At 35.0% G+C, this 288,358-nt stretch overlaps 1 protein-coding gene and 1 long non-coding RNA gene across 6 annotated transcripts; both read right to left on the bottom strand.

The window, feature by feature from the left end:
- Window positions 1-122,385: 122,385 nt before the first annotated feature.
- On the bottom strand, window positions 122,386-243,333 carry LOC143646172 (uncharacterized). Of its 5 annotated transcripts, none has more exons than XM_077115135.1 (4): window positions 243,192-243,333; window positions 226,125-226,189; window positions 183,016-183,130; window positions 122,386-122,596 (listed from the first exon to the last, which is right to left on the bottom strand). In XM_077115135.1, the coding sequence occupies exons 1-4, from the start codon at window positions 243,277-243,279 to the stop codon at window positions 122,583-122,585; spliced, it is 282 nt and encodes a 93-aa protein (XP_076971250.1). In that variant the 5' UTR covers window positions 243,280-243,333; the 3' UTR covers window positions 122,386-122,582. The 5 variants fall into 5 exon arrangements, 4 of the variants coding, with proteins under 4 accessions (XP_076971250.1, XP_076971251.1, XP_076971249.1 ...); XM_077115136.1 differs by having other exon boundaries at window positions 122,386-122,528; XM_077115134.1 differs by lacking the exon at window positions 122,386-122,596 and adding an exon at window positions 158,636-158,712.
- Window positions 243,334-255,742: 12,409 nt separating this feature from the next.
- Window positions 255,743-270,440, bottom strand: LOC143646173 (uncharacterized). Its single transcript, XR_013157361.1, has 3 exons — window positions 270,381-270,440; window positions 258,913-259,288; window positions 255,743-255,891 (listed from the first exon to the last, which is right to left on the bottom strand). It is a non-coding gene; the product is annotated as an uncharacterized LOC143646173 (long non-coding RNA).
- Between the last annotated feature and the right edge of the window lie 17,918 nt (window positions 270,441-288,358).

The following is a 288,358-nucleotide window of genomic DNA, read 5'->3' as shown; positions in this document are numbered from 1 at the left end:
TCTGTCTCTTCTGAATACCCCTTAAAAGTCTTCATGTGATTAGATTAATCATCACTCATTGCAGGAGACACTCCCCTTTAGCTGATTACAAATGGAATCAGCTGTGGATGCCGCTGACGTGATCATGATCTAATTCTATGAAATGTCCTCATTGAAACAGACAGGCCAGCACTTGCCCAACTAGACTAACAGGTACCACAACTTGGCCAAGTTGACACATGAACCTGACCATGACATGCCCTAATCATGACATTCAACTCTGGGAACTCAGTTTACAGCAGTCTTGCAACTGCGCATGTGCCTGGCCCTCAGTCACACCTCCCAGCTCTGAAAAAGTGCTGACCTGCAGAGCCAGGTCACATCTACCCCCCAAAATTGAAGGCATAACACCAACCTGCTGCTACAGCTCTATGCATGAACACAAATGGCCCTGCACCCTAGACCAATGTACACCAGGGTTACAGCCCCCAGACTGGTGCACCCATAGACCTACATCCTCCCTGGGCACTGGGCACCCAAGTTCACAGCATCAGTGTAACATCTCCAATCTGTGCCTATACCTGCCCTAAAACAAATTACCTTACTGTTGTGCCCCACCCTGTACCTTGCTCCCTGCTGCACATCCATCCTGCAAACACAAGGCCTTGGACTACTGAAAGAAGTTGACTCCCATGAAAACAACAGAAAAACACTAAGCATATCACAATGCAGACAGATATAGCCTGGCCTAATGACCAAATTGAAACACCAAAGGAGACACAGACATTGGAACAACTAATCAGAGATGTTCATATAACTCTATTTAATAAAATAAGTGGCATGAGAAATGACATAAAAGAGATCAAGAAGATAGTAGAAGAGCATAAAGAGGAATTTGGAAGAATAAATAGAAAAATAGGGGACATCACAGAGATTAAAGACTCTGTTGACCAGATTTGAAAAGACAGAAGAAAGAATAAGTGATATAGAGGACAGGATAACTGACTTTGAAGACTCAATACAACAAACGGAAAAAAAGAGAAAAATTTTAATTGGATCTCAGGGAAATGATAGACAAAACAAAGCACAGAAATACAAGAATCACTGGTGTTCCAGAAGGAGAGGAGAGGAGCAAAGGGTTGGGAAGAGTAGTTGAGGATATAGTGGGGGAAAACTTCCCAACCCTTATAAAGCACATAAATATAAAAGTCAGAGAAGCCCAGTGAACTCCAAATAGAATAAAGCTAAACAGGTCCTCCCCAAGATACATACTAATCAGTCTGTCAAATGTTGATGAGAAGCAGAAAATTCTGAAAGCAGCAAGAGAAAAACAATCTACTACATGCAAAGGAAACTACACGAGACTGAGTTCAGACCACCCAATTAGCATCATGGAGGTGAGAAGGCAGTGGTATGATATATTTAAGATCCTGAAGGACAAAGTCTTCCAGCCAAGAATTTGTCCCCAGCCAAATTGTCCTTCAAAATTGAGGGAGAGATTAAAGTTTTCACAGACAAGTTCAGAAAGAATTTGTCAACAAGAGACAGGCCCTACAAGAAATACTAAAAGGAGTTCTGCTAGCTGACAAAAGAGACAAAGGAGGGAGGTTTGGAGGAGAGCAAAGAATTGAGGAGTACCAGTAAGGGTAATTTAAAGAATAAAAAGAGAAAGAGGGAAAAGAATATATAGATGTAACAAATAAAATTTTAAAATCAGATGGTGGATTCAAGAAACATCTTTTCAGTAATAATTTTGAATGTTAATGGACTAAACTTACCAATTAAAAGATATAGATAAGCAGAATGGATTAAGAAATGTAATCCAGCTGTATGATGTTTACAAGAGAATCACCTTAGACACAATGATACAAATAGATTGAAAGTGAAAGGATGGAAAAAGATTTTCCACCAAAGTGGCAACTAAAAGAAAGCAGAGTAGCTATACTAATATCAAGCAAAATAGACTTTAAATGTAAAGATATCATAAGAGACAAAGAAGGATACTATCTGCTAAAAGGGTCAATTCACCAAGAAGATACAACAATCATAAATGTTTATGCTCCCAATCAAGGAGCTCTGAAGTACATGAGACAGACATTAGCAAAACTGAAAGGAGTGATAGATGTTTCAACAATAATAGTAGAAGACTTCAATACACTACTCTCCTCTATAGATAGAATAACCAAACAGAAGATCAACAAGGAAATAGAGAAATTAAATAACTTGATAAATGAATTAGACCTAACAGACATATATAGGTCATGGCACCTCAAAACACAAGGATGTACATTGTTCTCTAGTGCTCATGGAACATTCTCCAGGATAGATCATATGCTGAGGCACAAAATAGGCCTTCATAAATTTAAAAACACTGAAATTATTCACAGCACTTTCTCTGATTACAATAGGATGAAGCCGGATCTCAATAACTACCAAAGAATGAGAACATTCACACACACACACACACACACACACACACACACACACACACAGAGATGATTAACAGTAACAATTTATTGGGTGATTGTTGCATATAAATAAGTTAAATGAATGAGAGCAATTTTATAAGAGACAAGACTTAATATTGTAATTATTCTCATAAGATACCTCAACTCTATGTGAAGCAGTATAGTAGTATATGAAGGTAGTTTTAGAATAGTTATAAATGAATATCAGAAACTCTAAGGCATGCACTAAATTGTTTAATAAGTATAATTGACATGCTAAGATAGGAGATTAATAATAAATGTTCAATTAAAATCAGATAAGGTGGGGTGATGTTATCAACATGGCAATGTAAACAGTTACTGAAAAATCTCTCTCCAAAGATTCAATGAAAAAAAAAGGACATTTCTGAATGGTTCAGAACTCTGGAAGAAGATAGAGACTGGAGAAGGACCCTACAAATGCTGAATTGAAGAAAGAGAAAAATATTAGGTAAGAAACTATTATCCCAGATGAGCCAGTCCTCTCCCTTCTCCTTCACTGGGTCACAGTATGGGACAGACAGAGAAATAGGAGCCAGGATCCTTCCCATTGGGCATAGAATATAAATTCTCTCATAGCACTGAGGAATACCCCATCCATTTGGAAACCTGGAGGATAAGGAAAGACATTTCAAGACCCAGGTCAGTGAGGGACAAGAGTCTAAGAAAACATGGACAGAGACTCTGTTTCCAGCCCTGGGCCAGAAAGCCTTCCCACACCCCAGAAGGAAACAGTAGCAGGTAGACTGATCCTTGCTGGGAGATGACTGAAAACTGGGGCAGCTGAAGGAGTGCTCTGTTACAAATAAAGTGGAGGACACAGTCCCAGTTGAGCAAGTGTTTGGCCAGCAAAGGGAAGGCACAGGAACCCTGAAGTTCCAATCCTGCCTGGGCAGGTGCAATCTGGGCTCTAAGGCAAACAACTTCTAAGGATAATTAAGTTACTGAACAGTGCCTTCTGCTGGGAAGACTGGAAAGTGCAAGGGCATGGAAGGGTGTTTCAGAGGCTTTCCACAGTCCATTTCAGAATCACTGGTGGTCTAGACAGGCCACATGGGAACTCACCCCTGTTTTGGCTGAGAAATGCAGACAACCCAACTGTTAAAGCAGTTCCCTAAAACAAACCCAGGTTTTATGGGAAGGTGAAAACAGCACCACTGTGATCCAGAAGACCTTGTACTTCATAAACAGAAGATAAAAGTGTTATGGTACCCAGTGCCTACCCTATCCCTGAGGCAGGTTGCCATGGGCATCTGTTTTTTTTTAAAGACTCAGGGCAGAGCCTATTTGGCAATGGGTTGGCAAGAGAGATGAACAGATACAGAATAAAGTCAAGCAAAAAGAAAACCCTAGGCAAAAGAGAGAAAATGACCTCAAAGATAAACTAATCAAAACAATTAGATACCTAGATGCCAGTAACAAAAATCATCATTCAAACCAGGAAGCACAAAGATAATGGCCCAACCAAAGGAACAGACTACAGTCTAAACTGAGGCACAGGTGTTGAAACAGCTAATTAAAGATTTTCACAAAAATGTTCTAAATCAAATCAACCAGTTTAAAGAAAATGTGACAAAAAAAGATGAAGGATATAAGAAAGACACTGTGTGTCCGTACAAAAGAACATGGAAGCTTGAAAAAAACAAATGGAAGATCTTATGGAAATGAAAAGCACAATATAAGAGAGGACAAACAAAACGGGGTCATACAACAGCGGCATTGAAGAGGCAAAAGAAAGGATTAGCAAACTAAAAGAAAAGCTATCTGTAATTCTACCCCAAAAGAATAGATAGGGAAAAGAATGGAAAAATTGGAGTAGGGTCTCAGAGAACTAAATGACAACATGAAGCACACAAATATACATGTTGTGAGTGTCCCAGAAAGAGAAGAGATGGGAAAAGGGGCAGAATGAATAACGGGGGAAACAATCACTTAAAATTTCCCAACTCTTATGAAAGACATAAAATTACAGGTCCAAAAAGCACAGTGTTCCCCAAACAGAATAGATCCAAATAGATACACTCCAAGATACTTAATAATCAGATTGTCAAATGTCAGCAAAACAAAGAGAGAATTCTGAAGGAAATAAGAGAAAAGTTATTTATCACATACAAAGGAAGCTCAATAAGACTAAGTGCAGTTTCACAGTAAAAACCATAAGGGTCCAAAGGTAGTGGTATGGTATATTTAAAATACTGAAAGAGAAAAACTGCCAACCAAGATTTCTATATCCAGCAAAACTGTCTTACAAAAATTGGGGAGAGCTCAAAATATTTACAGGTAAACAACACTGAGAGAGTCCCTGAACAGGAGAATTCAATTTTATTTTAATTGTTTTGAAAGCCAAACTTTAAATCAAGAATATGTATATTTTTAATTTATCCCTACAAAAGCAAGATAGGAAAAAAAGTAACTCAAATAATCAAAACCAATTGTGCAGAATATTTGTACATTGTATTTTAAAAGGCTAAATTTATAGGTCATATCAGAATGGATTGAAATTGAGAATATCTACAATTTTGCCATATTTAATATTGATGAAATATTCAAAATAATCATAAGTAGATGCAATGTGTTTCATGGGTTTTGTCTTACAAAGTATTTGTTGAGAAATTATTGTAAATTAAGGCAAAAACAGTATCTGTGAAAAATTTTAATTGCATGTTTTAAATTACTTTTAAAAGCTTGAATTCATGATAAATTATATTGTCACCTAATTTATGAGGGGCATAAGCATTGATTTTAGATAAATAAAATGGTCTGAGAAGTGTTTAGACCTACTTTATAGGAAGGTAGGGAAGGTATAGTTAATATCACTTTAAAACAGTCCCATTTCCATCAGAAAGAAACAAATTTCCTTCGAAGTCTTTATGGAAATAATATTACAGTTAATGAATAAATGCCTTTAAGATCCCTAAGTATAAGTGTGAATGTACACAATTTTATGAAAACAATGCTTATCAATAATTAATTGTTATTCTAAATGATATATACATTTGGCATAAGGAGGTAAAAACTACTATGCTCCCCTTATGATTTAGGTTTCCTTTTTGTGACTGTCACTAGGTATTAAAGAGCCTAAAATTCTCAGTTCTAATATTGTTGGTATCAAGAGAGCTGGCTAGGTTTATACTTACACATGATCACAAAACGTACAGCATACATAAATCCCTGTAAACAAGATTCTGTTATAAATGGAGTAAGAGAATAAAAACTATGATGAACAATGGGGAACATTTATCAGGTATATTTATATAAAGCTTTATTGTTGGATATTAAATTAACTATTTTGGCAGAAACAACGCTTGACATTTATTTGCTTCCTTTGAAAATAAATTGCACATCTGTTTGTCTGAATGAGTTAAATGACAGAATAGTTTTTTTCAGGCAAACTCTATTTTTTCCAGATTTCTTAATATGCAGGCCTTTTTTAATCATCCTGTGAAGATTCTCTCCTTTTAAAACTACCTACAGCTTTCTTAGTCACTTTTGGTGACACAAATATGAGCCTGACTAGAATAGAAAAAAAGGAAAAGATTAATTGAAGATTTTTCTTCTCTCTGTTACTGTTAGTTTACTGCCTCCATAAGTAGAAAAAAGAGATATAAATCATACTTCAGAAGGAAAAAAAAATGAGAAATAGAAAGGAAGAATACAAAGGGTAGGCTGATTAATTTCAAAGTAGAGAGTCTGTTATGTAAATGAAGAATAACAAAACATATGTTATAAAATAAGTATGAGCTAACAGAATATTGAACATTTTAGAATTTAATATTAAAGTATTTTAGAATTTAATTAAAAATAACTGAATAGATTTTTTTTCCTAAAAAACTGAGATAATGAATGATAGAAAACAGATGAGAAGAGTGAATGAGGGAAAAAGTTAGGTCTGATATAAAAATAGAGGAACTGTCATTTAATATATAGAAATTTTCTAATAATTCCATATCAACAGAAAACAAAGCAAAATGAGAAATGTCTTCTTTGTGGAATAGGTCTGGGGAGTAAGAATGACAGAGAAAAAAAAGTAGCAGGGTCACTCATATAATTGCTGAATAATGAGGACCATACTCTAATAAAATTTTAACTATATATATATAAAACTATACATATATATAGTTATTTATATATATAATTATATATATAACTCTTTATATATATATATATTTCTATTTTGCTAGCTGCTGGAATGCAATATACCAGAAATGGAATGGCTTTTAAAAAGGGTAATTTAAGAAGTTGCTAGTTTACAGTGCTAAGGCCGAGAAAATGTCCCAGTTAAAACAAGTCTATAGAAATGTCCGACCTAAGGCATCCAGGGAAAGATACCTTGGTTCAAGAAGGCCGATGAAGTTCAGCATCTCTCTCTCAAGTGGGAAGGTACAAGGTGAACGCATTCAGGATTTCTCTCTCATCTGGAAAGGCATGTGGTGAACACAGCGTCATCTTCTAGCTTTCTCTCCTGGCTTCCTGTTCCATGAAGCTCCCCAGGAGACATTTTTCTTCTTCATCTCCAAAGGTTGCTGTCTCGTGGGCTCCCTGCTTCTTGTGGCTATGTCATTCTTCTCTGCTCTCTCTGAATCTCCCATTCTCCAAAATGTTTCCTCTTTTATAGGACTCCAGAAACTAATCAAGACCCACCCAAATAGGTGGGGACATGCCTCTACCTAATCTACCTAAGCGGTTTAACAACCGCTCTTGATCAAATCACATCTCCAGAGAGATGATCTAAATACAGTTTCAAACATACAATACTGAATAGGGATTAGAAGAAAGGTTGCCTTTACAAAATGGGATTAAGATCAAAACATGGCTTTTCTAAGGTACACACATCATTTCAAACCAGCACAATACATGCATATATATATGTGTGTGTGTGTGTGTTTTTCTGTATTTTTTTTTTCACATGGGCAGGCACCAGGGGGGTATCAAACCTGGGTCTTTGGCATGGCAGGTGAGAACTCTGCCACTGAGCCACCATGGTACACCCCCAAATATATATTTTTTCTCTGGGAATTTTGTAAGACTTTATTAAGTAATATGAACTATTTAAGTAATGTCAGATCTTTTCAAAACTTAAATAGCCTTTATGGTAATGCAAAAAAGTGAGAATTTCAAATAAAGGAAAGAAATTTACACGTGTGTCTTTCAAATTATGCTTTGAAAATAAATATATTTAAATAAATTTTATTTAAAATAAATCAGATGTGCACTTCCTACCAGGTAACTGGTGTACAAGTGAGAGTAATTGGAGATGCATAGGTGTATATAAAATAGGAATAAATAAGGAATGAACATGTCTAATATATCTAATAAATGCTACATCTATTAGAGTATATCTAATACATCTAAAAATGCTAGACTCATTTTAAAAAATATCTTTTAATTACAAATATTTAAGAAAGATACATTAATTTTCTTTCAATTTATGAAATTGAATATTTTGATATTTATTTATTTAATGACTAAATCTTGTCATAATGCAAATGAGGAATAGATCTTTCATTTAGGTACTGATTTAATTTCCTTTTTTTTTTTTTGCATGGGCAGGCACCAGGAATCAAACCCTGTTCTCTAGCATGGTAGGCGAGAACTCTGCCCACTGAGCCTCTGTGGCCCACCGTTATTTAGGTGCTGATCTAAACTATCATGAAATACAGTTTTAAAATCCACAAGTTCTAATGCACAGGATCTTATCCTGTGAATTAAATACTATAATATGAACAGTACAACTTATGGCATATAAGAGGAAAGCAAGATATATGCTTATGACAAATGCAAACATATTCATAACAAAACAAGGAGGAAATATCATACCCTCACAGTCCTCATTTCTGTAACTGGTCATGTGATCATAGTTCATATTTATCACTACCTTCTTCTACTACTCATTCCATGTTCCCTTTACCTTCGGCAAGCACTTCAGCTGGTAGTGGTGTTTTGCAAGGCGGGGTGTCCCAGACATTCATTCCTGAAGTTTGCAGGCCATTGGTAGTCCTGCCTGGATAGGGTTGTTCAGTTTTCCATTGACTTCAATCATAGGGCATGGTAGTAATGACAGATGCCCTAGGGGATCTCCTGTATTCCAGGAAAACTCTTCTTTATCTTCACTGTGCAGTTGCAATCCTAGTTCCCCTTGATAATCAGGATCATTCACCCCAGGCAGAACAGCAATCCCCATTTGTACCTTCTGATTCAGTGGCATGAGAGGTCCAAAGTGGCCCGGTGGCAACCTTAATGCCAGTTCAGTGGAATCAAGAGGAACTAAGTCCTGTAGACCAGCAGAGCTTATGGTTTCAGGGACAGGACACACAATTTTTTATCTAAGTGGATCACTAAGGGAGGTAGTGAGTGGGCCACTCCCATCTCCATCCCTTGGTCCCAGGACTACCAGGTTAAGTTTTTGATAATCCACTATCATCTTTCAAGTCCCACCTGCTTTATGCAAAAGCAGAATTGAATGGGGGTGTGATGGGAATCACCACCCCTGCATCCTTCAATCCTTAAGAGTGGCACTAATCACTGAAATCCTTCCAGGAATACAGCATTTCTTCTAATTCAGTATTTTGTTAGGAAAGGGCCATTTTAGTGACTTTTACTTGGCCTTTCCTACAATAATAGCCCTCACTCCATGAGTCAGAGAACCAATGTGGGGGTTCTGCCAATTGCTGAGCATGTTGATTCCAATTACACATTTTGGAACTGGAGAAATGACCACAGAATTTCTGTGAGACATGAGCTAAAAGTCCATCGATCACCTTGCCTCCATAAGCCCTGACTCTGACTGGTGGGCCAGAGTGATATTTTTGGGTCTCCTGGAATTAGTGTCATTTCTGAGCCAGGGTCTAATAATTCCCAAAATAGGTAATCGTTTTCTTTTCCCCAGTACACAGTCACCATGGTAAAAGGCCTTAGGTCTCCTTGGGGAAGGGAGGAAGGTCAACAGTGTCAATTTTGTGTAGTGTAAAAGGGCTCTTTCCCAAGGATACCCAGTCCTCCCATCATTCTATGGGCTGTGGGTCTATAAACTGTCAAGTGTGGGAATTGATTAAGGGACTTTTATTCTGTTTTTGTGATTCAAGTTAGATTTCTGTTCACTTGACTCAGAATTCTGCTTGTACAGCTCAAAATAAAATTTAGTAAACTGCCCATCTATTTTACTTCTAGTATGCCACAAATCTCTATGAGTCAGATTATTCTGATGGCTGTTTTGAGTCTGCTGTCCATTATGGTGGCCACACCCACCTTGTCTATGGTGATTAACTGTTGCAACATGGCTTCTGCCAACTCGGGATCCAATCATCCCCATTGTGTTGAAGAATTACAGCTCAGTAACAACAGTTTTCATGGTAATATCTGACCAACAGAGAAGGGCAACTTCAGAGCTCCTCAGAGATAATGGAGCTAGCTTCATGAATTAATTTCTCAAGGTTATCTAACCACAAGAAGCCAACATCACTGTACCTCTTAATTCCAAAAAACTCTGTAAAGGTGTCAGAAACACTCCCACCCAGAGACTTGCTTCATAAAAGCATAAAATTAGCAGAATCTGATGGTGATATTTTGAGTATCTCTTTTACAAACTCACTCCATGGACTGTCAGTGCCATCTTGATTATTGGAAAGAGTCATTAGTGCCTCTGAGTCTAGTCAGAATAGAAAACCAATTGTAAAAACCTATTTTTAAGATTCTGTTTCTCAAAAACCACTCCTGGTACCAAGCTGAGTTAGTCAGGGTGCTCTAGAGAAACTGAGCCCTCTCTCTAATATACAGTTTTCATTTCATGATGGAGTGCTGTTGTGCATGCCCAACAGTATGGCTTCGTGGGTCAGGCAACACCCAGCTCATGATAGAAACTTTGGTCTCATGGTAACTTGGTGGTCCATGGTCAAGATTTCAGTCTTTACTAAGGCCCAATAGCAGGCAAAATGCTATTTCTCAAAAGGAGAGATCTGTAAATAGGAGATTTATAAAGGTCTCTAAATATGAGATTTATAAAGACAACCACGGAAATGGATGAGTCCAAAATCCATAGGGTAGGCTGGAAAGCTGGCCTCCAATGAAGGGTCTGGATGAACTCCACAGGGGAGACTTCCTAGTTGAAGAAGCAGTGAAAAATTATCTCTTCTTCTTTAAAGGGTGTGATGGTAGCCCAAGTGAAAACACCTTCAATTGATTGGATTATCTGGTTGTGGGAAGCACACCTTAGTTGTTCTAAGATATAATCAGTCATGGATGCAATAAACTGACTAATAATTTAAGCAACAAGCCACTAAATATCCTTGCAGCAATGGTCAGGCCAGTGCTTGCCTGATCAGACAATTGAATATAATCATTTGGCCAAGTTGACATCAGAACCTAATCATCACACATGGAAAGGCACATGGCGATGTCCGCTAGTCCCTTGTTCCTAGGCTCCATTGCCCTAAGCCTCCATATTCTGTGGCTTCTCTTTGAGCTTGTTTGCTTCTCCAGGGATGCCTCACTGAGTTCTCTGCGTCCTTCATGTCTCCTTTCAGTGTTTCCAGGGCATCTCTCCCTCTCTGTCCTTCACTTGATTTCACCTTTGTGCTCTGTATATCAGGTCTCTCCAACATGCTTCTTGGCATGTCTTTTCTCTCTCTAGATGCCTCTGGAATCTCTTGGATTTTACTGTCTTTATAACCTCTTACACAGGACACCAGTAAAGAGGGTTAAGACCTACCTTGAATTTGGTGGTGTGCTGGTTTGAAGCTGTTATATACCCCAGAAAAGTCATGTTCTTCTAATCCAGTCTTGTGGGGAAGACTCATCCTTGCACAGGACCTTTTGATTAGGTTGTTTCCATGGGGAAACACCTATCCCAAGGTGTTTCTTAATCCTTTTACTGGAGCTTTGTGTGAAGAGAATAAAAGGCATAAAACACAGAGAAAGCTCAGAGCCAACACAGAAAGCAGATAGATGAAACCCATAAACAAATGTTTGGAGACTCAGAAGGGAAGCATCCCAGAAGATTCCAGAAGCTGAGAGGCCTTTAGAAACCAGAAGCCAGGAGAGAAAGACCATCAAACATCACCATGTGGCTTCCTATGTGACAGAGAAACCTAGATGTGATAGGCTTTTTTGAGTGAAGTTATTTCTTGTTGATGCCTTAATTTGGACATTTTCATGGCCTTAGAACTATAAATGTTACCTAATAAATCCCCTTTGTAAAAGTCAATCTATTTCTGGTATATTGCATTCTGGCAACTTTAGCAAACTGAAATATATTTTGGAACAGAAAAGTGGGATGCTATGATTTGCAAATACCAAAACTGCTGGAATGGTTTTATAAATGTATAAGAGTAAGGTTCTAGAAGAATTATGAGATGCTATAGAGATGGCCTAGTTTACTTTGAAGAGAGTTTTGGTAGACATATGGACTCTAAAGATACTTCTCATGAGGCTTTGACAGAAATGATGAGTTTGTCATTGCAAACTGGAAGAAAGGTGACCCTTGTTTTTGTTTGTTTGTTTGTTTGTTTGTTTGGCACGGACAGGCTCTGGGAATAAAACCTGGGTCTCTGGCATGGCAGGCAAGAATTCTGACACTGTGCCACCATTGCACCACCCATGACCCTTGTTTTCAAATGGCAGAGAATTTGGAAATATTGAGTACTGTGTTTGGACAGAAGGGAGAATTTGAGAGGAACTCATTGAGATATCTAGCTGAGGAAATTTCCAAGCTATGTGTGGAAGATGGAGTCTGGCTTCTTGCAGCTTATGGTAAGATGTGAGAGGAAAGACATAGCTAAGAATTGAACTCTTGGATTTCATCTCTTAGCTTAGCATCTTTCATTGTTCTGTTCTCTGTGTTGGCTCTGATGTCTTTATGTTTTCTTATTTTTATTCTCTTCATTGAGGGCTCCAGTAAGTAGATTAAGATCCATGTTGAATGGGCAGGGTTACATCTCCATGGCAAGAATCTAAGTAAAATGTCCAAACAATAAGACTGCCCCCACAAGATTGAATTAAAAGAGCACAGCTTTTCTGAGGTACATAGCAGTTTCAAACCAGCACAGGTGTGTCACATCTCCATGGAAACAACCCAAGTGAAACACCCCACGCAACTAGAGGTCTGCCTCCCAGTGATGGATTAAGAGAACATAGGCTTTTCTGGGGTACGCAACTGATTCAAACCAGTACACTTTGCTCTATGGACCCAAAAAAGGCATGTTCTTTCTGTACGCAAAAAAAAAAAGTAAAAAAAATGTAAAAGAACATTTATTCTATAACAATATCACAAATGTCTTTAAAAATTTCAGTAACAATAAATAAGAACAAATTTTCATCAAAGTTGGTTACAAGCATGGTCTACCCTAGGGTTAAATTATCCTCTGACTGTGTCCATATGAAACTTAGAACAAATTATCTGCTTCCAATATACAAAGAAGGGACAGTCATAGTATAAATGTACCCATTGCTATAGGGAGAAATTGGAAAGAAAACTGGAGTCAATGATCCAAAACAGTTCCAAAAACCTGCAAGACATAATTCATTAGATGTTAAGTTCTGAGACTCAATTCTAGAATGATATTTTATCCTCAGGGCTTGAGAGAGAGGTAGTCCTACCCTCTCTAAGCTCTTACACAGTGACCTGCTTGGCCTCACCTTTCTCAAACATCTGAGTGGCACCTGGATGCTCTGTCATCTCCAGGGCATATGCTCAACCCCTTCGGAACAACAGGCTGGTGGCCAGGCTCTCTTCAGTCACTGGAGAATGTCCTTTCTCCAATCTGAAGCCTAGAGAAACACAACTCTTCCTGAACAATGGGGCAGCCAGGTTACTACCTGTAAATTCTGTGCCAAACCCTTTCCATGTGTATGGGTAAGTCTGTTCTCCTGGCCTGAGCTGTCTTATTGCAATTTCTTGGCTTCCATGGCTATGCTTTTAAAGTCATTTTTCCTTTAAACTGTCCCTTTTCTGCCCAGACAGGCAGTGGTTCCTTTTATACAGATCCTCAAACAAACTTGTTGGTTTTCTACGCAGCATACAGAGATCCCAACTATCAGACAATAGGGCTTTCCACAAATCATTCCTGGATAACTTCATTTCCACTCCTGGCTTGTCCTGACATAGCTGATTCATTACATGTTTGGTCAAATTTTATGTGGGGTGCTATTCTCTGGGGTCTTACTTTCTATACAGTCAAAATTTTCCAAACTATCAATTTCTTGGTACTCATGTACTTATCCCCTTCCTCTAGAATTTTACTATAAGCTGCAAGGAGAAGCCAGGCTCCATTTTTTTTTTTTTTCATTTAGTTTGGAAATTTCTTCAGCTAGATATCCCAGCTCATCACTTTCAAATTCTCCCTTCTGTCCAACATCAGAAATCAATTATACTAAATTCTCTGCCACTTTAAAACAAGGGTCACCTTCCTTCCAGTTTGAAATGACACAGTCATCATTTCTGTGGAAAGCCTAATTGGAAATATCTATGGAGTCCATAGTTCTACCAAGAGTCTCTTCAAAGCAATCAAGCACCTCATAATCCTTCCAGAATCTTCTCCTTATCCATTTTTTTTTTTGTATGCTGTATGTTGGGGGTCACATTTCATTCTTTTTCCATATGAGTATCCCATCATTGCAGCACCATTTGTTGAATTATTTTTTGTTTGTTCATTTGTTTTTAGGGGGAAGTGCATGGGCCAGGAATCAAAGCCAGGTCTTCTGCATGGCAGGCAAGAATTCTACCACTGACTTACCCTTGCATCCCTTCCCCTTATCCATTTTTGATATTTGCAAATCAGAGCACCCCACTTCTGGTACCATAATCTGTTTCAGTTTTTGACAGCTGCTGGTATGCAATGTGCTTGTAATGCACTGATTTTTAAAAAGGCGATTAATTGGGTTGCAAATTCACAGGGTTAAGACCACAAGAATGTCAAAAAAAAGTAACCAAAAGGAAGATATCTGACTCTGAAGAAAGGCCACTGGATAGGCAGTTCTTCTGTTACATGGGAAGACACATGGTGATGTCTGCTGGTCCCTTGTCATTCATTTCACTTATCCATATTTTATAATCACCCAACTATTGCATCAGTTCATGCAGTTACTTTTATATCATTTAATGATAAGCAAAATAAAATATTTCATTTACATGTATTTATTCCTTCTTAACACTTTTCCTGTCTTTATGTAGATTAAAGTTTTCTAATGTGTATCATTTTCCTTCTGACTGAGAGAAAAATCCTTTAACTTTTTTTCTGGGCAGAGCTATGCGCTATGAATTCACTCACATTTTCTTATCACAAATGTCCTTCATTTTTGAATAATAAGTTTAGCTGGACATAGAATTTTAGGTTGCTGAGTTTATTTCCCAACACCTTAAAGAGTTCATTTCACACTGTGGAGCAAGTTGCCAAATGGTCCATCATGGGTATACAGGCTCAGGCACGACGAAAATTTCAGCAAAAGACCACTTTGTTACTTACATAGCACAAAGGGTCAAAAACAGTAGGGGAAGTAGTCCCATTGTGGCCAGTTTCCCAGGGAGGCCATTGCTCAGGTCAGTTATTGGATGGCAGTTCTGCATGTTCCAGTTTGTGCCAGTAAGGAGAGACAAATCTCTGCTATTGGAGTACTGAGCATTTACACAAGTGACTGGGAGAGGGCCCTCACGTTGAAAGTTCCTCCACAGATAAGCTTCTCAGCTGCTTGTTCCCAGTGTCTAGGTTCAAGGTAAAGTTGGCACTCCCATTACACCTAATATTTCCCCCGGGCTGTGGAATGTAAACAGACTAAAATATTTGTGCATAGATAGAAAAGGAGGGGAAGAGGCTAGAGCAGGGAGATGGCTATTGAGCTTGTGTGTGTAACTACCCTAGCACACTCTTCTCTTGTTTGCGTAGTTTCTTACAAGAGGTTGTCCATAATTTTTCTTCCTGTTCCTCTACAAGGTGCAGGGTTTTTCTATGACTTCTTCCAAGATTTTCTCTTTGTTTTTGGTTTTCAAAAGTTTAAATATAATACACCAAGGCAAATATTTTTGGTATTCTGTTTTGTATTCTCTGAGCTTCCTGGATCTGTGGTTTTATTTCTACCATTAGTTTTGAAAATCCTCTGCTATTATGATTTTAAATTTTTCTTCTTTCCATTTCTTTTTTCTTCTAATTCTAATTAACATTTATTACACCATTGGAAACTGTTGCACAGTCTTGGTCTCTTCTATTTTTTCATGCTTTTCCCTCTTTGTAGTTCTGTTTTGGCGTTTCTATTGACATATCTTCAAGCTCACTCTCCTTTTCCTCAACCATGCATAATCTGCTGATAAGCCCATTCTTAATTTTTGGTAGTGTTTCTGATTTTTAACGTTTTCTTTTTGGTGTGTCTTAGTGTTTCCATCTCATTGCTTACGTAACCCATGAGTTTTTGCATGTTGCCTACCCTTTCCATTAGATCCCTTCTCATATTGTTAATCACAGTTATTTTCAATTCCCTGCCTGATAACTCCAGAATCTGTTATACTTGATCTTTTTCTGATTCTTGCTTTGTATTGTCAGACTTTGAGTTTGTCTTGTCTTTTAGAGTATCATGTGTTTTTTTGTTGAAATCTAGAAATGTTTTATTGGGCATTAGGAATTGAAGTATATATGCCTTTAGTTAAAGATTTATGTTAATGTCTCTAGGAATTGGGCTTGGGCTTTGTTTATTATTTGCAGTAGCTATAGATGTTATAGGCTTCAAATTCTTCTGGTATTCTTTCTTTTGTCCATCTTCTTATTTTCGCTAAGTACTAATCTCCAGAAAAAGTATACACCTTGAAGCCCTTTCAGCCATAATCCTCTTTTTTTTTTTTTTTTTGCATGGGCAGGCACCGGGAATCAAACCCAGGTTTCCAGCATAGCAGAAGAGAACTCTGCCTGAAGAGCCACCATGTCCTCCCCCCCACCTCATAATCCATTCTTCTATCAGAGTCCTACGGGTGCCACAGTAAAGTGTGGAGGAGGTCCAATGCTTTTTTTCTTTTAATTTTCCAATTAAATTTCTTTTCATGGGCCTGTATCTCTTGTCTTTTACTTTGACAAGTGCAAGTGTCTTTTTGTATAGTTTAATTCCCCACCCTCATCCCCATTTAAATGAGAAAGAAGGCTAGAAGAGACTAAAGTGAAAGGAATGCATTTCCATGATGGCACTTTGAAAAGTTTATGGAAAAGTATTACCCCCTGAAGTGACACCTACTTAATAGGAATGGTTCTGTGTGTAATTTAATAAAGATTGATTTTCTCTCTACTACAACTAAGAAGGACTCTTTCTTGGATCTTTACCATGAGAATCTTGTGTTTTTCCTAGAGATAAAGCCTATGAAAATATGGGAGTTCCTCTAAAGCTCCAGTCTCACGTGCTCAAATCTTTCTCAGTTTTACACTAATTCACACTCAGCCTCAAGCTATTACCATTTAAAAACTCCTATTCATTGGTGTCTCCAATGAGTCCTACTCCATGTAAGCAGATCTCAGCTGCTTATCTAGAGAGACAGATTTAGGGTTTGTAATTTGCTCAGAACTCAATCTAACGGGACCACAAAAAGTCATTCATTTTCAGTCTATGTAGGTTTTTCGTGTTGTGACAGTGAGAGTGATGCCCAAACTCTTTACATATCACAGTTGAGACTAGAAGTTCAAATTCACTTCAAAAACCTTTTCATTTTCTAGACCTGCTATCAATTGCTCATTTAATAATGGCCTCTGGTGTAAATTACTATTTCCCCTTTTCACCACTTCTACGCTACCTTGATCTTCCTTCTCAAAGTTCTTATATGATTCTTCATTTCTTTTGTCAATTGATTTTTTTTACTTTTTACTTAACCTTTTATTTTTGACATTTACACATTCCACTTTCAATTTCAGGCTTCCTGTTTTGCAATTATGAATACCACAAATGGATCATGATAACTTCCCAATTCTCTCATTCCTTTTTTCTAGCCTACAATGTTAACTGGGCACTTACTGAAAATGAAGAATGAGAGACAGAGGAACCCTTCTTACAGGGTTCCAGCCTGTCATTTGCAAAATGTGAAGAACATACTTTACAGTGATACAGTGAGTGATACTGCCTCAGCTCTGTGAGTAAAACTGTTCCTGTGTTTGTCTGGGCTCTCTTTGGCTAAATTTAATGAGAAATGCTCATTCTGTGTTTGGTGGATTTGTTTATTTAATGGCTATCATCTTTTCATTTATCATTATGTTTCCGTATGTACTTTATCATAGAAATGAAAAAAATGGCTGACACAAACCATTTTTCGAAACATGTTCAGTAAGTCACTGGCACACTCAGTGGTCATCTTCCAGCTCTCACCTACCCTCTTCCTTTCCTCTCTTTCTCGTTTTCATGAAGGTGTTCAGTATGCATTCATTTCACAAGAGACCATAAGCAGCCCAGGAGAGATGCTATATCTCACCCAGCCCCAGTTGCTTGTCAGGGCACAGGAGTTGCTTGATTAATCCTTTTTGCTTATTGGCAGGGGCCCTTCCCACTGGGGTATACAAAAACCCAATACTTGGACAACAAATTCTCCCTCTCTGACACACAGTGGGGCACACAGAACTGCCATCCAATACCAACCTGAGCAGTTCACCTCCTCAGGGTACCAGCCATGATGGGAGCTCTTTCTCTGCTCTCATGGATCCCTTGTATAAGTAATAAAGTAATCATTGGCTGAAGTCTTGTTGTGCATGAACCTTTGTTCCCACAATGTGCTGTGTAGCAGCTCAATCCACAAAATTTCTTTTGATACTTTAGCTTAACATTTTCAAAATTATGTTTATAAAAAGCACAAAGTAATTTTTTATTTTCTTTTTAGTTTTTTATAAAGTAATTTTAAAAAGGAAAAGGCATTTGATCTTCGAGTTCTCATGGGGCAAATTCAGGTGTTAATGCCACTGTATCCATAAAAAGGAGGCAAACATTCCTAGAAAATGTATGATCTCTCATAAGATTTATATAAATATTTTATTAAATTGGCCTCATTGTTCTAAAAGCAAATTATTGCATACCTTTGAATTAATATTACATTCAATGGGTCTGAAATCTTCATATACTGAATGAAAGGCTTCAGTTCTGTCATTTACTGAGCCATATTTGGTGTGGTGTTTGCAATATCTGTTCATCATTTGGTGAGTGAATGACACATTTGCATGTTCAGTCCTCTGCGTAAAACTTTTACAACATTGTAGTCATGTTTACAATTAATTTTTGTGGTTGAAAAGGGACAATGTATCATGTATGCCTGCCTTCGAAAATGTCACATAAGCACTGTGATAAATTAGTCTTATTTAGTTTGGCATCAGTCCTAGGTATATATCAAAAGCACATTAGCATAATATCTCTGTACAATTTTGTTCAGGTATTTTGAATTAGTTAAAAAATATATAAATACAGGCCTATTATATCTTGCCACCAGAGTTTTAAAGTTAAACTAAAATGTTACAATATAGTGATATTTCAATAAGAATGTAATCCATTTGCAAACTAAAACAGTAGAAAATATACTGTGGACATTTCTATTTTGCTGTGTATATTGTGTATAAGTCTGTTAGTCACAAAGTACAGGCGATTCATCAGAGCCAAATCACCTGAAATATTGTTTTCAATAATTACTCTTATAATCTTTACAGAGAAGCCCTCATAATCCAAAGAATTTATATTCATTTGTGGTTTTGTAAAAGAAGCATATGTAAGATTTGGTGTTTTTACACTCCAGTATTTGACATATAATTATCTTATTTTTTCAAAAATTTCAATAAATTAAGGATATATGAAAATATTTTTATTTGGAGTAAAAATTAAATTCTTACAAAATTGTGTTTTTTCATGATAAGAGGAAATCAGATAAGGCAAAACAAATTCTTTTTCTAAGTCTAGATTTTATATGTTGCATGTCTGGTAAAGCAAAGATAATGTTAGTGTTTAAGATCTGGGATGAGATTTTTTTAAAGATATAATCATATTTTTATAACATTTAACTATTGACATAAAAAAGACACATCTTAGTAAAGAAACATTTCAATGTTTAGGAGTGAGAATATTTTAAAATATGTAATGTTTGTGTATAAGTTTACTATAATTCACGGTGAAATACATCAATTCTAGAATAGAAGTTGTCTGTTTTAGCTACAGTAATAAATAGAAACACATTTGTGAAATGATGAAAGCATAATTTATTTAAAAAAGAAAACAAAGATGATTGATAACCAGACTAGATTTAGAGCTTTTGTGCTAGGGTTAAAATATTTTATAAGTATAACTTTCAATGGAAAATTGTCATTCAATTATTTTCATATGTGTTTATTGAATTATAAAAGTAATAAAATTATCTATTCAAAATATAACTGGGCCAGAAGCAATCATAGCAGTAGGGGAGAACATGATGATAAACAGGAATCAACTCACACTAAGACTTAATTGAGCTGACTCCAGGGGTTAGATATACATCTCTACATGAACACATTAATATTAGATTGTAATAGCATTGGCATGGATAAAAGCCTTGGACCCAGTGTGGATTTTTGAAAGACAAAACCTTTGTTACCCTAATTTTAGAAATAATTAGCCATAAAGCATTTTGAGCCAATTGGGAAAAATTTATAGTAATATAAAGCTTTTTGGTGTTTCAATTTTTTCTTCCTTAGGGATCTTAGATTATATTTGGCTGCTTTCAATTTGGTCATTCTAAGACTTATAAAGAAGGACAATATACAAAATTAACCCTGTAAATATTTCCTAGAATTAATTGTCCAAATATCAGTAATCAAGAATATGATTACATAAGCATGGGTGAAATATACGTTTACATACACACACACACACACATATATACTTGTACAAACACATATACTTACACATATACACATATGCATATACCAATAAATATCTACATAGAGGGGTGGTATCATCCTAGCCTTGCAAAAAGTATTACAATATATTAAAAATTCTAAATATCACTCAAATTCCCTGATTGTATTTCCATTTAATTGCCCAAACAATCAACAAAATTGAGTGATATATACAATTTTAAATTCATCATCTTGCTTTTTGCAAAGCAAGGATGACACTATATTTTCAATGATTAATTCTGTCATCACTACTGAAATCAAAGTTTGTATAAAATAGGGAAATGTTTATATGTTCCCTAGGAAAGTATGCCACACATGCTTTGTATCCACAGTCTTTCTGATAGGAAATGCATGATGGCCTTTCTACCATTTAGCATTTTTCTGATTTTATGTTTGTTGCTTCTATCAGGTCTGAAGATCAAAGGCTGCAAAAGAGTCACAGTTCCATCTTATTGGATAAATTGCAAAGATTTGGTGGGGTAACAAAGTGCACAGGAAGAAAAACTGTAGAAATGGGCATCAACACCCTGAACCCAATGCTCATTTGAAAATACTTGTGCAAAATCTGGAAATTATAACCCACTGAGTCTAATGTTACACTTGAGGGAAATGAGTTTTGGTTAGAAAAAAATCTATGCCTGAATAAAGGATGTCTTTCTGGTTTTGCTTTCTGGAAGACTGATTGGACCATAATATTTATGGGAGATAATGTAAAAATATTTTGAAACAATTCTTGCCTAAATTGATTAAATATCTAAAAAACTGTGTCATCATACTTCAATTTGCCAAAGATAATGTGACCAGTCCAAGGTAATATGAATAAGGGATTTTCTCCATTTGTTTCAGGATGCAGGAAGCCAATTTAATGCCAGATACAGATCTCAAGGAAAGGTAAAGAAATTGTTTATCTACTGAATGATGTATTTAGATATATTTTGTCAGTTTTCTGAGAGAATCTAACATCATAATACTGATTATTTGGAATGGAAATTAGAAATTATCTAGTATATCCGCCCACTTAGTAAGAAATTTCCACATTAATGTTATAGATTATAGTTTCTATGGCTTATGTTTACTTTATACATGACAAATAATTGCAAGTAGAAGATTCAAGAATGTATGATTAAAATAAAATTATATTAATAATCAACTGTGCATGTTCCTGAGGTAGTAGCATATTATATTTACCATCTATGTGACGCTGCCATTTTCTTCTTAAGGCATAAATTAATCCAGCATTGCAAATGCTAGCCGTGTTCCACATTTTCTAGGAAGGCATTCCATATGTAATTCATACTGTTGCCCTCATCTCTGTATGATTTCTACCTCCTTCCCCATAACCTCAAACAATTCCTAGGCCTACTCTTATCTTACCAATGCTTTTGTGATTCAAATGAAGACCTCTTTTTTTCCTCTCTAAATTTGTGAAATAATCGATCAGCTTTGCTTCCTCAACAACTTTCTTCACAACTCACATTTTATAACCATTTGTAAATATGAACTTTTATTTTACATATCGCACTTAAATTTACCGTAACAAAACTGTTACCTTAAATATTAAAAGGTGACTCTCCAATCCAAACTTTGCATCGTTTCAAAGTGTTTTTGTTAGTGTGCTCAACAATCCATTTCCTATTCTTTGCACTAGTAAATCTGATATCTTTTCCTCTGAGTCATACCTGTGATCCTACGATTCCTGGACAGGGCTGGTATCTTCTGTCTGGCAGGTAATCTTTGGGGTTCCTTAGCTTTTCTGTCATAAGAAAATACGCATGATAGTGTCTTCTTCTTTTGCCTCTGGGTTCCATCAACTTCTGCCTTCTGACAGACCACGTGGTTTCTCTCTCTGTGGCCTTCCCTATAAGGCATCCAGTAAGAGGATTAAGACCCATCTTGATGCAATAGGGCCATATCTTAATGAAGTAACCTCAACAAAAGGTTCTATTTACAATGAGTTCATACTTACAGGAATGATTAAGATTAAAAGTATGTTTGTCTGGGGTATATAACTCTAAGCCACCACAGAGCCTGGTTATATTATAGCCTGGTAGGTAAAACAGAGATGAAAGGAAGGCAAATGTCAAATCATAAAGGTCATGCTAAACCAAATTTGGGTTTATTGGTAAATAAAAAATAATAGTGGTGGGCTTTACACAGGGAATAACAATCCTCTTTGTGCTTTTCACATAAATTGGAGCAAAGTCTGAAGGTACATAAAGGGATTATGGTAATACATCCAAGAGATAGTTGTCATGGATGTACTAGTTAGTGATAACTGAGATAGAGATCAGTGAGCAAACTTGAAAAATATTCAAAGTTTGATAATCAGCTGACCTGTGATTGAAGGAAAGGAAGACAAATATTACTCTTTGTATAAAGCGTAAATTTCTGGTGTGAACATCTCCTGGGATGCTATTTCCCAAGCAAGGAACTTAGTAATGAAATAATATGTATGAAAACAGTACAGGTGACCAAGTGCAAATCACATTTCCTAGTTATTGCAGACATCAAACAACTTTACCTGTCACCAGCCTTAAATTTCAGATCATCATACTGTCATACATTTCCTTTAACTGGGGCGTTCTACCCTTCCTGGGTTACTTCTCTCATTTCTTGATTATTTGAGGCTTCTGAACTGCCATTGTACTCTCCAGCCTATCTGAATAATTTTTAAAGAAATTTTAATATACACTTATCATTTCTCCAACCTGAACTCCCAGCTCCTTAACCTGATCTTCTTCAGTGATATTGTCCCCCACTTCAATTCAACCACTGCCTACCATCCTCATGCCCCAGAGTTTGTCATCAACAGTAACTGTAATCCCATCATCGTTCCAATTTCATGCCTGTGATGCTTAGTTTTATGTGTCAATTTGGCTAAGCTACAGTATTCAGCTATTCAATCAAATACTAATCTAGGTGTTATCAAGGGTCATCTTTCTCAAAAGTGCTTAGGAGGTTACACCAGCCCCCTCACACTGCTGGTTAAAGGCCCTTAGCCCATGACTCACTGATACAGGTTTATGACAGCTCAGACCCTCTGTTCACCATGAGAAAAATCTTGATGCCATCCATGTTTCAGAAAGCCCCACGGGAGCAGGCTGAGATTAGACTCAAACTGAGCCTACATCTTTTCTTGGCATCTTCCTCTGCTCCATCTTTCTTTTCTCACTTCGTTATAGATTTCATTTCCCCTCAGAGCAATCAGTGGATGAGTCACTCTCATAAGAATCTCCATTTTAGCCTCAACTTCCATGTAGTCTGTTCTAGAACACAGAGCATTTGCATTCATGTGTTTCATACTTATACTACAGAAAACATCTCCATCCTCCAATCTGAATATATTCCCAATATTTTTGCACTAGATTGTATCCTTGCTCACCTATCAGGGTTTTATTTCCAACAATTCTCTTGCATAATTAATGCTTATTCCTGTATTTGAACATTTTCATTAACCTCCAAACATTCTGCAGTTTCTGCTTTATTAAAAGCTTCTTTTTCATATCTCACTCTTTCCACCTGCTGTTGCTCTGTATTTTTGATTCCCTTGGTAGTGCATACCCCTCGAAATTACTATCTTTAGCAGATGTTTCTAAGTCTTCTTTTCCCATTCTCTCTTAAGCCCTGCCCAAGCATGCTTCTGTTTTCACCACTACATCTCAACTGGTTTGGTTAACTCACCAATGATCTCCAAATTACTAAACTCTAATTGTCAATTGTCAGTTTCACTTGAACTATCAGTGGTATTTGCAACAGCTGATACTTTATTTCTCTTTGAAAGTCCTTTATATTAAACTTCCAAGTTAACCTCACTTCCTTGTTTTTTCCTCCTACATCTTTGGATGCTACATTTTGCCCTCTCCTGAAGCAAATTGAGAGAGAAGTGCAGCAAGGATTTTCCCAGATATGCAAGTGACAGGAATCAAAGTAAAAAATATCCCAACAGCAAAAATACCTGGGTTGAAAGGTGAGCAGAGAAAGACAATGATCAGGTGATAAAATCTCTCTGATTCTAGAGAAGACTGATGAAGGAGCTGGGACTGAAAGTTAGCAGCAATCTAAAATGGACAAAGAAGTTAAGCTGAGAGGAACAATACAAAGCATTTTAAAGGCAAATGCAGGGTCTTAGAAGAGAATCATGAAAAAGACTGTAGTAACTCAGGATAAACCTTTTTAACATGAACTATTGATCACATGGGATAAGCTAAGTAAGGGTTTGTTGTGGATTTTTCAGTTACCTGTCCTCACCTTCTAGCTTTAAAAACAGCTTCCAAAGCTGCCCAAGGAACATTACGCTGTAATAACTTTTGGAAGCTATAGGGCATCAATAGATAATTTTTATTTTGTTCTGCTTTGTTTTAAATTTTTTCTCTCCTCATCTTCTCTTTCCTTCCCTCCCTTTCGTACCTCTACTCTCTTTTCCCCATTCCTTTTCTTCCATTCCCTTCCTTGTCTTCCTTTTCTTTTCCCATCCTTCCTCGCTTTTTCCTTTCTTTCCCTCCCCTCTTTCAATTAATATTTTAATGTCTAATAAGTTTATACTGTCCAGGTACTAGTTTCTCTACTGATACAATATCCCTGTCCACTCGGTTTCACCAATAAATCTTGCATAATCCCATTGGGTTATGTTCACTAAAACAAAAATTCTAGCCCCATAAACTTACTTCTCAAACTGCACTATAAAATAGCTTTTTATTACCTATTGAAAATATTTCCAATTTTTTGGACTTCTGGGGGTCTCAATAATTTATCCTACACTTGTTTTTCAGGCTTACAATCCTGAATATATTATATTATAGCCGAACAAATATTTTATTCTTGTCAAGCCTTTCCTTATTTAATGTTTCTAAGACTTATCCACAATGTCCCATTAGTGCAGAAGTAAACAATCACATAATCTAATTAGCCTGATGAGCACGAGAAATTTATTAAGACCTATTGTTTTACATTATAGTATGTACACTTTTAAAAATAAGAAATTAGTTTTATATTTCTTACTATCAGGATGAAAGTTAAAAATATCACTACTTCTCATTGGCTAATGAAAGAGATGTTTTGTTAAATCTGTCAACTTGAAAGATTGGACTATTAAAAAGAGTTGACTTTCTATGATTGACTCAATACACAGCTTGTTTCTGTTCATCTCATTGTCCCAGTATTTTGAGAGCCATAATTCATATAAATCTCTGTTTCTGTGTTTCAGTGTTAATTTCAGTGTTTCACAAGCTGATGCAGGGTTATAGTGCACACAACTATCAAAGATGTGGTATGATGAAAGTTAATTAGGCAATTGAAGGTAAGAATCTCAGTAAGTGAAACATTTGGGGGAAAGTAAAGTATCTCATATGACAGACTGATGGCATTTCTGATTCATTTCTCTCTCTTACTTCTTTTCCAGAATATGGATAATGGTGGTCTTTATTTAACCAACAATCCTTTCACTTTCATCACATGTAATTAAAACAAATGTCTTGAATGATTTATTTTTTTCTACTAACTTTTAATTTTCTTTTCACTGACTTCGATGATGAGGTATATAGCTAAAACATTTAATGTTTTGTTGACTCAATATTTTATCCTGAAATGAGCTTCTGATTAAGGTGAGTTTTTTTAGCTACACAATAAAATGCAAAGAGTCTATGAGTTCATTCACTTAACATTCTGATTATGAACTTCTGTACAATAAGCCAGCCCAAGACACTGTGATTTTAAACAAAACTTTTGTGCTTTCTCTCATACTTCTGTGGAGTGCCTGGACTTGACCAGGAAGTTCTCATTAAAGACCTTTCATGGATGGACAGTCAGTTAGTGGCAAGAAACATCTGCTCTCTTCATTTGGTTTAAATGTGTAAGACAACAAATTCACAGGGCTGGTAGTTGGTGACTTTTGACTTTGATCTGAGTTAGACCTGGCAAAATGAAGCAGCTTTCCAATTGGATTGAGTTTCTCCATATGTGGTGGCTGAGTTCTGAGTGGGAGTATCCCCAAAGCAAGTATTCTAAAAGGCCCAGGTGGAAGCATAGCTTTGGAAGTAAAACAGTTTCGTATCTAATGTGTTCTATTGGCAATAGCAATTTCAGCACTTAACAAGTCTCCATGGATGGAGAAATAGTATCACAGGGGAACGTGTGATAGGAAAATTTTGAGTTCCCTTTGGCAAAATGTTAACTGTAGCAATCTTCGCTTTGACCACAACAATGGACATCCTTCCAGCATACAAAATACACTTGCTTTCTACTCCAAAATCTTATTATATCATCAGCTCAAGTCTAGGCATCAGCTAAACTCAATGTCCAGAATCTCATCATCTAAATCAGATTAAGGTACAGATGGCACTCCTTTGGAATAAATCCCAGGGTACACAATTCCTCTCAATCTGAAGATCTTTGAACTAAAGAAATACACTATCTATATCTCATTCATTCAACATCTAATGTTTAGGCAAGAATATATGGACACTCCTATTCAGAAACAGGAAGAATGGGAGGTACATAGCAGTTACTAGTCCATAACAAGTCTGAAATTCTGCCAGTTACATGTAATAGTTCCTTGACTAGGGCCCAGCACCTTCCCCTTCCCACTTTGAGGTGGTTTATCTATGGTCCTGGTTCTATTCACAACACTTGGTTCCAATCTGAGTCATTCTTTGTTTTTCATAAAAATGTCTTTGCCATCAGCTGAGTAGAATACTTTGTTTCCTCTGCAAAATTTTGCATGAATGTGCAGCTTGTTTTCCAACCTGATGAGGCTTCCCCAAATACAAATCTTCTAAAAATGATGTAGGTATTTTTTTTTTTTTTTGGTGAATATTATTGGGGCCTACACATTGGACAGGAGACACACCTCCATGTATCTTTGAGACAGGGCCTTTTCTGACTTGGGCTGAAAGTCAAGGTGAAATGAGGCAATAACCTTCGTATTCTCAAAAACCTTTTGGATTGTCAGAAGAAAACTAAGAGAAATGCCCTTATGAAACAGATATCTTTTTTTTTGTCCAGCACAGAAATTAGCAAATGATAGCCTATGGGCCAAATCCAGTCCATTATGTGCTTTTGCAAATAAAGATTTATTGGAATAAAGCTACACCTATTCGTTTATGTGTTATCTATTGTTGTCTTCACTCTACAATGGCAGAATTGAGTGTTGTTGCAGTGATCTTATGGTCAACAAAGCTTTAAAATATTTACTATCTGGTAGTCTATAAAAAGGCTACTCACTTCTAGTTACACACAGGTGGCCTACAAGGGATTACCTTAAATCTTTCTGTTTTGACAAAGGAATTACAGTCACTTCCATGATATGAATTTCACCATGAGTCCATGTTTTGCTGGATTTTGCCTTTGCCTTATGTCATTTCCGACTCTGAAAACAATTTGCTGAATGGAAAGGCTTATAATTGAGGCTCTGGGATCCAGGGCAAAATTCTATATATGCATTTTTAAGCCCAATATTAGGAAATTACTGCAAAGACTTTACCTGTCAGGTCTCTTGGGAGAAAACTGTCCTCTCCCCACCAGACTTGGTGCATGTTCACTCTCTGAAAGGAGTGGCAGTGGAGGATTTAGTCTTTTCCTGGGCAGCCATGCTCTTATACCTATCTTCATTTCTAGCACAGATGTCTTCATGTGTACACTTCCTTATGGATGGGGGGTGGTACTTCCCTAGGTTGAGATACAGTTAAAAGCATCTTTACAATGACCTTATCAGAAGCCCTGAAAATATTTCAGTACTTACCCACTCTAACCTTCACCCTTCACTCTTCCCCCACCTTCCCTGGGTCCATTAAAGGGCAGCAGCTTTTGTTTGGGACTCCCTCTCCAGTAAGACAACACCTCCTGCAAAGTGTTGTACTGATAACCCTAGTGCCATTCCATAGGAAGCACAGAATTTTGAGGGAGTGGAATCATTTCATTTGTGGCCTCTCGTTTATACTGTAAGTATTTACTTATGGTAAATATAGTAAATGAATAAAAGCGTAATTGTTGTTTTTGATCTGGCTCATTGTCCTAACTGACCACCTGGCCACCTGACATGGCTTGAGAGTGATGAGAAGCATTTTTGTTTTCTACCCTATCAAATCCTGATTCCTTTATGTTTTGCTAAATGTTTCTTAAAATAAAAACACCTAGAACTTTACCTCACTATTTTATATTCCTACCATATCATTAAAAATTAACTAGTTGGCACTTTTGCTATTCTGCTTGGCAATCTCCTTAGGCAGATCCATGAAATCTAAAGTAAATTTTCTATTTTCTATGTAACTGCAAGACACAGTTTACCTAAACATTCTGCCACACATCTTCTTTATTCCAGTTCCCTATAACAACCTGCTCAGTGTGCTTCTTTCATTAACATCCTTTTTGAGAAATTTCTGATGTCTATCCACAGCTCAGTGAAAATCAATGTCAGTAATGACATTCCTCTATTTCTATTACCAAGTTCAATTCTGGTTATAGTTATTGTCACACAACACAACATCCCACAATTAAATTAGGTAGTAAGTCCAAAATGGCTACAGGTGAAGTTAGCTATTGGTTCAGAGCTCAGCTAAAGCTCATCAGCCTGTCTATATTTTACTCGTATTTGTCTTAAAATTCAAAAAGCTGATACTCCTAGAGCTCCAGAATAAAGGTGCAAAGCTTCCTGTGACCTCGTCTTGGACAATATACAACATCACTTTGTCCTATTCAGATGACCTGTCAAGACTCATTGAGGTGAATGAACCACATTCCACCTTTTGATGGGGCCATGGCAAATTAGCATCAAAGAGAAATAGAGAGCTTCTAAGACATTATAGCAGAGAGCCTTGGAAAAATGAATGTTTCATCTTACCTACATTTTAAAATTTTGGTATAAATAGTGAGTTATTATGTCAGAAAAAAGACATCAAGTAAATCATAACATTGAAATCTTTGATAATCGTTTCATTCAGGTAAGCTGCCATATATCCAAACAAATTTTAAAATATTTACTATTTATGGATACATTTACCTAAAAATACAGAAAAACATCTTATCTGTTTGATTACTATATGCAACACTTTGTTCACTTCATAGAAAATAGAGAAATAATTTGAGACCAATTATTTGTAGTAAAATATTTCCCCCGATTTCTGTCATACTTACTTGTGAATTCAGAGTTCCCAATAACCTCAACTTGAGCTTTCACTCTAGCATGTTTGCCTATCATTGATTTGGCCAATTTATGTACACTAATCTATTTTTTAAAGAATGCCATGCAATGTTTTAATTTATTAACTCAAAAAATATTCTTTTATTCAATGGAGAAAAAGCAAATCATTATTTCAATCTATTTTGATATAATTTAATACAATTCTATATCTTTTCATGATTAAAAAATGCATGATTAGAATTTCATGATTAGAAAAAAGGATTAATACAAAAAAAGTTATAGATACTGCACTACACTTTAAATGGTGTTCTTATTAAAACAAGACAGAAAAAACACACACGCAAAATCCAAGGATATCTAATAACTTCACTACTATCCAACAGTCTAACTTAAAGACACTGATTTATACTTTTCTCCCTGTTGCTTAAAACAGTGCATTTTTTGTTTGTTTGTTTGTTTGTTTGTTTTCTGGCTAAAAATACATGTCCATCAAGGATCGCACAGAAGACTCTGTTCATTATAGTCAGTCATGATCCTTTCTATTGAAGATTGCTCATAGAAGAGTCAGAGTGAAAACAAACTCCAGAAGGTTTTGCTTTATTTAGCCCTACTGCTATGCCCTAGAAGTGACTCAGGAGAATTCTGATTACAAATTGTTAGGCTTTAACTAATCATATGGTCCCACCCAAAAGTAATGGCCGAGAAATGCAATGTTGCCTTGTGCTGGAAAGAAGAGACAATTTCTGGAGAACAGCATTATTGATTACCACGGCCTATTTTGTGGTCAACAAATAATTGGTTCACTTTCTCTCCCACTGCCACAATATGGTTCTCTCTTCTATAAGACAGATAACTTAAAAGATGTATCCAGTTGCAGAAGAAAGATATATATCTAAAATTTCTGGAAGATGCAATATAGTCTCTACATCAGATCTTTATATGGTACATCTTGATCTGGAAGCTAATGAAGTAAAAAAGACAAGCTATATGCCCTAAGCACTAGGCACTGGTATATAAAAGCAGAATAACTGCGCAGAAACGGAAAGGGTAAAATGTAAGAGTAGGTGGAAGTCTCTAAAAACTATAAAATCCCTCCAGCAAGCAATAATCGTTAACAGTATAACAGTAATCTAAGGAAATAAGAATTAAGAAGACAAGACCTGAAATATATAATAAAAGTGGGATTGAAATTAGTTGTACAAGTGGCATTTATATAAAACTGGAGGGAAAAAATCCACAAATACAGTGAGTCTTAAATCAACAATGCTCTGTACATTCTAAGCACGCATATTTAGCAAGAAAAAGGAAATGACATACATAGATGACAATAATAAAATTTCATTTTCAGATATTAAACGTTTGTCCATGCAAAAATCTAAGAATCAATTGAAGACTAATCAGACGTAACAAGCGATGAGGATCAAGACGTTTTAATTAGCTAAAAGGATGAGTTGAAAATAACATTCATCATAAATTTACAAATACTTTCAAATGCTTTATTCTGAATTACAAAAGTGAGATTTATAAATTGCTGAATGATGTTTTAATTGAATTATTGTTCAGTTTTTTTTAGAGTAGTAGTGAGGTTTATACTAATGTATCTCTCCATGATTATAAAATACATGAGGCATTTTGAAATATTTTGAAATCTTTATTTTATTTTTTGATGGCTGCTGTTTAAGACAAATTCACTGGGAATGGTTTGTATAATGCTTTGATCTTGCTTACTATCAGTTCTTCACTGAAAACCTTAGAGATAAAACTTTTTCTGCCAAAGATAACATTATTTCATGCTATCATTTTTATTCATTTAAAATATTTATAAAAAACCAAACATGACGTGTAGATATCAATGTTAAAAATAAATATTTTGATTTTTCATGAAAGACCACATAGCTAAATTTAATCCTATACTTATAAACAAATTAAGCATACTTTTAAAAGGGATCTTAATTAATTATATTTGAACTTAAAAGTTTAAAAACTACAAAGTAGTGCAATCTAAAATGATATACTCATTTAGAAATATTATTATTATCAGTTTACAAGACTGACCATAATAACTCATGTTTCTGCCTCTATATTTTGAGATATGAATGATCTGTAATGAATCAGAGGTGTTACTATGATCTTTTTGGGGTGTGTGTGTGTGCATGGTCCAGGAAACTAACCCACCATGATCTTTTTTTATGTGTACACCATATTATTGTACATTAATATCACAATATTCTGTTAACATGCAAATACTTTTAATTTAGTTCTGCTTCAACAAATATAAACATAGTGATGATCTACTTGAGCAAGAAAGGTTCTACTCAATTGGTATATGTGTGATAAAGTCTCCTAAGAGCATGAAATTTCATTAATGTTTTCCAGAAACTATCATCTACTCCAACCTCTTGTCTGAATTCTACTCCCATGAATGTGTATTGCATTACTAGTATTTGACTGTTCATATTCTCAAACTTGTGGATATTTCACTGAAGTGGGGAAAACATTAAAAAAAGGATAAATTCCTGTGATTTATAGTAAAAAGAACCAGAGAGGCAATACATAAATCCCTAATAAACTGCTGGGGTAGGGGTGGGGGAATTGTAAAGAAAAATGAACTGGAAAAAGGTTCTGCCTCCAGCAATGGTAACAACAACGACAGAATATTTCTAACTAACGTCCTGCTAAGTTAAACTAGGAAAAAAATTACATCCATATTTTTTAAATCTGCAAAAATACCAAGAGAGTTATGAATTTATGACAAGAAGACTTAAAGGAGAATGAATATCCACCAAGTAGTCCCAAAATTCAGTAGGGCTTTTCCATAAGGGTATTTGATGATCCAAAATCAGAGAGTGGATTTTAAAAAGTGAATAGAACTTTCGGCAAGCTCATGGGAATGGAAATTAAAAATTGGAGTTGCTGACCCACAAAGGATGATGGCCTTGATACTCACAACAGGCTTTGAGTTGGGACCAGAAAGGGCTGCACAACTGGATAAAGATGATTGGCCAATCCTTAGGTTGATATTTAAGTTATCTCCATCTGTTTATGGAATAAGATTGCATGTCCTTGGTCTGATGCTTTACTGGAGAAAAAAAATCCCCTTTGGAGAGCATAATATCTAAAAAAAAATTCATCTCTGTTGTCTAAGTGAAAACAAAAAAACAAAAAAACTAACACATGTACAAAAAAAAAGAAAAAAACTTGACCTAAGAACAGGGGAAATAACTGACAATAGAGGCATCCCATAATAAAATCAAGATAGGACAGATCTTTAAAATAACTAAAATTAAATATGCAGAGAATCAAATGATATGGTTGTGAATTTCAGGAAATAGTTAGGAAGTATTGAAAATCTAATGCCAAATCCAGAACTGAAAACAACAATGACTGAAATTAAGAATTAATAGATGATAAAGAATTAGTCAATTGGAAGATAAGTTAGTAGAAAATATATACACTGAAGTGCAAAGTGACAAAATGAGGGAAAACTCAGTAAAGGGTAGAAGAGACTTATGGATCAAGGGAGAAACTTTTAATATGTATGTAGTCAGAGTTCAGAAATGGAGAAGAGTGAGAATGGGTTAAAAGTAACATATGAAGAAATAATAGCTCCGAGTTTCTCTGAATTCTAGTGGTTATGAACTACAAGGAACCCCAAACAAACAAATAAACAAAATGTAAGGAACTTGGGCACACTATAACAAATCTTGTAGCAACTAAAGACATAAAAAGTAGCCAATCAAAAAAGGCATATTACCTTCAAAGAATCAAAACTAAAGTAAAAGCTAATTTATTCAAAAAAACAATGCAAATCTGAAAACAAAGTGTATCTTAAAGAATTTGAGAGATAATAGCTACCAAATTAGAAATCTGGACCCAAAGGAAATATTCACCACATATGGTAGACGAATTAACCTTTTAAGTAAAAACTGAGAAAATTCTTTCATCTCTAGCAAAACCATCCCAAAAAATAAAAACTCTAAAAGTTGTTCTTCAAGCAGATAGAAATAATTAGAGATTTTGGCTCAATGATGCAAAAAGAAGTGAATAATGATGAAATAATAAACATATGTAAAATGTATACTGCTTGCATAAAACAAAGCAATAATCTTTTATGATACATTCAATTGAAACATATGAGATCAATCACACAGTGCTGAAATAATCGAGAGGTCAGTGAAGAAACCTCCAGAAACTTCAACTTTCAGCCCAGGGAGTTACTCTCAAGTATTCTGATTTTTCCAATTGAGGCTTCAGATATCATGGAACAGAGACAAGTCATGTCTGTGCCCTGTCTGAATTCTATGAGCTTAATCTACGAGTTCAATAAAATAGTTCTTATTTTACCCCTCTTTTTTTGGAACATCTGAAATTTAGAGTGGCCACTTCAATGTCTTCCTGTTCCACTCATACTCTCCTTTGATCATTTTTCCACATGGATCCCAGAGTAAAATTTTTAAATGACAAATTTGAGCACATGTCCCTCTATTATTCATATAGTTAATACTGCTCTTCAGAGTTCAACTTGAAGTTCCTTCTCCAGGGAAGCATTCTCTGAACACTCAGGTCAGCTAAAGTCACCTTGTTATTTGCTCATATAGCATATTACATCATCACAATTATGATGAATATTATTTACATGTATTTGTAAAATGATCTGATTAACAATTTTCCCTCCTTATATCCTAAAGTCTTTGTAGAAAGGGAGTGTGTTTGATTCTGCTCATCATTTTATAACAGAAAACTAGCACATTGTCTAACCTAAAACAAGAGGCCAATAAAAATGGCTGGTTGCTGACGATTTTGGAAAATGATCCTGCAAAAATCTGAATTGATTTAAAATGACTTGATTCAGTTAATAAAGTGAGTATCTGGTTGCTAGAGAGATATGATATAGGAAAAACACAAAGCTGTGTAGAAAAAAAAATGAAGGAATGAATATAGAACTACCTCCTACTTTGAGATAAGTGGCTACATAAAGATATCCTGAGAGGATTTATACAGGATTGGGATAGGGCTTGATAAATTGAACAATGAAGTAATATTAAGCCAGGGCTATAAATGCAAAGTAGAGACAATGTACAAAAGTAGAAGAGGTTTAAGGATGGAATTCATAATTTTCAGAGATGGAAGATTTTTACAGCTGCTTTAGACTAAAAAGGACCCCAAAAAGAGTAATTTTAATAGTCATCATTGTGTCTCTCATAATTACAATCACATAAAAACAAGCATATGCAGCATAATAAAACACTTCAAACCAACAACAGAATGAGGCAAACATGTCAACTGAAATACTAACTGGTTCCTGTGATTTTTTTTTGTATTATTGACTATATTGTTTTTCTAAGGGAAACATTGAATCTAGCAGGCTGAAATAATATTTTAAGTTACGCATAGTTCACTTTCTGTGAATATAGTATTAATCGCTATAAGACATGGGGTGGTACGATATTTTGTAATATGGGGAAGTATTGCGGTTAGGGGTATCTCTTAATATTATTTAGAACTAAGCCCCAATATAAGATTTTTTTTTAAATAGTGGAAATTAAAATGGAGTTAAGACATTTAATATCACTAGCTCAAAAGAGATGGGTAAAAAATATTTTGTTTATATTTTAAATTAGATGTTTCTTTAAAGGAATGTATAGTGAAGCAATTATGAACTTCAAAAGGAAACTGACAGCAATATCAATATTACTGAAGAATTCAATATGTTTTTTAATAAAGAGAATGTTTGTGGTATGATAAAATGTCAGCTAAAATTTCCAGTGTCTCAAGAGATCAAAATTCCTATAATATTAATCCAGCTAGTGATATTTACCAGTATTAGCTGTTTACAAGTTTCCTTCTTAGCAAGTATGCATAGGCACGGTCTGAGAATGTGATCATCTGCCCAGATGCAGGGTCTTCTCTATGACTATCTATTATATAAGTGGTTACTAGTCCAGTTCACAATTGTTCTTTTTTTTCACAAAATAAATATATATTTGTGAAACCACAGTAAATTCATCAGAAGAATTTAACAAGTTTGTTGTCAGGTAGAATCTCATTGTCATTGAGCGTGCCTGGTGTTTTTACTATTTCCTATCAATGATTATAATTCTATCATTTTACTTAAGATGCACATTAGATAAACAAGATCAGAAAAATAATGCAATAGCTGATTATCTGATTTCTTTATCCACATTTGACCAAAAAATAAAGGCTCTTCAGAGGAAGCAGCGGTGATAATGAGAAAAGAAGGTAAATCCAGGCGAAGTAGTTACTGAAGGAGAGATATTATAGAATAGTTATCATCATCCTTGGGCAGTTCAGGAAAGGAAACCGAGAGTGGTGGTATGGATTTTCAAGGTATGGTGTTGGAATTCTTTCAATTGTAGAAGGAAATAAATATAATAGTGCATTTCATTTTTTGGCATCCTCTTTCTATAATATTAATCTTCATTAATAATATAAATGACACTAATATTATTCTACTTTGAGTTGTGTGAGAGAAGCCACAGTATTAATAATAGTTGTTATAACAGTGATAGCAGTAAGAACAGCAGAAATGACGATGATCATTTTCTAGTTCTTACTAGCAGTTTTTTAGTAGCAATGATAGTCATTGTCATCATCATTGTAATAGCGGTGGTAGAGGTGATAGTAATTAGCATTTCCATCTCTACTGTAGGATCCAGACTACTAGAAGGAACAGGTGATATTGGGAGGAATAAATACCTCAAGAAACTCTCTTCTCCTGCTTTCTGATCCCTTGCAGGGCATTTCATCGACAGCAGCCAACAGAAGCCAGAAAAACGGACCCTCCAGTGAGACCACAGAGAGCTTCCCCCCAGTTATGAAACAGGCAGAGAAGGGTAGAAAACGGCTTTGGCAAGGCAAACCAAAAATGACCAGCAAAATCATAATAACAATAGGTAGCATTTACTTTGCACTTACCATGCGGCAAACACTCTTCAAGCTCCTTTATGCTCATTAGCTGATTCTTAATAAAAAATTGTAATCTCCATTTTAAAGAGACTAACAATCTAGTAAAATGAATTGGCAGCACCATCTTGCACAAGGTGAATATGGATTGTTTTGTATAAAATTTGCAACAATCAAGGAGGAACTTCAGGGAAGACGGCAGAGTAGAGTGTTCCAGGACTCACTCCTCCTCCAAAAACAGCTAGTAAACAGGCAGCAATTGTCTGAAACAACTGTTCTGGGGTTCTGGAGGCTAAGGCAGCTCTGCACAGCATCGGGGGAAGAATTGGAGAAAGAAGGTGAGAAACTGCAGTAAATAACTGTGAGTAATTTGCTCTACTGAGGTTGCTGGGACCAATCCCCCACACTGGCTTGGTGCTTTGGCTGAAGAGAGTTGTGGAAGTCTTTTCAAAAACAAAAGGGAGGGGTATGGCCAAGTATTGATCATGGTTCTTGTTCAGTGAATGTAGATTGCTGGGTCCCAGCTCTGAGGTGATGTTTCAGTCCACCCAGGATATGAATTGCTGCAGCCATTGTTATAACCCTGTCCCTGACAGGGGCAGAGCCAGTGGAGGTTTAAAGACACAGTAACTCCTTAAGGCTGCAGAGAATAGTTTGTTAAAGGGGTCATCTTCTCGGCCGGCCGGGAAAATACAGCTTTGGGGAGCCAACAAACAGGCTTTTAGGCATCTATCCTGACCCTCTCCCAAGCGTTCTTTGGGGATGGTCTGTGCTCCATTCATGGTTTCCTGGCCCTGCTTTGGCTGGAAAAACAGACATAGGAAAGGCTTCTCCAGGGTGACTGTCCTCCCAGAAATTGAGAAAGAAAGCTTTCTTCTGGGGGTGAAACAATCACACAAATAGTACCTTCTTAAAAATTATACCACATATCCAAGGTAATAATCAGATGAAGAAGAGAATCTGATCAGCTAAATATAGGCAATTCTAAAGGACTAGGATAAGTTAAACCAAATCTCAAAAAGCCTTAACACAAAGTCATTCAACAATAAAACCTTAGGCAAGAAAGAGAAACTGATATTCAAAATAAACCCAGCAAGACAATCAAGTGCCTCAACATCACCAAAAAAAATTGCAAGTCATATAAGAAACAGGAAGACAGGGCTCAGTTAAGGGAAGAAATGAAAACTTCACATGAAACACAGAATCAGGAACAACTAAAAAATGATGTTCAAACAAATCTCCTAAATCAATTCAAGGAGGTAAAGAAAAATATGGCTAAAGAGACAAAGGATTGTAAGAAAACACTGGGTGAGCAGAAATAAGAATTTGAAAGTATGAGAAGAGTCATAACAGAATAAAACAGAGAATGCAGAAAACTGCAAGTGTTGGAGAGGAAGTGGAGAAATAGGGACACTCATTCACTGCTGATGGGAATGTAAATTGGAGCAGCTGCTGTGGAAGAGTTTGGCAGATCCTCAGGACGGGACGAAAATAAGTCCAATATGATCCAGCAATCTCGCTTCCACATATATATCCAGAAAAACTGAAAACAGGGACTCAAACAGACATTTGCACACTAATGCTCATTGTGGCATTAGCCACAGTTGCCAAAAGATAGAAGCAACCCAAGTGTCCATCAACTGATGAATGGATAAACAAAATGTGATATATATGTATGGTGAAATATGTTTCGTCTGTAAGAAAGAATGAAGTCCTGATACATGTGATAACATATATGAACCTTGTTGAGTGAAATAAGCCAGACACAAAAGGACAAATAGTGTATGATCGCTCTGATATGAACATGTTATAATAAGCAAATTCATAGAATTAGACTCTAGAATATAGTTTACCAAAGTAGAGAATGGGATGGTGATACTTAGTTTTAGCAGTATTTCTATTTAGGTTGATTGCAAATGATTAGAAATGCATAGTGGTGATAGTGGCACATTATTGTAATTATAATTAACTGTGCTGAACTATGTTTATAAATGTGGTTGAGAGAGGAAGTTTTGGGTCATGTATGCTACTAGAAGGAAAGTTAGCAGTTAAAACATGGAGTCTTTATAACAGTGAATCCTATTGTGGGTGATGACATGATGAAAAGTGCAAATATAAGAGTGTTCTCTCATGAATTAAAAAAAAGAATGCAACCACTTCACTTTCTATAACAGCCCCAACCTAAAATTATTTGAAGTTCTTCATTTTAAAATAATTATTTCTCTGTGTACGTGTTAAGGATGATGAAAAAAGGAGACAGAATTGACAATTCTTTTAATTGGGTAAAAGAGACTTATTCCATAGAACTCAGAACAGGTATGGGGGTAGGGTGGGAGGCAATGACAAAGCTCTCTGAAGTACAATGAAAACCAAAGTAAGCTTGTTATAGATAAGCTCACATGCAGCAAGTCTTCTCACTGCCTCAAAGTTCTTTACTTTTCTTTATAGGAGAAAAGAGCATGTGCTCCAAGTTGTCCCTCCATGCGCTGACAAGGTGCTCTAAAACTGCTAATCTAAAAAATATATATTCATAACATAAGAAGACAAAGGTTTAACTAGCTCTTATAGATCAAGGCACAGAATTGTAGTGGAAAACTGGTAGCATTAGTAGCACAAACTGCTTATTCTGGCCAGGGCTGTATGCATTCATGTATTTAAAGCCCCAGGAAAGGAATGGCCTTTGGCATTGTCTCTGGAAACCAAAGATTTATATTTTTTCTCCAGTTTCTTTATTCTACTTTTCCTTTGATTTAAGGTGCTGGGGAAAAGAGCTCTAGTGATCTACAATAGTAACCTTAAGTAATATTTTCCACATATGATTTGATAGGCGAAGAATCAAGCACAAAATCAGCAAAATTTAGTAAAATGATCAGGGCATGAGAGGGTAGGTGATCTAGATTGCTTATATCACCAGTAAGTATCTGTGGAATTTAAGAATAATTTTTTGCTCTCATCATGCCGTAAGAATTGTACCTCCAGGCGGTCCCCATTATAGGAATGACTATTACTCAAAAAGCATATTTTGTCAGTGTGCTTTCAAGAGAACAAACACATTTTTCCTGTAGCAGCACTGCTCTGGCGAGTCCATCGTACCTTATTTATATATGTTATGTATATATGTTTCTTCTTGTAAGCCACTTCACTGTATTGCGTGTATATGGAAGTACCTTTAATTGTGTGTTATGTGCTTGGTGATGGCAAGCAAGTATGGAGCTCCTGGAGTGTTATGAATTTCAGCAGTATACCCCCATTGACATGCAGATACACTCGTGTATACACACACACACACACAATGACTTATCTTTCACCCAGAGTTGTGTAAAGGCAGACTCGGAAATTGTCATTAATAAATTAAGGATGCATTCTCAGATAAGAAAAGGAACATTCCTACCCAACGTACATTTTTGACAACAGAAACGGTATCAAGTGCCTCTAATCAGGATAACATTTAATCAGCATAAGCTTTGACAATTTCATATAAAGATTACATTTATTGGGGATTAAAGGGAGAAGCTTATGGAAACACAAAGTTTATGCTATTTTTTCCTAAGACAAAAATGCACAGAGAAATATCTAAAGTATTTTTTTTTGCAGCGATGTCGATGAACAGGTGATTTAGCAGATTTTTATAGACACCGAGAAAGTCAGAAAATATAGACCCAGCTTAGTGCAAATCAGAGATCTTTTCCACTTCCTTTCCCATGAGATTCTCCATCTGTGTACTAGCTTTGATCTGGAGTCACAAACAAAGACTATCTGTTTATTCAAGAGATCAAATGTTACTTTTGGTGTAGACCCTGGGGAACTCAGGATAGGGACATAAGCTTTGGGAGTACATTGATTTTCAAAGTGTTGATCTGAATAATCCATGACATACTCAGTTTCTTTGATTGTTAGAAGACGCATACAGAGGTGATGAATGCGGAAGACTTTGTCCTTTCAGCATAAATTCCTTTTTTCTTCTTGCAGAAAAAGAAATATATTCACACCGAAAATGGATTTTGTCAACTACATACAGACTCCTCAAATGATTGCCTGTGCTTATAGATCATGTTTTGAATGAATTTTCCTCCAATAATTCTTCATAGAATATACATGTTTTCTTGACCTGAAAGAATGTTTTGCTTGTTTGCTTATTTATTTACATAGTGTAAATGATTTAAAGACTGACATTTTCTTCATGCCTTGACCCCACATTTTTACCCATCTCCATCTTTTCAAATCTTTGTTTACCGATAATTCCTACATAAAAAGCCAAATCTTTCTCAAGTGTAACCAGAAGATTTACTTAGCTTTTTTCCTGGGGATAGTGTAGGATCAAAAAATTATCCAATAAATAAATTTTTAAATGATAAATTATAATGTTTTAATGAAGTCTTAAACATTAAATACTTTTGATGGTTATGTACTATATCCTTAGGGCAGTCTTTTGAGGCCAAAAAACAGGATGTTTATGAAAATACCTACATTTATATAAATTCACATGTATAAAAGTAGATGATCACAAAGATAGAAGAAATTAAAAGATATTAGGTTCTTAATTTGATGAATATAACTTAGGCCTAGAAATGTGGAGTGATTGTCAAACAATCACATAGAAAGTTGTGGGGAATATGATAGAAAACCACCTTTCTTACAGCTAAACCTGTTCTCTTTTCGTTACCCAAAACCTTTCATGTTTTATGGTACCCTCAAAACTTTCATGTTTTTTGGTCACTGCACATTTTTAATAATTCATTTGGATTCCAGGTAGCTGAGGAAGCTATCTCTGGAAATAGACACCCTTTCTCAATAACTTTTGGGGTACCTTTATAGCCCTTAGTGACATTGTCCCAGAGAAGCCAAGATTTTCACTTGCAAATATCATTTGAAAATACAAGGTTATAAATTTGATCAAGTGGATGAAATAAATAGAACATTATATCTCTGTACTCTTCATTTTAGTATCTTTGGAGATCACAGATGGTTCCTCTGAGCACCATACCTGACGACAATTTGTTAGGACACTGGCATCTATTAAACTTGATGTGAAGGGCTCTCATTTGTTCTATACCATTTGTTTAACCTTAATTAATTCCTGGGACACTTCATGGGAAGAAAAGAGTTGGAACATGTATGCAAACCAAAATATTGAAGTCTTAGATTACTTCTCCATGAATGCAGAATACCTACTGTTCTTATTTGAAGGTGGTTGTTCTAGTTTGCTAGCTGCCGGAATGCAACACACCGGAGACGGATTGGCTTTTAATAAAAGGGGATTTATTTTGTTGGTTCTTCAGAGGAAAGGCAGCTAACTTTCCATTGAGGCTCTTTTCTTACATGGAAGGCACAGGATGGTCTCTGCTGGTCTTTCCAGGCCCCTGGGTTCCAACAACCTTCCCCGGGGTGACTTCTCCAAAGGCCTGGGCTGAGCTGCAAGTGCTGAGATGAGGAATGCCAAGCTGCTTTGCTGTGCAACATTGTGCTCTCTCATTTAAGCACCAGCCAATTAAGTCAAACGTCACTCACTGCAGCAGACACGCCTCCTAGCTGACTGCAGATGTAATTAGCAACAGATGAGGTTCATGTACCATTGGCTTATGTCCGCAGCAACAAGACTAGGTATGCTCACCTGGCCAAGTTGACAACTGAATCTAACTAACACAGTGGTCATGGCATAATACTGGAAAAATGACATACCCAAAGATGCAGTGGATGCCTGTATTACTATTCAATTAAGTCTTTTGTCAGAAACTGCACTTTTCATGTCTGACTACATACCTATTACATAAATTATCACATTTTGAGATGAATTTTCTATTTGTCTTTGTGGTGTCAATGAAATGCAATGCTTTATCTGCCCAGCACTGTGGTTAAAAATTTATTTGATTAGATTCTGGATGAAATTCCTTATGTAACATCAAGTGTGTGTTTTCCAAGTAAAATGCTTGAATTTTTGCTTGCATATTTTCATATCCACTTCCTTTTCTATGCCATTGACATGCTTCAGGGAAAAGACAGTTTATAGTGTATTTGATTACACAGTTAGACATAACAGTTTAGCACAATATGCTGTAATCAAGAACACTCAGAAAAGCAATTTAGTCCTGATCTTGTCAAATTAAGTGTGCATTGAATATATAACTCATCCTTACCAAAAAGAGCTATTCTGAAGCAGTAGTGAGCAAAAGAAAAATAGTACTTGTTGTCATTATTTTCTTTTAAGGAGTAGATTGGCTGAATCCATTGAATTGTCATAGGACTAATCTTTCAATAATGTATTTTTTGAGTAAGTATAGAGATGGAAAGTAGTATGGGCAATAATATCAAATAAGATGAAATAAGCATTAAATAAAAACAAGTAGAAAAAAGAGGTTATGTATAAAAAACATACATTTATATATTGAGAGGGAGAGAGATTAAGGGAAAGAAAAAGAAAGGTAGGACAGTCGCGCGCGAGAGAAATATCATATTCTTTGCTTATCTCCCACTGACATGTTATTGATGTCCATTCCGAAACTCAGCCTCATGATATGTGCTCTCAAAATTATGACACAGCTCCTATGAGCTTAATGTTTACTAGACCCACCATACTGACTCTGCAAACTCTATCTCCCAATGAAATCACCTGATTGTAACTACTGGTGGTTTCTTATATTTATACAATATGTGAATTTCAGTTGCAATCTAGAATTTATCTCCTCTCTTCTTTTATTATTGTTCCTGTGTATATTAATTGTTAGTAAAGATAGAAGTTGAATAAACAAATATTCTTCATTTGAATATTTCTGAAATCATGCTGGAAGTTTATTGGAAGTGAACAAGGAAACTATTGTCATTGGTGTGGGAAGCAGAAACTCTCATTTGATGTTAAAGGATGTATAAGAAGGTGTAAAGTTTACTGAGGGAAATCTGTCAGAATCTATTAAACCAGATACTGGTTTAATTTACTGATTAAACCGTAAAATGTACTTGTCACTAATTGCATTTGATTTATTCACAAAATAATCTCATAAACATTCGCCAAATACATGTACACAGATATTCACTATAAATACTCTTTTAAATACAAGGTAAAAGTAAATTAGTTACAATAAAATTATCTATCAAGGTTGTACTGATTAAGTAAATTATGGCACATCTTATTCTGTTAATTTCAGAATGACTGAGGTAGGTCTGTAAGAGATGTTAGGAAAGATATCTAAAAATATTCAGTGAAAAAGACAGGCACAACTCACTGTGAAAAATTTGGCCATTTTTATGCAATTGTGTAACACCAATTTAGGGATGTCTTGATAATATCCAGATCTGCTTTTTAATAATACAATTCAAGTTTCTTTTGCACCTTTCTGAAAGGAAGTGAAATTCAATATGCAATGTTTAACCTATTGTATTTCTGTGAATAATTATATAAATGATAAGCAAAACATGGAAGATATCAATATAGCTCCGAGGGAGAATCCAGAGTTATGTAGGATTTTAAAATAGTTATACTAGTCTCTAAATTGTAACATCATAGTCACAATTACTGGGAGATACAATGCTTTGATATATGTCAAGCCAGAGGTTTTATTCCAATTGCACATTTAAAATTTCTGCTAAGCAGAAATAAAGCCTGCTGTAAAACTTTTTAATTTTTTATTTAACTATAAAGTTTTCCTCATTATTAGAAAACAGTATGTTCAATGATTTTTGTAATAAAATAGCTGTTGATTTCACAAGGTGGTCTAAAAGAGTGTGATAATCCACTCAGGTCAGCCTACTGTAGTAAGTTGAGTTATGTATCTCAGGGGAAAAGAGAACATGTTCTTAATCTTAATTCATTCCTATGGGTGTGAACCCAATTAGGACCTTATGAAGATGTTACTTTTAGTTAAAGTGTGGCCAACTGAATTATTGTGGGCTTTAATTTGGATTACTGGTGTCCTTTATAAACAGAGAGAAATTTATATACGGAAAGTGAAAACCATGGGAGGATCAGAAGGTGGAAGAAAAAGGAACTAAGAAAACTAAGGACCTCAGCATGTGCATTAATATGTGATGGGAAAGCCAAGGATCCAAGGATTGCTGGCAACCAGCCCTGCATCCCGTAGTCTTGGGGGAGAAGGCATCAATTTGCTCTCACCTTGATATTGGACATATACCTTCAAAATTGTGAGCCAATTAACTCCCATTTTTTAAGATAGTCCATTTCATAATGTTTGTGGTCACAGCCAGGATACTAAAACATGTAACTTACCTTTAGAAAACAAAATAGCAATAACATTTATCAGGTTTATGTTGAATTATAATTATGAACCCAAGAGCTTTATCTTCTCTCTCAGGCAGGAAGATTTCCATGGCAGAAGATAAGTCTAGCTTCTTTACATTCCTTGCACCAACTTGATCACTATTGACTCAAATATTTGGGGAAAAAAAGTTTTGAGGATTGAAAATGATATTCTGTACAACTGTGGAGCAAATATTCCTCGTGATAATCAACTCTTAGTGTCCATTTTAGAAATTCTTCCCTAATATAAGCATGCAACAAATCTGCTTTGTCTGGCCATTTAAATAAGCTGTGTTTACACTGGTGAAATATTTTCCATTTATGGTATTTACTACTTCTCTTCATCACAGAGTGCCTCTTCCCAAATTTGAAATCACCTCAGCTTCGCTGAATTAAAATGCTTCCATTTTTATCATTTTTCTGAAAGCATCTTTTGCCCTGTCGCTAATCAAATATAGGTCATTGCATAGCCTCGGGGAAACTCCATATGATTTCTTGTCGTCAGTTTTATACATCCAACTGCACCCTGTTTTCGTACAGCATAGGCAGGAAAATGACACTCAGCTTTCCTTGGAGTGAATATTCACTGTTAACATAGAGACTTCCATGAATCCTACCACAGATTTCTGCCGCCCCCTGCCTCCCGCAGCTACCATCTTGGAGAGAAAAGTGAACCACTGGCAATGATAATGCAGCATGGATTGTGCTATTCTTTCTCAGTCAGTCTTTATGGTAAGCAATTTTCTCAGAGCAAGTTAGACCATGTTAGAAGCCGCAGAAACTATTTTAGGTGACAAGGGGACCATTTGGTGCACTGAAGTAGTAATTTGCAAGTGGACTAAAAGAACTAATGAAGCATTCAAAACCATATGACAGACTTGAAAGGATTATGTACCCAAAATGTTTGAACATAAATGAAAACATCGACTAAATAAGACATATGGTCTGTTCAGAGGATGCAGATTTAAAAAATTCTAATGGGCAAGGAGTGACTTAGGAAGAAGTAAAAGCAAGTGGACAAATTTACAAAGACTAGCAGAATTTTACAGTGAGACATAAATCATTTAAATTTAATACAAGGATTAAATTAAATTTTATTTACAAACACAAAAATCACCATGAGAAAATTGTCATTTTTAATACTGTATAAATAAGTTATAATTAGATAGCATAAATCTAAACTATAACATTAGTATTATATTACATATGTAATGAAATATTTTCTTAAATGAATTTATTTATTCACTAACAAACCAACATTATTTGAAAGTTGCCAAAATTCATATACTGACATACTGTGTAGATACATTGTTTCCAGTATATTAAAAATATTATGCACTATTTATGCTTAGTGAGAGAAGGAGCTTCCCCCCCCAGTGATGGAAATTTGTGAAGGATTCATCCCTTTGCCTAATTCATTCTGTTCTCCACCTTTCTCCCAACTATGTGCCTGAAAGTGTGATGAAGCTTTATTTGTTCGGCCAATGGAGACATAGGCAAAATGGAAGAAGGTAGGAGAGTAAAGAATCAATGTATTTGACTTAGTTCTTTCCCTCCCTCCCTGGACAGTTGGCTCTTTTTAGGAAACTTACCCTCTCTAATAAGGGAATCTTCTTCTCATTTGGGGCCCACCGCCCAGAGGCTCCCTTCCCAAAAGGTGAAAGTTTCTGCATAGTCTCTCAGTCTTTGGGTTCTAGTGAGCATATGCGCCTTCACCTGATTCCTTCATGATAGATGCAGTAATGGCAACAGAGTTCTCCAATTCCTACGCATTCACTGGTGTACTATATTTAATTTTCCTTGTACTGCAAAAGATAGCTATTTTATAATTTCTCCTGAAGTAACCCCAATTTTTGTATGCCATTTATTTCCTGTCATGTCTCTGACTAAATCAGTTGTGTTTCCATTAACCTCAGTGGTAAGAGAATTTATAGTGGAGGTAATTAAGATCTCACAGAGAAATGAGGAAAACCAAGAGTGACCAACAAAAGCTTTAATAAACTTCAAATTAGATTCACTAAGTGGAAAGAAAAAGCAGCACACCAAAAGGAATATTAATTAATGTCCTTTAAATGTCTTTACTAAGAAATCACAGGTCTTTGACCAGACTTGTACTTCAATCATAAATCATATATGGTACATTTAGAAATACACAGTTAGATTAAAGTTGCTTACATTTTTATTGGGAATTTTTCATTAGTATTTATAAATAAGGAAAACTTTTAATTTATCCTTATGTGTGCACAACTGATTGTTTTGTTACATGATAGATGGTAACTTAAAAAATAAATTAGTATGACTTCTATTTTTTCTGAAAATCCTGTCCTTAAAATAGTTTAAATAAATATTACTTTTTCACGGGAGATTTAATAGATATGACTTAAAATCTACCTCTCTAGAGATAATATTGGCAAAATTGCAGTGAGATGTTTCCAGGTTTCTGCTCCTCCTCTGAATTTTTGGGCAACAAGCAAAAACTGGGAAAAACATTTTTCTCAGGGTAACATAAAATAGTTAAAAGGTTGCAGTAACTGGCAAAATGACAAATCAAGGAAATGGAAAGTTAAAAACTACAGGAAATCCTTCAGGCACCTTTGTTAGTCTTTCCCCCACCTATTCCCCAGCATTGTGTGGAGCTTGCTCACATTCCCAGTGTGAGCCCCTAGTCCCAGTTCCAGAGGGAGCAGAATAGCCCATTTGCACCTAAAGGGGTGCTTATGTCTCTTTACAATCCATCTGGTGGTAACCTGAAAGATTGAACCACGATACTCTTCTTTGTCTCACCAGTCCTGGAACTTCCTCTGGGCATGTAAGTCACTTTCAAGGCAGCTAAAATGCTGTAAGAAAACAATCAAACCACAGCTGCTGGAACAAGGGACCCCTGGTTTTAGACATTCAACACGGTGCCTGAGAGTAGGAGGAATAATTGCAAATTTCCTGGGATGAGAGGACATTTAGAGGATTTGCATGAAAGAGGCAATTCATAATGTCATACTTGCATGTCCAGAACAAACACATGCTCACATAAAGCTGGAGAGGACCCTACACTTTGGTCTGGGGCTGTTCTTTAAGTGCACTGTAAATCTGGATAAGCTCTGAAAGGGAGCACATGCACAGAGCAAATCTGTAGATTCAGGATGATATTTTTTTTAATTTGTTTTTGCTTGTTCATTTTTTGTTTTTGTTAGGTTCTAACATTCAAGGAAGTCTCTGTCACAATACTAACTGACTACAAGCTGAAGGAACAGACATTTCTTGAATACGTTACAGTATTGATACATTAAAATGTTCAAAAGTCCAGATTGTAGCTAAAAATCGTAAGGCATACAAAGAAACAGGAAATGATGGCCCATCCAAAGAAACAAAATAGAGCAACAGAACCCATCAATTAGGAAGTTTGGAATTTTGACATACCAGACAAAGAGCTTAAAAACTGTTTTACCCTGATAATGTGTTAAACATTAAGGGCAGCCAAATCAATAGGCCAAGCCCTTGATCTTGAGGCTTGCTCTTGTGAAGCTCATGCATGTAGCAGAGAAGCTTACCTACTATAGGTATGCCTAGGAGCTAACATTGGAGGACCTCTTTTGTTGCTCAAATGTGGCCTCATTCCCTCTAAGCCCAATTCCATAGGTGAAATCATTGCTCTCCCCATTACATGGGGCAGAGTGAAATTCTCCCTGGCGGCATGGGAGATGACTCCCAGGGATGAGTCTAGCTCTGGCACAGCGAGAACAACAATGACATCCTGACCAAAAGGGAGAAAAGAAGTATAACAAATAAGGTATCAGTGGCTGAGAGAGTTCAAATAGAGTCAAGAGGCTACTTTGGAGGTCACTCTTACATAAGCTTCTGTTAGACTTTGCTACCTATCATAACTTGTCAAATCCCAGCAAAACCATCCCAGCCAATCCTAAAGAACACTGAGGGCAATATACAAGAGTCTATGAAGGTTTCATGCACTAGGGTAACTTTCCAGAAACCTAGAACCTCCAGATTGGTCCCTGGATCACATAAGTCCTGAAACCTAAGGGGGCCAGCCTCCCCAGAACATCAGCTAGTTCCATCTCCTTACCCCATATTTTTTGACAGCCCCTTCCAAGATGAAAAAGTTAGAATGTACATAGCCCAAATACCCATAAAGAGTGGGAGAAAAATCAAAGGTGATGGTGAAATTATACAGAGAAGGTAGGATTTAACAAATGAGTATGGTTGCTGAATCATATTGATGTTTCTTTTAGTTTCCAGTATCTTGAAACAACTGGAAGCAAAAACCTAGGGTTTGGAGTTGTGCCAAGCTCTGGAATCTGCTCTACAACTAATTGTTGTGCTGTGGTTTGAAGTTTATTGCTTTTCTATATATATGTTATTTTTTCACACACATCCACAAGTCAATTGTGATGATAAAAAAAATATTTATTTCTTATAGCCTCCCATGTTCTGGAGCAGCTTGAAGCATAAATCAGAGATGACAGAATGGTGGCCCATGATAAATTCTGGGATCTGTTCTGTAACTACTTGTTGAGTCTTTGAAAATTATTGGTTTTTTATTTCTTTGTTTTGTATATATATTGTATTATACAATAAAAAAGTTTAAAAAACCTGTCTTGAATAGCTGAAATAGTTAAAGGGAAACATGGACGAAAAACTGAAGGAAATCATGAAACTTATATATGAATAAAATTAGAATTTCACTAAAGAGATAGAAATCATAAAAAGGAACCAAACCCAATCTGAGGAGCAGAAAGGAAAAAGAATGAGACATTACAGAGAGCTTAAAAGTATACATAGGATTCTGCAAAGCTTGTCAGTATATGCATTTTGAGACTCCCAGAAAGAGAAGACAGGAAAAAAAGGTAGTAAAAATATTTGAAGAAATAATGACTGAAAACTTCCCAAATTCAATGAAAAGGATGAAAAGACACAGGCAAGAAGTTAAGCAAAATGCAAATAAGATAAACTCAAAGAGATTCATACCAAAACACATTATAATCAAATTGTTTAATGGCAAAGGCAAAGGAAAGCAGTAAGTCATTGTGTTTAAGGGAGCATCAATAATGTTAAGTTCCAATTTCTCAATAGAAACCATAGAGGCTAGAAGGCAGGGAGATATTTAAAGCGCTGAAAGCACATAAAGTGCTGAAAGCATAAAACTGCCAACTTACAATTCTTTATCTAGAAAAATTCTCCTTCAAAACTTATGACATTCCCAAATCAAAAAAAAATAATAATAAAAAAGCTGAGGGGATTTATTCACCATTAGACGTCCCATAAAAGAAATGCTAAAGGGAATTCGTCACATTGAAAGGAAAGGCCACCAGATTGTAGCCTGAAGAAACAGGAAGAAATAAAGATCTTCAGAAAAAGTAAATATATGGCTTTATATAAATGCTAGTACTACTCTATTTTTTTATTGTAACTCTGCTTTGTACTTTCAACAGGACCTAAAATTCAAATGCATATTAGTAATGATAAATCTATGTTTGTTGGCAAAATTAATAAACATATAATTTAAGATGAGATGGAGGGGAAAAATTAATAAATATATAATTTATGATGAGATGGAAGGGCATAATAACATTTATGTGTGCTATTGAGCTTAAGTTGGAATCAAATTGAAGGAGAATCTTATTGGTTTATGGTGTTAAAATTAAGTCCCATGGTCATGACAAAACTCATAACTGAAAAATAAATGCAGAAGGATATGAGAAAGGGCACTAAATGGTTTAGTACAAAAGATCATCTAAGTACAACATTAGGCAGTAACAGGATGACGGAAAAACAGGTGTAAGACATAAAAAAAACTGACTAAATGGCAGAGTTTCTTTAAATGTTAATGGATTAAATTCTTCAGTCAAAAGGCAGACATTAGTAGGAGGGATAAAAAAATCATGATCGAACTATAAGTAATGCCCAAGAGACTCTGTAAATTCAAAAACAGTTGAATGTTGAAAGTGAAAGGATGAAAAATGTATTGCATCGAAACAGCAATCAACAGAAAACTAACATTGCTAGAATAATATCAGACAAAATAGACTTTAAAGTTAAAGTTATTACAGAGGTCAAATATGTAGGACACTATATATTTATAAAAGGATCAAGTCATCAAGAATATATAACAATTATGCATATAGATGTACCTAACAACACAGCCCCCAGGTTTGTTTCAGGTATATGAAACAAACATTGACAGACTTGAAGGGCTAAATTGACAGTTTCATATTAATGGTAAGAGACATCAGTGCAACATTTTCAACAATGGATAGAACATCTAGACAGAAGATAAATAAAGAAACATAGATCTTGAAGAAAACTATACAGTAATGAGATCTAAAAGACATATATAGGACACTTCTCTCCAATACATCAGAATTCACATTCCTCTCAAGTTCACATAGAAAATTCTCAAGGATCAACCATACATTATGTTAGAAGACAAGACATGACAATTTTTAAAAGTTGTAATTATACAAAGTATCTTCGGTGATCATAGTGAAATGCAGCTAGAAAGGAGTATAAGAAGGAAAACTGGAAAATTTAAAAATATTTGAAAATTTTAAAATATGCTTTATAAAAACCAATGTTTCAAAAAAAAGGGAGTTAAAAGGAAAATTGTGAAATACTTTGAGGGAAATGAAAATTAAAACACACCATACCCAGCCTTATAGGATGCAGTGAAGACAGTGCTCAGATAGAAATTAAGAACTTATAAATGCATACATTAAAAAAGAGGAAAGATCTAAAATCAGTAACCTAACCTCACACCTGGAGAAATAGAAGAAAGAAGTAAAAACTAAATAAAGAATGACCAGAAAGAAGAAACTAATAAGGATTAGGGCAGAGACAAAATAGATGGTGAAAAGAGACAAGCTCAATAAAACTGACAATCTTTCAGCTAGACTGACAAAGAAATATGGAAAAAGGTGCAAATAACTAAAATCAAAATGAAAAGGAGGCATTAACCAAAGAAATGGAAAAGGACTATAAAAAGGTACAATGAAAAAATATTTTCCATCAAATTAGTTAGACTAGATGAAAAAAAAAAACCAAACTAGAAACAGGCAAATACCTGTACTTAATGAAGGAGAAATAGAAAACCTCAACAGCCCAACAAGTAAAGATACTGAGTTAGTAATAACCACCCCTCCAGAAGAAATAAAACAGAGCCAGTGGTCTATACTAGTGAATTTCATTAAAAAAGCCTACTAGATAGGATTTTTCTATCAAGCACATCACCAACTCCTACAGAATCTTCCCCTCATCCATTTCTAAACCATTCCAGCACAGTAAGTTTTTACAAATCATGGCACCCCACTCTTCTGGTAACAGAATTTGTTTTAGTTAGCTAAAGCTGCCGGAATGCAATATACCAGAAGGGGTTAGTTTTTACAATGGAGATTTATTAACTTACAATTTACAGTTCTTAGTCTGTGAAAATGTCCAGATAAGACATCAACAGTGTGATGAATTGGCTACAAACAAAGGCTGCTTTGACCTAGGACCCCTTTGTCACGTGGCACAGTGCATGGCAGCATCTGCTCATCCTTCTAGCCCAGGTTTCATTACCTTTAGTTTCTGGCTCCAGTGGCTTCCTCTCCAGCTCCTCTGCATATTTTGTCTTTCAGTTTCTCTGGATTTCTTCTCTAAACTTGTCTGTTTTTTTTTTTCTGTGAACTTTTCTGTCTTTTTCCTACTCTTATAAAGGACCCAGTGAGGTGGGTTACAACCCAATCTTACAATTAGGTTGTAATAACCTAATCAAAATGGTCCCCACCCACAAAAGGGCTACACTCACAGGAATAGATTAAAAGACATGATCTTTTCTGAAGCAAAAGCTTCAAACTACCACAGATACTAGTACACAGAAAGCAATTTGCAGATTCAATGCAAAACTGATAAAAATTCCAGCAGTCATTTTTGAAGACGTGAAAAAGCCATCATTAAATTATATGGAAAAGAAAGTTACCTTAAAATAGCCAAAGCCTTCTTGAAAAAGAAGAAAATATTTTCAGGATTCATAGTTTCTGGTTTCAAAATTTATTGTAAAGGTTTAATAATAAAAGCTGTCTGGTGCTGGCATAAAGACCAATGTAGAGAGCAATAGAACAGAATTAAGAGTTCAGAAATAAACCAACACATGTGTGGACAATTGACTATCAGGAAGGGATCCAAGCTCATTCAGTGGGAAAGAATGGTCGCTTCAACAATGGGTGTTATGAAAACCGGATATCTGTATGTGAAAGAATGGAAGTGGACCCCTACATCACACCATATACAGAATTTAACTCAAAAAATGGACCAACAGTGTAAATATAAGAACTGTAATTATGGAACTCAGAAGAAAACATGGGGATATATCTTCAGGGCTCTGTATTTGGCAATGGATTCTTAGATTTTACACTAAAACTACAAGCAACAAAATAGACAAGGAGGACTCCATCCAATTCTCATGTTTTTTGTTTTTTTTTTTGTATTTTTGCTTGTGTATTAAAAAGGAAGTTATCAGGAAAGTGCAAATACAACCTACAGAATGGGAGAAAATATTTTGAAACCAGATATCTACTGTCTTTTTTTATATTTTGATTATATAAAGAACTACAACTCAATGCCAGAACAACAAACAACAAAGAAAATATAAAATGTTCAATAAGAACATGAAAATGTGCTCATTGTTATTATCCATTAGAAAAACACAAACCAAAACTGCAATGAGAGAACACTTCATATACACTAGGAGGGATATTCTTTTTTTTTTAATAGGAAAGCGACAAGTTTTGACAAGGATTCAGTAAAATAGGAACCCTTGTTGTGAGTATATAAAACAGCTGTCATGGAAAACAGTTCTGCATTTCCTCAGATAGTTAAGTATTGACTTACGATATGCCCTGGCAATTCCACTTCTTGGTACACACCCCAAAATATTTGAAGGCAGGGATGCAAACAGATAGTTGAACATCGATGTTTATAGCGATATCATTTACCATAGCCAAAAACTGAAAACAAAATCCAAGTGCCAATCAACAGATGAGTGTATAGACAAAATGTGGTATAAAATATAATGGAACATTATTCAGTCACAAAAAGGGAATAAAGTTCTGAAGCACGGTACAATATGCATAAACCTTGAAGGCACCATGTTAAGTGAAATAAGACAGATACAAAAGGACAGATATTTTATGACTCCACAAGATGAAATAGTTAGAAGATACAAAGTTGTTGAGACAGAAAGTGGATTATAGATTCCCTGGGTCTAGGGTGGGAGGAATGCTGTTTGATGGGTGCAGAGTTTCTGCTTTGGGTATTGAAAATATTTTGGTAAGGGAAGGTGGTGTTGGTATCACAACTTTGTAAATGTAATCAATACCACTGATTTCCATGCTTGAAAGTCACAAAAGTAGACATTTTATGTTGTATATGTGTTACCACAATAAAATATATTTAAGGATCTACCTTTTTGTTATAAATTGAAGCATGACCCTACAAAGACATCTTGAAGTCCTAACTTCTAATCCTGTTTATCGGAATCCATTTGTAAGATGCTATTGAATAAAGTGAGGCCAAACTATATTAGGGTGGATCTTAATCCAATATGACTGGAGCCCTTATAAGCAGAGAAAATTCGGAAACAGGAGGAAGAGACAGAAGGAGTCAGATGGCCATTGCACAAACCTAACAAAACCTTGATTATTTACTTCTAGCCTCTAAAACTCTGAGACAACCACTCCCATATAAGCCAACTACTGCATATGATTTCTTACACTAACACTGGCAAACTAAGACATGCTCCTTAGTGCCACTTTATTTGGCATATTGAATTTCCATTTCAATTCTTTTATATCAGATTTTTCTACTGTTGTGATCAAGTTTGGAAAATCAAATAGAATTTTAAATGTGTCAATATTAAGTTTTACAAAATTTGTTTCAGTATTGGTTTTATTTTGATAGGAGTTTAGGGGTGCATTTAGTTCTTTTACTACTATTTATAAAAATTGACCAAAAATTTTCTCTAAGTAGCTCACTGACCCAAATCCATAAGTACTTATGTTGAGTCATCACGGGCTTTTTACTTACAAACAATGAGAAATTCATATTTTTATTTCTTTTGCAGCAATTTAATTAATATAGTGACCACCCCATATATGGCCTACCCTTCCCACAGCCTCAAATAATACTGATTTTGACATTACTCAAACATTTGCTGGAAAATATGCTAACTTTGAAGATATAAGTTGTGGAATACAGGACTCTTTGTATTACAAGATTATTCTAAATTCTTATGCTTTGTAATTTTTGTATGCTGGTGGCACCTATCCACATTTTACAAAATGTTAAAAAGTTTATTTCATACATCAACTTTATTCAAATATAAATTACAAGCAATAAAATACCCACTTACGTAAACACTAGTACCTTCTTTTGCAGTGTCAAGTATGCTGTTAATCTTATCCAATAAATTGCCAATTTTCATATGTTGAATTTGGGTCTTTTTTATATATTCCATTGCTCTCCTCAATGGCTTTATATAGTCCCTTAAATACTTGATTATATTTATAATACATATTTTATTGATTTTCTCTAGTTAGTCCCTCATCTAGTTTGTGGGTTTCCTTATATTAATGATAATTTTTCAATTTTATCACGTATTTCCTATGTCTTATCATGTCTAATACATTTTCTATTATTGCTGAATGTTTGGAATTTGTTGTCATTCTTTAATGAACATTTGAACGGTAGGTTGTTAAATTGCTTTCTGCTTTGTATGAGCATTGAGACCCTATTTAACACTTTATTAGGATTGTTTAGAAAATCAGTTATTATCTAGGTAATTTATTTCTATTACATAGCCAGGATCTTTCTGTAATCTCTGGTTATTGCTGCATTTGATCACTGAAGACTCTCTGATCTGGCAGATATGAACACAGATGACTCTCAGCCCCTTACGAACTCTGAAACTATTCAGTTCCCTCCTCATGAATCACTCTATTCCATGACCTTGTGGAATTTCACTCTATACAATCTTATTTTATTTTATTTTATTTTTTTTTTTAAAGGAAAGACAGAGAGAAGGAAGGAAGGATAGAAGGAAGGAAGGAAGGAAGAAAGGGAAACATTTTTAAACATTTTCTTGTTTTATTGTATTCTGTTTCTCCGTTTTTGTTACATGGGCTGGGGCCGGGAATCGAACCGAGGTCCTCCGGCATAGCAGGCAAGCACTTTGCCCGCTGAGCCACCGCGGCCCGCCCAAATCTTATTTTATTATTCAGCAAAGATTCAAAGGGATGCAGATATCTGGGGCTCCTTCTTGGAATTTCCCATTCTTCTGAACTTTATCCCACCATCTCTATGTATATCCACACACTTTGATCTGTTTTTTTATGAACTCAGTTAGACTACCAGATTCTGTTGATTTTCTCTCTTCTATAGTTCAGAATATGACCCTAGGCATAAAACATAGGCAATCATAGGACCCTCCCAGGAGTTTTCCTTCTCTCAGGAATCTTAGTACTGTCGTCTAATGTCTGAAACAGTTGTTTCATATATTTGGCCTGTTTTTTAGATCCTTTTATAGGAGGTCAAATGCAATCACTGTAACTCCATAATGGTCATGAGAAAAAAAAACTAATTTAAAGAAAACACATTTCTATAATTTCAATTGGATTGTAGGAAGGAGGACAGGTAAACAAGCCATTGTAATTTAGAAAACTTAGTCTTATTTTAATTTCACAAGGTAAAAAAAAATGAACATAGTTAAGTGTTCAAAAGCAATTGCTGAAAATCAATGAATTTTATGTATTCTGGAGAGGAAATGCCCATTTTAAAATCAAGATATCATGCTTCTGAATTCTTCATCTACTAAATTCATACAAAAAGATAATCATAAACATATGCCTGTGAAATCATGGTTTATTCAGTTTTTTTAGAGCATACAAGCCAGCCTCAACCTCCTCATCAAAATGCTCACTGAGCTGTGGTGAAATTTTGATTTCTTCTCCCTGATAATTTACAGAATTATGTATATATTAGTGGTCAATATTGTTATTGTGTAGATACTGTCCAAGTATACCAAAATAAGAAAAATATATATCCTTAAGTCTCAGCTTGAAACTTCAAGTCATGTCATACCCTTTAGAAAACACTTGTGTCTATAAAATAACTAATTGTGAGTTTAAAACAATATTAAAAAAAAATATTGACCACATAAAATTAATATGCCCATTAGCACATGAGCCTTGTAATTACTTTTATCTCTCGTCTAAGAGAGCACATTTACAAACATCTAAACTACACTCTAGCAACTGAATAATAGAGATAGGTTAATTTAGGTAAGTTAATTATTCTTCATTAATACATGATTGTGATAATTAAAGGTCTGTTGCTGAAGCTGTTTTAGATATCATCAATTCAGGGAGAAAATGCTGAACTCTTCCAAATGAGTGATATTTAGATTACAGAAAAGCAAACTAAATTATGTTCAATTTTGTTAAAAAAACTGTTAAGTGTCGAAGTGGACTATTTTGATATGAATTTTAGTATATAATATATCATTCATTTGATCATTGAGAAAAACACATTTAGCACATATTTCATTAAGTGATATAGTAATTGTATGTTGTTAGGAATATGAATTATTAGTACAGGGACTTTCACTGTCTTATTCCTTCTCACTACTCCAGATTTTTATGGAGGAATTTGTCATTCTCTATCACGCCTCTATCTAATTGAAATATGGGGGCCTAGACCCCTTATACACATTTTCACTTGTGGTGGTTAATTTTGTGTCAACCTGGCAGGTTATCGTGTCCAATCATTTGGTCAAGTACTGGTTTAATTGTTACTACGGAGTTATTTCATATTTGGGATTATCATCAGCAATCAGTACTTTAAGTAAAGAAAGTTAACTTCCATGATATTAGTGAGTCTCATTCAATTGGTTTATGACCTTAAAAGAACTGAGAGGTTTATTGGTGAGAGGAATTATTTACCTTAAAACTTCAACATCAACTTTCACCGGAATTTCCAGCCTATCAGCTTCTCTTAGGGAGTTCAGACTCAATATTTCAACATCACTTTTATCAAGAATTTCAGTCTGTTCTAAAAAATTTGGGCTTATCAACCCCATGTTCTAGTAAGCCAATTTCTTAAAATAAATCTCTTAGCATAAATATATATGCATTTAGCCTGTTGGTTCAGTTTCTCTGGGAAACTGTGACAAAAATACACACACACACACACACACACACACACACATCTGCACTTATCTGCATAATAAATAATTCTTAATGTATTTTTTCTGCATTTTCAAGTGTTTTCTTATATTATATTACCAAAAGAGGAATTACTGGGTCAGTATTTTGAGGCTCAAAAATATATTTCCACTTTGGGGTCCAAAATATTTGTACTAGTTTATATTCTCCCAAAAAGAGGGGGACCATTTCTTTTATCGTATTTATTATTTTGAAAAAAATAAGAGCCCCATTTTAAGTCAGAGACCAGTATTTTGGCATGTTTCATTTGTATGTATCTGAATTCCTGTTACCTGATAGTTTACAAAGAGATGACCAAATTTATAGTGTACAGAAAAATGTTTGCTATCAAAACTACTTTCAAAGATTTAAGGGGGTGGTTGGTCAACTTGAACAAAAAATGATAGTTATATATATTTAATGTGTGGCCCCTTTGTGATATAAATGTATTGCAATGAATTTTGAAAAGTAAGTAGTAGGGTTTACATATTTGTTTCAGTTTGCTAATGCTTCTTTAATGCAATATACCCGAAATTGACTGGCTTTTACAAAGATTTATTAGGTCACAAATTTGCAGTTCTAACGTCACGAAAATGTCCAAAGTAAGGCATCCAGATAAAGATAATTGAATTTGAGGAAAGATTACTGGCATGTGTAACACTTCTGTCAGCAAGGAAGGCATGTGGCTGGCATCTGCTGCTTCTTGCTCCTGATTCGTTGTTTTCAGCATCTGATTGCAGTGACTTTCTCTGTAAGCACCTGTGGTTCCTCATTTAGCCTCTCTGGGGCAAACTCTGGATTTCACTTCTTAACTTAGCATCTCCAAACATATGTGTCCAGTCTTATTTCCTCTCTGTGTTCACTCTCAGCTCTTTGTGTCAGCTCTTTTAAGGACTCCAGTAAGCTAAATAAGATCCACCTCGAATGGGCAGGGTTATAGCTGCATGGAAATAATTGAATCAAAAGGTCACACCCATGATTGGGTGGGTTGCATCTCCATGGAAACAACCTAATCAAAAGTTCCCAGCTATAGTAGGTCTGTACCTATAAGATTGGATTAGAAGAACATGACTTTTTTGGCATCATATATTTCAAACCAGCACAATAGCCATCTTTAGTAAGGGTGGTAGTAATACAAAATTTATCCTTGAACAATAATATCTGGTGTCATTAACTAATATCCTTTAGTATTCTTTATCTGAAAAGATTCCTGATATCTCCCTCTTCCACCCTAGGTGGTAGATAGGGTGGGAGGTGTGAATGAGGATTGTGTTAGGGAGATATATCTGAGATAGTAACTTTCTTTTTATTAATTAGAAAGTTATAAAGACAAAAACCATATAATTTATTATAAAGAATTGGCATATGAAATTGTTGGGGCTAGAAAGGCCAGACTCTATAGGGCAATTGCAGGCAGGAAACTATAGTAGAGATGATGTTGACAACTTGAATTTCCCAGGTGAAGTTGGTAACTTGGAAAATTCAGCAAGAGTCCATGTTGAAGTACTGAGAAATAAATTCTTCTGACATTTGGACCCTGGAGATAATGCTTTTAAGAACTCTGATTGAATGAGGCCTATTTTAATATCCTAGGCTACTCAAAGCAAATTCAGCTAAAATATTGGGAATTTATTCACTCATGAGTAGAGTTCAGGAAAATGTCCAAATCAAGGCATCATCAAGGTGATGCTTTCTTTCTGAAGAGTGGCTGTTGGTGATTCTTGGCTCCTCTTCCACATGGCAAGTCACATGGTGATTTCTGTTGGTCTCTCCCAGCTTTTCTGGGTTTCATTTCTTTTATCTTCTTTCTTCTGAGACTTTCTCTCTTTGTCCTGCCTCCATTTATAAAGGACTCCAGTAATAGGATTAAGACTCATACTGAATGAGGTTGGTCATCTCTTACTGAAATAAGCTCATCAAAAGGTCCTACTTTCAATGGGTTCACCCCCAAAGGAATGGATTAACTTTAATAACATCCTATTCTGAGATACATACTGTTCCAAACCACCACACTCCACCCTCTAAACCCCCAAAAGACATGTTCTTTCTATATATGTACAGAATACATTCATTTCGTCACAATATCCCAAAGCCTTAAGTCATTTCAGTAAAAATACTTATTTCAAAGTATCATCAAAATTGGGTATGGGTGTTGTCTGTCCTGGGTCACAATTCCCTCCATCTGTGGACCTGTGAAACCTTAAGAACAAATTATCTGCTACCAATTACAAAAAAGAGGGACAGGCATAGGATAAACATTTCCATTACTAAAGGGAGACAGGGATTAGGAGTCCCTAACAATTCCAAAACCATGCAGGACATCCATTATATTTCAAGGTCTGAGAGTCATCTATGGAATAATATTTGTTCTCAAGTCATGATGGAGTGGCTGCCCCACTCTTTCTAAGCACTTGTGCAATGGTCATGATCTCCCCAAAAACTGGGCCGAAGGTTCTACCCTCTTCAAGGATTGGGACGACAACCACAATTCCCAGGGTATAAGTTTGACCTTCTCCAAACACTGGGGTGGTGGACAGACATTCTAGAATCCCTGGGTCACAAGTTCAATCTTCTCAGAATACTGGGGTGTTGACTAGACTCTCAACAATCCCCAGGGAATAGGCTCCAAACTCTGAGAATTTTAGGGTTGTAGCATTCTTCCTGAATAATGTAGTGGAAGGCCTGCCATCTCTAAGCACTCACACTTTCCACACACATGTTTGGCTCCAGGAGATGTTTTCAGTCCAGAACTCAGCTTCCATATTTCTGTCCTGGAAGTGATTTTTCCTTCAATCTGTCCTTTTGTCACCCTTTAATTTCAGGCTGTAAGTGATCCTATTCTTACAGATCTTGCAAAGAGATGTTGGTTTTGCAGATAATACACAGGGTATCAAACTTCCAACAGATTGTAACTGCATTTCCAATCCTGATTTGCACTGAAATGGCTGATTGAGTCCATGTTTAATTAAACCCTCACATGGAGCACTATTCTCTGGGAACTTGATTTCCAGAAATTCAAGGTTTCTGACCCTTCAATTTCTGATTCTTTGATTCTAGAAGTTCAGTTTTCAGATTACCCCAATTCTCTCACATTTTACTAACCTGGCAAGGAGAGACCAGGCTACACTTTCCACATTTAGCTTGGAAATCTCCTGTGCTAAATAGTCAAGATCATCACTCAAATTCCGACATCAGAACTAAATTTTGCCAAGTTTTCTGGAATTTTAAAACAATGATCATTTTCTTTCTGTTTTCAATATCACATCAATAATTTTCTTCTAAGAACTCATCAGAAGTATCTTTAGCATTCATATTTCTGCAATCTCTTCATAGCTCCCTAGGCCTTTTCTGTAGGCATCACATGATTCTTCCATCCTCTACCCATTTTCCAATTCCAAAGCCTTTTCCACATTTTTAATATTTGCAATAGCAACACTCCACTTTCCTGGTACAAAATCTGTTTTACTTTCCTAGGTTGTTCAAAGAAAATGTTGTAAGAATGGTTCACCTTAAACAATGGGAATTTACTTGCTCATATTTAGAGTCCAGGAAAATAACCAAATCAAGACATCATCAAGGTTACTATTTCTGTCCAGAGACCAGATGCCAATGTTCCTTAGCTCTTCTCATGCATGGTCTCTTCCTTCTCTTCTGGGTTTTGCTGATTTCAGCTTTTTGCTTCTGTGGCTTTCTCTCTTTGTCTTACTTCCATTTATAAAGGATGTAAATAATAGGATTAACATCCATTCTCAATGAGGAGGGTAATACCTTCATCAAATGATCCTACTTACAATGGATTCACATCCACAGGAATTAACTTTAAGAGTTTCTTATTCTGGGGAACATACAGTTCCAAAGCTTTATTTACCCACAAAAACTGACCACACTATGGAGAGTAATCTCCTTTTGTAAGGTCATCTAATTATACTAAGCCTTTCTATGAAGTATCTCCCCTGTAAAAACTATGCAAGTATTTGACCAAAAAAATTAACAACAAAACCTAGCTAAGTTGATAGAGAAATCTATAACTATCACAGGGCATTTCTTGTCAATTTGGCACCATATATCTATTCTTAAACCATTCTTAGTCTCCAAATAAAGACAGTAACATAGTCATACTTCTGTCTAACATGATACAGCTATGCTGCATAGAACTGAAAACACACTAACCTTTCCCCCAGAAGAAGAATGCATGTCTTTGGTGATAGTCACACTTCTCCTTGATAACCTGTAACTTAAATACTGTGATCCAATGTCTATACAATTTATATTATGTGATAAGGGGATACAAGATAGAGGAAAACAAAGATACAACATATTCATAATAAAACTAGGAAGTAATACTAAAAGCAGTTATACAATCTCATTTCTGCAAGTGATTATGTGGTTGATTTTTATTTATAACTATCTTCTCCCACCATTCATTCCAAATTCCCTTTGTCTTCATCAGGTTCATCAGCTGGTTTATGGTTCTTTCTTGGTGGAGGATACAATGCTTCATTTTTGAAGGGTTTGGGCCATTAACCGTCCTAAATGAATTGGGTTGTTGTAGTTTCCCATTGACTTTAATCACAGGGCATGATAGTATGAAGAGAGGCTCTAAAGATATGCTGCATTCCATACATATTCTCCCTTACTTCCATTGTGCAAAGCAGTCCACTTTTCCCTTGGTAATCAGGATCAATTTTCCCAACCAGTACAGTAACTCCCTTCTTTGAATCTTGCTTTAGAGACATAAGGAGCCCAAAGTAGATGAGTGGCATTCTTAACTTCCAGTTCAATGGAACCACTGTATTCTGTCCTGGTGGAAGCATTCCTCCTTTTTGGAAATAAGACATTTAAATGAACAGGGCATACAGTCATGGGGACAGGAAACAAAACTTTTGCTATTGGCTCACTAAGGGTAATAAAATTGGTGTCACTTTCATTTCCATCATTTCATTCCTGGACCCAAGAATCCTGGCTACGGATGAAATAGCCCCATGTATTGGACAATGATTTAGAGCATATATAGCCTCTTAGAGAACATTGCCCCAGTTCTGCAAGGTAATGCCATCTTGCTGAAGCCAAAATTGAGTCTTCAAAAGGTCATACCTCCATTCACTCCATCCAGCTGGTTTGGAATAATGGGTAATATTGTAAAAACACTGAATATCATGAACAGGATCCCAATGCTGCATTGCCATATAGAATACCATGATAGTGGATAAAGATTTATCCATTCTTTAAATTTATCTATTATCCAAATTTATCCTGAATAAATGTGTACATCTATGCATGCAAAGGATAAGATGAGGCATTCTGTAAATCCATAGATGGATGTTCTGGAAGAAGCATAGCACACAGGAAAGGCAAATCCATATCCTGAGTGTCTATTCCAGTAGGAGCAAAACACTAATCTCTGTCTGCACAGGTTAAAAGGGTGAATTGAAGGGAGATATGTTGGAAATCATCACCCTGAACAATTAAGACCTTGATGGTGGAACTAATTTCTGCAATCCCTCCAGGAATACAGTATTGCTTTTGGTTTACTGTTTTCCTAGATAGATGCAATCTCATAGTGACATTCACTGGGACTTTCCCATTATTGTAGCATTCATTTCAAAGATGAAGATCACAGTGTGGGGATTCTGCCAATTTCTGAGAATGTCTATTCAAATTAAGTATTCCAGAACTGGAGGAATAATCAGAGAATGTATTTGGGGGGGGTCTGCTGGGCCCACCATGAAATGGAAATGTGCTAAAACCCCATTGATCACGACATTAATAATGCCATACTCTGTCTGATGGACCATGGTGATGTTTCCAACCTCCCAGAATAAGTGTGAATATAGAACCCAGGCCTAATAATTCTTGAAAAGTCTGATTATTTTCCCCAAGGCACAATCAACCTGGTACCAGCTTGAAACCCTCTTTAGGAAATACTGGAAGAAAGACTAACAGTATAATTTTTGGCAGTTTGCAGAAGCCTTCCCCAAGGAGATTGAGTCTTCTCTTCATTCAATGGGTTGTGGGTCTGTAAAATGTCTTAGGCTTGGGAGTTTATTTGTGGGTCATGAGAATCTATTTTTGTGGTTCAAGTTAGTCTTCTGTTCATTTAACCTGGAACTCTTCTGCTAATACAGACCAATTGAGAATTTGATAGACTGCTGATCTATTTCATTTCTAGAAACCACATGACCAGCTAGACATTAATACCTTATGTCTCTGAAAGTGAGACTATTCTCATTCTGGCTTTGACTTTGTTGTCCATTTTAGCAACCATGCTCATCATGTCTTGCCAATTGGCCCCTGATACCTCCAATCAAATTATTCCATTACATTTAAAGATCCCAATTCAGTTGCAGCATTTCCTATAATACTATTTGACCTATAGAGAAAAGCAACCAGAGAACTCTCCAAGAGTGCTGGGCTTCCCTCACAAATTTATTTCTTACAAGTCACGTTGAAAGGTGTCTCTTCTGGAAGCTTCCAGGGTGAGTGAGCTGGTCTTACATTATAAACTCACTCTAACATTCCAGTCTCCTTTATCCTTTAAATACCTTCATCACATTACACCAAGGAAGTTTAAGCATCTCAGCTTCATTTAGTTTAATTCACTTTTTGGTCCATGTTTCAGCCAACCAACCATCTAACAATGTTAGAGCTATTTCTGGTCCCTTCAGCTACAACACAGAATCTTGAACCTCTGTTTAGGGGGCCCATATTAATATTGTTTAATAATCTTTGCTATTTCAATAAAAGCAGCTTTTCATATTGTCTTAGTTTCCCAGCTGCTAAAACAAACACCATACAATGGGTTCACTTAAAAATGGGAATTTATCAACTCACAGTTTTGAGGCTAGGAGAACCCAAAGTGAAGTTTTCAGTAAGGCAATGTTTTTGCCTTGAAGATTGTGGCACTCTGGAGCAGGCTTCTCGTGATCTTTGGTACTTTGCTTTTTTGTGATATGGCAATGCAAGGGGAGACATCTTCTCCTTTCTCTTGCCAGTTCCATTGACTTCTGGTTTCTACCTGTGGCTTTCTCTATGTATATCTGAATTTCATTCTCTTATAAAGGATTCCAGAAATCTGGATTACAGCCCAACCCAATTCAGTTGGGACCACACCTTAATTAAAGTAAAATCTTCAAGAAAACAAATAAATAATCAATTCAATGTTATCACATCTGCAAAATTTTTACATTTAAAGTCAAGTATTTCAAATATCTATTTTGTTACATTTGTACAGCTAATTTTGTGCATTAAGATGATAGAGGAGAAAGTGTAGAAAGGAACATGGGAAATATGATTTTGCAACTGGTTGTATCACTGCTATCTATGAGTTAAAGGAAGAAAATGAAATCTTCAGATTCTACATTTCTTCCTCTTAAAACTGAAAATATTAAGCTAGGGGATTTCAGAACAATAATATTTGCATTCAATTGTTCGTCACACAATATCCATTTACTGCTGCCTAATGCAAACATCTATCATGAATTTGCTGTATGGCTCTGAGACCTTCTTAAATTATTTTTCATCAATAGACAAAATAATTCTCATAGAATAAATAATTAATAGTTTATTTTATACTAATAAATTAATAGTTTATTAATAGTTTAATTTTTCCCGTTCTTTAGCAATCAGGTTTTTTGTCATCTTCTTGTTGATTTGTAATAGATATGCATATTCTGGATGTGATTTTTTTGCCAGATATATATACGTAGAATATTTCTGCTCTGTGGCTTGTCATTTCTGTTCTAAACAGTATTTTAAATTTAAAAAAAACTTCTTAACTAGGAAAAGTTCAACTTGTTTTGCCATTTAAGTTCTTAATGTGTCATCACCTTTACATCTTGAAGATATTTTGTATTCTTTTAGAACCATTATAAGTTTAGCCCTCGTGTAAAGGTCTTTAATCCATATGAAATTAATTACATTTTATGGCATGTGTTAAGGGTTTTAGGTTTTTTTTTACATTCATATCCAAAAATGACAGGATCATTTATTGAAAAAATTGCATCCCATTGAATAGTATTGGAGCCCCTTTCAAAATTGAAGCACTCAAATATGCATAGGCTTAATATTGTACGCCTTTTTTTGTTCCATTGACTACATTTTCCTATGTATACCTATAGTACACGTTCTTGGTTACTATTGCTTTATACTGTTTCTTGAAATCTTCTTGATCTTGAACTTATGTTCAAGTTATCTCATTTTAATTTTCTTTGGCCTTATGTTATTGTTTCTAGGAGGGTTTTAAAATGCATTCTTGTTTCAATATATATAATATAATACATTTATATTATATATACACATAAACAAACACATTATACATATGTGGTAGTTAGATTCAGTTGTCAACTAGGCCAGGTGAAGGTACCTAGCTCTGTTGCTGTGGGCATGAGCCAATGGTATGTGAACCTCATCTGTTGCTGATTACATCTGCAGTCAGCTAGGAGGCATGCCTGCTGCAATGAATGATGTTTGCTTTAATTGGCTGGTGCTTAAATGAGAGACTCAATGTAGCACAGCCCAAGCAGCTCGGCATACCTCATCTCAGCACTCGCAGCTCAGGCCAGGCCTTTGGAGATGCAGAAAAAAAATCACCCCAGGGAAAGTTGTTGGAACCCAGAGGCCTTGAGAGAAGGCCAGCAGACACCATCCTGTGCCTTCCCACATAAGAAAGAACCTCAGTTGAAAGTTAGCTGCCTTTCCTCTGAAGAACTAACGAATCAATTCCCTTTTATTAAAAGCCAACCTGTCGCTGGTATATTGCATTCCGGCAGCTAGCAAACTAGAACAACATATTTGTGACTAATTGTGGATTGAAGCTGTATGTACCCCAGAAAAATGTGTCTTTAAATTTAATACATTCCTATGGGTGTGAATCCATCATAAATAGGACCCTTTGATGAGGCTACTAGAGCTAAGGTGTGGCACACTTGAATCAGGATGGATGGGTCTTAATCCTATTACTGGAATCCTTTAAAGTAGAATGAAATTCATAGGGGCAGAGAGAAAGCCACAGGGAGCAGACAGAGCTAAAATTCAGTGGAGCTCAGAAGAGAATGGAGAGGCCAATGGGGGCCATGTGATAAACTAAGCAACAAAGATTGTCATCAGCCAACCCACAATGTCACAGTCATTGGGAAGAAAGCATCTTTTTTTTGATATTGTTTGATTTGGACTTTTTCCCAGATCTCAAACTATGAGCATATAAATTCCCATTGTTTAACCCACTCAATTTCACGGTAATTGCTTGAGCAGCATAAGAAACTAAAACACCTCCCATTACATGGTTTGATATTTATATTGTTTAGTGTTTTATTTTGATGAAGTCTAATTTATCAATGATTCCTGGTTAATATAAGAAATCTTTGCCTATATCAAGGTTGTATAGAAATTTTCCTATGTTTTCTTATAGAAGCTTTATAGTTTTGGCTTTTACTTTTAATTTTTCACATTATACTCTGATATATACCAAATAAGGAAGGCCTTTTATAGGTGTGGAGATTCATATTTTTCTGTATACTTATTCAGGTTCTTCTTACTACCATGTGTAAAGCATTCCATATACAATGTGAAATATATGATTAAAATTTATTCGACATTTTTTTTCTTTAAACAGGAATATATGATTCATGGGCAAGACAGACACTGAGGTGACCCAGATATTAGAGTTAGCATACAAAGTTTTGGAAAAGATATCCTAAATATGTCTAAACACTTACAGGGAAAGATTATTATGATAATATGTAGAGGCTATTAGGAAAGATTGTAACTTAAGAACTGAAAATAACTATATGGGAAATGAAATATTCTTAGAACAGTTTTAACAACAGACAGAAGACTGCAGAAGATAGTAAGCAGAGCCTCATGGGGACAATATCAATTAGTATTAAATGTTTAATTGGATTCTGAGAAATGAATAAACAATGTGTTACAAAATATTTTTGAAGAAATAATGAACCAAATTTTACAAATTTCACAAAATACAAAAACATGCAGATCCACAAATCTCAGCAACCCCCAAACAGCATATGTCTTAGTTTAAATCTGTTGTGTACCCCAGAAAAGCCATGTTCTTTATTCTTCATTCAATATTGCCTGGTGGGATCTTTTTGATTGTCTCCATGGAGATGTGAACCACCCAATTGTGGGTGGTAAATTTTGATTAGGTGTTTTCCATGGAGATGTGTCTCCTCTATCCAAGGTGGGGTTGCTCACTGGAGCACTTTTAAGAGGGAACCATTTTGGAAAACACTGAAGAACCAACAGAGTTCATACAGCCAGATACCTTTGGAGACGCAGGATGAAAGTGTACCTAGGAAAGCCTTATGAAATGTGGACAGAAAGCTAGCATATGCTGCCATGTACCCTCGCAGCTGAGAGAGACCCCAAACTTCATTGGCACTTTCTTTGGAGTTAAGGTATCTTTCTCTTGATTCTTTAATTTGGACATTTTCAGGGCCTTAGAACTATAAACCTGCAACTTGATAAAATCCCTTTTTGAAAGCCATTCCTGCAGCTTAAAAACTAAAACAGCTTAACTACAAAGAAAACCAAAGGACATCATTGCCAAATTGCTGAAAAACAAAAAGAAAAAAGGGAATATGAATTCAACCAAAGAAAATAAATTTTCAAGAAGTAAACAATGATACACATGTCTAAATTCTTATCCTAAACAATGTAATATTCTCAAACTATTGAACAATGCTTTTAAAAGGCTATCAATTCAGAATTCTATGTAGTGAAAATTTATTTAATTGTGAGAGAAAAATAAAAACATGTTCAGATAATTTTTAATTAAAAATTTATATCTGTGGTAGGCAGAAATATGGCCCATAAGAAGACTCCATAACTGATCATGAAGACATTGAATATGTTACTTCTGTGGCAAAAGGACCTTTTCCTGAGTTTATTTTTTTGTTTTTTATTTTTTTATTTTTTGCATGGGCAGGCACTGGGAATCAAACCCATGTCTCCGGCATGGCAGGCAAGAACTCTGCCACTGAGCCACTATGCCCCACTCTCCTGAGTTTAAAATCGAAATATTACCCTGGATTTTTGGGGCTAGACCAGGGTAATCACATGAGCTTTTGAAAGAAAAAGAGTAAGGTTGGAAGTGCAGTCAGAGATATTTGAAGCAAGAGAAGAATTCAACACACTGTTGCTATTTTAAAGATGAAGAGAATCACATGCAAGAATTGGAGACACACATGTAGGAGCTGAGAATAAGAAAAAGGAGACCTCAGCTTCTTGGTACTGAATTATTCAGGAGTTTGGTAGATTCTTTCTCTTAGCCTACAGAGAAGAGACATGCCTGGATGGTACTTTGATTTTGGCTTTGTGAGAGGGCAGCAGATAAACCAGCTCAAACTGCTGGGCCTTTGGACCTCCAGAACTGAAAGATAGTAAATGAGTATTGTTTCAAGCTGTGAAGTTTGTGGTAATATGTTACAGCAGCAGTCAGAAAACCAATATAATCCCAAACACACTATAAGAAACATTAAAAGTACTTTTTTCAAAGCAACAAAGAGCCCTAGAAATGGTAAGAATTGGTAAAATATAGAGAACTATCATTTTACTCTTTCAAGCAGTTTACTGTTCCTATCAATATTGTAAATTTTATTGCGGAATTTATAAAGACTATATATTAAATTATATTATGAGTAGAACCAAGGGTGTGGTGAGATATTATGCCATGGCATTTTTATTCAATCTTTTTTTGTCTGTCTTTTTTTTAATACTTTACAGGGTTTTGTCCTGTGTCTAGTTAATTTAAATGTATATATATATATATTTTTTTCTATTGATCTTACAATGTTTCTTTGGTGTGATTCTACTTTTATTTATGCAATTTGGGGTTTTTAGTGTTTAATGAATCTAAAGATTGTTGTCTTTCATCACTTTTGGAATATTGTCAGTCATTAACTTAAGACATTGCATTTCATTTTCTCTTTCAAATTTTTCTGAGGTCCTGGTTACATGCAAATATATCTCAGACAATATTCTTTTGTGTATGATATTCTATGTTTTATTTGTTTTTTTAAATCTCCATGTTTAAATCTTAATCTTTTTTTCTGGCCTATATTCTAGATAACTAATTCATTCTTAAGTAGTGTTGTTTCCAACTATTAAGTGCGCAATCTATTTTCTTTTCTATTCTTGATTCTTACTGCTTCTCTCTTTTATTTTCCAATTCTCTCTCTTGTCTTTTAGTTACATAAGCATGATTGATGATGACACCCATAACCAGAGGTCTGGAGAGTTAGTTTTTTGTTTGTTTTTTCTTTACATTTGTTTTTCTTTCCTTAGGTCTTAGTCACTTTTGTTCTGTAATTTTATTTCTCTCTGTGTGTTTCTTATTCTGTCTGAAAAAATCTTCAGATAATTTATGTGTTTTGATGTTGTTATCTTCCACAGAAAATGAACTAATCTTCTAGCAGGCAAAAATGCTAATGACACAAGCCCTTCTCAATCACCTTAAACTGATTAAAGGTACAGGTCATTGGAATCTGGGATTCAATTCCTGACTCCAAATTTTACCTACATCCTGTGTATTTGCCTCCATCTTGTTGGGTCTTCATCTTCAAAATTTGTGTTATTGGTCTGATGAAGATATTGAATGCTTTCCTTATTTTCTCAGCCTCTTTGTTACTCCATTGGAATCAGAAGATGACACATAGTGTCAAGCAGACCACATTCTGTAACCCACCTATCTTACTCTTCCAGATCCTATTAACTTTTTCACGCCTTTAAGCCAATAAATTGTTTATATTTAGGTCCATATTCTCTAGTCGTTCTTAGTGAAAGAGTTGGGAAATCTACTCCATTATTTCTTAAATAGGCAATTGACTTTCACATATGTTAATATTTGAAAAATATTAACATAGACAAATATTTGCTCCCCAAAATTTGAAACAAGCACAGACCACATACACAATTTAAATCCTTTTTATGACTTTGCAGACAACATATCATAATGTTAGAGGAATTATAGACATAATTCCCTTCTTTGCAATGGACCATTTGACCCAGAATATTGCAAAAATTAATGTGATGAATATGTAAGCAGGGTTTGCTAATTAATTTTCATATAACAGACACAATAACACTGTTAATATTTCTGTAAAACTATGTATGATTCAAGGGTAATATGAAATACGGAATTAAAAAATTGTTCAGTGAATTTAATTTTTTTAGAAATCAATGACTGATGAATACTATCCTGATTTTTAAATGGATTTTTCTCCTCAGTTGCATAATTTAGCCTAAATTAATTTCCTAGGCCATATCATTATATCTTAAGAAATTTACTACGTAACAAGTCCATTAAAAATACCTTGAAATTCTGTCACACATCATCTCATTAGCCAAATTCCCTCTTATTGTGAATCTCAGATCCTACACCAATGTCTTAAGTTTTCATGGAGCTAATTTTACAGCATATGCAACCATGCAAGTTTGAACAGCATCAGTTCCTCGGAGTCCTATGTAGGAGAAGTTGAGGACAATGAGGTCCTCATTTGTTCCAAGATTATATGTGCAATTTGATAATAAGGAGATTTGTAAAATCATTGTGTATAATTTCCTCTTCACTGGCAAAATATTTGCAAACAACTTGGTAGAAATAGAAGTAAAGCTTTAAACTTATTTTATGAAAATTTATAGTGGATTGTAGCTTAGGTAGAAGCAACAAACGCTGTTGGTACCAGTGTACATTTTCAATTCATAATGGGTTACCAAGGAAATAGTACCACATTTAAAGTAAAATTGGTCTTTTGTAATTTATAATATTGTTTTATTTTTGGAATCTACTTACCAATTTTCATGTAATCAAATACATCAATTTTTTCAGTCTTTCAAATCAAAGATTATTAAAATACTCTCCTATATTTTTAATGATTTAATAAGTATGACATAAACTGTATCATTATGCACCAAAGGATTGTTTAGATGACTGTAAATGTGCAATGAAATGATTTTTAACTGAACATAAATTCAGTAATCACAAATACAAACATTTAAAAATAATATATGTGGAGAAGCCACAAAATTGTTTTCCATAAGTATTCAAAATTCATTCACATATTAGCAATAATAAGTAGCAACAAAGTGTAAATATTTTCTTCTTTATGATACCCTTTTTGATCAACTGCAGAATACCTTATGCCTTTTTATACAGAGAAAGATTTTTCTAACAGAGCTTGGAATGAATTAGATGAGAGTGGAGAGCTCTAAGTGAGATGTGAGAGATTACATTATTATTATTTGCCATTTGGTTAAGATACTGCTATAGTCATGAAGTTATAAACTATGCAAAAATGGGTAATTTAATATCTTATGAGAGAACAGAGAATATTCTTAGGAATTTTTAATATGTGTAACTGGAAATGCATCTTATAAACAATGTTAATGGCAACAGAGAACAATATTGTTTGTACACAGTTAACATCTGCAATTAAAAATATCTGTTGTTACCAGATTTATCCTGTGATTACGTTTTATGTAAGTACCCATGTGGTGTGTGTTTATTGCAGTATCTGGTTCGAGACCAGTGTTTGTAGATTTCTGACTGTGCACACAATGATAGCAAATCACTTCTACACACTCAATGCAAACAAGATGCCATGAAAAGAACTCTTGCATATGCAGTTCTACTCAGATTCAAAGAATTTAAATGTGCGTAAGTTTCAGCTGTGATTGAAATGATAAATTCCAAGCGAATCTCTCAACTGTGATTTAACTGAATGATGAAAACTTTTATTGGGAGGAATCCATGATTTATAGAGCTCAGCACTAAATACAATTTCTTGGAAGCTTGAGTATTAATCATTTTTGGTGGAATTATTATTTTTTGTATAAAAGTATATACTCCTTTTCTCCCATATTATCCCCAGGCAAAATCTCATAGCTATCCATTACTCACTACTGTATGTACACTCCCTCCTGGCTTAAGTATCTTTCATAGTATTCACCCCAGGAATGGTAAGCATTCAATGCCTCTTGATTGAATGTGATTGTGAGAGAGTTGACTGGATTTAGTATAGTGGGGGGACAAAAACAGTGACTAAGTCCTCTCTTTCTGATGATTGAAGTATATCATTTTATGCTTTCTTTTCTGAACGGCAATTTTTTTTTTTTTTTTTTTTTTTTTTTTTTTTAAAGGAAAGACAGAGAGAAGGAAGGAAGGATAGAAGGAAGGAAGGAAGGAAGAAAGGGAAACATTTTTAAACATTTTCTTGTTTTATTGTATTCTGTTTCTCCGTTTTTGTTACATGGGCTGGGGCCGGGAATCGAACCGAGGTCCTCCGGCATAGCAGGCAAGCACTTTGCCCGCTGAGCCACCGCGGCCCACCCTGAACGGCAATTTTTGTGTGGTGGGAGAAGCCTTCCCTTTTATCTATTTTTTTAAGTTCAAAGGGGAGAACACTGTGTAGTAGAAAACATGAGACTTCTGTCATTTTTAGATAATGCAGTGGCTCACATAACTAGAGTGGCAGATTTTAATAGATTTTTTTCTTGTCATGTGGATTTCTTATTTTTAGCAGTTGTCATTTTTAACATGGAGTAATTTAATGAGTCAAATAAAAAATGTAGGTAACCAGAGTAGATAGCCAATTAAATGATATGAAATGTGGGGTGTCAGAAGAGCTCTGTGATAAAATAAATCTGCATTTTCAGGCTTATTGTGAGGCCTAGAGCTTTAGAGGTAATAATAGAAATGAAAGATAAATAGAAATTATTTATTCTAATGCTATCATGTTACAGACTAAGAAGCTGTACAGATTAAGAGAGTTTGAAGAGTAAGTACAAGAGCTAGCAGAATCTAAATTCTAATTCACCACCCCCAGGTCAGTCCTTTTTCTGCTACTTTTTGACCACTACTTATATTTGTTTTAGAACAGTTTATCAATTTCTTTCTATGATTTTCTACTAGATTTTTTTTTCTTTTTTTGGTGCATGGTCCAGGAATTCTATTAGATCTTAAAAATTTAAACTAGATTCAAATTTACAAACAAAATACATTGCGAAGTTTTGGGAATTTTATTGGCATCAAAATACATGTCCTATGTATTGTCCTATGTACCTTAGCAGGTAATTTTCCAGAATGGAATCTCCTGAGAGGAAGCCTATTGGGAGTGGAGCTTGTCTTTGCTAGGCATGGTCAGTACTGAGATACAGCTCTGGGTAATGGAGAAGTCCTGTTTTGAGGGACAAAATGGCAGGAAATTCCTTGGGAAATTCAAGGTAAAGTGGTGGGCTCAACTAGCTTTGGGGAAGGAGAGGAACTCTCAAAGGGAAGGAAAGAACATCAAGGGAAGCCCTACAAAGTGGAATCAGCATGGTCAGTGTTTTCAGGCTGTCAGTTCATTGTTATTTTTTGAGAATGCTTATGAAATAGAATGAGCTAATGACAATATCATTTAAGAAACATTTTGCATTGTTATGAAGCATAGTGTATTAGAGAGAATAAAATATGATATCTTTTCAAAGAAGATGGAAGGAATGGGATTATTATTTCTTGAAAGTGAACAACACATGTTGAAGAGCTAATCATTCTGTCTTAAGAAAGGAGTATGAGGAACAGCAGTGTCAGAATATGGGACATGAGAGGTTTATAGGATCAAGATCACAAGGCAACTTGTAAACAATTTTAAGGTATTTATTTTTGCTCTCAAGAGCACTGGAGGGGCATTGCTGTGTTTTAAATTGTGACAAGAGAGGATCATATTTATTTTATAGAAAGATCACACTACCTGGAGTTTTCAGAATACATGGAAGTGTTCAATAATGGGTCAAGAAAACCAGATAGGAGTCTGTGTAGCACTCAAAGTTGCCTTAATATTGGCCTAAAATACAGGAGTAGCCATACAAAGGTGTGATTGGATTTAGAAATGTTCAAGTAGGCAAATACGTTGGAATCAGTGATTATTTATGTATAATGAGGGAAAAAACAGACTCATAATTGATTCCCATGTTCTCATATATCTGCTATAAATGGTATATAAGGGAACTAATCCCTGAAATAGAGAACTGAGGATGAGCATTCATATTGGAGATGGAGATAATGAGTTTTGTTTGAAACATATTAAGTTATAACCATCCTTGGGCCATCCAAATAGAGATGTTATAAAAAGCTGAATATTTGGTTGGGAGTTCTGGAAAGATCTCTGGTTTTTTGTTTGTTTGTTTTTGTTTTTAATGCTTGGATTCATCAGGGTTTGGGTTGCAATTAATGATTTGTGTATTAGTTTTCCATGCTAAATAGCAATACTAAAAACTTATCACCTTAAAAAACACTCATATATTATCTTACAGTTCTATAAGTCAGAAGTCTGTGCAGGGCCCAAGTGGGTGCTCTGTTCTTGGTTTCACAAGGCTTTTAAATTCAAGAAATTATAGCCAAGACAATAATTTCACCTCAGTCTCACGGGCTTGTTCTAATTTCTTTAGTTGTTGGCAGAATTTAGTCCTTCAAAGTTGTAGGACTGAATTATGAACTAAGTGCCTGGCTGTCAACCAGACCTGTTCTCAGTTAACTTGAGGTTATTCACATTTTCTATCCATATTTCCTTCTCCACAACATGACAGTTTGTGCCCTCATGCCAGCAAAAGAATCTCTCCATTTCAATGAATTAAAGTCACTTTTCCTGTATAACATATGCCTTCAGAAAGTAGAGGGTTAGGAAAGAAGCCCAAGAATGCAAACATTTAGGAAATCTTGTTAGAAAAGAGTCTGCAGAAGAGATTTTGGACTGAGACAACAATCTGACAAAAGCAGATGAGGAGATGTGCAATTAGAAACTCTGGTCCTACATTTTATTGTTTAAAAATTTACAATTTTGTTTAAATCTGGCCATTACCATCTTGACTTCTTTCCTCCTTTTACTATATTTTCCTTAAATACTGTGATCTTGTCATTAAACCATGAACAATTTATGCTATGTGTGCTGGTTTGAAAGGAAGTATGCCCCCTAAGAAAAGCCATGTTTTAATATAAATCCCATTTCTTAAAGGTAGAATAATCTCTATTCAATACTGTATATTTGAAACTGTGATGAGATCATCTCCCTGGTTGATGTGATTTAGTTAAGAATGGTTATTAAACTGGATTAGGGGATGACATGTCTCCACCCATTTGAGTGGGTCTTGATTAGTTTCTGAAGTCCTATAAAAGAGGAAACATTTTGGAGAGAGGGATTCGGAGAGAGCAGAGAATGCTGCAGCACCACGAGGCAGAGTCCACGAGCCAGCAACCTTTGAAGTTGAAGAAAGAAAGTGCCTCCCGGGGAGCGTCATGAAATAGGAAGCCAGGAGAGAAAGCTAGCAGATGATGCTGTATTTGCCATGTGCCCTTCCAGCTGAGAGAGGAGCCCTGACCGTGTTCACCATGTGCCTTTCCAGATGAGAGAGAAACCCTGAACTTCATCGGCCTTCTTGAACCAAGGTATCTTTCCCTGGATGCCTTTGATTGGACATTACTATAGACTTGTTGTAATGGGGACATTTTCTCGGCCTTAGAACTGTAAACTAGCAACTCATTAAATCACCCCTTTTTAAAAGCCATTCCATTTCTGGTATATTGCATACCAGCAGCTAGCAAACTAGAACACTATGTTTACAAAATAATAATTTGACTGTTTATAACTTATAAATTAACTTTTAAAATCCCAGAGATTATTGTCACATCAAACAACATCTTCAACCTTTTTAGACCATAAACCACTTGAGTTTTTGAACAGTTCATGTCAAAGAAGTTCCTTAAAAGGGAGATATTTGACTGACTCTTAAAAGTATATATAACAACTTTAGCAATTCAATAAAAAACTAAAAGTATAAAAGTTGTATTTAAGTCTGGCATTTGTGGAGCAGTTCTTATAGATAATGCTAATTATTCTCTTATGGATTTCTATATTGTATATTTGTGAACATATTTGATCTCAATAAGCTAGACCAATATTTCAGAAAACATTCCATTTTAACTCAAAATTGAGAAAATATTAAGTATTTATATACTGCTTGAATAAACAAATTAATGGAAAATATTTTGCTTGATATTGATGCATTTAGCATTCTTGTTTTGGGGTATTTTATTATATAAATCAACATGGTATTTTTAAAATTTTGGTTAAAATAACAGGAAAAAAGTAACTACTTTTGTCAGAGAATGCTGTCAATGACAGTTTCTGGAATCTTTAGAGTATGAGTTGCGTTTTGAGGACGTTTAGTAAAGTTGTTCCCTGAGAAAAGACTGACCTGAAAAAGTGTTAAAATAAGCTGGAGTCTCCTAGTGTTATTTCACCTGGGAAAGAAAAGGTCCATTCAAATTGACAGAAGTAGATGCAATGATCCAAATTAGTAAAATAAGGTCAACTCTGAATCAAGGTTAAAAAAAAAGATATTTCTTCCAAAATGAAAAGAGCATTTCATATGTGAGAGGCAAGAAGAGAAAGAGATTTAAGCAAGAGGAGCCAAAATAAAAATTATACATTCACTAAAGGGCCACAGAAGGTAGGAACAAAATATCCATTAAATGTTTCTAGAACATAAAAAGCAATCAGACATAGTTCAGTGGAAATGAACTGGTAGATATTTTGCAGAACATCTATCTGTCAAATTTAAAGAAATTCAGTCATGTTACATTTGTAACTAAATAACAAAAAAATTTAAAGTTGGTGCCCTGACTTGGAGCTATAAACCCCAGAAAACCATGCTCTTAAACTCAATCAATTCCCATGGTTTGAAGCCATTACAAAGAGGACCTTTTGATGAGGTTACTTCAGTATAAGGTGTGGCCCAACTGAATCAGAATGGGTCTTAATCTTATTATTTAAGACCTTATAGGAAAGGCTAGAACAAGAGAAAGCCGCAGAAGGAGCAGCCAGAAGCTGGAAGTCAGCAGAACCTGGAAGAGAGAGAAGACATTGCCATGTGCATTGCTTTGTGACAGAAAAGCCAAAAACCAAGATCACTGGCAGCCAGTGAAAAAAGGCTACAATTTTTTTTTGGAGAGAGCATGCCTTGATTATTTACTTTTTCTAGACTCTAAACTGTAACCCTATAAATTCCTATTTTTTAAAACAACTCATTGTGTGGTATTTGCATAAGCACCCATGAAACTAAAAGAGTTGACAAACTTAAGCAAAATAAAATATGGTATATTTACTCTTTAAATTGTTCTCAAAAGTTAATAGAGGGCGGGCCATTGTTGCTCAGCAGGCAGAGTTCTCGCTTGCATTGCCAGAGACCTGGGGTGGAATCCCAGTGCCTGCTCCTGCAGAAAAAAAAAAAAAATGTTAATAGAATCTGAGGTGATGTCATCAATATGGTGACATAAACAGCTACTGAAAATGTCTCCCCAGGGATATTAATGACAATGAAACTATTTTGATAAAGTTAGAAATGCTATTAGATATCCTGCAGATTTGTACAAAACAATAATTGTTAATTGTTCATGATTGGAGGTTTGTATCTTCCCCTGTAGTCAAGAAGCACTTTAACTTCAAAGCTTATTCCTGAAGGCCATATATTGACCTGTTTCAACTTTAGTCATGCTTCAAAAGATTCTACAGTACAATATAATCTATATAAACAATGGATTTGCATTTCTTAATAGAACAAACTCTGTAGCAGAAACTATGATATATATGGATATTATGCCTATATATAAATATATTATGTGCTTATGAAAACTGATTGGTTTTTCATAAGCAAGACCTCAGTTCTACTTAAGGTTCAGTTAATTGATAAAGTCAAATTTGAATATGCTAGGGAATCAATGCCAAGATTTTTGTTTTAAGAATATGAATTATATTACTTTGCTATAGTATAGTGTTGTGCATTGTATCACAATATAGTTTAATTTATCCATCTTGAAAAGGATAAAAATTTAACTGAGTTTTAAGTAGTATAGAAAAATTATGATGTTCTTTGTGTTCCTTGAAGTGTCATTTTTATACTCCTTATTTTGTACACGGGGTTTCAGAAATTCCAATGATTACAAACATATTTATGGCAATTAAAACAGTGATGACACTTTATCATTGGTGTTTACTTTTCCCTAATTATATATATATCATAAATTTTATGTAGGAAAGCATTGACATTTAGTTTTGCAGCTCTTTACTCACACTTTATGCACAATTTATTATAAAATATAGCACTAATTAATTAATACTTGATAGACAACTTTTATTGGTAGTTGAATCATATGAAATGTGCTCTCAAGTAGATATATCTAGCTTAAAATGTTGCAATTTGATGAAAAGACCTTACAGATAATAATTGCTTTTAGAATATTTATTCTATGTTGATATAGTGCATGTTAATAAAATTTTATGAAAATTTAAGAACTATAAAATCAGTGAAATGAGTGATCATAACAATCATGTAACATAAAATATATTACTACTAGAAGTTCAAATATTTTTGAATTGTAACATTTTAATGACACAAAGTATAACCAGAGAAATTATGTTTTAAAAGAGAAATGCATGTGAGTATTTGGATTCGTGTCATCTCTGAAGACAGGAGCTCTTTTATTGCATTTATCTTTCAATAAAGAAGATGAAATTTTTAGGTTTATATTTTTAAAGTACAGGGTTCTTAATATGTGTTGGTTTATATTCGGTATAAACTATACATGTTATATATATATATAATGAAATGTATTTACAAAGGCTTTAAAAGAAGTTACATGTACATACATATTCCTTATAAAACAGTATTCCCAGTTCCTCCCTCCTACTCTTTGTGACACTGTTTAACTTTAACATATACAATAAGCACCTGTTATGTTGTTAAAAAATATTACTTTAAACATTCATTTACCTTCAAGATCAATTAAGAATAAGAATAATAAGACTACATTTTACCTTTATGTATTCTTTTATCTAGCACTCTTTTCTTTATGTAGCAATTTATGGCCTTTCAACTTTCACGTGGTAATTTGATTAAAGATATCACCAGTTCACTAATGTAGCCCTGATTTAAAAATAGGAAATCTGGGTACCAACTTTTCATGTTGGTACCCGTGAGTAACGAGAAGTGTATGTCCTCTGAATCTCATTACGCAATTCTCTGAACCTGCTTACAGAGTTTATTGCAGGGATTAATGTCAGGTGACACTTGATGACAAAGGCACTGCAAAATTTATATTTAGATATTGTTTACTAAAGCTAGCACTTGAAATGTAAATGTGTGAGGTGCAATACTTAATATGCTATTGTCTATAATTAAAGTCTGATTATTCGACTGCTTTTCTCATCATTTCTCAAATTGCTTCTTTTATCTTGCTCAGGAAGTGTCTTTGTTTTCTGAAGTTTTTGCATTATTCTGAACCTTTGCACTTACACTTTCCTTCAAAGTATTTGACATAAATCAGCCATGGCCTTCCCATATAGTCACTCTATGCTTGAGGATCTTTCAGTAGGCCTTTATCTACTAGAAGGTGAGTAGATGCACTTATTGATGCTTTAATAATTTGTTCTATTTACTAAAGCTGCCAGAATGCAATATACAAGAAACAGAATGGCTTTTAGAAAGGGGAATTGATTAACCTGCACGTTTACAATTCTAAGACCATAAAAATGTCCAAACTAAGACATCCAGGGAAAGAGACTGTGATTCAAGAAAGGCCGATGGGTCCAGAACACCTCTGTCAGCTGGGAAGGCACATGGAGACATCTGCTAGCTTTCTCTCCTGGCTTTTCATTACATAAAGATTCACTGGGGGTGTTCTCCTTCTGCATCTCCAAAGTGGCATCCCCACAGATATCTGGCTGTGTGGCTCTCAATGTTAAAGCTTTTTCCAAATGGTTCCCTCTTAAAGGGTTCCAGTAGATAACCCCACTGTGCTGGCTTGAAAGGATTTAAGGACCCTAGAAAAGTCACGTGCTAATCCTAATCCAATCTTGTTGGGGCAACCATTTCTTTTAAACCCTATTCAGCACTGTATGTTTGAACTTGATTAGCTAATCTCCACGAGATGTGACTCACCCAATTGCGGGAATTGCCTTTTGAATAGAGGGAAATGTGACTCCACCCATTCCACATGGGTCTTGATCATTTTACTGGAATCCTTTAAAAGAGGAAACATTTTGGAGAGAGTTCCTTTCTAGAACGACAAGAGAGCCACGAGGCAGAGTTCACCAGCCAGTGACCATTGGAGATGAAGAAGGAAAATGCCCGTGGGGGAGCTTCATGAAGCAAGAGGCCTGGAGAGGAAACTCATAGATATGGTCATGCTTACTATGTGCCTTTCCAGTAGAGAAAAAAACCCTGAACTTCATTGCCCTTTCTTGAGTGAAGGTAACCTCTTGTTGGTGTCTTAGATTGGACACTTCTATAGCTTCACTTTAATTGGAACATTTTCTCACCCTTGAACTGTGAACTTGCACCTTATTAAATCCCCCCTTTTAAAAAGCCATTCCATTTTTGGTATATTGCATTCCAACAGCTAGCAAACTAGAACACCCACCTTGAATGGGTGGAGACATATCTCCATGGAAACCATCTAATCAAAAGTTACCACCCACAATTGGATGGGTCACATCCCCAAAGAACTAATAAAAAAATATTCCACCTGGCAATATTGAATGAGAATTAAAGGACATGGCTTTTCAGAGGTACATAACAGCTTCAAACTGGCACATAATTTCAGTATATAATTCCTATCACACTAATTGTACAATCCTTTCCACATTCATTATGATTAAATGTGATATCTTTTCGGCTCCATCTACCATTCCTTAACATGAAGCATAGCATTTAATGAATTCAATCTTCTCCAATCATTCTCAAAATTATCAATATTTCAACACCTGTTCTTTTGAAGTTCACACCGACCACTTTTATGGCAATTTATATAATTACATTATCTATCCACCTTCTTTCCAACATCTTCAATCATTACTAGACTTAGTTTATAATTTTCCATGCTTGTCTATCAATATCTCAGGGACTTCACCTAAGATGTTGATAATTTCTCAGTTTTACCACCTCTCATATTCTTGTCCATCTCAATTCTAATAGCTTTGGTCTCTATGGTACTCAAAATCTTTATAGTTACATATTACCTTAGACCTGACACTATTTTAAAAATGCTTTTTTACTTCCAATCTTTTTAACTTGGAAATCATAGTTACAATCCCCTCATACATAATGTTCTCCTCCTCTCTGAACTACACTTCTTTTTTTTACTCTTCTCCCTTTACACAGATTATCAGTACTTGTAGTAGATTGAATTGTGTACTCCAATTTAGACATGTTCTTAATCTTAATCCATATTCCTGTGAGTGTTAATCCATTATAGTTCAGACCTCTTAAAGATGTTATTTTAAATCAAGGTGTTGTTTAGGTTTGCTAAAGCTGCCAGAATTCAATATACTAAAATGGAACGGCTTTTAAAAAGGGAATTTACTCAGTTACGAATTGACAGCTCTAAGGTCATAAAAATGTCCAAACTAAGATTTCCAGAGAAAGATACCTTGACTGAAGAAAGGCCAATGTCTGTAACATGGGAAGGCATGAGGCTGGCATCTGCTGATCCTTGTTCCTAGTACCATTTCTTACAGTTTCTGATGCAAGTGGTTTCCTCTCCCAGCATCTGTAGGCCTTCATTTAGCTCTTATTTCACAACTCTGGGTTCTATCTTGCTTACCATCTCATGGGAAGGCACGTGGCAACTTCTGCTGGGCTCTACACCCCAAATATCCATGTCTAAGCATCTGCTCCTTGTCAGTTCTGTTGGTTCTGAGCTCTTCCCCTTTCTGTGAGCTCCCATAGACTCTAGTAAACTAATTAAGCCCCACCTTGAATTGGCAGAGTCATACCTCCATATAATCAAAAGGTCACACTGACAATTGGGTGTGTCACATCTCAGTGAAGCAATCCAATCAATGTTTCCACACTAAATAGGTCTGCAAGACAAGATTGGATTAAGAATGGCTTTTCTGGGATGCAGAAAAATTTCCAACAAGCACAGATATGGTAAAACTGAATCCAGATTACTTCAGTCCTTTATAAGCAGAAGAGATTTTGCATGAGAGGAGCAAGCCAGGGGGAGGAGTCAAAAACCAGAAGTCAATGGAAACTGCAAAAGAAAGGCAAAGATATTGCCATATGACAGAAAAGTCAAGCAGTGCTGGCAAGCCAGCACCAGAAGACAGACGTTGGGGAGAAAGCAATGCTTTGGTGATACCTAGATTTTGGAGTTCTAGCCCCCAAAACCAGGAGCCAATAAATTTGCATTCTGTTGTATTTGTTATAGAACTAAATCATTGCCTAGGGTGATTTTAATTCTTTCACAGGATTTTTACTTTCCGGGTGTCGATCGCCTGTTTTGGGTAAAACCAACTGCGTCATTTCATTCTGATCTGAACTGCCTAGGCATTGAAGGGAGAAAAGTTGAAGCTTTTTTAATAAATTCAACTATACATATATTTTTTGTGACTATATTTAAGCTTTTGGTGCTGCTCAGAAATTATTTTGTTAAGCTAAAAATGATTGTTAACATTCCTCAAAATAGTAACTTCATAACTTTTTCATTGTTCCCAATCCCACAAATTCATTTGTCTTTCTAATTCTTTGTAAAAAGAAAATATTGCTTCTTGCTTTGCTAAGAATGAGCCCATTTGGTTAAATTCTCTCAAATTATTCATTTAGTGCCTCAAAATACCTAGAACTTTTCCCTGTCATGTTCCATTAGATCTTTCCTTGGAAAGCAGTGGTTAAATTACCTCCCATATAAACCAAAGCAATAATTTCGTTAGTAATTTACAACCAAACAGCTATATGCTTTATGCCTATCTACTTTATTTGATCATCCAGCTGTTCCTTTCAAATGAAATGGTCTTCTTTCCTGTCTATACAAATCCCATTCAAATATATAATTCTGAGTAATGCAATTTTTTCCATGAAATATGTAATCCTCCCAATTAGAAGAAGTCTCTATTATCTTCACAGAGACTGAATATTTTTGTTTTTCATATATGATTTACATTTAAATGTTCACATAATATTTTTTCAGTATGTAAATTATTAAATTTACTAGATTTTCAGTCTCCTATATATATATATATATATATATATATATATATATATATATATATATATATATATATATAGCCTAAATCTATGTCTGACCATCATGTATCCTTTATTAACTGATGCAATACTTCTTCTTACCATTTACTAAATACTTTTTTTTTTTTTTGGCATGGGCAGCACCAGGTAATGAACGTGGGTCTCCGGCATGGCAGACGAGAACTCTGCCACTGAGCCACCATCTCACCGACCTATACTAAATGCTTTTATTAAGATAGTTTGAATGGGTATTATTGTGGCACATTGCTTCTAAATTATTTTTCATGCATGCAAAGATCTTCAGTATTTGCTGTTATATAGCGAAATAAAGCAATAGCTTGTAAATGCCATTTGAAGTAACCACAGATTCAAATTTCAAATGCACAATGAAATTAGTCTAAGTAAAATTAGAAGTATGGATATAAACTGGACCTATAATTAATCTTCCATATTTCAGTGCTTAATAACTATTCCTTTCCTGGGCAATAGTAATTAGGCTATGAATGTTTTATAATCAGAAACACAAGAGAGCTAGCTATAATTCCTGATCTTTTGTGAAATTCTCTTTGCTGCTGGCTCTTTTAGAAAAGCCAAGACTCATTGTTTTGGTTCAAAATTTGGCTCGATCACAAACTTTTAGTATGATCTTGAGCTTGATGTGTTCTTCCTTTAATGGGAGTAGTAGGCACTTAGCATGCCATCTATGTGTTAGACTGTGATCTAGTGCTTTGTAATAGGCAGAATTCTAAGATGACACCCAGTGATTTATACCTTTGTGTAATCTTCTCCCTTTGAATGTGGCCTCTGTGAATAAGAAGAGATTTCTTTTCTGTGATTACATATATGCTCTGTTTTCATTTGATTTAAAATGTATTTTAACTTTCCTAGAGATATCTCATTGACTTGCAATTTATTGATGCGTGTTGTTTAATATAATTTTGTGATTATTCCAATATGTTTCTTTTATCAATTTCCAATGTAGTTCATTTATGATCCAAAGTACTGTCTATGGTTTATATTATCTAAATCATTTAAGATTTATTTATGACCTTGTGATATTTTGAAGCTGTGTGTACCAGAGAATAACATGTTCTTAAATCTAATCCATTACTACAGTGTATTATCCATTGTAAGCAGAACCTTTTGATGAAGTTACTTTAGTTAAGGTGTGATCCACCTCAATCGGGATGGATCTGAACCTGGAGTCCTTTAAGAAAATGAAATTCAGACAAAGTGACAGCAAAGGCCAGGAAAACAATAAGCTGAAATTAATGAAACCAGGAAGAGACCAGAGAGACCAACATATCCCAAGATGTGCCTTGCCATGTGACATAGAAGCCAGTGATTGCTGGCACATGGTCTTCAGGAAGAAAATATTGCTTTGATGGTGCCTTGATTTGTACATTTTCCTAGCCTAAAACCATGAGCAAATAAGTTTCCATTTTTAGCCTGGCCCATTTCACAGTGTTTGTTTTGAGCAGCCTAGAAGAGTAAAGCAGAACATTCTTTTGGTGACTATTTTATGTGACCTTGAGAATAATGTGTAGCTTTCCGTTTTGGTGGAATGTTCTAGAAATACTAAATAGTTAATTTTGTTGATGGTGTTGCTCATGCCATCTATATACTTACTGATTATCTATCTACTTGTATTATCAATTATTGAGAGTGAACTGCTAAAGTCACCTGCTGCAATTTTATATTTATTTCTCTCTTTAGTTCTATCAGTTTTTGAAGCTAGTTTGTTATATACAGACATATGAATGCTTCTTAGATATCTTAGTATTTATACCTCTTTAAAAAAAGAGTGGTATGCCTAGCATTTACAATATACATTTTCCAGCACTCAACATTATATATATAATGTAAGTAAATTATACCACTTTGCATGTATTTTAAGGACTTTATGAGAAATAGCTAACTCATCCATCCCAGCCTTTGACTATTTTTGTAAAGCATTTTACTTTTACATATGCTTTATATACAAACAATACATTGCTACTCTTTGTGTATTCATAGCAATCTTTTAACATGATTAGAAATATGAAGGACAGTGCGACGGTGGCTCAGTGAGAGAATTCTCATCTGCTAACCTGGGTTTGACTCCTGGTGCCTGCTCATATGAAAAAATACATATATATGTATGAAAAATTATCATTTTTTCCATTTCATTGCTCTTTGTTTTTCTGACTATCACACATTCTGTCATGTAACATATTCTTTCTGTGTGAAGAATTTCCTTCAACATTTTATATAATAAATCTGATAGCAATAAATATCAAGTTTCTATTTATCTGAAAAAAATATTTATGCATTCTTCATTTTTGAAGGCTATGTTTTCCTGTGTAAAACATTTTTCCTGTTGAAAAATTCTTTGTCAACATATTTCTTTCTCTCAGCATTTTAAAGATAATGCTACATTATTTTAAGCTTTACACTATTTCTGAAAAAATGTGTACTGTAATTTTTATCTTTGTCCCTCCATATGAAAGGTGTCTTTTTCCTCTTATTTGCCTTTAAAATTTTCTCATTGCCTTTGTTTTCATCAGTTTGAATGAGAATGCCTAACTTATTCTTGTTCATTTGTGTGACTTTGTTTTGCATTTGACTTATTTGGTGTTATTCTAACTTCTTATATTTGTTCATCTGGCAGCTGTTATTAAGTTTGGAAAATAGTGTTACTTATTATTTCTCCACATATTTCCTCTGCTTTTTTTTTTTTTTTTCCTTTTTTCCTCTGGGGTTACAATTGCCTAAATGTTCAACACTTTGCCATTATCCCTTGTATACTCTGTGTTTTATATTCCCAATATTTTTAAAAATTATCAGTTTTACTTTGGTTGATATCTGTAGGCCTGCCTTCAAGTTTGATGATTCTATTCTCAACTCTTTCAGTTCCACAGATATGGCCATTGAAGGCATTTGTTCTCAATGCCTTTAATTCCATCATTTCCACTTCATACTCTACTAGCTTCCAGTGTCTGTTTATCAGGTGAAATTATCTACTGGGCTTACAGTTTCCATTAGAATCTTTAAGATATTAATAATAATTATTCCATATTTCTTGTCATATAATTTCAATATCTATGTCATATCTGGTTCTGGTTCTGATTAATTTTTCTATGTTTTGAGAATGTTTTTTCTCCTGTTTATATTTCCTAACAGTTTATTACCAATTGGACTACTTATGTACAAAATCAGAGACAGAAGTAATAGTTTTAGGCCCAAATAGGCCTCCCTTTCCTTCTGCTAGCCTTTTAATTTGGTTGATGGAGTCGATCCACTTAACAGTTGGAATGGGTTTGAGATTTGTTGATATGGCTACTCTATGTTCACCACTGATTTCAAGCTCTTTATAAAGTGGCCCTTGGATTTAAGGTGAAAATAAGTTTGACAAGGCTTTTTGTTTGTTTCTCTCCTCTATTTCCTCCTCTTCCATACGTATTCTGCCTCAGCTTTAAGACCTCTTATTTTGCTGTGCCTCAGAGAAGATAAGTCTTCTTAATTTTAGTTGCTGGTTCTCTGCTGGTCTGATTAAGCCTGAGTTTTAGGTATGTCTCATGTCCCTTGTCTATGACAATGTGGTATTCTCGTTGACCTTGCCCTTTCCCTGGTTTGTTCCATGTCCACCACATATGCCTGTTCCATTCCTAGGAGTAGAGTATTTCTCATTCCCTCCCTTCAGTACAATTGGTTTTCAACAATGCACTAAGAATGACCAATATTTATTCTTCCCTGCACAGGTAGTTTTAACAAATTGTCTAAAATCTGTAGAATAATTGATAAGGGTAACAATGATCCTGTCACTCAGTGGTTGACAAAATGGCTGTTAGTGATTTGGATCATAGGAATTGTTCTGTCCTAATGTGATTTATTATATGAAAGGCATATTTTATAGGTGAGTCTGACATGCATTTCACCTGACATCTCATTTTTTCTTGTAGGTATAATTAAAATAAATCATATCTGTTTAAATGCTTTCTTTCTAATAGGAATTACATTTATCCTAAATACAGATATGCCATGGATGCCAGCAATCAGTTGTCCACAATTACCTGATTAAGGTAAATTATCTAATCTTCACAAACTCACCAGCTTTTATCTAAGCAACCTTTTGGGTTTAAAGAAAATTATTAGTTTTTTATTTCAAAATCTGTCTATCCTCACCTCAATCTTGAGTGCATAAAGAAAACAATATATTCTCCTGAGATTTTTGGTTTTTTTGAATTTTAGGGTAATGAAAACACCTCTTAGGGAGCACTGCAGCTTGCAGCAAATAAATCTAATCATATATTACAGCCTTAGCTTTTATGCAGGAGTGCTTCCACTGACACACTATGAGATACAATGAATGCCACCAGGAAATCAGAGATGCCTTTTAAAGCATTAGAAGATTCACAATAAAATCATAGTGTTCATTGATTTTCTCTTTGCCACCAAGACAGAAAAATTTAAGAAAGACCACCATTCTAATCTACAGACACTAAACCTCAAGACATTGTTTGAAACCATCAAATTGAGAAACTTGTACTCATACTTTACTAACAGCTGGCTTTAAGAGATGTACTGCAAAGCTTTTAGGATGTTTCAATAACTTGGTTTATGCTTCTGGCTCAGATGATGACTTCCACAGTGTTAAATGAGCACCCTAGGCTGCTTGTTCTGTGGTTGTTAGGACAAGAAGATATGTATGACAATCAACCACCTGGAAGCTAGCCCCAGGAGAGGAAGGAGACGTTGGACAAGTCTATTTACCATACCCAGTAGCATGCATTAAAGCTTTCTCTACTTATACCTTTAACAAATAAATTAACTCTGTTAGGTTTGCCTTTTCTTTGATTTCATTTTAGCATAAATAATGCTATAATGTAAACTCCTTGTGGTCCGTTTTTCTCCACCTGGGAGAGTGGGGTGAAAGACAATGAGGAATTTTTGTAAATAGTGATGCTTACATTTTCTTACACTAAAATAATTTACTCTTGTTGAATTGCTTTCTACATAGTAAGCAATGTTATTCAATTGATTCTCCTAGCAGTTGCTATTATATTGCATTGATGTGTTCATTTATGTTGGCCTTTACTTTATATAATTGCAAATCTAAAAAAGAATATTTTGAGAGGTTAGCCTTATAATATTTTAAAAATTAGATCGAATGGTTCTTTAATTCTTATTTAACTTGGAATTAAATTGGTTAAACAATGATATGCAGAATGCTCCATTTATAGCATCCTGGCTCCCAATATCTTATTTTTTTATGTCCAAGGTTATTTCTTCCTTTATGGTTCAGTAAATGGTTGCAAACTTACTGGGAATTTCAATAAGGACAACAAAGAAGCATCTAGACTCACTTGAAACCATAGCTGCATTCATCTCAGAGTAATAGGCAATCCATCATCAAAAAGCTTGTCCTACTTGACCTAAAATTTGTCATGTCTTGGGAATCCCAGATTGGCCTGGTAATTTGTCTGAATCACAGGCCTTTAACTATTAAAGTTATTTCACATCAAGATTTACATGACATAAATTAATCTTTTTCTAATATTTATAACTTTTTCTATGTTGTATGCTAACAAATGAATACTGTAATAAAGAATATCAATATTTAATAGGGAAGAAAAACATAAAAGAAAGCTTAAGTGAGTTAATTGAATCCAAACGACATTTTAGTTATGGGTTAGTTACTGCGCTGGTTTGAAATTGTCATGTGCCCGAGAAAAGTCATGTTCTTTTAATCTTGATTCAATGTTGTAGGGGCAGACCCATTGTTTGGGTGGGATCTTTTGATTAGGTTGTTTCCATGGAAATGTGACCCTACCCATTCAAGGTGCATCTTAATTAGTTTACTGGAGTCCTTAAAAGAACTGACACACAGAGCGAAGAGCCAACAGAGAGAGCAGAGACATAAAACCAGGCATATATGTTTTCAGACACTAAGCTAAGTAAGAGATGAAATTCAGTTTGTCCCAGAGAAGCTAAGTGAGGACCAACAGATGCTTAGAAAGAAAACCACTGTCAGAAGCTGAAGGCAATGAACCAGCAAGGTGAAGCAGATGTCAGCTACGTGCCTTCCCAGCTGTCAGATGTTCCAGAAGCTGGTGACCTTTTTTGAGAGTCCAGGTATCATCCTGTTGATGCCTTAAATTTGCACATTTTCATGGCCTTAGAACTGTAAATTTGTAACTTAATAAATCCCCTTCGTAAAAGCCAATCCATTTCTGGTATATTGCATTCCAGCAGCATTAACAACCCTAAACAGTTAACATAACACTAAAGTTGTTCCAATTATTATTCTCTTCAAATAGATCTATGTGTGAATAATTAACTTCATGTAAAATTTGATGGTTAAATAAATAGACAATTACTATGAGGTAAAATAGAATTTGAGCATCCAAAATTGTCTGATGCTGCCCGTATCCACTGACCGCAAAGTTCTATTCTTTACATGAATGATCAAGGCTAACATTGTTAAAATTACACAGTGCTAAGTCAAACGGATTTTGGTTTTCTTTTCAGCAAATTTAATTTAAGTGAGATGATTTAGTAACAAAAGAAAGAAGACAAAAATTTAAAATAATAATGTAGTAGCACTTAAACTGTGATTTACAGTGCTTCAATCATTATATTGTAGTTAAAACTATCAGAATATCATTTAGTTTTGTGCCATGAGGATTGAGGCTGATTTACTTTAGACAGAACAACAATTAGAGGGGCATGCCATTTCTAATCTCTGCTTCAGAACAACTGAAAGAGATTTAGAAGCAATAGAGAGAAACCTCATCAGATATGTTGTTTTTTTGGTGACAATAGGGAAAGTGCCAATTCAAATGCTTTATTTAATATAACGAAAAAATTGAGTTAATTTTTCCATGGGCTGAAGAGAGATAATGACTATAAATGTGACTTGTAATTTAAAAATTGGTATAGATATGCTACTATTCTGTTTATCCATTTTTCAAAAATATTTCTCAAGTTCCAAAATTGTGCAAGACACTGGCCTAGTGACTGACAATACTTTATGTGAATTGTCTTAGCTAATCCCCATAAAAGTTTATGAGGTGATCACTGTTTTTCTTCCCATTTTTCATTTAAGATGTTTGACATGCACAAAGGTTAAGTAACTTGCTCAAGGTCACATCACCAGTGGGTAGCAGAGTCAAGGCAAAAACCCATGTCTGGCTCACATTTGAAACCTGAACTTTAACACTTCGCTATGCAAAATGATTAGCAATGATTGTTAATAAAAGCTGTGGTATGTACTAGGTGTGTTGACTGTCCACAAATCCTCCATCTGGTCCTGTGGTGACTTTCTGGAGCAGCTGCATAGAAACTAAAGATCTTGAGGGGATCACTTTGCAATTTGCAGAAACTTGGTTCAGTAAGGACATAAGTGAAAGATATTTTTCTTCTATAGGAATCATCTAGGATTGACTGTTTTAGAAGCCTGGCAAAATAGGGTCTACCCACCTAGTACAGAAAGGCTAAGGGAACACATTCAAATGGATATGAGTTTGGGAAAGAAGGAAAAGCAGTTAGATATGATAATCAGAATTCTGGATAACTTGTCAAGTTCTAAGTGTTGAAACCTTAAATATATTGTCTAAACAAATAAAAATTCTCGTTTCCTTGCCCATGCAGATGCAACCTCCATGATGAAGAATGCAAAGGTATTTAATGAAACATATTGAAAATACATTTAATGTAAGTGTGTCACTTCAAAGTTTAAAGATATAAATTTTTATCTGAAGTGATGCCTCCTACTGATCAGAGGATTGGAGCTATTTTGGAATACTTTCAAAAAGCAGCAGAAATCGTCAATTCTCAAAGTGGGGTTAAGAAGATATTACAATTGCACCATCTTTTTACAATTCGTTCAAACAAATTTTAGTTGAAGCTTCAAATTTGTGTATCGAATAATTTAATTTCATTACCTTCAGTACATGATTTCACTAGAAATGTCATTGTGCTTATTCACTTTACAATAGCAAAAAAATGCATAAGAATTTCAGTTAAACATCAATAAATAGTTCTCAAACTGTAGGTGGCATGTGTTATATCATTGAGTGTTTTTTATTTTTTTAAGTTTTGGTTTCCTAGGTCAGAAAAGGCTACAAAGAACTATTTTAATAGGATTCAGATATTCCCAAGGGTCATGCTCATAACATAGTACAGAATTTATGTTAAAATATTGTTCTGAGAAGAATGTTGACAGAAGATAATGTGATTTATGCTTCCCATCCATCATATTGACAGATTTTAGACAGATGTCACTGTTTGTCAAACACACTACAAAATAAGGTAAAACTCCATAATATCATAAAAACTATTTGTTTTTCTCACCATGTCATCCATCTTTCATTCCTATGAAAATTTCAGTGTTAGAAATAGTGATTAATTCAATAGGAAATTCCAAAGCATGTTTTGTTAAACAATTTTCTCCTGAAGACACTTAACACTTGTCACTCAAGGTTGGCATTCCAATAAAATGAAGTATTTTAATTTCAGTCAAATAAATATATAAAATGTATTACATATGAATAGAATAAACATAGTTTGGGAGATCTTGTTTTAAATAAATGAAACAAAATAAATACCAGGAAAATAATGTCAATGGAGTCATTTTTTTTTTCCTGGCACACTTTAAACACGGGTTATAAAACAGTAGCCCTTCCTATTTTCTAAAATTTTTTCTTCATCCTGCTCAAATTGAAGGTTTTATGAGTCTGGGTTGAATCTTCATTTGTGATATATACGAATATACATTAATAAATCACTAAATGTCCAATATCAGGCCTCTGAGTTAGTGGGGGAACACTTGAAACTATCTTTAATGTGCATTATAAAAGTATAAAGGTCACATTGGATAATTATTGGCAGCCATATTTCTTGTTCTAACCTACCCATTTTTTGCCCTACTTTTTCAATTTCTCCACACTGTTTGATACCTCCACACATGTAAAGAATATTTACAAGCACCTATGTTATCTATTGCTGCAGGATTTTGACCAGATCTTTAACTTGGAGAAGTTTCATTATATTAACTGCATGTTCAAAAATTTATGAAAACAGTGACAGAGTATTTTCCTATTCTCTGTAAGAGTTAGCAATTTTTGAAATCCCAATCACCACTTGGTGTAATCCATAATATGGATTATACATTTCTGGTGTTTGCAGATAATAGAAAAAATATTTAAAACTTGGAACCAGTTTTCCAGGTGTTTACAAGTTAGTGGAGAAACATGTGAAAAATGTACCCATACAAAGTTTTTAAATAACAATTTTAGGTAATGTATGTTCAGAGGATTGATACATAAATATACATTTCAGAGCATTATTCCTAAGTGTGATCTATAGATTATCTCTCTCCCTTTTACCTAACATTTATTAAAATACAGATTTCTTAGAAACTGAATTAGAATTGTTAGGGGTAGCACTTGTGGACCTGAATTTTTTTAAATAATATCAAATAACTTCAAAAATCACTGGTTAAGCAGATGATGAAAATAAAAATATAAAACTTAAGGTGATATCATATCAGAGAAAGGTTTGATTTGCTGTATATACAAAGAAATCATACAAGTCAATAACAAAAGAACAAACAATCCAATTATAAAATGGCTAAAGATATGAATAGGCATTTTTTGGAAGAGCAAATACAGATGGCCCAAAAGCACATGAAGAGATGCTCATTTTCACTGGCTGTAAGGGAAATGCAGATCAAGACTAAAATGAGATACCACCTCAAACCTATAAGAATATCTACTATTAAACAATCAGGAAACCATAAATGTCGGAGAGGATGTGGAGAAACTGGGACACTTATGCACTGCTGGTGGGAATGTATAATGGTACAGCCACTATGGAAGATTGTTTGGCAGTTCCTTAGGAAACTAAATATTGACCTATGCCCTATGACCCAGCAATAGCACTACTTGGTATATACCCGAAAGAACTGAAAGCAATGACACAAACAGACATTTGTACACAGATGTTCATAGCAGCATTATTCACAATTGCCAAAAGATGGAAATAAACCAAATGCCCATCAACAGATGAGTGGATCAACAAAATGTGATATATACATATGATGGAATACTATGCAGCAGTACAACAAAATTATGTCCTGAAGCACATGACAAGATGGGTGAGACTTGAGGACATAATGCTGAGCAAAATTAGCCAGACACAAAATTACAGATGCTGGATGATTCCACTTTTATGACCTGCATAAAGATATAATCAGAGATTTATAATATAGAATACAAGGGGCTTAGAGATACATAAAAGGTAGAAATGGATGAACCATTAGCTAAAGAAGTTGAACTTCATTAGCTGAACTAATTAATTGAACTAATGAAATTTTAGTCTGCCAAAGCTGCCAGAATGCAACACACCAGAGATGAATTGGCTTTTAATAAAAGGGGGCTTATTTAGTTAAAAACGTATACTTCTTCAGAGGAAAGGCAGCTAACTTTCAACTGAGGTTCTTTTTAACTTGGGAAAGCACAGGGTGTTCTCTGCTGGCCTTCTCTCCTGGTCTCTGCATTCCAAAACTTTCCCCAAGGTGATTCCTTTCTGCATCTCTAAAGGCCTGGGCTGAGCTACGAGTGCTGAGATGAGGTATGCTGAGCTGCTTGGGCTGCGCTACATTGAGCTCTCTTATTTAAGCTTCCAGCCAATTAAATCAAACATCATTCATTGCAGCAGGCATGCCTCCTACCTGACCGCAGATGTAATCAGCAACAGATGAGCTTCACATGCCATTGGCTCATGTTCTCAGCATCAAAACTAGGCATCTTCACCTGGCCAAGTTGACACCTGAACCTAACTACCACAAACTCCAATGTAAGGAAATAGAAATGAGTGAAGGTGATTCTCTAGTGGGTCAAGAAGCAATATTACCATGTTGAAGATGAACAAGATTGAAAGAGTTTGTATAGACCTATGTGTCCCACTGACTCACACTAGAAACATGAATGAGTTCTCATAAGAATTACTTCAAAGATATTATTCTTGTATAAAGAGTGTTTAAGTCCAGGGCACAGGGGAAAAACTGCTATTGCATGATATAAACTATGTTCTAAAGGAAACCATCAGAACTACCACAGCAACAGCAGAGGTAAATAATGGGATGGGGACAAGAGTTAAGGGGAAGTTTAGATCTCCTTTTCGGCGAGGGTGTGTTTATTGGTTTTCTGTCTCTAGAGAACAATTAAATTATCTAAAATTGAGAGTATTAATGCGCTGTGCACTTTGGGCCCTCGACATGATGCCCGGGAAATGCAGGTGGCTGAAGGATGCACTGACGAGAAAGTAGAATGGCAAACTATGGTGTATACTTATGAACTAAGGTTATACTGCTACAAAAAGGAACATTGTTGTGAGGCATGCAATGATGTGAATGAATATGTGGGATATTTGGTGAGATAAAACAAGTCAGAAACAAAAAACAACAATGGTATGGTCACCTTTAGAAAATGCTTATAAGAAAACAGGGACCTAGATTTTAAGCTTTTAGAGCAGACACATTAAATCTGGAGTGGTGATAATTATTTCTGGATTTTGAGAGCTTGTTATATATATATAACCTTATATTTAGAGATAAGAACAAAGCTAAACAGGTTAGGGTTAAAGTAATTCGGAACATAGGGGTAAGGAAGACAGAGTCAATATTTTAGAACCACACATACTCTTTGAGACCAATGGAAGAAAGGTTTGATCTGGAACTGAAATTTTCTGTAGTGCATAATCTAATTCAACCTATCTGTATAGTTTATTTGAACAACTGAAACAGAGAGAGCACAGAATGAGAAAGAGGTTCTTTAATCCTGAATAGGTTGTTGTAATGCTTGGAAACATCCTAGAGTATATTAACCAGATAATCAAAAAGTATTTGGCACAGTCCTCTGAGGGAGGGGAGAAAGAATATGGAACTATTAAACCTTACCATCAAGGAGTCCCCTGATTCTGTGTCAAACTTTAGGGACACCCAAATCAATAGGCGATGCTCTTGATCATGAGGCTTACTCTTATGAAGCTTATGTAGTTGCAGAGAAGCTTAAACTACCTATAGGCATGCCTTAGAGTTACTTCTGGAGGACCTCCATTGTTGCTCAGTCTCTCTAAGCCCAATTCTGCAAGTGATATTATTGCCCTCCCCCATACATGGGACATTACATCCAGGGGTGAAAGTCTCCCTGGTGACATGGGAGACAACTCCCAGGGATGATACCAGACCTGGCACTGAGGGATCAACAATTCCATCCTGATCAAATGGGGGATAAGAAGTGTCACTAATGCAGTATCAGTGGCAGAGAGAGTTCAAATAGAGTCAAGAGTCTACTTTGGAGGTTGCTCTTATGCAGGCTTCTGTTAGACCTTACTACCTATCTTAACCTGCCAACCCCCAACCAGGACCATTCCAGCCAATCCTAAAGAACACCTTGGGCAATATACAAGATTCCACAAGGTTTCCAGGCACTAGAGTAACTTGCCAGAAACCTACAACCTCCAGATGGGTCCCTGATCCAAATAAGTCCTGAAACCTAGCCCAACCTCTCCACAACATCAGATAGTTCCATCTCCCTACCCCATATTACTGACAGACACTTCTAATATCCAAAATTTAGAATTGCCATAGTCCAAACAACCCTAAAGAGAGGGATGGAAAGATCAAAGGTGATGGTGGAGTTACACATAGAAGATAGGACTTAACAAATGAATATGAATGCTGAATCATTAAATTGATATCTCTTTTAGTCGCCAGTACTTTAGAGCAGCTAGAAGTAAAAATTTAAAATTGTGGAATTGTAACCATGTCAAAGTCTGAAATATGTTCTACAACTAATTGTGGTGCTGTGCTTGGAAATTCATAGCTTTTTTTGTATATATGTTATTGTTCACAAAAAAAGAAGGGAGAAAAAGTCGATTGTGATGATAAAAATGTATTTAAGCCCTCTAGCCTCCTATACTCTGGAGCAGATAGAGGGAAAATATGAGAGGAGTGTATGGTAGCCCATGACAAACTCTGGGGTCTATCCTGTAACCACTTTTTGAAAAGTGCTTTGAAAACTATTGCTTTTTTATTTCTTTACTTTGAATATATGTTATACTATACAATAAAAATAGTTAAAAAATAAATTATGACAGCTAAAAACAATCTTAAGGTGATTTGTATTTAGTTTTCTGTGAATAAGAAACTACAAACATAAGATTCTGCGTTTCACCCCAACGGATGTGATGCTTTACGTAGTTCTGAGACATGACCCCAGGAATCTTTGTTTCAAATAACTCCACTGTCCTTGATATAGACGTACTAGGTACAAGACTTTGAAAGACACTGTAATAAAATAGATAAAGGAAAATTGGATATGGAATATCTAAATAACTATCAGGAAGACTAGGGTGCCATGTTTTGAAGGCAGAGATATGCTTAAATCTCTTAAATACTGGGGGCTTATTATATGGATACATAAAATGTGCTAGAAAAACAGAACATATTAAAAGACACAGTAAATTTTAATGGATATAGAAGGCAGATCAGGACATGGCGGAGTGCCGGTAAAATAGTGGGTTGTCTTCTTGTTTCCTGAAGCTACTGGCTCTTGAACTTCACCGATATAGAACCGCACAAAAGCTGTCTCGTCCACTACATCTACTTCTACTAATAATTTCCTCTAACCCAAGTCTTGGTTCACTCATGGCTTCTACTGCCTCAAAACCTTGTTCCTCAGGTCTGCTTCCATTTTCAACATAACTATTTTTATTAAGAAAATGTACAGCAGGTGTTTACTATAACTGCTTATTTCATACTAAACACATTCACCTGCATGATCTCACTTAATTATCCTGCCAACCTTATGAGGCAACCATTAAGTTTTGGAGTCAGGAAACTGAAGCTTAGTGAAGTTAACTAATAAAACACAGGCCGCAGACTTAGTATGTGTTCAATGCAGAATTTCAAATCCCGGTTTGGTTCTGACCCTTAATGAGCTCCTTATGACCACAGTGTGTTCATCTCTTTGAATGCCGGGCATGGAAAGGAGAGGATCTCTTTAGACACTAGAGCAGAGTTTGATGTTGATGAGCTTTTGTTCACTACCTTATTCTCATTGGCCAGTGAGGACGTGTAGATCACGCCCTCCAGTTCCATCAGTGGCAGCCTGGAGAGCAGGTTGACATGGTCCAAAATACGGTGTCCCGTTTGTACAACTCACTCCATAAAGCTGCTTGTGAAATGCGCACTCAGAAAACATCTAATGTAAGATCTATCTTCATTAGAACTGTAATCATTTAGATATTAAAGAAAAGACTATTTCTTATAGAACAAACTGATGATTTGCCATGCAAGTTTGGGCTCATTTCTTCTAGAATTTTCAAATTTATCATGAATTATATGTTCCCTAATGGTTGCTTTACTGTGCAGAAAGGTTTTTAACAGACACTTTATTGCCATCATTTGGAAAAAAATATTTTAACAGCTGAATAATAATTGAACCCACGCAAACCTCACAGAAGTATCACATTATATTTCTATAGTACAAATGCATTATTTTTATATTTAAAAGTAGATTGCACCAATTATGCCATTGATAAAAGTTTAATTAGAATTTTACTTGACCTTAAACGAATAAGAATAAAAAGAACAACAATTTCAGTCAAAATTCAGGAGTAGGTTTATGCACAATCTTTTAAAACTTGTCCAAAACATAAAGATAGTATATAAAATATTTCATACTGTTATTAAGATATAATAGCCACATTGAAGCCAACAGGCAAACATTTGTTTTTGCAGAAACAAAGAACAAATGTGTGTTTATATTCTAGGCTTCTCCTTGTGGAAGACCCTCAAGCTTCCTCTGCTTTCTCATACAACATAAAAATTTACCCTTCCACATTCAGAAGTTTTCATTTCGGCATTGCCAAATCTATGAATCCTTTGCATTATGATTTGTACCTTTTGTGCCTAATTTAAAAATCTTTCTTTCTACCCAAGGCTCTGTTATATTGTTATATTATATATATTATATATTGTTAGGATTTTCTTCTAATAACTTAAAAGATTTTCTCTGCACATTTCAGGTTTTAATCTTTTCAGAATGTTTTCTGAACGTTGTGCTCTTTTTTTCAATAGGCTGTTTATATTTAACTTCAGGAAAGTTTTTTCTTTATATTTTAGTATTTTGTCTTTCATTTGTCATGTTCATTATGAATCCAATTTATGTCTATGTTGAGTGCTTTTGTTGTCTCATCTATTCTTTATGCTTATATTTCTGTTCATTTTGGGTATGAGTAATTTCATTAGGCCTAACTAGCATTAATTTAACCGTATTTTGAGGTAGGCTTATTTTATTGCTGTTGCTCTTAATATGGAATTATCTCTAAATTTATTACATTTCTTTTTCTTTTGCAATTGTTCCCTTAGTTCTGGTAGTTTATGTTCCACAATCTTTGCCCTAAAATCTCTCCTTTTCCTTTTTGAACTTTTCTAACTCTTCCTTCAGGCTCTTCTTTTAAGAATTTGTATTGCCTGTGTATTTATCTCGTAACATGGACAGTTTGCAATTCTCATGTGTTTCTTAATATGCTGTTCAATTTTATCCTCTGCCTTTTTTTCTCTTATGCTTCTTATATTTTTTTGTTTTTCTAATAGTTTTTCCATATTTGGATTCTTATAATTGTTTGTATAGTTGAATTCTTTCTGATTACTGCTTTGAAAACAGCTCTCCACTTTAATCTCTAAGCAATTGTGATTTACATACATATATATATAGTGTGTGTGTATGTGTGTTTGTGTGTATTCCTTTGTTCCTGGTGAGGCAGAAGAGAGACAAGAGTATGGGTTATATCAAGCTGTCACATTTGCTCAGTTTTTCCCTAAGTTCCTCTCAGTTATCTTAACACATGACTCAGCAAGCACTTCGCCCTCCTTTTCCTCCTTTAGGTTTCAGAGACCAGTGGTTCTCAAATTTTGGCCCCCTATCCAGCCATATCTTACTAATTGGAAGCTTTTTAGAAACACAAATGTATGAGCCCTATCTTTCACCTATTGAATTAGAAACATTTGTTTGAGATCCCATAATCTGTGTTTTAATAAGTCCTACAGGAGATTTTGATGCATGCCAAAATTTGAGAACCACAGATAATAAACAATACAATTACATGGCAAGTCTCTCAGCTCCTCTTTATCTGTGATTCTATCTCTATTCAATAGTGTCAACTGCTCTTGAGCTAGCTTTCTTTAATGTGCCCACTTAGTAACCTTCATTTTATTGTTCTCTTCAGTGATTGATTACTATGGCTTTCTAGTGAGTGAAATTTACTTAAGGTAAAATGTATATAGCCTGTTCAGATCTAAGGAGGGATTTGCTAACCTCAAAAGGCATTTTTGTCTAGACTGGATTCTTCTACAGAGTTGGTGTTTCAGGATTGACACATTTATAGTGTATCAATATGATGAGTTGCTTCCTCCTTCAGTTTTTACTCTTCTGACCTCCCCCATGAGTTAAACTTAAAAATCCTTGGAGAAAAAATATAAGGACACAAAAGAAACTTTTTAAAAATTAACTTTAAGTAACTTGCCATTCAAACCCAAAGGTTTAAAGGGTTAAAAAAAAATTGAGACATATTTAATCTTCTGTTCACAAAATTCAAATACATAGGGCTAAATGTAACATGATACATTAGAAAGAAGATTTCATGGGATTTTTATTGAACAAAACATTTAAAAACTACAAAATTATTGATAAGATTGGAATTTAATTTAGCAAATAATAGTAATTTAAAATATATTTAAAATTAAAATGTGTCAATAATTTGTTGATATATATACTCTATGGTAGGCTTGCAATCATTTAGATAATGCTAATAGATCTTCTTATATGAAACCACAAATAAAATCATGGGATTGCTTTTGTGTAAATTGAAGTGAAATTTCAATGAGTAACTTCTTGATGTACATAAACAAGAATCATCAAGCAGGAGTTGTTCCAGGTATAAAATGTCCTCAGCTAAGACAAGAAATGGACAAATTATCTAGCAACACCATCTATTCAATAAACATTGGAAACTGGCCAGACTCAGTGTAGTGTTGAATATTTATGGAATTATCAAATATATGTACTAACCAGAGGGTTATTAGGTTTCAAAAATTGGTCAGAACCCTGATATTTTAGAGCTATGAGGTAACTTTGACAACGAAATTATTCCCTTTATTTTTGAATTAGATAAAACAAAAGCAAACTTTCAAAATGCTGCAAATACTCCTCACTACACAATAGTCGTGTTTAACCACACTTCTTAGCACTTTATGCTTTTACACCAAAATTTTTCTGGTAACAAAAATCTTCATAGTCCCTTAGTCATTGATTGATTTCGATAATGACTGGCAATTTTGGTACTTAGTCCTCAAAGCATGAATTTCATATAAATATTCTGAATCTTTTATGTAGAAAATTAATTTTTGTAATCCAGGAAGGAGAATGAATTTCAACTAGCTCACAAACAAAATGTCTTTTCAGTAAAATATATGTGAACTTATCTCAGACCCAAGATCTTTTGTTGGATATTTATCCTTATTGGTTCATTGAGTCTTATTTTGGTCTCTGTTATGTCTCTCTCCCCCTCTTTCTCTCTGACTTTTTCTCCTGCATTTGCAGTTAATACTCGTTTGAATATTCAAAAAATGAAATTATATTTATTAAAAGAAAAAATGTTTCTTACTCACAGCTCCCCCTCATTACACTTTCCATTTTTGGAACTTTTATAAAGTCAGGCTAGCTTTCATTGACTGTGTAGTACATATTAGACTCTATGCTAAGGGTTTAACTTATCAACATTTAATCTTTTAAAGTTTTTTTAACTTTTTATTTCAATAACTGATATAGAGCACACAATGCAATTTTAGCCACATTCACATGTACAATTAAGCAGTATTAATTATATTCACAATCTTGTGCTACCACCATCACTTCCATCCTTTAACTCTTTTTTTCATCTCCTCGAAAAGAAGTCACTTATCCATTAAGCCATCACCTCTCTTCTCACCTTGCCCACCCTGCCCCTGATACCCGTAAACCATCATCTGTCTTTAAGAAGTTTGGTTCTTCTAGGTATTTCATAGTAGTGAGATTATACAATATTGGCCTTCTTGTGACTCGCTTATTCCACTCAACCGGATGTCTTCAGAGTTCATCCGTGGTGCAGAATGCATCCAAACTGCACTCCTTTATGGCTGAATAATGTTTTGTAATATGTGTATACCACATTTTGTTCATGCATTTATGTGTTGATGGAAACTTGGGTTGCTCCAAACTTTGGCTGTTGTGAATAATGCTATCATGAACACTTGTGTGCAAATATCTTTCAATACTTTGCAATATATACTAAGAAATAAGATAGCAGGGTCATATACTACCTCTATTTTCAGTTTCAGAGGAACTTCCAAACTGATATCCACAGTGGCTCTGATGTTTTATAATGCCACCAGTAAAGTATAAGTGTTTCTATTTCTCCAAATCTCCAAATCTCCAACATTTATTATATCCTGTTTTTGTTGTTGTTGTTGTTGTTGTTGTTGTTAATTACAGCCATCCTAGAGAGTGTGAAGCAATCTTACAATTTCTTTTTAAGGAATGCATTATTTTATCCATCTTTTTGTGAGGAAATTCATAGTGATTAAGTCACACAGCTCCAGTTCTTAGAGATAGTAAGAGTGAATATAGCTCTATCTAAAGAAACATCACAAAAATATTTAATTTTCACAAAGAAAGCTGTACACAGTTTTCTAAGGACATGGAGGAAAATTTTCCAGGCTTCTTTTGCACCAAGAAGTTCTATTTTGCTCGTTGACATGGTTTGACTTTGAGGTAGTCTCTTGAAGGACACTTTGCCCTCTGAAAGAAGTCAAATTTTTGTTTAAAACTGTATGACTTTTATTGTATGGCTCATAGGGGATTAAAGCTATAAGACTGTTTCTCATAACTCTGTATTGCACTATACTAGAAAGGCTCTGTTAAAGTGAGACCATCTTACACGATTCTAGAAATTTGCATTTTCCTAAGTTAGAACAGTTTTTTAAATAACCAAGAGTACCCTGAATTTAAATCATTAACATTTTATTTATTTAATACTGTATATGGCTGTCTTTGATTGAAATGAAAGATTTAATTGCATTTCAGCTTAAAGAAGTCCTTCAACTCTTTTCTTTACCAGTTAAAACTTAAATTCTGTGATAAAAAAGCTGGAGTAGTCATAGCTTCATTAAAGCTAGACAAATAATTATCTCTGCTCTGTGAATAGCATTAAGTCTGCATACTTTCTGACATACCATTATTGCTCATCTCCATTCCACTTAGTTCCATTCACTGAATTAAAGTGTATTTTTAGCTCCTCCTGTGGGTATATGGGCTCACAGTGTTACACTACTTAAATTACTAAGGAAACATTAACCAAGTGAGTTCAAGTTCAGAGGGCAAGAATATGGAATAAAAGAAGAAGAGGATTTTGGAGCAATGTGATGTAGGTAAGGAGGGTTAATGCATGGACCATTTGGAAGAGATAAAGAATATGTTGAAGGCATGCTGTGTTCTCTGGATGTTGGCTGAGCTTGTTATGGAAGGCCCTGACCTGGTTAGTTCTAAATTGGGGGCAAAGCCTTTCTCATCTTCAGCAGTTGTTTCTGGGGGTAAAACAAGACATTCTTCCTTGTGGATCTCTACTCTAACTTCTAGGGCTCACGTGTCAGTTGGATGTTCCATATTAGTCACTGTATCAGCCTCTGACTGAAAGGAGCTACGCTATTAACCTCACATGTTTTGGAGCCAGGCAGACAGACAGAAAGATATCCAGGTAGAATAAATGAATAATTGGTCATTCCTTTCCTTGATATTAAATACACAGTAAGGAGATGAAACACTTATACTGAACAAAATTAGACATTTGTATATGAGATGGATAAAAAATTAGTTTTAATTCAAATTTAAAATAATTCATTTTCTAATATGCATAGATATTTCCTGGCTATTGATGCCTTATGAGTCTTATATAAGGTGCTTTTTAACTTGCTTGACTATCCAAATACGCATACTTTTTTTTGTACATGGTAATTGAAGCTGCTCACCAATGTAATTTAGATAAAGTTTCAACTGCCAAGTCCAGTGACTAACTTCCAAATGTATAATGAATTTAGTTGCCAAAATATATGATTACGTTCTAGGGACTAAAGGAATGGTAAACATTTCATATCATTATCACCTTCACAAATTCAAAATGACCCAAAACTCTCAGAAATCCACTGAGAGTGAATCATTTTTTCAATTGAGTTTGAGTATAGAAATGAGTAAGCTAGAGGGAGGTTTTCCAGCATTTCCCCCAGGGCTTCTAATTCATGAGAACCTACTCTTTTGAACATTTCAGAAACCCCAAGAACTATTTAGTATAAGAGAACTTTCATAAGCACATATGGCCCTGGCTGTATTACTCAATGGGTTAGAAATAATATGGAATTATACATTATTATAATGATCATACATGGGGTTTCTAACAGAAAAGGATGCTATTTAACATTGCTAAACTGTGTTCTTGTAATCTAGGCTACATATTTAATATAACCTGTAACAAAAAATATTATAGTTTCATAAGTAATTTATATACTTAACGAGGTGTTTGGACTTGATATCAACAAATTCACTTCATCGAAGAGTAGCATTTGAAGAATTATAAATATTTTCAGAGCAAAATGGGCAAAACTTTCATTTCATTTGATTTCTAATCAATGTGGATTCTTCCTCAGGACTCCCTTTCCCGATGCAATTTTAGGCATTTTTAAAGGAGGGCTAATGGCAAGTGAAAGGAGGTGAGACTCCGTCAGTTGACAGTGCTGGTGCCACTTCCTAACTAAACTTTAAAAAGTGACCGAGTCTCTCTAAGTCCCCATTTTCCACCTATAAAATGGAATAAACAATACTTATTACATAGGAACACAATTATCATTTAAATAATTAGTATTGGCAAAATGTTTGACACGTAATAGACATCCAGTGAATTTTAATCTTCTTTAGTGTTTCTCTTGATGTTGCTTGAAAGATGATTTTTCACAGTGCCCTGGACTCTGGTGATGTTTCAAGTCATCCTTCCAGTAAGCACGATCTTCATGATGTAAAGATGGCATTGGGCTAAGTTCAACCACGCCTTCTAGTCAGTGACCCACTTAGCACCTGCCCAGACTCTTAATTCTTATCACCCAGAGACTCCAGAATCCTTTAAGACTAATCACTCTTCTTACTAATTCATTCATTTGCAATCACGTAGGACAATTAGGACCCGGTCCCCTGGACTGCAGGGACTGATTTGGAGATGGACATGCACCACAAGCTGGGTCAATGCTTTCCTTACACGTGATTGTTCTGACTATAACAATTGGCCAGAAATACTTCTCCACATTAGCCAGCATTTATAATATAATCTAGACAGCTAAATATATCAGTGTTTGTGCTCCTTAAAACATGGAAACATATGCATGCAGTGGGGCAGAAGGATCTATCAGAAAGGTGGAAGATGAAAGAGAAAACGAGAGATCTCTCTCATTGAGCAAGCATTTACATTTACTTTTCTGCAAAACCAGCTTCACTTCGTCCTTTCTAATTATAACAATATAAAAAAATCTCCTTCTATGCTTTGGTTTGTCTAAATTGGGTTTCTGCTAATTGCAACAATTAATAAACTTCTTTCTCTAGAATCCATTTTAGTGTACATCGGCATCCCCTAGAGGACAGTGAGTATTTCCTATTTGGGGAATCTGTGTCTGAATTACCACCACAATCTCTATGGATGCTGTCAGGATGATTTAATACAGACAGCTCATTTGCCACACTGAGATATATTCATATAAAGATTATTTATATCATCGTTAAAATATTGATACATGCTTTTCCTTTTTGTTCAAGTGAAGTGCCTATTATAAATACATAATTTGCTCTTCCTATGGTGCTCCAAAAATATAAATAATTCTTTAAATGCTTTATATGTACCCAGTACTAGTGATTCACCAAATTAACATTGTACAAATCAATGATAATACTTGTAGCTACATAATTATTTATCTTACGTGCATTTTTCTTACTGTAGCAGTTTCTACCCAGTATTCTCTGGCCTAATGAAGTAGAGCTTCATGTTCTTTAGGATTTTCAAGTCTTAAAGCATAGCAAAAGTTTAACTAAAAGCATTATGTTTGCTTTTTTTTCCAACTTCACTGATTGTTTTTATTAAATAGTTGCTATTTAATGGGCACCATTGTCTACATTATTTTTTTCATATTCAAATGATATTTCTAGGTTTTCAAAGCCCTTTGCCCTAACTTATCAATTATTCATTTTACCTGTAACTATAGTAGAATGTATATGATTCTCTTTCACAAAAGTAGGCATGTAATTTGATGTACCATAAAAGTGGTAGAAGGTATTAAATCGTCTATGAAAAGCATTACACACTTAGTATTATCACCATCATAATAACAGGCTAAGATGGGCTTTAACTTCAAATAACAATGACTGTGTATAACATGCATTCATAGTCTTACCTTTTTAAAAGATTTCAGTGACAGAGAAGGAAATGTTTGCATAGTTTTGGATGAGATAGAAGCATGTGGTGATATGAACTGAAGCACAAATTCCATTTTTTACTTCTGCTTAAGATTTAATGAATTAGTCTTTAAAAATATCTGGGATTGAAAAAAAAAACATTATGCCTAGGCTATTTTCTTGGTTTTGATCATAGTACTAAAATTATGTGTTGTTAATTTTAAGGAAAGCTAAGTGAAGAGTATACATGAATTATTTGTCCTAATTTTACAACTTTTCCTTAAGTCTAAAATTATTTCAAAAATCAAAAGTTTAAACATTTCGATGGATTTTTAAAATGTTTTCTTGGGTGCATGGGTGGTTCAGTGGCAGAATGCTTGCCGTCATGCAGGAGAGTCTAGGGGTTCAATTCCTGGGCCAGGCACCAAAAAAAAAAAAAAAAAAAAATGTTTTCTTCAATTTGGTATGGCATGTTTACATTTCTCCACATGAGATTCCTTAAAAGGAGCAATTTTCTTGCAAACCAGTATACTTTATAATACTTAAGAAGAATTCAATCTGTACTAATGGCATTGGTTCAGTGTTTGCAGTTATGGGGTCCTACACCATTTTATGTCTACTCAAAGGTAGCGATGAGTGCTGCTCCTGATGGGGCTCATTCATTTATCCTCCATAAGGCAAAAGAGGACCAGAATTAAAATACACAGTTTTTTGTTTTTTTTTTTTACTTTTTGAGACTAATTAATTTATAAAGTGTTTAGTGAGCATATAATAGGCCAAGTACATGGTCCCTACTCATAAGGAGCTTACAGCCTATTAGGAAAAACAGACATGGAAGTTCAGTATGATAACATACCAAGCACTCTGACTAACAGTATACACTTTTATTAGTTTAATAAAAACCAATTAATGACCACTTATTACATTTTTTCACTACAGGCACATTGTTTTATTGAACATGGGATCCATGGAATCAAACAGATCATTGATCACTATTGTCAGCAAAACTTATGTTCAACTTAATGTGGCTTAATAGAATGTCTTCTCTATTGCTCATAGCCCCTGGTTTTTCACAAGATAAAGCAAAATAATCAAAATGGCAGGATGCAGTGTTTCTGGCAAAATTGGAGTAGCTCTGTTTGCATCAAATTACTCCTCAGGAGAAAAGCAATTGGGCATTATTTCCTACCATTGATATGATGGATATTATTTGACATGTGCTTGCAATCTGAATACCCATTTGATCAGACAAATTTCACATTCTCTTCCTCTGTATTTGGAAACTGAAACATTCACGTGATTACATTAATCGATTATAGTATATTACTTGCCTGATTGAAGAAGAAAAGAATGTTCTGCTCAACTGAAAACCAATGTACCCAACTTATAATTCCTCTAATTTGAAATAATTATACTACACAAAATGTAAAGCCATTTATTATATTTCATTCATCATATCAATTTTCCCTTAGTTTTAGACATAATATACATTCTAAGAATCATTTTGCAGTCTGTGACAATTTCAAGAAAGCAAACAAATGTATTTTCACATTATTTACCTCTGAGAAAATAACATGGAACATTTATAACAGAAGGAAGTCCGGTATATTTATACATGGAAAAAGAAAAATATATGGGAAATTTGGAGAAGGAAGAAATATGAGCCCATTAGGAATATTGCCGGTGGAGAGTTGTGGAAACCTTTTAATTACTCTCTCTCCACTTAAATCTACTTATCTTTCCAATTCTAGTAACAAAATTTACACTTACGATGACTAACTTGGCCTAACTACTCTATTCTTAGCCTGGACATAGTTGCAGCCCAGGAGAAAATTACTGAGATGGAGAATTACAAAACTTTTTTTATCTCAGGAAATACACATTGTCTAATTCTGAAGGGAAAATATAAACCGAATGACTGAAATGTGTCTCTGTTAAGTGCTTATAATTAAAATGTATTTAGCTAGAGTCTTTAAATATTTTAATAAATATTTTATTTCATGACATGAACTAGCATAAATAACATTACTGTGTGTATTTTCTATGTAATTAAAGCCTGAAGAAATAAAAATATACTTGCCTGATGTGCCTCGACCTTCTGAAAACTATTTTACGCATCTTGGAAGATGTGTACAACAACACCTTGTTTTAGTTTTTTAAATGCTGCTGGAATGCAATATACCAGAAAATGAATAGTTTTTTTGCTTTTGTTTCTGTTTTTGAGCTGTAAGGTTCAGGAATCGAACCCGGGTCTCCTGCATGAAAGGCAGGCATTTTAACCACTGAACTGCCCATGCACCTATGAACAGCTTATAAAGAGAGAACTTATTAAATTACAAGTTTAGAGTTCTAAGGCCATAAAAATGTCCAAACTAAGATATCCAGAGAAGGATACCTTGTCTCAAGAAAAGCTTATGTCTGTCACATGGGAAGGCACATGGCTGGCATCTGTTGGTCCTTGTTTCTGGATCCATTGCTTCCAGCTTCTGATGCCAGTGGTTCCTCTCTAAGCATCTATAGGCCTTCACTTAGCTCCTCTGATACATAACTCTGGGTTCTGGCTTGCTCATGAGAAGGAACACAGAAGTGTCTGCTGGGCTTTGCTTCTCCAAACATCTGTGTCTAGGCATCGGCACTCTAAGCACCCAAAATGTCTGTGTCTCTGATAGTTCTGGTTCCTGTGTAGCTTCTGGCAGCTCTCTCAGCTGTTGCTATCTCCTGGGGCTTCTGCATTTCCAAACACCTATGTCTGCATCTGTATCTAAGGTTTCTCCAATATGTTTCCCCTTTTAAAGGACTATAGCAAACTGATCAAGACCCACCTTGAATGGGTGGAATCACATTTCCCATCTAACCAAAAGGTCATACCCATAATTGAGTGGGTCAATCTCCATGTAAAAAAATCCAATCAAAGGTTTCCACCCTAAACAATAGGTCTCGCCCCACAGGATTGTATAAGGATTAAAACTTGGCTTTTGGGGGGCACGTAGTAGTTTCAGACTGGCACACACTTTAAGAGCATAGTCTCTACAAAAAAACTTTCTGCCTTGGTTCTATAGGTTACCAGCTGAATTATCTTGGAAGAGTTCTTGATATGTGTTGTGTAAAACATGCACAATAATTGCACCCATTTCCTAGGATGTGGGGAGGATAGGTAGAGTTTTTTTTTATTAATTAAAGAAAAAAAAGAAATTAACACAACATTTAGAAATCATTCCATTCTACATATGCAATCAGTAATTCTTAACATCATCCCATAGATGCATGATCATCATTTCTTAGTACATTTGCATCGGTTTAGGAAAAGAACTAGCAAAACAACAGAAAAAGATATAGAATGTTAATATAGAGAAAAAAATAAAAATAATAATAATAGTAAAAAAAGACACAAACAGACAAACTAACAAACAAAAAAACCTATAGCTCAGATGCAGCTTCATTCAGTGTTTTAACATGATTACTTTACAATTAGGTATTATTGTGCTGTCCATTTTTGAGTTTTTGTATCTAGTCCTGTTGCACAGTCTGTATCCCTTCAGCTCCAATTACCCATTATCTTACCCTGTTTCTAAGTCCTGTTGGTCTCTGTTACCAATGACATATTCCAAGTTTATTCTCGAATGTCGGTTCACATCAGTGGGACCATACAGTATTTGTCCTTTAGTTTTTGGCTAGACTCACTCAGCATAATGTTCTCTAGGTCCATCCATGTTATTACATGCTTCATAAGTTTATCCTGTCTTAAAGCTGTATAATATTCCATCGTATGTATATACCACAGTTTGTTTAGCCACGCGTCTGTTGATGGACATTTTGGCTGTTTCCATCTCTTTGCAATTGCAAATAACGCTGCTATAAACATTGGTGTGCAAATGTCCATTTGTGTCTTTGCCCTTAAGTCTTTTGAGTAGGTACCTAGCAATGGTATTGCTGGGTCGTATGGCAATTCTATATTCAGTTTTTTGAGGAACCGCCAAACTGCCTTCCACAGTGGTTGCACCCTTTGACATTCCCACCAACAGTGGATAAGTGTGCCTCTTTCTCCGCATCCTCTCCAGCACTTGTCATTTTCTGTTTTGTTGATAATGGCCATTCTGGTGGGTGTGAGATGATATCTCATTGTGGTTTTGATTTGCATTTCTCTAATGGCCGATAGGTAGAGTTTTGAACAACATTGTTTACATAGCAAGCACTCAATAAGTATAAGCTGTCATGAGCGATTTTACCTGTATTTTAGTAAGATAAGTTTGGAACATTTAAATCTAAAGACATCTAATATAGACTTTTCAAACCCTACTATAAAACTTTAGTTTGGATACTGGAAACATTGCAAGCATTAGGCTCTTTAGCTTAACTGTATGGAATTTAATTAGTGGCCAGAGATTCAGGAGATGTATGCTCAGGTCCAAGCTCTGGTAAGAGCTATCTAGGTGGAGTTTAGATACTGACATTACCCATCTTCAAACATAGAAATCTATATGATGGCTTAACAATTGCAAAATCAGGTGCTTTTATGATTCTCAGCAGAGTTACCATTTACATATGGATATGATAGTGAGGCAAGTGGTCTGCTACTATCTAAGTTTGGAGAAGATATATTCCAGTAACCAAGACATCGCTTTTTCTCTCTGGAGACAAAATAATGTAGAACAATTACTCATTTTAGAAAAAAAATACGTTCAGAGGAATGAAATGCAAAAATTCAATTATCTATTTGAATATATTTTTCATCTTTTTTATGATATTTTATATTTGATTTAAATTGTAAGTGAATCAGTAGAAAAGTTGCACATTTCTTTTATTAGAAAAAATGGATAGTTCGAAATTGCAATGATCACAGTATATAGCAAGAGAAATACATTTTAGAAAAATAAAGTGGCAAAGATTCTGAGATCCTGACTGGGTTAAGAAGTGACAGACTGACCCCCATTCATCTGAGTCAATCTTCATATTTTTCTCAAAGAATAACACTTCTTCTTTAAGTCAAAAAAATTGTTGTGATAGAAAAATGAAGTATTTCCTTCAACTATGTAATTGATTGAAATGCAAAATAAGTCTTGAATAGTCTTTAGTAGAGAACTCTATAATTATATTATTTTCAGCTCTAAAAACTTCAGTCTGATAGTTTTTGGTTCTATGAAATAGACAGTATGATCGTCTTCTCTGACAGATAATTCAGCACTCATTAACTTTTACTTGGAATTCACTCAGAAACACCCCACAGATGAATAAACACCATGAACCATCTTTTTTTTTTTTTAACTCGGAAAGCCAGAAGATTTTTTATATCCTCCACATCCTTCTCTTGTCTTTATTTGATTAAATAAAAAAGAATTATCTTGTACTTGGTCTGCCAAAAGTCTGAGGTGTGACTAGTTTTGTTACTCACCTCCTTAAACAGTTTGTTTTACTCACCACTGAATGAAAAATATAGAAAACTGTAAAATGAATCAATACTGTATGTTATTCCAGAAGAGATTATACCAAATGATTGCATACTTTTTATTTTCGTGTTTGACTTGTTTTCCATTTGGATTAATAGTGAATGCCTATTTTGTTTTTATATATAATGTTCTACTTTTTTCCTCCAAATGTTTACAAATGATCAATATCATTTATTTAATATTGTATAGTTTCTTAATTAGCTTGAAATGTCATACTTTTAATATATGACTCTGGTTTTACCTATGCTGGAATTCATTTCTGGGCTGTTTTCTGAAAATTCATTTGGAAACACATTTCACAATGTGAATTTCTTGAATTTCTACATGATTAGATACCCATGAGGACAGCTCTTTATTCCTCATTCTACTTTCTCATTTTGTTTTGTTTCGTTTTGACTCTCCTCATTGTTTTTTTCTTTTTTTTTTTTGAGCTAGAAACAGCATGTCTAATTCAATTTAAAAATCTCATTTAGATTTTGAAGTTAATTGCATTGAATTTGTGAGTATAACTGCCACTTTCAAATACTGAGTTTCTCATCCAGAAATAGCACTAACCTTCATTTATTTAAGCATTTATGAACTTCAGAATTTATATTTTATACATACATAAATCTTGCACATTCAATTAAATTGATCCATATAAATTCAAAATTTTGATTTGCAAATGGGATATTTCTATTACATTTTTAAATAGATATGGTTGATACATGTGAAGCTCCTCATTTTTTAAGGATAATTTTGTTTCTAGTTGACTTATTGAATTTGTATGGTATGTGTTTAAGAGCATAGGTTAGGCAACAAAACTATTTGTGTGTTAATCCTTGTTTTGTCACTTTCTAGCTGTATTATTTTATTAAACAGTCTCAGTCTATTCATCTGTAAATGGGGATAGTACTTCATACATTTCTATTATAATCCAATGGCAACTTATGTAAATCATCTGACACAAAATTTTGCTTATTATTTTTTGTTGGATATGAGACCCCTGTATTTCTAGAGTGAGGATTATATATGAATAAAAGTAGAATAATTTCACTTTTTAAAATAATAACTGTTGATCATTATTTCTTGTTTTTTTTTTTTTTTTGCATTGGTTTCTTAGAAGGACTCAGGAAATTCTTGTATATGCCTCATATATTGAAAAATCCTTGTTTGTTTCACTTGTTTGGTTGCATACTCTTCCAGTTTGAAGCTATTGTGTACCCCAGAAAAGCCACGTCCTTTAATCCTCATTCTATATTGCTGGATGGAATCTCTTTGATTGTTTCCATGGAGATGTGACGCACCCAGTTTTGTGGGTGGTACTTTTTGATGAGATGGTTTCCATGGAGATGTGTCTCCACCATTCAAGGTGGAATTGCTTACTGGAGACCGTTTAAGAAGGGGCCATTTTGAAAAGAGCTGACAGATTCAACAAAGCCCACATAACCCACATAGCCAGAAACTTTTGAAGATATGGAAAGAAAAGACCCCAGGGGAAGTGATTGAAGAAGCCTGGGGAGGAAACTAACAGATATCTCCACGTACATTTCCAGCTGCGAAAGAAACCCCAAATGTTATTGGCCTTCTTCAGCCAGGGTCTCTTTCTCTGGATGTCTTAATTGGGACAGTTTCATGGCCTTAGAACTGTAAACTTACAACTTAATAAATTCTCTTTTTTAAAAGTCATTCTGTTTCTGGTATACTGCACTTTGGCAACTTAACAAACTAAAACACATATGAAAAAATTGGAAAAAAATATCCAATTTGAGTAAATTTGTGACTCTATATTGAAAGCATCTCCAGACATTAGCTGCCCAAATTTCCTGGAGAAATATAGTCCCTGTATTGCACAGGCTTACACAGCCTGTGGCTTGACACAGTTGACTACAGCCACAGTGTCTTAAAAAATGTTATGCCAATTGAAGTGTGTCTCTTTTTCAGAATCTTTCTAACTTTTTTTTTGTCTACTATGGGAACAGACATCCGTCAGGTTATGTCCTTTAGCTTCACTCTCCAGTTGTTGGGTATATGAAGGAACATGCTTCATACTATTCTTAACTGAATATTATAACCAACTGCAAACTTCCAGCAAGAGTCATTCTGGCTACTATGGTTCATTGCTTCCAAGATGCATGTTGTTTTGACTTTATAGCATCTCTGAAATATAATCCATAACTTACAACATTCTATCCTTTTTCAGATCTTTTAATTGAATCTCCAATAATACAAATTTATCCCATTTGTCTTTTGCAAAAAAGAAGCACATGTGACAAAGAGGGTTTTGTGTCTATGATGACAGGCCTGATATTAAAATTCTTTTCGGTTTAATTCTAGGACACTTCACCTCTTTGTCCCCTAGTTTTCTTAAATGGGAATGATTTATCTGGTTGTCCCAGAGGACACAGAACAGTAGTTATTATCTGATCATTTTTGTATAATGCTTCTCATTCTGTGCTCCAGGACAGTCTGTTAATTTCAGGGAGGGCATATGACAAGCTATGGTGTAGTGTACTTAGAGGATTTTTTCGTGAGGCAAGGATTTTTTGGTCTTGTACTTACTATATTTTCATATATAGTTTATATTTTCAGCATCTTATAATGCAAATTTTGTTTTTCAAAATGTCTAATAGCCTATCTAATTTTTAGAAGAAACTCTGCTGTTGCTATATTATATTAATCAAAGGTATATTACATTAAAAAAATTAACCTCCAGATATTCAAGCATCAGGAGATTCTACAAGGAGTCATTAGGCAGGGCATGTCCTTTCCCCTTGTGTCAGTGATTTTGTGGGCACAATCATCTTTTGTGCAATTTCTCATACTGTATTGCTTTAGGATAGTTGACACAGCTTTACCAGTTGTTCTCATAGGTGCTTCTGCATTTTTCAGCCTTATGAGGTATGAGTAACCTCAGGTTCCATATAATTGATATTGGCTAGGGAAATGAGAGCAATGCAACAGAACAACATCTGATCCTAACTTTTATGGATCTATATTCACTGGGGCACTGAAGCCTTAAGTCTTTTTTTTTTTTTTTAACAAATTTCTATAGTGGGAGTAGGATCCTAGTGTATGTCTGAAGAAGAAGGATTACCTAGTGAAGATGATCATTGCCTCCCCTAATAGTGGACTAAAATGGAATCATTACATGTGTTCATTACAAAAGGAGCCATCTTTCAATATGCACATTTCCTGGAACAATTTTGTATTACAGGTGTCATATAGGTTATTCATTTGTTTAATAAAGTCTTTTCCTGTAGGTCTCATCCCATATTCTGGTTAAGCAGCATGTTATTCTAGATTCAATCTATGCTTGAATTCTGGTCCCAAAGACAGGATTATTATAATTATAACAGCTGTGGTGACACCACTACTTTGTAGGGCTATTATTGAACAGATTAAAGGTCACTCAAGACCTTGACTACCTTTTCAGTAATGACCTATCTCACACTTGAATGCCATCGGTGGTTGTAAGGTGCCTAGGACTGCATCCACGTGGTATACAAGACTCAAATGTCCTATTAAGACATGTCCAGTCCAGACTTAAACTCTACAATACACAGGTGTTATATCATGATATACCAGACCCAATGAATATTGGTTCAGATTTCAACAAAAATGGTGCTTTGGCATCTATTGTTTCTAAAGAAAAAAAGATCATATCCAAGTGGACTATACTTGAAGTATTATTGCATGATTTAGTCAGTACTAATTAAGGAGTAATTGCTTATGATTAACAAACTGAAAGTATAAGGACACCAAAGGATTTAATAGAGTGAGTAGAAACCCTCTACGTACTTGACTATTGTTAACCTGCCCTTGTCAACTGGTGATTGCAATTAAACCATGAGTTATCTGGTTTTGCTATCATGTTTTGCTATCATGTTTCCACAGTCATTTTGGCAAAGATTATTAGATTATTATCTTCTAGTCCCCTCGGAAGCAAAACTATTTAGACTATGCTTGCTGATATAATCTAGAGGAATAAGAATTTTGATAGTTTCAAGAGATGTTTGCTGCATTGTCCTGCAGTATTAATGTGGGAGCAGTTGTAAAAATAGTTTTTTGACTGTTAGAAATTGGTGCAGCTAAATGTAAATAATTCTACCATTAGGTAAATAAATATTTTGACCACCATTTTCCCAAGCCATAGTTCTGAAAATTTCGTGCTTGTAAAAGGTAACACTTTTGAAGGCATCTTCCTTTCAAATTCATTGTCTGTGAACCACAATTGAAAATTGAAAAGCCATTGCAAATTGTGTCAAACTATTTCATCCTTCCCTTTTTATTTTCCCAACATGCCTGATCATTCTTGGGAAGGAATCATACTGTTTGACCATTTGTAATTGTCATATATTGGGCCAGTTACCTTATTGAATAGAAGCATACACACACAAATTGAAGCATTCATTCTCTTCATTGTTCACACAACAATAAATAGGTTTTTTTTAGTAGCCAATCAAATGATTAACCTCTAATTACCCCATATTTTACAAGTGGCCAAAGTGGTTATTATTCTAACTAGAGATTTTTTATACAGTTTATGGTAAATTATTTCATCACCATATTTTAACTTTACCTCATAGAACATCAGCCTATAATAGATATTCAAAAGTATTTTCTTAATTGCAGTGATCACAAAATTGCTAGAAAGTGTTTTCTATAATTTGGTAGGAAGAATGGCATAGATATGCTTTATTTAAACCATATCCTTCACTTTTATAATTTCTAATCTACTCACTTTTAGTCAATGATTAATTTTGCTCATCTCAGCTTTGACTTTGGAGACTTAGAAAGATGAGTACTCTATTTCTTTGTAATTGTCATTTCTCTCAGGCTGCTCATCATCCGAATGCCCCAAATGCTTCAGCATTCAAGACCTATTGGACAAACATGAACTTTTACTTCTAGATACCCACAACTTGTTCCTGACCCTAAACTTGGATTGATTCTAAGGAGATATTGAACATAAAGAAAAATTTGGCCTCCTCACTAAAATGTCTATTTTTGCGAAGGACTTACGTAGGTTTAGGAGAAAATCATCCCAATATCCATGATGCCAAGCAATTGGGTCTGATCAAAGATATTAGATTTTCCACCTTATAGTGTATCTTGAGTCCACTTGGGAAAAATCTCTTCTGTTAGGCAGGTTCCTTGATCAAACGTTACCAGGTCAGGCATGCCATGGCTATGAACTATTGTGTGAAAAGGCTGTTGAAGAATGCTGGAAAATGAAGTTTACCAAACAGACAGCATTTTCAGCACTATATCCTGAGTGAAAGATATGTCTATGTTTCTATATCTCTGTATATCTCTATTTCTACCTCTATCTCTATCTCATCTCTATCAACTCTAACTCTATCTCAGTATTAACAAACCTATACCTCCGATATCAGGGAGTACAAATCATCATAATTACCATGGAATCTCACTGTCATATTGGCAGACTTGTAGAAGAATTATAGAGAGTTCATAGAAATGTATTTCATATTTACTGTGAACAGTTTATATAAATGGAAATAGTTATGGAAATAGAGAATTATCTTCTTTAATTATGATTTACCATTCACAAACATATTTGAGTTTATCCCTTCTCCCCTTAAGAAATGAGACATTCACAAAGATAGCACAAAGAACACTTTTATAAATGACCTCAGTCTCTAATATAATGAACTAGTTACAATCTAGATACGAGGGCCTCTATTAATCACTTATTCCTATTCAATGACATAGAAAAGGTCAGGAAAGGATCCAAAACACAGTTGGGCAGCTTGGTGAAAATATAAGACACTACTGTGTAGGAGTTCACAGGTCAAAAAGAAATGGCCAGATGAGATGCCCCGAGGCACGGAGTGCCTTCTGTTGTTCTTGCTGATGCTGAAATCTAACTCAGTCAAGAAAATAATCTACCAGATGTAGAACCTCAGGATAGAACACAGATCTAATTATCACCACAATCAAAGATAATGCTAATGTCACTCAAGCAGGATCAGTTCCAGCACTCATTTCTACTAAAAGGTGAATTGTTTTGCTAATTCACTTTGGAAAAAAAAAAAAAAAACTCGCCTGACACTGGGTGAGAAGCATGAGTTGACTGAAGTTAAACTCTAATCTAATTGATGCCTGCAATTCTACCAAACCTGCAGAAGTATTAGCCTGCATTTTAGTTCTTTAGAAGTAGCAGCTACTATATAACAGAGTCAATAAATAATATTGCTAATATTGTCTGGATATCACACTAGTGACCTAACTATGAAGTAACCAGTGTTGTAATATCAAGGATAACAACGTTTCAGATTTAGGAGTATCAAGTGATCAGTGATTTGACTTTCTAGCAGGTGATTGACTAAACTCCATTTAAAGTAGTGCATTCTTTAGCTCATTGAATCTGGTTATGCTGGGTAAACTGAGGCAAATCAGCTACTATTATTTTATTATTGAGTATATTTCAATAAATATTGTTGCTTTAGGAATATAATTCTTTGCATTCTTTGTACCAATGCCTAACTTTGTTTTCTGGCTAATTGCAAAGGAATATATATAATAGCCTTTATAGTTATTATATATTGCTCAGCAATTCATAATGATGCAGAAATGGGAAGAATTATTATTCCCATTTTCTATATGAAGAAACAGACTCAGGTGAAACTTCAAGATTGGAAACAAAAGCAAAACTAACTCATGGGTTTCTAAGTAAAATCTTCTGCTCTTTAAAAATTCACATTTGAAAGGCAGAAAAGCACTAAATCAGAAAGGACCAAAACACATGTAAATGAATTCACAGAATGCACTTTGAAAGCAGTTCTATCTTAGAATGTATTTAGTATTTAGTTTAAATTTTGGTCCTTGTTTTCTACTGGTATGACTGCTTCGTCTCTGGGATCTTATAGCGAAATCCAACTTTCTCTTACATAAGCTGTTTGATGCTTGCAGTGATAGAGAAAATAACATTTCTACTCTTCAGTTTCCATATCTGTAAAACTGGAAGTTGAACTAGATGTTCTTGAAATTTGCTTTCAGTTTTTAATCCTTAAAAATCTTAAATCCAGACACATGGCTTTGGTTCCATGTGTTCTCCTGACATGAATCCCTTATACTTTGTGGTGGAACTTTCTAAACTTTGAATTATCATTTTGTTTTGGAAAACATTTTTCCTCACCCTTTGTTACATCAACTTGTCTCCAGAGACAGGGACAGCTCTAGGACCTCTTCTTTCTTAAGCATAAATTTTAGCTGTTTCCTTCATTCTTTTTTTTACCTTGTAATAAGGTAAAAAATACCTAAAATTCTTCAAATAGTAATTGTTTCCTTTACAATAAAATTTCACAAAGTTGATAGGATTGTACCCTTTAAAGTAATTGATTATACTAAGCTAATGTCACCTTTAGCTGCTAAGAATATAAATTTATTAAAAGCAGAATAAGAAAACTAGCCAGTGTTGTTCTCTATTCAATTGAACATTGGCACAGAAAATGTGTGAAAAATTCCTTCTTTCAAATTTGGAAGGGAGAGTCTTTCTAGTGATGAAATCTGAATTCAAAACTTTTCCTTCATTATGCATTGTAATCACCCTCTACTCAGAACTTCTTCATCTATTAAAAAAGAACTAATATATTCCTTTTTATCTGAGGATATTTTTCCTTGTCCACAGTTGATAAACATAGAAAGTTGTAAAACCAGAATACTAGTCATATATAGTTTTTGTATAAATAGTTGGGTTATATATGGAAAGTGAATCAAATGCCAAAATGTCAAGGGGGATATGACAACAATGGCATTTGATCAAAAGATAAAGAAAGAAAGGAATATCATAGGAGAAGAGTCTATGTATTAAGGATGAAGTTAAAATTAGAAGGCCAATCTCTCATATATCTCCTAATGTTCTTGCTCTAAATTAATCCTTGAGAGGTAAGCTTTTGCAGCAGTTATAGTAAAGACTGGAGCTTATACACTTTGGGAGAACTTCTTTTTAAAAAAATAAAATAGAATTGTAAAGATAAAGATAAGTTTCAAAAGTGAATATAAATTAATAATTTCAAAATACTACTTTATAACAGTGACATAAAAAATCCATCCCAAATTACTTAATATTTGTATTCATTAGCTACAAAGTAAACCTTTGTAATACTTGTTTTCTTCATACATATTTGGATCATTACTCTGATTGCCTCTTCATAGAACAATGAATTTATCTTATCTTTTTTTCTATAGAAATAGCATAAAGATAATTCAATCTCTTTAAACTTGGCTGGCAGAAAATAAAATAGTGTATTTATTATAATTATTTTGGGTTATATGTGGAATGCATAAATCTTGAAAGTTTACACATACATTCTTGCTGTAAGTAGTAAATTCCATTTGGGGCATTTTCTGTCAAGAATGAAAACAAAGAAAGGAAAAGAAATGTACAATACATAATATGTATAGCATTTGTAGACATGTTTTTGACAAGAGAAAAGTTCCATTGTGGCTAGGTACTTATAAGGACAGACTCTTCCACTGCTAGCTCTGGCTCTGTAAATTCAAGCCTTGCTTCTCCTCTATCACCCATACCTACATTTTTCGGTCATGTTGCTATATAAGTAGGCACAATGGTGCTAGGGAAAGTTCTGGCAGCAATCCCTGTAACAAGTCAGTTCATACTTAACTAATCAGAATTATAAATGACTGTATACCTAAATGCAAAACCAAATATGTCCCCAATTCAATTACTCTTTAACCTGGTCCTTAAAATGACCTGAGGCTACCCCATTATCACCCAAAGGGAAAGTGTTAAACCAGGATGTCAAAGCAAAGTCTTCTGTCTGTTTCCAGTGAGTTGTATTGGAAAGCTTTGCAAAATCAGACGAACATATGAGCCATTGTAAAGGCTCATCCAAGATCGTGAAAAGAATTCACCAAAGTGAGGGTTGCTGACACTTATAATTTTATTTGTTTCATGGTAACTAATACCTTCTAACGAACTAAAACAGTTTGTTAATACTGTTTTAGGAAGGACCTGCATCATGGAAGAGTTGCAAAATGTTGCAATGGAAAACATTTTACTTTGGTTTCCCTCCCCCTGCCTTTTAAAAACAGAAACTTGTCAGAATATCCCTTTAGTACAAGGCAGGATATGGTCTATACTCAGGATGCTAATCCAGGCATGTTGACAAATGCAAAAATCTTAATATTCTGTGAACCATACTGGTAGCTGACTGCCAGAAAACCATCCCTTAACTATCTCTGTAATCCCCTTGAATAAATTTAATATGTATGATATCTCATTTGCAATTTTTACTCAATGATTTGTTTCCTATCTCTATTATTTCCAAGGCTCAAAGACCATTCAGCAATAGGAACTATCAAAATCTTAAATAATACAGCCCTTCTACTTGGGAACAGGAAAATATTGCGGTTAGAGATTTTGAGTAAATGAGAAACTTCTATTTTTGAGAGGGAACATTTGACTCTACATGGTTATTTCATAGTTATTGGTAAAACCACTTCTTATACTTTTAAAAGATTATTCATTTGCATTATATATTTCATTGCATCATGTAGGAATTAACTCGCCGTCATCTAAAATAGAAGAAGGTGAACATATGGAAAATGAATTCATTCAGGCTTGAACCTGCTAATTAAGCCCTGAAATCTAGACTCATTTTCATGAAATAAGTTATTTTCTCAAATCTCTAACTATGACTCCACCTTGGAAAAAATAAATCAAGCTTTCTTAATTTTTAACCAGACATTGCAATCTACTACTACTGTATGCCATATATGCAGGTTATAGATTCTGAAAGTGTCTTGTTATGATAAAAAACATTATTTAACTGTTAATTTGGGGTAGCTGTTTAGATATTTTTATGTATATAAATTCACTAATTTCCATGAGTGAAGTTTAATTATCCCTACATTTAGAAACAAAAACAGAAATTATTGCTCCTAAGGGCATGTGGATTTATCAATAAGTGTTCTTTTTCTCAGTTATCTGTCAAAAGAAATCTTCCTCTTCTACTTACCCAGAGCCTTTGAGTAGAATTTGCGTCCATACCATGAGATAGACAATTCATATGATCTGCCTGGTAAACATATTCCCAATTATACCGGCATTTCTATATGGGTATTACACACTCTTTTATCCTTGTTGGCATTTCTATATGGGTATTACACACTCTTTTATCCTTGTTGGTGACTGAAATTTTTTTTTAAATATAAAAGCATATTTAAGAGGAAACCTGGTCTAGACTTCTTTAGAGGTGATAAAGAGGTGATAAAAGGAAAACCTATAAATAATGAGAGGATCAGAAGACCTTTAAGTAAGTCTAAATATATTTTGAAGTGAATTCAGCTGAAATAGGAAAACAAAATGAAAACATGGCTTACCCAATGAATTCATGATTCAAAAATGAAAGGCATCTAAACCTACTGATCCTATATAATTTGACCCATGCTCACCTCCTCAAACTTTTCATTTGTAATTCTCTTCTTTTGGCCTCTTTTTCTTTGTACAAAAAAGCCATCCTTTTTCCTCTGCAGTATTCTGTGTGAGTCTGTTGGCTATTTGGGTTCCTTTTGTCACTCATATCATCTTCTCAATCACTTGGCTATAAATGATTATACAGAAATAAATTATTTCTGTTTCTTTTGCTGGTCTTGTTCTATTGGCTAGAGTCTGTAATAAAATGTAAATAAAAGTCATGGCAGAGAATGTCCTTTTTCTAGAATTTAGGAAAATAAGATTCAATATTTGACTAAGTATATATTACATATCGTTTTTCATAGATGGACTTTGTAAGGTTGAATAGGATCTTTTATTTTCTAGCATGCTGAGCATTTTAATCATGAATTGATTTTGTCTTCTTTCAAATCCATTTTTCTTTACCGCCACCAATATCACATATTTTTTCCTTTTTTATTGTTAATATGCGCAATGAAATCAATTTGCATTTTGTGTTAAAAAATCAACCTTGCCTTTCCGAGATAAACTTTTAAAGTGGGATATAAAGCTGTATTTTTTTTTTTGCAGAAAATATGTTAAATGATAATAAAGAAACTACAAAAAAGCTACAAAACATTCTACAAAAAATAATAATGCTGGAGAACGCACAGGAATCTCTTTTCAAAACTTCTTATAAAGCTACACTAATCAAGATAAATACATAAAGGTAAACAAATAGTTAACCAAATAAATAGACAATGGAAACAAAGTAGCTCATTGGGTAAATAATAGTTCTTATATCCATGGTATTGACATAATTGGATATCCATATGAGAAACAATGGAAACATCAACCCGTCTTTATACCATGGAGAGAAATTAATATGAGTGGAAAATAGACCTCACCTAAATATAAAAGTTTTAAAACTTAAAAAAAAATGGAAGAATGAAGAAAAAATATTTTTCAGATTTTAGAGTTAGCAAAGAAAAAAATGAAACAGTATAAATTGAAAACAATTGAACATTATTTTTTAAAACTCTTCCTTTATGAAAGCAGGCAATATTAAAAATATGAAAAGGTAAGCCACAAACTGAAAAAAAAACATAATGCATGCAACTGTCAAAGAATTTCTATCCAGAATCTATAAAAAATTCCTAGAACTAAAAAATCAGAATAGAAAAATAAGTACATAAAATGTGGGGATAAAGACTTCAATAGATACCTCCGAAAAATGGTCCCAAAGTACATGAAATGATATTTAATAACAGTAAGTTGGTCACAGTTTCAAGTGGTGCACTCATTTGGAATACAGTTTGGCAGTTTTCAATAACGATGCATAGGCTTACCATTTCACCCAACAATTCTCCCTCTGTGCATTTACCCAAGAGAAGCGAAAGCATGTTTTCACAAAGCCTTGTATGGGAATACTGTGTATATGTACTCTGATTAGCAGCTATATTTATAATAGCCAAAATCAGGGGGAAAAACAAATGCCATCAACACATGAATGAGTATAAATTCCAGTATTGCACTCAACCATAAAAAAGAATGGATTAATCTCAAATCACTTGTTAAACAAAATAAACCAGGTTGCAGAAAAGTACACCCTTTATGATTCCATTATATGAAATTCTATGGGTTTTTATGTTTATTAGGAATCAAAACAGTGACAACTTATGTTGCGGTGTGGCAGAGTAAGAAAAAAGGAGCACAAAGTGAAAATTGAGTGTAGAGGAAATATGTTATTTCTTAATTGGGGTACTGGTTACACTGATTTATGTATTTGTCAATATATTAAGAATCTACATTTTGCTGTTTATGAATATATACCTAAACATTTTTAAAATGAAGGTAACTCTTTCCATCTTACTAGAAAAGGAGAAAAAGAGATGCAAGGAAAAAATACATATGAATATGTATAGGTAAAGTTTCAAGTCAGTATGCATATCACAAAGAAGGAAGGACTGCTTTACAAACTTGAATGTTACTGTAAAGGCACATGGCACTAATTATATCCTCTCATAAAAATATTTCAGATATATTAAGACAGTTTTTTATTCTGACTAAAAAAAAAAAGCTCCATTCCTTGTTTTCTTGTTTTTCTACCCCAAACAAGAAGAGCTGTTGATGTTACCAGATAGCTAATTTATCTGTGCTTTGAAATTTCTTCATATTTGAGACATGACAGTATATTTTGGGGGGAGTGCTAATGTACTGATTGTTGTAAGAGTTTTATATCACGTTGGAAACATTAGGTTGTTTGCAAATTAAAAAAAAATTTGCTTGAATTCTTTAATATGGAGTACTCAGGCAATCATTAGAAATTGTTTAGTAGCTGCATTGCCAAAAGTAATCAAAATAGAATTGCTATTCCCAGTTTCCCATCTATGAGTTATTGTATGGTTTTTCTGAAAGCTGCCTTAAATTGTACTCAACAAATATTTGAAAAGACAAATTTGATTGGGAGAATGACACTTAGAACTTGGAGTATGAAATGTCAAAACATATGAGAAGAGCTTCATTCTTTTTTCCAGTTGTCAGTGGACAGAACAGTGCCCTGGATGGCTGAAGATGATTGTGAGAAATTAAGACCAAATAATAGCTATTGAGATTTAGTTGTATCATGTATCTTATCTATCTCTTATTCTCACAGAGCTGAATACAAGTCCCAGAAATACTTATCCCTGTTCACAAAAGTGGAAAGCACAACAATGGCAGCTCATACTCTAGTGGGGTTCCCAAATGCAAAAGTGAGCTCTTAGGCAATAACTAAACAAATCACTGAGGCATGTGGAGGAACTTTGGAGACAACAAATTAGAACCAAGGAAAATAGATATTTAAAATAGGTTCAATGTGTTTGTTCAGATAGATAAATTAGGGAGCTACATCTACAAAAAAAAATGGCAGTTATGAAAAAAATTAGTGAGCCTGGAAATGAAAAATGTAATTACTAAATACAAAATTAATAGGTGGGTTGAATATAGAATGCATATATTCAAACAAAAATATTTTTTGGCTTTTTTACAATAGAGATTTATTGGCTCACAGTTTTGAGACTAGAAGTTCAAAACTGAAACATCAGATAGGCAATGCTATGTCCCCACAGATGATGGCATTTTGAGGTTGGCTATCAGTGATCCCTGATCCTTGGCTTTGCTGTCACATGGCAATACACATGGTGGTGTCTTTGGGTTCATTGGGTTCCAATAATTTTGAGCTTCTTGCTGCTTCCCATGGCTTCTCTCTCCACCTGACTTTACTCTGTTTGTAATGAACTCAGGTAATCCAGATTAAAGCCACCTAATTCAGTTGGCCCATACTTAAACTGAGGTAACGCTGTGAACAGATCTTTTTTGCAATGAGTCCGCACCCACCATAGTGTGGACCAAAATAAAAAACATGTCCAAATTAGGGTACATAATTGAATCCATACACACGTATGCAATAATTCAATCATTTTATTGCTAAATAGTTTTCTACTATGTAGAAAGTCTATAGATTTGTTCACTTATCTACCTATTGATGACTACTGAGCTTGTTTACAGTTTGGGGCTATTACAAGTTTTCGTATAGAAATATTTCTTGCATAATTTTTTTTTTTATTTCTCTTGGATAAATACCTAGGAGTACTATGCCTGAATTATATGGTAGGAATTTTTTTTAAATTTTCAAACTGTTTGGCAATAGGTTTCTACCATTTTGCATTCCTATTAGCCAAAGAAAATTTTTATCACTTCAAAATGTTAAGCTCAGGACACAGAGATGGCATGCAAAGTATAAGAAGAAAAAGCAGAGACTTAAAGAATAGACACAAAGGTGCTGACAGCTCCCTGCTAGTTGCAGAAGTAGAGAATGAAGATAAAGAAAGTGATGCAACTATTGAAGAAATAAAAGATGAGAATTTCCCACAATTAAAAGAGGACACAGATTAAAAGACCTCATGGAGCATTAATCAGTTTTTAGAAATCCAGATTTCAAAATGTTGTGATAATTTTTTCAAGAAAGAGAGAAATTTCAATAGCTAAGGAGTAAAGAAATAAATTACCCAAGAGCAATATGAATCAGACTAACTTTAAACGATTGTCATCAATATTTGGAAGGAAGCATTTCCTACAAAACAATAAAGGAAAATATCTTTGATTAAATAAATCCCATATCCAACCAAATTATGGTTTGAATGATGAATATAATGCTTAGAAGAAAATTAATGCATTTATCTCCAACAGACTATCTATGAAAGATTTGGGAAAATTTACTCCACTGAAGAGGAACAGATCTAGAAGGAAGCAAGTACAGGCAAAATGCATTGTTAAGCAAATAAATCAACAATCTCACTTCTGGACAGATAAGAGTTTAAACTACAAGGTTTTAGTGATACTAACCCAGAAGCAACATTTAGAAAATATGTGTGAGGGGTAGAAGGAAGTAACGTTGTGAGGAGGCACTTGCCTTGTGAGGATAATAGTGATATATTCATAGAAAAAGTGTGTTGGTATGATTATGCTTGGCTGGGAATAAAATTTGGGGAAACCCAAAATAGAAATGGCTTAAACACAGAAGGTGTTTATTTTTCTCATGTGAAATTCTACAATTAGACAATTCAGTACTAAGGACTCCTCCTTCCCATTTTCAAGGGAATTAATCCCCTTGTATTTTGCGGTGCCTCTCCCCTACCCCACCCCATTATTCTGAATTTACGTCATAGCTTAAGGTGTTGGTTCCAATTCTAAATATTGTACAATAGTTTATTCAGCATAAATGAGGAAAGAGGAAAAGGCAGTGGGGCATAAGGCACAGGCCAGTTGTAATTTAAAGAAGTTCCTAAGAGATGCTTTAGCTGAAATATCTCTGACAAGACTTCAGTTACGTGACTTAGCTCAGTGCAAGGTAGGTTAGTACTGTGAACTTTAGGTGGCTATTTATTCTCCTGAAAATCAGAGGATCTGTTATTATGGAAGAGAAAAAGAATGATTATTGGAGAAGCAGCAGCTCTCCCTACCGCAGTGTAACTGAAAAGCAAGAGGAGTTAAAAATGTAATAGAGAAAACTTGATCAGTTTCAGCAAGAGACTGAAAAACAGGAAGGAAAGAAAGAGAAAGCACGGTAAATAAAATCATAGATGACCTGTGCAGATTGTCGCCACAGACGTTTCTAAGTTTTTAATATTTCTTGTCTTCCCTGAAGAATTTAACATTGCTTATATCTCCTTAATTATACTTCTTAAGAATCCTGGGATCGTATTTTCAATTCACCCACAAAATTGTGATCAGGTTGATACCAATATTAATATTTTATTCTTGTTATCAAGAATTTTCCTAAGTACAGCAGGCACTCAATAAACACCTGATTAATGATTATGGAGCAGGTAGGTACATGTCAAAGATATTGGGCTTAAGGAGGATGGCTCTCAGTCACTCCTCAGAATTTAACAGAGGAGGTCATGATGGTCTCCTTCTCATCAGTAATGCCTATTCTGCAAAGGACAAAAGTTAAAAAAGGACATTTTGCAGTGGCTATGTAGATTCTTTGACCTATGTTTTAAAGTATGCACTGGCCAGGAGGTAGAGAAAAAAAGGTGCTGTACTCATCGTCTTCAGGAATGTAATAATATAATAATCAAATATCATTGATTTTTTTAATCTAATGTACCCAAACCCTAGGAGTTAATGACTTTTCTTATTAGACCTTGTAAATATGATTTAATCTCTCTTGAAGGAGCAATTATAATTTTAGAGGGAAGATGAGGCATAGATTAAATAAATATAATTTCCAGTTGATTAAACTGAAAATAGAGAATGATGAAATGACCTATATTTTTACAGTAAATTCTGATAATGCATGCAGTGCTTATGTGAGAGAATTTCTATATGTATGTTTGCACGTGTGTAGATACTTGGTGTGCATGTTCCATGCACCCATAATCTCTACACCAGAGGCAAAAATATAACCCAGATTTTTTTGAAGCTAGGCTTACCCCATTCTTATTTCTGGCAGAGTGGAAATATTTCTAATAAACATAGGGTATATTGTTCAGAAAGATTATTGAAGATATGGCAGGTGCTGATTTCAATTAGGAAAGATACTGAGGAAGGGTTCAAAAGAAATATTGTGCTATCCATGCTATTGGGAAAAGTAAAAAGGATAGGGCTACCCAGGCAGAGTTGTATTAATAGAAATTTGAAGTAGTTGTAGCCTATAGGAAATGGAAGGAAAAAGGAATAGACTTTATGGTGAGTCATTTTGAGTTTTTCATAATTACATTCTTTGGAGCCATCGTAAATGTTAAATGGTTTTCCACTACTGAGAGTAGTGTTGGTTCGTTATTGAATAGGGAGAGAGAAAAAAATTGTTTTATTTATCTATGTATCTATGTATCTATCTCTTAATCTGTCTATCTCTCCATCTTTCATCTACAGATATAGATACACCTCCAAAACATTTTTAAAATTTTGTAAGTGATGGAAATATTATCTATGATTGTGATATTAATTTCAAAAGAGGATATTTCTGTGGAATCTAGTGAATTGTACAATTTAAATGGGTGCAATTTATTTTTTATCATTTAAAAATTATTCCTTAATAGATTTCATAAAAATAAACTTTTATTCCCCCACCAAAAAGGCCTTTCTTGGTTACATAATAAAATAATGAATAAAAATGAAAAACTCAAGTCAACACACATTATAACCCTTAAGTTATTTGTATACCACAGTAATCTAAGTAGTACTGCTGATGGTGGCAGCAGAGGGGCCTCAATACTTTGCTTATATGGTACTATAGGGATTTTATCATGCATTATCCAGGCCACTGTGCTATTCCAAGAATAGCAAATACCCTACTTAAATATGCTCCTGTCATTTGGATGAGGTTTATTTCTCTTAAAAAAAATTTAAAAAATGCAAGCAGGTATTCCCTCTCTTTCTATTTTTCCTTCTCTTTCCATCTTCCCCTTCTAGCATCTCTTCCTGTATGTCCTACTCTGCCCTTCCATTCTAGATAAGGACAGGATGCAGTAAGTTTTTGGGGTCAGGGACAAGGAAATTGCAGATGCAGAGTAAAGGAGACTGTCAGAGGTGTTGGGAAATTGGTTATATTCAATGAATAAGTCCAGATTTTAATAAATAAGTAGACATTGAGAGTAAGAGGAACATGAAGATTGCTGAGGTGTTAGAGTAGAAATGGAGCTATCGATATGAACTCCCTTTTTTAGTATACATATAAACATAGATAAAAAAATATGATTGCATGTGCAGAGGCATGTGCAATGTATGTTTATTTCCTATTTATGCTTGCTGAGAAGGCTTAGAATCAATAAAACTACTAAATATCCAAATCTTAATCTCCAAACACCATCCCCCATTAAAATTAACCATGGTTCCTTGAAGCAGTGTTATATCCCAAGACTGCAGTAAAAATGGCTCTAGATTTTCTTCCTGTGCCAGAAAGTAAGGAAGCATCTAAAGGAGAGTTGGAAACTGTGAAAGTGTAGAGATGCTTCTTTGAAGGAGGCAGGGGGATGGGACTCCCTTTGCTACAAATGGCAATTTAAGTATTTAAATAAATAATGATATTCAAATCCCTTCAAATAATGTAGGAATCCATAATCCATAAACGCTGAAGCATGTACATACATACAAACTCTGTAACATAACAAAAGAGCATTTTTTTCAAATGTAGAAACAATGACAGAAATAGGATATCATTTGTTGATTTAAATGGGAATTGTCGATGCAGGCTAAACTTAGTGGGTAGAGGTTTGATGAGGAACAGGATACTGACATAATCTTAGAATCTCTCTCAATTATAATAATATCAATCAATTGCAAAATATTAATGGTGGGTTTTTGGTGAAAAAACCTGGATACCACTGAAGAGTCCAGGGATCGAGGCTAATGTCACCTCTGATGGGACAGATGAACAGCACAGACTGATGCAATGCATTGAGAAGACTGCTGCCTCACTTTTTTACTGATAAAAATAGCATGGTGTATTAGTTAGGGTTCTCTAGAGAAACAGAATCAACAGGGAATACTTGCAAATATAAAATTTATAAAAGTGTCTCACATGACCGCAGGAACGCAGAGTCCAAAATCCATAGGGCAGGCTGTGAAGCCGATGACTCCGATGGATGGTCTGGATGAACTCCACAGGAGAGGCTCACCAGCTGAAGCAGGAATGGAACCTGTCTCCTCTGAGTCCTCCTTAAAAGGCTTCCCATGATTGCATTTAGCATCACTAATTGCAGAAGACACGCCCCTTTACCTGATTACAAATGGAATCAGCTGTGGATGCAGCTGACGCGATCATGATCTAATCCTATGAAATGTCCTCATTGCAACAGACAGGCCAGCACTTGCCCACTCAGATAAACAGGTACCACAACTTGTCCAAGTTGTCACATGTCCCTAACCATGACACATGGCTTAGTTAGAAGTCTGGTCATGAGAAAACATTACATCAGCACATGATGAGGGACCTGATTCAGGATGTATGAACTGTACTCTTTAAAATTATGGTAGACATGAAAACTGCTGAAGGGAAGTTCCATTTTGGAGAAACTGAAGAAACAAGATGAACAGATGTAATCTGTCCCAGAATGGGATCTTGAACCAGTGTTATGGGTTGAGTTGCGTTTCCCCCAAAATACATGTTGAAGTTATAATATCTGGTCCTGTGTATCTGACTTTATTTGGCAATAGGGTCCTTGATGTTATTTACTAAAATGGAACCAGCCTGGATTAAGGAGGGTCCAAATCTAATATGAATGCATTACATATAAGAAGGGGAGGATGGGACACAGAGGTGACACAGAGAAGCATGCCATGAGAAGACAGAGACCAGAAAGAAGACCACGTGGAGATGGAGGCAGAGATGCATCTACAAGCCAAGAAAAACCGAGAGCTCCTGGCAAAGTCTGGGAGATTTAAGAGGCAAGAAAGTATTTTCCCCTACAAGCTTCAGATGGATCATGGTCTTACACACACCTTGGTTTTGGAGTTCAGGCTCCAGAACTGTGAGGCAGTAATTTTCTGTTGTTTTAAGTGGTCCAGTTTGTGATACTTTGTTAGAGCAGACCTAACAAACTAAGATAACTAGACAGAAGAAAGATGATGGCATCAGTGTTAAATATGAATGGAGACTTTGGATTGCATTAAAGGGATCCAAGGTTGTATCCCTGTTGATTTCTTCAGCTGGAAGGTTATATAGGGATTATGGCAGAGAGTTTGTGCATCATGTAGGCAGCTTGATAATGTGCATGTGTGTAAATGCATTTAAAATGTGGTAAAATGTTAACAGTTGGGAATCTCACAATAAGACATAGGGAAATTTTAAAAATATATCTATAACTGTTCTTTACGTTTTTTAAAGCTTAATAATAAAACTGACCAGTGATTTTTTTCTTATAGTTTTACTACAAATCCATAACATAGTCAAATGGAGCTCTGTTTTAATGTGCTTTTTTTAGATTACTTAAGGCAATTCAATAACTTCAAGATTCTGTCCATCTTCCTATTAATTAGACTAATTAGACCAAAGTTAAATACATTTCGTAAATTATTTAATTACGATTTGATAATAATTATATAATCAGCCAAGCTGATGAGTTGTTGTCAGCAGATCTTGGCTCACAATTAAGTGAAACACATCAGTTTTAAATAGCTCTAAGAAATACGTTAGCAAGTAAACCAAAAATCCTGATTGCTGTTGTTACGACATTGTCCATTCTTTGGAAATAGACAGAGGTCTTTCAGTTCTGACTACTAGAGTAATAACTAATAATGCTGTGTGACTTATACACGTCATTAATCTACTCTATTAAGTGTTAATTTGGATACATAAAGACACAAATCTGCATTTGTCAGGGATTAGATGGAAACAGAACTGACAGCACATAATGCTGATATATGCCATTCAGGATGTCTTTAAACTGATGATTTTTACTTTTATCTCTATTTTCTGTTTACTTTAAGCAGTAACTTTGATCCCAAACAACTTTGCCAATGCTGAAAGCAGAACGCCTCACAAGTTTTGACATACAGTAGTTTTATCACACAGTTCAAAATATTCAGTAATTTCATAATAAATTCTCTTTGACCCATGAATTACTTGCAAGCACATGGAGACTGTTTAGTAATCTTATTTACTTCATATTTTAGCCTAATCTCATTCAGGGTACAGATCAACTTTTTATTTCAATTTTTTGAAATTATGGAGATGCCCATGGCAGAGCAATTGTCCAATTTTGTAGCTTTAACTTTTGATAACAAAATTTAAATTATTCTATGAAACCCAAGAAATTCAATTACTTTGTATTTTGCTCCTTTTATTCCTTTTTCTTTTCATCATTAATTTTAATCTACCATGAAAATGAAAAGAGAAACAATTGAATTGAAGTTTCCAATATTATTCTTATTGTAATTACTATCATTTCTCAGCACTGTTCTAAATAATTGAAAGTATGTTGTATACTAGATGTTTTGAAGTTGGTCATCAATTTCTGTCAATATTTGAATGAAAAAATATAATTTATTGTGGTCTAATATCTATCAGAGTGTGTCGCAAGTTTTAAATCTACATTTGTTTGTCTTAAATGTTAAAGCTTATATTAAATTTTCTCTATAATTTGAGATAGTTTCAAAAATATTCTTTATTTCTTTAGTTACAATCATTCTTTTTCCTATTGTTACAATGATTGTATTTCTTTAGTTTTTTCCCTCTTTTTTTAAATCATTTGGTGACCTTTTCACTTTAATAATTGTAGCATTCTTACAATCACATTTATGTTAGCAATGTCTTAGCAAACTCTCATGTAAGAATAATTAGATTGAAATTTATTGGTCACACATTTTATTTCATTCTTCTTGACATTGCACCACATCCAAATATTAATTGTCAGGGAGGAGAAAACTTAGAAAACCTGACTTTTGACCTTTAGAAGTATTCTTCATTAGAAATTTAATAATTTAACCAGATTTTCTTTAGTTTTGTTTGAATTTCAGGTTATTTTCAATGACTGTTCCCATTTATTCTACAATTTTTATGTTAAATTTGTGTTTTTCTACTCCACAGTTGTTAATTTCAGTAGTGTTGAAGACACTGTAGCTATTTAATTTAAAGTAGTATTCCATGCAATATTATATATGATATCCATCCATAGTTACTTATTTATTATGCATTTATTTTATCAAATTATTGTAGGCCCACATTATGACTCACATTATGCTAGCAAATAAGAATTTAAATATACTTGAAGCAACTTTACTCAATTTAACCTCTACATTATTGGTTTGATGCCAAATCTTTTTCTTAGTGCATCCAATCCAAATTTAATTTGCCTACTTTGTTTTTCATTTGGGGAGCAGTCTCTTCTTATCTAGGGCCAACCTTTTTCTTTCTGTCAGCTGTGTAGTATTGTTTGGAAAAGAATATTATCTTAAAATTTATTGAAGACTAGGAGCATTAGTACGTTAAACATTTATTTGCATCATGGTCTTCCTGGTATCTTGCAATGAATATCTAAAAGCAAACAAATGTACAATGTATCCCTCTGTCTCTAATGTCTTCCACTTCCAGTTATTCTTCTGCCTCTCTTCCAGATTTATGTTTCTAACACAAAAATATGACAATTGCACTGCCCTTTTTCAAGGCTCATTCAATCGCTCTACTTTCTTCAGAATAAAGTTCCAGATGTTCACAGTCAGTTACAATAGACTTTTTCAATCATATTTCTATTACCCCTCACCTTATATTTCTTATATATGCAGTCACATTGAAATGCTCTGTTTATCAAACATTCCAAACTACTTCATCTCATTACTACAATGAAGATAGCTAGTTATTTTTTTTGGTATAGATTGCCTTAAACTTGTATATACTTATATATAATCATTACCAATGGGCAGGGCAAAAACTATCTTTAGTTTCCTAAAATGGTCTATCCAATTAAATGCATTGATCAAGATTATATGGCTGTGAAGAAGCAGAATTTGAATTGAAAGCCAGGTCTCTTTGACTCTAACGCTTGCACAGTGTTCTTGCCTCTTTTTATAATTCCCTTTCTCCTTTTTTCTATATCAAAAATCTCTATTGAGCTATTACTTCAAAGTCTTGAAAATGACTACTTTATGCAACCTTATGGAGTTTTCCAAGCACAGCAATATAACTACAATATCCTGAGCACTTTGTATTCTTATGTTCATCCTAGGACTAGACATCCAACACATTGCATACTCATTTTTTTCTTGCATACTTATTATCATGCTTGGTTATGATTTTCTGAAAAGCTAGAAGGTTCTGCTCCTCATATTTCAATCTCTGATTCCCAAAATAAGAGGTTTTTTAAAAGTATATGTGAAATGAACAATTGACTGAATGGTAATTACAGAGAGGAGGGAATTTCTGCTTTTCGCTGAACTAGTGATGGTTGAAAAAAAAGGCAGACTGTCATGGTTAGGGACAGGTGTCAACTTGGCCAAGTTGTGGTACCTGTTCATCTGATTGGGCAAGCGCTGGCCTGTCTGTTGCAATGAGGACATTTCATAGGATTAGGTCATGATCACGTCAGCTACATCCACAGCTGATTCCATTTGTAATCAGCCAAAGGGGAGTGTCTTCTGCAATTAGTGATGCTAAATCCAATCATGGGAAGCCTTTTAAGGAGGACTCAGAGGAGACAGGTGGCATTCCTGCTTTGGCTGGTGAGCCTCTCCTGTGGAGTTCGTCCAGGCCATCCATTGGAGTCATCGGCTTCGCAGCCTGCCCTGTGGATTTTGGACTCTGCGTTCCTACGGTCACGTGAGACACTTTCATAAATTTTATATTTGCAAGTGTTCCCTGTTGATTCTGTTTCTCTAGAGAACCCTAACTAATACACAGACCATATACAACTGAGGCAAGATCACCATGATGGTGAAATAACTAGAGAGAAGAGAGAAAAGAGTGAGAGAGAGAAAGATTTAATTTGGGGAAGAGAAATCTCAAGGGATGAAAGAAATAAATCTTTAATTTAATTACTTAGTAGTTATGAACACTCTTACTACCAAAATGTATCTCAAATATAAGTACAATTCTTCATTTCCATTGCTACCAACTTAGCACAAAAGGATCATTTCTGTCTTGCACTACTTCGATGTCTTTCTTAATGCTTTCCTGTGTTACTTCATTTTTCACACAGCAAGCACAATGATTTTCAAAAAGTATAACCTAGTTATATCACCCTTTATTAAAAGCTTTAATGTGAAGCTAAAAACTATAGCCTGTAAGGTTGTATCACCCTTGACCACCTGCTGCTTCGGTGTTGTTTTAGCATTTTCCTCACTGTTCATCGTTCTTCAAATGCAAACTCCTTCCTACCTTAAATTTTTCATATATGCAAATTTATGAAAGGGTGATAACACCCTTTCCATTAACTTTATTGACCAGGACTCTTATTTGTTGAAAGCATATTTGAAAAAAAAGTATGTGTGATTACGTTTATTTGTCTAACGTCATTTGCCAGAATTAGACTATAAGTCACGGGAAGACTGTGGATACGTGTTTTTGATCATAAATATTTTATTCATCTCTAACATTCGGTATACTACCTTGTAAAAATCAATTGATCAAAATTATATGCCAAAAAATAAAAAGAAAAATGTATAAATAAATGGAGAATGGACTAGACGTATTTCTCTTGATCTTAAGATCAATGGGTGAAATTTGAAAGGCAACAGATCAACATTTGCTTTCAAAGAACGTTCTTACAGTCAGACACATCTAAAGATAAATGTGGCTGCCTTGTCAAAAAGTGAGAAGCCAGTCATCAGAAACCCTTGGCTTGATCCGGAGAATCACCTACTGGAACTGCTGTTCTTAACCAATCCTGATATACAGTGGAATTAGATGACATGTAAGGTATTATAATTAATTTTCATCTCCAAAACTTATATCACACAGAATATTGTTAATAATAATTTGCTGAGTTGAATCAGTACCATCACTGCTATGTTATATTGTTATATTTTTTAAGTTGTAAAGTTAATATGGTTTAATTACCATCGTAATGAATGCTATTTAACGGATAATTTCCAGTTTCTTTATATTATTTAAAGTTTTCCAGGAAATTCAGGACTCTGTGTTGTCCATTGCATTGCTTGCATTAAAAAAAATACAGACTATTAATTTTAGCTAATATTGAAGAGTTTTACAGATGAAGATTAAAAAATTAATACACATTCCACTCTTAAATACTTTTTTTAAATATCAATAACTATAGCTAAAGGCTATCATATGCAAATAATAACAGAAGGTTAATTATTTCTATGTTTATATTATACTATTTCAATATTTTTACCATTGTTTATAAACTGTTTTCAAATTCCTGTTTATTCCTATGGTCCTTTACTGTAAAGTCTTCTATACAATAGATGGAGGAATTTTAATTAAAATTCCATATTACTGGATTATTGTATTATATAATTACTCTTGATCTGGTTGTCTTCGGTCAAGATGATTATTACACTTGATCACATAGGATGCTATAGACTTATTTTTCATTCAAGATTCTGCAAGCTCCTTTGCTAAAATGCATGGTATCTGAATCTAAACTTCATCACTAATTTTTAAATAATATGCTTAATGCTTTTGCCGTTATTAATTATTTTAGAAACCTGGTTAATTTTCCCCAACATAGTTCTTACACATGCTCATTTTTATAATTATTTATGATTTTGTGTTTAGAACTAAATAGATTCTCTGTATTATACATAAAAGGCATTATTATATTATCATGCTACATGATGTAACATATATTTATCAAGGCAGAGTGTGTTCAGGAAAGACAGGGAAATAAAATCGTGCTCTTTCAAGCAAAATGACATTGTTCTTAGATTAGTTTGCCTGGAATTCATTACGTAGCTCACAGCATAGGTTCCACCCAATGCATGCCATAGAAGTTCAGAAATAATTAGTGGAAAAAGAAAAAAAATATTTAGGTGTTTATTTGCCTCTTCTTGTTGATATTTTTTGATTTATGGAATATGAAATGTCAGATTTTTAAATTTTTTCTTTGAAAATCAAATGAATGGTGATTATTTGCACACATTGATGAATAATAAAACATATTGGTCAGTGCATACTTTGTTTTGCAAGAAATCATTGCACTGTAATAGGCAACAGTCAGAGGAACTGCACTAATTACTAAGACTTTGACAATCAATATAGTATGCAATGATAATTGGAGGCATCTTGCCATTCATTATTGAGAAAATATATTTGATTTATTAATATACCATTGAATTTTGCATGTATGCATACACTTTCTTGGAAAATTATTTTTCCTAATTCCATTTTCTTATTCATTTAATTGACTTCTAGAGAATATTTAGTATCTATGAATAACACACTCTGTATTTTATTTTTGCAATGGATAACTTTATCAAACACATAATTGGAAATATATTATGAAGAATACTTTCAGGGGTGCAAAGGTAGTTCAGTGGTGGAATTCTTGCCTGCCATGCAGGAGACCCGGGTTCAATTCCTGGTCTATGTACTTCCCAAAAGACAAACAAGCAAAACAAACGAACAAAAAACAAAACAAACAAACAAAAAGTTCAACAACTAGTGTTGCAATAATGGGATACTTTACATGGAAAAACAATGAAATGTGACCCCATCATACAGCATACAAAAAAAAGAGAATATTTTTAGGATGGTCATTCAATTTCTTTCCCTATATTAAGCTAATTTATGTTTCTTAGCACAACCTACTTTCTTTTTTATTTTTATTTATTTATTTATTTATTTATTTATTTATTTATTTCATGGGAAGGCATCAGGAATCGAAGCCAGGTCTCTGGCATGACAGGCAATAAATCTACCTGCTGAACCACGGTGGCCCACCCCACAACTTACTTTTAAAGTCCCTACTTCCTTGAAAGTATGAGGAGATGTTGCTTAGACATATAAAACTGAGTTGCTCCTTGACATAGTTTCTGTGCTTTAAAAACTCCTCTGCTACATGCCTCTGCTAAATAAATACACCAGAAAGCTTTAGAAACAGACAATAAAATCAGAAGTTGCAAAATCTTAAGGTTGTGACAAAGGTTTCAATTGCTCAAGCTGAAAAAGTACAAATACAATTCATTAGAATTTCTGGAAAGTATTCATATTCCAAAGAAAAATTTCATAACATAATACTCCACAGTCTTGAACAACATTATAAGATTTACTTTCAAATGCCAATGGTGGAATACATTGATAACTATTGGGAATTGAATCATGTCCCCCACACAAGGCATTTTCAGGCTCAACACCTGGTTCTGTGCCTGTGAACCCATTTGTAAACGAGACCTTTGAAGATGCTATCATTTAAGGTGTGTCCAAACTGAGTGAGGGTGGACCTTAATCCAGTATGCCTGCAGTCCTTATAAGCAAAGGTAAGTGGACACAGAAGAAAGGATATAAGGAACAGTCAGAAGCCAGAAGTCAATGGAATCTGGAAGAGAAAGGAGATGATGTTGCCATGTGCTTCTGTCATCTGACAGAGAGCCAAGGAACCCCAAAGATTGCTAGCCAGTCACAAGATACAATTCTTGGAGGAAGCAAAACCTTCCAGTCTCTGAAACCTGAGCCAATTAATTCCTATCATCAAGCCAAACCATTGTATGGTATGACATTCCTAAACATAATTTTAACTCTATACCAAATTATTTAGATAAGAAAACAAACATTAAAATTGAATTTAAATAAATTGTTATTTTTCTAAAGTAAATCTTTCATACAAATGAAACCTATTCTATGAATAACATAAAAAAATTAATTTATGTGAACTTTCACTTATGGGAAGATGGAATAGATGTACTTTTTCCAATTCTTCCCACTAACTGTAACAAAAAGCCCTGGGCATTTTATGTGAAATAAATTTAAGAGCTCTTAAAAAAGGGCAGAGAAGAAGGCAAACTGGCTATGGACTTCAGATCAACATGGTGGTGAATTACTCAGTTTCTCTTTGTTTATATATTCTACTTGTATCTGAAAAGCCAAGCAACCCAGAAATGTCAGTATGCAGACAGAAAACCCCAACAAAAGTATGTACTTTCTTGCCAAAGAACAAGGAAAAGACAATCAATGGAGATCAAAAACTCTTAATAATATCTTCCTTGCGATGGTCAAACATCACAGAAATATCTGTAGTCCTATCCCCAGCTATACCAGCAAAGGCTGAGTGAAGAGTCTTGACCTATATCTTATCAAGCTCTAAAGAGGTTTCCTACCTTCCCACACCACCCTCTTTCCTGTCTGTGTCAGAGAAGGCTGAGTAGGAAGTGAGGACTTTCATCCCCATTGGGCTGCAATGAGGGTCCCCATTCCTACTCTGTCAGTAGAGGTCATGTGGGGAGCCTGGATTTCCACACTCAGCTGGCAGTAAAGAGCATCTCTGCCCCTCCTGACCAAGAATGGTTTCAGACGTAGCCTGGAGGAGAGTCAGAACTTTTACCATGGCCCAGCATTAATGAGGCCATGCCCCCATGTGACGTCATGACAGAAAATCAGCAAGAACAATCAACTAATAGGATCTAATTTATATTTACAGAGTACTCCAACAGCAGCAGAGTATGTATTATTTTCAAATGTCCATGCATCATTTACCAAGACAGACCATATTTTTGGCCTTAAAACAAATGTCAAAAATTTAAAATAATTGAAATCAAAGTGTATTCACTGACCACACTGGAATCAAACTAGATTTCAATGGCAGAATTATAACAGGAAAAATCTCCAAAAGTTTGGAAACAAAGCACACCTCTAAGTAATCTATGGCTCAAAGAGGAAGTCTCAAGGGAAAGTTTTTAAAAATGCAATGAACTGAATGAAAATGAAAATAGAACATATCAAAATTTGTGAGATATTGCTAAAGCAGTGACAAGAGGAAATTTCTAAATGCATATATTAGAAAAGAGGAAGAATTTCAAATCAATAATCGAAGATTGCGCATTAAGAACCTAGAAAAAATAAGAGTAAGATTCCCTAAAGCAAGCATAAGGAAGGAAATAATAAATATGAGAGCAAGAACCAATGAAATTGGAGACTTTCCAAGTGCTCACAACCATTTTACATAATACCTAACAAAAATTAGAAGAAGAAAAAACACTAACCAATAATGTTATGAAGCCATATGACTGACCATAGGTAATCAAATAGAAAGCCCTAGCAAGAAAATGAGAATCTCAGCCCAAAACTTGATAACTGAAAATAAGGACAAGAGAGAATTAAAAAGACCTAATGTGGGAGTTAGACAATTCTCACAACCAAAGAAGGTAGTAACTGCTTTTTCTGGGGGGGCAGAGGTGAGGTGGGGTAAATGATCCAGGATTTGAACCCGGAACGTTCAGTGGAAGGCCACTGAACCACCTGTACTCCTGAGTAATTGGCTTTTTAAAAGATGTGTCTGTCTGCTGATTTGAAAATATAAATGTCTATTAAAGAACCCAGACTTGATAGGGTAACAGTATTTTGTGACATAACCTCGTAGAAAATAATTTTCTGTTAATCATAGGTGATTATCAAAGAGAAGAAATAACTATAATAAGCATACCTATTTCATAGGGTATTGTGAGAATTAATTTAGACAATTTGTAAAGATTTTGCCTACATGGTATATACTCATTGCATACATTAATTATTTGTGTCAACAGATTTTAACTTAAGTGTATAAAATATTTGCATTAGGCTTACTGCACCTTAGAAGAATAAGTGTAACACTTCTTCTAATACTTGTCCCATGATCCACCATAATTTTCGGAAGCGTTCTTTCTTGAGAAAGTCAAGGGGTTTTCTCTCACTATCTCATGGACCAAAACGTTGTAGTTTTTGATTACTACTGCTGCTCAAGAACACTGTTTTCCAAACTCACTATTCACCCTTTTGCATTCTTTTTTTTCTTTTTTTCTCTTTATTTCCATTTTTATTTTCTGTAACAGATTTCCAACTGTTCCAGCATGATTTATTGAATAGGCAACCCTTTGTCTTAAGGCAGGTCATTTTATATTCCAGGACTCTTAATATTTTAAATTACTTGTCTCTCCTTATATCAAAACCACATTACCTTAATTTCGGTAGCTTTACGCTGTATTTTGAAATATGGTAGTACATGTTCTTTATTTTTCTTCTTTTATAAGATTTGCTTTGTTATTAAAAGTCCATTATACTTGCAGATAACTTTTGCCATTTGGTTGCCAATTTTTCAGAGGTAAGCATTATCGATTGCATTAAATCTAATAATCAGTTTGGAGAATATTGTATCTTAACAACATTGAATTATTCTAATGCTGAACATGGATGACTCTCCTTTATGTAGGTGGTCATAAATTTTTCTTAGTAACGTTTTCCAGTTTGAGGGAAAAATCTTGCATACCTTTTTATATTTTCTAGATATTTGAAATTTTGATTATAAATTGGTTTTATTATTGTCAGGAACTACAATTGATTTTGCCATATAGGCCTGGCATTCAGGGACCTTGTAAATTAGTTTATTGCTTCTAATGATGAATGCAGAATTTCTTTTTCTTTTTCTTTTTTTTTTTTTTTTTACCATTTTTAAAGCGATCTGAATGTTAGATATTATCCATCCATGTTACAGTGTCTGACTTCCTACTCACCTTTCTTACTGAAGTCTTATTGAAAGATCTGTTTTTTTAATGGCCTTAGAGACTAAGTATAAAGCCAATTATTCTCTTTAGACTTCCAGGATTTAGGTCTTTTAGCTGTAGGACAAATTTTCACCTTTAGTCCATAATCTTATTGGAAAATTATGTTTTGCTTTTCCCTTTCATGCTTGAAAAGGAAACTAAAATTTTTCTGTTTGTCGATGCTGCACTTGTCAGAGATGAGAATTATGTAAAATGTTATGAAGAGCAGCTTTAGAAGTTTGGGGATTTCCTGAAACTTAAAAACTGGCTAATTGAAATGTGCATTTCAAAGTTTCTAAGAGCATTTTAACATCTGTTCTTCACTTATTTCACTAATTTTCATACTCTTGATATTTTCAAAAGGTAAAAACCCTTCCCTCTTAAATATTTATTTCAATGGGAATGATTTTCTGAAATTTGTTGAGGTACTCATTGATACTCCTAAGAAAATTAAAGCTCTCCATATCTTAGAAAGATGATTATCTATAGAGCAATTAGAAAACCGATATCAATATTACAATTAGATGATGTCTGTATTGATCCATATGCCCCAATTTTGCAATCATCCTTAGTTGTAGGTGAAACAAGAGTTTTTAATCATGCACTAACCTGTTTTCTCAATGTTGAATTTGGTGGGAATGTAGGAAATATAGATGAAGGGTTATCTATACTTACAGCACACTATTGCCTTTTCTAAGTCACCTTTTATGGTAAGTTCTGGCCCAATAGTGTTGAAGAGAGTAAGATCAAGTGCAAAGACTGGAGCTGCATATTCACTGATAAGGGATTTATCTGACAGTAATAAGGTGGAGAGTGGCAGGCTTGAGTAGAAGCTGTTAAGACTAGAAGGCATACTGCAAGAATGCTGGGTGAGGTAAGACTGTAGTTTAGATTCCACAGGTTGTACCGTGGGGCATAAGGATAGGTTATTTCTAAAATGTCAATTCTTCCAAAGGCAAATAAGATATTCCCCCTGCAGTATGAATTAGGAGTAGAGGATAGATCCTTCGCTGATCTCAGAAAAAAAAGAAGGCCTTTCATGGCCCACCAGTTTTAAATCATACAAAAAATTTTAAGAATTAGAAGTATAATGGTTTGTGTAAAATTGAGTGACAACCTGGCCTTGTGCAAGAAACTTCTTGTTTTATTCCTCACTCACACAGGTATTCTAATTCCAAAACATCTCATAAAACTGAGATGCTTCAGTGGAGAAAGCACCACAAGTTTCCATTTCCAGACTTAATCATAGAGGGAATAATTTTCTTCCAAGGTCCTGGAAGACGTATCATTTATACTTACTCCTAGAATAATCAGTTTTCTCAAGGAACTTTGATGAACACACTGCTTTGAAAAATGAGTATAGAATGCACTGCATATTTTAAATATTCAGCTGATAATATATCTAGTAATAACCTTCAAGTTTTTATCATTAATTTTAAATTGTCTATTAGAAAAGAAATGCATGCTCAGCATTTGGTAGGACACTACTTTATTTACACAGGTATCAAAGTAATATAGAAAAGTCCACTCAAGCTGTCCTTATGACCTATTAAGAGAAATGGCATAGTGGATTGGTTCATATGTAAAGAGAATACGAATGAAAAGTGATGAATTCTTCCATACTAATCACTAACGATATGTCTTATTAAAGATCTTTTCTGCATCTAATTCTTAAAAATTATAAGTCAGTGTTGAACACAGGGGTTGTATAAAATGATGAAACCCTTTTCCTACTCAGACAATTTGGTAAACATATCTAATTCCAGTATATTTTAAATGTACCTACACTTCGTTGGGTTGGTTGTCTTTATGAGGCAATGTAAATTGTTTCATTTTTTTACATGACACAAATTGTTTTTTCAATTGTAGAAAATGTAGGAATAAAATTGATAAATATATTAATTTTATTAATGGAAGACTATTTGGAACTAAAAATGATTGATTTTTCTATGCTCATGGAAATTCTTTTTCAATAGCCCTTATTATTTGTTAACATTAAAAATAGAAAAACATTACAAATACAGATATATAAAACAAATATCTCTGAACTCTTGCCACAAATAGTAAAAGTGCACTTCAAAAAACTGTACTAGCAGATTGTTAAAACTGCAATTTACTTGGTTGCCCTTCTCAGGTCCATTCACTTATTTCCCAACTCAGAATTGAGCTTGGTCATATTATATGATAGTACATAGTTTTATTTTTCACTAACTATATATATGTAAGTAGATCTGATATAATTGATTTTGTTCATATGTTTTAAATGGTCCACTCTATTTATTGTGAGTGTATTATCATTCTTAATGATCCACTGTCCTTCCTTTCAGCAAATTATACATCCAGTTCTCTTGTCATATGATGTGGAGTGCTGCCCTGCATGTATTTACTCCACTGCCATCAGGCTTGGCCATAACTATCTCCAAGTTGAAACTTTAAGTACCGTGGTATGTTTCTATTCTTGCCCTGTCACAGATCAAGGTAGGGCTACTCCCTCAGATCAGGGACTCAGAATAGAAGATGTGTCCAGCAGAATGGCAGCTTAACAACAGCTAATGTATGGCATAATGGGAAATAAATACTGCTGTTGTCATGCCATTAAGATTTAGGGCTGTCTTTTTGTTTTTTCTCAGCATAACATGGTGAAAGAAGCCTAATATACCTATCTTTCTCAACTTGCCCTGTTCACTCAAGTTATTTTTTTTTCAAAATATGTCTATGTTGATACATTTGCCTTTGGTTGATAAACTAAAGCTCGTGTATTAGATCTGTCATGTTCATGTTTTTGTACAATGTGCAATATGTTAACATTTGTTGCTTACAGTTTTAAAAAGCTGAAAAAAATGAATGCTTTTTAACGACATGTGGAAGTTATAAGAAAGGCAAATGTCAATGTCCATAATAAAGTATTATTGGGACACACAATCACACTCATTCATTTATGTATTGCCTATGGGTACTTTCATGCTTCAAAGGCAGGATTGAATAGTTGTAGCAACAGAGACAAGGATGTGTCTTCATACTCTATGAAGAATGCATACTTCATACTGCATTTCAATATACATGTTTTAACTCTAGACTAAGCTACTCTCACCCACACTTAGGGGTGACTGCAAACTTTCTGGAGTCCACTTTATGTGTCAAGCTCTGCAGAACACTTGAGAAACCTTTAGGATTGTAGTTACCGGTGGAGCTTCTCTCTATTTTCTTCTCTTTGCTTTGTCTCTTCTTCCGAAGAGCCATCTCCGTTTCACACTTCTGATGGCTGTACCTTGCTGCCTGACTCTGCGTTCTCCCTACACTAGCCCAGTTTTATTTTTTAAATTATGCTCAATTGTTATTATTAATCTACTTGATTTTCCTGAAGAAAAATTGTGTAAATTTGTTTTCTCATTTTATATAAGTACCTATATAAGGTACTTGATTTTACCTCTAGGCACAAAAAACCTAAAAAAAAAAATGTGAATAGTCATTTTAACTATCATGTGCTTTTCATTGTATGAATATAACTCTTCTTATTTATTAACTTATCTATTGATGGAGTTTTTCTTTTGTAATATTGTACTATTTAAAGTAATATAGCAATGACATATGGGAGACCTAAGTTTGAATCCTGGACCGTGCACCCAAAAATAAAATAAAAATAAATCAATAAAAAAATTAAAATAATATAATAATGAGCTTTCTTATTAAGGATCTTGGTATCCATAAACACCTTTTAGACTTTTCAGGTGAATTAAAAGAAGAATAATCATCGAAGATATTAGAGCTGAAATATTTCACTTTTGATTTTGCTAGATAATGTCCAAATTGTTCTTTTGATTGTTTATGTTATCTTACTTTAAAAACACATGATCTACATCCTAAATTCTCCATGCTATGATTAGTTTCATAGTGGTTTCCCCTCTTTTGTTTGGCATGTTCCCCACAAAAGTTGCATTCAGGTCCCAAACCCTCATTCTGTGTGTGACCACATTTGGAAATAGGAACATTAGAGATGTTATTAGTTAGGGAGGGCCCAAACTTCATGGAAATTTGACACAGAAAAAGAAATCATGGGGAGCAAGGAGAAGATGCCACCATGTGCATTGTAATGTGACAGAAAAGCCAAGGAACCCCTATGATTGCCAGCCAGCCAGACCATGTTAACTCAGGAGGAAGCAAACCTTCTAGCCCCTGAAACTGGAAAATGTCTGTTGTTTAACCAACCCATTATATGGTAGGTGTTTTATCAGTCAGAAAATTCACACAACATGCTATTCCTGAAATGCTCATGTCAGCATATATATATATATACACAAATATATATACAAATACATTTAAATACATATATACTGATTTGACAAAAGCCACACATTCCTCAATTTTTTCTAATCAACTTCAATTTTTATTAATAAATGTTGGAATTTAAAATGGCCTTAAGCACTTAATTCTTGTTGTAAAATGTTCAAGACAGCAATTTCAAAAGCATTTTGTCTCTTGCTTTGTCTTAGAAATGTATAAGGTTATTACAATTCAACTTTGTTTGAATAATTTACCAACTATATTTTAATTAAGAATCTTTATTGAAAAGATATATTATCTGTTCCTCTAAATATATTATTCGTGCCCAAATCAATTCTTGTTTTTTTTTCCTGCAACTTGAGGAGAAGAACAGATAAACATTGGCTCAGACCACCATTTTATTTTGGTTGATAGCTCTTTTTATTCCAGAAAGAGAACGTGTTATATGAAAATCAGTCTCCAAATAACAAAAAAAGAAGAGAGAAGAAATGTTCAGAATAGAATTAAAGATAAAACTAGAGGGTGCGCACACACAGACACACACACACACACAGACACACACACACACACACACACACAAACAATCTTTATTGAAGTAATTTTGAAGTCCTGAATTTAATATCCTTAGTCACTGCCTTTGCAAATAGAATAAAAAATACCTGGCCTAAATTTTGAAGTAGGATTCTGTAAATTTTATTTTTGACTTCTGAATACTTGGAGCGACAACATTTTACAGCAGCATGAGGTAGACATAAAAAGAGTCCACATTTTTCTCTAAGTCAAGAAATGTAAACATCACTATATAATATCTTGATATTCAAAAGAGAATAAATTAATATAAATTACCGGAAATTCAAGGGATCTCAAAACTTTACACTCCAACAGAATAAACTAATAGCTCAAGATCTAGAATAGGCATCAGAAAACTTTTTTTGTGAAGGCCCAGATAGTAGCTATTTTAGACTCTTCAGACCAAGAGGAAATTTTGAGGATATTATATAAGTTTCTGTCGTAACTATTCAGCAGTTTCATTAGCTGCTGTCACAGAAAATGCGTGAAGGAATCACTGTGGCTATGTTCTAATAAAACTTTATTTATGGATGCTGAAATTTGAATTTCTTCTTTTGATGTTTCCAACCATTTAACAATTAAAAAAAAACATTCTTAGTTCATGGCTTGTATATACAAAATGGTAGACAAGTAGGATTTTCCCTGTGTACTGTATTTTGCCAACCTCTGATTGAGGACACCAACCAGGAGAAATCCTGCAATGTGGATAAAAGTTAAAGCTATGGTTGTTGGTTCTTTCAAAATCTGTTGATGCAGCCTCGGCTTGAAGTTTGAAGCTGCCATTTTGTCATACACGTGTCTTAAATTTTTCAAATATAGGCACTAAGTATGGACTTTTTGACAATAATTGGGAAACCCTCTCAGTCTAGACAACCTAAGAGAAGGGAATGTAGTTTCTTTTCCACCAAGTCAAAGTGTCTACCCTCAAGGAAATATATGTTAGATTTTCAAAAAATGGGCCATGATTCTAAATTTATTCAACCTGGGATCATCTAAGGAGAGTATCAGTTGACAAGACCATCCTCATTTTCTTTACCTCTGCAGTGGTTTAAATGGTAACACGTAAAAATAGCTATCTCGGGTGCATGGGTGGTTCAGTTGTAGAATGCTCGCCTTCCATGAAGGAGACCTGGGTTCAATTCCTGGACCATGTACCCCCCAAAAAAACAAAACAAAACATATGTATTAGTTAGGGTTCTCTAGAGAAACAGAATCAACAGGGAACACTTGAAAATATAAAATTTATAAAAGTGTCTCACATGACCGCAGGAACGCGGAGTCCAAAATCCACAGGGCAGGCTGTGAAGCCAACGACTCCAATGATGGTCTGGATGAACTCCATAGGAGAGGCTCACCAGCTGAAGCAGGAATGGAACCTGTCTCCTCTGAGTCCTCCTTAAAAGGCTTCTCATGATTAGATTTAGCATCACTAATTGTAGAAGATGCTCCCCTTTGGCTGATTACAAATGGAATCAGCTGTGGATGCAGCTGACCTGATCATGATCTAATCCTATGAAATGTCCTCATTGCAACAGACAGGCCAGAGCTTGCCCACTCAGATAAACAGGTACCACAACTTGGCCAAGTTGACACATGTCCCTAACCATGACAACATAGATATCTGCATCCTCATTTCTGGAACCTAGATGTGATCTTATTTTGAAAACAGAAAGGATCTTTACAGATAATATAATTAAAGATTTTGCAATGAAGAGATGGTTTGGTTCTGGATTATTCTGGAAATCCGATGATGGGTGCCTTGCTAGAGATACACAGGAGAGATTTGAAGGACAGAAGATTAGAAGGCAATGTGAAGGTAGATGCAGAGATTGAAATGAGACAATCACAAGCCAATGAAGCCAAGGAATGCTGGCAGCCATCAGATGCTGGAAGGGGCAAAGAAGGATTCTCCCCTAGAGCCTCTAGAGGGAGCACGGCCCTGCTGACGCCTTGATTTCAGATGTCTGTCCTCCAGAAATGCGAGAGAAAAATTTCCATTGTTTCAGCCCATCAAGTTTGTGGCTAAAGGATTACAAGTGTATCACGCACTAAAGAGTTTTGGCATCAGCAGCTCTCCTTAAGTTAGGTGGAACCAAACACGTTTCTAAAATATCAGAAAAGATTTATCAAATTTAGTAAAATTGACTGAGAAATGTATATACCCATGTTAAATGTACTTCTTGAGAGAGGATTCTAAGATTTATTCCTAAACCAGAAGAGCAATTTACTCTTGGAATTAATGAGTGAATCTTGGGAACCAATATTACTGGAAACAATTTTTTTTCATCCTGTCTTTTCAGTGACAGTGTATAATGCAGTGGCTAATTTTTCTGGGTGCTTTAAAATTATTTTCTTTTTTACCAGAACTGATATTCTGAATTCTAGAGTATAGAAAAATGACCTTGGAATCTAAAATGGACTTAGAAATGGAGAAATGCTGTTAATTATCCCAAAGGGCATAAAAGATTTCCATGAAACTGAATTTTTACTTCACTTTCCAAAATATTTTCCATCCTTCCACAAACATCTACTCTCTTTTAGGAACTGTTAGTGAATTTGACCTAAGATATAAGGACTTTCAAAAACGTAAAAACAATATATTTAATTTTAAGAACTGCTTTCTCTATTATGCACTAAGAAAATAACCACTGCCTCCTTTTGTTATGATTGTTGTCGTCGATAGATTAATTGTGGGATAATTAGTTAAAAATAAATGACCAGAGGCTTTTTTTCATTATTTTTCAGAGTAAAGACATCTTCTGCTCACTGACAACTGCTGAGACAAATTGGGCCCAGGAAAGTATAATGAAAACAGTGGAATTTTTCTTTAATCTCAAATATTTGGCCCTATTCATGCTAAATTTACAGTTGGATAGGCCAGATTAATAATACTGTACATGGTCTTAATATTGCAATGGCCATTTTATAATGCTTGATTTTTAATTATAAAAGATCTTTGTCTGTATAATTCATCAGGACAAAGTAATGAAATTGCTTGAGGAAATATTTCTATCATGAAAACTGAGACATGTTTAATTCATTTATCAATTGATTACCAAAAGTGAAAAGAAATAAGGTACTAAAATTATTGCCATAAATGAGATTATTTAAGGCTCAGTCTCTGTTTCCCTCCCTCCTACGTCCCACCTTTCATGTTTAGAAGAAAGTTTATATTTCTGCTGGACAATCAACTAGCAAAGTATAGCATGAAAAATGGGTTACTAAATAGGCTAAAAACCTCAAATATTTAATAAAGTACATTTGTTCCAAATAAGACAAACTATCTTTTAAATAGAACATGGTGAGAGAGAAAAGAGAAATTTTACATTTCACAAGATACTCTAATTTAGAAAGAGGGAAATAATAACTTGTATAATAGGGGTAGACACACCTTCGCAAATAATGAAGTTTGGATAGACGAGTTTGAAATCAGAGAATTACAGAATGCATTTACTAAATGTTACTGGTCTAAATGGAGATATAATTTTACTTATAATTCAAATATTATCATGTATTCCATCTACCACAAAACCAGTATAGCATGACAGAATGCAGCTTAGAGCATGCAGTCCTGGGGTGTCTAATCACACACCCATGTGGCCATTTGAACTCCAGATCTAACATTCGTTAGTGATTGGCCAGCATCTGAGATATTGATTGCGTGCTATAAACAAATGCCTTTGATATAAGCTATATGAGCGTTTGCTGAGCAAACACCTGAATTGGAGGTGCTAGGGCATAGCTGTGGATGAAATGTGATATTTTTTGAAAAAGTAAATGAAACCAAAATGCATAAATCCCATATGGCTAACATTGAGATGTTGGAGTTTTTGAAAAAAATAATTTGAATTTCGAAAATATATTTGTGCGCTTGATAGCATATTTGCCTAGGTTAGTAGCCAGAAAAATGTAACAATTAATTATTCATATGCTCTTGAAATTATCCCATATAATTTCTTATTTTACTTCTATGAATTACAAGGAGTTTGAGGTAGTATATAATTTCCTTCCAGAGGTGATGTCATCAACATGAAGATTTAAGACATTCCATGGAAAAGCCACTCCAGAGATTTAGTGAATAAAAGGACAAAACTCCACTTGCTTAGACCTCTGGAGGAAAGTCGAGTCTGGAGGACTCCATAAATGCTGAATCAAAGAAATAGAAAATAATTAGGAGAATTCCACCCCAGCTGGAATTCCCACTGCCCTTTACCACAAGCTTGGGGGTCAAGCTTGGGGGTCACACAGAGGTGGCACAGCACATCTCCCTCCCTCCCACCAAAATACTAAGATGCTACACTCACACCATCAGGTTAGAACAACACACATATCCAGGCACAGAGATACAAGTCTGCAGGTCCCAAGGCAAAAACAAGCCACTACTGTGCCCTCACTCAGTTTCAGCTGGCTGGATACCTAAAGGAAAAACAGACGTTTCTGAAGTGACCCACCTTTTTGCATTGACCTCATTTGGCTCCCCAGATGGTATCCCCTAATGGGGAAGAAACTGGATGGAAAAAAACCTCTGAGAAAGAAACAAACAAACAAAAAAACAAAACCATAAAAAGGAGAGTTAAACTGAACTGCTATAAGATAGGATGGGTCCCAGGAAGGAAAAGTATAAGGAAAATGGGGTATTGATTTTTCTTGTGTGTGGGAATGAGGCAGATGTTTTAAATGAATCATTGGAGTTGGGGAGAAAATATATACACGTACAAAAAACAAAACAGGTCAAGATTCTGGGAGAAGGAACAGAAGAAAGGAAGCATTCTCCTGGATGTGAAACAATTACACAAAGATTACAATTTAAAAAAACTGCACCACATATCAAAGACAAGAATCAAATGAAGGGCTGAGACCATACAAAATTAAACATGGGCTCTTCTAAATGGTATGGAATAAATTGAACCAAATTTCAAAGGAGAGCATAACACAAAGCCAATCAATGCTAAAACACTAGTCAAGAGATAAAAACTGACCTTCGGAGTAAGCTCATCATGGCAATGAGATGCCGACATCAGCAAAATAAATTATAAGCCATGTTAAAAAATTAGAAAACATGGCTCAGACAAGGGAAGAAACTAAAACTTCAGAGGAGACTCAGAAGATGGGATGACTAATCAATGATCAAACAAATCACCAAATCAATTGAAGGAGATGAAGAAAATATGGCTAAAGAGGTAAAAATAATAAGAAGACACTGAGTGAGCATAAAAAAGAATCTGAAAATATAGAAAGGAACAACAGAAATTATAGAAATGAGAGTCACAATAGATGAGATTAAAAATATGCTAGAAGTATACAATAGCAGATTTGAACAGGCAGGAGAAAGAGTCAGTAAACTAGAAGATAGAACAATTGAAAATCTTATAGCCCAGAAGAACAATGGAGAAAATAATGGAAGTAAGAAAGAGTAGGGTCTCAAGGATTTGAATGATCAAACGAAAGGCACATACAGATGTATCATGGGTGTCCCAGAAGGAGAAGAGAAAGGAAAAGGGGAAGAAAAAATTTTGAGGAAATATTGGCTAAAAGTTTCTGTAGAGAAGTATAGACTTTTGATAGACACAAATATACATGCCCAAGAAGCTCAACATAGCTGAAACAGAATAAATCCTACTAGACTTATTTCAAGATACATACTAATCAGAAAGAGAGAAAGAGAATTCTGAAAGCAGAAAGAGAAAAGTGACTCTTTGCAAGCAGGGATCCTCGATAAGACTGTGCTGATTTATCATCAGAAACCATGGAAATGAGAAAGCAGTGGCAGAGTATATTTAAGATACTGAAATAGAAAAACTGCCAGCCACAAATTCTTCTTTTTAATGTTTATACTGACAAATCTTCACACACATATAGTCCATACATGTTGTACAATCAATGGCTTACAATATCATCCCATAGTTGTGTATTCATCACCATGATCATTTTAGAACATTTGTATCACTACATATAAAAAAAGAAAAAAATCATATTTCAATATACCCAATTTATTTTACCCCTTATCCTCCCTATTATTTATTTGTTGTTAATCCATATTTTTTACTCATCTATAAAAGAAGTATACTCTGGATAAAAGGAGCATCAGACACAAGGTTTTCACAATTATACCGTCACACTGTAAAAGTTACATCATTATACAATCATCCTCAAGAATCAAGACTACTGGATTCAAGCTCAACAGTTTCAGTCATTTCCCTCCAGCCACTCCAATACACCATAAACTGAAAAGGGATATCTACATAATGCATAAGAATAAGCTCCAGGATAACCTCTTGACCCTGTTTGAAATCTTTCAGCCACTAAAACTTTATTTTTTCTCATTTCTCTCTTCCCTGTTTTGGTCAAGAAGGCTTCCTCAGTCCCATGATGCTAGATCCTGGCTCATCCCAGGAGTTTTGTCGCATGTTGCCAGGGAGATTTACACACCTGGGACTCATGTCCCACATAGAGGGGAGGACAGTGAGTTCACCCGCTGAGTTGGCTTAGAGAGAGAAGCCACATCTGAGCAACAAAGGAGGTTCTCTGGGAGTGATTCTTAAGCATAATTCTAAGTAGGCTTAACCTATCCTTGTCAAGAATAAGTTTCATAGGGCAAACTCCAAGATCGAGGGTTCAGCCTATTGATTTGGTTGTCCCCACTGCTTGTGAGGATATCAGAAATTCTCCAAATGGGGAAGTCAAACATTTCCTCCCTTGTTCCAAGTCTCCTAAGTGGATTTTGCAAATACATCTTTATTCACTGCCCAAATCACTCTGTAGCCACAAATTTTTTATCCAGCAGAGCTGTGCCTCAAAAATAAGAGAGATTTTAAAACATGCACAGATAAAAAGATATTGAGAGAGAGTCTGTCAACAAGAGATCTGTCCTTAAAAAATCACTAATGGGATTTCTGCAAGTTGAAAGGAAAAGACAAGAGAGAGTGGCTTGGAAAGCATGAAGAAATAGAGATCATCAGTAAGGGTAAACAAATAAGTACATGCAAAACCCAATAGTACTGCATCCTCAATATACAACTCTACTTTTTCATTTATATAAGAATCAGAATAAAATTGAACAATAAAAGATATATTGTGGATAAGAGACAAGCAAAATATAATGTGGTAAAGTGGGACAAAAACAACAGAGAGGGATGAAACAGAGGGAAAGGGAGCTAAGGACATTTATGCTATTGAAGCTAATTTGTCATCTTTTAAAATTATTAGGCTATACATGTAGGTTGTATAATATAAACTCCTGGTAACCACAAAAAAGTGTATTTTATAAATACATAGAAACAGAAATGTGAAAGGGATCAGTCAGTTACATTAAAAAATTCAACTACATGAAAAGGAGGTTGCATTGTAGTTTTCACATGACTTTTCTATAAACCTACAACTTTTCTAATTAAAATGATGATAGCAATTTTAAAAATTCCTTCCAAATTTAAAATTCTATGATTTCATAGGAATAATGTATTATCTCTTAATATTTTCAGACACTAATATCTGTAATCAATCCATATTTAATTTAAATTTGAAAAAAATTTTTTTCTCAACTTTGCTCAAATTAATACATTAAATAATTGAAAGGAATAAAAGGACTGACTAGAAAACAGAACCAGAGTATCACTGACATTTGCATAATTCACTAACTGATGAACTGAAAGGAACATTCAGGCACACTATTGCTAACAGCTATATTGGGATTAGACCACTTCCTTATAATTAAAAGGACTCATTTTTTAAACACTTCCCATGCACCAAGAAGTCTGAGGATTGACAATGGGGAAGAAAAAGCCACCTTTTTCTCCATTATATTAACTCGACGACTACAGATTGAAGTACAAAACTTTCCATTGCGGAAGTCAAACATAATCAAATATCAGCAATTTCACGTGGGTTCATGGATATATATTTGCTATGCATGTGCATACATGTATTTAGACACAGAACACCAAGTTTAGATTAGTTACTTCTCAGTTAATCCTAGGATTAGAAACTATAGTTTCAAGTTCAAAATTCTGTACTAAAAACTCTAAATCCTTCTTGAAAAGAGAAAAAATAGAGTTAAAACATACAATTCTCCACTATTCGTTATTCGGGTCCATACTTTTGATTGTAATATCACTTTTTGGTGCACTACATGTCATAACATTCTAAGAATGGGGCAGTGTTAAGGATGTCCATTCATTAAGAGTATCACCCTTTGATATTATTTCAATAATGACTAGATAAGAAGAATGCTATCTAAACAGATGAAGGGACAAATAGTCAAATTGGGCTGCTTTTGGTCATTTGTGATAATTGATTGTTTCAAAATTCCCCTTTCGAATCTCTTTAGCTTACAAAAATTGGTACAACAAAATTTGGTACAAACTTGGTAAAGGGTCTAGAGCCTCACTACCCAGAGCTTTCAGCTTCCATTACCTTTTGTCATCTTAGAACTCTGCCACTGATTGCTTCAAACTAACTTCCCCCTCATCACAGAATCAAACTTTTTGTCCTTGTAAGTTGTAGGAATTAAGCAACCATGCTTTATTCATTGTTGTTGAAAGCCACAGATTTCTTCCCTAAAGGGTGTGGAGGGGAAAAGCTTGAAGCCTTATTAAATTGTCTTCATATGAAGACTTTTTTTTTTTTGCCAGATCTATTTTTTTTTTTTTTTGCATTCTTCTTTCTAAAAAACTGTACCCTAAAGTGCAAACCTCTTCTCCTAACTCAGAAATGAACCAGTTATTTTTGGGAAAAGATTCTAGGATTTTACTTAGTCCTTTTCCTGTATTACACTTTCAAAATTGGTTTCCTAAAGGCAACATTTCCCATACTGATCTAATGTTTAAAGAAGATGCTATCTGCTGCAACATGTAACATATGGATGTATGTCTAAATTTTTTACTTAGAAAAATCTCAGGTCTTGTTCTACTTCTGTGTATCCTATTGAGGATTAACCATTTACCCCTCTGTGAGTTATATCTTTTGGGTTCATTTTTTTATTTTCTATATATCCTGAAAAAACTCCCTGTTAATATAACCATCTGCCATTTATTTGTAATTCAATACAGTTGTGTAGTGCAATTGTTCTGAAGCTGATAGTAAGCAAGGAAGTGGCAATAAGTCTAGTATTGATTGACTCGTGTCGCAGCTTTCGTGGGAGAAAAGAGTGCTAAAGTTATATGTACGGTGTAAAAATAGAAGAGTCTGAAAGGAAAAAAAATACATAATCTTTATCTTTTTTTCCCTGAGTTATTTTCCAATAACCCTCTGAAATCATGTCAATACCCTAGCTACAGAGATCAACCTACTGAGATAAAGGCAGGAAGGAGTTGTTGATGTGTAGCTAAGTATTTTAATAGGTTTGTAAACTGCAAATGGGAGATTATACATACAAGTGTAAGTAAAGAAATAAGTGGAAGATATAGAATTAACTATAATAAAGCTTTTGTTTTTAAATCCTTTTAAGTAATGGTTAAAAAATAGATTGCTATAAAAAGAAAGTTTAACACTTATTTCCATTGCCGTAATAGTTTTGAAAAGAAATTGATTTCTCTGAGCTAAGGAAACAGCCAACATTCACTTGGTGACTGGCCACGAAGTTTCCAATTTGAAAATAGTCTTGAACCAATCAGACCTCAAGGAATTGTTCCAGGCAGAGCTTACGACTTCCCACCCAACCTGGTTCTCTCACCTATCTCCAGAAAGTCTTACATTTTGCTGCACAGGCTTTTTCCTCCCAAAATTCCTAGATAAATCACTAAACTGTGTGTCTGCTTCCCCTGGGTCATCTTCTTACTGATGTCTCCCAGGTGAGTGGACCTGTGCAGAGATAACACAATATGGATTTGTAAAATAATTGTGGCCCACCCTGTGTTTAAAAATCACAAAAATTTGGCTCTGACTTCCATTTTGTGCTCATTAGTAAGCCCTGCTTTTCCACAAGGAGATTGTTAATTTTGTTTTTTCCCTCACAGATAATGAGTCACTTTTACCAACACAACTTCTGACTCTCAACTGAAGTTAAAATTTCCCTATGGATCAATGAAGGCAGTCAATCTTAAAGTCCCTGGAAGACAAACTTTCTGGATGTGATCTCTGCTGTAGTAATGTATGCAGTAAAAATATCATATTTTTAGCATACACAAATGGTGATTTCACTAATTATTTAAATCCGACTCCCAGTTTGCATACACCAGTACGCTCTGGAGATTTTCCGCCAACCTTATTATTTGCAAACTATGCTATCTTATGCCAGATAAAATTTGAAATGTCTCCATCAATTTGAATTCCAATCAAGGATATTACTTTTTTCTCTGATGAGCATATTTTTATCATATTAGTATTTAAATATGGATTTGGGCTCATAGCAAGATGGGATGTGTGATAAAATTGAGGGAAGAAGGCAAAGCCTTGGGAAAGAATTTTTGTTCACTGGAGGAAACAATCTCTAGCTCAGTCGGGAGAAGAGGAAAGAGCAAGTACAATACAGCATTCATACTCCCAAAACTACTGAAATATCTGAGCGGAAATATGTGAAATGTTGTATAACATTCATGGATGAAATTTTCACAGTGCATATACTAGAAAATTATTTTGAATCTCACCTTTCAATATTCTACTAAAAACTCCAAAGTCACTTTTACCATTTTTTACACTTAATCAGGATTCTTTGTTTAATTCTCACTTGACAAATTTTAAAAAAAGCTTTATTTAACTATACACTGACTTTTGCAATTTCATATAAATTGATTAAATGTTATTGTATGCAAGGGTTAACATTGTTGCTTTTTCTTGAGTTTAAGAATGTAAGTTTAAGGACTCTCAAGTAAATACTCTAGGCAACTGGTTGCTAGATAGAGAACACAGGAATTTTTAAAGTTATTCAGTATCGTTAAAGGTGAATGTGTATGTGGTGAGTATGTAGGTTTGATATGAGAAAAGAGATAACATTTAGGAGAGGGACGAAATGTTCCCATATATAGTGTAATGATACTGTTTTCTGTTAGGTATCATTATAATTAAATTATCATTGTGCATTCATTGTTTCAAATGATTCTTTAGTCCATATACATCAGTAGCATGAGACTTCCCTACAGATTTGCTAATTCCTATATACATATTTTGTGTGTGTGTGTGTGTATGTGTGTGTTGTATGGCAGGGTCACATTTCATTATTTTTCCATTAAGTATCCCGGTATTGCAGCACAATTTGTTGAATTTTTGTTTGTTTTTTGTTTGTTTGTTTTGCTTGTTTGTTTGTCTTTTGGGAAGTGCATGAACTCAGAATCCAGTCCCGGTCTCCCACAGAGCAGGCTGGAATTCTACCAATATAATCTCCAGCAATGATCATGGGCAAACATTGGGAGATAGCGCATGTGCATATATTCTTTGTAAAGGACAGTTTTTGTTCTCTGATCGAGTACTCTCTCTTTCATAAGTTTCAACTCTACAATCCTGGAGAATCTTCTTGTTCTTATGTGCCCCTGTATCTGGGTAAATTCATTAGAATAGCATTTCCTTGATTTTTTTTTCTTTGCACATAAATAGCAAAAGTTTTAAAATATAAACTTCAGGACATTTCATAAATCCTATCTCTCTAGGAGGAGAGAGGTTCTCTGATGTGGAAGAGGATGCTGACTGTGCAAGGCTCACATCAGAATTCAAGTTCACGTTTCTAGTTAGGTTTAATCCTGATGGCAGCCCCACCCAAAGGTTGGTTTCTCAACCTTTCCATCATTGCATGATCCAAACTGGTCCAAACTGAATTTCAGTCATTTGCGAACAATTTGTTTATTTCAGGTGCTATATGCTGAATGAAATCTGTGTTGACTCTACAGGGTCCAGTATTCTTTCTGCAACAAAAAGTGAGATGTTTTTTGGCTTTAGGACTTATTAAAAAATAATAATTAGTTGGAAAAATTGAACCATGGTATAAAATTATTTAAAAAAATTTATTATTTTAAAATTGTTTAATTTTTGTTAATAGAAACTAAGCAATAAAAAGCAATATTCAAACATGGATACAGAGCATACCAAGTATAGATTAACTAACATGTTTTATTAAAACATTTATTTATTGAACAAATATGAATTAAGATCCTGCTTAATGTAGGTAATGTCCTTGGCGCTAAGGATATACAATATTTTAAAGGAAAAAGTCCCTGGCATTGAGGATACATATTTCATGATGACATGTTGTTGATTCTTGGTTGTTAGACATTATAAAAATAAATCCTATAATTTTAGGGAAGAATAGCTTGTATGGAACAATTGGAACAAAATAGTGTGATATTATTTGGGGAGATAAATAGATGCAGAGGGTGAAGAGGTGATAGTGATTTGTATATTGTGTAAACATATTGTGGGGATGGATGTTGCTAATCCAAGACCCATCTTTAATTTCTTCCTTCTTGCAAAACGCTTAGTTTAACACCCAAATATACTAAGCATAAAAATGATATTTTCTAACCTATCTTACAATGAGACTAAATTCACACCAAAGAGATATACATACAAATATTACGTGGGGGACTGCAAAAGCTGCTTTGACGAGACTTAACTCAGCTAGGAGTTGTGCTCTCTTTGTTTTGAGATGACCCTTGGATAGAAGCCACCCACTAAGGTAATCAAGTAGAGAGCCAGAACTAGCCGCCATCTCAACCGTACACTGCCAATTTATTAATAATTTAAGAAGTTCAAACTTTCATTTATTCACTTATTTGTTTACAATGTTTTGGATTATGTGCAGTCCAATGAATCATAACAAATATTCATGAACATTGCTTCTGAGGAGAAACTACTTAAGCTAACACCTAAATGTTCCAAAAGAGCTGGGCTTATGAAGAGCTACAAAAATTATATCTCATGCAGGAAGTATTTACATATGGTACTGAGAATATTGAGAGATGGAGTCAGAGAGGTAAGCAAAGTCCATGAAGGTCATAATTAGAAATTTAGATTCTATTCTTCCTCATCCACTCTAACCGATGGGAACATTGATGTGCTTTAAACAGGAACTGATATGACTGAATTCATGCTTAGTAAAAATCTCCCCAATTGCTGTGTGACGAAGATATGATTGTTTGGAGGCAAATACATAAGAATGGAAGTTGGAAAATACTTGAGAGGATATCATCAAATGGAGTGACTGAGGAGGAAGAGTGAAGTATAGTTTGCTGACATATTTTGGACATACATTTTACTGACATGTTTATGGATTGGACATGTATGAGGCAAGAAGATCATCAACAGAAGTGACTTGCTCACCTTTGCAGAAAATTTTTCATCTCTAGGCATGTATTTATAGTGATTTCTAAAGTTCCTTTTGGAACAGAGGCCATCTCCTTCAACTACACAGATGGTATGCATTAGATTCCTTTTGTTTTCTTCATTTCTGTAACTGTAACAGCATGAATCTAAACAAAGTTCTTGATTAAAATTTAAAAAGTTGAAGTGCTACTATGCGCTAGGCAGCGTGCTAGGTGCTTAGGCTGCAAACTTCAGTTATCTGTAAGTGTGTAACAAAGGGGGAAAGTTATTAAACAGGACAGTGAAACGAACTGATGCAGGAGTTGGAAGAAAAGAGTACCTAGGTCATAGGAAGACACGGAAAAGGTAAGAATGAAGGGATCATGGTCAATTCAACTCAGCGTGAAGGGGCTCGGTAAGAACTTCATGGAAAAGTTGAAAACCAAGTTAAATTCAGGTAATGGAGTGAATTTTGAGGAAGGAGAGGGAAGGCAATGCAGAGAGGAGCGCCTGTGTGGTGAGATGTATGGACTTAAAACAGTTATGCCCAAGAAATCTCCTGTAGGTCAGAATAAATGGAGAATAGGTAAGGAAGGTATCAAAAAATATGATCAAAAAACCAAAAAGATCTATGATTCTTTTTGCTATAGGAAATTTATACTGAAGGCCATTAGTTTGTATTGAAAATGTAAAGATCATAACACTTATATTCATTAATTTCATTAACTTCCTCATTATCCCTTCTGCTCTTGAGTTCTTGCTAGAACTGGCATCTGTGACAGAGTATTTTACTTATTTTCTCTCAATTATCTTCATAACAACTCAATGGAACCAGTTATTAATGTACTTTCTCCAGAAACAATAGAACTGTAGCTTTTTAACAAGATCATGGTCACACAGCTAGAAACTGGCAAAGATAGACTTGAAGTTCAGGCTTTCGACTGAATTCTGGGTTCTTTATTAATATTTTTGCCTAAAAAATTCCCTTCATTTAACTCACTACTCCCAGTAGTGTTTCCCCCCACCTTTTTCTTCCCGATGCCTCAAATAGCAAGGCACTCTGCTCATTTTTGTAGACATATTACTGTTTGTCCCTAAACTCATTTTCTAAACTGTAAGCCATTTGTGTTATGAAATTCATGAATAAGTTCGAAGGGAAAAGCTTAATTAATACCTTTGATTCTATGTTATTAGGCTAATAGTTCAATGAAAACGATGATAACTGAAATGACTTCAGTAAATTAGAAATCCATTTCAGCAATATTAGTAAGCAATGTAGATTTATGGTATAAAATGTGCAATACTCATACGCAAGGGTCTATCTGACCTTCACATGTTTATTCTATAACCTGTAGGTACCTGAATTACTTTTGAGACTTTGAGGAGTAGAAAATACTATCAGGTAAGATTCAGAGCCAGAAGTAATTACTAATAGAGTTACTGCTGTTGTTTATGAGGTTGAGCTGAGTTTTCTGACAAAGTTCCGTAGAAGGAACTAGAGGGTAGAAATGTGAAGCGCATGTAGCAGTGTACCACACTACTCTGGCCATCACGAGACTGAAGCCAGCCTCTGACAGATACTGTGTGTAATTGGGGAATTTTGATAATTATCTAACCACAATTTCCGTTTTTACAAAATGAATTAAACAATCCTAACTAGTAAGGATGTTATAAATAGATGCTATCTACATAGTAATATCTCAGTAAATATTAAATTTTATTACTATTATTTTCTTTTATTGAATATATTTTCTTAAGGTAGCCTTAGGGTGAATTTAAATAACATAAAATTCCGAGTGCTCCAATGATAGGACTCAATGGAGAAGATCAGATAAACTCGCATCTTTCCCCAACCCTTTAAAACTACATAAAATATGCTATGTATACAGAACAATTAAAGAGAAAAAATGAAACTTTAATAGGAGAAGGGTATCATCACATTTTTATGGGATTTGATTGCTTTATCAATGCTGAGCGAATGACTCCGAAAGGAAAAATTCAGCTTATGTTACTTTGCATTCTATAAGAAGACAACCTAGATATATTTTTTTGGAGTTTACTTAGTTGAGCAATCTAAATTGCAACTTATTCTTTAATTTTGTTTGGATGTGTTTGTGTGTGTGTGTGTGTATGTGTGTGTGAACGGAATACAGCTTAGTTTCTTTAATATATAACAGAGATCAAATCCAATTTTTAAGTAAGAAAACAGTAGTGAAGAAAAGTATAAAGATCCCACTATATATTACCAACTTCTCATTTTCGCAGCACTAATAACACCATGACAAAATGACTAACATATTTTAAGGAAGATAATTGGAATAAGATTATTAAATTTAATAATTAATTTTCTTCTCATAGACAAAAGTTTTGACCACAGAAAATATATCATTAACCACAAATAATGGAACACTCTTATAGTTTCTACTCCTGAATGACTTTATTAATTTAGGACTTTATGAATTTCATTAGTGGAATCAAATATAAGGAACAGTCTCTGAGATATTTATTGTCTCTGGGGGAAAATGAAACTTACTTTTCACTTTAAGTTCCTTGTAGAATTTTCTTTTTCTTTGTTTTTTTTTTTTTTTTTTTTTTTTTTTTTTTGCAATTTTCAGTTGCTCCATATTCTGACCCCTTACTGAGCTGTCACAGAACTGAGATTTCGGAAATGACCAAGGCTCTAAAGGCTCATCCCACAAAACAGCCTGTGAATTAAAGAATCCAACTGCCAATTTTAACACAATTGAAACATTCCCTGTGAATGTTTTTCTTAGGGATTGAATGCAACGTTACAATTTATTGAACACAGATTTGAGTTCTTATTGACTAGTCAATATTTCTTACCTTTAAAATGAATTATTTTTTCCATTTTTCCCCCAAATGCAACAATGAAAGGAAAGATCAGTGTAAATGTGCTAAACTTTGGGATTTTCAACATTAGCAATAATCATATAGCTCCAGTTTTGAAATAATTCAGCAGAACACTATAAGTGGGGGGAAATGCTAATCTTTCTTCCCCTGATATAGGTAATAATGTATATATAAATTTTTTTTTAAGTTGTGGAAAAAACTTTTCCAAGTAATTTCATCTGGACATCATAAAACACTGCTAGTTAAAGTGGGCAGAAATTTCTTATCAATTCATAGAGGAGGAAACCAGGACTTTCCTCAGTTAAGAGTTTGCCAGGTGATATGGTTAGTGAGTGGTAGAACCCCAAACTCAAATCTGGTATATGTTCCAAGTTCCTCCAGAGGCAAAGCATTTTAAAGTAAAAGCTTGGAGTCTTTAATCACCAATTTTTACATTTGAATCCCACATTCAACAAGTATTGTCTTCTCAAGCACATAGCTTATACTTCTTAGTTTCCATTTTCTTGTCTGTAATATAAACTAGTAATAACCAAAGTTTTAGGTTTAAGGAGGAGATTTCATGATATAAATTAGTGCAGCACAGTTCCTGGTTAATAGTTTTCTGTTTGTTTCACTAACTTTCACATTCTTTCTATGCAACACTGACGTTCTCTGATGGTTTTATTACAAATTGTCAAAGTGAAAATTTGCTAGCACCATATCCATGAAATGAGAAAGAAAGCCCAAATCTGTATAATAAAGACTGATTTGTCTTTCTAGAGCACATCATAATGAAATGCGTGAAAGAGTAAGAGTCAGAAGCCTCCTTTCTGTTATATCATTTATCTTTCTCTTAAATTGAGAATTTTGATCCTTTGTAAGATGCGTATTAACATTTTACTTCCTCTTTGTTTCCAGAGATTAAAATAAAATAAAATAGCGAATTGGAAAGTATTTTAGAACAAAGAAAATCATTATAGAAATAGTGGAGTTTATTGCAATAAAAAGTTAACTATAACAATATTAACACCTATTGAGCACTTTATATGTTAGGAAGTGCTCTAAGTTTGTGTTTGTGTATGCATTAACTCACTGAGACTTCAGAATGCCTTTATGATATAGCTACTATTATTGTCCCCATTTTATAGAAAAGGAAACTGAAATGTGGGAAGGATAAGTACTTAAACTCAGAGTCATACACTTATTAAGTGGTAGAGTCAGTTGCAAACCAGGAATAATGGTTTCAATGCCTCTGCTATATGTCTACAAACATATATATATATACTGACTATATTTCCCTACTAAATTCTCTTTCACTTTTCTAAACTGTTTTACATTGTTCTCTTCTCATAATTACCCTTCTTAATCTCAGCTGATGAACTTATTTCTAATTCTACAAGGGGGAAAGAAAAACAAAAAGAAGCAAATGAAGAGACTTTCCACAAGTTTCCACCACTATATCCAAGAAACAACCTATCTGTACCTACACTTGTCTTCCCTCATGTATAAGCATGGACTCCCCAGGCCTGTGTTTCCAGCCAACCACTGCCCTCTTGACAACTCAAGGACTGAATGACAGTAATTTCCCCCTCTATATTCTGCATCATCAGATGCATGGCTTGCTTCCTTAGATACATGCATTTGCTGACATATTTTCCACCTTAAAAGAAGAATAAAAAGAGTCTTTTCACACCACTCTAGCTACTGCCTCCATTTATCCTTTTGCCTTTAGAGCACAATAATTAGAAAATGTTGTTCAAATCAAATGTCTCCATTTTCTTTCCTTCCAGTTCCCAGTGAACTCATTCCAATATTGTCTTTCTTTCTCACCCTTATCCCCACCTCTCCACAGCCTGCCCTTTATACCCTTTATACAGCAGCTAGAGCTAGCCTTCAAAAACTTTACTTCACTCTTGTGCCTTCAATGCTGTTAAACCTCTGAAATACAGAGTAAGGTTTTTCGTAAAACTCTATATAATAGCAGTCTTCATCTCTCCCTCACACTGGCTATCTCATTTAACCTACTTAACTTTCTCCCTAGCACTCATAAGCACCTGACAAATGATATATTTATTGTTTGTTTATTTATTGTGTTTTCCCATAAGTTTGTTGGTTACCTGAAAGCACTTGCTTTGACTCTTGGTTCTAGCCTACCCCCCAGCATCTAGAACAAAGTAATAATATCCAATAATTATTTCTTGAATGAAAGAGAAAGTAAATGATTCCTATGCCTTCTACCATGATCTCCATCACTCAGCAAGCTCTAACCCTGAAACTCTCATACAAACTACACTAGAGCAAAAAACCCTACTGGCTTTTCTCTGTTCCAGGAACATTATGCATGCTCCATTCCCCATCTCTGTAGCCCCTCACTCACCCAAGTGAATTTCTTTCTCACTGAATTAGGGTGAGATTCTGCAAGTGTCAGCTTAAAGGTGGCAGTTATTGAAAGTTCCTTTTTCAATACATAACCTAAAGAAGCACCTCTACCACCACTTTTATTCTCCCACAATGATTGTATTCATTATTTGTTTCATCACTCCATGATGCCAAAGGCATGTCTTACTATTTCAGCAAAATTGTCTCACTGACCAACAGTATTTGGTAATACTAGGTGCCAAAAATTTCTTGAGGCTGAATGATATTTTGTAAGGGTTTATCCACATCCTCTTTTGTTGACCTTATTTGTTTGTACATATAATTAAATAGATCAATGTTCTTACCAAAGTCCATCCTAGTTCAGTTTGACTCTAATGCTATCAAAATCCTCTTTACAAATGAGCTCATACCTAAAGAATTTGAACATGTCTTTGTGGGGGACAAGATTTAATCTACCACAGATTTGTATGTTATCTTTTTAAAATAAATGTTGCTGAATTCAATCTGCTAATATTATACTGGGAATTTTTATCTCTATGTTCATGAAGAATATTGGTCATGGTTTTATACAAAATGTAACGCTTACCTTATACACTGAGTTGGGAAGTGTTCTCTCATCTTCAAATTTTGGAAGAAATTGTATAGGTTGTCGTTATTTCTTCTTAAATGTCTGGCATAGTTTACCAATAAAGCCATCTGGACCTTAAGTTATTTTTGTTGGAATACTTCCATTACACATTCTTTTTCTTTAATAAATATAAGATTGTTCAGATTGTCTATTTTGCTTTGAGTAAATTTTGGCGGTCTTCCAAGGAATTGGTGCATTACATCTAAGTTGTTAAAATTTATATGCCTAGAGCTATCTGTACTATTCCCTTGTAGTCCTTATAAGGTTATTTGGGTCTATAGTGACAACCCCTCTTGCATTCTTGGAATTGGAAATGTGTGTCTTCTCTCTGCTTCTTGGTCACTCTCACTAGAGGTTTATTGTTTCTATATATAGAAACAATTTTTGCCTTCATTAATTTTCTCTTTTCTGCTTTTAGTTTCCTTGATTTTTGCCATTATATTCATAATTATTTTTCTTCGTGATTTGGATTGAATTTGCTCTTCTTTTGCTAGTTTCTTAAAGTGGAATCATAGATTATTCATTTGGGAACTTTCTTCATTTCTAATACATTTAATGTTGTATAATTCCCTCCAAGCATCCTTTTAACCTGCATCCCACAAATTTTTATATGCTGTATTTTAATTTTTTTCAATACAAAATATTTTCCAATTTTCCTTCAATCTTCTTCTTTGCCCACAGACTATTTAGAGGTATGTTGTTTATGTTTCAAATACTTGGAATTTTCTAGATATCTTTGAGTTATTGATTGCTAGTTTAATTGTGTTATTGTCAGATATTATGCTTTGCATTGTTTCACTTCCTTTAAACTTGTTAAGGTTTTGTTTTATGGCCAAGAATATTTTCTCACATTGTGAACGCTTCGAGTGCACTTTAATAGAATTTGTATTCCACTGTTTTCAGGTAAGTTGTTCTCTATATATACATTAATTAGGTCATGTTGGTTGAAAGTATTCAGGTCTTCTAAGGCATCGCTCATTTTGTGTCTCGTTGTTCTATACATTACTACAAGAGAAGTACTGAAGTTTCCATTTGCAGTTGTAGATTTGTCGATTTCTCCTTTCGTTGCTATCAATGTTTTTCCTCATGTGTTTTGAAGTTCTGTTATTAGTTACATATGAACTTAGGATTGTTATAATTTGTGTTCGAGTACTTTATCCTCCAACAGCTATCATGTTTTGTTTTCAATTTCTAAAATGCTTACTTGGCTCTTTTAAAAGATTTCATTTCTCCACTAAGAAACTCTTTCTCCCCATTCATTTCAAGAATGTTCATTCTTGCTTCATAGAACGTGATTGTAATAGCTGCTTTAAAATCTTTCTGTTAATTTTAATGTGTGTGTTATCCCATAAGTGACATCTGCTAATTGTGTTTTATCTGAAAATTGTGAGCATTGCTTAGATTTTTCAATTCATTTTAGATGTCAAAAATCTTACGGAAAACATTGATTTTAATTTCGTTTTAGTAGTCAATCAACCTGGTAAAATTCAGACCACAAATTCTGCCTCATCCTCCACAGACAGCCTTGAACAGTGGATTTTACTGAATTTCAGTTCTTGAGGTTTTTGGTATGCTAGTAGTGGCTGGTTTTATAACTGTGCAGCTCAGGGGTGAGCCTGAGACTCGTATCGGTTCATATACTACTTAGAGGATCCCCTTTCCAATTCCTTCCCCACGCTTACTAGATTCTAGGGACTGCTTTTCATTGCTCCTTTGGTAAGAAAGATTGATTTATTTCAGAATTGAATCCTCTACACTGTTGTCCACTGTCACGTGACTGGTTCATCTCTCAGGAAGAAGCAGCAAGAGAAAATTGAGAGAGAAAATAACAGGGGTTTCCTTCATGCACTTTGGATCAAAGGGTTCCCTCTTCCAAGTTTTTCTGTCTGGAAAGAAGTGATTTAGGTGTCAGCTCAGCTGTCACTGCTGCCATCCCTATTATAAGAGCGACAGGGTTTTGATATTAGGATTGCTTGGGCAATTCTGGGAGAAATATTAGGAAAAGAAAGGACTCTCTATATCTCACAGGGGCATTTCTCCCCAGATATCTGGACAAAAGGGAATTTATCTCTCAGACATTTTACTGTCTGACATAGCTTGTAATTGTAAGAGTCAGCTACCCCGAAGTCAAATCTTATATATATAAGGTATTGGATTGGGGTAGCAGTGGGTTGAGAGAATACTCTTCAAAGTGCTTAGTAGATTTGACTTTCCATTCCAATCCGTCTTCTAATATTTACTTGCAGAGTCCTCGGGTAGTTACATTTTGTATTCAGTGCAGAGGTTTTGGTTGCATTCAATGGGAGTGAGAGGCTGTAGTGGGCTAATTCTGTCTTCACTGAGACCTGAATTCAGTGCAGAAAGCTAAAAGATGGAATTCTATTGATTTAAAAGTATACAGAGTGGACCCTATATATGAATCATTTAATATATTCTTGGAAAATAAGAATCATATTTTCCGCTGCTTTCTGATAATTCTCTATGAGTTCAATAAAAGTTAAAAATAGAATCCAACAAACACATCAAGTTAACAAAATGTAAACTCTTCTTGAAAACACTGCATAATAACTTTAACAGAGAGTAGACACTTCAATTTTCAATTCTACCATGTTCATAACATGTGACAAATTAATCCCAACATAAATTGTCAGTGTTCCCAACTAGTTACTTTATTTGCACTCATTTTTCATTCTTTCTACTTAGGTCATTTCTGAAGAGAGCCCTCTAACCTAATGCAACAGATTAGTATCATACAAATAATTGGTAAATGCCACTATCTCAAAAATTGCATAACTAATTGCAATAATTACCATGTGCCAAAAGTCTTCTGTGTTCAGGAGCTGTGTAGAGAACTTACATTCATCACCTTATTTAATCTTTAAACAGGGAAGTGAGATGAGACGATAGTCTTCATTTTACAGGACTCGAAGGTCCAATAAGCTCTTAAGTAACATGTCGATGTCACTCAACTAATAAATAGCAGAATAAAAATTCTAATTTAGTTTAGCCAGACTTTGAGTCCTTCCAATCTCAAAAATTAACTGAAATAACAATACAATTTTTAAGCAAATCTTATTTAAATGCATGTAAACAATGGAAATTTGTTGTCAATATCACACATTAGAATGAAAATAAATTAAATAAATGTTGTAATAATAATAGATGGTAGAGATCCACCTAAGAAGTGTTTAGGAAGGAAGCCTGAAGTGAGATTCAGAGACTGCATAATGAGAAGAACCAAATAAAGGAGGTATATTAAGGGACAGTGATATTATTATGATTAATTTACTTTTCTGGAAAATATAAAATAACAAGACTGGATAAATATTTTTCCTAAACATGTGTGATTCAGTCAAAATCCGTGGGTACAAAATGATTCTAATAAAAAGTACAATACACTTCCAAGCACTTTGTCGGATGTCCTTGAAGGCACATTTAAGAAAATGCATTAAGGTTCACAAGCAATTGTGATACAATATAGCACACCAAAGCTATAACAAAGTAAATCATTTATTTATGATCTAAAATAAATGTTTTATTTTCCCAAGGACTTTAACAAAACTCATATTGGTAAATTCAAGTCCTTCTGCTACACATTAGTTTTGACCTTTGGACTAAAGATTTATACATACACATAAAGGAATATATTGTTTGTAAGATATTCATGATATTATTTATTTAAAGTATTTTATATATCTTCATAAAATTTAGGACATTAGCATCAGTAGTAGTATTAAAATTAACCAAAATTAATCTTTTATGTAGAAAACACTTTCTCTTACATTGATAAATACCAATCAACATCATCAACACAATTTATATCTTGTATTAAAAATTATAGGGTATAAATTACCTTTTATCTGAACTGAGCACAGGCTGAAGAGTAAAGTTCAACTTCAAAAAATTCCTACTTCAAGGAGTTAAACTTCACACATAGTTTAGTCACAGTTAAGTTCTAATACTATTACTTTTTCTGCTGATCTCATTGGAGTTGCTAATCATTCTCATTAGCATCATCATATTAAATTTGATTTATGTGCACACTGCTTTCTAGGATCTCTGGACTTCTTATCTCTTACTTAAGAATGGCAGCACTATCTTGAGATAGTTTCCCCACATAACAGACCAGGCATCTGTAGCTTAGAAGGGATATATTTTCTTCCCAAGTTTGCACAGCTTGTGAATCACTTACCTGGATTATGACTCAGCTATATCAGACACAGATTCTAAACTCTTAACCACTAAATTCCAGTAACTTTGGTTGTATGTCTATTATATACTACTGTATTAATATGAAACTAGTATAAGTGTAGAATGGCTTTGTAGGTAGGATGCTTTTTCAGAGTGAATGTGAAATCATTAGATGAAATAAAATGAAGCCTAGGACTGTGAAACATTTGAACTTTTCTTGTGTGTGTCAATTATCTCCATCTTTTTATGTGTTAAATTGGTGCCTACTCATTATTACTGACAAGATCGACATAGAATTTGAGTCACTGCTTCTAGACACATTTAGTAGGGGTTCACAGGAAATATCAAGTTAACTCTATAATGAGTGATTTTTATTCACCTCGAACAACAAGCAAGTTGGAATTTTTATTATAGTATATTTAAACATCACTCCTAGGTTGAGGAACAAATGAAAAATTCTTTGAACATTAATCTGAATGATTTCTCATTATATAAAGATGTCCAAATTACATTATTTAAAAAAAATCAAATTGGTGACTTCATTTATGTGAGATATGTAAAGCTACATATCTTTGGGCTTGTTGTACTTCATTGCATGTTTGAATAAAGATAAAAGGAAGTCATTGTCTATGGACTGATATGGAAAGATCTTCAAGATATATTTTTCATTGTGTAAAAAAGCAAGACATATGTGAAGATCTATAACTGTAGAAGAAAGGTTAACATTTAAAACATGGTATCCTATAATAAAGGTTAGCATATAAAGTATGTAACATTAAATTTGTTTGTGTCTGCAAAAAGGTTGAAAATATTCACAAGAATAAGAAAAGTGGTTACTCAAAGTGTGTCAAAAAGATCATGTTTTGGACATATTTTATCAATGTGACTTCTAAATGAAAAAATTTTACTGTGGAAATGTTCTTAATTCTAGATTATGCTATACATTGCAAATTTCCAATTATTTCTTCTCTGGATTTACTTACCTAATGCATCATTTAGAGAAGTTATTCTGAATAATTGGTCAAATTTCGAATTATTAATTTAAACATAGTATAATGCAAACTCACTATTCCCAAAAATGAGACAAAAGAGTCATATAGTAGGTAAAATAAAATGTTAAAAACTAATAAACAATTTTACCTCATTTTTAAAAAACTGTAATTATGACATAGAATATATAAATATCACCTTCGTAATTGTGATCTCAATAAATGACACCAGGTGTGCATACATATGTTTGGAGATGTGGAGCTGTAATGTATGAAGTATTCAATATTCATGTAACTATATGAGGAGCCAAAACGTGGTTCCCAAATGCCTGACTGTTTCCGGAAATGTTCCAATCTATGATAAACTTTCCATCACTACTAGAGAAATAAAAATGATGTAGAGAATTTTTTGTAAAGATTAAGTCTTTATGACTTGTAACACTGTCTTTATATTGAAAGGACTATTTCTAACATTTTGGATATTTCTTTTATGACATTATGTACATAAATCAATCATTTTTGTTTCTGGTTTTGATGTACAACCCCAGAACAATAGTAACTTTATGTTATTCCCCAGCATCTCATTTTTAGAGTTGTTTGAAATCTCAATACTCTAGGAGATACTGTCCTAAAGATATTGTAAAACCCCAAGCTAAAACACCCAGAAATTATATTCATAATTCTACATAGGCAATAACCATATTTATACTTATGTGTAGATTTGATTTCAGCTAAAGACTAACCTGAACATTATAACATTCCTATGAAATAAAAGGAATTTAAAATCTGCCCCTCATTTTTATATCAAAGAAAAAGCATAGGCAGCAAAGAATGGGTTCAGAGTCACAAAGTTATAAGGTTACACACATAAAGCAGAAGACATTTTCTTATCTGAGTGAATTAAATGAGACTCCTCTCTTCAGTAATGCATTAGAGGAATTCTGCATTTAAAATGCAAATTTTGAATAATTCCACAAAGAATTGAATACTTTTGTTTAATGAAATAACCATATCTTAGATCACAAAATCCTCGAAAAGTTACACAATTGTTGTTAGTGAAATATAAAATAAAAGGAATCTTAAATAGAACAGATCAGACCAGAGCAGATGTACTTCTCTTTTGTCTAATGATTTAAATTGACCTAGCTAGGTAGGAATTTTGGTTTATAATCAGGAGGGCTCTTCATTTTATTATTATTAACCTTTTCTGGCTGTTGAATTAAATACATACAGTAGTGGATTGTAATGGTTTGTTCAAAGGTACATGGGTGGAATTTCATGAAAGGAAGTCTTTTGCGTTTGATGTCAAAGCACAGTGACCCTGCCAGTTGTCTGACCCTCCTCTGGAGAAAGTCTGCGTCAATTAGTAATCAGCTCATGTCTTGAGCTGTCCATCTGCAATGTGAGCGCGTTGACAGAACGGCACCTTGGAAATGCCTCATCTGGGCAGGAGACCAGACTGTTCAAGTGACTGCAGGTGACCCCAAAGTTTCTGGTCTTCCAGTGTTTTTATAGCTTCATTTTAATATACTATATGTATTTTATTAATGTGGCTCTGATTGAAATCAGATGTTCAGGCTCAGAATTGTACTATAGCTGTGACAAAAACAGCTGTATAAATGGAAGTGAGTATGTTTGAACATGTCTTTTATAAGTGAATTACAGTGTCATGACTCTTTCATTCGTTCAAATATCTTTCCATTATACAACTTTGAAAATGCCATTACTGTCAGTTACTGGACCAAATTATAGCTGGATTCCCAAAGCTGTATATGGTTAAATTAAATTCCCAGCATAATAAAAGATAAAGAGTTTTATATTCTTTTGATAAAGATTTTTACCAATTTTACCAGTTCAATTTTAGTTGCTTTCATGCTTAGCCAGTTCTTGGTCTCAATAAAGACCAATTTACAAGAATCTTGTTAATTCTGTTTGGTATAGCTGGCTAATCCAAAGATTAATACTATGACAAAATTTATGAATCTGGAGAGCATATATCAGGTAAGTAAAAGCAAAACTAAACAAAGCAAAGAAAACAAACAAAACTTCAAAATGCTTCCTTAGCCAGAACTATTTTTTTCTGGCTATACCTAATATTAAATTTGTGTAATATTTTCATGAAGCTGGGAGCATAAACTGATTTATTCAGAAATTTTGAAGTGTTTGCAATGCTTACCAATCTTATTACCAGACTGTCTATTATGTCCTACATAATATGGTTGTAAATAATCTTCAAAAATATGGTCCATAATATAAACTAGTCTGGTTAAGAACAAAATTCATTAGAAAGGATATTAAACAGAAAACTAATAAAATATTTGATGAGAAGAATGTGAAAGGTGAAGTGTTAGTCTTTCTCTTTTCTTAGCAATTCATCCCTTTTTCCCTGCTGTTTTATCTCTGGTTCCCACCCTTTCCCCCCACCTCTTGACACACACACACTTTTAGTTCTGGTTATGTTTTGATGCATGCTGAACATGTAGCAACTATTTTCCTGGGAATTTGAAAACCACTCAGAGGTTATTATTCATATTCCACAGGAGAGGAATCCAACATTTGCAGTTAGTTATTCACTCGGGTTCAAAAAGTGCACATACCTCATAAAGTTCCTTTGGGAGCTAATCTTTTCCCCCTGTATTCTTTTAGTAATCTACAACTTAGAGCCGTGGTTTTACTGCTTTTGGTCCAAGGACTCATTATGAAACAAGTCACCTTTTCTTAAGAAGAGGGCCAGGGTAGGCCATGGTGGATCAGCACGCAAGAATGCTTGCCTGCTATGCCAGAGGACCCGGATTCGATTCCCGGTGCCTGCCCATGTGAAAAAAAAAAAGAGAGGGCCAGGCCTCATTCGGTGGTGGTGAAAACAGTTCTTTGGCCAATGTTTGGTTCTGTTAGTTTCCGTGAGATTCTTAACAGCACATGGGGAAAGTTCCTTTGGCTACGCCACAACAAGAGTTTCACAGAACTGATTTGATAGAAAGGCAGCCTAGTTCATGAATTTCTTCTTCTAAAGCATTCTCATATGCTCATGTGCACTGCTCTGCTATTTTATATTTTATCAAACATAAAAACCTGTGGAAAGCCTACTTAGGAACAACTTCCAATTCTTGTGGAATTATTGAAAGGATTAGAAAGTCCCATAAACAAAGCATTTTTGAGGAAACTGTTAGAATAGTACTTCACTATATTTGAAGTCTGTTTTGTAATGAGTTCCTAGAGAGTAATATCCTCAAAACAAAGTATGGACACTAGATTGCTGTGCCATTATAAGGGTCAAGTAATTTTTTCACTAAGTGTAATTTGGGGAAATATTTTTCTTAACGTGAAGATAACTAAATATCACATATATTAATTTAATTATTCAGTTATTTGTTCTTTCAACATTTGAGAGCTTTCACGTGCCAGGCCCTACGTGCCTGCTATTTACTCTTCTGGGCTCATATAAATTGGTATAAATCTATAAATATCATTTTTTCTAGAAATGCTGCTCATAAGTTCTTCCGAAGAAAGATTTATTAAGCTTATACTTTGTGCCAAATGCTACATTGTTTATTGTTGAACAAATGAAAGAGTTCAAACCCGAATAAGAAAAAACAGATCTGGAAGAAAGTGATAGATTATATTATACAAAATACAGTAGTACTCAGAGGACGAAGTGATTAACTCTGTCCTGTTACTTTGTTTTAAACCATTTAAAGAAAATGTAAACTTGGCAGACCATGTGTGGTGTCAAAAATGTCACACCAGAAAGTGAAGTGACCCTGGAGCAAGACACAAGTATTATTTCTGTCTTTTATACTAACTGTGCAAACCTTAGCATTCCATATAACTTTCTGGTGGATTTACTACCTTCTGCCAGTAAATACATAATCTTAATACTATAGGGTGACATATCAAACTTTGATTAATGGTAGCTTTGTTTTTTACCAAACCCACAAGAGGTCCATTGCAAAAACATTACTAATTTTTAATTTGACATATGAAAGCTTAATAACTTTTCAGATCCCATATGGGAGATGGAGCTGAATGACATTCTTTATGCTTCAGGACTAAAGAAAATCTCAATCACCAGAAGGGTTAATGGGTCAAAGAACGATGGAAGCCAATATGAGGAGTCTGTGGTTCGTATGTACATTTAGCGTATATTAACTCCTGAATTTGTGACTATATTTCATTATGAAGGTGGATGAAAACTCTATTCCAAAAGAGCAAAATATTAAGTTAAATTGAAATAGGCTTTCAATTTATAGTCTGTGAGAGCAACAATTTTTTTTGTCATAATGTGAAATAGCTTTTAAAATAATTATTTATGAAGTTTTATGGAGTTGACACTTGGACTATTTTTAAGCCTTTCCATAACATTGGACGTATGACTTAAATTTGCTCAGAAAACATTTAAGAAATAAATATCATACTTCACTATTATTTATACAAGTATGCAAGCACAATTAGGTGACTATTCTTACTAGCCAGGGCTTTATAATGTTTTTTTCCACAGGCTTGGTTTTTAATATATGTGAAAAAAGTAATGGTACAATCTTTATCATGGGATATAAACTAAAGGGGTTTTAAATACTTGATCAGTTCTGTTAGCCAAGGGGGACCTAACAACCAAACATTAATAACTATCAGATATCTATCTGATATCAATGGGGCTCTGGACAACCAGACTTAATTGGGTTTTCTACATAAATCAATTAATCAGAGCTTGTTAAGGTTGTCAATAACAGTTCTTCCACTGGCTCGCTGTATTCTGCTCATGCATTGATGACCCATTAAGCTTGTGCTCAAGCAGGGCTAATTGACAGATGCTAATTACACAGGATTACTCACACAATTTAGAAAAATCAATAAAGTTCTACTATTTACAGTCAAAATAGTTTATTTTATCCCCCTTCCCACTTTTACTTTTTTCTAAAAGGAATTTTCTGGTATAATTTCTAGTTATTACCAAAACACTCAAGTGCATTTTGGGTGAATTGATCTGTGCATGGGCTTCGGAGCCCTGAGCTCAATCACCAAATGGGGTTCTCTGCTTTCTCACTGCATCTTGGTGTGTCACATGTAAAGTGACAATTCTAAATGCTTAGTTTTTCAGGATGTTGTGAGTATTATGTGACTTAAAAATATAAAATGCTCAGAATCTATCCTGTATATTTATTCCAAAAGTGTTAGTTTACTTGTGTTTCTCCTCATTGTCTTCAGTTCTTTCTAGGCAGATGTACATTCTCTCATGTTTTCAGTGGGAAAATGACATATCATTAGCACTTTGGACAAGGGGACAAACTATTTACATAACCCAGATATTGTGATTTAAAATCTTTTGGATTTTAAACTCTTTTGAAAAAATTCCAAGCTTCATTATGTTTTTGTATAAACATTTTATGCTTTAGTTTTTAAAAGCTTTTCTGAAAAATGACATTCTTCATTTACAATCAGTTTTGATAGACAGGGAAGTAAGAGGGAAGCAGTATGTTTTTTTTTCTCTTGACTTCCATTATATTGGAAATGAGTTAAAATGATTGAATAGCTATGAAAAAATAAACGTATTTTCAAGTAGTTGGCACATGCTGGAACTCTATGATCTAGATTTTAATTCTCTCTCCTGTCAAGAAATTTTAGAAAGACAATCTCAAATGTCTCCTTTTGTTGCTTAATAAAATAATAATGAAAGAAAGTCAATGAGATGTCAAGGTAACAATAGAGCAACAAATTATACCCTTAAGAAAATTTTAATATATAAAAATATTCATTCTTTTACTCTAGTTTAACTTCTAGCCATGAAACCAACAAAGAGATGTAACTCAAAATAAAAAAGAGTAATGAATGGTAAAATTGCCATTGTCGAACCCAAAATTATGTACAGTGCTAAATACAAGCCTGTAAAACAAAGATGTTTCTTGGAGAATGTCTGACTTCAAAATTACCACTGACAGAAATGGAAGTGATACAGTCATTAGCAAGAGAAAATGGTCTTATTTATATGATATACAGTGAATCCCAGTTTTGGTAAATATAGCTATAGTAGCCACATAGTATGATTAAACCAACAGTCAGAGGAGGGAAGTTCATTCTGAAAATTTTCACATCATGTTCCATTTACACATTTGAGAAACTTGGATTCTTTCTTGAAAAGGTGTTCCTGCAATAGCTTAAAATATTGTGCTTCAATGCAGCATGTTATACTTATTTGGACTTCTGATGGTGATTTGCATGTATCTAAATTTCTGATATTTTAAGATTTCACTCAATCTATGACCTGAATTATCTGATTGTTTAAAGATAATTATTAGCCTTTCTAAACCTCTGGATCTTTATCTGTAAAATGATATTACCTTACATATTTTAGGTATTATGTAAATAATGAAAATTAGTGAAATGAAAGTAAATTTTCTAGAAACATGAGTGACACTTAGCAGTTGCCAAATTTCCTATGCATTGCTTATATGACTGATAAATGGGGAAAACACTATAGACAGGATTAATTCCAGAAGTCTTTTCAATTTGTGTTAATCTTTTCCCCTTTCTTTTCTTCTTTTGAGCACCTGGTACTTATAACATCTCTTGCATTTCTTCAGTTTCTAACTTTTTGTCATTTTGGATATGTTCTGGGAGAACCCCACTCCTCAGATTTCTAATTCCTTCCTTTGATCCCTAGCCATTTCATTTATAATCGTCAGATAATGTTTAATTTTGCTTTGGCAATTTTTTCTAAAAACTCTTACGATTTCTTAGCAATGTATATTTTCTAAAGCATAAGGTAGATGTGTTAAGTTTCAAATATTTCTGTGAGTATTGATCTTAAACTTTTAATATTTAAATGTTTTCTCTACAAACATTATTTAATTAGGGAGAATATCCCTTTATGATGCCACCCTTAAAAGAAGTTGATGCTCTTCAGAATTTTGGTGACACTTGATTGTCCATACTTAAAGTTAAATTCATATTTTAAAATCAATTTTAAGCAAAATTAATAAGGATGAGACCTCAGTCCAGGCAAAATTTTGTTTTCTTGCTTGAATTTGTGGTAAATGCAATTCTGATGGCAGGAATGAAGCTTCTGATGATGGTGTCTTCTCCATTGTGGTTTACTCCTTTCCTGCTGACTAGTGTTTCCAGAGTCACTTCACTGCCTTGCTGCTCTTATTCCTCGTCCCTCTGCCCATTCAGCCTCTCAGACAGTTATGGCTCTGATGTTCTGTACATGAGTTGGCTCACAAATGAAAGCTTCCTTCTCTACTGCTTCTGGTTGTTGAATTCCTTGTGGATTATAATGGAAAGTACACTTTCTTATGATGTTCTTGTTTCTGTATGTGATTGTGGATTCCAAAGCCCTTTGGCTATTACTATCAACCTGCTTTACATCTTCCCCACATCATTCCTTGCTCTTATTTCTTGCAGCTTTTACTTTTTTTCCCATCCCTGATATCAAGTTCCTTCTATTTTATGTGTAATCCCTCATGGTCTCAATAAGATAAGCAAGGTACAGTTTATTTTGATGAGGAAAACATGAAATGGTCAAGTATGTATACAGAATATAGAGAATGGTACAAAATATTTTGCATCTGTTGTATTTGTTCTTAGTTCCTATTTGTTCTTAGTTCCTATTGGTTTGAAAGAATGTATGAACCCCAGAAAAGCCATGTTTTAATTATAATCCCATTCTGTAAAGGCAGGCATTTCTTCTAATCCCTATTCAGTATTGAATGTTTGAAACTGTAATTAGACCATCTCCCTAGAGATGTGATTTAATCAAGAGTGGTTGTTAAACTGGATTAGCTGGAAGCGTGTCTGCACCCATTTGGGTGGGTCTTGATAAATTTCTGGAGTCCTATAAAACAGCAAACATTTTGGAGAAAGAAAGAGATTCAGAGAGAGCAAAGAATGCTGCAGCACCATGTAGCAGAAAGTCCATCAGCTAGCACTTTGGAGATGAAAAAGGAAAATGCCTCCCGGGGAGCTTCATGAAACAGGAAGCCAGGAGAAGAAGCTGGCAGATGATGCCGTGTTCACCATGTGCCCTTTCAGATGAGAGAGGAACCCTGACCATGTTCACCATGTGCCTTTCCAGCTAGAGAGAAACTCTGACTGTGTTCACCATGTGCCTTCTCACTTGAGAGAGAAACCCTAAACTTCATCGGCCTTCTTGAACCAAAGTATCTTTCCTTGGATGCCTGTGATTGGACATTTCTATAGACTTGTTTTAATTGGGACATTTTCTTGGCCTTGGAACTGTAAACTAGCATCTTATTAAATTCCCCTTTATAAAAGCCATTCTGTTTCTGGTATATTGCTTTCCGGCAGCTAGTAAGCTAGAACACTATTACTCTGCACTATTACCAATGGTCTTTTCAGTTTTGGGGGTTTGTTGTTACTACTGCTTTTACATTTTTCCTTTCCCTTTGGGATCCCACTTCTTTCAACCTTGCCCCAATCTTTCGATCAATAAACTTCAACTGTTTTTTCCTTTGCAGAGGCAAAAGAAGAAACAACTTCATGCCCTTTAGATCTGTCTTCAGGAGTTTGAGGAAGGAAGTGAAAGTGCAGCCAAGTTGCCTGAGCCAAATTTGAACCAATATGCAGACACAAGTCAAAAATTTATTTAGTTCATGTCAATTGCTATTTTTATCATTAATGGTACTTTTAATTTGGGAACAATGGCAGAATTTGGGTGCATTGCTCCATATTTACAGACTTTCTTTTATTTTTCCCACTTTGATATGAACTGAGGCCTTGGTAAGGTAGTAGAACACCTTGGCCCAGAAAATTGGTGAGAAGGTTAGAAAAATCCATTTCCACAAAAATCATTTCAGTGAGCTTTTGTTGGGAGAGTCACTAAGTCTTATTTATGAAGTCAATTTTAAAAACTGTAATTTTTCATCTTGAAATAAAGTTGCAGAAGAGAATGATAAAAAAATGAAATCAAAAGTATTTGACATAAGGCAATGGTATGAACTAAGCACAATAAATATACTGTGAAGCTTACCATGAATACTAGAACAAGTTTTGAAAATAAGCAAATATATTATTATTACATTCACTAAGGAAAGCAGGTCCACACTTTCTTATGTCTTTCCTATCCCCACCTATGTTTTATACTATTTGTTTCCTTCCTTCACTGATGGTCCACTTAAAAACCTTCTCTACTTGAATTCGGGGAAATACTTGAGGAGCAAAAACATAAGAAAATATCTTACTGACTCAAGTTTTCCAGCTGTAAAGATACATATTCTTAACCACTTAATAAATGTAATCTTCTATATATTAGTGAGTAATATAAGAACTGCCAGTTAGGAACTACTCCATGTTGTTCTATCTCCATCTTTTTTTCCTGGTAAATGAGCATCCCCTAGCATATTGTTCAGTAAAAGAGGTAGAAAAAGATAGTGTTTATTTACGGGAAGTTTTTTTATCTATTAAAAAATTCCCAATATGAATGATTTGTTTTTTACTACTGAACCATTTTCCATCTATTTCTTTAATCCCTCAAAAGATTGATGAGATTTACTAGACTGTTGACAGTGTAGACAAATATTTGGTATACTCTTTTTCTAAGAAGTGATTTTCAGATAAGGAAATCAAATTTTGCTCGCATTTGCTATAACCTCACTGTCATATATTTGAATTTTATAAGACTGTTGCTTACTTTGAAACACTCATTATTGTTTGAAAGTATGTAAGTGGCATACTAAGTGGCTTAACATCCAATCTTTAATTTTATAATTAGAATGCATTCAAGCTGTGCTTCTGAGTTTTCTTAATGCCCTAAACACTAAATCGGAGTGTATTCTAAATCATACATTAAATAGAAAATCTTTGAATTAGTAACTTAAAGTTTAGCTTTATACACCAAGGAATTTTACTCATTAGCAGGTAATTTAAATTCTTTCTTTTCTCCACCCCTTTTGCTCCAGGGAATTTTAAGCTTGTTTTTCAAACCTTCCTTCTGAAATATGAGGAGAAAAATAGTACAGAAAGTCAGGATTTGAGGACACACAAAGCTGCTTTAGTAGCCTTGATCCCTCTATTTTAACTCTCTGGGTCATTTTTCTCTGTAAGGATAAGAACTCTGGAAGGTTGGCACAAGTAAGGCAGGAAGTGAGTCTTGAAAACTGGATCTGCAAAGACCATACTGGCATATTAAGGAACTGTTGTCATGTTACCAGCAATAAACTTTCTTATCACTAGAGAAATGATCCTATCACATCTGTTCCTATACTGGCTATAATGTAAAAACAGAGCTAAAGGTCACCTTGATTCTATGCCTCACACAAGCAGTGGGGGATAAGGATGACAAAACTTCAAGTAGAAAAGTTTGACAAGTTTTGTGGATGGACTCCTGACCATAAGGCTTTGAGAGCCTGTAACATTTCCTCTCAAAATAAATGTGATATTCAGAAATGGTAATATTTTCTACAAAGTCAGTATGGATTGGGGCTGACATAGATGATATAGAAAAATGAAAATTAATTTTACTGTGTGATATGTTCCTAGGCTTTACTATCCAGAACAAAAATACATGAGTAAGTGCTGCTGCAAGTTTTTGCTAAGCCAGATATCTGAAGAATGTTCAAAGATGTTTTACTGATCTATAAATGCTATGAGTTTTGCTGATGGAATAGCAGATTTTGTACAACTTAAGTTCCTGCAAGCAAATATGGAATTTACAATCATTCCATTCTGTTTTTTTTTTCCCACCTAGTGGATTTTCCCATCCAAAAAATAGCTGCATGGGCTTTTGTTTTCTAATTTATGTATGTTGACTGTGGATATTAAGTTGCTGAGATAAACATTATCTAAAAATTTAAATTTAGTTGCTAAAAAGTAAACAATGATAACATTCTAAAAAAGTTTTAAATGGAGCTGTAAAAATTCCATATTTATACTGACATTCTGGTTCATCCCATGAAAAAAATCTTTGAGGTTGGGGCAGTTTCATTGGTTCAGCTCAAGTAAGTCCTGCCCTTGTGATTCCAAAGTCTGTGGTCACTAAAGTGCTGGAGTCTGTCCTTTCCCAAAGGTGTTTTGGTCTTTGTAACATGTCACATAGCCTTCATTTTAAGACAGCCCCAAAACTCCATTGGTAATAAAACAATAACACATAAGTCTCCCTAAAATACGAAGTGGCTAGTGTGGAGCAAGGGAGTTCAAAGCCTTGGCATTTCAAAACTATTACTTTTCCACCCTCATGTAAAAATTTTTATCCTCTACCCTTTATCCACTAGTGAAGTCTTGTTGCATAAGCCTCTACTCTGGTGGAAAAATCCCTGGATTTTCCCTGGGGTCTTTGTCAATGCCATTTTCAACCAATGTCATGTAATATTCCTTGAGGATTGCAACCTGTTTCAGATGACTATTCATTCCAATAAATGACCTCAATATCCCTCATATCCTTGGATTTTCCCTGGGGTCTTTGTCAATGCCATTTTCAACCAATGTCATGTAATATTCCTTGAGGATTGCAACCTGGTTTCAGATGACTATTCATTCCAATAAATGACCTCAATATCCCTCATATCCTTGGATTTTCCCTGGGGTCTTTGTCAATGCCATTTTCAACCAATGTCATGTAATATTCCTTGAGGATTGCAACCTGGTTTCAGATGACTATTCATTCCAATAAATGACCTCAATATCCCTCATATCCTTGAGTCCTAGAACCTTCACAACTCTGTTTAGCAACTCAGTCCCAAGCCACAAGATGAAACTTGTCCTAACAGAAAACTGCTTTTTAGTAACATGACCCCTCACATTCGGTTGTTATTATATCCACCTGCATTCTTTACTCACTAAAGTTCCCATCATTTAGAATTTTTTCTGTGGCTTCCTCTTCACCAAGAAATCTTACCTGCAGGTCCAAGAAATCTTACCTGCAGGTCCATCACACCATCTCTCTCTGCAGTTCCTGCAGTTGGTTCCACCACTGGAGAAAGTTGTATTACGTAATGCTTCTTCTGGGTCTTGGCAGCTTCTTTTCTTCTTTCCCTGAGAAGAGATTCCAAGCCTCTGTAATTTTTCACAGGGTAACTGCCCCACTCCCATGCATTTCCTTGTTCTCTAAGGGAGACAGAAACCTTATGTTTCACATACTAATGGGAATTAGTGACTGAGAATCCTTTGAATTTCTCATCCTCAACCCAAAACCCTGATGCCTTCCTTAAAGTATCTATTAGATCTTTGTTTCTCCTGTCAACAGCTGTTCCAGGTGTGCTCTACAGCCTGATCTTACTTTTTTTTGTCAGGAATTTCTCCCCATCATATATTTTCTTGCTCCTCTGTGCATTTGACCTCATCTTTGTATTACTGCTTTACCGCCCATTACCTTAAACACATGCCTAACTCTTCCCCATCTTTAAAATAAAACTATTCTTTAATTCCATTTTCCTCTATAACCATATTACTCCCTCTCCCCCACTCCATTTGCAAACAATATTTTAGTAGACTAGCTAACTCTCACTTTCTCAAGCTCATCAACACAGAGTAATCTGCCCCCATAATTTCTAAATTGCTAAAGGAATTTCTAAATTCCTTAGCTAAATTTCTAAGGAATTTCTAAATTCCTTAGGTTGTCAGTGACCTTGTAAGTGCCTATATTGCCAAATCTAAAGGCAATTTTTAAATACTCATTTTCCTTGGCCTTATGTTTTCTTATCTTTCTTTTTTTTTTTTTTTTGCGTGGGCAGGCACCAGGAATCAAACCCGGGTCTCTGACATGGCAGGCGAGAACTCTGCCTGCTGAGCCACAGTGGCCTGCCCGTGGCCCTATGTTTTCAACAGTAAATAACCTTCGTTTGTAATGCTTTTTACTTCCTTGGCAGCCTCATTCCAGATTCTCTCTTATTTATCCTGTTCTTCCCTCCAAGTCTCGGTTCTTTGCTCCTCTTCTGCATGTAGCCTGAACGTCTGCCTTTCTCTGTTTTGTCTTAATTTCTCATGCACTTAAATTCTATTTTCATGGAGTCACCTGTTGCCTACCTATGCTTCTTCCTCTACCACTTGATTATTGTGGCCCTCAAATCTTAAAAACTAGTGCTAATTCTTCTAATATTACCTATTAGAAATCTGTTTTCTTGCGATCATCTTTTCTCCCACAAATTCTTCATTCTTTTCCTGAAGATTTTATGGTGTCATTAGTAGCGTAGCAGGTAGACACTGCTACTTCACATCCCTACTTCAAATCTTATACCAAAATCAATGAAACTGGATCATTTTACAAGAGCTACAACTATCAAACACCTAGAAGAAAATGTAGGGAAGCATCTTCAGAACCATTTGGCAGGCAATGGTTTCTTAGACTTTATACCCAAATCACAAGCAACAAACAGAAAAAAAATAGATGAAGCAACCTCATAAAATTAAAAACTTTTATGCCTCAAGAGACTATCATGAAGGTAAAACAACAACTTATATAATGGAAGAATTAGAAATCACATACCAGTAAAGGTTTACTTTCCAGAACATATAAAGAAATTTTTCAACTTGACAGAAAGATAAACAACCCACTTAAAAATGAGCAAAAGATTTGAATAGACATCTTTCCAAAGTAGATGTACAAATGGACAAAAAGCTCATGAAAAGGTGCTCAACATCATTAACCATAAGGAAAATGCAATTCAAAATCACAATGAGATACCATTTCACACCATGGAAGACAGTTTGGTGGTTCCTCAGAAAGTTAAGTATAGAGCTACTATGCGCCCTAGCAATCCCACTTCTAGGTATAGATGCAAAACAATTGAAAGCAGGGACTCAGACAAGTATTTCTACACCTATATTCATAGTGACAGTATTCGCAATTGTCAAAAGATGGGAGCAAAACAAGTGTCCATAAACCAATGAATGAATAATTAAAATGTGGTATATACATACTGTTTCATATAGTTAACCGTAAGAAGGTATGAACTTCTTATATACACAATTTTGATGAACCTTGAAGGCATCTTTTGAGTGAAATCAGCCAGATGCAAAAGGACAAATATTATATGATCTCACTGACATGAAATAGTTTTAAAAAGCAAACTCATTGAGTCAGACTCTAGAATATGCATTACCAGGGAATGGGGTGAGGGTAGGGAATAGGGAATTAAGGCTTAAAATGTACAAAGTTTCTATTTGGATGATGAAATGTTTTGGTAATGGGTAGTAGTGTTGGTAGCACAACATTGTGAATATAATTTGTAGCATTGAATATATTTCTGAACATGATTAAAAGGGGAAATATTAAGTTAAATATATGGTAATAAAACAAAATTAAAAAAAAAAGACACCTTGAAATTGCAGTATTCACAAAGAACCCTACTTTAAACCATGGACTATAATTAATAGCATGATTACAAAAATACATTTTCATCAATTATAACAAATATATCACACCAATGCAGCATGTAAATAATGGGAACATACATAGGAATCCTGTATTTTGTGCGTGGGATTACTCTTTAAACCTACAACTTCTTTAATACACACACAAAAAAGAGCTTAGATTCAAATTATTTGGACCTCATGTAATTTACATAAGCACTCTTGTTTTCTCTTGTGGTAAATGGGCGAGGTAGGACACCAATTTATTTGGCTAATTCTGAGGGTTTAGTAAAATAATGTAGGAAACAGACTTAGCACACGTCCTGTCACACAATGTGCTGTCAATAAAGTTTTCTTCCTTTATTTTTTTACTTTTTCCTATTATATGAAGGATGGAAACTAAGAATTTAAATATAGCTAAACTTAAGTGGTCATCCAAGTCAGAATTCTAGGATACATCCAGACTCCACTCTCTCCTTAAAATTGTCCCCATCAACCACTTAGACTTATCCACGTTAACTCCATAATTCTGCCTTTAGTTTTTATTCCATCTCCTTTCACTCTAGTAGCATTGCAGGTCAGTCATTTTTACCTTGCTTTGGTTGTTGCTATAGTATCCAAATTGATCTCGGCATATTTAACATATCACACCTCTCTACTTCCTACTACATACTGCTGCCAAGTAATCTATACAAAGGAAATACATTTAATTATATTTACCTCCAACTTAAAAAACAAAACAAAACACTTCCATTATATTTAAGACGAAATACAACAAAACTAGTATTGTTTGAGTGACCTAGTCTTTATGATCGTACCTTCTCTTCTGTACCATTTCTTGCCAAGGGCTCATGATAATTTATACTTTCATTTTACTAAACGACTTCCTGTGCTCTAGTTTAACCCTGTTGAGCCAGTATTTTCCTCTCCAACAATTTTTACTTACACTTTTTATTTGCACACCTGTAATCATAGTGGATATATAAATTCAAAATTCAGTAATGGCAGATACTTTCGCAATGTTTTCTTTCTTTTTTGCACTATTTTTGCACAATATTTACTATAAGTTGTCTGCTTCTGCTTTTCACTTACATACATTGTTTTCAAAGTAAACATTACATCAATGCTTTAAATTTAAAATTGGTTTGTTTGAAATACATATTGATAAAGAAAAAATATTTTCACTCAATTTAGGATCTCACAGCTTATTGGACAATTCATAAATCAGGCAGCATCCCATTTAGAAAGTGGAAAGGAGCTCTGCCAAGGAAGTAGAAAGTGGTAGCTCACATAAAGAGAAGGTAGAAACAAACAGGAAAATGTTCTGGTTGGCTGACGTTAAGCTTTCCATTTTACATTAATGTTCTTACAAAGCGGGGAGCAGATAACATTGATTAGCATGATATGCTTATTCATACTGACAAGCTTTTTCTACAAGACTGGAACTAGTTTTATCACCAAATGTTGCTTATCAGCCATTCTGTAGGGTACATTACATTTTTTCAGAAAGCCCCTGCAGGTCAATTTCTTTTAGTCTTCTGAAAAATCTCCTCTCAGAAAGGGGTCCCTCCTGGCAGTGACCAATATGAAGGGCCATTTTATTTTATTCAACAGTAGAAGGTACTAAGTAAAGTTAGTACAATAAAAGAATCTTCTTATGTTTCTAGTTAGATTCCATAACCTTCCAAACAAACAGTAGACAGAGACCTCTTTCATCAATTTTCCAAATGAAGAAAATTGCAATGTATTTACAACTCATATACAAAAGATGAAAAAGCTGAGGCCTGATTACTCATGCTGAAGAAAATTTCTCTTCATTTTTCTTTATTTTAGCAAGTAAATTTTCCTTAATAACTCTGTTTATTTCTTTTATAATGAAACATTTTTGCTTTTTGTTGTTCATATCCATCTTTATCTTTTCAGCATTTTTTAGTATATTTGTTAATACAGTCACCATATCTCAATTTGTATTTGAGCAGTCCAGATTTAGTCCTGTTGTCTCAGCTGCAATTATTAATGTTTTGTGCTTTAACTTCCCCAAGTGCATTGATTTGAAGATAACTTGCATTTATTTGGTTGCATTCATAGGTTGCATTTTTTCTCATGTTTCCGATGGAAGCAATGAACCGATATTGTTTTCCTTTTGAAATAATTGTGCTTTTCAAATATTTGGTTACTTAGGCCTGTGAGTTAATAATTCCCTGGTGTTATTGGCTACTAATATTCTAAGTTAAGAACTGAAATTAACTCAGCCCAGGTAAAAGCACCTCAAACACCATAAAGCACATCCACTCATTCTTAATCTAACTCTTCAACTCAGGGTTTCACCTTTTACTTCCAATAGAGAAGTGGCTTTAGGAAACATTACACTTTGAATTTTTAATTTCCAGTTATTGTGGTTTGGAGAACAGTGATAAGCCAGTGTGCTCAGAGTAATTGAACCCCACCCATTTTTGTCAGCTGCTTATAGCAGTGGAGTTCAGTGCTGCCTCAATATTTCTGGTAAGGATTCATTGGCCAGTGTTCTTAGTCACTGCCAGGGTGAACTGTAGTGAGTACTTTTTCCAAAATCAGTAGCAAGTAGGGCTGAAGTGGAGGAGACTGGCCAGGCAAGTGGTAGGTGAACATTCAAGGATGGGGAACATGGTAAACAATAATAGTTTTCCATCATTTCAACACAGGTCTCAAGCAGTCCTGGAAATTCTCATCATTTTCTCTGTTCTTATGCTCCATCAGAAGTTCTTCCAGGGGCTGATCTTTGAGGAGGAAGCTAAACCTTGTGCTAAATTCAGCATTGTCATAGGTGCCATAATCAGCCCCAAACCTGACTAGGATCTGTTTTAGTTTCTCCCACGTCATAGAATACACCAGTTAAACAAATTTGGATGATGATTAGAAAGAAACTTTTAGCACAAGGAATTTCTACTCAATAATTTTCTAAATGGTCTTTAGTTTTCTGCAACTAAAGGTTTATATTTAAGGTTGGTTTCACTATTTCCCCATAACCACTACTTTTTCTGATGCTTATCCACTATTGCTGAATCTGGCTTGTGAGCTAAACTCCTTGTTCCATGCTGACTTCTTCTCAGGTACCCTGACACAACTCCTCTTCCTCAAAACCACCTCAGAAGGTCAGCAGTCAGGTCTATATGAACTTGCACATTACAAGTGTAAACATGATTTTTTTTTCACAGGGCAAATTTAAATCTGTACAAGTTTGACATGTGGGAGTGAAACTCTGTATATCCATTTATCTAAGCACAAATTCTAGTCCCAAAACCACTCAAATAATAGTTTCCAGCAAACTCAGTCCTCTTGTTTAACATTGGCATTCTAGGTGTAAGCAAAATAAATTGACTCCATTATTTGGGTTACAGTGATTTATTGAAAGATTACTGGATATCTCATAAAATTTGGGAGATTTTTGAATGAATAAACCTGGGAAATTGGACAGGAACCAAGGAACACTAGGAAACTAGAAGGCTTAGACAAACTCATTCCAGAAAAATGGTCTGTTAAGATGCTTCTCCTGGAAATGCCAATATCAGAGGACTATTATTGTTGCTTCTGCTAAAATTGTACATGATTCTCCACCTGTCTCTCCTTTTACTATCCTTTTCTGAAAATTCCAAAGTTCTACCAAGGCTTAAATAGTAGCAGATCCCCCTTAACTAAGTAGGGTGTTTTATTTGGTTTCCATAGTTGCTTGACAAAATCACCACAAATTTAGCAGCTTAAAATATCTATTTGTTCTTTCACAGTCTATAGGTCAGAAATTGTTGATGTTGCTTCTACTTTTAATTTAATTTTATTATTTTATTTTATTTTTTCTTCTTTTTTGCAGAAGAAATGGAAACGTCCTCATATAGGTGGTGAATGCATAACTGTGTGATCATATTGTTTAGTTAGCACAGATTGCATGGTGTACGAATAAAAGTGTTGAAAAGTAAACATAAAGATACCTTTGCTGGAGAAAATGTGAAGAGGGAGATATGCATTTTCATTGTTATAGACAAATAGAATAGTGCAACCCTACTGGAGGGCAGTGTGGTGGTTCTACAGGAGGCTAAGAATAAGGTTGCCATATGATCCTGAGCCCCGTTATTAGCTATGTGTTTAGATATATACCTGAAAGCAGGAATATGAATAGACATTTTCACATTGGTGTTAATGTGATAGTATTCATGATTTGGAATGGATAGAGGTGGCCTAAGGGTACATTGATTGAGGAATGAAGGGCAAACTGTGATGTATTATTGCAATCGAATATTGAGCCCATGAAAGAAAGAATGACGTTGTGAGTCATGCAACTAGGTGAATTAACATTGAGGACAGTATGTTCAGTGAAACAAACCATGAATGAAAAGACAGATATTACAAAGCCTCGACAAAGTGGACTAACTCTAATGTGTAAACTCTGAAGATTGAATTTGAGAGCATAGGTTATCAGGGAAGGCTTATTGTAAAGGCTTGTAGATTGTAAGTTTTTACAGCATTCACATCCATTCCTGAGTTGTAGCTGTTACGTCTAAATTCTGTGTGAGATGCTGGACTCTTTGTGTATAACCCAGCCGTTTCCTGTATCATCGGGTATCTGTGTTACACCTGCAGCTCAGAGCTAGAGTTCTGCAGCTCTAAAAGTCAGCGTTACCCCATACAGCAACTGTTTAAAAAGCTGAAAAAGAGATCAGACTTCAATTAGAGATATGAATGAAGTCAATCTTGTTGGGAATAAGGCAAATCGGGCTGAAGTCTAAAGGGTGAGAATGATTGTATTTTTAAAAATATTTTTATTGATAAACAGCAAACAAACAAATCTTCTTAACACTCAAACATTCCATTCATGGTGTACAATCAATGGCTCACAATATCATCACATAGTTGTATATTCATCACCATGATCATTTTTTGAACATTTGTATCACTCCAGAAAAAAAAATAAAAAGAAAAAAGAAAAAATATCATTTATACCATAGCCCTCACCCCTTCCTCTCATTGACCATTAGTATTTCCATTTACCCAATATTATTTTAATGTTTTGTTTCCCTATTATTTGTTTATTTTTTAACCCGTATTTTTTCTCATCTGTCCATATCTTAGATAAAGGGAGCATCAGACGCAAGATTTTCACAATCACACAGTCACATTGTAAATGCTATATCTTCATACAATCATCTTCAAGAAACAAGGCTACTGGAACACAGCTCTACAGTTTCAGGTACTTCCCTTTAGCCACTCAAATACACCATAAACTGAAAAGAGATATCTAAATAATGCATAAGAATAACCTCCAAGATAACATCTCAACTCTGTTTGAAATCTCTCAGCTACTGATATTTTATTTTTTCTCATTTCTCTCTTTCCCCTTTTGGCCAAGAAAGATTTCTCAATCCTTTGATGTCGGGTTCCAGCTCATCCCGGGATTTCTGTCCCACAATGCCAGGGAGATTATCACCCCTGGGAGTCATGGGACATGGCTGTGTTGGCTTAGAGAGAGAGGCCACATCTGGGCAACAAAAGAGGTTCTCTGGGGGTGACCCTTAGGCCTAATTTTAAGCAGGTTTAGCCTGTCCTTTGCAGGAATAAGTTTCATAAGGATGAATGCCAAGATCAGGGGCTCGGCCTATTGATTTGGTTGTCCCCACTGCTTGCGAATGTATCAGAAATTCTCCAAATGGGGAAGTTTAACCTTTCCTTTTTTCTTCCCTTTCCCCTAAGGGAACCCTGCAAATACTTCTTTACTCACTGCCCACATCACTCTGATATTTATCAGGGCATCACACTAACCTGTACAAACCAACACAATCTCATGTCCTTTTCAAGATTCATGTATTTATGGTGTTCAACTAAACTGACCATACAAGTTAAATTGGGAAATGCACTACCAAAAGTATAAATTTTGCACCAAATAAACATCTCTCACTTTGGTCTCAGACAGAAGTTGACATTTTAAAATATTGATGATATCATCCTTTACCCAGTCTTCTGATTGTATTTTAAAACCTCAAATTCTGTCTGAGACCAAAGGTAAAGATGTTTATTTGGTGCAAAATTTATATTTTCTATAGTACACTAATTTACTTGTATGGTCAGTTTATTCAAGCACCATAATTTCATGGAAACTTGGATCGGGAGTGAGATCTTGTTGGTTTATACAGGTTAGTGTGATGCCCAATACATCCTAGTAATCTGGGCAGAAGATAAAAAAGTATTTGCAAAGTCTCCCTGAGGAACTTGGGAAAAACACGGAAATATAAAACTTCCCCACAAGGGGAAGACCTGATATCTAAGCATTAAGAATTATCAGGGCGGGCCGCGGTGGCTCAGCGGGCAAAGTGCTTGCCTGCTATGCCGGAGGACCTCGGTTCGATTCCCGGCCCCAGCCCATGTAACAAAAAACGGAAAAACAAAATACAATAAAACAAGAAAATGTTTAAAGATGTTTCCCTTTCTTCCTTCCTTCCTTCCTTCTATCCTTCCTTCCTTCTCTCTGTCTTTCCTTTAAAAAAAAAAAAAAAAGAATTATCAATTTAATAAGCCAAGCCCTCGATCTTGTAGTTTGCATTTATAAAACTCATTCCTGCAAAGGAGAAGCTAAACCTACTTATAAGTATGCAGAAGTGTCATCCCCAGAGAATCCCTTCTGTTGCTGAGATGTGGCCTCTCTCTGGATGCCAACTCTATAGGTAAACAATTGCCCTTCCCCAAAGAGGGCCATGGCCCCCAGGGGTGTAAATTTCCCTGGCAACATTGTAACCAAAAAATCAGGATTTAAGGGATGATTTTGATTATTGAATCATTATATGAATATTCCTTTTTGCTTTCTGGCATATTGGAGTAGACAGGGAAATACCTGAAGTCTCTGAATTGTAATCCAGTTGATTTGATCTCTGATAATGGTTGTATAGCCCTTATCTTCTGTCCCTGTGGTTGTAAAAACCTGGGGGTTGCAACTAACCTTCATCTGTACCTAGTTATCCAAGTTTTCAACTTTAGAGTCTAGTAATCACTAAAAGTAGTCCCTGATGTTTGTTAATGAAGGGTCTTGGATCTTCCCAGATCTAACCCACCCCAAGACCCAATTACCTTGATGATGGAGACTGTATCTAACTGAAGTGGACCATCCTTTCTCTAATAAAACTACCTGAATTATTGCAGTTCAGGAAGACAGAGTTTGGGCCGCTAGGCCATCTGCTCTCCTACTATGTGCCTAATAATAAACTCTGTCTCTCTTTGAAACCCTGGTGTCTCAGGAATTGGTTATGAAGCATGTCAGGCAGAAGAATATATGGCCTTTGTCCAGTCACACCTTTGGACCTGACTCTTGGGGATGAGCCTGGCCCTGGCATATGGAATTGAGAAAGAATTATTGACCAAGAGGGGGAAGAGAAATGGAGCAAAATAAAGTTTCAGTGGCTGAGACGTTTCAAATAGAGTGCAGAGGTCATCTGGAGGCATTGTGTAGGTAATCCCCTTCAGGTTTTGGTGTGTAGGAATTGTTAGAGGGAAATGCCTGAAACCATTGAACTGTAATCCAGTAGTCTTGATTTTTAAAGGTGATTGTATAGCTATAACTTTTACGGTGTGAATGTGTGCTTGTGAAAACCTTGTGACTGACACTCCAGTGTATGGACAGATAAGTAGAAAATAAAGACAAAAATAAATAAATAATAGGTGGGGTGGGGGTATGGGATGTTTTGGGTATTCTTTTTTAGTTTTATGTCTACTCTTCTTATTGTTTATGGAGTTATGAAAATGTTCAAAAGCCTCTAGGGATGGTGAATGCACAACTATATGATGATACTGTGAACTGCTGATTGTATACTTTGAATGATTATATGGTATATAAATATATCTCAATAAAATTATATTTAAGAAAAGGAGAAAAAGAATTCTAGGCACTCTGTTAGGGGATCCTCTGTTTAGGGGTGACAGGCTGAAACTGAAGTTTTCCCCAGGTCTACAATGTCAGTTAAGACTAAGGGTTCTCTCTGGAGCACATGGGTTACTGGCAGAATGCATTATCTTGTGGTTGTAGAACTGAGTTCCCCACTGTCTTGATGGCTGTCAATAAGGTCTCTTCTCATCTCTAGATGCTACATATCATCCCCTGCCATGTGACACTTTTCACAACATGCAGTTTGTCCCTTTAAGATTAGCATGACAATCTCTCTGAATCTCTCTGACTCTTACACGGGCTCCCTTGACTAAGTTTGGTCCACGCAGGATAATCTCAGTTATTATTAGGGCAATGTCAATTGATAAGACACCTTAAATACACCTGCAAAAGTCATTCTGCCATTTAACAATCTAATCATGAGGTTATATCCTGTCATAGTCACAAATGTCATTCACCCAGTGACATGCACACCAAGGGGTAGGAATCTTGGGAGCCAATTTAGAATGTTATAATGCCATCCAGCATAAAAAAATGTAAATATACTTTGCATTTAATTTTAGACTGTCAATATCTTGGTTAATAAAGAATAAATGGCAATTTCTATACATCTGCTAATGGTTAAAGTCTAATGTGAAAGTCCAAATTCTTCCAATATATAAGCCAGTGAGTAATTTATCTTCTAGACTTTTTTTTTTTTTTAGGTGCATGGTCCAGGAATCAAACCTGGGTCTCCTGCATGGAAGACAAGTATTCTGCCACTGAACCACCCGTACACCCTTTAGTGAGTAATTTAAGAAAATCTTTTGATGTGAATTTGGTCCTAGGACAAATATTAGTACCTCAAAATAACTAATGAGTACTGGCTCACTTTATCAGCTTATTCCTTTAGATTCAACAAAGGTGGTTTTAAGAGGCCCAGTTATTTAATTATAAAGGATCAAAATGCTATAAATAATAAAGACTAATAATAAATTAATTATACCTCCAGATTGCAGATTTGTCTCCTTTCGCCACTTCTCATAACTCTCAAACCTACTTCTCCAAATCCTTTAATCATTGTTTAAAAATATATAAATTTCTGCTAACTCCATCAGGTAATATAAGTATATATTTACTTATACTTATTTAAACCTAAAGGAGTAAGTATAAATGAGTCTGAACATTTCAGGACATCTATATAAGTACTCTGATTATTGACTTAAGGACAAAATAAGGATGCTTCTGTTAAATAGAAACATACCAAATCATTCAGCTTTTACCTTTGGCTACTAATTTATAATCAGTTGATGAACAATTATCTCTATTTTTTTCAGGCACTGTTTCTTAACATTTTTGTGAAACTTGATAACTTTTAGAGATAATTGGTTTGAATGAGGCTAAAGAAGGAAAAATACACCAGGAAAAGAAAAAGAAAAGTGCATTTACTTTAACATAAAGTGGCAAATAAGTAACAAGAGAATCATCTTTATTGAAATACAATGTCAAGTGGTTTTGAAAATTTAATAAAAGAAGTCATAAGGTAATGTGCTTTGTGTTCTTTCTCAGATGTAAAAATGCTGTCACAGAAACTGTCTATTTTGAAGTTCAGTTAAATATATTATAGCACTAAATTGGATCACAGCCTGACAAAGTCAAGCTTTTTAAAATATTTCAGTTGCACAATACAGAAAATGAAATAGTAGTAAACTTATGCGTTATATCTAGATGAATAATTAAAATGCTTAACTTAATGAACTTTATGAGGGTTCAGATGCACACACACACACACGCATATATGCGTGCAGTTATCACCTTATTTTTACATAGAGACATACTGTTGTATAAAATACGTCATGACTTGAAAATCTCAGTAGATGGCAAAAATATTTGAAATTTAAATAAAATCAAAATATTATGAAATTCAAACATATGTAAGACATAATGGAAGTACAAATTTTGCTGGTAAGAGCAGTGCTAGCAGTGGTCTGGTACACACTACGTGAAATATAACGGATGGCATGCCTCTTGAAATAGTAAATAATAAACATTCAGGCTAGTGATTTCTTTGAGCATTTTGTTTTTGTAAATCAAGGAAAAATACTGATCAATACATAAAAACTCAAAATATGTTTCCTACTTTGGTCATTTAATTATAAACGTTTTATCATTCTGAAATGCAAATGCTTCCTTTGACTTTCCTTCCTTTCTTCTCACTTTCCTGCCTTCTTTCTTGCCTGCCTGCTAGCCAGCCTGCCTGCATTTTTCTTTTGACCAAATATAGATCAGGGAACAGAGGTTCCTTCTTTATATTTCAAATATTGAATGAAATCCCAGTTGCTTTATTTTTATTAAAATAGATGTTGGATGGAAAGTTCAAATGTAAGTAATTGTTATTAGTGGTCTGCTGCTAAATGGAAATCTGCATGCTTTTGAAAATAATGTAATTCTCCACTTTGAACAAGGATTACTAACAAGTACACTGCATTAAGCTGCCTGTGCCAAGTGAAGTCTAATACGAACAATTCCTTCATAAGATTTCTCTGTGCTTGAAAATGATCACAAATATCAGTGAATATTCCTTTGGGGCCTCAATGTAGTGATCTAGGATTTGGGCTGCAATATTGGTAATATAGAGCAGCAGGATAGAAGAGGAGACGTAAATATAAGGAAGATGGGCTTCCATTTTTTATTGCTTTGGTTATCTTAGGATAAATTACCTAATTATTGAGACTTGATCCTGCCTCTATAAACAAAAATAAAAAAAAAAAGGCTTTATTCATAGGTGGTATAGTTGTGAAAGGATTAAATTAAATATGTTAATTCCTTAACACAATGCTTGGCACATAATATATACACAATAAATGATAGTACTTGTTGTCCCTTGAAAAATGGTTAGATAATCCAGTAAGTTTGGGCAACATTACATACTTTAACATATCTTTTGACAACTCAGGATGCATTTAGATTAGTGGAATGCTCTGGGTTCCCTTTTATTTATTCAATTATGTGATGGGAAGTCTATGAAAATGTGTGTGTGTGTGTTTCCTTCTGCCTTCATTCTGGGAAAGACAGTTCTAAATCTTTATTTATATTGTATCTTCCCATTGTAGTAAATAAGGGTTTTCTGTTATATGAAACCTATAATCATATGAAATAGTTTGAGTTGGTAAGTTAAATTTACAAGTGAAATAATTTTTGTTGATTAACTAATAGCACTCTTGAAATTCCTCAGAGAGGTTTGTTTGGCTGTTTTTTTTCCGCCTTTATAGTGGAGGTAGCAGTATTTTCATTCTGGTTGGTAAAACATATTAAATTGGCAAAAAATTGGACTACTAAAGATTTCTTTACCAAATTAATCTTAAAACTTCTCAAGTTTTGTACTATAATCTAGCATAGCTTTGGATCTCCTTATTTGAAAATTAACATTTTCATAGATATTTCTAGAACATATACCGAATTTTGCAGTTTTAAAATTGTGAATTACTCTGTGTCTTCTTCAGTTATGAAATACACTCCATTCTTTACTATCAAGTCAGTTCATTCTTTAATGTTAAAAGAAAACACTATGAGAATTTATCAACTATTCCAGTTTTAGTATTGAACACTTTATGCATACCACTTTCAAATCAAAGATTATATACTGTAAGATAATTTTACATCTAGAGAATGCAGGTATATTTAAAACATGTCTTTTTGAGTTATGAACTGGGGGTTGGGGTTGGAGAGGGAAAAGGAAAAAGTATAAGAAAAAAATATGTGTTTACATCTAAATGGTAATGATTTAATCAGTTGGGAAACTCTTTTTCCAGATGTTCCCTTTGGAGCATATTTGTAGCTGCTGTGCACATTTTCTGATATTATAGGAGCAGCAAAATGTCCTTCACTTTAACTTGCTTATTTTCTCAGAGACAGCATTGGCAGGTGTAAATGGTTCTCTGAGCACAGTTGAATGCACAGCTTTTATAAAGAATATGAAGGGAGAAAGCAAAGGGTAACATTATGACGTGGTAGCAGAGTCCATGAAATAAAAAAATAGGGAGTTAGGTATATTCACATTCTTCTAAGTATTATTGTTTTTATTTCCTTCTCAGAGTTCTAAAATATGAACTTGTAACTAAAACATTGTGAGGAGTTTTTTCCACTGTTGTTTTTTCTGAAGACACTAACAACATGTCAAGACAAAATTCAGCGCAGGGGTGCAAGGGTAGTTCAGTGGTAGAATTCTCGCCTGCCATGCTGGAGACCCAGGTTCGATTCCTGGTGCCTGCCCATGCAAAAAAAAGGGAAAAAAAGTAGAGCATATTCGTGCATAAAAAGATAGTGATGCAAGACAAGTTCTTTTTAAAGTCTTTTTTTTCCCTTTCCTCAGTTTACCCACTCCTTTATATAATATTTGGCTCACAATCTTTATTTTCTTCAATAAATCTTACAAAAATATTTTTTTCATGAATTTACACTGAAGTGTTATTTTCTGAAGTTTATTTGCATTTAAACCTTATCTCAAGGTACGCAAGCAAAGAATTTATCACTTAAAATTTAAGTGATAGGCAGGGGTATGTTTTCTGTGAGCAAATCCTTTTATTGCTTCCCTGAAATTGAATCCTCTGTAGTTGCTTCTCCAGGTGGGAAGGAAAAAATTGCTTAGAAATAGAATCACTGGGTTTTGGAACAGATAGATCTGTGCTTGAATCCCTGCTTCTTGAGTGATCTGGGAAAAGTTATTTAACCTCTCCTTTTCCTTTTCAGTTGAGTGAAATAATCAAACATAGCTCACACAGTTGCTGTGTGACTTGAATAGGTTATTGACAAAAGTATACAATTAATAAATTATTATTATTATTGCATTAGCCTGACTTTGGTAGAAGAGTTAGAATATTTCATTTACCTTTACATTTTTTGTTTTATATTTAATGGGACAACGTGTATATTATTTACCCCTTATGATATCCTAAAAACTCTTAAGTTATCTATTACGTTAGATGGCTGCTGGTATCCATTCCAACATACGTGGAATTCTCCTTGATATTTCCACTTGAGTGCCCTCCTGTCGTATATTCAGCATTTTCTCTGTTCCTCTTTGCACTAGAATCAATACTCATCTATAGCTGCCTGACCACCTTGTGACAACAAATTAAAAATACCTTAGAATAGTAATATCAACTACTCAGCAAGAATAAACCAGATTAGAGAGAAAAGAAATTAAGTTCTGAAATCACAGATTAACCTAGCATTGCCAGCACACACATTTCCTACTTTCTCACTTCTCAGGGCTCATATCCTTGCTCCATAAACTGAGTTCAATGTCTTAGTTACCTTTCTGGACGTGCAGGCTAGTGGTAATATCCTGGAATCCTTTTAAATCCTTCATTCCTCAAGATCTATGGCTACCTGATGACACTTCAGTATCAACCTAAAATAAGCCTTATTGTTTTCATTCATTAAACAATTCACCTTTATTCAGCAAGCATTTACTGCCAACTGAATGCCAGCCATTGGGATTGATACACTCACCCAGCATGAAGGCCATTTTTTAATATATAATCAGAGACAAGCTCCTTAACATTCCTCTTGAAAATTTTCTTCTTCATTTCATGTTTTATTCTAATACTACCCCTATTCTCTAAACATGCAATAAAAAATTTTGAAAGAACTATAAAGTCTGTTTAGTTCTTTAGAAATGGTTCCAATATCAGCTCCCCAAATTCTTTACATTCTGATCACTATTAAATTAATCAGACCCTTACTGTTTTATGCTGACACATTAATTGATTCACTTTCCACCCTAAAGTATTTACTTTGCCACTCATATAAAATATATAAACAAATAAATAAGCAACTATGCGTAAATGCATTTCCCTCTCTCACATCACAAACAGACATTAATTCTGGGTGGAGCAAAGATCTAAATAAAAGACCCAAATGAAAAATAAAGGGTGGGCCACGGTGGTTCAGCTGGCAGAGTTCTCACCCACTATGCTGGGGACTCGGGTTTGATTCCCAGTGCTGCCCATGCAAAAAATAAATAAATAAACAAATAGAGATGTTAGTGAAAGAAAGAACTTTAAAATTTTACTGAAAAATATTGAAAACTATCTTTATGATATATAGTTAGGAAAATATTACTTATACACAATATGGAAAGAAAAAATCATGAATGAAACTTTTAATTAATTTGACCACATTAATATAAAATATTTCTGGTCACCAAGTAACATCACAAAACAGGGCAAGTAAATGACAATCTGAGAGAAAACATTTGATTTGTGATGAATATGCAATGGATACAGGATCAAGAAAATATTTGAAATCCCACAGGAAAAAAATAGTACAGACTTATAATTTAATCAATGTAATTAGAATATTGTTTCATACCACCATATTGGAAAAAGAGTATATGAAAATAGGCATTGTTAACCTCTAGGAACTCTTTTATAATGAGATCAGACTATATTAATTCATGGAAGTATTTAAAATAAGATACAGATTCTTAACAAAGAAACAAAAAAGAAATAAAATTTTATGTCCTATGAAAAAGTCCAGGCTGTAAAATCTCTGTACCTTTGATCTCAGTATACAGTTTCTCAAATAAAGCAAACATTAATTAAATATATATTCATTTAGTTACTTTATTAATTCATTCATCACATAGTATTATTTCTGCTTTTTAAAACTTTTTATTTTGAAATAATTTCAAACATATGAAAGTTGCAAAAATAATACGGAGACAATACATGGAAAGAATTCCAAAATACCACCCCCAGACACCTAGATTTTCCAACTATTGACAATTGACCACATTTGTTATAGCATCCTTCCTTCCTTCCCTCTTTCCTTCCTTCCTTCCTTCCTTCCTTTCTCTCTCTGAATCTTTCTCTTCCTCTCTTTGTATCTCTCTCTTTCCCTTTCTCCATCCTTCTTTCTTTCTTCCATCATCTTCTATTTTATAAACATTTGAGAATAAGTCACATTTATCATGTTCCTCTAACACTTACCATTTCCATGTACATTTACTGAGAATAAGGAATTCCTGTACCCCATATGCACTAACTACCTTTTCTCACCCCCTCACCACAAGCAGCCCTCTACTTTCTGTCTCTGTGCATTTGTATATTCCAGTTATTTCACATAAATGGAATCATACAATATATGTCCTTTTGGTCCAGCATATTCACTCAAGATAATGTCTTCAAGGTTTGAAAATGCCCATGTTCCAGGTACAATGTCACATTCTAAATAAAATAATAATAGTTTAAAAAGTATTTTTTTGCAAAAGGTTTCTGCATTTTGTGTGTAAAGGGTCATATAAACAGGTAATTATAAGAGAATGAGTTAAAATGTAATAATAAAATGTAAACAGAAATTATTGTATCATAAAGGACTTCTCTGATGAGGTTAAGTGAGGCAAAGATTTCTAGATGATATAATGCCTGAACAGAGAGATAGGATGGGATTATCCAAATAAAGGTTGCAAGTGGACAACAGAACACTTTAGGCAGACAGAAGAGCACATATATACCCACATGCACATATGCACACATGTAATAAAATTTGAGACAATAAAGGAAATTAATTACAATAAAAATTGAGAATATTCAGCATAGAATATCTCATCAAAATACACTTTGGTATTCATATTTTGGAAAGAAGTGTCACATCACCAGCACCTTTATTTTTGGTTCTACGTTATAATCTATCATAGTGCTGAAAGTATAGAAGAAGGAAAGGGAGGGAAGAGAAACCAAGGAAAAGGGAGAAGAGGGAAACATTAAGGGAAAGTATCTGAATACAAACTTGGAAGTGTAAGTAGATCTTTGTCAACTAGTTGCAATAATTATATTGCTGCAGACTCACTAATCCATCAAATTCATAATTGTTATTTCCTTATTTTCTTAATATTCCATCTCACATGCTTTAATTTATAATTTTTATCAGGAAAGAAAGCAAACACCAGCTATTAATTCAAATGTCTGGTAATGCAAACTCTTTTGCAATGTAAATTATGTATAAGTAGATTACATTGTTCCAAATTGATGTCTGTTTTTTTCCAAGAAAGCCTGTATGGTGTTCTGAGATGAATACACCACAATGTCTAATAATTACTCAGCTAAAGCACCATTAATGAGATAGCATTAATCTGTGATATCTTTCTTAAATCAGATTTAGATGACAGAATTTTTATCAACAACTAATAATTATATTTTATCACAAAAGAAAGGCTATGAGAAGTTTTCCAGGAAGAATACCCTTGCTCTGTTTTGAGTAAAGCTTATGAAAATGTATTTAACTAATAATATAGGTTAACTGTAGTAATAATACAATCATAATGCAGACTATTAAAACTCAAAATATTTTGCTCTCAGGCATTTTGTCTGCATTCTTCACTTTCACTCACTAACAAATATTTTAGAGACCTCTTTATCTGAGTCCTCCATTGCCCTGAGCAACTAAGTATATTCAAGCTAAACCATAGCCTACATATGGAAACTGCTTTAGAAAGTATTTCTTCATGTGCTGCTATTGTATCCCAAATCTTGTAGTTATATCCTTAATCTGACTGTATTAATAGTCTCTTTGCCAGGAGTGACAAAGATAAGTGATATCAGAGATGCATGAAGGAACAGTCCTTTAGTGCTCATGGATTGTAGAGCAGAGAGGAGCAGCACATGTCACAGACTCCCATGGGGAAACACCTCAGGAGCACAAGCTCAACCACCAGTCGAAGCGAAAGGTAACAGTAAACCTGGGGCTGTGCCTTTATAGTATTAGATGGCTAGGGCTGTAGCAACTGGTCAAGCAACGGTGGGATTGGGGAGGCCGTATTAGACTTTACTGGGATACGGACCTAAGTAGGTCACAGTGAGGAGAGGAGAAGTAGTTCACCTTGTATAAGCAAGTGTCAAGTTGTCACTGAAGGAAATAACTACTGAGTCTACGATGCTGAGGACTTATGTCAATGCAAAAGTCCCTTATGTTACTACCAAACAGGTCAGAGACACAGAGTCAGCATGAGAGAGTGAAAACTGTCGTGTTTTAATTTTAATTCACTACAATGTTGAATACATGCAAAGTACAAGTCCCCTGGTCTTCAGAGGTAATGGCTGCCCTCCCTAATGTCTCAGCAAACACAAAAGATGCGTGTTGGCTCCAGTCATTGTCATTATGGTAAGTGCTTTCTGTTCCTTCATCTAAATAATTGGATTAATAAATTCAAAGAGCAAAAAGTATTAACATATTTATGAAAAATGTTCCACATTGTTATTAATAGTTTGTTCTTAGGTTAAAACTCTAGCAATGAAACACATCTAATATTTAGATAAATACTTGTGTTTGTAGGAGTAAAATTAAAAGAAATGAAATTTTCTCCTTGCCTAGCATTATTTGTTAAATTATCCTAATACGTCTATTCTTTTATATAAATTTGTTTTGTATTTGGATAAAAGAGGGGAGGAGTAAAGGATGATAAGTTTTAGTCAAGTTGACTAATAAGATGTGATGGCAGGTTCATGTGTCATCTTGGCCAGGTGACAATGCCCAGTTGTCTGGTCAAGCAAGTACTGGTCTATCTGTTGCTGTGAGGACATTTCATGGACTTAATCTTGAGCACTGTGGCTGTATCCATGGCAGGTTACATCTGCAGTCAGCTAAAGGGAGTGTCTTCTTCAATGAGTGATGTTTAAACTAATTACCCAAAGATTTTTCAAGAGGATTCAGAAGAGATAATCTCTCTTTCTGTTTTAGCCAGGCAGTCTCTCCTGAGAGTTCCTTGAAGACCTTCATTGGAGCTGTCAACTTGCATCCTGCCCTACAGATTTTGAACTCTTACATCCCCATTGTTGTGTGAGACATTTTTATAAATCTCATATTCACAGATATCCCCTATTGGTTCTGTTTCTTAGAGAACCCTAACTAATACTGCTTCATACTTGGGGTAGTTATTGAGCAACAGAATCTTAAAAGTGGGTTTTACAATTGGTTTTCTACTCTGACTAGACTCAGAGGCACAAATGACTCTGTTTCCAACACACAGACAGGATGGCATTGGCAGTCCATGGGGTGAGTTGGCAAAAAAGATACTCAAGATGGTGGCTCAGTAGCAGAATTCTTGCCTACCATGCAGGAGACCTAAGTTCAATTCCCGGTGTCTGCCTATGCCAAAAAAAAAAAAAAAAAAGAGAGAGAGAGATTCAAAATATCACCACTAGACTCTGCTAATTGTACATTTATACAAGGCTCTGGGTGGGAGTGTTTTTGACACCTTTAAGGAGTTTTGTGGAATTAAGAAGTATAATGATTTTGGCTGGTGGTTGTTAGATATGCTGGATACAGTTTTGAGAGAAAGGGATGAGCCAAAGGCTTCAAATTCACTGCTTAAGTGCAGTATGAAAGATGTAAAAGTTTCTCTGAGTGCCCTGAAGGAAACTCTTATTTCCTGTAGCAGCAGACTTGAGATCATCCAAACTCCACCTAATGAGATTAACCCTTCAGTGCCTGCTCACCCTGTAACCACCTTCCCTGGGGAAACAGCCCTCACTTCTTTGTCTGGAGCAAGGAATCCTGTTTCACCAGATGAAACTGCAATAGAATGCCCTGAGGTAATTGGCTGGAAAGATACTTCTGTTTCATTTCATGGCCCACCCCCACTGCCCTTCTCTTCAGGATCTATAACTAGACTGAAGTCCCAATAGGCCCTGAAAGATGAAGTACAATGTGTGACCAATTAGGGTGTATGCTATACTCCAAAAGAACTGCATGAGTTTTCAATCTATACAGATAGAAGTTGGGGGAATATGTGTGGGAATGGACATTAAGGGTGTGAGATAATGTTGGAAGGAATATAAAGCTGGACCACGCTGAATTTATTGATAAGGGCCCACTAAGCAGAGATTCTGCATTCAGTGTTGTAGCTTGAGGGTTTAGAAGGGCATTAATGGTTTGTTTGAATGGTTGGCTGAAATATGGATCCAAGGTAGTCAACATTACCTGAGATCAAAATGTCAGAACTGCTTTGCTATATTGTAGATGAGGGCATCCAGTGACTTAGAGTGATAGGAATATTAGAGTGGATTTATCATGGCAGACCTGTTCACACACCTCAGAAATGTCCAAAGGACACATCTTTCACCATGACCTTGAGAAATAAATTCATGAGACTAGCTCCATCATCTCTGAAGGGTTCTGTAATCACCCTTTTCTGTAGGTCATATATAACTGGGGAAATTGCTGTCACTGAGCTGGAATCCTTAAACAGAATGGGGATGACTGGATCCCAAGTTGGCAGAAGCCATGTGGTGACAGTTAATCATCATAGACAAGGTGTGCCTGGCCACCATAATGGACAACAGACTCAAAGCAGCAGTCAAGATAATCTCATTCATGGAGATTTGTGGCATTGACTAGTAGGTCATTGGGCATGTAGAAGTGAAAAAAAGAGGGGTGGTCTACTAAATTCTTGTTTCAGCTGTATAAGCAGAAGAATTCTAGGTCAGGTGAACAATAGAGTAATTTGAATTACAGAAATAGAGAGCCATGGCCCCTTAATTCCCAGACTTGAGACTATTTACAGATCCAGAGCCCTTTGAGTGAGGGGAGGGGAAGGTATACTTGGTGAAGGATGCTTTAACACTGTCCAGAATTGACACTGCTAACTTTCCTACAAGCCTTCCCCAAGGAGACCTGTGGCCTGTTACCAGGGTAACTGTGCACTGGGGAAGGGAAATCATCAGATCTTTCAGGGATAATTAGACACTAACCCAGAAGTGACACTAATTCTAGGAGACTCAAAATGTCATTTTGGTCCACCAAGCAGAGTAGGGTCTTATGGATGTCAGATAATCAATGGAGTTTTAGCTCAGCTCCACCTCACAGGGTGTCTAATGGGTCCCCGGATCCATTTTGTGGTCATTTCCCCAGTTCTAAAATGCATAATTGGAAACAGCATACTCAGCAACTGGCAGAATCCCCACATTGGTCCTCTAACTCATGGAGTGAGAGCTATTATGGTAGGAAAGACCAAGTGGAAGCCACTATAACTACTCCTACTTGGCAAAATAGTGAATCAGAAGCAATTCTGTATACATAGAGGGATTGCAGAAATTATGCCACTCTTAAGGACTTAAAGGATGCAGGAGTGGTGATTCCCACCCCATCTCCATTCAACTCTCCTATTTGGCCTATGCAGAAAACAGATGTGTTTTGGAGGATGACAGTGGATTGTCATAAACTTAACTCTGTGGTAACTCAAATTGCAGCTGCTATTCCAGATGTGGTATCATTGCTTGAGCAAATCAGCACATTGCCTGTACCCAATATGCAGTTATTGATCTGGTAAATGCTTTTTTCTCAATAGCCATATAAGGACCACCATAAACAGTTTTCACTCATTTGGCAAAGCCAGCAGTATACCTACACTGTCCTGCTTCAGGTATATCAACTCTCCTGTGTCACAATCTCGTCCACAGGGACCTTGATTGCTTCTCTCTCCTACAAGTCATTACACTGTTCCATTATATTGATGATACCATACTAATTGGACCTATAGAGCAAAAAGTAGCAACTACTCTAGACTTATTTTCAGGGATTTTTGAGATAAATATGACTAAAAAATGCAGGGTCCTTCCACCTCAGTGAAATTTTTAGGTGTCAGTGGTGTGAGGCATGCAGAGATATCCCTTCTAAGGTGAAGGATAATTTGTTGCATCTGGCCCATCCTACCACCAAAAAAGGGGCACAATGCCCAGTTGGCCTCTTTGGATTTGGGAGACGACATATTCCTCCTTTTGGTGTGCTACTTCAGTCCGTTTACTGAGTGACCAGAAAAGCTGCTAGTTTTTGAGTGGGCACTGGAACAAGAAGAGGTTCTATGACAGGTCCAGTCTGCTGTGCAAGCTACTCTACCACCTGGGCCATAAGATCCAGCAGATCCAATGGTACTGGAAGTGTCAGTGGCAAGTATGGATACTGACTGGTGCCTTTGGCAGGCCACTATAGGTAGTATCACTACACAGACTCAGGATTTTGGAGCAAAGTCTTACCATCTGCTGCATAAAATGATTCTTCTTTTGAGAAACAGCTTTTGACCTGCTTCTGGGCTTTAGTAGACCCTTATTGCCTAATCATGGGCACCAAATTACCATGAGACCTGAGTTACCTATCATGAGCTGGGTTTTGTCTGACCCATCAAGCCATAAAGTTGGGCTTGCACAGCAGCACTCCATCATAAAATGGAAATGGTATATGAGAGATAGGGCTTGAACATGTCCTGAGGACAAAAGTATATTACAGGAGGAAGTGACCCAAATGCCCATGTTCTGCACTCTTGCCACATTACCTTCTCTTTCCCAGACAAGAGCTATTGCTTCTTGGGGAGTTCCTTACAGTCAGTTGACTGAGAAAAAGATAACTCAGGCCTACTTTACAGATGGTTCTACATGATATGCAAGGACCACCCAGAAGGGTACATCTGCAGCACTACAACTACCTTCTGGGATGCACTTAACATTGTGTGCAAGGAAGACAAGGGGAGGGTAAGGGAAAATCCTCCCAGCAGGCAGAACTTGAGCAGGGTACTTGGTTGCTCATTTTGCTTGGAAGGAAAATTGGTCAGAGGTGCATTTGAATACTGCCTCGTGGGCTGTTGTTGATGGTTTGGCTAGATGGCCAGAGACTTGGAAGGAGCATGACTGGAAAACTGGTGGCAAGGAGGTCTGGAAAAGAGGCATGTGGATAGCCTTTCTGAGTGGGCAAAGAACATAAAGATATTTGTGTCACATGCAAATGCTCATCAGAGGGTGACTTCAACAGAGGAAGGTTTTAATAATCAGTTGGATAAGATAACCCGTCTTGTGGATACACATCATCCTCTTTCCTCAGCCGTTCCTGCTATTGCCCAAGGGGCTCATGAACAAAATGATTGTCATGGCAGGGATGGAGGTTATGCATGGGCTCAGCAACATGGACTTTCACCCACCAAGACTGACCTGACTATAGCCACTGCTGAGTGCCCAATCTGCCAGCATCAGAGATCCACACTCATTCCCCAATATGGCACTTTTTCCCAAGGTAATCTGTCTGCTACCTGGTGGCGAGTTGATTACATTGGTCAACTTGCATCATGGAAGGGGCAGCGATTTGTTCTAATAGACATGTTCTCTGGATATGGGTTTGCCTTCCCTGCACACAAAATGGGTTTGCCTTCCCTGCTTCTGCAAAAACTACCATTCATGGAGTTACAGAATGCCTTAGTGACCATCATGGTATTCAACACAGCATTGCTTCTGATGAAGGAAACTTCTTCACAGCAAATGAACTACAGGAATTGGTACTGCTCATGGAATTCTCTGGTCTTACTGTGTTCCCCGTCAGCAAGAGGCAGCTGGGTTGATAGAACATGGAATGGCCTTTTGAAGAGTCAATTATGGTGCCAACTATGTGGCAATACCTAGCAGGGCAATGTTTTCCAGGAGGCTGTGAATGCTCTGGCTCAGCATATTGAACTGTATTGCACTGTTTCTCCAATAGCCAGGATTCATGGATTCAGGAATCAAGAGGTGAAGATGGGAGTGGCACTACTCACTATCACCCCTAGTGATCCATTAGGAAAAATTCTTGCTTCTTGTTCCTGAAAGCTTAAGCTCTGCTGCTCTACAGGTCTTAATTCCAAAAGGAGGAGTGTTCCTATCAGGAAACACCACAATGACTCCACTGAACTGGAAGTTAAGACTGCCACTTGGCCATTTTGAGCTTCTCATGCCACTGAATCAACAGGCATGAAAGTGGATTACTGTTTTGTGGGGGGTGATCAATCCTATCAAGGGAAAATAGGATTGCAACTACATAATGGAGCAAAAGATGAGTTTTGCTGGAACTCAGGAGACCCCTAGGGCATCTCTTATTACTAGTACTCAGTACCTGTTGATTCAGTGGCATGAGAAGCCCAAAGTGGCCAAGTGACAGTCTTAACTTCTAGTTAAATGGAGTCATTGTGGTGTTTCCTGGTAGGAACACTCCTCCTTTTGGAATTAAGACCTGTAGACCAGCAGAGCTTAAGCTTTCAGGAACAGGAAGCAAGAATTTTTCCTAATGGATCACTAGGGGTGATAGTGAGTAGTGCCATTCCCATCTTCACCTCTTGATTCCTGAACCCATGAATCCTGGCTATTGGAGAAACAGCACAATACAGTGGATGCTGAGTATCTGTGATTAAAGTCAATGGAAAGCTGCAGCAACTCAATTCAGGCAGGTCTACCAATGGCCCAGAAACTTCAACAATGAAGGTTTGGGTCATCCCACTTGTCAAAGAATTATGGTTAGCTGAAGAGCTTGCTCAGAGTAAAGGGAACATGGAATAGGTACTAGAAGTTAGTAATAAATATGAACTAGAACCACATGACCAGTTACAGAAATAAGGACTGTGGTTGTTTGAATATCTCCTCCCTGTTTTCTTATGTATATGTTTGCATTTGTACATAAACAAATATCTTGTTTTCCTTTTATCATACGACATGAGTTATATTGTTCATATTATAGTAATTAAGTCATAGGATATAAAGCTTAACACTGAGTGTTACTTAAGGACTTGCACCTTATTCTGGAAAGATGTAGTGCCTTTCTGGTTGTTTGCAGGAAAGTTGATTATTTTTAGGTGAAATATGCGTCTGTTATTGTGTTTTCTTTGGAAATTAAGCATATTTCAAGGTAACGTGTGTAGCTGTCAAGTTGACAAGGTATGTACTGTGATAGCTAGGATCTGGTGTCAACTTGGCCTACTGATGATGCCCAGTTATCTGGTCAGGCAAACATTGGCCTGACTATTGCTGAAAGGATATTTCATGGCTGGGTGATAAAGCAGAAGGTTGTTATAGTAAATCATCAGTCAATTGACTGTATCTGTGGCTGACCACATTTGAGACCAATGAGATAATCAATTGAAGACTTTTAAGGAAGAAGAGAGACTTTTTCACTGCTTCTTCAGCCAATGAGCCTCTCCCGTGGTGTTCTTCCAGATCTTCTAGTGGAGTTGTCAGCTTCATAGTTTCTTTTTTTCATTCATCTCTAGATATTTACTAAATCCACTTGCCATTTCTTCTTTTACACATTGATTGCTTAAGAGTGTGTCGTTTAACATCCATGTATTTGTGAAGAGTTAAAAATGTGATTTTTATTTTATTTTAAAAATCCATGACTTCTAATTCTTTCATTTCCATGATTGTGTGAGACACCTTTATAAATCTCATATTTACAGACATCTCCTGTTAGTGTGTTGCCTTAGAGAACCCTGACTAATACAAGCTCTTTGCACTTTTGGTTAAATTTATTCCTAAAGAGTTGATTCTCTTAGCTGCTATTATAAATGGAATTATTTTTTATTGATTTCCTCCTCAGATTTCTCATTACTGGCATATAGAAACACTACTAATTTTTGCATGTTGATCTGTATCCCTCCACTTTGCTGAAATCGATCTTGTATCCTGCCACTTTATTAGCTCTAGTAGCTGTATTGTAGATTTTTCAGAACATTTTATGTATAGGATTATTTCATCTGCAAATAGTGGATAGTGTTACTTCTTTTCGCATTTGGATGCCTTTTATTTCTTTTCCTCTAATTGCTCTAGTTTGAACTTCTAGCCCAATGTTGAATAACAATGGTGGCAGTAGGCATCCTTTTATTCTTTGAAGTCTTAGAGGGAATACATTCAGTCTTTCACCACAAATACAATGATAGCTTTGGGTTTTTCATATATGCTGTGTATTGTTTTTTGAGGTAGTTTCCTTCTATCCTTATCTTTCAAATTCTTTTTATCAAGAAAGGATGTTGACTTTTTTCAAATGCCTTTTCTGCATTAATTGAGATGCTTATGTCAATTTTACACTTCAATTTGTTTATTTTATGTACTACATTAATTTATTTTCTGGTGTTGAAAATCATCCTTGGATAGATGGACCAACACCCACTTAATCATGGTGTATAATTCTTTTGCTGTGTTGTTTGATTTGATTTCAGAGTATTTTGTTGAGGATTTTTGCATCTATATTCATTATGGATTATTCATTAAAATAATTCATTAGAGAATAATTCATTATTCATTAGAGAAATTGGTCTGTACTTTTCTTTTACTATCTTTACCTGGTTTTGGTATTAGAATGATGTTAGCCTCATAGAATGAGTTGGGTAGTGTTCTTTCTTCATTTACTTTGCAAGGGTTTGAACAGGATTGGTATTAATTCTTCTTGGAATGATTGATAGAATTCACATGCAAAACTTTCTGGTTGCTGGGCTTTTTTTTTGTTGGGAGGTTTTTGATGATTGATTTAAGCTCTTTACTTATAATTGGTCTGTTGAAATCTTCTATTTCTTTTAGAATCAATTCTTTACATATTTATAGGAATTTGTAAATTTCATCTAATTTATCTAATTTGTTCAAATACTGTTGTTTATAGTATCCTCTTATGACCCTTTTTATTTGGGGGACAGGGGAATGTAATGTCCCCCTCTCATTTCTGGTTTTGTTTATTTATGTCTTCTCTCTTTTTCTTTGGCAGGCTAGCTAAGGGTGTGTCAATTTTTTATCTTCTCAAAGAATCAACTTAGAGTTTTGTTAATTTTCTTTACTGTTTTTTTTTTTAAGTTCTCTATTTCATTTATTTATGCACTGATCCTTGTTATTATTTTCCTTATGCTTCCTTTGGGTTTGTTTGCTGTTCTTCTAATTCTTCCAGATGGGCAGTTAGGTCTTTGGCTTTAACTCTCCTTCTTTTTTCTTGTAGTCATTTAGGGCTATAAATTTCCCTCTCAGTTCTCACTTCAATTTATTCCATATATCTTGAAATCTTATGTTCTTTTTTCATTCATCTCTATATATTTACTAAATCCACTTGCCATTTCTTCTTTTACACTCTGATTGTTTAAGAGCGTGTTGTTTAATATCCATATATTTGTGAATTCTCCAGTCCTCTGCTTGTTATTAATTTCCAGCTTCATTCCATTATGGTGAGGTATTTGTGTAATTGCAGTCATTTTTAAATTGATTGAAACTTGTTTTGTGACCCAATATGTGGTCTACTCTGGAAAATGATCAATGAGCACCTGAGAATAATGCATGTCCTGTTGTTTTGGGGTGCAGTGTTCTGTGTATGTCTGTTAGGTCTTGTTAATGTATCATATCATTTAAGTTCTCTGTTTCCTTATAGTCTAGATGTCCTATCTATTGATGAAAGTGGTATATTCACATCTCAAAATATTACTGTAGAGGTATCTAACTGTCCCTTCAGTTATAGCATTTTTTTGCCTTGTAAACATTGGGGCACCATGGTTAGATGCATAAATATATATGTTTTTTATTTTTTCTTAGTGGATTTCCCCTTTTATTAATATATTGTGTACTTCTTTGTTTTTTAATAATGATTTTGCATTTAAAGTCTATTTTTTCTGATATTAGTGTAACTACTCCAGGTCTTTTTGGGCAGCTTTTGTGTGGAGCACCTTTCAATAATCTTTCACGTTTAAGCTATTTGTGTATTTGGGTCTAAGGTGTATACTTTGTAGACAGCATATACTTGGATCATACTGTTTATTTCTTTTGCATGGGCAGGTACTGGGAATTGAACCTGGCTCTCTGGCATGGCAGATGAGAATTCTGCCACTGAGCCACCATTGCACCGCCATGGATCATACCTTTAAATCCATTTTGTCAGCCTGTTTTTTTTTTTTTTTTTTTGCATGACCAGGCACCCAGGAATCAAACCCGGGTCTCCAGCATGACAGGCAAGAACTCTGCCACTGAGCCACTGTGGCCCACCCCAATCTGTGCTTTTTGATTATGTAGTTTTATCCATTAACATTCAATGTTATCACTATAAAAGCAGCGATTACTTCAACCATTTTATCCTCTAGTTTTTATGTCATATCTTATTTTGCCTCTTATTTTACCTTTCAATTTTCCTTACTGATAATCTTCATTTCTGCACTCTACTCTAAGCCTCTCTTTCCTGTCATTTAAATTTTAGCCTGCAGAACTCCCTTTAGTATTTCTTGAAGGGCAGGGATTGTTGATGAATTCTTTCAGTGTCTATCTGTGAAAATTTAAATCTCTCCTCCATTTGTAAAGAGGATTTTTGTTGGATAAAGAATTCCCTCAAGGCAGTTTTTCTCTTTTAGTACCTTAACTATCTCATACCACTGCCTTCTTGCCTTCATGGTTTCGGCTGAGAAATTGGCAGTTACTCTCTTTGTGGTTTCCTTGTATGTGGTGGGTACCTTTTCTCTTGTTACTTTCAAGATTCCTCTTTATCTTTTGCATTTGATATTCTGGTTGGTATGTGTCTTGGAATTAGTCTAGTAGGATACATTCTGTTTGGAGTATGTTGTGTTTCTTGCACATGTATGCTTATGTCTTTCCTAACAGTTGGGCCCTTATTTCATCAAATAGTCTTTCTGCCCCCTTTCCCCTCTCTTCCCTTTCTGGGAGAAGATGACACATATGTTTGTGTGCTGTCATTGAAATCCCAAGATTCTGCTCAAATTTTTCCTTTCTTTTATCTATCTGTTCTTCTGTGTGAAAGATTTTGATTGCCCCATCTTCTAGTTCACTGATTCTTTCTTCTACCTGTTAAAATGCACTATGGTATACCTTTAGCATATTTTAATCTCTTCTATTCTGTTCTATTTCTTTATATACTTTTAAATTCTTCTTTATGCTCATCCATTATCTTCTTAATATGCCTTATCTGTTTAGCCATATTTATTTTCATCTCCTTGGATTAATGTGGGAAATGTGTTTGAACATTATTGATTATCCCAACTTCTGAGTTTCCTTTGAAGTTTTAGTTTGTTCCATTATCTGAGCTATACTTTCCTGTTTCTTAGCATGTTTTTTAACTTTTTGCTGATATCTAGACATCTAATTATCTTGATGAGTTTACTCTGAAAGTCAGTTTCTCAGTCTTGCCTAGGGTTTTACTATTTATTGATTCAGTCTTAAGGCTCTTTTTTGACCCTTGGTTCAACTTATTCTCAGCATTTAGAATTGTTTATGTTTAATGGATTATATTTTACAGCCCTTCTTCATCTGATTCTTTTCCATAATATATGGTACATTTTTTGTTTGTTTGCTTTTTATTAATTAAAAAAAATTACAAGAAACACAAACATTCCCAACACATACACTCAGCAATTCACAATATCATCACATAGTTGCATATTCATCATCATGATCATTTCCCAGAACATTAGCATGAATTCAGAAAAAGAAATAAAAAAGACAAAAGAAAAATATAACAAAGAAAAAAAATTTACGTGCCATACCCCTTACTGATCCCTTTCATTCATCATTAGCATTTCAAACTAAATCTATTTTAACATTTGTTCCCCCTATTATTTATTTTTATTCCATATGTTCCTCTCATCTGTTGACAAGGTAGATAAAAGGAGCATCAGACACAAGGTTTTCACAATCACACAGTCACATTGTGAAAGCTATATCATTATACAATCATCATCAAGAAACATGGCTACTGAAACACAGCTCTACATTTTCAGGCAGTTCCCTCCAGTCTCTCCATTACATCTTGGATAACAAGGTGATATCTACTTAATGCATAAGAATAACCTCCAGGATAACCTCTGGACTCTGTTTGGAATCTCTCAGCCATTGACACTTCATCTCATTTCACTCTTCCCCCTTTTGGTCGAGAAGGTTTTCTCAATCCCTTGATGCTGAGTCTCAGCTCATTCTAGAGTTTTTCTCAATCCCTTGTTGCTGAATCTCAGCTCATTCTGGGATTTCTGTCCCATTCTGCCAGGAAGAGCCACACCCCTGGTAGTCATGTCCCACGTAGACAGGGGGAGGGTAGCGGGTCTGCTTGCTGTGTTGGCTGGAGAGAGAGGCCACATCTGAGCAACAAAAGAGGTTCTCTTGGGAGTGACTCTTAGGCTTAATTTTAAGTAGGCTTGACCTATCCCCTGTGGGGTTAAGTTTCATATGAACAAACCCCAAGACTGGGGGATCAGCCTATAGCTTTGGTTGTCCACACTGCTTGTGAGAATATCAAGAATTCAACTTGGGGAAGTTGGGTTTTCCCCCATTCTCACCATTCCCTGAAGGGGACTTTACAAATACTTTTCCACTCACTGATCAAATCGCTCTGGGATTCATCATGGCATCACCTGGACAAATCAACAAAATCTCATGTCCTATACAAAATTCCATGTACTTAAGGTGTTCAATCAACTATCTACATAAGTTATATTAGGAGATGCACTAGTCAAAGTATAGATTTGTACCAAATGAACATTTTTTGCTTTAGTCTCACACATTAGTTGAAATTTTAAACTATTAAGTACCATCTATTTTCAGCACACTGCAGTAATGACATTCTTTTGTTCTTCCTCATGCAAAAACATTTTTTAAATTTGTACATTTAGTCACTATCATTATACACTCTAGGCACTCCTAGATTACACCATCTCAGTCTTTATCATCTATCTTTCTTTGTGATTTCATTTATGCCTCAGCCCTCCACCTTCTATCATTCTCATATGCAGCTTCATTCAGTGTTTTAACATAATTGTGTTACAGTTAGGTAATATTGTGCTGTCCACTTCTGAGTCTTTATATTCACTCCTGTTGCACAATCTGTATCCCTTCAGTTCCAATTACCCAATATCTTACCCTATTTCTATCTCCTGATGGTCTCTGTTACCAAGGAAATATTCCAGGTTTATTCACTAATGTCAGTTCATATCAGTGAGACCATACAGTATTTGTCCTTTTGTTTCTGGCTAATCACACTCAGCATAATGTCCTTAAGGTCCATTCATGTTGTTACATGCTTCATAACTTTATTCTGCCTTACAACTGCATAATATTCCATCTTATGTAAATGTCACAGTTTGTTTAGTCCACTGTCTGTTGATGGACATTTTGGCTGTTTCCATCTCTTGGCAATTGTTAATAATGCTGCTGTAAACATTGGTGTGTAAATATCCATTTGTGTCCTTGGCCTCATGTCCTTTGGGCAGAGACAGCATATAGATGGGTCCTGTTTTTTAATCCATTCTGCCAGACTATGTCTTTTGATTGGAAAGTTTAATCCATTAACACTCAGTGTTATTACTGCATGGGTAGTACTTTCTTCTACTATTTTGCCTTCTGGATTTTATATGTCTTATCTAATTTTCCTTCTTTTTACCTTTACTCATAGTCTTCCTTTCTACACTCTTCTCCACACCTTTTTTAATATTGCACTATTTGTGCAATTCTTTCACCCCCTGGATAAAACTTACTTTCCTCTGCTCCTTTTACAGAAATATTGACCTGTTCTCTTTATTTTGTTTAGCCTTATAGTTTTCTAACATTCTTTTTGTTGTGTCTAGTTACTTTTACCTCAAGGGAAAATTACAGGAGAAGGGCCACTCCAGAAAGGCCTTTCCTAAATCATTATTTACCAACCAAAAAAGGACCAAAACATGGTGTACAGAGCAGCTCCCAAGAGTCCTGGTAAGCAGGTCAGAAAACTCATCAGAAATCTCTTGGTGACTCCCAAAGCTGTACTTTCCTGCCCTGCCCAGAAGATGTGACTCTTCAGTAAATTGCTCCGCACAGCCTTAAGGAGGTACTATGTATTTAAACCTCCATTGTCTCTGCCTCTTTTAGGGGCAGGGTTGAAACAGTGGCCATAGACCATCCCTATTTTGGGGTTGGACTGAATCAGCAGCTCAGAGAAGAGACTCAGAGGTCTGAATGCTGATCTAAGGCTGTAATCAATGCTCAGCCATGGTCCATTTCTGTCATGGCCCTTTTCCCTCATTCTTGTGCAAAAGAACTTCCATGATTCTTTCTGTCCACCTGAAGATTGGAGTTGTATGCTGGCAGACACCATGGATCAAGTCATAGCTCTGTATCACAGTTTCTTAGTCTCTTCCTCCCACTCTTCTCTGGATGCTGTACAGTGCTACCCCAGCCTCTAGAACCCCAGAACAGTTGTTTCATACAGCTCCTACCTGTCTATATAAATGTTTTCAGGGAGGAGTAAGTCCTGGGGCTTCCCACTATGCCATCTTCCCAGAAGTTCCTCTCTCAGCATATGTTTTATATTTTAAGTCATCTATTGCAATTGTATAAGCACTTTATGTCATAAAAGATACTAGATTTTTTTGTTTTCCCAGAGTTATAACTAACCTCATAGTTCTAAGAGAAAAGAGCTAAGTAACCATTCTCTGAGTTCAGAGGAATTCCATTGATTGAAGTTAACCATATCCTTGAGGGTTCTCTAAAAATCAAGATTTCGGTTAATGATGCTCTATGAATATGTCCATCCTCATCCTCAAATATGAAAATGTTTGTGGAGAAGGAAAGAAGATGGCTTTTAAGGTAGTTTAATGTTTGAGGGACAAAGGCCCTACCCAGAGAATAATCATATCCTAGGCACTGACATTTCTTCCTCTGCATGGCCATCTGCTTACTCATGAAGAGAGAATGGAAAAGAGAATTGTGAAGGACTGCCAGGTGAAGAATTTGGGTCAACCGTTCCTGGGTATCCTTCTCATGAGTGGGACAGAAGAGAGATACCATATTTTATTTTTGTTGAGTCCTTAGACAAGTCTAGAATAGCAGCTATATCCAACAATGAGGGGCACTGTGAGCATCTATATTCAAGTAAGAAGACACCTGAATTTTCTTGTCATATCACCCTGCCAGAGAAACAAGCAGAAGGAAGAGAGATGAAGAAAGTGTATTATGGATGAGAGGACCACAGACCCTTCAATTCCAAGACATGGGAGGTACCAGTATAGATGTAGCCAGTAGAAAGAAGAGCTTCTAATCAAATTTGAGACTGAGGTTTTCATAAAATAAAAGTGATTGCTTTAATAATGAAGAATGACTGCAAAGTTATGGGATAAAACTGAGATATTGGTAAGGCAGTGAGCACCCCTAATATGAAAGGTAGTTATTGATAAATAAAATCTTTTTTTAATATTTATCCCTGTATTAACTAGGATTCTTTAGAGAAAGATAATCAGCAAGAAATATTCATAGATATAACATTTAGAACAGTGTCTCATATAACCATAGGAACATAGAATCCAAGGTCTGTAGGGCAGGCCACAAGCTGGCAACTCTGATGAAGTTCTTCAGTGAGCTTTCAGGAGAGGCTGGTTGGACAACCATAGGAATGCAAGAGTCCAAAATCCATAAGGCAGGCTGCGAAGATGATGACTCTGATGAAGGGTCTGGATGAACTCCACAGGCAAGGCTCCCCACCTAAAGCAGGAAGAGAGACTGTCTCTTCTGAATCTTGCTTAAAAGCCTTCTGGTGATTAGATTAAGCATCACTCATTGCAGAAGACACTCCCCTTAGCTGATTACAAATGCAATCAGCTATAGATGCAGTCAGTGTAATCATGATTTAAGTCCATAAAATGTCCTGATAGCAACAGACAGATGCCGCATCCTCTTTTTCCTCCCCGGTTTGACACGGTTCCCTGGAAGGAAGGGCGGTGGCAAGGCCTTCAACGCCCCAAAAGAGGACAAGGCATAAAATGGTGTAATAGAAAAATACTGGGATTAACGACACTAATTGTGTGTTTCTTGTTGCTGGTTGTGCTCCAAGCATTATATCAAAACGAATCAGAAAGCAAAAGAATTGGAAAAAATGATACAAATTGTACAAATTGCAAAACCTTGTTAATGACTGTTTGGAAAAAATTAGGTTGGGATGCCCCCATTAAGCAAGTCATGCTGCAGATACAGCAGGCAGAAGTGCTTTTAGAACAAGTCACAGAAAAGTACCCCATAGAAAGTAAACACTTACAATTAAAAAACCCTGCATTGAGCCATCCTAGAAATTTACTCCCCACCACGGCACCGGTCCATTGCTATAAAACAATAAAAAATCTAAGTAAACAATGTAACCTTTTAATCAAAACAAGCTAACCTTTAACCAGATTAAAATAGGTCTTGACATATTGCCTCACCTGTAGAATAATAGGAAAAGAAAGTCTAAACTCAGAAAACTACAAACACAATGTCTGTGGTTTAAGCCAATATCTTGCTGCTATTAAAATCTTGTGTAAGTGTTCCTAAGAAAATCAAAACGTGTACTTTCGCTTTGCTTCCCTGAACCTGTAACTTTACCTAAAACGTAAGCCATGACACAACCATGATTCTGTGATACCTGTTTCCTTGCCAAAAATAAGGGTATAAAATCAGTTAAGCAAAAATAAATCTAAGCAACTCTTCTCAGAAAGGAATTCTCTAAGCTGTCTCTTGGTGTTCTTCTCGCGCCGACGACCCTCCACACCTTCAAGCCCGTTCCCTCTGCTGCGGCTGGACCGCGACAGACAGACCAGTGCTTGCCCAACCAGATGACCAGGCACCACCATCTGGCCAAGTTGCCAAGATGCACGAACTTGACCATGACAATACTTTAACAAATTGACACTCTGAAATTAAACAGTTGCAAATATATTTTAAATCAAATACACATGTTCATCCTTATCATGGTGTCTGTCAAGTGTCATATTGCCATTTGTTAGATCAAGAATGTTTATTTTTTTCATTTTTAAGGGTCATGTATTTTCACTATGATCCCAAATATTACTTTTGAAATTTAATGTAGTGAGCAGTATTATACAGATAAAATACTTTCAAATACATTTGTAGAAGTGGCAGTAATATTTAATGAAACACATCATATGACCTTTACATATTCCACATAGAAAAATCTCTCTCCTTATATATAAGCATTTTAAAGTTTCCTTATGTCTTAAAGTGAACATAATAATGTCTGTTTACATCTACCACAGAGATTCTGAAGTAATTAAAAGTACTCTAAGGCATCAACAATGCTATCCTGACTAAAAGGTAGGAAAGAAGTATAGCAAATAAGGTATCAGTGGCTGAGAGATTTCTTAGAGTCAAGAAGCTACTCTGGAGGTTACTCTTATTCAGGCTGCAGTTAGACATTGTTGCCTATCATAAGTTGCCAAACCCAACCAAAACTATTCCTGTCAATCCTAAAGAACACTTAAGGAGTTATAAAAGATTCTATAAAGAGTCTATGCACTAGGGTGACTTTCCAGAAACCTACAACCTCCAGATGGGTGTGGATCAGCTAAGCCCTGAAATACAGTGCCTCTCCAGAACATCATTTAGTTCCATTTCCCAACCCATATTATCAACAACCCCTTCCAACATAAAAAATGTTAGAATGGACAAAGCCCAAATGTCCCTAAAGAGTGGGTGAAAGATCAAAGTTATTGGTGGAGCTATACAAAGAAGGTAGGCTTAACAAAAAAGTATGACTGCTGAACATTGTACTGATATATTTTTCAGTTTCCAGTATCTTAGAGCAACTAAAATAAAAACCTAAAATTGTGGAATTAGAACCCATAACCATACTCTGAAATCTGTTCTACAACTAATTGTTGTGGTGTGCTTTGAAATTTATTGCTTTTTTGTATATATTCTATTTTTCACCAAAAAAAAGATAAAACACACCCCTCCCCTCAAAAAAGGGAAAAAAAGTACTTGAACATAATCATCATTATCATTATTCTGTCATCATTTTGGACAACACAATAACCAATCAAAACATGTCTTATTGATAGACATTACGGAAACTCTCTGTATTAGATTGTCAAATGTTGCTGGAATGCAATATACCAAATGGGATGGCTTTAAAAGAAAAATTATTAAGTTACAAATTCACAGTTCTAAGGCCATAAAAAAAGTCCAAACTAAGGCATCCGGGGAAAGATACCTGACTCAAGAAAGACCAATGGATCTGTCAGCTGGGAAGGCACATGGCTAGGATCTGATGGTTCTTTGAATTCTGATTTCAAACAGCTTTCCAAGGGGCATATTCTTTCTGTATCTCTAAATGTCTCTTTCTGTATCAGCTCTGTGCTCTCTCTAAAATGCTTTCCCTTTTAAAGGACTCCAGTAAACTAATCAAGGCACAACTTAAATGGACTAAGTCACATCTCCATCTAATCAAAAGGTCACACCCACTATTGGTTTGTCATAACTCCATAGAAACAATCCAATCATAAAGATTCCACCCCGCAATATCAAATCAGAGTTAAAGAACATGTATTTGCTGGGGTACAGAACTCCAAACCAGCACACTCTCTTTAGGGAATTTGGCTGCTTGTCTTAAAATATAATCTGCAGTTCTTTATTTGTTACATAATTGAGTAGTTGTATTTTTTTTTTTTTTAAACATGGGCAGGCACTGGGAATCAAATCCAGGTCCTCGGGCATGGCAGGCAAGCACTCTTACCTGCTGAGCCACCGTGGCCGGCCCTTTTTTTTTTTTTTTTTTTTTTTTGAGTAGTTGTATTGAGCATTTCAGATCGTGAGGTATGTTAGAGGTCAGTATAGTCCAGTCTCTTATTTCATAGGTAAGATATCCTAAGAGCGAACTTCTTTGACAATATTTTACTACAGCTGTAGCAAAGAATTCAAATGAGCCTTTTCTTCCCACACCTAAATATCCTTTGAGTTCTCTTTCTGTTCTAAGCCCTGTTTTGTACCTAGTAAGTTATAAGTGGAGTGACCATATGCAAAACCATGACTTTCAAAACCCTGTTGCCTCCCATTTTCCTGCTAGGCTAGTATGTTTGTTACCATCCTTTTGTCCTACATTTACACTGCACCCTCCATTAGAAATGTCTTCTCTTTTGCTCCATCCCTATTCGTATGTATGTGTATGTTTATACATGTGTGTGATACAGTTGCTATAGTTGAGGGTTGAATGGGGATGAGAAGATGAATAAAACTAAACATTTTCCTAATGATTCTACAGTCTACTATTGTAAAAGAACATCATGACATTCAACAAAAATGTAATGAATTTTTATTGTATGCCTGAACCAGGCAAGGCACATTGGACAAAATGGTGATTGAGATAGAGACTTGGCCTCTAATTCACTTTCTAGTAGGGTAATGGATGATAAATTAAACATGCCATCCAAATTTAGTGCAAAATAATTAATGAAAGGAAACACAGAATATATAGGAGGAGTGTATTAGGCAACTAATACGACCATAATGCTCTATAACAAGCTATGTTCATTACTCAATATTACTTAAAACAATACTTATGATTTTCACGAATCTGTGGGTGATGAGGGCAATTCTTCTTCTGGGGTGGCTCATTAATGCTGCCGGTTGCTCCTCATATGTTTCATCCTCTCGGGCCAGCAGGTGGTTTCAGCCTATTTTTTGTAGTGATGGCCAGATACAGGAAAGCAAAAAAGGATCTTGGCTTGGAATAACACACTATCATTTCTGTCCATATTTCATTCATTGGTTAAAGAATGCCACATGGCCAAGACTCTCCTCTGACAAAAAAAAATTAAAAAATAAAAATAAAGGGACGGTAGAAGGACTGTGATACATGGATGGTTGAATAATTAGCCAGTAATTTAATCTACCACACAGAGTACAGAAAGAGTAAACTGCTTGCAGTTCTACAGTAACAGCCAAACTAAGATTGAAATTGATTATACTTTATACTTTCACACAGCTGTCAGTGAAAACTACAGTTCAGGGATGCCCATGCTAAAGTGGGGAAGATGTGTCATCAGTAGAAATAAAACTGCTTCACGATCTCTTAAGGTTGAGACTAGAAGAGATAACAAACAACCCTACATTAGTTGAAAGCTGAAGTATAGAAAGCAAGGTGAAGAAATGTGATTTGTTAGGATTTGAGACTTCTCTTTGCCAATCAGGAAGTGTGGAGACTATCATGGAGAATGTATGCAGGGAGGAAATGATCAGGTTTGCATTGTGGTGTGTGGCTTTCATGCAGAGATGAAAAACACCACAGGACAAGAAGCGAGAACCTCCAAAAGTTATTGCATGATCCAATTAAACAATTTACATTTTAGCATGTCACAATACATTTGTTAGAAAAAAGAATTCGAATAATGATGATATAAATATTACATAATTATCAAGTTATTTCATTTTTTTGACATGAGCAGGCACCATTTTTCCTTTTTAAAATGAGGAAAATAAAAAACACTTTACATGAGAAAAATAACATTTTTCTGTCATTTCAAGCTTTTTCCTTTTACAATTACTTTTCTTTTTCTCTTTCTGACTTACTCTGCACCTGCTCTGAATTTTTATTTGGGGGGAGATATATCTTTTTTTTCAGGAGACTTCCTCCCTGAAATCCAGAAGAAATACATATCTACAAGCCAATGGAACAAGATCATCTTATTTGATGTCCTTAATAAAAATGCATTAGTCAAAATGCAACCTCATTGGCAATCAATAAATGCATAGAAAAAAATGACTCAAAACAAGTATTGAGTTCAGATAATCAGTCTAGTTAAACAATTGCTCACCTAACCGAACAAGACTAATAGTGATTGATTTCAAGTACATTACAGAGCACTTGTGTTAACATCCATTCCTATCTCCTTTCTACCTTTACCCTTTTCTTCAATGTCAATTTTTTACTGATGACTTACAGATTTCATGAAAGAGCTAATTATAAGTCTTACTTTTCCATTATAGATGGAAGTTTCCAAATATATGAATTTTAGTGATTTGTCTATATTAAAGCATTTCATACCTTATAAGTATATTACAAAATAATTGTTTGTGTTGAAAATACTATAATTATTTAAATTATCCATATGTATTTGATTGAAACTTCTGAAAAATTTTTAAAAAGTCCTTCTCCACCATCTCTTCATACCCCAATCCAGCTCACCTTTCTGCAAATCTAAAAATATTAGCAATATTTTTTAGACGTAATCAGCCTGTTATTCCTCATGATTTCTTTGCAATTCTAATTTTTTCTTAATATATTGTGGCATATTTTTCATTCATTCAAAAATTCAAAAAACATGTATTTAACATGTTCTAGACATTAGGCATTCCCTAACATTTAAGCATTGCCTAGGGCATGGGAGTGGAAAAACGATGATTTGATAGTTTCTGTCCTGAGAGATTTATATTCTGGTGAAACAGCCCCAACAGTTGCTCTGATTGTTAATATAATACAGTATTACAAGTATTTGATGGTAATAAGCAAAGTAAGCATAAGGCTTAGAGAGGTTCTAAGAAGAATGCTCAACCCAAACTAGTGAGAGCAAGGGCTTGTTTTTCAAGATAGGTAACTTTGAAGTATACAAAAGCCCTTTTGACCCACTCAATAGTGGAAGAAGGTGACCATGGCAGATACATCTATTTACACAAAAGCTAAAATCTACAGTTCAAGCAGGAAGAGACACACTGTGAATGGTTGAGAAATGTCCTGTTTTGAAAGTATTATGAACCCCAGAAAAGCCATGTTTTAATCCTGTCCCAATCTTGGGAGAACAGCCATTTCTTGTAATCCTAATTCAATACTGTTGGTTGGAAAGTTTTGATTAGATTATTTTTACAGAGGTGTGGTTCATCTAATTGTGGGTATAACCTTTGATCAGATGGAGATGTGACTCCATCCCTTCCAGGTGGTTCTTGATTAGTTTAGTAGAGTCCTTTAACAGAGGAAACTTTTTGGAGAGAGACAGAAATGACAGAAGTCTCAGAGCTGACAGAAACTTCATAGCAGAGCTGACACAGATGAAGACACATGGAAAACAGAGACACAGGTATTTGGAGAGGCTTGAAGCCCAGCAGACATTGCCATGAGATTAAGCAAGCCAGAGCCTGGAGAGTCAAGAGAAGCCAAGAGATGAAAGTCAACCCTGGAGAAATAAAGTGAGGATCCCCCACAGGAACAGAGGTTAAAAGCAATGGACTAGCAGATGCCAGTCACATGATTAGCCAGCTGTCAGAGGTGATCCTGACCCATCAGCCTTCCTTTAGTGAAGGTAACCTCTAATTTAAACCCTTTTACTTCCTTAGAACTATAAACTTATAACATATTAAATCCTCCTATTTAAAAACCGTTCAGTTTACATTATAAAACTTAAAAGAGTTTTAGTGTTCCATTGCAACATTTTTAGAAAATGTAGTAACATAAGCAATTCTACTTGATTATAGCAAGGGGATATGCTCAGTGTCTATATTCTAGGTTACCTCCTAGAATCACCAAAAACCTGTAGACCTTTGAAGGACTGAGGTTTTGAAACTAGAAAGAAAGCATAAAAGCTAACATGAGCTACTTCCTTGTCACTTTGAATGCACCATGATTGCCAGAGACAGCTCCTCACAGCTCTTGCATTATGCATCATTAGCCTTCCAATCTAAATTCTGGAGCAGATGGATCTGATGCTCTGCCCCATGATAAATCCTTGCTGCCAGGGAGAATGGGAAGGAAAATGTTTAACATTTCTAGCTTCCATCATGAATCATAGGTACTTCTTCAACATGATTCATAAGGTAGGCAATCTCTTAAACATAGTAAATGGCTCAGAGACTCAATAGCCAAATGTTGCACTAGTCAATGCAAGTGAGGTTATGCTGAGGTAATAAACAATCTTAATATCTCATTGAGCTTAAAGGACAATGGTGCATTCCTTGCTATTGCAAAGTGTCCTTCACAGATGGCTAAGAGCTCTTCTTGCTTCTATCATTCTCTTCCTTACTCTAGACCAGAAGTTGATATACCAGTCATACAGCCATGTTTATGGGCATTATCAATTACAGTGGTGGAGGTTAGAGAGAATGTTGTAAACATATATTGCCCTTAAGAACCCCTTCCCCAATTTCTTCACATACCTCATAGGCCAAAGCAAGTCAAATAGTCAAAGCTAAATCCACAAAGCTGGGAAATTCTCATCTCCTTCACGGAAGGGAATATTGGGAAACAGTAGGGAAGTCTACCCTGAATATTCACCTCTCTAATGCAAAAAAATAATTCTTAGAAACATCATTCCAATATCTGGAGAAATGAATATTTCATAGAGTCAGTCAGAGCTGGGGAGAGCGTATCCACTTTAGGAGACTACTACAGTAAACTGGACAAAAAAATGGTTAATGATAAATTAAGTCCATGTGGTGAAAATAAAAACAGAAATGAAGAAAGAGTGGAAGACATTGAGACTGGAGAATAAACAGTGTTTGGCGACCAATTAGCTATGGTTTATATGTGAGAGGATTGGGTCAATGATGACTCTCAGGTTTTTAATTTGGGTGGCTGAATAAGTTTGCACATAGCATAGACTTATAAAAGCTGACTAATCTGAATGTGAATGACTCCATTTGCCAAGATATATCACATGGAAAAGGTTACTATATTAGACAACAGGTATTGAATTAAATATCCATCATTTTGAATTTGACACCTATAAAGTGTCTAAGAAGTCTTTTGCAGCCAAATTTATCTGTAACTATAGATTTAAGTGTCTCAGAAAATCCTTGATTGTCTTATTCATGGAAATTAAGTAGAGAAGGAGAGGAGAAGGGGAGAAGACAAATCCCCTTCTTCCAGGGCCCTAAAATCAGAAGAGAAGCAGGCAAAAACAAACAAATAGACAAACAAACAACAAAAAACCACCAAAAAAACACAAAACACCCAATAACAACTAAATGATAATTGATAAGCATAGATGTAGAAAACCAACTGGGATAGAATTGAGTCAAAATTAAGTCAAGGGAAGAAAATATGTGTTTAAAGACATGAGGGAGAAAAACTTGCATCTATGAAGAAAAAATTTGTTACCTTTAGTTACAAATTAGTGTCCTAGAGTAAATTTTACTCTACAGTTATAATTCTGGTTATTAACCTGGTTTCCAAATTAAGTCAGATCATTATTTAAATGGAATTATCTTCTTGGCTATAAACCTCTTAAATAGGAATTTTAATTCTATTTATTATAAAAATATTGTGTACCTTTTTTATATATGACTGATCTTTTGAGTATGTGCTGACATCCATAGAGAAGGAACCATCCTGCACTTGAGGGAAATAAGAGTGACAATTAATGGATACACACACACACATTTTTGTATAAATTATGCATGAACATATTTTGCAATATTCATAGTGTAGAACTTAATTTATAAAGTTATATATTTAATTATGGGGTATATAACAAGAAAATACTTTTGTCATGTTCTCAGGACAACAACTACATAAGAAAAGGGAACTCTAGTATTGAGTTCTATCTAGAGATGGAAACAGGGGATCAGCTTCTATTTAAGACCTATAGTTCCATCATTCTTCAATGAAATGAACTCCCTTTTGATACAACAGACTGGTTCCCACAGCACCTGTAGATACATTATGTGAAAGTATCAGTTACATAAAGTTAAACACACAACCAATGGCAGGTTATATAAGAAAACAAGTGGCATTAGAGTATTAAACACTCTATCTATTCATGCTAAATTATTTTTGTTCAAATATCAGCTAAATTGTAAACCATAGAATATTAACCTCTTGAAAATAAATGATTATTTATGTAATATCAAGATTATCTTTATTTAGTGTACTTATTCTGTAATTATTTTAATGCAAAGTGATTGGTATATAAATCAGTAATCAGGAGAAAAAGAAGGTTTTGTTTAGAGAGAGAGTTTTTCCATTAATACCCTCTCATTATTACACACTAATACAGAAATCTGCCTTGTACTCTAGTCAATCTCTGCTGTCTTGATGACATGAAAGAAATAACCAATTTTTGCAGTGGCAGAGACAGAGAAAATAAAGAGTAAAACATAGTTATGTGGAATATAAAAGCAAAACTAAACCAAACAAACAATACCCCAATCTTGTTTTCATTGTTTAGTTCAGTACTAAACTGCAAGATTGAAGTCGCTGTATATGTGGAGAATATATACCTTTTTGCTTCTTGCTGTACCAGATAAAATGAAGAGAAGAAATAAAAAAAGAGTAAGGGGTGCTACAATATAATGCTAATGGCTTCTTCTGTGACCTTGAGCAAGTCATTTAACCTCCTGGTGACTCAGCTTTTCCATCTGTAAAACTGAATGGTAATTACCTAGTTTATTTTGCACTTGATAGGTTGCCATTTGTATAAGCCGTTTTCAGTATCAAGGACATTTCTTCCAAGGTTTCCTTTGTTTCATTGCCTGATGTCTATTTTTCACAGTTTAAATAAAGATTAATGTGATTGTTATAACAAATAGAAATAAAACCCACATAATTCATCTAGTTCTGAGATACAATAGCTGATAGTTAAGGCATATCATATATGCCTTATTTTTTTTAAAGTAAAATAACTGATTTTTTTATTAATTAAAAAAATTAACAAACAAAACATTAAGATATTGTTCCACTCTACATATACAATCAGTAATTCTTAATATCATTGCATAGTTGCATATTCATCATTTCTTAGAACATTTGCATCGATTTAGAAAAAGAAATAAAAAGACAACAGAAAAATAAATAAAATGATAACAGAGAAAAAAAAGATTATACATACCATACCCCTTACCCCTCGCTTTCATTTACCACTAGCATTTCAAACTAAATTTATTTTAACATTTGTTCCCCCTATTATTTATTTTTATTCCATATGTTCTACTCTTCTGCTGATATAGTAGCTAAAAGGAGCATCAGATATATGCCTTATTTAGTTTGCTTTTTATGTAAGATTGTAGGTGAAAGACAAGAGCCAAAGAAAAAGAACAAACTACATTTAATGATATTGTCTGCAAATTATTTCTTAGTGATTTCGCATCCTAATTCAATCCCTAAAATATTTATAATCCTTCTCGAATAAGTATCTAGGTCATCATTGAGGTGATACCATCTGCTGTCCACACCCATTTTGCTTAAACCTTTCTTAGAGCTTAGTTGTGAGGTCAACTACTTAACTCATTCTTATCCTTTGGAAAAAGGCAAAGAAACATTCCACTTCTCTCTTGCATGTCATCAACTATGACTTATGATGGAAAAGTTCACATTGGTGAATTTTCCCTGTCCTGCATTCTATCTTTTAAATAACTTTGAGTCTTACTAACTTCTTGACACCATTTTTATCATTTGGTAAACACATTGATTACTTGACAAAGAAGATTTCAGCTAAATTGAACATTTTAAAGATCGATTTAGGCACTGTCTGACTATTAGAAAAGCTAATACAATTTTTAGCACATTTATTTTCTCACATCCTGAATCCTGGCCTATGAACGCACATTAAAGCCAGAGTATAAAAATCTTCAATGATTTCTACAACTAAAATCCACAATTATATTACAATTAGTGTCCACAAATTAATTACTCTGGAAAGATGTACAAGCAATAGAAGATTGTGTTGTTCAGATATAATGCATAATTAGAACCTTTGATAATTGTACTTACTGAATTGTACAACATAATGAAATGCTTTAACTAGAAGATAATTTAAAAGAAGAAATTGAGGAATAACACAAAAGAAAGGAAGTGTCAGGGTGTTTCAAGTTACACAGTTTTGCATTACTAAAATCAACTTGAGAAGTCATGGAAGTGGAGGGAAGCCAAAGAAATGAGAATGCTAAGCAAAACTTATCAACAAGTGTTACTCTTATAAGATATTATAGGACTACATAATAAATTTTAAAAGCAGTTAGTACTGCTTCAACATCAGGAAAAGCTAAGCTTTTATTGAATAACATGCTAGTTAGGTGTCCAGTAGGAAAATCAATGATTCAAGGTTTTATACAGCACTATCTATAAAAATGTGAGTGGGGTGTGAGGAAATCATGAGGGAGAGTAAAATAATACAAGAATAGTAAGAGTGAAACTGTCTTTTATTCCAGAAGTGACAAGAAGAGCTTGAAAACTGTAAAGCTTAGAATCCTGTAATATTCCAATTGCCCCATTTCAATGATCATTTCCCCATTTCCTCCCAAAATTTTGTTAGGTCTAATTCCTATAATAATCCGCATACTCCATAACTTACAGTGGTGTTGCTCTCTGCTTGAGCTCTGCTTATTACCATACATGTATTTAAAACTATTTGAGAAATTATAGTAATCAGACAAAATCTAAGCATTAGAACATAGCAATAAAGAGTACAAAACTTGGTTCTTGACCTCATGGAAACTGTATTCTATTAGCATTGCCAAAGTAGTAGAAAAACATTATAAAGCATGTGAGAGAGAAATCACGAGAGCTATTATAGATTAAATAAATATATTCAATTATAAATTGAATGAAATTTTTCAAAAACATCTGAAAAAAAATGTTTAAAAGCACCAGGCATAAAATCAGGAGAGAGACTACAACCGGTGATGGGAATGGTTAGTTCAAAGTTCCAAAATAGACCAAATTTAGGTAATTCTAGGAAGTCATTATTATCACAATTGTTAATGGGTCATACATTACCAAATTTAATGGCCAATTCCCAATACTTATCTTACCCAAAATTTCAACATTTGACACAGGTTCTCCATTCTTGAAATACATTCTCCACTGTTCCCTGTGTATCACACTATTGTGGTACTTTTTACTTTAGTAGTTGCCTTGTTGAACCTCCTTTCTTCACTATGAACTGTTCCTCTGCAGACAATTACTTCCAGGCCCTTGACTATGAAGACCATTTATGCACTTTCTTCCCATGTTTATAAAACAAGGCCTTAACTCATCTTTAAAGCCCAAATTCATATCTCCTATTGACTTCCAAACATGTCAACCAGGACTTTTAATGGATATCTAAAATTTAATTAATGTAAAACTGAACTTTTTTTTCAGTTCCTATTAATCAAACAGCTCCTCACCAGAATGTCTTTTCCTAGTAAATGGCCCCATTTAGTTTTTGATGACAAAAAATCTTTAAAGTTATCTTTGACTACTCTCTTGATCCCTCATCCCGTCACCAATTTCTCAGCACATCTGCTACCTACTTGTGTCTGCCCAACTCTCACTACCTCTATTGCTAGTATTTATAAACAAATTGCCTGTACCATTCACTTAGACTGAATGGCCTCTCAATTCTTTTGCCATTTCCTCTCTTTCCTCATACAGTATTATTTCCCCACAGGATCCAAAAGTGATCTGTTAATCAAAAGACATATTATGTTATTCTTCTATTGTAATGGTTTCCCATTACATTTATAATTAAATCCCAAATTGTGCACAGTCTAAAAGACCCAACATCCTTCATTTCACGAAATAAGGAGGAAAAAAATCTTAATTAGCATAAATCTTGGTTGGAATTGTAACTATAAATAGACAATTCAGAGTACTATAATCTTAACTAATGAAAGAAGAAATTACTGACAGTGGAATAAAAAAAAAAGATATGCATAAAGACTAAGCCTTAGGCTCTATTTGGCTCAAAACCAGAAGGTTTTGGTCTGTGTATTTCTGTGCACGAGGACTGGACTTTAATTCTGGCTCATCCATAACGGTGTTTGGTGTTAGGGGACTTCAGTCATTTCCTCATTTATAAAATATGAATGGTTTGGTCTGTTATAATTGTGATTTTTTTTTCCTGTGGAATATTCTTTTCATGGTTAATTTAATAAATTATATTAATGTGTTTCTGTGGGAAAAATAAAACAAAACAAAATTCCAACTCTCCTCTTGGCAGTTTACAGACCATGGTAAACATCCTGACCTCAGGACATTTGTACTTGTTATTCTCTCCTCCTTGGGTGCTTTTTGTCCATCAACATCATTCAGTTACATGATGTATGAATATCATCTTTCCATTGAACACTTCCCTGTACCAAATATCTAAAATAATAATCTTTTTCCTTGATTTTCTATGCTTTATATGTAGTTAGTGCTCAACAAGCATTTGTCAGCTGAAAGAATGAGAGAAGTAATGTGTGTGCCAGTAATTGATTGGCCAAGTGGGCTAGATCATAGGGAGATAGAAAGAACATGGCATGAGATGAAAACAGAGGTTTAGACAGATGCCACATTTTGTTTATTCTAAGTATAATGCAAAAGCATGGAAAGGTTTAAGAAGAGCATTATCTGTCCCATAGTCATTAGCATGTAATTGCATAGAAAGTTTAATTTTCCTTTGCTATCCTTTTCCTACTAATTCCCTGCTTACTTTCTACCGAATGTAAAGAATTGGTCCAGAAGTCCTGCCCCAGAGACTGTTTGCCTTTCTTCCATCAGTAATTTTAGTATATATTAGGTTTCTGTCATGATCAGGTTCATGTGTCAACTTGGTCAATTGGTAGTACCTGTTCATCTCGTTGGGCAAGGTTATATGAGACACTTTTATAAATTTTATATTTATGAATATTTCTTGTTGATTTTGTTTCTCAAGAGAGCCCTAACAAATATAACTTCGTACCAGGAGTGGTTCTTAAGAAACAGAATCTTAAAGATGTTTTTTTATGAATGGATTTTTACTCTGACTGAACTCAAAGGCACTAAGGACTCTGATTCCCATAATCAGAACGTCACTGCCAATCTATGGAGTGAGTTGGCAAAAGAAATAGTCAAAATATCACCATTTTTTATTCTTCTAATGCTTTGCTTATATGAAGCCAGGTTCTGGGGGATAATGTTTTTAACACCTTTTTGGAGTTTTGTGGAAATAGGAAGTATAGAGATGTTGACTAGGTTGTTGTTAAATTAAACTGTGTACATTAATGAGTGAAAGGGATGAGCTTAAGGCTTCAAATGAGAAGCTTAAGCACCGTCTGATAGATGTAGATGCTTCTGTGAGTGTCCTGAAGGAAAATCTTATTTCCTGTAGCCATAGACTTGAGATCTCTGAAAATCAGACTCAGAATCTTGTTGTTGGAGTAGCAACTTTACAACATAAATTGAAATTTCAATCTTGGATGTTGTCTGCTATTAAAGTGAAGGAATTGATTGGAAGGGAGAGGGACCTTAAAAAATGGGATGGCAGCATATGGATGGATAAGGATGTCAGTACTAGGTTGAAACCCTTGGTCATGCTGAGTCTTCTCTAGATAACCCTGTAATAGTCTGCCCTGAGGACATAGCCACCCCACCTCCAGCCTGCCTGAGGAGCTGGCCACCCAAACTCCACCTGAAGGGATTAGCCCTAGAATGATTAATTCTGTTTCACCAGATGAAACAGCTAATGAATGCCATGAAGCAAATGGCTTGGGAGAGACTTTCAATCCTTTTCATGACCCACCCTTACCACCCCTCATTTCTGCCAGACTATAACTAGACTAAAGTTCCAACAGGCCCCTAAAGGTGAGGTACAAAGTATCACACATGAGGAGGTATGCTATACTCCAAAAGAACTGTGTGAGTTTTCTGAGAAATCAGGGGAATATGTGTGGCAATGGATTTTAAGGGTGTGGATACTTGTGGGAGGAATGTAAGGCTCCCCCACATTTGTTGGGGAATGAAATGGGGCTGAATTTGTTGATATGGGCCAACTAAGCAGAGATTCTGCATTCAATGTTACAGCTTGAGGGGTTAGAAAAGGCATTAACAGTTTGTTTGGATGGTTGGCTGAAACAAAGGTCATCGACATTACCTGAGGTTGAAATGCCAGATCTGCTCTGGTAGATGAGGGGATCCAGAGGCTTAGAGAGTTCAGAATTTAGCATGTATTTATCATACAAGGCCTTCTCTTACACCCCAGGAATGTATGGTGAGGATGCATCTTTTACCAGAACTGTGAGAAATAAATTTGTGAGACTAGCACTATCATCCCTGAAGAGCTCTGTAGTTGCACTTCTCTGTAGGTCAGATATTACTGTGGGAACTGCGGTCACTGAGTTGGAATCCTTAAGCACAGTGGATATGACTGTGTCCAGAGTTGGCAGAAGTCAGTGGATATGACCGGGTCCTGAGTTGGTCCTGAGTTAATCACCAAAGACAGGGTGGATGTGGCTATTATAATAGACAGCAAACTCAAAGCAGGAGTCAGAATAACCTGACAAGCAGAAATTTGTGGTGTTGGCTAATAAATCATAGGTTACCTAGAAATATAATAGATGGACAGTCTACTAAATTCTTGTTTGAGCTATATAAACAAAAAAGTTCTAGGTCAAGGGAACAGAAATCTAACTTGAATTACAAAAACACAAAGTCACTGCCCCTTAATCAGTTTCCAGACTTCCGACAGTTTATAGACCCAAAGCCCCTTCAATAAAGGAGAAGCCAGGTCCCTTTGTGGGAGAACCCTGTTACACTGCCACAAATCTATACTGTTAATCTTCCTCCAAGCCTTCCTTAAGGAGACCGATGGCTTTCTACCAGGGTAACTGTGCACTGGGGAAAAGGCAATGATCAGATATTTTGTGGATTATTAGACACTGGTTCAGAAGTGACATTAATTCCAGGGGAACCAAAACATCACTCTGGTCCACGAGTCAGGGTGGGGGCATATGGAGGTGAGGTGATTGATGGAGTTTTAGCTCAGGTCTGTCTCATAGTGTTTCCATAGTTATTTCTCCAGTTCCAGAATGTATAATTGGTATAGACATACTGAGCAACTGTCAAAATCCCCACATTGGCTCTCTAACTCATGCAGTGAGGGCTATTATGGTGGGAAAAGCCAAGTGGAAGCCACTAGAACTGCCCCTACATAGCAAAATAGTAAAAAGCAGAAAACAGATGAGTCTTGGAGGATGACAGTGGATTATTATAAGCTCATTCTGGTGGTAACACCAGTTGCAGCTGTTGTTCCAGATGTGATATCATTGCTTGAGAAATCAATACATCCCATGGTACCTAGTATGCAGCTAATGATCTGGCAAATGCTTTTTTCTCAATAGCTGTTAGTAAGGACCACCAGAAACACTTTGCTCTCAGCTGGCAAGGTCAACAATACGCTTTCACTGTCCTACCTCAGGGGTATGTCAACTCTCCAGCTCTATGTCATAATCTTGTCCACAGGGACCTTGATCATTTCTCCCTCTCACAAGACATCACACTGGTCCATTATATTGATGATATCATGTTGATTGGAATTAGTGAGCAACACATAGCAACTATTCTAGACTTACTGGTAAGACATTTGCATGCCAGAGGATGGAAGATAAATCTAACAAAAATACAGGGGCCTTCTACCTCAATGAAATTTCTAGGTCCAGTGGTGTGGGGCATGTCAAGATATCCCTTCTAAGGTGAAGGATAAGTTGCTGCATCTGGCCCCTCCTATGACCAAAAAAGAGGCAAAATGCCTTGTTGATCCCTTTGGATTTTGGCAACAATATATTCCTCATTTGGGTGTGCTACTGTGGCCCATTTATTGAGTGACCAGAAAAGCTGCTAATTTTGAGTAGGGAACTGAACAAGAGGAGGTTCTGAAATAGATCCAGGCTGCTGTACAAGCTGCTCTGCCACTTGGGTCATATGATCCAGCAGATCCAATGGTGCTGGAAGTGTCAGTGGCAAATAGAGATGCTGTTTGGAGCCTTTGACAGGAGATTCTCCCTAGAGGAGATTCACAATGCAGACCCTTAGGATTTTGGAGCAAAGTCTTACCATTTGCTGCAGATAACTACTCTCCTTTTGAGAAACGGCTTTTGACCTGCTACTGTGCCTTAGTAGAGACTGAATGCTTAACCATGGGCTACCAAGTTACTATGAGACCTGAGTTGCCTATCATCAGCTGGGTGTTGTCTGACCCACCAAGTCATAAAGTTGGGTGTGTGCAACAGCACTCCATCATAAAACAGAAATGGCATATATGAGATAGGACCAGAACAGGTCCTGAAGGCACAAGTAAGTTACATGAGGAAGTGACCCAAATGCCCATGGTCTCCCCTCCTACCACATTACCTTCTGTTTCCCACACCAGAGCTATGGCTTCTTGGAGAGTTCCCTACAGTGAATTGACTGAGATAAGGGAAAACTCGGTCCTAGTTTACAGATTGTTCAGCATGATATGCAGGTACCACCTGAGAGTGGACAACTGCAGAACTACAAACCATTTCTGGGGTGTCCTTGAAGGACAGTCATGAGTGGAGATCCTCCCAGTGGGCAGAACTTCAAGCAGTGTACCTGGTTGTTCATTTTGCTTAGAAGGAGAACTGGCCAGAGGTGCATTTGTATACTGACTCATGAGCTGTTGCTAATGGTTTGGCTGGGTGGTCAGGGACTTGGAAAGACTGTAATTGGAAAATTGGTGTCAAAGAGGTCTGGGGAAGAGGGATATGGATAGATATTTCTGAGTGGGCTAAAAACATGAAGATATTTGTGCCCCATGTGAATGCACATCAGAAGGTGACTTCATCAGAGGAAGGCTTTAATAATCAAGTGGGAAAGATGACCCATTTTGTGGATACCAGTCAGCCTCTTTCCCCAGCAACTCCTGTCATTGCCCATGGGTTCATGAACAAAGTGGTCATGGTGGTAGGGATGAAGGTCATGCATGGGCTCAGCAACATGGGCTTCCATTCACCAAGGCTGACCTGGCTACAGCCACTGCTGAGTGCCCAATCTGCCATCAGCAAAGACCCACACTCAGTCCCCGATATGGCACCATTCCCCAAGGTGACCAGCTGGCTACATGGTGGTTGATTACATTAGACCACTCCCTTCATGGAAGGGGCAGCAATTTTATTCTAACTGGAATAGACACATATGTTGGGTATGGGTTTGCTTTCCCTGCGCGCAATGCTTCAGCCAAAACTACCATCCATGGGGTTACAGAATGCCTTATCCATCATCATGGTATTCCATACAGCATTGCTTCTGATCAGGGAACACACTTCATGACAAATGAAAGGCAGGAATGGGCACATGCTTGTGGAATTCTCTGGTCCTACCATGTTCCCCATCATCCAGAAGCAACTGGATTGACAGGATGGTGGAATGGCCTTCTGAAAACTCAATTACAGTGCCAACTAGGTGGCAGTACCTTGAAGGGCTAGGATAATGTTCTCCAGGAAACTGTGTATGCTCTGAATCAGCATCTGCTGTATGATGCTGTTTCTCCCATAGCCAGGATCCATGGGTCCAGGAAACAGGGGTAGAAATGGTAGTGGCACCACTAACTTTTACCATTAGTGATCTAATAGGACAATTTTTGCTTCCTGTCCCTGTGACCCTGAGCTCTGCTGGTCTCCAGGTTTTAGTTCCAAAAGGAGAACTAGTGCTTCTACCATGTGAAATAACAATGATTCCATTGAATTGGTATCTTAGACTGCCACCTGGTCACTTTGGGCTACTCATTCTTCTGCATCCACAAGCCAAGAAGGGGATTACATCACTGGTAGGGTGGTTGACACTGACTATCAGAGGGAAATAGGACTGCAACTATACAATGAAGGTAAAGAAGAGTTTTCCTGGAATATAGGGGAACCCCTAGGATATCTTTTAGTACTACCATGCCCTGTGATTAAAATCAATGGAAAACTGCAACAACCCAATCCAGGCAGGGCTAGCAAAGGGTCTGAAACTTCAGGAATGAAGGTTTGGGCCATCCCACCAGGCAAAGAACCATGGTCAGCTGAAGTGCTTGCTGAGGGTAAAGGTAACATGGAATGAGTAGTAAAAGAAGGTAGTGATAAATATGAACTTCGACCACGTGATCAGTTACAGAAACGAGGACTATTTTGTTCCTGTTATACTATTTAAGTTGTAAAATATCAAGTTTAAGGATGAATATTACCCAAGGATTTGCACCCTATTCTGGAGAGACTTAATGTGTTTCCAGTTATATGCAGAACAGTTGAGTATGGTTAGGTGAAAGAAAAACATGTGTTTATTATTTTTATTTAGAAATTAAGTATGATTTAAGGTGATATGTATAGCTGCCAAGTTGACAAGGGTTGGATTGTCATGGTCAGGTTCATATGTCAACTTGGCCAAGTGGTGGTACCTGTTTGTCTGCCTGGGCAAGTGCTGGCCTGTCTGTTGCAATGAGGACATTTCATTGAATTAAATCATGATCACATCAGCTGCATCCACAGCTGATTCCATTTGTAATCAGCAAAGGGGAGTGTTTTCTGCAATGAGTAATGCTTAATCTAATCATTAGAAGCCTTTTAAAGAAGATTCAGAAGAAACAGCCTCTCTCTCCTGTTTTGGCCAGTGAGCCTCTCTTGTGGACTTCATCCAGACCCTCCATCAGAATTGTCAGCTTCACAGTCTGCCCTGCAGATTTTGGACTATACATTCCCACGGTTATGTGAGACACTTTTATTAATTTTATATTTATGAATATCTCCGGTTGATTCTGGTTCTCTAGAGAGCCCTAACTAATACAGTTTCCTTCTTATGTGTTCCCTGGCAACATGACATTATTTTGTGGGTATTTTGAAATTGATGTTTTTGTAAGAGAGGCATTTTATATCACTTATTGAAGAAATGAATATTTTGACTATCAAACCAATTTAATAAATTTTAAAAACCAATTATTAGCCGGCAATGTAAACAGCTAGTGCTCATAATTTGGTTTTGAATATCATTCCCCAATAAAAAAAATCAGAATTTTTTTTTTTTGAGAAATAGCTGATTCTAGGGCCAGGACAGGAAAAATACAAAATAAGCCTAGAGCATATTGCTGTACCAGACAGTAAAGAAGTGATAACTCATGTACCTCACCCCCCATACACAAACATATACACACAATGAAGGTTAAGTCAAAAGGACAGTGGAACCCAATGATTAAAATCAAAGTTGGAACAATAAAATGGATGAATAATAATGAATATAATCTGAAGTATTAAATTAATATCCATGGATACATACTGATATGAAAAATTATTGTGGTGGCATGTAAAATCATGGTGGCTCCTCAGAAAGCTAAGTATAGAATTACCTTATGACCTGGCAATTCCAATACTAGCTGTATACCCCAAAGAATTGAAGGCAGGGACTCAAACAGATATTTACACACCAGTGTTCATAGCAGCATTATTCACAACTGCCAAAACTTGGAAGTAACTCAGTGTTCATCAACCAATGAATGGATAAATAAAATGTAGTATATACATATAATGGAATATTATTCATTCATAAAAGAAATGGGATCCTGATACATGTGGAAACATGGGTGAACCTTGAAGAAACCTTGTTGAGTGCGATAAGTAGAAACAAAAGGACAGATATTGTATGATCTCACTCATATGAAATAATTAAAATAAGCAAACCTACAGAGTCAGTATCTAGATTATGGGTTACCAGCAGACAGAGTGGGACTAGGAAATGGGAAGCTAAGGCCTAACCTGTACAGAGTTCCTATTTGGAATGATGGAAATGTTTTGGTGATGGATGGTGGTGATGGTAGTGTTACTTGAGGGCTCTGACCTAGTACTAGGATTTGTCAGAAACATGTTTTCTTGGACAATGGGGAGGCCCTCAACCCACCCCTACTCTCATGATGTAGCTAGCCCTTAATGCATGTTCCCACACAACAGTTGCAGACCTTATTTCTGTGATAACCGTTTGACCTAGCATCCACCCTTAGACAACTGCATTCCTGTGATAAATTCTCTTGTTCAGTGACAACCAAAACTCCAGCAGTTACAACTGCCACCAAAATTAGAGTAACACTTAAATTTTAAAGCCCACCAATGAAGAGTTCCCAATTTCCAACTTGCTTCCCCCATTTCTAAACTGACCAAGAAAAATCCACCAATTTCCTGTGTCTGCCAAAATCCTCATCCCTCCACTATAAAGTATCTCCGTTTATTCTCCCCAGATGGGCTGGAGTCTATACTTCAGACCCCTCCATGTGTGCTCACTAATAAATCTCCTGCCTGTGCTCTTCAGTCTACGTATCCTGGTGTGCAACTTTTTCCTAACATTTTGGTGTGAAAACCTAGAACTGGGATTACATTGAAACTGACCAAGTAGTAAGGGACCTCCACCCTGCTGTTGCCAACCAAACATTCAACACCTGACACAGATTAAGGGTGAGTTCTGAAACCTCTAGGGAGGGTTCTGTCTCCCTGTTGTCCAGGAAAGCATGCTTCTGACAAATCCTAGCACTAGGTCAGAGCCCTCAATTTCACAAAGGTTAAACTTTCTAGGGCAAAGTCAGAACTTCCCAGACTTCAGGTGGCTCAGGGCTGTGGTCTGTCTTGTCCCTCTGAATCAACTCTGATTGACTTGGGGACACCTGACTCCCTCTAGTCAATTTCACCCCAGGTATTTTAGACCTCACCCTAAAAACTAAATCAAACTCATAACATGAGTAATACTCAGTCAGCCCCTCCTAAGAGGACTCACTAGTGTGCCTTCTCCATAACCTAAAAACTCTGTATCCAGGAGGCAATAACCAATTGAAAAATCTCATCTATTACTGTACATCAATTTGGCTGCAATATAAATTAAACCATAATGGTCAATGACCTGAAACAACACTTTTTTTTAATATGCTGTATGGCAGGGTCACATTTCATTATTTTTTCCATGTGAATATCCCATTACCGCAGCACCATTTGTTGAATTTTTTGTTTGTTTGTTTTTGCTTGTTTGTTTTTTGGGATGTGCAATAGAACCCAGGTCTCTCACATGGCAGGAGAGAATTCTACCACTGAACTACCCTTGCACTCCCAATCTTCTGCATTTTATAGGGGAAAACAATAACAACAAAAACCTGCACTGATGACTGCGAGCCAGGATTTACTCTTCCAGACCTCCTACAAGTGGGTGCTGACGACTGAAGGTGCTCAGGTCTGGCAGGCCCCATCATTCCCATCAACAGGACAGAACCCAGGGTAACAATTGTGGCTGAAGGTAAGCTAATCTCCTTTCTTATTGCTACAGGGCTACTCATTTGGTTTTATGAATACCAGGGCTCATTATCCTGTTTCTCTATCTCTATTGTGGGAATTGACCTCATTCCCTCCTCCCCTTTAATTATCAAAACTATATCATATAGAAAATCTGTTATTACCTATAAATTTGATTGATTCCATTTTGTCCTGCTCCCCTACTAGGCCATGATATCCTTGCAAAACTATGCTGTTCAATTTCCTTCTCATTTCCTTCCACACTAATACATATTCTGCTCCTCCTCTCTAACTCATCACCATACCAGTCATCAGTTTCAACAAACCCCACAATCCCACCTGAACTTCAAAACCAAGTAGACCTCTAGTGTGGGACACCAATCATCCCTCAATTGCAAAACATCATCTTCCTGTAAAAATTGTCCTCAAAAACCTCACCCAGTTTACAAGCACCCCATCTACCCAAATGACACTCTAAGTCAGACAACGATTAAAACCTGTCATTGACAGACTTCTAGCAGCTGGGCTTCTATGACCAACCAACTCATTCTTTAATATCCCAATCTTAGCTATGAAAAAACCCAGTGGTACTTACCAGCCAGTATAGGACCTCCAAAATCTAAACAGAGCAACTCAACCCATTTTCCCCTTAGTCCTGAACCCATACAACCTTCTTTCACATAAACCCCCTAATACACACCACTTAACACCCACTATTATACAGTCATAGACCTTAAAGATACTTTCTTTACCATTCCCTTAGATGAAATTTCCTGGGATGTCTTTGCATTCACTTAGGCTGACCCTTCAAATACAAAATCCCCTCTGCAGTTAACCTGGAGAGTACTCCCTCAAGGATGTAAATACAGCCCACATATTTTTGGTCAAGTCCTAAGCCAAGACTTATCCAGACTAAAACTACCTTCTAACCTTCTAGCACCCTTCTACAATATGCTGATGATTTATTTCTCTGCAGTCCCTCCCTACAAATGTATGTTTCCCACACTATTATTTTATTCAACTTTCTAGCAAAAAAAGGGATATGGCATTTCTCCCAATAAAGGTCAATTCTTTAAATCTGTAGTCACTTATCTAGGACTGAAACTCTCCCCATCCCATAAACAACTCACCTCTGATAGAATACAACTTATTAAAGGCACTCACCTTCCACAAAACAAAACAGAACTTCCCTCCTTTTTTAGGGTTAGTCAAGTTCTTTTGAGCCTGGATACCCCATTTTGGGCCTTTAGCCAAAGAATTGTATCAGGCTGCCTCCAGCAATCCGAACGAACCCCTTGACCGTCCTCACTCTCTTCAATGTACATCACAAAACTAAAACAGTCACTAATCATAGCCCCAGCACTAGCCCTTCCAAACCCAACAAAACCTTTTCTATTACATGTTGATACCTGAGCCAGGTTTGCATTAGGATTCTTCACTCAAGATTTGGCCCTGTCTCTTGCAGTATTGTATATTTTTCAAAAAATTAGATGCAGTAACTCTAGGCTGGCCAACCTGTCTCAAAACTCTAGCAGTGGCTTTCCTACTTGTTCAAGAAAGCTTTAAGTTATTCCCAACCCACCATCTAGAAATCTATACCTCACAGTCATTAGGACTGCTCCTAACACACAGAGCCATTTCATCCATCTCCTCTACATACCTGCAAATGCTACATGCCACTCTCCTACAAAACCGTGGCATAAACTTACATTGCTGTGCCTCCCTTAACCTGGCTACCTTTCTCTCTATGACCACATTTTCACTTGTAAACAACCCTGACCATAATTACAATGAAAGCTTAGATGACTTTACTAGTCCCTTTCCTAATATTTCTGACATTCCAATTCCTGAACCCATTCCAACGTGATACATTGGTAGAAGCTACACTAAGATAGGAAATACCACCCAGGCAGGATATGCTATTGTCAACCTAACAGAAGTTATAGAATCAGGAAAACTCCCACCCAGCACAACCTTGCAGCAGGCTGAACCTACAGTCCCAACTAGATCTCTAACTCAGTCAATCCCTGTGCTGGTTTGAAAGGAAGTGTGCCCCCTAGAAAAGCCATGTTTTAATCAAAATACCATTTCATAAAGGTAGAATAATCCCTATTCAATACTGTATGGTTGAAACTATTATCAGATCATCTCCTTGGATGATGTGATTTAGTCAAGAGTGGTTGTTAAACTGGATTAGGTGATGCCGTGTCTCCACGTTTTTGGTTGGGTCTTGATTGGTTTACTGGAGTCCTATAAAAGAGGAAATATTTTGGAGAATGGGAGATTCGGAGAGAGCAGAGAATGCTGCAGCACTATGAAGCAGAGAGTCCATGAGCCAGCGATCTTTGGAGATGAAGAAAAATGCTTCCCGGGGAGCTTCATGAAACCAGGAAGCCAGGAGAGAAAGCTAGCAGATGACTCCGTGTTCACCATATGACTTTCCAGATGAGAGAGAAACTCTGACTGTGTTTACCATGCGCCCTTCCACTTGAGAGAGAAACCATGAACTTCGGCCTCCTTGAAACAAGGTATCTTTCCCTGAATGCCTTTGATTGGACATTCTATAAACTTGTAATTGGGATATTTTCTCGGTCTTAGAACTGTAAGCTAGCAACTTATCAAATTCCCCTTTTAAAAGCCATTCCATTTCTCGTATCTTGCATTTCGGCAGCTAGCAAACTAAAACAATCCCTAAACATTTACACTGATTCGAAATATGCTTATCACATTATACATTATCATATGCTGATATGGAGAGAAAGAAGATATCTTATATCTGACAGCTCTCCCATAATTAACAAACATTTCATCCTAAAACTCCTTCAGGCAGCAACCCTCCCCCTCTGTGCAGCAATTATACACTGTAGAGGACACCAAAAGCAAAACCCTCCACTATCCATAAGAAACAATTGAGCTGACCAAGAGGTCAAAACACAAATAGCAACAATAACTTCTAGTCTAAACCCCTCCCCCCTGCAAGTGCTCCTTGTACTACCCTACCTGCCTCTCCCCCTTACTCTCAAGAAGAAATCTCTCCATTCTCAGACTCAGAAGCAGTTCAAGTACAGGAGTGGTTTATGAAAAACAACAAAATCCTCCTACCCAAATAAGAAATTTATAATATACTCACACTCTACATAACCAATATCATCTAAGCCCAAAACCCTTATCACACGTTCTCTTTGAATCCATAGACTGTCCTACCCTCTCAAAAGAACTCACAAATATCACTAACAATTATTCAATATGCCAAGAAACAAATGCATACTTCCCTCCTTTATTATCCATCAGTATCAGGGCTCAAAACCAGGACAAGTTTGGCAAAGATTTTACATGTATGCCACCAGTAAAAAGGTTATAATACCTTCTATTTCTTGTAGATACCTTCTCTCGCTGGGTTGAAGCCTTCTGAATTCCTTGTGAGAGAGCAGGTGCTGTGGTACTACACTCATTAAGGAAACTATTACAGGATTCGGCTTCCCCTCCTCTATCCAGCCAGACAATGGCCTCACTTTTACTGCACAGATAACAAAGGGGATCTGTGATGCATTTGGAATTATTTGGGAGTTACACATACCTTATAGACCTCAGTCTTCCAGGAAAGTGGAACATGTGAATGGACTCTTAAACCACACCTTATAAAACTCTCAATACCAATACAATCACCCTTGCCCTGATGAGATCACACACGCTTCCCTGAAAACTGCCCTTTTGAAATCAATTTGCGATTGCTAATACCCTACAAAATCCTTCTGTCTTAGGAAATAATATACCCAGTCTAACCCAAACACAATCTCTCACCCATAAACTTACAGATCACTGGTTATCTAAACCTGAATCTTTCACCCTCTCCTTACCAGTCTACCCAGGAGACTGGGTCTACTTAAAATCCCTTAATTCCAAACCACTGACCCCAAAGCAGACTGGTCCTTTCTTAGTTCTCTTTATGACCCTGACCGCAACACAACTTTCTAACCTCTCATCTTGAGTACATTTTTCCAAGTTAGAACCTGCCCCAGCTCCAGGGAACAGCAATCAATGACCAGACTCACACGTACACAATCACCTATCACCCAACTACACCTGCGAAAAACAAAGAACTCTTAAATTTTGAATCCTGAAACTTCTGGGTAAGACACACCCCCTGCCTGCCACTAGCTCCCTAAATGACATTTCTGGTCCAAATGAGCACAATAGGCCTTTTCCTGCTAGATTTTTTTTTTCTACTCTCTGTCATCTTTCTGTCAATCTTTGAACAAATCCACCCCCTTACCTGCCCTACGTGTAGTAACTCCTTTATCTGATGGCAGTCTCCATCGATGATATTTCATACACATCCCTACATTCCTTCCTCAAAATAATTCCTGTCCAAATCACTTCTCATCTGTCTCTTATTAATCACACACAACTTTTAAACTTTATCCTAGACCTCTGGCTATAGGGCGATTTGTAAAATGACACATCTTTACAAATCCATTTTTACAGGTTTATTATCCTCTTACTTACTCTAGAATAAGATGTACAAATTACACTGCACACTCAGACTCATTATAATCCACACTTTATCACATCTCATAACACCACTCCCCTTGCTCCCCTTTCCTTATAACCTCATGAACAGAACAGTCTCTATTCTTAACATCCTCACCCTTGCTGGTTTGGTGTCAATACTCATAGCTGGAGATGGATAACACCTGCCTCCCCTGAATCTTGGGCTATGCCTCCAGTATCCCTTGCTAGTTCTTACCAGTATTCCTATAACTGGGGCACAAATATAGTTCAGACCTAAGAACTGAACACCATGGTTTGGAAAGATCAGATTGAATCTTTCAAAGTCTACAGCTCCTTGTGCTCCCACATAGGACTCATCTTTACTCTCCTTAACAACGTTGACCAAGACTCTTTTCCTTTCTGCATCTTCCTAATATGTCTAATGGGGAAGCAGTGGGGCAACATCCTCGCCCAATGCAAAAGAACCTTTTGGGCCCCCAAAGAATCACATTACAATACATCTATCAGGCTAAATGGCCTCTATGACCCAGGCCAACGAGGTGGAACTACTAATTTTATCGTTCACCCTAGAGAAAGTCTCCCCAAACCCCTCTTCGCCCTTAATGCAGAAATAATAGCTTTTGGTGATGGTTGGCCTACAACTCAAAAATTTTCCAATTGGCTCCTTAACAATCAGGGGACCTGTAATATCAAAACTAGCCAACAAATAACCTTGAGCAGTGACACCCTCCATCTCCTTCGGGCACCAAAATGAGAAGCCATCTCCCATAAAGTACACCGAGCCTCAATAAGAACCTTAATTGCCCCTCATCCCATCTTATCCCCAGTTCCTGCTGCCAATCTAGACGTAAGAGACTTCTCTGTCCATGCGCAAATCATTTTATCTTACAAAAGAAACCCCAATCCCCTTAGTAATGTTAATAACAGGACATTTTTCAGCAAATTTAAATCCATCCCAAGGGGCTTATTGTACATTTTGTCCTTCCCCCAAGATGGAGAGGATTATGTTCTCTGGGATATGTCACCCTTGATACCTAAGTTCCCTGGGAAAACACCACCTTTTCCTATCCATTTACAAACAAAGCCACATCCATAAAAGGACAGTCTTCATTCCCCTTTCTATTGCACTATCCTCAACAGCTGGTCTTGCTGGCACCACTTCTGCCAATTCTGCCCTAGGATTACCACAAAAACTTTCACAAAAAATAGCAAAATCTTTAGCGAAACTGCAGTGGCTATAACAGAACTCCAAAATCAAATAGAATCTTTAGCCAGCATAGTTCTTCAAAATCGAATGACAATAGACTGCCTAACAGCTGAAAAAGGGGGCATCTGTGCTTTTCTTCAGGAAACCTGTTAGTTCTACGTAACTAGTCAGGACAAGTTCAGGCCTCTATGAAAACATCTGAAACTCAGACTGAAAAATCAAAAACTTACTATTAGCATTCAATACAATTAGAATTGTGCAATTAGAGTTCCCCAGGACCCTCAACCCCATCCCCCTCTCCCACTCTCATGATGTAACTAGCCCTTAACACATGTCTTGGCACAGCAGTTGCAGACCGCATTTCTGCAATAACCCTTTGACCCAGCATCTGCCTGCAGGCAACTACATCCCTGTGATAAATTCCCTCCCTCAGTGCCCGCCAAAACCCTCAGTCCCTCCACTATAAAGGATCTCCCCTTGTCCTCCTCAGATGAACTGGAGTCTATACTTCAGACCCCTCTGTGCGTGCTCGCTCATAAATCTCCTGCCTGTGCTCCTCAGTCTCTGTGTCCTGGTGTGTACTGTTTTCCTAACAGGTAGCACAACATTGTAAATGTAATTAACAGCACTGAAATATATATACGAATATGAGTACAAGGGGATGATATTAGATTGTATAAATGGTAACTGAATAATTTTTTTAAAAAATCTGTGAAACTTCACAAATAGTGAACCCTAAGTTAAATCATGAACTGTAGTTAATATTACAGTTATTAAAATGTACTGTCAGGGGGTGTAAGAGTAGTTCAGTGGTAGAATTCTCACTTGCCATGAAGGAGACCCTAGTTCAATTTCCAGCCCATGCACCTCCCCAAAAACAAACAAACAAGCAAAGCAAACAAACAAAAATTCAACAAATGGTGCTGCAATAACAGGATACTCATGTGGAAAAATAATGAAATGTGATCCTGCCATGTAGTATACAAAAAAAAAAAAAAGTGCTATCATCAATTCTAAGAAATATTCCATAACAATATAAGGTGTTAATAATAGGGGCAAGATATGGGAATCCTGTATTTTATTCATGATTGTTCTATAAACCCATAATTTTTTAATGAAGAAAAAAACACATTATTAAAAGGTTTTGTCTGTTTTGTGGGTTATCCTCACACTTTCAATGATAGAATGAACCTCAGTATTTCAGTGACTCTCAGTAACAACAGATGGTTGAGTATTTTCTTCCTATTAAATAGCAGAGTGCTTGATGGTGTTGAGAATCAAATTTTAAAAGAAACTTTCAAGAATATATGCACAGCTGGGAACAAATCAGTTCAAAGAGAGATATAACAATTGATATTCAAGAATGAAAAGATTGTAAAATGAAACAATTTGATCATTGATTCAATAGCAATTATAAGAAAAATATATAACTGGAGACATGACTTTACCTAAAAAATTAAATATATGTAGCATACATTTGCATAGTTTGTCTAGCAAACAAATAACAACAAGAGTCGCTAGTTTTTATCAGCATATGTAAATATTAATATTTGGGTTGCATCATACAATTCTCCTCTTGACATTAATTTGCATTAGAAGTCTGCATTGTTGTGCATTTACAGATTTGTTAATTCAACAAGTAACTGCACTTTGCTTGTTAGTCCCTCTGAAAGTTGGCAGACATCACATAAGTTAAATGGGTCTACAGACAGAGCCTAAATAAATAAATACTGCACTGTGTAAAAAAATAATGATTTGAATGATTATTACAAAAATACTGTATTTTTGTAACGTAGTATTGTCAGTTGTTGTCATGTCTCTGAATCTTATACAGGCTAAAGAGCAGTGAGAATAATGCACTCCAGATTGAAAAATAGACAATATGTTTAAATACATTAAATCTCTAAACATTCTGTTACCTATGTTTTTAATTGTGACACTGATTGTTAGCTATCTCTTGCTGGCATTCTGACATTAGAATTGTTTAACAAGTATCCTGGGAATTAGAGGGGATTCATCAGCAGTCACACATAGTTTTCTCTGCTGCATGCATAGTGGTGTCTCTGCTTTTCCAGACTGACCTAGCATTAACTAAATTGAATGTCAAGTGTGTCAGTATGCTCCAACTGCCAGTGACATTGTCACTTGGGCTCCTGAGATGAAAGACAAATCACCCCGAACATAAGAGAATATAGAATTTGAAGAAGCCATTGGAATGCCTCGTCCCTTATTTTGGGATTTATTATATTCTTATACTTAAGTGCTTCTAAGTATTGAAATATATTTTACCTTCTAAAGCTCTGCCATAAGCTTTCTATCAAGAATGCAATTTGAGGCAACCCTTCATTCATAGATCAGCATAAACCCCTAAAGGATTATAATTAAAATTTTGGCTGGAAAATTGCAGTCCTCAGCTTCTTTTGGATCCACTTTCATAACAATTACCCACCTGGTATTGGAGGCTACTAAATTGTATCTAACTTCCTTTATTTGCAATTTCCTATAAGACAGAAAACTTAAAAATGTATTCATAGAAATAACTAGTATCTGTTTACTTTTTTTAATTAAAAAACACATTTAGGTTTGCTTATAGAATGGAATTTGTTGCAGTTGTAGGGTTCTATGTGTTTTTACAGGTGAATAATATATATCTACATTACAATATCATACAATTTAAATTGCCCTATAAGTTGCCTTTGTTCCATTTATTCTTTCCTCTCCATCTCCCTCAAATCCCTGACAACCACTAATCTTTTCACTGTCTCTAGATTTTTGCCTTTTTCCAGAATGTAATATGGTTGGAATTATACAGTACATTGCTCTTAAAGACATTATTTTTCTTTCAGTAAGCATTTCTCCATGTCTTTTCATAGCTGGATAGCTCATTTCTTTTGATTGCTGAATAATACTCCATTGTATTGATGCACCACAGTTTGTAAATCTTTTCAACTATTGAAGAACATGTTGGTTGCTTCCAACTTGGGGCACTGTTAATAAAGCTGCTATGATTATCCATGTGGTAGGTTTTTGTACGGACGTTAGTTTTCGTCTCACTTGAGTACACACCTGGGAGCATTATTGCTGATCTTGTAGTGAGCTTATGTTTAGATTTGTAAGAAACTGCCAGACTGTCTTCAAAAGTGGCTCTACCATTTAAAATTCCAACCAGTGATGGAGAGTTCCTATGGACCCACATGACTTTTGGCATTTGGCATTGTCAGTATTTTGATAGGTGTGTAATGATCACTCTTTTAATTTGCAATTCCCCAAAGACATGGTTGTTATGTATGTTTCCATATGCTTACCTTCTCCGGAAAGCTGTATATTTAGATCTTTTGCTCATTTTTAATTGGGTCCTTTGCTTACTTATTGCCATATTTCGAGGGTATTTGTTGTTGTTGTTGTTGGCATATTCTGGATCTAAGTCCTTTGTCATACGAGTGTTTCACAAATATTTTTCCCAGGCTGTGGCTTGTCTTTTCATTCCCTTAATGTGTTTGCACAGAGTAGAAGTTTAACTAAGTACAACTTATCAGTATTTATTTCATAGATTGTGCTTTTGGTGTTGTATCTAAAAATTCATTGTCCAATCCAAAGCCACCCAGGTTTTCTCCTATGATAACTTCTAGAAGTTGTATAGTGGTGTGTTTTACATTTGGGTCTATGATTCATTTTGAGTTAATTTCTATGAAAGATGCAGGTTCTGTGACTGGATTCATTGTTTTGCATGTGGATGTCTAGTTCTACCAGCACCATTTGTTGAAAGGACTGTACTTTCTCCATTGAATTGTCTAAGATACTTTGTCAAAGATCAGTGGGCTATATTTGTGTGGGTCTATTTCAGGGCTCTGTATTCTATTTTCTTGAGTCATTTGTCTAGTTCTTCACCAATGCCATACTGTCTTGATCACTATAACTTTATTGTAAGTCTCAAAGTTAGGTAGTGTCAGTTTTCTGATTTTTATATTTCATCAATATTGTTAGCTGTCCTGCATCTTTTGCCTTCACAAGCCTAGTTTACTGAGACTTTTTATAATAATTGGATGTTGGATTTTTTCAAATGCTTTTTCTACATCTATTGATAATATATTTATCTTGTTGATGCTATTATTGTATTAATTGATTTTCAATTATAGAACCAGTCTTCCATACCTGGAATAAATTCCATGCAGTTGTGCTGTATGGTTCTTTTTATACATTGTTAGATTCTATTCCCTAATATTTTGCTGAGGATTTTTGCATCTGTGTTCATGGGAGATATTAGCAAAAAGAAAGTTTGCTTCCTAGAAGTGCCTTTGTCTGGTTTTGGTATTGGGTAATGCTGACCTCATAAAATGAGTTAACTAGTGTTCACAGTGCTTCTATTTTCTGGAAGTTTGTAGAAAATTGGTAGAATTTTCTTACAATGTTTGGTAGAACTAACCAGAGAAATAGCTGGGACTGGTGACTTATTTTTGGAAGAGTTATTAATTACTGATTTAATTTCCTTAGTAAGCATGTTTTTCAGATCCTTTATTTCTCCTCGTGTCTTATTACTATTCAAGGAATTGCTTATGTTTATTCAAGAAATTAGTCCATTTCACCTAAGTTATCAAATTTGTGGGAATAGAGTTGTTCATATTACTGAACATTCATAAAAAAGATAGCTTTTAATGTACATGTGATAATTTCTGATGGCTCCTCTTTTAATTCTAATACTAATAATCTGTGTCTTCTCTGTTTATTTCTTGATTACACTGGCTAGAGATTGGTCGATTTTTTTGATCTTTTCAAAAAACTAGGTTTTGGTTTCATTGATTGGTTTCTACTAATTTTCTACTTTCAATTTCACTGTCTTCTACTTTTCTTTTTTTTACTATTTATTTTCTTTTGCTTGCTTTTAACTTAATTTTTTTTCTTTTTCAAGTTACCTCAGATGCAGTTTTAGATTATTGATTTTAGATTTTTCTTATTTCCTAATAAATATATCCAATGCTATAAATTTTCCTCTAAGTACTACTTTTGCTGCATTCCACAAAAATTTTCACTTTCAATTAGTTCATTTAAAAAATAATTATCTTGAGAATTCTTTGACCCATGTGGCATTTATAAATTTGTTGCTTGTTCTCCAAATATTTTGTGATTCTATTTGTTTCTATTTCAATTCCACGGTTTTCGGAGAAAATATTTTCTACAATTTCTGTGTTTAATAACTCATGCAGTGACCTATCTTGGTTTGCTTTTCACAAGAGCTTGAAATGAATGTGCACTCTGAAGGTGGTAGTATTCTATAGATGTCCATTATATCCTTTTGATTGAAGGTGCTTTTTACTTCAAGTCAACTGTTCCAGATTTTCTGTCTGCTGAATCTGTCAATTACTGATAGAGGAATGCTGAGGTCTCCAGTGATCATAGTGGATTTGTTTCTCTTTGTAGTTCTATCAGTTAAATAACTCACATATTTTGATTTTCTGTTTTTAGGTACAAAAACATTTCGGATGGTTATGTCTTCTTGGTGAATTGGCCCATTTAATACTATGTATTTTCTTCTTTATCCATAATAATTTACTTGCTCTGAAATGTGCTTTGACTGAAATTGATATAACAACTTCAAATTTATTTTTATTAGTGTTTTCTTATGTGGTACTTAAATTCTTATATCAACCTAGCTTAGTCATGGTTTCCAGTTGTTTGGTAAAGCAAGAACTAGCCTGACTGCTACTGTGAGGTTTTTTTTTTCGTGGTTTTAGATTATTAGTCAGATTATTGTATCATGGCTGGTTTCATATACAATCAACAAAAGAGATTGCCTTTAACAATAAGAGAAGGCTTATTTAATCAGTTGAAGGAGCGAAAGGGAGAACTGATGACTTCAGTAGTCAGAAAGAAAAATATTTATCTCTACTTCAGCTGAACAGCTTCTCCTTGGGATGTCATCAAAATCTTCATTGGAACTTCCAATCTGCAGTCTGTCTTTCTGAATTCAGATTTGCCAACCCCCATGGTCACATGAACCAATGCCTGTCCTAAATCCTGTTGATTCTGATTCTCTGTAGAACCCTGACAAATATCAGCATGATATAGCTTTCTCTAAAGTGGGTCTCTTGTAGGTAATACAATAGTTGAGTATTGCATTTTACCTACCCTGATAATTTCAGTCTTTCAATTGTTTTATTTATACCACTCCTATGTAAAATGATTATTGACATAGTTGGATTATACATATTTGTAACTTTTTTCTATTTTTTGCCACTTTTTGTTTCTTTTTTCTTTGACTACTTTTTGCCTTCTCTGATTTTAATTGAGAATTTTATGTGATTCCACTTTCCTTCACCTCTTATCATATCAATTATACTACTTTCTAAAATTATTGTAGCTGTTACTCTAGAGTTTTTCAATATACATTGCATTCCACTTCCAACTAACAGGATACCAGTTCACAGGTAGTGATTTGCCTAATAGCAGAATATTTCCAATTCTTCCTTCCTGTCCTTTATAACATTCTGTAATGTATTTCTGTTATATATAAGCTTTAATCATCCAATGCAATGTTGCTCTTATTATTTTCAATAAACTGCTACCTGTTTTATTTATCTCATTTAAAAATGAGAAAAATAAAATATTTTATAAAACTGTCATTTATTCTTTTTTAAACACTCTTCCTTTCTTTCCATAGATCCAAGTTACTAACTTATTTCATTTTCATTCTCTCCGAAGGACTTCTTTTAATATTTCCTGCAAGGCAGGTCTAGTACCAACACAATCCCTCAAAATTGTGTTTATCTGGGGATTTTTTAATTTATTTTTCACATGCGAAGGATTATTTCACTAGATGTATAATTCTATTTTTTTTTCTTTTAACATTCTCATCTTGCTGGCATAGTTTCTAAAGCGAAGTCTGATGTAATTCTTATGTTTAGTCCTACGTACGTAAAGTGTGCTTTTTCCTCTGGCTACTTTCAAGATTTTCACCTTGTCTTTGATTTTATGCAGCTTGAATATGTTTAGGTATACATTATTTAGTATTTATTCTGTATGTGTTATATTAAGCTTCCTGGGTTTGTGGTTTGGTATCTATCACTAATTTTGGAAAATTTTCATCCATTATTACATCAGATATTTACTCAGGTCTTTTCTATCTTTCTTCTCCTTCTGGTATGTCATTATGAGTATGAAGCACCTTTTGTAAATTGCCCCACAGTTCGTGGATATTCTGTTCTTTTAAAAATTTTTTTCTCGTAAAATATAACATATACATATCAAAGAAAGAAAAAAGCAATATTTTCAAAGCACATTTCAACAAATAGTTACAGAACAGATCCCACAGTTTGTCACGGGCTACCGTTCTACCATCTGAGATTTTCCCTCTAGTTGCTCCAAAACACTGGAGACTAGAAAGGGATATTAATAGAGTGGTTCAGCATCATACTCATTTGTTAAATCCTATTTTCTAAGTTATACTTCCTCCTTGTCCTTTGAGCCTTTTCCCAATCTAAAGGGATCTTTGAACAATGCTTATTCTCTTTCTTTATTTAAACTTGCCTTTCTCTTTGACTTTCAGTTGGGGAAGCTACTATTTATATATCTTCAAATTCACAGATTCTTTCCTCGACTGGGTACAATTTTCTGAGGAGCCCATCAAAGGCATTCTTAATTTATGTTATGGTGTTTTTTGTTTGCTTTTTACGTCTAACATTTCCTTTTGATTATTTCTTAGATTTTCCATCTCTGCTTGCATTATCCATCTCTTCTTCTATGTTGTACACTTTTTCCATTAGATTTCTGTAGTGGCCTAAGGCCCAGGTCCCCTCCTAAAGGGAAATGAAAGCCCAAGCATGTTACAGCCTACTTAACCAAGACAAAAGTCAAGAAAGGAAACAATCTCCCAGAAGGGATAAGATGTAATCGCAGATGTAAAATAGCATCGATTGTATCTTCGTCTTAAATATTAATCTTCAGTGAAACATCAATTCTTAAGCCCCTTTAATTTTATACTAGAAACCTGATGTCCTTATACTATATTAGATGTCTTCTAACATCATATAATGTTGCCCCTTGCACTCCGACCACTGCACAGCCCTATCCCTCTAAACCACCACCACCAGAGACTCTTTCCTGCTCATTAAGTTCTAATAAACCAATGCCTGCTTCTGTGCCTGGCATGTTATTTGTTCTCATGGCAGCACCAACTGATGTTCTTCATGCACTTGGTCTGAGCCTGAACATCTCTTAGAATATTAACCATAGTTTTTTTTATTTATTTCCTCATCTGATAGTCCCAACCCCTCTGTCTTATCTGTATCTATTCTGATGCTTGTCCTTTCTCATGAGATGGTGTTTGTTTTTTTATTTTAAGCATGCCTTGTGATGTGTTTGTTGTTGTTGAAAGCTGGATGTGATGATTTGGATAAAAGGAACTGAAATAAGTTGATCTTTAGTGTGAGGTTTCATGTTTTGAAATATGGATTTATACCAAAAAATGAAAAGTACTCTAACCAGTACGTGGGTGGGTATCAAAGAGATTTTACTTTTCTTCTTAAAAAATACATGACTTTAGATAATTGATTGATTATAAAAATAATAATGTTGTAGGTTTAATCCAAACAGATGACTGCTTAATATAAACATTGGTTTGTGGGTTCCTGAGAATATGTAGAAGTAAAATGCACCAAAGATTAGGAGAGTTGTGAATATTCCACTATGAAACCCTTATATTAAATTTGTAATGGTAAACATATTTGAAGGTAGACTGTGATACAATAATTATGTACATTTTAAAACCAAGGGAAATACTAAATGTACCAGCAACAGCAAATATATATAATGCACCTTTAGTGAAGGATAAAACTGAATACAGAAAAATGATTACTCCAAAAGAAGCCAGGAAAGAGAAAAATGAACAAAGAACAGATGGTCAAAAAGAAAAAAAAAAACTAATTGCAAAATGATAGCCATAAATCCAACAATATTGATATTTATATTAACTATACACAGTATGGACATCCCTATTAAAAAGTTATTACTACATCTAAGAAATGATGAATATGCAACTAAGTGATGATATTGTGAATTACTGATTATGTATGTTAATGTTTTCTTTGGTTTGTTAATTTTTTTAATTAATAGATAAATTAAAAAAACAAAAAAAACAAGCAGCAAAAAAGTTATTACTACAGAGGATTAAAAAACAAGACCCTTCCATATGCTATATAAAATGTGTTTTAAATATATATTCACAGGTGGCTGAAAATAAAATAGTGGAAAAACACATGTGTATAGAGTGAAAACACTAATCATAAGAAAACTGGAATGGAAAGAGCCTTCAAAGTAAATAATATTATCTGTTTAAGGGGCAAATTCCATCAAGAAAGAATGGTCAACTAAATATTAAGACATAACATTTATAAATGCAAATCACTTAAATAAATGAGGCAAATATTGACTATATTGAGAGGAAAAATAGACAAATCACAATTAAAACTGCACATTTCAACACTTCTTTTTCAGTAATTGAAAAAAATGTTGAGAGAAAATCAGTAAGTATTTTCCCACTGGAAAAATACTATGAAACTAGACCTGACTTTTTACAGTATGCAAAACAATAAAACCTTAATAAAAACAGAATGCACATAATTTTAAGTATGAATGGAATATTCACCAACATACCCTGTGCGCTATGTCATAAATATGTCTAATTTAACTTAAAAGGGTTAGACTCATATAGAAGAATTTTCTGACCATGACAAGATAAAATTAAATATCATTGAGAAAGAAATGCTAAATGTGCTAACATATTTGGAAATTAAACAACAGACACCTAAATAATTCATGAGTTTAAAAAATGGGCTTATAGAAAATATTTTGAACTGAATGAAAAATGAAAAACACCGTATCTAAACTAATGGGAAGAAGTTAAAACAGTGCCCAGTGGAAAATTAATAACTCTAAATGCTTATTTTTCAAAATTACAGAAGGTTTAAATAATAACCTAAAATAAACTATACTCAACATCAATAGAAAGAAGAAAAGTAAATATAAATGTAGAAATCAATGAAGTAAGTATAAGATAAGGGGCAATGGGCAGGATAAACAGAAATATACATGAATTCATTAGTTTGTTTGTTGCATACCTCATAAGTTTATAACCACAGCAAAATATTATCTGAGAGAGAAGGAAAAGAGAAATAAAGGAAAAAAAAAAGATAAACCTCCACATTTATAAAAGATTGCATTGCTTTATTGCTGTCTATAAAAATTAGGTTGTAGTTTCACATCTCAGGTGAAAGGCTTGAGGAGAAGCAATTAGTAAGCAAAATCCCATGCTTCAAAGATGTTGAAATGGTCATTTCCCAGTTATCCCTGAAGTCTGAGAGAAAATCAAATGAAAGGAAGGAGATATAATTGATAAATTAGGATATAACAAATGACTGCAACTGTTGAGTCATTAGATCGATATTTCTTTTTAGAGTCTGTTTTGAAGTAACTAGAAGAAAATACCTGAGATTGTTGAACTGTAATTCAGTAGCTCTGTCTTTGATAGTAATTTTAGAATTCTATTGCAAAATAAAAAAAGAAAGAGAGAAAAACAGGCTAGTTTGCCGTGTTTGTATGGGTCTATTTCTGGATGTTTTGTTTTGTCATATATATATTTAAGTATATATGCATATATTTAAACTGTCTTAGTTAACCCACCTCTGTTGTAAGTCTTAAAATTGGGTCGATTGTAATACATCACTAAGATGGAGGGAGAGGGGTGTGGGAGGTAGGGGGGTTTTCTTTTATCATTTTATTTCTTTTTCTGGAGTAATGCAAATGTTCTAAAAATGATAATGGTGATGAATATGCAACTATGTGACGATATTGCGAACTATTGATTCTGTGTATACTTTGGATGGATTGTATGGTGTATGAAGATATCACAATAAAAATACATAAAAAAACACAAACTCATGCTGAACTATCATTGAAAGGCAAAGCACCTGAATAAATGGCCCCAACTTCTATCTCATTTTTCCTTTAATTAAGTAACTCCATTAGGCAAAATTAAACCTCCCACCTTCTAATCCCCACCCTTCTTAATTTCAAACTGTCAATTAATTATTGATACAATTGTTTAATCTACTGAGCTATTTTTATTTGACTGACGTTTTTAGTTAAGTAGTTTCCCTGAGAACAGACTGCAATTGGAAATGTAAACTATTGGAGTGATACATTCTGTACTATATTTTACATGAATAGTTAAGAAGCTACTTTACAGGTAAGTGAGATTCATTTGTTTCTTTTTTTAGAAACTGCTAATGAAGTAACCGTTAGGACATATTCACTCTTAAGTACAAAGAATTAGGCAGCTTCTTTATTAAAGGGATTTAGTGTGTGTGTATATGTGTGTACTTTTAACATAATTGCTTACTTCTGGAGAGGAAAGAACTAGTGAATGTTTTTGTTGTTGTTGTTCTATAAGTAATTTCCACAAAAATGACTGACTAGATGATATTTCAATTATCACTTCTACAGGACTGAAAACTGAGAGCTAAGTATACCCTGTGTGTATTGTGAGCACACACATTTTGCATTTAATAGAGCTCCATTTATGTTGGAAGAAAGTTGTAGTAAATAGAAAAGGTCAAATAGAAAGTGTGACAAAAAGGAAGAGGCATAAAATGTGAAACTAATTTGAAGAAAATAGATGATTGATAGTGCAATCAATGTGCAAATAGCTAAGGAGAAACTCAGATTGCAGAAGGTCATCAGGACAATTGGATACACTAAATAAGATTGGGAGTAGGGGTTAGTATGCAGACAAATAATCATGTGGCAAAACAAGGGATTAGAAGTCCAAAAAGTATCCCCTATGTATATATTTACCAGGTGCATCCAGACACTGAAAATGAATATCATGCAAAAAAGTTCACCTTAAATAGATTGCATTTTTACACACTTATAACTATTAAATCCTTAAAAGTTAGATATTAGGCTAGGGCGGGCCGCGGTGGCTCAGCGGGCAAAGTGCTTGCCTGCTATGCCGGAGGACCTCGGTTCGATTCCCGGCCCCAGCCCATGTAACAAAAAGCGGAGGAACAGAATACAGTAAAACAAGAAAATGTTTAAAGATGTTTCCCTTTCTTCCTTCCTTCCTTCCTTCTATCCTTCCTTCCTTCTCTCTGTCTTTCCTTTAAAAAAAAAAAAAAAAAAAAAAAAAAAAAAAAGTTAGATATTAGGCTAATGAAAATAATTACAAAATTTATGTATATACTAGGTGTTTAACACTATTGATACCTATACTACATTTTCTTCTACTTGAATATGTATCAGCACATAAATTTGTCAAAATCTCCAAATGACAGGTTTCTAAGCTGAATTGGAAGTACAATCTAAATATAAGAACGTTTTTTTTTTCTTCCTTCAGTTTGGGCACAAAGTAACCAAACCAGCAGTAGTATTCTGTCGGGCAAAAATTTATTTCAAAACAGGTTCCAATCATCAAACTTCAAGCTTCATGTAACTAGAAAAATCTCCAGAGAGAAACACAAACATATTAAAATGCTTCTTCAGTATCTGGCAAATAATTTGCATAATAATAACATCTGAAGCAAGTCAACACCTGTTTAGCAATAATGAAGTAAATTATGCATCAAATATCCATATGTGTAACAGCCAAAATCAATACGGTATCAAACTGATAGATTCTATATAGATGCATTTGCTTTTCTCTGTATATGTAAGCCATTCTCATCAGGGTTTGTTAATGGGAGGTATAAAGGCCTGCATCTAAAATCCTTCAGTAATCTGCCTGTGATTTATGTTTGCTTATCTGTCCTCTAGTGCAATGCAGTGTTTCTCATACTAATCGCAGCATGGCACCATTCGATGAAGAAAAGTTTTGGTTTTGTGATTCTGTTTGGGAGAATGAGGGCTGTCTAGGTAATTTACTTTGTCCTTCATTGGTTCAAGGGAATTCAAGTTGCTATACAGCTGGGTGTGAATATTACTGTGGTATTAAAAAGAGTTGTCATGCACTGAAAAGGCCACAGTTTTACATAAGCTGTAGTCTTATCCAGTTGATTTAATTAGAGAAGAAGGAAAGGAAATAAGATTTCTTGGGCAAATACTATGTGCTAGGCACCTGACACAAGCTAGATTCTTTATGCCACACAAATGTTTTGAGAACCACATTGCTCTCATTTTTGGATAAGGAAACTGAAAACTTTGATTAAAGAGCTTTGTAGCACATTTATAACAGGAAGGAAAATGGTATCACCTCATTTTTAACAATGCTATGAAGATAAATGACATAACACTTGTAAAATTCTTAGAAGAGTAACATTTTAAAAAGAACAATCTGTTATAAAGAATAGAGTCCAAGAGGGCAAATCCTCCTGTCACTTACTCAGCACAAAGAGTCCAAAATGAGTAGGGAAGAAATTCCCATGGTGGCTGAAAACTCCTCCAGGTCAAGTCAATAGATGGCATTTGTGTTTCCTCACTCCAAAATGAGACCAGCCAGGTCATTATGGTAGCTGCATTGTGTACCTTTTACAATCAGGAAAAACAGTGTAGAAACCGTAGCTGAATCATGAGCCAGCTTTGTGAGCTCAGACATATTATACAGCTTTTAAAATATCCTGTCAACCATGAACTGAATATAAAACATAATGCACATGCTGTGAAGAAAATTCAATGAGATGACAAGCTGAATTGTCTTGTAAGGCACTTGAAACATGGTGGCTGGTCATTTAGTACTATCTTTCTTCCTTTCCTCTCTCCTAAGCAAATGAAACAAAATATTTTAATAGCTGAGTTATTAAAAAATAATCTTTGATAAGATTAAAATAAATATAATCCTTAAATTATTAAAAAATAATCTTTGATAAACCCACATATATATATTTTATCATATATATATGATAGCTTTATATCATCTGTCATGAAGGCCTGATCAAAAACAAGTTATGTCATACTTTGATATTCTAGCATATTGGCTCATTCCAGTCTATGTAGAGAATTCATGCATGGACCCATGATGCAATAGCAGACCTGTAGATTTAATTTTTTCCTAAAAAATTGAAATGTCAGTGTTTAGCAGTTTAAGGCAATAAAGACCAGACTATTTGTGTCATGAAACAGTTAAAAGCTAATTTTTTTCATTGTCAATTAATTGACATAATGTAGAGATTATTTAACAGATGTGATGGACAGCCCAGTGTTAAATCAACCCATTCTCTTTTTCTCTGAATTATTTCTACCATATCCTATACCTATTATTATACTTTAATATTGTATTACAACACGTGACGGCAAAAGAAAGCAGAATATTGAATCATTTGTTTTTCATTATAGTTAGTACTATTAAAACTGTCTTACACCAAAGTTCAGATTATTTTCTCTGGATGCTTAAAAGTGAAACTATGTTTAATAACTAATAGGTCATATATCTTACTCTTAGTACTTTCAAAGTAACAAACTGACATTTTTTATTATAAATTATCTTCTGTTACAAGCTGTTGCTGTATGGTAATATATTTCCTTCTCCCTGTGAAACTAGCTATTTAACAACCATTAGGTTTGTTTTTGTTTGTTTTGAGTGCAATTCCAAATGGCTAACTTCAGGCATTGGAACTCCTCTGCTGCATTCAACCTCCTGAATTATTCGGTCTCAGTTAGCTTCCCCCAAAATATATGGGTTGATAATGATTCACATATGAACTTGAGAGTTGAATGTTTCTCTTTCTTTTAATCAAAGCGCCTTTTGGGGATATAAAAGATGCCCCCAAATGAAGAACAAAGTGCATCTTCAGAGATCTACACATATTTTATGAGGCTTAATTGTCTTCATCATTTGCTCCATGACTTTGGAAAGATCACTTAATTTTAAACATCAGGTCAAGGAAGTATGGCTGCATGTGCTCATTTTAAGCTGTTATGTACCCTAGAAAACACCAAGTTCTTTTAATCCATTCTTGTGGGTACAGACCTGTTGTGAGTGGGAACTTTTGATTAGGTTCTTTCAATCGAGATATGAACCACCCAATTCAACGTGGGTCTTAATCCTTTACTGAAATAATTTATGAGAGGATAAAAAGACAGAAAAAGCCAAGGTAGCTCAGAGAGAAAAGCCCCTGAGCTGCTAAGAGAGGACTCATATACACTTAAAGAAGGGACCACTGGAGCCAGAAGTTGAAAGCAATGTGACCCTGGAGCGAGAGACCAGGGACTGGCAGAAATGTGCCCTCCCACGTGACAGAGGTGTCCCAGAGGCTAGTGGCCTTCAGAGTTCAGTTATTATGCTGTTGGTGCCTCAATTTGCACATTTTCATGGCTTTAGAAATGTAAATTCGGAAACCAATAAATCTGCATTGTAAAAGCCAACCCATTTCTGATGTATTACATTCTGGCACCTTTAACAAACTGAAACACTGCACCACTGTTCTTTTTGGAACAAGGCTGACTTTCTTAATACAATATTTAATCTCACAGTATATAAGAAAATATTTAGTATTAGGTGAGTAGAACTGACAGTGTGCCATCAGAGTGAATGCAAATGCTGCATTGCATTGCAAATAATAATAGCTTTGTTTTCAGTTTTGTTTTGTTGGATTATGGTTTAGGTTTTCAAGTTTGTGAAATATGTGTTCAAATTTTTAGAAAAAAAAATCACTTTATCAACCCAAAGTCCTTATATTTTGTTAAAGACTTTTTTTTAGAAAAAAAAACTCCCCCAAACATATATAACTTAGTTACATTCTTCATGTGTGATCTGATGTAATTGTATAACAATTACACTAATTATTGTAATTGGATTTATCAAAAAAAATATTGATTGGCATCTATAATATGCCAGACCCTATTCTAAACACTGGGTAATCCAATTGTGAATAATAAAGAAAAGATCATTTTTCTCCCTTTAGAACTCATTCCACAGGGTGAGGTCAATAAAAAGGTGAACAAAAAATATGAAATTTCCACATTGCCAAATAGTATGAATCAAAATTAAACAGGTAATATGGTCAAGCGAAAATGCTGGTGGAGTGATCTAGATCATTCTTTCAGTGGAGACTTATTTGTGGTGAAAGAAGATGATGCTAAGAGATATGGACACAAGTTTTAGGTAGAGGGAATAGAAAGCACAGCCTGAAATTAGACAAGTTTGGCATCTTTAAGGGGAAAAAAAATCAATGTTTCTGGGGATTGTGAGGAAAAGAGACTGTGAGAGAAGACAGATCCAGACACATAGGGCCTTAGACCTTGTAAACTTAATGGAAAGCTATTGAATGGGTTTAATCAGGGATAAAATTATGTGCATTACATTTCTAAAAATAATGTGGCTGGGTAGTGAAAAATAGAGTTGGGGTAGTGCTGTGGTTTGGAAATGCATGTTCCCCAGATGCTCCTAAAGTTAATCTATTCCTGTAAGTGTAAACCTATTCTAACTGGAACCTTTTGATTTTTGATGAGGTTACTTCAGTTAAGGCATGGCCCAGGGTGGGTCTTAATCCTGTTACTAGAATCATTTATAAACAGGAGAGAGAGAGAAAGAGAGAGAGAGAGACAGAGAGAGAGAGAGAGAGAGAGAGAGAGACAGAGAGAGAGAGAGAGAGCGAGCGAAAGCCTGGCAAGCAGGAGGCTAACATCAAGGAAATCCAGAAGAGAAGACAGAAATCAGCATAGCTGCATGTGTCTTGCCATGTGGCAGAAGAGCTGGGGATAGCCATATCTTCAGGAAGAAAGCACCACCTTGATGATGCCATGATTTGAATATTTTCACAGCCTCAAAACTGTAAGTTTATGAGCTATAAATTCCCACTGTAAAGCCAATGCATTTCATGGCATCTGCTTTGAGCAGCCTAGTAAGCTAAAACAGGTAGCAAAGAGGAAACAAAGAGAATACTGTAGTTTTTCAGGAGAGAAATTATGATTAAGAATACTGAATAGTGAATCCAAGTACACAGGAGAGGACAGCTGTGAATAAACTTTTGGAGAAATGGTACTGAGAAGGGGAACTGAGATTCCAAGGAGGTTTGAGGTCAAGAAAAAAATATTACTCAGTTTAAAATAATGAGCTACACAGAAGCAGGTTATAATTGGATGCCAATGTTCCAACTAGCAGGGAGAAATTAATGATGTTAGAGATAGAAATGAAGTTCTAGAAAACACAGTTGAAAGCACAAAGGGTTTCCTCAGTTCAAGTAGGAATCTCTGTCTTTGAAACGCTCAGGGGACTCCTTTCATTTAAACAGGAGGGAAAACAGATTATGGTCCTATGTATGAGCCCAGTACGTGGAAATTGCCATTTATAGTGTATAAGGTGCTTGTCATTTGGAGACAGACATCTCATCCAATGTTATGGTTCTCTTTACAAAGTAAAGTCTATCTCCACAAGTCACCTGCAGGGCTTATCCTTTTGCCAGGGATATGTTAAATGTTTGGAAAAATGCAGTTTGAGTCTAACACAGTCGATATTTGGAGACAGGCTGCTAGAATCTGAAGGACCTGGAATGTCCAACTCCATCTTGTCAGCCTGTTGATTTCCATGTTATTTAAAGATCTAAAAGTTGTTAGTGCACACTCTCTCAACCCCAAGCTTGGCTATTAAATAGTGCAACTTTAAGCACCTATTCTTAAATATGTGTAATAAATAGCAGGGCAAGGTAACATAAAGAACAAGTGCATTTCCTTTCATATCTCTATGAACAACTTCTACCAATCCCACCTTGAGGCCCAGGACCAATTCAACTGAGGCCCTACTAGCAGGATTTGTCTGTGAAGAGTTAGGGATTGGTTTGCCCAATTCCTCAGGCTTTCCAATTCCTCCTTTCTGCTGTCCCAGTAACTACAAGACAGAAGTGTTACAATTTAGTTTCAACTTCAATTTCTATTTTAGATCTTCACCACCTCTACATACCCCAAATTAGCTGTATCAGCAAAATATAAATCAAATATATATATACATATACACAGATAGATCTGTTTTTGCTTATTGAAATCTTTTTACTGCAGGAATAATTCTCCAATATTTAAGTTTTTAGATGAAAATCTCTCTGGAAAGTTACTCTACAATTTGAACTCAATCTCAATTCTGTAAAATTAAATATGTGGTCACATGTTCCAGTTCAGGTTTAATGGGAACTAATTAAAAAAAAAAGTTATTCAATACTATTTTATTGAATACCTATTGAACAGGAGACTGGTATTCTGTTTTGAGACAGTAATTATTTCTAATGTGTCCCTTTTAACTACAAACAATCAACTTTCCATTTGGTTTCTCCCTAAGGTAAATCTTTTGGTGAAGGTTTATTTCTCGAAGTTTACAGATCTCTCTTGTTTTGTCAGTCTATGAAATTTATGAGTAGCAGCATAAATTTAGAGTCAAGTAACAAAATATAATGTTTGGGTTTTATATCTTTTTCTAAAACATCAAGATGACAAATAAATTTCACATATGGAAGCCACTAGAACTTTTCCATTATTAAATGATTGGGCTGAAGTTGAAATCAGATCTCTTTAACATATAATTAATGTGTGATATTTCATCTGACACAATTAGCTTCCTGCATGTCGGTTTATCCTAATTAACTTGGTTGAGTTGACAGGTATCATCATCTCTCGTCTTTGTGCCCTTATTATATTCTGGTACATTAAATTTAGTCTTAAAGCATAAAAAATTTGCCATAATGTCTCTGGTAAACTTGAGATTCTCTGGAGCAATGAAATGACTGTCACAATCTCGTTCATTAAAAGGAAAATGAAAAGGAAGATGAAAATATGGAAATAAATATTTTTTCATTGAATATTTTTGCATGGAAACACCAACTCAGCAGTTATTAAAATAACATTTTTCTGATTATTTCAATTTAATATAGTTACAGTTTTACCTATATGATTGTTCTAGTTTGCTAGCTGCTGGAATGCAATATACCAGAAACAGAATGGCTTTTAACAAGGGGAATTTAATGAGTTGCTAGTTTACAGTTCTAAGGCCGAGAATTAAAACAAGTCTATAGAAAAGTCCAATCAAAGGCATCCAGGGAAAGATACCTTGGTTCAAGAAGGCCGATGAAGTTCAGGGTTTCTCTCTCATCTGGAAAGGCACATGGCGAACGCAGTCAGGGCTTCTCTCTCGGCTGGAAGGGCACATGGCAGACACGGCGTCATCTGCTAGCTTACTCTCCTGGCTTCTGGTTTCATAAAGCTCCCCGGGAGGCATTTCCCTTCTTCATCTCCAAAGGTCGCTGGCTGGTGGACTGTCTGCTTCGTGGTGCTGCAGCATTCTCTGCTCTCTCTGAGTCTCTCATTCTCCAAAATGTTTCCTCTTTTATAGGACTTCAGAAACTAATCAAGACCCACTCAGATGGGTGGAGACATGCCATCCCCTAATCCAGTTAAACAACCATTCTTAACCAAATCTCATCAACCAGGGAGATGATCCCATCACAGTCCCAAATACACAGCATTGAATAGAGACTATTCTACCTTTAAGAAATGGGATCCATATTAAAACATGGCTTTTCTTAGGGGGCATATACCCTTTCAAACCAGCACAATGATTATGCAGCTTAAAAAGGAAGAAAAAGCACAATGACAAAATCCATTTATATGTATTCCCTTTGCATCAACAGGTTATGGTTAAAATAGCTAACTTAAATTGAAGGCATTTTCAGTCGTGAATATCCTACAGTATTTCTATAAAATAAAACATTACTTAACTAAAAATTTAATTTTCTTAGAACATGTTTACTCAATGTCCATGATACAGATAAAGAACTGAAGCAACCACTAAGAAAAACTACATGCAAACGTTGATCAGACTCTATTACTGTTATTTCTGTTATTGTTGCTATTATCATTCATACAAGTTTCTACATTATTTCAGTTAAAAATGTCACGTAGCAATAAGTCCCAAGTGGAACAATTAATGCTATTAATTGAAACTGTTTATCACACGTGTTTCCCCAATATTATGCTGCATGGCTTTTTTTCCTTTACTTTTTTTTTGTATATAATCAAAATATAAACATTAGAATAAAGGAATAAACATCAGATTAAGAGAACTGTCACATTTGTGGGGGGCAGGGGTGTGGTTTTCAAATTACCAGTGTGCTGGTTTGAAATGATGTATGTCCCCTAGAAAAACCATGTTTTAATCAAAATCCCATTTCATAAAGGTAGAATAATCCCCATTCAATACTCTGTGTTTGAAACTGTAATCAGATCATCTCCCTGGATGATGTGATTGAGTCAAGAGTGGTTGTTAAAATGGATTAGGTGACGACATGTCTCCACCCATTTGGGTGGGTCTTGAGAAGTTTCTGGAGTCCTATAAAAGAGAAAATACTTTGGAGAATGGGAGATTCAGAGAGAGCAGAGCAGAATGACATAGCCACGAGAAGCAGAGTCCACCAGCCAGCAACCTTTGGAGATGAAGAAGGAAAACGTCTCCCGGGGAACTTCATGAAGCAGGAAGCCAGGAGAGAAAGCTAGCAGATGACATCATGTTTGCTATGTCCCTTCCAGCTGAGAGAGAAGCCCTGACTGTGTTCGCCATGTGCCTTTTCACTTGAGAGAGAAACCCTGAACTTCGTTGACCTGCTTGAACCAAGGTATCTCTCCCTGGATGCCTTTGATTGGACATTTCTATAGACTTGCTTTAATTGGGACATTTTCTCAGCCTTAGAACTGTAAACTAGCAACTTATTAAATTCCGCTTTTTAAAAGCCATTTCATTTCTGGTATATTGCATCCCGGCAGCTAACAAACTAGAGCAACCAGATTCCTGCATCCCTAGAATGACCTTGAGGAAATAGCTTGTTAACTTTTAATTGCTAATTCTACCCCTATGTAAGTGTTACAAGCACGGACAAGTTGTCAAATATATAAAATCATGGTACAGAAGAGTACTCTATCACTGAGGAGAGTTCATATAATAAAACTTTGAAAACATTGGAATTAGACAACGGACTTCAGAAACATTGCCCTGTCGTTATTAATTAATATCCAAAGCAAAGATACAGATTGGCATATATTTTTATTTACCTTCATTTAAAGAAAGATCTTTTATATTTGTTAACTCAACATTGCAGTTTGAAATATGTAACTCTTTTCTTAATAGTCTAAGCCCCACTGTGTGAGTAAAGCTATACACTCCTTATTCCAAATGTTATAATGCTTAAGAAATTCATGTGCTTCATTTCAATTTAATTCAATTGCCTGTAGAAATTTAATTCAAAAACAAATTGGATGTTCAGTAAATTTCCTCACTTGGTAAAAGACAAAAAAATAATAATTTCAGGTGCTATCCAGATGACCTCATTGAAATTACAATGAGTAAGTTCAGATAGCTTTTAAGATATCCACTAAACTCAGTATTCTAATGTACCATAATAACAAAATTTGCAATTCTCAAACTTCAAAATTCAGATTTCTGTTATACTATCAACAATAAGAATATCTATTAATTTATTCTACAGAGTAATAGTTTTATTTTTGAATAGAACATCAGACAATCACTTTTCTAGACATCTTTTTTATGCTCAACTACATAATTAATTTGTTCAAGTCACTTTCTATTTAGCAAGTTATATCCAATACAACTATTTTAATGGCAAAAATAAATATCAATTACAACTGTTGGCACAAATGGAACAACTGGGCTCTCATATACTCTTTTGACACAGCTACTTTGGGACACAGATTGACAGTTTCTTATAAAGCCAATCATACACTTACAATATCCAGCCATCTCATTCCTACATGTTTACCCAAGAAAATGGAAGCTATATTCCACCTGAAAACCTTTATGTGAATGATTATAGTAGCTTTATTCATACTCACAAAAAATGAAAACCAAACACCCTTTACCTGCTGTGCTGGTTTGAAAGGATGCATGAACCCTAGAAAAGCCATGTTTTAATCAAAATCCCATTTCATAATGGCAGAATAATCCCTATTCAATACTGCATGTTTGAATCTGTAATTAGATCTTCTTCTTAGAGATGTATTCCAATCAAGAGTGGTTGTTAAACTGGATTAGGGGGATGTGTCTCCACTCATTTGGGTGGGTCTTGAGAAGTTTCTGAAGTCCTATAAAAGAGGAAACATTTTGGAGAATGAGAGATTCAGAAAGAGTAGAGCAGAACGACATAGCCATGGGAGGCAGAGTCCACCAGCCAGTGACCTTTGGAGATGAAGAAGGTAAAACGCCTCCCAGGAGCTTCATGAAACCGGAAGCCAGAAGAGAAAGCTAGCAGATGACGCCGTGCTCACCATGTGCCCTTCCAGAGAGAGAAGCCCTGACTGTGGTTGCCATGTGCCTTCTCACTTGAGAGAGAAACCCTGAACTTCACTGGTCTTCTTGAACCAAGGTATCTTTTACTGAATGTCTTTGATTGGACATTTCTATAGATTTGTTTTAATTGGGACATTTTCTTGACCTTAGAACTGTAAACTAGCAATTTATTAAATTCCCCTTTTTAAAAGTCATTCTGTTTCTGGTATATTGCATTCCAGCAGCTAGCAAACTAGAACACCTGCTAAATGGATAAATCAACTCTGATGATATACCCTTGCAATGGGACACTGATGGACAATTAAAGTTTCCTTCAAATTCATTCAACCAACATCTGCAGCAGCATGGGTTAATCTCAAATGAAAGTGGCCATCCTCTAAAGTTTCACATAGTATACAATTTCATGTATATTAGATTCTGGAAAAGGCAAATGCACAAAGAAAGGAAACCCATCAGTGGTAGCCAAGGACTGCAGGTTGGGGGAAAGAAGGGCATTCTACCACCGCACAGTGGTAGAATGAAGGAATCTTATGGGATAATGGAAGCTTTCTCTATCTTGATTGTGATAGTGAATATATGACTGCATATGTTTGTCAAAACATAAACTGTACATCAACAAAGTGAATTTCACCATATGTTCATTATAGTTAAATAGAACCTAATGGAAAAAAATACAACTACATTATTTAATTCTCAATTATTATCTGCTTTAACTCCTGAATTTGCTTCACTAATAAGATTTGTTTCTATTGCTTTAGCAAGATATCAAATAAATAACTATTGTGTAATAATCATTGAGTGTTATATTGCATAGTATTGTTTATAAACCATTTCAATGACTCTCAAAGTTAACTTTTGAATAATTAAAAGCACAGTGTTGGGAATAAGTGTTGTATTTCAATACATTCTATTAATGAAACAAGCAAATTTTTCCTGTAGAACAAGCAGAAGTAACCATTGTGTGGGAACCAAATTTGCAATTTACAAACACTGCCGGTTACCATCGTAAAGTTTGTTTTATTTTTAGGTCATTATTAGAAAAATAAAGCAAAAAGACATTTTCCTAACAGGGAGGGAAAAATGGAAATTGTGCTCACACTACTTAATGTCATTCATTTCATTAGACTTTGTTTTGTATTCATTAAAAAACCTTACTTTTCCTGGGTTTAAGGCTTTATATGTGGGGAATTTGCCTCTTTTAAAATAGTTTTGTTTGAAATGATGTCATTGCTGTGAAAGAAGGAGAGAGCAGAGATAATTACAGCAGTGTGCTTTACAAGCTCATGGGGTTTCTACTTTTCTATAGCTACTTCTTGAATTAGTTTCATTATAAAAATAAAACCCTTCATGGCTCATTGTCACTGGTGTTGTTGCTTTAAAATGAATCACTCCTCAAGTTTTCTTATTATTATTTGACAAGGCACAGCTGTTTTCCAAAAAAAATTTCTCAGATCAAACTTTACATTTTCATTTTATTAAAAGAAACTTTCTCAGAAGACAAAAGGCAAAAGACAATTATAGCAAAAACTCAGCAAATGAAATTATAGCTTCACAAGAAACATTTTGATTATTAATCAATTTATTTTTATGCATCAGAGAGTCCTAATTATCTTGATGAAGTATCTAAAGCAGAACCATTCCTAAAGGTAAAATCTGGTACACCTTGAGAATGAATCAATTATAAGCTAATCAATATATATTGGTTTTTAATATGGAGCACAACATAATAAAAAAACCTGTGAGGGATATTATTTCCAGAATTCTAAATTTCAATAATTCAATACTTTTATCATTTATATTACTAGATTACCGGCTAAAGACTCCATTATGTTTAAAAAAAAATAGCTGATAATTTTGCTGGATTTTTATTGACCATATCATCTCTATTTCTTCAAACCCCTTACCCACTTTCAATTAAAAGAAAAGTAAAAAGGAGACACATTTAATTATTGCACTTCACCCTGGATCTCATTACTACTGCTGTAGAGACTGATTTCCTATCAGTGTGCCTTCTACCCACATTGTCTTTAGAGACAGAAATCCCTTCTCGGTTATGGCCTGGCACATCACTGCCCAATCAGAAATTTCATTTCCCAGGGTTTCTTACAAGTTAGGTTCACTTCTCATCCTCAAAAATGAAGATGTTTTCCTGCCACCCTAGCTTTTCATTGTCTGGAACAAGGACATCGTGTTTCAAAGTTCTCAGTTAGAAAGCATCTCCCGATAATGAAATAAAGTAGTTTTGTGCGAAAGTGCACGTGGAAGTATATTTTACTATCGTTTTTCTAGCTTGTTCAAATTACTACTGAAGGTCAGTCCTAAATAATCCTTCAGTGCATCGTGTATCCTGAGTGTAATTTCTCCCACTATACACGGGTATTTTCTCAGGGACAATGAATTAATGCCAAAGGATTTATACACAACACACAAACACAGTATTTGACACATAAATCTATGTAGTAAATATATCAGACTGTAGACTGCAATTCCACTTTTCCCCTAGCCTTTTCATGTACGAAGAGCCAAACAAATGTTTTTAAAATTGAGTTTTGATGATATAAAAGAAACTCACTTACTGGAAATGTGGACTCCCATCCTCCAACCTTCTCCCTGCTGACCTCCCTTCAAGATAAAAGTCTCTTTATAAGTCATTATGATTCATCAGGAACCCTGTCACCACTGCTTAGTAACTACGTTTTCCATCCTGGGAAAGACATAGGAAAGAAGTACAGGTGTTTCTAATTTTTTCAAATGGGATGGATGTGATGTTGCCCTTAGCAGCTCCAGTTTTTTTGTCCAGGATGATACTTTTTTTTTTTTTTTTTTCAGTACCCATGGAGGAAAATCCTCGTGTGAACTGTCCAATAGTACTTATTTTTCTTCTCATCATGTAATAAAAGAATTTCTGTGCTTCAACATAGTCATCCAGTTAAAAACTGCATCTCTCATTCTCCTTTCCCCTAGTGGAACCATGTATTTCATTTAGGTTCTGCCCAGTGGGATGAAAGGAGAAGTGATGAGTTCCAGCCAAAGACAGGAGTTTTAAAGGATTGAACCATCACTCCCATTTCTCCTTTACTGCATGCCACTGGCTGAAATGCAGATGTGACAGCAGACTATGGAGCAAGCACCTGGTGGAAACCCTGTGAGGATTAGTCAGAAATCCTCTTGCTGTCTTTTGCTGCCTATTTAATCTGAACAATTGTCTGAGAACAAAAATCAATTTATTGTCATTTAAATAGAATATCTACACACCCCTGTTTAGGTCTGTTTTCTTAGTTATTCATCCAGTTACCTGTCTGTTTTCACTCTCAAATTTGTCTCATTTGGACAATGACTTTATGGTCACCCATATTTTTGTGTTCTTTTTTATTACAGAAGCTAGATAATATCATATACAGAAGATCATCTTTCCAGATTTCTATTCTTCAGAAACATAAAATTTTCACCACAAATACAATTTCACAAATTTTACTCCCCAATGTTAGTATATCAAACCAGATGGAGAAAAGCAGGAGATATATATATTTTATTTCCTTATTTTCTCTTAAGTTCCAGGCAGAAGCCAGAGGGATTTACCTACGACTGAGCCATCTACCATGTCATACTTAGGGAAACAAATTTGCTAATTCACAGAATCTTCATGACTGCTTCTCATTCACCAATATTGACCAGTAAAAATGTATTCTTTATTTTCTTATTAGAGAAGTTGTAAGTTTACAGAAAAGTCATGCATAACATACAGAAAATAAATAGTACCCATGTAACACCCTATTATTAACACTTTGCATTAGTGTGATATATGTGTTGCAATTCATGAAAAATATTTTCATAATTGTGCAACTAACTATAACAGTACTATTAACTATAGCCCATCATTTGCAATAGGGTTCACAGTTTGCTCTGCAGTCACATGTAAATTTTTATTTTTATTCTTGCAACATGTAATATATACAACCAAAATCTAAATGTTCCCTTTTAACCTCATTCACATATACGTCAGTGATCTTAATTATATTCACAATACCGTGCTTTTATCACCACCATCCATTCCTAAACTTTAATCAACCCAAACAGAAATTCTGTACAACTCAAGCCTTTACTCCCAATTCTCTACCCTCAACCTAGCCCTGGTCAAATGTACTCCAGATTCTTATCTCTGAGTTTAGTTTAATTATTTCAAATATGTGAGAACTTGCAATATTTTTCCTTTTGTGTTTGGCTTATTTCCCACAACATGATATCATCAAAGTTCATCCATGTTGTTATAGGTAACAGAATTTCATTCCTTTTTATGGCTGAATAATATTCTGCTGTATTATATACCATATTTTATTTATCCATTTGTTGGTTGATGGATACTTAGATTGCTTCCATCTTTTGGCAATTGTGAATAATGCCACTGTGGACATCAGTGTACAAATATCAGTTCGAGTCCCTGATTTCAATTCTTTTGGTAATATACCATAAAAGAGATTGCCATGTCATATGATAATTCTATACTTAGCTTTCCAAGGAAATTCCAATATGTCTTCCATAGTGTCTGCACTATTTTACATTCCCACCAGCAATGAATGAGTGTGCCTATTTCTCCACATCCTTTCCAACACTTGAAATTTTGTTTTATGTTAATTGCAGCCATTTTAGTGATTGTGAAATAATGTCTCATTGGTGTTTTGATTTGCATTTCTTTAATGACTAATGATATTTAGCATCTTATGGGTGCTTTTGGCTATTTGTATATCCTCTTTAGAGAACTGTCTATTCAAGACTTTTGTGCATTTTTAAATTGGGTTCTTTTTATTGTTGAGTTGTAGGATTTCTTTATATATTCTGGACATTAAACCCTTATCAAATATGTGGTATCCAAATATTTTCCCTCTTTAAGTAAGTAGACTTTCACTAACATGATAATGTCCTTTGATGCACAAAAGTTTTATTTCTTCTTTTATTGCTTATGCTTCAGATGCAAAGTCTTGGAACTATTTTCCTTGTTCTTATATTTATAGTATTTGATCCATTTTGAGTTAATTTTTGCATAGGTAGTGGGACAAAGGACACACTTCATTATTTTCTTCATGGACATCTGTTTCTCTCAGCACCACTTGTTGCAGAGAATATTCTTTCTCAACTTAGTGGTCTTGGCAACCTTGGTAAAAATCAATTTGCCATACCTATGATATGGCCTATTGGTCCAATATCTATCCTTGTGCTAGTACCATGCTGTTTTGATTACTGTAGCTTTGTAATTGCAATTAGTTTTTAAAATGTTTTTGTTGTTAAATAAAGCATATATACAACAAAAGGAAAGAAAAATCAGTGATTTTCAAAGTACACTTCAACAAAGTTATAGAACAGATTTCAGAGTTTATCCGTTGCCATTGTACTATTTCAGGTTTTTGCTTCTAGCTATTCCAAAACACTAGAAGTTAGAAGGATTTTTTGTGTGTGAAAAATAACATGTACACAAAAAAGCAATAAATTTCAAAGCATATGACAATAATTAGTTGTAGAACAGATTTCAAAATTTTGTATGAGTTACAATTCCACACCTTTAGGTTTTTACTTTTAGCTGCTCTAAGATACTGTAAACTTAAAGAAATATTAAAATAATGATTCAGCAATCATACTCATCTGTTAAACCCTATTTTCTCTGTATAACTCCACCATCATCTTTAATCTTTCTCCCACTATTTAGGCCTATTTGGACTATAATCATTCTAACTTTTTCATGTTGAAAGGGGTTGTCTGTAATATGGGATAGGGAGATGGAACTAGTTGATGTTCTGGAGAGGCTGGGCCCTCTGCATTCCAGGATTTATTTAGTCCAGAGACCCATCTGGAAGTTGTAAGTTGCCGGAAAGTTACCCTAGTGCGTGGAATCTTTGTATAACACCCTAAGTGTTCTTTAGGATTGGTTGGGATGCTTTTGGTTGAGGTTTGGCAAGTTATTGTAGGTAACAATGTCTAACTGAAGCTTGTGTGAGAGTGACCTCCAGAGTAGCCTCTAGATGAACTTAGTTTTAAAATCAGAAAGTGTGTGTCCTCCAACTTCATTCGTCTTTTTAAGATGGTTTTGGTTATTTGGGATCTCTGACATTTACCAAATAAATTTTATTATTATCTTTTCCAATTATACAAAGAAATATTTTAGAATTTTGATTGGGATTACATTTAATCTGTAGATGAATTTGGGTAGAATTGACATATTAACAATATTTGGTCTTCCAATACATGAACATGCAATGCTTTCCATTTATTTAGGTCTTTTAAAATTTATTTTAGTAAATTTTGTAATTTTCCACATATAAGTCCTTTATACCCTTGGTTAAGTTTAGTCCTAAATATCTGATTCTTCTGGTTGCCATTGTAAATGGAATTTTTTCTTGATTTCCTCCTCTGATTCTGATTACTTGGGTATAAAAACACTATTGATTTTTGCATGTTGAACTTGTACACTGTCACTTTGCCAAATCAATTTATTAGCTCTAGTAGCTTTGTTGTAGAACTTTGGGGCTTTATATAGGATCATGTCATCTGCAAATAATGAAAGCTTGGTTTCCTTCTTTCCAATGTGGATGCCCATATGTCTTTTTATTGACCTTCCAGTTCAATGCTGAATACAGTGTTGATAGTTGACATCCTTGTCTTGTTGCACATCTTAGAGGGAAAGCTTTCACCCTTTCATTATTGAGGATGATGTTAGCAGTATATTTTTAATGTATGTGCTATATTAGATTCGTTCTATTCTTACTTTACCAAGTGCTTTTATCAAGAAGGGGTGTTGGATTTTTCAAGTGTTTTTCTACATCAATTGAGATGATCTGTTTTTTTTTTTTTCCTATCACAGTGCTAATGTGGTGCATTATATTAATTTATTCTCTTATGTCGAATCACCATTGCATACCTGGGATAAATCCCACTTGATCATGTTGCATAATTCTCCTAATGTGATGTTATTGGATTTGCAAGCATTTTGTTGAAGAATTTTGCATCTATATTAGTAGGAAAAGTTGTTATGTAACTTTATTTACATATGGTAGCTATATCTGGCTTTGATATGAGGGTGATGCTGGCCTCATAGAATTAGGTAGTATTCCCTCCCCTTCAATTTTTTTGAAATAGTTTGAGTAAGATTGGTGCTAATTCTTCTTCAGATGTTTAGTAAAATTCACTTTTGAGGCTATTTGGTCCTGGCCTTTTTTGCTGCTGTTGTTATTATTGGGAAGTTTCTGATTTCTAATTCAATCTCTTTATTTGTAATTGTTCTGTTGAGACTTCTATTTTTCTACAGTCAGCATAGGTTGTTTGTGTCTTTCAAGGAATTTGCTCATTTCATCAAGGTTGTCTAATTTGTTGGCATACAGTTGTTCATAGAGTCCCCTTATAAAATTCTTTTACAATTATTTCTATGAGGTCAGTAGTAATAACCCCCCACTTTCATTTATGATTTTATTTGTATCTTCTCTTTTTTCTCTCAGTCACTCAGGGTCAAGGTTTATTGATATTTTCAAATAACTAATTTTTGGTTTTGTTAAGACTCTGTGTTGCTTTTATTTTCAATTTCATTTATTTTTATTCTAATCTTTGATATTTCTTTCCTTCTGCTTACTTTGTGTTTCATTTTCTGTTCTTTTTCTAATTCTTCCAGGAGTGCACTTAGGCCGGTGATTTTTAAATATTTTTCCTTTTTAATGTAAACATTTAGGGCTGCATCCCATAGGTTTTGATATATTGTGTTCTTGTTTTCATTCATCTGAAGATATTTACTTATTTACATTATGATTTCTTCCTTGGCCCATTGATTGTTTAAGAGTATGCTATTTAACATGAATTTTCCAGTTCTCTCCCAGATGTGGATTTCCAGGTTCATTACATTGTTGTCAGAGCAAACGTTTTGTATAAATTCAGTGTTTTAATATTTATTGAACTTGTTGTGTAACCCAATATGTGGTCTATCCTGTTGAGAAAATCCATGTACAATTATCATGCTATTTGGGATATAATGTTCTATACATATATCTGTTAGACCGGTTCACTTATAAAATTATTTAAATTCTCTGTTTGCTTATTGATCTTATCTGTAGATATTCTCTCTAGTGATGAAAATTGTATATTGAAGTCTCCAATTATTATTGGTAGAGATGAATTTCTTCCTTCACTTTTGCCAATGTTTGCCTCATGTATTTTGAAGCACCATTGTTAGGTGCATAAATATTTATGATTGTTATTTCTTCTTGGTGGATTAACTGTTTTTATTAATATATAGTGTTCTTCCTTGTCTTTTGTAACAGCTTTTGATTTAAAGTTTATTTTGTCTGATGTTAATATAGTTACTCCAGCTATCTTTTACTTACTATTTGCATGGAATAGCTTCTTTCATCTTTTCACTTTCAACCAGTTTGTGTCTTTGGATCTAAACTGAGTCTATTTTGGTTCATGCTATTTTGCCTATTCTGCCAATCTGTATCTTTTGATTGAGAGTTTAATCCATTAACATTCAGTGTTATTACCTTAAAGGCAGTACTTACTTCAGCCATTTTATCCTTTGGATTTTGTATGTCATATCTTTTTTTTTTTTTTGTCCTTCTTTTCTTTTATTTAACCTCCTTCTCTGTATAGTTGATTTTTTGTGATGTATTTTACTGATACCTTTTTCATTTCTGTTCTGTAAATCTTTAAAATACATTCTTTGTGATTACCTGGGGTTTATTGCACAACCTAAATCTATAAACTACTAATTTGAAAAGATACTAACTTAACTTCAATACCATATACATTCTCTACTCCCAAACCCCTCAATTTCCTCTTTATGTTGTTATTATCTATCATTACCTCTTTATTTTTTGTGTGTCCATTATATTTTACACGTATGGGACTATATGGACACACTATATAGGAAATATGACTACTCCTTATTTCTTGTATCCTAACTTTTATAGGAATTAAGAATCAAAGTTATATATTCAGGATCCAAACTACAGGATTTTACATTTACCCATTTAATTACCTTCAGTAACGTGAAGATCTTCACTCCTTCAAATTGCTCCAAACCACTCTCTCTTGTCTTTTCTTTCAACTTGTAGGATTCCCTTTAGTAAGTTTTGTAAGGTAGGGTTTTTTTGGTGAAAATCTCTCTTGGTTTCTATTTATCTGTGAGTTTTGAACTTTCCCTCATTTTTGTAGGACAGTTTTGTCACATGAAGAATTTGGGGCTGGCAGTTTTTCTCTCCATACCTTAAGTATATAATACCACTGCCTTTTTACCTCCATGATTTTTTTCTTTCTTTTTTTTTGCATAGGCAAGCACCAGAAATCCAACCTGGGTCTCCGGCCACCTCTATCCATGATTTTTGAGGTGAGAAGAAACCAGCATTTAGTCATATCGAGAATCCTTTGTATGTAATGAACCATTTTTTTCTTTCTCCTTTCAGAATTCTATTTTTGACATTTAACGATCTGATTAATATATGTCTTGGAATAAATCTATTAGGGTTTATTCTGTTAAAAGGGCATTGTACTTTGGAATATGTAAATTTATAACTTTCATAAGTCTTTGGACATTTGAACCATTATTTTCTCAAATATTCCTTTGAGTAAAGGAATACTTTCCCTTTTTCTTCTTCTTCTTGGATTTGCATGCTGTATATGTTGGTACACTTCATGCTGTCACTCAAGCCCCTTAAACACCGCTCATTTTTTTTTTTATATTCTTCTAGTTTGGGGTTTCCTTCTTCTGCCTGTCCAAATCTCTTATTATATGCTTCTGCTGTAGTTTTAATCTGTATTATTGTCTTTCATCCCATACTTTCTGTTACATTTCTTTTTAACTTTCTAATTATTCTTTTTGCTCACACATTATCTTCTTAATTACCTTTGGCTCTGTATTCATGATTAGTGTACATCTATGGTTTCTTCATCTCCTGAATTGATTTAAGTGATTTGCTTCAACTTCTTTGATTAGTTATAGAAAATCTATGTCTCCTCTGAAGTCTTATTTTTTCTCATGACTAATCCATAATTTGCTGTTTTGTCGCATGACTTGTTATCTTTTGCTGATGTCTAGGCATCTGTGGTAGTTAGATTCAGGTGTCAACTTGACCAGATGAAGGTGCCTAGTTCTGTTACTGTGGACATGAGCCAATGGCATGTGAACCTCATCTGTTGCTGATTACATCGGCAGTTGGCTAGGAGGCGTGCCTGCTGCAATGAATGATGTTTGACTTAATTGGCTGGTGCTTAAATGAAAGACCACAGTGTTGCACAGCCCAAGTAGCCCAGCATACCTCATCTCAGCACTCACAGCTCAGTCCAGGCCTTTGGAGATGCAGAAAGGAATCACCCTGAGGAAAGTCTGTGGAACCCAGAGGCCTGGAGAGAAGGCCAGCAGAGATCACCCTGTGCCTTCCTGCATAAGAAAGAACCTCAGTTGAAAGTTAGCTGCCTTTCCTCTGAAGAACTATACATTGACTGTATGAAGTCCCTTTTATTGAAAGCCAATCCTTCTTTGGTATGTTGCATTCTAGCAGCTAGCAAACTAGAACAGCATCTGATTATTTTGATGTGCTAATTTTGAAGGTTAGTTTATGCCTCTTGCCTAGGTTTGATTGTAGATCAGTTATGTGTTAAGCCTCTTTTTTAATGCTTGAACAAACCTATACTGGACTTTCAAGTATCCCCTGTTTGAGTGCTTGTATTTTCTCGGGTCTTTTGCACTTGATACTTGCCTTAGCTCTTGGAAAGAGTGCGGATCTTAGCATCAGAGAAATTGGAACTGCATAATCTTCAGAATTACTGAATTTTCAAGACTCTCTGTTTTTCCATGTCTAAAATAGAATTATGTTAGAAATTAAATAAGATATGGATTGTAAAATGTCTGTCATGCAGGAATTGGTCTATGCATGCTAATTCCTCAGTCAATAAATATTAATATCATGTTCATGTGAGATCATGATTTTGCTCAAGGACACAGCATTGGTCAAACCACCTGAGAGGAATCTCCATGCATGAAATCATCTGCATCATTTCCTACATTATGTGCTTAGTTAACATCAGGACCATCACTGATATTCATTATTTCTTTTATCAGTGAATTTATTGCCTCTTCTCCCAGTAATTCAAAATGATCAAATATGTATAAAAAGCGCCTAATTTTTAGGCATGTTATGCAAATAAAATGTAATTTCCTTCATTATCCTGTCCGTTACAATTATGGGAAATTTCTTTGTAGCCGGTAGTCATTGTTCTGCCTAGATTCTCTCAGATTCCCTTAATGGCTTTGAATACCCAGTTGCCCAGATGTATGAGACACACTCCAAGAGCTGAAATGCCTGCAATATCACCACTGTCCTATAGTTGACTGGTGTAATATTATGAAAGTCCAGTAACGTCACCTCACGGAGAACAAACTTTGAAGTGAAATGTATGACCTGATCTCTGCTTTCTGCTTGCTCATACTAAGGCTTATTGGAGTTTTCTCCCTTTGCCCATCCTGTTTTCCTCTCAATCTCTTACCAGATTATCTTTGGAGCAACTTCTTAGTATGTTACTTCCACAGGAATCTGCATCTGAGTCTGCTTCAGGGAAACCATTAGAAACTCTTCTTACTTTTAAAATACTGTGATCTAACAAAACATACAAAGATAAATGGTTCTTCTAAATCACAAGCCAAGCCATTCTAAGATAGATATTTTTTAAAATAATTTGGCGAGTTCATGTTCTATTCATCAAAAAGTATGAGTAGAATGTTTGATAACAATTATTCATCTATGAATACTATCTACTGAATATTGTGGATTTGATTTTACTTCATGAGGAAGTATTTGATTATTAGCCACTGGCAAAGGCAAGATAAATTATAACCATATCACAATTACACAATGATAAACTAATTTAACCTGATTAAAAGTTTCTGAAGAAGATTTTAATAAGTATTTATTGCCTTTCCAAATTTGGTATCGTTAACTTCCTTTTTTATCTTTTTTTTTTTTTTTTTGCATGGGCAGGCATCGGGAATCAAACCCAGGTCTCTAGCATGACAGGTGAGAACTCTGCCTGCTGAGCCACCATGGCCCACCCTAACTTCCTTTTTTTTAAAAAAAAAATTTCTTTTATATTACCCTCTTTTACCCCTATGGAAATGATCATTATATGTATGCTAGACAAAAGCAATAGTATAAGGATTTATGTATATGTGGTTCCTTTATAAATGTAACAAATATAAATTCTTCAATAAATTTACTAAATTTCTAAATTTACTAAAATTCTCGAGATATTAATGACATTTCTCCCCTCAAAATTAACATTATTTTCCCATTTTCCATTCTCATAAAATAATCTAATTTAATGGAACAGAAGACATTACAATAGTAGATATTCAAAACAAATATAACTCCTACTTCACTAAAATTCTGCCTTTTTTACACTTTCCATTTTTCAGTAGACACAGTTCAAAAGAACAACAGTTAAAATAAGAATAGCTCTGAACAAATATTTGTGGATATCTTGTGTCACATTAATCAACCTGTTGCTCAAAGCTCAGAATTTTATGGGTGTTTTATTAAAGTTTTCTATTTCAATACTGTAACCAATATTTCATCAAAGCCTCCTTGAATGAATTAATCTTAAATTGCTTTTTAGATTAAAAATTTTGATGTTATCTAAATCAAATAAAACTTTGTGACATCATCTATTTGTGAGTATACTTAAACAGAATTTAAATTTACTTTCATGATAAATTTTTATGACAAACTAAGTTTGCACTACTAATTCCAATTTGCTGAACAAGAAAGAAGCAGAAGTTCTGTGTGGTTAAGTAATTTACCCACATCACCTGAGGAGCAAATGTGGGAAGTGAGACCTGAGTACAGGCAAAACCAAGATCCCCAAACTTGTGCTTCTTGCCGGTCATGCTCCCTTCTTCATGGGAAATAAACAAAAGCATACTAATATTAAAATAAAATTATTTTATAAAGAGTAATGTAATTCAAAAAGTACAAGAAAATCGTAATTGAATCACACAGATCATTTAAATGAGATCTAAAGTGGTCTGGGGGGCGGGGCATGGCATTGACTTTTGTGTAAAAGGATAAATTGAATTTCAAAAGGCCAGGGTATGAGCATATCATACAATATTTTTGTTAGATAATTCATTATGTCTTATCACATATTTTAATCTGCACAGCCCTTCATTTACTATTTCCAGTTCACTCATATGCTGTTGGAGATTGAATCATGTCCTCCACAAAAGTCAGTTCAGGTCCCAGCCCCTGGTCCTGTGGGTGTGAACCCATTTGTAAATAGGACCTTGGAAGATGTTAAAAGTTATAGTGTGTCCAAACTGAAGAAGGGTGGGCCTTAATCCAATATGACCAAGATCCTTATAAGCAGAGGAAATTCAAATGCAGTGAATAGGTAGAAAGCAAAGGAAGAGACAAAAGAGATAGATGGGCATGTGATGTCAGCAGAGATTGAACCCCTGGCAGAAAGTCACAGACTTCAGAGAAAATACAGCCTAAGGCTATGTTGATGTTGACCTTCCAGCTTCTAAATCACTGAGATAATAAATACCTTTTGTTTAAGCTTATCAGTTTGTGATATCTATTTTAGCAGACCTGGAAAAATAAGATAGCCTCCAGGTATTCTGGTATTTAATTATTTTTAAAGAACTTAATATGTATAGCCTTAGAAATAGTTCCCCTGATCTGATAGATTCAGTACTATCTCTCAGAAAGCAAAACTTAGCACCATTTCCCCCACTCCACACAACTACAAACAGCATAAAATTTTATATTTAAAAATTGCCAATCTTTACCATCTCTCTAATCTGGCTAGAAACTTCCTAGAAACTTCCGGCAGTTCTGGCACTATTGTAAATTGTACAATATGTTTTAAAGATACTGGAGATTCCTCTCTTCCTAGAAACTATCACTCTTATAAAACCTGATGACCCAGGAAAAGCAATCCTTTCTTTCCCCCAAGTTATAAAATCGTAATTGTCTTGAGAACTTTCATTCCATACTGAGCTACTCCTCATAACCTGCTGAGTTAACCAACTAATCTTTCTCCCTTTTTACTTGTCATGTTCTGTTTGCCTTCTGAACCATCTTAGGTTTATTCATTAAACACTTTGGGACTTGGTTCACAGTTTTTTGCTGCCTCCAAATCCTGCCATAATCAAGGTAAATTTCAGAAATTAAAGTAAGTTTTCTAATGATTTAGCTTGAAAATTCCTGGACTTTATAGAACAGGCAAAGGTAAGAAAAATAAACGAGTGATAAATATTGAAAATAAAGAGGTTAAAGTGATCCTCTGCACAAAAAGTCCAAAAGAGAATCAAGAAACTATAAATGAATAAGAAAATATAGTTATTCAGTTGGGGGATGAGTGAATATCAATGTTGAAAAATAGTTTTCTTATTCATCAACAATAATAATTTTAGAAAATATAGAGAACAAAATAGTTGAAATTCATGATCAGAAAGGAATGTGAATAATTGAGAATAAACCTATCAAAAATATTTGGAAGGCAGAAGGAAGGGACATGCCTTTATTCTCAGGTACCAATTAATACCTATATGAAAGAAAAAATGGACATTTTATTGAAAATGAAATATACGATGTAAATAAGAGAAGCTATAGATCATTTTAAATTTATAGAACGACTCAGAATGAATACTCTTCTTCCCACAAAATAGAATTTAGCCATCTTCTATTTATGGAAGTTGACGCCAGAGTCCCATCCATTTACAGTGTCAGTTTAAAGCCCAGGATGATCATAAGGTCTAAATATGGTTCCTGTTGGTTCAGAGATGTACAAACAATAAGAAAATTACCTGGCCACATTTAACTTACTGACTTTCACCAAACCCAACATGAGACAAGCTTGTCCTGGACCATGCGGCCGCAATTTATAAGCAAGAACACTGTCCAACCCATGACAATAGACTCCATATTTTCTTCAGTTTACCACTTTCTCATTTGTCTCTTTCTGTTCATCTGAACTGCCATTATCAAAAGTTCTCTGATTTCCTAAAATCCTTATTTTTTAAACATCTTTCTATGAAATCAATCCCCAAACTGTTATTTCAATCTGACTCCTCCACTCCTAGGTAGAGGAAAATGCATTCTGCTGGAAAATATAATCTGTCTTTCAATCTGTTTTTATTTGAAGCTAATCAACTCCAACCATAGCTGGGTTTCTCAATGTACAGTTACTATTTCAGTTTTCCTTAGTCATCTCTCTAATTACATTACCCATTATCATTCTAAACTTTTATTTTCCCCTCACCCTTCATGATAAAATCCCATTATTTCATTTCCTAAATATTTCTGTCATTTATTCTCTGGAAAATAAAAATGTAGCCACCAGTGAGATTTCCTTATCTCCTCATCAGCAATACATTTATACTTATAACAGTTCAAAATTCCATTCTTAAAGTGTCATAGTGTTAACTCTTTTCTACTGCCTCAAGCTAATCTCCACCTTATTTGTTTTTTCCATGATGTGGCTCTCTAGCTTTCCACTCTTTCTTCCAAATCCCCTTTAATGATGTTTTCCCCTGGCGTCTCTCATTATAAGACATGTTTCCCTTTGACTCTAGGTGCTCTTTTGATTAATCTCTAATGAAAGGATTGCCTTTACCAAAACTTCCTAAAGAAAAATAATATCTTTCTTCACTCTTGTATTTAAAATTGACCTCTAAATATATTGCAGCTTGGTTTGAATTCTCATTAATTCTAAAATAATAATGGTGATAATAACTAATACTTACTGAGTGCTTAGTATATGCCGGTCACCATCAAAATATATTACATGCTTAAATCTGTTGAATCTTTCCAACAGATTTTTGGGAATCTTTAGGAAGGAGAGCCTTAAAATGTTGATAATATTATTATTTGAATTTTCAGAGTTTTCAGAGTTTACTCTGAAACTGAGGCATAGGAATTTAGATACCTTGTCTAGATCACACTTCCAATACATGCTTGAATAGGGTTTTACACAGATGTGGTCAACTCCCGAATCCAACATATCACACTGCATTTGTTCATGAAAACATTTATCCTTTAAGTAGGAAGGAGAGTACAATTGGTTAGAGATTCATAGGAATTAGGGACATTTTATTTTTATGATGCTTATTTTCTAAACTTTACATATATATAAACGTACTCTACCTATGATATATTAAAAAATATAATTTCAGCACAGTGGCCAACTACAGAATCACCCCTAAGGTCCCAACTAGTTCTCTTGCCTTTGGTTTATATCTTATTTCTAACTTTCTCTATGAAAATTTTTACCCACCCCTTGTGAAAAATGTTTTCACTTTTCTAGGCATGATCTCATTCCTGGAGCCAATGAATTTTCCTCTCTTAGTGAACCTTCCAAGTTCTGGGCATATCTGGAATCATATTTCAGGAGAATTCAGCAGGATGATCATGGATGCTCAGTGAAACACCACATTCAAACAAACATCTGGAATGGAAAATATTCCAGTGCAATTATAAACAATTCTTAGAAGTTATTGATGCTGCCTCCTTCTTTTTAAAAGTAGGGAAGTTTATTACGTGAAAGCAGTAGATCCCTTCAGTCAACTGTACAGGGATGGCTCACTAGACATTAAGGAGTCTATCATCAAATATAGCAAATATTCAATGATTTGCAGCAAATGGTCAAGTATTCTGATAGATTTTATTACTTTATTAAGAGATGACAAATTATGAATCAATGTTTAAATCCAATTAGAACTTCTTTTCGCCTTATCTGTATAAACAGGTATACCCTTTCTATGGACACACATGAATCAACCACAAGCAAGTAAGATTCACAAGCAGATGGATTTTCAGCAGCATTTTACAGATAATACACAATCTCCCTTAGTACAGAATATGAAATACCTGCCAGAGAGTCTTCCATCATCTTAGCACAGTTTACTTCAGAAAAAGGCGATAATGTATTATCTGATCTGTTCCATGGTATAGGAAAAATTGTATGTCAGCACCAGATGTCCCAAGCAACATTTGGGGATTTCCGAAAGGATGTACAATAATAGTTACTTAAGGGAGACAGACCACTTTGATTCACCAACAAAAAGTAGACTGACTTCTTTGTTTGAAATTAAAGATTTTGTAACTTTTCCATATTTCTCTGCTGTGATTTACTCTTTCTGAGTGATACTGTAAATTGAGAAACTCATTTTGCAATTTTTATTTTTTCTAGCCAACACTGGTGTTCAGAAACAAATGTGGAGTCTTCTCAACCTGAGACTCTATTCTCTCAGCTATTCATATAACCCAGCTTTTTTTATTTTTTGTCCTCCATACAACATAAATATCTCTTTAAAGAGGACTTTCTTTAGCACCCATGTTTCCAAACTTTTTCTTCATGAGCATTTAAATTCTAAGAGAGAATTTCATTTTCATCTTCATATGTTATTTTCAGTGCCTAGAATAATGCTTGGCATAAAGTATTTGCTGAACATTGACTTGGCAAATGAATGAACACTCTGAATCAAATTTTTTAAAGTTGAATCTGAATTTTACAAAATATTTATAAAATAATGAAATAACATTGTTCAGATTGGCTTTTCCAATAAAGAGTGATCAAGTAAATGAAATATTTCACAGGACATTTATTGTGCAAGAATGAGAAAAGACTTTGGAAGGTACATTGATGATTGCCAGGATTCTAATAAGGGCCCAATTACACACACACACACACACACACACACACACACACACATATAAATACAAAACTATCATGCTAAGGTTTCATCCCAAGTCCCCAGATAACATTATTTTATAAAGAGCTTTATTTTTCAATTATGAGTCAAAATAAAATATATTACCACTAAATAAAGGACTCAAGTGTAAATTTTGTATAGCACACAATAATGCAAGACATCAGGTCTAACTACAACACATTGATACATATGGAAAAAAAAAGATCAGGTTTTCAGTTGATAAGGTAAATATTCTAGAATTAAAAGTAATTATGTATGTCCATTTCCAATATTTTTAAGGTTTATAATTTCAAATATAATTCCCTAAATTATCCACAGCTGGGTGAATTATGCTGATACCTTAGTTTAATGAAAGAAAGTATAATTATTATTTGGTAATAGAATTTTCCTATACCCCATCAATTTCTATTGCTTGCTAGGCAAGTGTCTATAGGAATTTGGTTTGAACCAAAAATTAAAATTCATATTTCCTGTTTCACATTTTACAAGATGCCTTTATCTTCCAAGGAGTCAGTAAATAAATCCTTAATTTACCATGCAAAAAGTGCTTATACCTCTTCTCTGCTTGTTAGCTTGGTAGAATAAAACAAAACAAATAAAAACTCTCATATTCCTTGGGGCAACTCCTTTAGTGCCACCATAATAAAAAAAAACTTTTCATGCAATTTAAGAACTCAACCTTATTGAGTGATTCATGAATGGGGCAGTATCTCTTTCAGAATGTAGAAGGAGGATCCCAGAGTGGGTGGAAAGGAGAAGCACATATTAGGTAAAAGCTCAAGTGAGGAAATGTTATGATTGGCTGACATTAAGTTTCCATTTTACTTACAAAGTGGGGAATAAGCAGTTGCTAAGGAATGAGGAACTTAATTGTAGATAATTGAAAAAGATCTGATTATATTTAAATTTGGTCTTCTGTGTGAGTTGGCCACTTGTGGTAAATAAAAACATGCACACTTTTTTTTTGTTGTTTTATTTCATTTTCTTTTGTTCTGTTTTTTTAATTTTGCTGACTTGGACTTAGTACAGGTGCCTTCATATTGGGCCTGTTAGATTTTATTTATCCATGCTCCCCTTGACCAAGCCCAGGGCTGAGATACACATTTAAAGCATTAGCACCATTCTTAGTTCCCATTTACTAACTCTCGTAGATTATAAACTCTATGTCAGGGATGGTCATTTTTGTTCTCTTCTGGCTTCTGTCCTTCTATGTGGATGGGTGCCATTTGGAGAGATGACTGGGTACAACCATTTAAAATTTTTGAGAGAATACAGCACACAAAGGAGACTATCATGATTACTATGAGTAATAAAATTCCCAATGTTTAGAGTCTACTTCTGAACCAAGTCAGAGATAAAAAATAAAAATAGTCATAAAGAAGAACTTACTCACTTGAACCCTGCTTGTTTGATTATTTAACGTAACTGTGTTTTTTTTTTTTTTTTTTTTTTTTAGAGAAGGAAGGAAGAGAGGAAGAAAGGGAAACATCTTTTAAACATTTTCTTGTTTTATTGTATTTTGTTTCTCCGTTTTCGTTACATGGGCTGGGGCCGGGAATCGAACCGAGGTCCTCCGGCATAGCAGGCAAGCACTTTGCCCGCTGAGCCACCGCGGCCCGCCCCGTAACTGTGTTTTGACTTCCCCAGAAGGGTTTATCCAGGCACAGCAAGTGGTATTGATAACAGCATAAACTCCTCCTTGCTCAGCCAGCAAGCAGTCAAGCGCAACTCTACTATCTAAAATAATTTTAGCTAAAATGTCTAAGGATTTGGTTGCAACAGCAGTAGCTTTTGCAGTGGACTCAGCAATTTCTCCTACTGTTACAGATAAGTTTCTGATCATATTTCTATTTCTGTTAACTCCTAAGCAAGCAAATAAGAGTTTAAGAAAAGAGGCTCATCCAGCCTCAGTAAACACCAAAGGAAATACTCATTTGGCTCTGGAGTGTAAATTAAGTGAGGTAGTCCAGTGTGAAGTTTTGGATCTATTATATATTTAAAAGGAAACTACTAAGAACCCTAATCCTCACTGTCTTAACATATGCTACTGTCTATGCATTGAAGTGTTTAAGTATAACTGATGTCATGAATCACTATAACTTAGTCCTTTAAAATATTCAGGTTATTGATCACTGTACCAGATTTATTAACAGAAATTTAACATTGTATCTGGGCAGTCAGGGTAGCTAAAGCCTTTCTTTGTTTTTCTAAAACACTGATGCTAAACTGTGAATGTCAGCCTGGAGGGCTGGAGCAGCTTTGAAAATGGTGTTGAAGTTTGGATTTACAACCTTAGATGTATTCCTAACAGCTCTCCAGGTCATATGTTCCCAGGGAAGCTATGATCAGGCACATGAAAGAGTAGAATCTATATTACATTAGGTCAAAGGATTGGGGTATTAAGAATCTTTTGTCATTTTGAGTCCCGGTATACAAAAGATACCAAGTGCACTTTCTGACTGGCACTTAGGGTTGACAAATATGCAAGATCACTGGATCCAGTCCAATTTACAGGTAAGTGAAAAAAAATGGCAGCATTTTTCAGTTTAGAAAGGGTGTGCAAAGTAGCTCAGACAATGAAGAAGCAGAATCTGTTAACACACAGTAGTGTACTATAGATTTATATCATTGAAGCAAACTTTCTCTGCAATCTTCCGACTCTTCCTCATAGATAACCTGAAAAATATTATGTTTAATTATGAAATAAGGCTGGTGTCATTTGATTCAGCCTGACTATTCACATAGACATAGCAAGAATGTAACTTACTATATAAGTTTTTAAAAATTTGCTTTGCTGCTAGTTTTTGTAAGGTA

This window comes from Tamandua tetradactyla, chromosome 9 (assembly GCF_023851605.1).
Source record: "Tamandua tetradactyla isolate mTamTet1 chromosome 9, mTamTet1.pri, whole genome shotgun sequence".
NCBI classification, from domain to species: domain Eukaryota; kingdom Metazoa; phylum Chordata; class Mammalia; order Pilosa; family Myrmecophagidae; genus Tamandua; species Tamandua tetradactyla.
The sequence above is the reverse complement of the archived record's forward strand: the minus strand, read 5'-3'. Positions and strand labels throughout refer to the sequence as shown.

Coding starts and splice junctions, on each gene's coding strand:
- LOC143646172 (XM_077115134.1), bottom strand. CDS start 243,279: ATGAGTGTAGTACCACAGCACCTGCTCTCTCACAAGGAATTCAGAAGG. Junction 183,131..226,124: donor ATCAGTCATATATAAAAAAG/GTACACAATATT, acceptor ATCTCTTCTCAG/GGAAAGAAGAAAAGAAGCTG. Junction 158,713..183,015: donor ATGGTGTGATGGACCTGCAG/GTAAGATTTCTT, acceptor TTTTTGTTGCAG/AAAGAATACTGGACCCTGTA.